Source organism: Pipistrellus hanaki, assembly GCF_964339955.1.
Source record: "Pipistrellus hanaki genome assembly, chromosome: 9".
Lineage (NCBI taxonomy): Eukaryota > Metazoa > Chordata > Mammalia > Chiroptera > Vespertilionidae > Pipistrellus > Pipistrellus hanaki.
The window spans coordinates 43053080-43291724 of NC_140511.1; the positions used below are offsets into that span (position 1 = coordinate 43053080).

The following is a 238645-nucleotide window of genomic DNA, read 5'->3' on the forward strand; positions in this document are numbered from 1 at the left end:
AGGGGCCCTGTACCCACCAGCAAGAGGGCAGGGGCAGACTGTGCCAGCCACACATGCCCGGGGCTGTAACCTTTCTGATCTTATATTCTGGCACTTCCCCTTCCCTCTCCCTCCTCTCACCCTCCAGCTTATACACATATGCTCATGCCTTTGCACAGGTATGTTCCCTGAGCATGGGATGCCCTTGGTTCACAAGGCAAATGACCATCCTTCTCCAGGACCCAGCTCCACTTCACCCCTCTCCATTAAGTCATAATTGATTCCTTGAAGGTACAGATAGTCAATAGGAGTCGTGATGGCTGTAATTCCTCTCCTCACCACCGTGTGGTGCTCAGAGGCCCACCTCTGTCCTGGACTTTGAGCTGTTGCAGCCTCCCTGGCGTTGAGGCCAGAACCCCTTCTTTATCCCAGCACCTGCCACTGGGGGGCGCAGCGGTCCTTCAGTGAGTGAGGGCTGGCCTGGCAGGCCACTCCCGGTGGGATTCATGTCCCACTGATGGGTCCCAGGTGGCGCTGTCAGCCCAGGCAAGACAGGGGGAGCCCTGGGCTCCAGAGCCTTTAGCTCTCCTGCAGCCTGGCACCGGCATAAGGAGCAGATTGTCAAACCCGAAACTCCAGAACTCCTTTTATTCATCCGTGTCTGATTTAAAGGCTCAGGAAATCAGGGCTAGATTGACAGTGAGGGACCCCGGGCCAGCAGATGCAGAGAACAGTGACCCTTGAAAAGACCACACAGAGGAACCAAAAGGACCCAGGTCTCCTGAGAGGTGGTGGCTCTAGAGAGACAGTGAGCCACCACCTGGCAGCAGTCACTTCACCCAACTCTGCCAAACTGTTGGCTGTATGCTAGGACAGCCCCTTTCCCTCTCTGAGCCCAGACCCTGCTGCCTCCCGTGGGTACCGAGAGCTGAAAAATGGCCCGAGTGCTGGGTTCTGGGCCTGGGGAGCAGCACTGGCTTGTGCCCACCACCCTGAGCCCCAGCGACCCCGGCTGTGAAATGGGGGCTGGACCCGGGCTCTGAGCTGTGGGCGTCCAGGAGACCCAGCAGGCAGGGGAGGCCTGGGTGTGGGGCTGTCACCTTGGCCAAGGCAGGCCGCGTCGGGAGCTGCCAGACGGGAAGCATTTTCCGGGAACCGGAAGGTCTGGCAGAGCCCGGGGCCGGGCTGAGCAACCCACAATGGACCCTTGTGTGAAGGTTTAGTTTGGACCTACCCGCAGGCCTGGTCCCTGGGCTGGGTGGGCCCTGCTTTCTGATCTGCAGCCAGACCCAGCTCCCAAACAACCCACCCGGGGCCCAGAGACGGGCGTGTGCGACGGGATCCCAGCCCAGCTCCCGGGTGACACCCACCGGCGGGTCCCCGGCGCCTGAGCGCCCACCTCCAGCCTCCCTGGAATCTGCTTTCCTCATTACCCTCACACAGATGAGGAAGCCCACCTCCCCGGACAGACAGGAGCCCCAGGGGGTGGGGGACATCCTCTCCCCAAGCCAACTGAGGGAGCTCAGCACAGACGGTGGGCCAGTCTGGTTCATGGATGATGGAGCTCAGCACAGACCGTGGGCCAGTCTGGTTCATGGATGATGGAGCTCAGCACAGACCGTGGGCCAGTCTGGTTCATGGATGATGGAGCTCAGCACAGACCGTGGGCCAGTCTGGTTCATGGATGATGAGGATCCCTGGCCTGGGAGCCTTGGGGAGACCCCGACTCCTGTCCTGGCTGAGCCTTTGTGTCTTCTCTGCCGAGGAAAGGGCTGGGGGTTGGTGATGCTCATTTGAAGGGACCCAGACGCTGGAGAGGGGACCTTCAGAAGCATCTGGCCAAGGACTCCACTCAAACCTGACAGGCTCGGCTCATTCTCCCCTCCTCCTGCAGGCTCCTGAGCTCACTTGCTCCTGGACTCCTGTCTGAGCGTCTGAGCTGCCCTCGGAAGCCCTTTGGGCACCCCGGTGGGCTGCACTCTGTTTTCCCCCGGTCTTGTACCCATCCAAGGCCTTTTATCCGTCCCTCCTTGCAGCACTGGATCCTGCCCGCCTCATGCTCATCTCTGCAACAGTTGCTGGAACCCCTGCCATGACCAGGCGTCCCAGGGCCACTTCACAGCAGCCGTAGCTATGGGGTCCGGGAAAATGCCCTCAGCACAAAAGGAGATAATGCATGCGAAGGGGCTGTATGTAAACTGTAAAGCATTGTAACAACTATGAATTGCTAATAGTTACAAGATGGAATTTTTTTTTTTTTTTTTTTTTTTTTTTTTTTTTTAAGCAAAACCCCATACTTGGATCAAATTTTAAAAGGCTTAGGATCTGGCTGAAACCAGTTTGGCTCAGTGGAGAGAGTGTCGAACTGTGGTCCCAGGTTCGATTCCAGTCAAGGGCATGTACCTGGGTTGCGGGCACATCCCTGGTAGGGGGTGTGCAGGAGGCGGCTGGTGGATGTTTCTCTCTCATCGATGTTTCAAGCTCTCTATCCCTCTCCCCTCCTCTCTGTAAAAAAGCAATAAAAATACATATATATATATATATATATATATATATTTTTTTTTAAAAAGGGCTTAGGATCTGAGATAACAGGAACACAATGATGTGGCCAGCGCAAAGGAAGACTTGATGTCTGGCCGCCTTATCAGAGGCGAAAAGCCTAGAATGTGGGAGGTGACCACCCATTTCTCAGGAATGGCTTCGGCACGGAGGGCCCTGCCCACGTAGTTTCACACCCAGAGCATGGAAGGTGCGGAGTCACCGTCCTCCCAGCCTCCTAGGGCCGCCGGGGCCACAGGAAAGCTGGCTTTGGGCCCTAAAGGAGGCGACGGGGATGTCCCAGGAGGCTGGCCTCGGCCCGAGTGAGAAAGGCAGTCCCAGCAGAAGGAGGGGCTGCTCTAGAGACAGGTCGTGAGGGTGACGCAGGGCTGGGTGAGCCCAGCTGGGAGGTCTGTGGAGAGGATTCCTCTCCCGCTGGGAGACGCTGCTTGGGCGGCCCCTCCGTGTCAGAGCTGTGGGAGAGTCTAAATCCCGGAATCAGTCTAAGAATCGGAACTTCTGGGCCAATGGGGCCTTGGCCCGAAGCCACTCGGTAGTGAGTATCTCAGCAACACCGGAGCCATGACATCAGCTCTGTTTGTTTTGTGCGGCTTTGTTGCAGGGCGTGGATCGATGCAACTTTTAAAGAAACCTGACAGCAGAAGGCCGGGTCCTGCTGTCCCAAGGTCATTTCTGTTGATCTTTGTCGCAGGCACAACTGGGTGGCTAGGAGACAGGCCGTGCCTGGAGTTTGCCCCCGGCTTCCCCTCCCCCCGCGTCCTTGGCATTGTCAGCCCCGAGTCCCAAACCCAGCCTGGCCTGGCTGAGGACGAGAGCCCAGGCGCTGGACGTGGACAGAGCCGGGCCTGAGTTTCCGCACGGCCGTCTACCAGCCGTGTGGCCTTGGGCAAGTTGTGTTGCCTCTCGGAACCTCTGTTCTCTCATTTGTGAAACGTGCCTGTGAGCACCTGCCTCCAAGGCCGTGGAGATTGGAAGGAATGTGTGTCAAGGACCTTCCTGGACCTGAGTCTCCTCCTGGAGGTGCTCAGGGTCACCAGGGACCACCACGGGGCCCTGCCCGGATACTCAGTAAATTGAGCTCCTTGCTCCTCGCACTTTCTCTCCCCGGGAGACGTTGGTGCCGTGAGAAGCCCTGGGCTGGGCTCAGGACACCTGGTCTGGTGGGTGGGTTTTGTTGCTCACTGGCTGCCTGACTTCAGGCAAGTCCCTGTCCCTCTGTGACACTCATTACATTATTGGAGAAATAAGACAGGGGGGCCGGGCAGTCTCTCTGGGGGGCTCTCCCCATGCCCCAGCCCCTGAGAGAGAGCTCTGCCTGCTGGGTTTGACTTGCTGGGTTTAGGAGGGAAATGCTCCGCGCAGGAGGCAGGACCCTCTGACGGCTGGACGGTGTCCTGACATACCCGCTTCCCTCCAGACCTTGGCCTTCCCTTCCGTGTCATGGATCGGATGCCATGGGCTCCTTTAGCCCCTTTGGATCTGATGGCCCAGGATCCAGCGATCCCCGCGGGGTCAGGGCGGGGCCCAGGCAGGCCCTCTCTCTGTCTGCAGGCGCCCCTTCCATCCGCCCGCCTGCAGCCATAATCTCAGGCCCTGTGTTCTCCGGGGTAGAACCCACCTGCATCCGGCCTCGTGGCCTTTCCTTCCACATGTCACCTAAGACCGAGAGCAACTGAGGCTCCTCCCCCTGTTCCCTTCTCAGTGCTCAGTGTCTCCTGTGCCTCCGAGTCTCACTCGCCATCTTCCCTGAAATCATGGGGTTTCTGCCAATAGGGCATTATCTTTTTAAAAAATATATTTTTTTTTTATTGATTTTTTTACGGAGAGGAAGAGAGAGGGAGAGAGTTAGAAACATCGATGAGAGAGAATCATCGATCAGCTGCCTCTTGCACACCCCCTACTAGGGATGTGCCCTCAACCAAGGTACATGCCCTTGACTGGAATCGAACCTGGGACCTTTCAGTCCACAGGCTGATGCTCTATCCACTGAGCCAAACCGGTTTCAGCAATAGGGCATTGTCTTGATGTCTTCCTACTCATCTCACAAGAATAAAAAGAAAGTTGCTTGAGGAAAGGTACTTGGGCACACAAGCACACTGCCTGCCCTGCCACTGTCACAGAGACGTCTCTTTCCCTGAAGCACTGCAGAAATTCACGTTCCGGGGAGGGCCATACGCCCTGAGGACCTTCGCCCTTTGCCTGTCCTTGGAGAAGCAGCTGAACGCTTGAGTCCTGCCCTTTGGTGTCACGAGCCCCAGCATGTGAGGTGAGAATAGGCCTGCCGGTTGGTCTGACTCCAGACAGCTGGCAAATGGCAAGTTCACAGACTCACACACACCCATTTTGTGGGCTATAAAGATAGATCACCTGGCAGAGTGAGAGGCAGTCACACCTGCTGGGAGCCAAGTCCCTGCTAAGGTCACCAGGGGCCACCACGGGGCCCTGCCCAGATATAGCCCTCCAGCAGGAAGGGGGCTGCCCATGTGGGAGGCCTGGCTCACCCTGCTGGGCCCCTGGCAGGACCTCACTGCTTCCTGGACTGAGTCTCCTCCTGGAGGGGCCGCCAGAAGCAGAACTGGGGGCTGTCCTTCCCACTGGGGCGGCTGTCTGTGTTGGCTGCCCTGCCACCACGTTGGTGAGGTCTGGCTAGGGAGCTCCCCGTGTCCCCTGCCCCGAGGCTGGGGCCTCCTCTGGCCACCTGCAATCCTAAGCCCTGTTTCTCATGGGCTAGCTGACCACATTGTACGGGGCAGACAGCCCTGGCCCCAGCCCTAGGGCTCCTAGGGAAAGGGGACTGGGTCAGCTGCACCCCCATGGCCTGTTTTAGGGCTTGGCACAAACAGGTACTCAATCTTTCTCCCATCTCTGCCCTGGGTTGAGTCCTCCCAGCACCGAGCCATAAAGACCCTCACAGGGACCTCCTTCCAACGGCTACGAAGAGGCCTTGGAGTGAGCAGTCCTTCGCTACAAAGGATGAAAGGCTAATGTTAGCATTGGGGCAGATCCTAAGGGGAAATAGGGCTGATGGACTGGAAGGTAAAGAGCTCTGTGGGGTCCCCTGCTCAGTACCTCTGCTTATGGCCCCAATTCACTCTCTGCATGGATCCTGGGCTCCGGGCCACCCAGAAAGACTACCTGATTTCTAAGTCGTCCATCTCAGTGTCAGGCCTCTCCCTATTTCCTCGGATACCCTCTTCCTCCCTCTCTCCCTGGAGACCCTCCTGGCTCCAAAGTCCACTGACTCTGGAGTTTTCCAGCACTCCCAGTTTTTTCTGCTTATCAGCTCATCTGGCCCCAGAGTTATTGGTGCTGTTTGTCTTATCTATCTCAGGAGGCTGCTCTGAGAGAATGGCTATACCAGTCTCTGTGGCCTCAGTTTCATCATCTGTAAAATGGGGATACTTACCCCTCCCAGGTTAATGTAAGGGTTAAATAAGAACCTGGTACAGTCCCTCCAGTTGTCCCCACATGGCAGGAGGTAAGGCAGAAACCAATCTGCACCAAAGATGCAGGCCCTCAGTGCTGGAGTCCTCAGCTCCATAGAAAAGATCCACTAAGCAACTAAACTCACCCCGCCTCCTGGGCACAGGGAGGAGTGGCCCGGGGAGGCGGGAGGCCAAGAGGAGCGGGCACATTCTAACATCTCAGGTACCGGCAGAGTGAAGATCGCTAACCTCCACTGGGCACTAGTTATGTGCCCAGCCCTCTGCTAAATGCACCACAGACCCACCTCTTCCATGCATGCCTAGTTCTCGGGATCTTGGAGGAGCTGAGGCTGGCACGTGGCTCTCTCCACGGGCCCCAATTTCCACTTGGCTCTCTCCACAGAACCAGTGATACCACGGCCTCGAGGCAGACGCGTGCTTCTCTGTGTCCCTGATATGTGGCTCCTCCACACAGTAAACGTGGATCTATACACGAGAAACTGATTTTTTAAAAAGTCCGTTTTAAAGTTTAATTTTAAACTTTTGAAGCTTAATTGTGGAATACTTTTTTTTTTCCTTTTGTCATTTTTAAATTTCTTACTTTGGAATAATTTTAAATTTGTAGAAAAGTTGCAAAAATAGTCCAGAGAGATCCCATATAACCTTACCCAGTTTCCCCCTACTGGTAACATCTCCTGTTCCTATGGTACATTTATCACCAGGAAGAAATTGATGTTGGTAAGTACTATTAACTACACTCCAGGTTTTAATTGGGTTTCACAATTTTTTGGCTTCTTTTCTCTGGTCCCTCCCTCCCCCCCCCCCCCCAGTAGTATCCTCCTCTGTCCCAGGATCCCACCCAGGGCACCACATTGCTTTTAGTCATCGTGACTCCCTACTCTGGTCTATAACCAGGAAAACTGACTCATTAACTGATGCTTTTCATATGGGAAGCAGGAGAGGATTTTTTTAATGGCTTCCTTCAATTTCACTTTCACAATTCCACGTCATAAACCCCCCATTAAACATGGCTTTGTTCCTTGAAGCAGCCCACTCATGTTGACACCCCTCCCAGCCTTCAGGCCCTGGGTCTCCTCGGGAGCTCTCACCCATCGACGTCTCTCCTCCCCCCCAACCTCCTCCCACCCGTTTTCTTACTGAGAGATATTTCATTCTGCCTAGCTTCTCCTACTCACCATTTAACCTTGTCTTTAAGTGTGCCAATAGCTATTATTCTGGGAATTATAAAACACCTGAAATTTTTGTTTTAGCCCTACTTCCTCCCAGGGCAGAAACTTTATGCTGTTAGAAGAGTGAATGGGGAAAACCCCTAACGCAACATTCCCCCCAAATTCATCCCCTCTTCCTTCTTTTCTGTAGTTCCACATCCCTTTTCGGGGAAACCTGTGTCTCCACAGATGACACCTTCAGGGGTGGAACTATGACCTAAGCTGGACCAATCAGCACATTCCATCCCTTGGCCACATTGATTGGTTCAGAAGTGGCCTTGTCACCCCGATGGTCCAATCAGAGTGAATCTCCGGACTTGTGGGGATTCTGGTTGACAGAAGCTGTCAAGCTCTGGCTGGTGGCCTGAGAGATAAGAGGCCAGTGGCCATTTTTCACTGCAGCTGGTAATTACAGAGTTTCAACATGTGGAGATAATCACGTGAAGCAATTGTGGGTCTTTTTTCCTCTCTTTAGTCACTCCTTTAGTATTTCCTCTTTTTGAACATCATAGGTAGAGTTCCTATCACTTTCTGGTCTTGATCAGTTATCAGAACGTAGGCCAGTCTAGTTTAAAACTTCAATCTCCTATCCTATTGATAACAATCCTCCCATCCCACTCAGGCTAGAGCTGTGACCAGAGGGGCTTGGTGTGGGATGGACCATGGTATGTCCTCAATACACTCTGCTCTTTTTTTCTGGTCAGTGATTCCTGGGGTGGGGAGGAAACTTGATGAGATCCCCTGCCGCCCAACTTCACTCTGCAGTGGACAGGGGTCCCTGGCCTGACTCTGGTTCTGTCCACCTCGGTGGCCTCTGTGCTGTGGTGATCTCCACGCGGGATTTGTACAGTTTCTTGGGTGTTGTTAAGCATTTGTACAGTTACCTGGGCCCCCTCATTGCCAAGGACTCCTACAGATAGGGGCCACCTGGCCTTCCTTTGTCCCTACCATCTGTCTATCCCCAGCCCCTCTCCACATTGAGGGTCCTACTGCTTGGCCCAGCGGCTGCTGGCTGGCTCTCTGCCTCCTGCCCCTCCTCTAACTGCATGTTCTTTCACAGGGAGCCCTGAGAAGTATGAGGAACTGGGAGGGGTAAGTGTGTGTGTGAGCCCAGCCCATTTGCCTCCCAGGCCCACTGTATCCTGATCCTGACAAACTCGCTGACAAGGGCCCTTCCTTGGGCCTCCTTACCACCCTCTGGCCCACTCTCTACCTTCACTAACACCCTCGGTCTCACGGGAACATGGCCCGGGTCCTCGGTGCCCACAGCCCTGCCTCTCCACCGCCGTTTATTCCAGCAGCAGCAGCACCCGGAAGAGCCTGAGGGTTCCAGCTCAGCGAGTGCCCAGTGGAGAAGCCTCTCCTTCCGCAGGCACCCCCATGCTCTTCAAGGAGCCTCTTGGTGTCCCACTCTCTCTCCCCACCCCTCTACACACACACACTTGGCCAGTATACATATTCAATTGATTTTTATTGGTTTCAGAGAAGAAGAGAGAGGGAGAGAGAGAGATAGAAACATTAATTATGAGAATCATTGATTGGCTGCCTCCTGCATGCCCCCCAACTGGGGATTGAGCCTCCAACTCAGGCATGTGCCCTGATTGGGAATCGAACCATGACTTCCTGCTTCATAGGTTGACGCTCAACCACTGAGCCACGCTGGCGGGGCTCACACACACTTAGCTTTGACGGGGAAGAGAAACAGCGTGATGAGGAGCCACTGTTGGTTGAAATGTGCTGGCATTAAAAGGGGCCTGGACAGCTGGTAGAATTTTCTTCTGAAATCCTCTCTCTCACTCCCTCTGCCCTCAGAGGCAAGCTCAGCCCCCAGCACTAAATATGTCCCTGTGTGTTTCAGCTCCAAGCTCCCTGTCTCCTCCTGCAACGGGAGGGGGGGGGGGGCAGAAAGAAGAAGATGCATTTATTGAGCTTCCACAGAGGTACATCTGCCACAAGATGGCCTTCCTGGTCATGGTGAACATAATGCTGGAGTGTTTCAAATTCAAGAATCCTTGGCATTTGTTAGTTTGCCCTTCAATCTCACCATTAAGTATGGGGACCTTCAGGTGCCAGCAATTGTCTGTCCTCCTGGGTACCAGACTCTCCCCCGTGGAAAAGAGGATGCCCAGCTCTTTAGCCTGAGCTTCAGGCTTGCTCTGGAAAACTTTCTATTAGTTGCTGGCCTCCTGCCTGCCCCAGCCCCATGTCTCCTGGCGGGGACTCGGACTCAAGAGACTGAGTGTATCTGCATTCCTTCTGCCTCCCCTGTGGGTACTGGCTCCTCCAGCCAGAGCTCTGCTCCCTCTTATTCTCCGAGGACTGTTCCACTCACCTTCCACACTTCCTCCTCCCACTTAGTTAACAGGGAGAATTTCAGGGACACTATCAGCCAAGGTACCAACAGGCAACAGATGGCCCACTCAACTGGAAACGGAAGGAGGTGGTTTTATTTATAAAAGGACTATTTACAAAGTGTAGGGGAATCTCAAGTGCAATAATCTGGAGCTAGTAGCAGCAGGGATTTCGCCACCTCTAGGCCTGAATGGCCAAGGGCTGGGGGGCGGGGAGGGGAGCAGGGCAGTTACCGGAACCTGTAATGACAGAGTCATGTGGAGCCAGCCTCTGAGTGGAGCAGTGACCTTTAGTGGAGGGACAGAGCCAGCCACCACCAGGAGCGAGCCAAGGGAATAAATGCCCTGACCTCACCCCATCCCTTCCTCTCTGGTCTCCAGCTGGGACTCTCCATTGGCCAAACCCAACCTGAAGCCAGAGCACTTCATTCATCACCTTAAATCAGTCGACGATGGTCAGCTTCCTAGGACAGGGAATCCAGTCTCTGGGGAATTCTGCTTTCTCAGTAAGGTTTCCCCGTCTGCTGCTCCCGGGGTTGTCTCTTCTAGGAGGGCCAGGTTCTCAGAGCTGAGCTCAAGCACATCTTGTCCTAGGGCTCTCCTGGCGCATAGCACTGGTCTCGGAGCACTTATCTCCTTCCCGTTATCTCTAGGTCATATGAATCCTGGCACCTCCCCTCGTCACTGCATATCCCTTTAAGTGGCACTGGCCATTCTTGCACACTTTTTCGGCTTTGAATTCAGGTTTGATTCCTACTGCCAGAGCCTAAAACCTCTTCCTACCACAAGCTCTGAAGGTGATGTTCCTTCTCTCTTAGCGCCCTCCTGTAACATTTCAGTGGGAAGTTCTAATCGCCTCATCTCTTATCCCCGGGGCTACACTTCCTGCAACCCTCTCTCCTTTCTGGCAGCTCGGGGCCTTGACCAGAGGTTTCAGTGCTGTCTGGTAGCCAGCTCCACAACAGGCAGCCCCAGCTCCAGGAAATCCTGTCTCTGGAGCTGAGGCTGAAAGGGGAAGGAGCGGGGGCCCAAATCAGCCGAGGGTATCTGCCCCAGTCCACCTCACCCCTTCCTGGAGACACTCTAGTTTCTTAATAAATCATGTGTCCTTCAAGGCTGGATTAAGCATCAGTTCCCAGCCCGGGGTCACATAAGGAAGTCCGGGTAGGTTGTTTGTTTCACATCGGTCTCCTGAGCTGACTTCACAGGGTGCGCGTCTCCATTTTCACTGGCTGCCCTTTGCCATTCCCATTTCTGGCATCCGCGCCTTGATTTCCTCTGGGAGATTGTCGTGCCTGCACTCTCCGTTCCGGGAGTTTCTGTGCGGCCGACCCACCCTCCCAACTCCAAGGCTGCACAAACAGCCAGTCAGTCCCATGAGACTTGGTCCTGGAACTTTCCTCAGAACGCCTGGGAAGGTAAGCTCTTTCCACGAGGGCCGATGATGTCAGCACGGGGCTCTCGGAGGCCATATCACTCCCTCGTCTCTTGTTCCTGGGGCTTTGTGTCAGCCCATCCCCATCCCCATCCCGACGTCTCAGCAAGTCCAAAGCGAGAGAAAGCTGAGAGAGAAGCCGATACCCACACAAATTCCTGGTGACTTGACTTGTGTGCCTGGAGCTAGCCATTCAGGAAGCCAGTCGATCTACACCTGGACTTCACATTTATAGGAGCCAATAATTCTGCCCTCCCCTCTCATGTTTTGGGGTTTTGTTTGATTTGCTTAACACATTAGAGGTGAATTCCCATGACTTGCTATCAGAAAGGTCCTGATTAATACAGCTAAAAATAAATTCCATTCTTGGCCAGGCCAGAAGGCTAACCTCACAGCCACAACTTCCCTCTGGCAGATTCCAAGGCCATCGCTGCCTGGGCTAGATCAGCCTGCACTGGCGCGTTGGCAGTGATGGGAGAGAGGTTTTGTTTTGTTTTTTGTTTTGTTTTGTTTTGTTTTGTTTTGAATTGTGGCAAGAACACTTAACATGAGATGTACCCTCTTAAGAACATTTCAAATGCACAACACTAGAGGTACACTGTTGTACGTTTGGTTCTTTACTTTGGGTAACGATTGAAACCCAGATTCAGCTGAGAATTGAACTTCTCATCAAAAACCCCGGGCAAGTCCCAGAATGCAGTTCAGGTGTGTCCGCTCTCCCACCACAGCCTCCACTCACTTCCCTCCCCGGGGAGCACTTCCTTCTCTTACCTTCACCGCAAGGCCTTGGTGAGAAGTGGTCATTGATTTGCATATTTTTATCTAGAGATGGAATTGGGTTTTACATCAAATCGCCCACAGCAGTTCCCTCTCCCCTGAAGTGACCTCGGGCCCCTCTCCTCTCCAGAGCCTCCCCTACCCCACTTTTTTGCCCCCATTTTTTTTTGCAGCACAAACAGCTCCGGGCTTCTTCTCTTGCTTACGTGGTGAGGCATGCGGCCTGTGGTAAGGCTGTAATCTAGCGTAGGAAAGGCCATCACCCTGAACGAGACTTTGTCAGCGAACCAAACACCCTCCAGCTACCTGGTTGTAGCTTCCTTAGAAGGCGTGTGGGAAGGAAAGCTATACATTTTCTGAAACAACTAATTTTTCCTCCTGTCACGTGATGTTAATTCTTCAGAATCAAATAGATACCCCACTACTAAATCACCCTCTAACTAGAGCTCAGTTTCTGCAAGTTACCTAGCGTCCTTTTAGGAAGTTATTTTTCTGCTTATGTTTCTGTCACTTGCTCCCACAACCTGACTGAGGCAGCGGATCCCTTCCTTCCCTCCGTCTCAGCTTCCTCGTGACCTGTACTGACTCAGCACCTACCCACTTCCTTTTCTCTGTCCCCCTGCCTCATCTCCTCCAATGGCTCAGCTCGCTCCTCAGATCTCACAGCAGAGATGGCGGGCCGGCCCAATCCCGGTGGTCCCCATTTGGGCAGAGCTTTGTGTCCGCCCATCCCGACTTCTCAGCAAGTCCACGGGCCAGGTGTCCTCTGGGCTCAGCGATAGCCAAGGGAGTCGGGGCATGTGGGACAGCATGAAAGGAGACCCCCGCATCCCCAAAATGGCGGGCGTCACAGATCCTCCGGGGCTCGGTCTGCTCAGACCTGAAGGTGACTGTTCCCTCCTCAGAGCTGTTCACATCGCATTTGGAATGAGGCCTCCCGTTCCAATCCCCAAACCAGGGGAGAGCCCTAGACTGAGTGAGTGAGGCCTGGCTGACCAGAAGGGAGAGACTGGAACTGGGAACAAACCCAGGGGGCCAGGTGAGGGAAGCAGGGAGGCCAGAGGACATAACCTTTAGCTTTACCCGCTGGCAAGGGGAGCTGGATTGGTCTGGGTGGCATGGGAGGCAGCACCAGAAGCAGAGATGAATGTTACAAGGACGATGAGAAATATTTTCTCACAGCCAGAGCGGTCCCACAGTGGTCCAGGCAGCCGTTTAAGGCAATGAACTCTCCATTGTTAGAGCTGTTCAGTAAAGCCTGGGTGACCATTTGGCAAGGCTACAGTGGAGAGGGTTCCTACAACACTGAATTGGCTGAGGCAGATGGACTTGGAGTTCTTTCCCAGTACAGAACTCCGATTTTTTAAAATCGTTGAATGCATTAAGACTGAATGACTACTTAGTACTTTGCTAGTTGAATGAAGGTTGATTTGTTAAATAAAGTGAATGAATGAAATTAACTGGTTGCTCCAATACATACAAGATGTTTGAGTGAATAAAGATTGGTTCATTTATTGATTAGTCGAATGAAGATTGATGGGTTGGTTGCAAGAATGATTTTGAAATACAGGGTGTAGATGAATAGAAGGTTGAATAGAGGTTTGGTCCTGATAGGATTCAGTTTCTTGGTTCCTGCTCTATTCTCTTATCTTGTCCTTTATCTTGTTTGCCTTTCTTTTCCTTGTAAATGTATTTAAAAAAAGAAATGCTTTCATTGGTGTACTAAATGTGGAAAACATTGCAGCCTGAAGATTCCTTTTGCATAAATCAGAATTCCACCTTAGGCAAATTTGGTTGCCCAGGCACGTGCCCATGGTGACTGGTCTTACCTGCTTCAGGACTGACAAGAGATTTGAATTTTTTATCATCTTGGCCAGGGGAGTGGAACTGGAGGTCACAGCTGGGGCTGGGCCTGTTTGGCTCTGAGTCCTGAGCCTCCTCTGGGCCTCCTCATGTGTAGACAGAAAATGCTACCTTCTCTGTGGTTTTGCCTATTTGGCAAGAAAATATTTTCCCATACTTTCTTTCATGATGTCTAAAATTCCACCAATTGAATCACACCTTCTTTGCGCAACAGAGCAAAAGACTGTTGAGGGGATGCATTCCAACCACCTATTGTTCAAATTGTTGTGTTTTGGAGTAAAATGTGAGTGGAATCAGGGATGGGATGCCTGTGAAACTTAGATTAACCAAATATCGCCATCAACTTGTTAGATCAGTTTGGTCTGTCAGCTGGGCTTAGTGTCTCTAAAGAGGTTTGGAGGGGTCTGGGCACAGGCTGGGTAAGTTTTGATAGGTAGTGTGAACAGGAAATAACCTGAGCACGTGAATACTCTCCTGGGCTGTAGGCCTGAGGGAGGGGCGTGATGGAATCCTGAAGGTGAGGAGCCTCAGGGGTGTGCTTGCAGGGTACCCCAGAGGGATTCGCAGGGAATTGAAGATCCAGAGCTTCCCTTCCCCAGGGTTGGTTTGAGCTGGCCTGGGTGCAGAAAGGGATAATGCACTTGTCTCCCCCTCACCATGCGCCAATTCTGGAAGCTGGAAAACTTGAGAACTGCATGTAGCTGGGTGTGGTCACCCGACCAGCTTAGGGTATAAAGTATGTTCACATATTTCCCCTATTAATTGTTTGAATTCCCACAAGATTTTATCAAAAGGAAGTCCAAACTGCCCCTCTGGAGGCCTTTTCTTCCACCTCCTATGACTGCTCAGAATCCTCGGGGACTGGCTTATTTCAGCTGCTGAGCACCAGCCTTGTCCCACCTCCCTGCTCAGAGCCCCAGCAGCCATGAACGTGTGACTCCAAAGTCTCAGCACTCATCTACACTCCTGAGCTCAGGCTATTTTCTCCAGGAGGAGAGTCCAGAAGGAAGCCTGGTCACCAGTTCAAGACCCTTTTCCCACACCATTGAGCTCCCCTTGGGGACCCAGTGGTCCTTTCCCACTGACCAGTGGAGCTCACTGGGGATGTTTTCTCACAAGGGAAGGGTCTAGGCCTGCTTCCATTTGTACCTGGCAGCTCCTTTGTGTCCTGCAAGTATGTTGCTTCTTCCCCTGCTCTGTATCCCGTTGATCTTGGGAGAGGCAGCCTCTGTCAGGGGTCCTGTTTTGTTCTGCCGAGGCTTATATATACATCTGATCACCTCAGGTGACCTGAGCGGCCCTCCCCCAAGGTGGCCATCAAAGTCCTTCTCCAAGGACAATGAATGGGAAGCTGCTGCTACTGTTACGCTAGGCCTCCTCCAGTTAGTACCCCAGGAGGGAAGTGCCTCCAGTGACCATGAGTCAGGGACATTTTATACTGTGCTTCCAAGTCTCTCAGAAAGACCTCAGCGACCTCTGGGTGGGGCAGGACAGGGAAGAAGAAACCAAGAGAAAGTACCCTGATGCTTGAGCACCCTACCCCCCCCCCCCCCCACACACACACACACATCCCTCACCAGCCCCTCTCTCCTCCAGTTAATAACTGCCAACTTCTCACCCAGACTTCATGTAGCCCTTGGGTAACTTTTCTTCTTATAAAAGAACTCTGAAGCTAAAACATGTTTTTGGTTTTTTTAAATCCAGGCCAAGCCCTGTCCAGGGTGACTCAGTTGGTTGGGTGTTGCCCCGGGCACTGAGGGGTTGCCATTTCCATTCTGGGTCAGGGCACATACCTGGGTTTCGGCTTGATCCGATGATGTGTGTGTATGTGTGTGTGCGTGTGTGTGTGTGTGTGTGTGTGTGTGAGTGTGAGCTGATGAATGCTTCTCTTTCTCCCATCCTCTTTCTCTAAAAACCAATAAAAAATCTTAAAAAAAAAAAATCCACAGTAAAATACCACTTCACACTTATTGGGATGGCTATTATTTATATATATAAAAAGCTAATATGCAACCCTGACCGTCGGCCTGTGGACTGAAGGGTCCCAGGTTCGGTTCCGATCAAGGGCATGTACCTTGGTTGCGGGCACATCCCCAGTGGAAGTTGGCCAGGAGGCAGCTGATGAATGCTTCTCTTTCATCGATGTTTCTGGCTCTCTATCCCTCTCCCTTCCTCTCTGTAAAAACTCAATAAAATAAAATAAAAAATAAAAGCTAATATGCAAAGTGTCTTTTCAGGAGTTGGACTGGGAGACCGGGAGTTTGATCACTTGCTATGATGTGTACTGACCACCAGGGGTGGCACGGAATGAAGGAAGGGCCTGGTTGGCAGCCTGAAGGCCCTGATTGGTCCTGATCCTCGGCCAGCCCTAAGGACCCCACCCAGACACAAATTTCATGCACCAAACCTCTAGCTATAAAATTATAAAAAGGAAATAATAAGTGTCTGTAGCCTGAGTCACTAGGAAAAATGGAACTCTTGTGCATTGCTGGTGGGGATGTGAAATGGTGCAGCCACTATGAAAACAGTTTAGTGGTTCCTTAAAAAATTAAACATAGAATTATCATGCAATCCATCAATTTCACTTCTAGGTATATACCCAATAGAATTGAAAGCAGAGATTCAAACAGATACTTGTATACACATGTTCATATCAGCATTATTCACAGTAGCCAAAAGATAGAAACTACCCAAATGTCCATAAACAGATGAATAGATAAATATTGTACAATGTGGTATTTCCATATATTAAATACTATTCAGCCTTGTTAATATATATATATATATATATATATATATATATATATATAGAGAGAGAGAGAGAGAGAGAGAGAGAGATTTCTGAGAGGAAGGGAGAAAGAGAGACAGAAACATCAATTGTCTGCCCCTACTTGGAATTGAGTCTGCAACCCTGACTGGGAATCAAATGTGACCTCCTGGCTCACAGGTTGATGCTCAACCACTGAGCCACACCTTCTGGGTAACTATTCAGCCTTAAAAAGGAATGAAGTTTTGTCATATGCTTAAAAACGTTATGCTAACTAAAATAAGCCAGATTTAAAAAAAAAAGGGGGGGGGGATATTAGATGATTCTGCTTACATGAAGTACAGGAAGTAGGCAAATTCGGAGACAGAAGTAGAATAAGCGGGTACCAGAGACGAGGGGGAGAAGAAATGGGGAGTTATTGTCATTGTTTCTGTTTGGGATGATGGAAAAGTTTTAGAAATACATAATGGCTGCACAGCATTGTGAATGTACTTAATGCCATTGAATAATACACCTGGAAATGGTTAAAATAGTAAATTTTATGTCTATACTTTTTTTTTAACTATAAAACAAAACATATCCTGGCCAACCTTCTCTGCTTAGAACAAAAATTTGATAGCCCCACCGAAACTGGTTTGGCTCAGTGGATAGAGTGTCGGCCTGCAGTTTGAGGGGTCCCGGGTACGATTCTGGTCAAGGGCACATGTACCTTGCTTGCATGCACATCCCCAGTTTGCAGGGGTGTGTGTGTGTGTGTGTGTGTGTGTGTGTGTGTGCGCGGGAGGCAGCTGATTGATGTTTCTCTCCGATGTTTCTAACTCTCTATCTCTCTCCCTCTCTGTAAAAAAATCAATCAAATATATATTTTAAAATATTTGATAGCCCCGCCTGAGCTCAGAGGCCCTCCCTATCCCAAGGCATAATTTCTGAAGGCGCTAAAACAGCTCCATCAGCTTCACGTGGGCAGTGCTATTTCCTCCCCACTCAGCGGCTGTGAGGTTGGTGCGATGAGAGCGAGGGGAGCACCCAGCCAGAACCTCGCGCACAGGAGCGATTTCTTCCACTTCATCCGGTCAACACACTGTCCTGCCGGGAGGGGCCCTGAGGTTTTACTGAGCTCACTTCTTCATTGTACAAATGGGGAGACTGAGGCCTAGCAGTGTTTCCCAAAGTGTGGTACGCGTACCCCCAGGGGTATGGGAAGAGTTTGGTGGGGGTACGCGTTGCACCGGAGTTTGGTGGGGATATGCACTGCACCGTGCTTAGCTGCGCCTAATTCTACGTTCTCATGAGTATGAGGGGTACTCAACATTATAAAAATTATAGAAGGGGTACACATATGTCAAAAGTTTGGGAAACACTGGAGAGAGGAGGCATGGCTGCTCAAAGCCACTCGCTTTCCTGACTCACAGCCCAGTGCTCCCTCCCTGGGTTGGGGTGCTGAGAACTGGTCACCTTGACGATGGTCAGTGTTTCTCTGGGAGGTGATGACCTCTGACCTCTCCACTCTGAAGGCTCCCCAGCTGGGCCAAGGGGGGACCAAGTCACTGAAAGTGTGAATGGTCCCACACCCAGGTGAAGAGGCAGCCACCTCCACCTAGGGGTGGCGGAGACACCCCATCTACCGCCAAGCATTTGCCTATGCATACTCCTCCATCCTGTCCTCTCCTTCCACTTGGCAGTGCCCCCACTCACTTCTCTAGCTGGTATCCCCAGGAGAGCCCTTCAGGGACAGAATGGCAAGACAAATGGATGGGTCAGGACAGGAAGGCATCCAGATTAGTATATCCAGTTCACACACTGTCAAGTGCAGGCAAAGTCTGCCCGAACTGGTGACCATAGACATGAAGGGCAGGTATGTCTGGGGCCCAAGGTCAGCGAGGCCTATAGGACAGGCACTTCCTCCGACTTCAGCTGCTCTTCCAGGCCCCAAATTCTCTGGCCAAGGGACAGAGCTTCAAACCTTTCCCCAGAAAGAGAGGTTTAATGGAGCCCTGCTCCAAGCCCCAGCAAGTTTATACGACAGCAATTCTGATGAAAAGCAGTGCCCAGCACAGAGCTGATTCAGAAAAGTTTTGTTCAAGTACAAAGCTCTTAGAGTGTCATCTCCACAGAGTCTAAACTCACATGGGCAGCAGGGAGTCTGGAGGGAGGGAGGGAGGGAGAACATGTACAGTGGATCAGTGCAGAGACAGAGATCGATACAGACCACCGGACGGGATGAGGCCTGACCCTGCATGGGGAGGGGGACCTGGGAGGGCTTTCTGACAATCTAGTCCACCTGTGGGCAGGCCCAAGGGGTAGGAGCTGGAGGAAGGTGGTCTAGTCAGAGTGGTAGCTCTGGCACTGCCTGGGCGCCACTGTGCCGAGGCCCCAGTGTGAGCTGGGATGGGGAGGGCAGAGGAGAGCGTGGCCCTAAGTCCCTGGAGGGAGGAGAGGGATGGGGGAGCCTCAGAGGGAATCCCACACCAATGAGGGCAAGGCTCCCTAACCTAGAAGGACCCTGGATGTGGCCTCCCAGGGTTAAGTCAGCTGACAGCTCAGCTGATTGTAAGAGTCCTTTTTGGGCAGGGGGCTTTCTTTTTAAAAAAATATTTTATTTTATTGATTAAGGTATTACATATGTGTCTTTATCTCCCCACTGCCCCCCAACTCCTCCACTTATGCCTTCACCCCCGCAGGGAGCTCTCTTTCCGTGACATCTAACCCACCTCAGGCTTTAGCTCTGCCTGTGACCCACCCTCTGGAGGTCCCACTCCTCTGCCTCTGTCTCCACCTGCCAGCCCAGGGCAGCACTGGTCTCCGGGATGGGGTTGGGATGGGGTGGGTGGTGAGGGGTGGGAGCTGGAGGGGCTGGGGGGCGAGAGGATAGCTCATCATCAGGTTTGGAACCCTGCCCCGTGAGCGTCAGGAGGGGTCATGGGGATTGTCTAACACAAACTAACCATTTTACAAGCGAAGAAACCCAGATCCAGATCTACGCTCAGGAAGGGAGTTGTCCAAGGCTATTCAGCGAGCTGGGAGCAGAGACAAAGTTAGAACCCAGGCGTTCTGACCCCGACTGAGAGCCTTACTTCCCCGCCCAGGACCTGGCAGGAAGGAAATAAGCCTTTTAGCTAGAGCAGTGAGTTTCAAAATTGATAAGTCAGCTCCAGACACTGCACTAAAATTAAATATGGCCACTTTAGCAGATTCTTGGGAACCAGGGTGCTGATAAAGCCAGACATGGGCACTGACATTTGGGGCTGCCTCTTTTATAAGACGCTTTGCATTCCAGCCACGCCAGAGTATGCTTATATTAATTTGTCTACATTAGGGGTGTCGAACTCAATCAGAGAAGGGGCCAAAATCTAAAATCCAGCCTAAATCGCGGGCCGAATGGTTTACTGAACAGTCATAAACTGACAATGTCATAAACTGACAGCGGAGTGCAGTGATGACAGCGAGGTGCGGGCCACATTGCAAGGCCTGGCGGGCTGGATTTGGCCCGCGGGCCTTGTGTTTGACACATGTGGTCTACATTATTATTAAAGTGAAGCTACAACATTTAAAAAGGAAACTGAGGAGCCTGGTTTGAGAAACGCTGAGCTGGAAGGAGGGACAGTCCTGGGGAGGAGGTGGGGACAGGCCAAGACCAAGCTGCAGTCAGTGGGGATGGAGCTCAGAGGGGGTGGACTCTTGCCCTTTGCCCAGCCCTAGTCTTCTCCCTGGGACAGGCAGGCCCGGGAGTGTACTTCCTGTGGTTTTTGACCCCGTGGAAATCTGTAGGTTTCAGACAGAGGTCAGAACCCATTCTTAGGCCTCCTTGAGGGATTCTGGGCCCCTTTCTGAGTCTGGGGGTCTGGGTCTTCATCCAAAAAAAGAGATGGATTGGACTAGCCTGGAGGGATTGGTGGGGATGGGGCAGGCTCAGAAGCCTCCATTCACTAGAGCTCCCCCTGCAAACGGGGCAGATTTTCTGGTAGTTGACAGGACCAGAGCTGAACAGATCATCTTACCCTTTACTCCAACCCCGAGGCATCATCTTTCAGAAATAATGCCAGAAGAAAAGACATGGCTCTAGACAAGACTGATGATGACTCTTTAGTCATAGCCCAGAGCTTGTCTCCACTTCCACCCCCTGTACTCAGCTTGCATTTTTTATCCATAGATAATCATCTGTCCTTGTAGCAGTCCTGGAAAACCACAACTCCCTCCACCCGCTCTTCCCAATCCCCCTCAGGCCCACATGTTTCCTTTTGCTAAAGAGACCTCAGGTTCTTATCAATGTCTGTATACCCTTATCTGCCCCCCATCCAGGGTTACCTTCTTTCTTTAAAAAAATATATATATTTATTGTCCTAGCCAGTTTGGCTCAGTGGGAAGAGTGTCGGCTTGTGGACTGAAGGGTCGTGGGTTCGATTCCAGTCAAGGGCATGTTGTAGACTCAATCCTCGGCCCTGGTCAAGGGTGCCTGCAGGAGGCAATCAATCAATGAGTCTCTCTCACATCGATGTTTCTCTCTTTGTTGCTTTCACTCTCTCTTAAAAAAATTAATGGAAAAAATATCCTCTCGTGAGGATTAATAACAACAAAATTTATTTATGTATTTATTTATGAGAGAAAGAGAGAAACACATCGATTTGTTGTTCCACTCATTTAAGCATTCATTGGTTGATTCTTGTATCAAACCCCCAACTTTGGCGTATAGGGACAATGCTCCAACCAACTGAGCTACCCAGCTAGGGCCACTTCCTTTCTATTCTTTATCCCCAGGGCCCAGAAGTTCAGCTGGACCACCAAAAGTACCCAGACAGCTAGCTGAGGGAATCAGTGGAGACCAGGGCCACATCCTCCCACTGAGGCTCTGTAATAGCTCTGCACCTGATGACCCAGACGGAAGCAGAGTCAGTGGCAAGTCAGGGAAACCAGAGCTTGTACACAATAGTCCTGAGCATTGGCCTCTGGGGAAAAGCCCAGCTGACCGTAGTGAAGTAAGAAGCAGGACTGGGGCCACCTTTTTTGGTTCACCCTCCACTGGCCTCCCAGCTTTTTTGGCTCAGCAACACCCAAAATTCCTGGCATGTCTGCCTCTGGCCTTCTAAAAATACCCTGGCTGCCCAACGCCTCCCAGATGGCTGAGCGCTGAGTCTGTGATTTCCTTGCTGGTAATGGGTCAGCCCTGACATGGGCAACCAGGAGTGGGTGGCTCAAGTAGCTTGAGCCACTTCCTCTGCCTCCCACCACCCAGCCTCCCAAAAGCTTGGCCCAACCCCACTTCCCAATTCCTGCATGGCAAGGGGGATCGAGGCCTGAATGCCTGAACTGAGAGACCACAGAGATTGTTGACTCCAGTCCTTTCTTGGAGCAGTGGAAGAACTGAGGTCCAAGGACTTGTCCAGGGCACACTAAGGTCCTCCCCCAGCTGATTGCCTAGGACTCTGCTCATGCCTGATGCTGCCCTACTTCCCACTGCTGCCTGGAATCCATGTCTGTGAGCCAGATCTAACTTCCCCATTCCAGCTGCAAACTCCTGACGGCAGTGATGGGGAGGATCCTTGTGATTGGAGTGGAAGAATGTCCAATCCAGAGCGCATGCCATAGATTGGATTAAGCAATGCAGTGGCAGCCACGGCTGTGCATGGAGCCTTTGGCTGGAGGACTAGCCATTGTGGCACTGTTTGTCCATGTCAATTGCTCTGGCTGAGCCTCAGGTGTTTTGTTTTGTTTTAATATTTTCATTTATTTCAGAGAGGAAGGGAGATGGAGAGATAGAAACATCAATGATGAGAGAGAATCATTGATTGGCTGCCTCCTGTGTGCCCCTTACTGGGAATTAAGACCGAAATCCAGTCACATGCCCTGACCCAGAATGGATCTATGACCTCCAAAGGTCGATGCTCAGCCACTGAGCCACGCCAGCCAGTCTGAGTCTGAGTTTGATGAGGTTTGGATGAGATGGAGTTCAAGGACTGAGCCAGCTCTGCTGTCCCGAAGCTCTGAACTGGTGGCCCGTAGAGAGAAAGAGAGAAACACATCGGTTGGAGCATTGTCCCTATACGCCAAAGTTGGGGGTTTGATACAAGAATCAACCAATGAATGCTTAAATGAGTGGAACAACAAATCGATGTGTTTCTCTCTTTCTCTCATTGCTCCACTGTGTGTGGGAGATGACATGTCCTGATGGCTCCACTAGCTCCAGCCTCTCAGCATCTGCTCCTCCCCCTGCCTCTGACCATCCCACCTCTGGTCCCAGCCCCCAGACCCAGCTCTGCCAGTGGTGCCACCCTCTGACTCCCCTGCTGGGTGCTCAGGAGTGAACACCCCCACTCCACTTCCCTTACTAACCAGGTGATCTTGGGTGAGGCATTGACCTTCTCTGGGCCTCGGTTTTATCACCTCTACCATGGAGATGATAAGACCACCTTCGAGGAATGTTAGGAGGAGCAAAGGAGATTCCACATCTCCTATTTCAGTTAACAAATCTCCTCCTCTGGAAGTCTTTGATCTCTCAGAATGGCTCTCCCGTTGTGTCCTTTCCTCCCGCACACCAGGTCCACACTGCACAGTCACTGTCTCTCTATTCATCTGTATTCACCAGGGCAGTCGGGGGAGGGGGTGGTCCGCAAGGCCAGGAGTCCCCAGGGCCCAGTACAGTCTTCAAAGGTGAAATGCATGGGAAGTTTGTTGACCAACAAAGTAAATGATTAAAGCCTGGGGAGAGGGGGGTGGGATGCAGAAGTCAGGGAGCCTACTTGACTGGGGCTCTGATAATAGCAATGTAGAGAGCTCCATGGAGCCCTTCTCTCAGTTCTCTGGTGAATTCATCCTTCAAGATCCCGGAAGCATCTTCTCTGAGGCTCCTGGTCACTCTCTCCCATGGGTCCACAACAGACTCCATTGTAGCCTTTCCTTAAATGTCTCTCTCCCCTCTGGGATGGTGAGTTCCCTGAAAGCAAAACCCCATTAGATCTTGAGTCCAATAAAGGTGTTGAAGAGAAGAACTAGATGGAGAAAATGATTTCTGAATCTAACTTGGGGTTGGATTGCCTGATCTTTTTTAAAAAAATTATTTTCAATTATAGTTTATATTCAATATTATTTTGTATTTGTTTCTGATGTACAGTATAGTGATTAGATACTCATATACTTTACAGAGTGGTCCCAAATATTTCAAGTATCCACCTGGTACTGTACATAGTTATTACAATATTATTGAGTATATTTTCTATGATGTACTTTACATCCCTGTGACTATTTTGTTTATCACCAACCTGTACTTCTTAATCCCTTCACCTTTTTTACCCAGCTCCCCCAATGCCCTTCCCCTCTGACAACCATCAATCTGATCTCTGTATCAATGAGTCTGTTTTTGTTTTGTTTATTTATTTTGCTCTTTAGATTCCACATATAAGTGAGATCATATGATATTTGTCTTTTTCTGTCTGACTTATTTTGCTTAGCATAATATCCTCTAGGTTCATCTATGCTATTGCAAATGGTAAAATTTCATTTCATTATACATATGTACCACCATTTTTTATCCACTCGTCTACTAATAGGCATTGGGTTGCTTGCATATCTTGGCTATTTTAAATAGTTCCACTTTTATTTTTTTTAGGTAATTTCATATTGTTCACCATTGTGACTGCACCAATCTGCATTCCCACCAACAGTGCAAAAGGGTTCCCTTTTCTCCACTTTCTCACCAACACTTGTTTATGGATTTATTGATGATATCCATTCTGACAGGTGTGAGGTGATATCTCATTGTGGTTTTAATTTGTCTTTCTCTGGTGACTAATGACATTGAAGATCTTTGCATATGTCTAGTGGCCATTTGTATGTCTTCTTTGGATAAGTTTCTATTCGGGTCCTTCACCCATTTTTATTTTTATTTATTTATTTATTTTTAAATATATTTTATTGATTTTTCTTACAGAGAGGAAAGGAGAGAGATAGAGAGCTAGAAACGTCGATGAGAGAGAAACATCAACCAGCTGCCTCTTGCACACCCCCTACTGGGGATGTGCCCACAACCAATGTACATGCCCTTGACCGGAATTGAACCTGGGACCTTTCAGTCCGCAGACCGACGCTCTACCGCTGAGCCAAACCGGTTTCGGCCATTTTTAAATTGGATTGTTTTTTGAGTGTTGAGCAGTGTGAGTTCTTTATAAATTTTGGCTATTAGGTAACATCTTATCGGATGTATTATTGGCAAATATCTTCTTCAGTAGGTTGTCTTTTCATTTTGTTGATGATTTCTTTTGTTGTGCAAAAACTCTTTAGTTTCATGTAGACCCATTTGTTTGTTTTTTCTTTTGTTTCCCTTGCCAGAGGAGAAAACATATTGCTAAGAGAAATGTCAGAGATTTTACTGTCTACCTTTTTTCCTAGATGTTTAATGGTTATGAGTATTACATTTAAGTCTTTAATCCACTTTGAGATTATTCTTGTGTATGGTGTAAGGAGGTGGTATAGTTTCATTTTTTTAAAACCATTTCATTGGTATCAACCCAATTTTCCCAACACCATTTATTGAATAGTTATGTTCTTGCCTCCTTTGTCATATATTAATTGACCGTATAGGCATGGGTTTATTTCTGGGCTCTCTATTCTGTTCCATTGATCTATGTGTCTGTTTTATGCTAGTACCTTGCTGTTTTGATTACTACATCCTTGCAGCATAGTTTGATATAACATAGTGTGATACCTCTAACTTTACCCTTCTTTCTCAATATTGCTGTGGCTATTCAGGATCTTTTGTGGTTCCATATAAACTTTTAGGTTATTTGTTCTGCTTCTGTGAAAAATGCCATTGGTGTTTTGATAGGAATTGCATTGAATCTATAGATTGCTTTGGGTAGCATGGGCATTTTAAATATGTTAATTCTTCCTAAACAACAGCATGGGGTATGCTTCCATTTATTTACATCTTCTTTGATTTCTGTCTTTAGTATCTTCTTGTTTCCTGAGGATGGGTCTTTCACCTCCTTGGTTACATTTATTCCTAGGTATTTCATTTTACTGATGTTATTGTAAATGGGATTATTTTCTTAGTTTCCCTTTCTGGTATGAACTGCCTGATCTTTAATGTGCCTCTCAGCCTTGGAGATGATATTAAATTACTAAAGTGAGAGAAGCAGAGGGGCAAGCTGTTGTCTTTCTCCTTCTAGAGCAACCCTCCAAGCACGTCTGGATTAAGTGTGAGCTGGTGATGGACAAAGAGTGCCTGGCATTATTCCTCTGTTGAGGGAGGGCCACAGAAACCAGACTTTAGACACAAAAGGTCCCTGGATACCCTCAAGTTGTTCTTCAAGCCCTTGATCTGAGCCCTCACGTTTTACACATCGCTTTTATGCCCTTGGTGATCTGGTGTAAACAGTTTAAAGGTTACCTGGCAGCCAGGTTGGAGGTGAGAGCTGCTGTTGTGGGCAAGAGGCAGGAGGCAGGCAGGTGGGCGGGCACCACCGAGGCAGCAGAGAGAAGTGCCCAGTGAGCTAGTGGAAGGGAGATAAAAAACAAACAGTTTCACACAGGCAGAGCACTTCAGAGCAACACAGACTGTGACCATTTCGTTCACGGTCAGACCTCCCTCCTAATAAATGCCCCGGAGTACTTCACTGCATTTCTGTTCTGGGAAAATCCTATTTGACCTCGGTCTCTCCATTTGTGAAATGAACAGGTTCCATCATGGGCTCTGAGGATGTATGATACTGCAGGAGTTTCCTCATGGGGGGCCTTTCACTCCCCAACTACTCAGGGCAATTGAGGTTTCATTAGGGTCAAGACGTGAATCTCCCGGGATTTGGGTAACAAGGCTTTTTTGCCACAAACCCCCAAGGGTGAAGACTGTCCTGGGCTGTCTGGGCTGGGCCCCCAAGGATATAAAAAAAACTCCCCAGAAGCTGGCACACAGGCTGTGACCCTGGCTCTGAAGGGGTGAAGAGGAAGCCTGGCTTTGAGTGAAACGGAAGTGCCTGAGTCTGATAGTCACTCTCAGAACTCTGCAGCCAGGAGGGAAGTAAAACTGTCTGGGCATCTGGCAGCTTGCATCCTGAAGGCTCATGGGACAGCAACAGGTGAGGCCTGGTGCAGGCCTGCTCTCTGGTCCAGAACTGAGGCCCTGCCTAGGGGAGGTCCCCGGAGAGTAGGCTGGCCCAAGGACGTGGGTGAGGGCAGAGGAAAAAGCCCCGAGCAGGTTCATGGTCATGGGCAATTCTCTGTGCCTCTTTGGGCCCTTCAAAAAGAGAGTTTGGGTTACATTTGCCTGTGCCATAAGGATTTCTGGAATGGTGGGCATTGGGGATGGAAGGACAATTTCTTGAGAAGAATCCTGGTCTGCTACCTTGCTGACAAGGGACTCACAGCCTGGTGGGAGATAGATACAGAATTATGGGGTAATCATGATTATCAATGTACAATATGTATAGGCTCTCAAATCTCCCCACAGAGAGCACCTGGTCTCACCTGGGAGCTCAGGGAGAGCTCTGGAGAAGGTTAAGTGACTTGTCCAAGGTCACATAGCGAAAAAGCCGCCCAGGTGGGCTAGAGACTTGAAGGAAGGGGAGTTCAGAGAAAGACACAACTAAATAGAAGCCCAATCAGCTTGTGCTTAGTGCTGTCATCAAGGTCTGAACGAGGCTGTGGAGGAGACTCAGAGGCAGGTGGATTAATTCTGACCTGGAGGAAGGCTTTGCAGAAGCAGGGGTTCTGAGTTGGGGTTTGAAAGATGAATAGCAGTTTATCGGGCAGAGAAAGTAGGGAAAGGCTGAAGGAGAAGGAACAGCATATTCAGAAGTGTGCGGTTGCTAAAAAGAAATTGACAAGTCCTAGAAAATGCACGTATAAGTTGAGTTTAGAACAAAGGGCACCTAAAATGGTGAGACTGAGAGGTGAGGTCAGGTAGGCCAGTAGGACTCATACAGTGAAGGGCCTTTTAAAGCTTTGGCTTAATTTATAGGGCAGGGGGAGCCATAGAAGGGTCTAGAGCAGAGGAGTGCATGGTCAAAATAGCACATAAGAAGCCTTGCTGTAGCTGCTAGGAGGGCAGAGGCTAGGAGAGAGGAATGACAGCAAGGAGGCAGTGACAGAGGATTGAGGGTACATACCGAGGTCAGTGTCAGGCCCAACCTCTGTCAATAAGCTGAAACTTTAGGCGCCTGCAGAGGTACAGGGGGAAATGAGAATTGAAAGCTAGACCCTGCTGCGGCTGTGGTCTGGCAGGTGTGGTTAGTGAAGGAAGTGAAAGCGCTGGGGTGACTGGCAGGAGCCCTGATCTGTGCTGGGGCAGGATGGGGGCCGTGCTCTGAGGGAGGCTAAGGGGCAGCCAGCTACTGATCACTGTGTGCCCCACCACTTCCCTGCCCCCGGCTCCTGCCCTCTGGGATCCTGCTTCCTTCTGACAACCCTGTGCGGAACTCCTCCTGAGTTAAGCTTCTCTTCCCTCTCCTCCCTGCCTATCCAGCACCCCAGGGTTCCTGACCAGGCCCTGTCCGGCCCTCCGGGGAGCCTGCCCTGAGCAGTGAATATTCCTGCTTTCCCTAGCTCTCCACCTGCCCTGCCCGCCGGAGGGGTGGCAGGACCGACCGTGCTCTGCCTTGAGGAATGTCTCCATCTGTGGTCCTGCTTCACCACACTAGTCACTGTTAGTGCCCTTCTCTCAACGGACTCTGCCCACAGGAGTTCTTCGGGAGTGACAGTGAGTCATAGTCAGTGGAGCCACTCTGCGCATGCCTGCCCAAGAGCAGGGCTTGGGAAGGAGGTTCCGGACCAGGCTGGTTGATTCTTTGTTGTGGGGAATGTCTTGGCCTGACTGAGCCAAATAGGCAAGTGCCAGGTTGAGGGTCCCATATTAGTCAGAAGGCTGGAAGGAAGCGATTCCTCCCCAGTGGTTCAAAAGAAGCGGCTTAATGATGGGAACAAACAAAGGATGGCGAGGCACCTAACCCACACCCAGAGACTAGCGCTGAAGGAAGGGCGGGAATCATGTTAGCGGAGCCCAGTGAGGAAGTAGGGCTGCCTGGCAGGACTGAGATCAAGGAGGGAGTGGGGAAGGCACCAAAGGCAGGGAGGGAGTAGAAGGAGAAACAGCCCACCCCCTTCTCTCAGCCTCAATCGCCTGATGTTTCTCATTGTCCAAAACCAAGTGGAAGCCAGTTGGCAAGGGGGCCTCGGTGATGCAGCCCACGATGGCTGCCTCCTGGGGCGCAGTTCAGGGCCATGAGTCTGGCTGGGGGTGCAAATAGAGACTAACCACCTCCAGCTATGCCTGAAAAACTGCCACCCAAATGGACTATCTGGATGATGCCTATGGCATTGACCCAGTCATTTCTCTGGGATCAGAGGAGGTTGGAGACAGTTTTTCTGCCTGCCCCAGGGAGAAAAGACCAAGCTTCACCTTTACATCCGTTTTGCTACCATCTAGAAAGCACTGTCTAGTCTTAATACTTACAGAACTAGAGAATGACAGAGACACATGGGCCTCAAGGGTAACCATCCCAAATACGCAGTAACTGAGGCCCGGAGGGCGAGAGCTGGGCCCAGGGCCACAGGGCTGATGTAAGATGACATTGGAGAGAGGTGTTCTGTATCCAGACTATGCAGTGATGGCCACATAACTAGAAAGCAGCAGAGCCAAAACTCAAACTGGTCAGTCTGGCTTCGAATTTGACCCAAGCTCTTAACCAAGACCCTTAGCGGAGTGCCCGGTGTGCAGCGAGGAAAGGCACTGGAGTTAGGGGGACCCAGCTCGAGGTGCCTTGTTCTTCAGACTGGTCCATAGCTCCTTTATGGTCCATGCATCCACAAGCCTCTCCCTGGGAGGGCAGCAGTGATGTCACAGGCCCAGTGCAGGGCGTGAGGACAGACAGCTGAATATGAACAGACAACAGGCCTATGTAGCCCTCAGGCACACTCTCCCGTATGGTGCTATATTGGGCCTTCTATTCTGAGACCTGGCTGCCCGCACGTAATGTCCCATAGCTGGTCAACCTCTAGGTCTTCAAGTATTAAAATCCATCCAGCCAGCCTGCCTCATCCTAGGTGCTGGGGATACAACAATAAAGATATTCTCCCAGAGATCTGTGGGGATGGGGAGCACTAATAGGATGGGTGAGATAGGCAATACGCATGGCTATTACAGAGCATGCCCAATGTCATAAAGGAGGATTGCTTTTAACTGTAGGGCAAACAGCTAAGTGGGACCCTCAGGGCACAGTCTGCCTTTGCAGCCTCATGTCCCAGGATTCACTGCTCAGACTGTTCCTAAACATGACTCAGGCCCACTCACCTGTGGTTTTTGCTCTCACTGTACCTCTCCTGGGAGTGAGTGTCTACCTTCCATATACATCAAGGCCCGCTGCCAGCACTGCAGTAACCATTTGCTCAATTAAACCATGGCAGCCCAGTTCCCAAGAGGAGGGGCTGGGTGAGTCCAGAAACTATTATAGGGTGGTTAACTCTGGACACTGGAATAGGACCACCTGGGTTCAAAATCCTGCTTCTTACTAGCTACCTGATCACGGTCAAGTTACTTAACCTCTCTGAACCTCAGTTCCTACCTCCTTAAAGTCAGGATAATGGGGTGTGTGAGAATCATTGGGCGAACACAATGAAGGCCCTCAGAGCTGTGCCTGGTTCTCCCTAAGCATGCGAGAAATGTTAGCTATTATTATTACAGCTATTATTAGGAGCCAGCCTGGTAAACAACTTCACACCCAAGCAAAGCGAGGGAGGGAGGACACACACCGGGTCAGCACACAGCCACACCTGGGGCTGGGGCAGGGTGGGGAAACTGTGACCCCATTTTAAGTTGAGTGGAGGCTCAGCGGAGACACAGGCATTCATTCGCTTCACACATATTTCGGGGACCTTTTCCATGTGGCAGGCACTCCCTCTCTTTCCTCGCCAAACGTACTGAATCCTCAGGGGAGGGGCCGAGGGCCCTGGATTTTGAACAAGCCCCCCTAGGCGCTTCTCAGCTCAGGCAAGTCTGGAAAACCCTTGGGTCCCAGAATGCTAGGACAAGCATCTTGCCCTATTCCACGTGGGGACCTGGGTTTGATGGGGGATACCATCTTTGGTGGCAGATTGGCATACAATTGGCAGCACAGATCCTGGAGGCTGAGTAATTGGGTACACATCTCTGTGCTACTCACTGACAGCGTAACCCTAGGGTAACATGGGGCTAACAGCACCTACAACGAAGTTGTTGTAGGAATGAAATGAATTATTTATGTGAAGTGCTGACACAGAGTAACCAATATAAAGCATGAGCTATTATCCTTGCTGTGCCCCGTCTAGACAAGCACCAGAGAGAAGGCGGGGGTGGTGGATTTGCTGCTTTTTACCCCGGGATTGGCTCTGTCTGCAGAGTTGGCGGCGTCTGTCTCTTCAGGGAAACTCACCACCTGCTCCCTTCTGGCTGGAAGAGCCTTCCCGAGCCAGGGAATTCCCTCCCATAGCAACTCGTAGCAGCTCCCAGCCTCCTGGTGCCACGTGCTCTGCCCACAGCGGCCGAGCGAGAATCAGATCTCCTCCCGGGCAGAGGCTGGACTGAGAAGACGGGAAGGGTTTGGAGGTGTCCGTTGAGGAGGGGTCAAAACAAGAGGTGGGGTGCAGGTCCTGGGGGAGCTCCTCCCACACCCTGGGCCGGCGGCGTGGGCTGAGGGTGGTGCCCAGGCCGCGGGACGTGAGTGTGGATGTGCCGCAGACAGGGGAAGGGTGGGTGCCCAGGAAGGAGAGGCAGGATGCCAGGGCATCTGCCAGCCCTCGGGACACTCGTTTTGGCCCGCTGCCCTCCCGCGGCAGGGAGCAGGCGAGTGTTTTGTTTTGGCATTAGCTGGGCAGGCTGTGGGAAACAGGCAGCAGGCTTCCTGAGCGGAGCGGGCCTGCTCCCTTCCCCGGCCTGAGCACAATGAGCTGCCACCTCCCTGTCCTGCTGCCCCTCCCCCACAGCTCCGGCTCCCTCCCCGGGTCCCTGACTGACCCCCATCCCTCAGCTCAGCCTGGAGGGTCCTTTCCATGGAAGGGCTCACAGACCGGGGGGCCTCTCCCCTCCCCACCTTCCAGAAACTCCCCGGCGTTACTGATGAGGAACCGAAGGCGGAGGGAGGGCTGGGGCTTCCCAGGGCCTCACCATGAGTCAGGGGCAGAACCCGGGACTGGAGTTGGGCTCAACTTCTTCCCATGGGAATTCCTCTTTTTGTGTGTTTTATTTTTTTAAAATTCACAAACTTAAATCAGGACAAAAATGAAGAGAAACTGAAGGAAAACATATGCACACACAAAGGAAACGCACATGTGTGGGCCAGCACGGTTGCAGGCATTTTATATAAACATTCCCATTTAATTCCCACCACACCCTGCAAAGAAAAAAAAAAAGTCATTACTCTCCTTTTATGGACAAGGGAACCCAGTTGAAAAGAGGTTTCAGGACGCGGCCAACAACCCATAGCTCGGCAGAGAAGGAACAGGACATCTAACTTAGGATGGTCTGACCCCAACTCCCCATGATGTCACTCTTCTACCTCCCCTGACTGCTTTCCCCAGGAGTCCTAGGCTAGCTCCCGGCGGGGAGACCCTCCTCGGAGTCCCACCTGGGCAGTCAGGTGCTCAGCCTTTTCTGATACGTACATCCCAGGACGGGCATTCACTTGCTCACATAGCTCCTCAGCCCTTTGTAGATCACCTACCTGTTACTTCATGTATCCTGCACCCCACTTCCCGCCCCCGGGGGGGGGGGGAGGGGGGATGGAGAGGGGAGGGAAGATAGGACAGAATTTATGATGTGCCAAAGGTCACACTCAGCAAGTGCCTGGCAAAGATAGGACTAGAGCCTTGGTTTCCTGCCTCCTGATATTAAAACCATGTGACTGCCACCTCCTGGGACTGAGTGTCCTTCCATCCCCACCCCAACTTGTAACTGTCCCTGACAAGGGTGCCAGCTGGCCAGATAATGCCCTGCCTCTCAAGGATTCACCTTGGGCCTGAGATCCCTGCCACCACCTGGTGGAATTTGGGTCCCTAACTCTCCTGGTCCTACCGACCCTAGACCAGTGGTTGGCAAACTTAGGCTCTTTGGCCCCTTGAGTGTGGCTCTTCCACAAAGTACCATGTGTGGGCACTCACAGTGCGATTGAAACTTCACGGCCCATGCGCAGAAGTCTGTTTTCGGCTCTCAAAAGACATTTCAATTGTCGTACTGTTGATACTTGGCTCTGTTGACTAATGAGTTTGCCGACCACTGCCCTAGACTCACTGCTGTGACCTATGGCTCCCGTGTTGAGATTGGGAGCTCCTGGAGTGCAGGGCCTGGGCCTCATCCCAGAGACCTGCTTACGCCTGAGCCCAGAATAAGGGGGCTGCTGAGTGACGTTAGTCCTGCCATAGCCCCTGCCCTCTTCTGGTGGCCACAGACCCTGAAGCCTCACTCCAGTGGACGGTCACTCTGCCTGGAGAGCCGCCTAGCGGAGGAGACAGGCCCTCTCCCACACCAGGCTGACGGTGTTGGGGGAAAGGTGACGAGGGTAGAAGGGGGGTGAATGGGAATGGGGCGCACAGACTGCATTGTCTGCAGCAGCATCCAAAGCTAGGCAGGAAGTGCCTCGGTGCCAATGTGAGGGGAGGATAATGACAGAGCAGGAAAGGGAGCGGGCTATGGACAAGGTGATGAACCGCACTTCAGGAAGGGTAGGGTGGGTGCCTTGGGGCGGTGTGGGCAGATGGGATGGTGACCACCTTCTCTGGAGAGAGCCCTGGGTGGAGGGCCTTTCCTAGGTGCCCACTCTGGACTGGGCTGAGGTGCTGTTTGTGTTTAGCCATGGTTAAGGGCTGCTGCAAACTGGTTTCTCTTGGGAGCACTGTGGGAGACTGGAATAGCTTATCTTCCAATGCCCACTCACCGTGGCATGAACCTGCTCCAGGCCAGCCTTCAATCCTGGCTATGACTTAGACTTAGAGCCATATTCCTTCTGGGAGATTGCACAGCGGCTCACATGCTGCAGGGAAAGCCCAGCTCCAGAGCCAAAGGGAGCCAGGGGCCACCCCTGGCTCTTCTGTCCTAGTTGTGTGACCTTGGGCAGGTCACTTCACTTCTGAGCCTCAGTCTGTGAAATCTGTGAAATGGGGTCATATGTATTATGAGGGGTTGTGGTCAGGGTTGGAAACGATGTAAGTGACACACCTTGTTCAATGCCTGGAACATGGACGAGGCAACATAAATGGTAGCTGTTATTCCTTCCTTCCCAGGGTGTGAATCCCATCAGTGGCCTCCTGAAGGAAGAGAGCCAGCACCTGTTTGCACAGCCCCTGGGATGGGGGAGCGCATCCCCTCCAGGTGCGGCTCTGCCTGGGAAACCTCCTTCCCTAGATGGAGCTGAGATCTGTCCCACTTCTGTCTCTGGGGCCGCAGTGCATACTGCTCTGTGGCCATAGGACAGTTCTGTGGCATCTCCCCAAACAATATCTTTTTAAAAATATATATATTTTATTGACTTTTTTACAGAGAGGAAGGGAAAGAGGGATAGAGAGTTAGAAACATCGATGAGAGAGAATCATCGATCAGCTGCTTCCTGCACACCCCCCACTAGGGATGTGCCCGCAACCAAGGTACATGCCCTTGACCGGAATCTAACCTGGGACCTTTCAGTCCACAGGCCAACGCTTTAGCCACTGAGCCAAACCGGTTTTGGCTCCCCCAAACAATTTCAAGTAACATGGTGATTGTCTGAGTTTCAGGAGCAGGGCTCTGAAAGTACCTAACCTGGTTTAAAGGAGTATATTTTAATTAATTTACTTATTGATTGATGAGAGAGATGGATTTGTTGTTTCACTTATTTATGCATTCATTGGTTGATTATTATATGTGCCCTGACCCGAGATTAAACCCACAACCTTGGCGTATTGGAACAATGTTCTAACCACCAACTAAGGCCAGGACAAAGGGGTATATTTTATATCGGGCTTGCATAAATCACAGAAAACCCTTTCTCTATCCCTGTGGGTTTAGTTTGTATGGACTTTATCCTCCCGAGTCTGCTTTCTTTTCCTGGGTGAACTCTCCCAATTCCTTTGAACAGTCCCCACAGAAGCAAATGGGTGAACTGGGTTCTGGTCCCAAATCTATCACTTCAGGAAAAGTCACTCATTTTCATGAGTCTCCAGTTCCTCATTTGTAAAATGAAGACAATAATACTATCTCATAGAATTACAATGAAGATTAGCTTGAAAAAGTAACATGAAAATTTGGGGTTTGGTAAAGGCACTGGTAAATATCAAACGATATTTTTTAAAAAAATCATGTTTTTGAAAAAGCAGTTAGTAGGTAGGTAAGCCCATCTGGTGTTGCCTCTTAGCTTTTTATAACATCTCCAAAGGAAATTATTCCGGAAAGTCAATGCCATTCCTGGTTTCAGAAGGACAAATTAGGTGGAGGATGCCCTTCTAAAGTCATAAAGTGAAGCCCCAGGATTTGACTTAATCCATGAAGAGCCTACTAAGCTCCAGGCTCATTCACATATTCCAACGATTCTGCAGTTGGGACCAAGGCCCAGAGAAGGCCCAGCACATTAGCTGGGAGGCTGGATCCCAAGTCTCTCAAGATCCAGCACCTTTATACCCCCGTGCTCACTGCCGGAGGAGGGAGGGGAAGAGAGGATAGTCTCTGGGCCAGACTCGATACACCCAGGACTAGGATTCAGCAAATCTTTGTTAAACACCTTCTGTGTGTTTACTACATCAGGGCACGCACTGTTACCCCCACCCCCTTTCCAAATAAGCCAGTGTCATTCATGACATGGTTGGTCTGGAACTCGGCCTTAGTGAAAGCCTCGGCTGATGACAGAGTCTTGCTTACCCGTGTATCCCAAATGTCTGGTACAGGCTTGGCACACAACAGGACCTTAGCAAATATTCTTTTGAATGAATGGTGACTCAGTGAGCATTTATTGCGCATGATGTGCTAGGTTCTGTGGTAGAAGAAGTTCTATTTAGTCAACAAGCCTGCAAACTGGTATTACATCCCTAGTTTATGAGTGAGGAAATAAAGAGAGGAACTGATTAGCTCAAGACCTCCCAATGAATTGGTGCTGGAGCTGAGACTGGATACCACTGTCCTGGTCCTGGGCTCTCTAGCCTTTGACCCACAGTCACCTGGGAGCTGGGCCTCCGCCCACCATTTGTTCCCTTGCCCCAGGCCTTCTCTGACAGCAGCTGAGGGCTCTGGGGAAGTGCTGACTTTAGAATGGCTTCAAGGAAACTAGAAATATCAAGTCTGCTCTCCTACTTCATACACAGCTCTAGATCAGCGTTTTTCAACCGCTGTTCCGCGGCACACTAGTGTGCCGCGAGATGTTGCCTGGTGTGCCGTAGGTGCAGACAAGACAAGAATTTTATAATTTTTCACTATTTTGTTTACTTAATATTTCATAATAAAGTAATTATAAAATACTTTCTTTGTGTTTATTTGATTCCTATTCAAGAGAATTACTTTATATATAGTCAATATAGGCACAGAGTTAAATTTTTTAACATTTTCTAATGGTGGTGTGCCTCGTGATTTTTTTCATGAAACAAGTGTGCCTTTGCCCAAAAAAGGTTGAAAAACACTGCTCTAGATTGAATCTGACTCGAGCATAACTCTGATTCTATCACCTTCCTATCTAAGAATCTAGGCTAACTCCATGTAAACAACCTGGCTTCAAGTTCCATTTTCCCAATGTCTGGCCACGTAGCTTCCAGCAAATTAGTTGGGTCTCTCCAGGCCTTACTCACTTTCCTGTTCTGTGTGATTACACACTCCTGAGAACATATGTCTGGGAGAACAACTTCTGATAAAAGTATGGGGCAATGTAGTTCATCTTCCATAGAGACCTGTGGCTCCAGAAGTATATTCATTCTTCCAAGGACCCAAAAGAAAGCTGATCCCCCACCCCATATGGTCTGGACAGAGCAGGGAGGCAATGCCTGGAGAGCATCCTCATTGGCAAATGGAGAAGCCTGAGCTCACCCAGCCAGTTAGGGGCAGGCAGAGTAGACAGGTACCAGATCCTGGCTCCCAGATAAGGGCTTGCTTTGCCACTGCTGCCTCCTCTATTTTTCCTCATGGTTATCATCTAAAGGAATGGGTTGAGGAAACAAGTTATAGTGGCAAAGGAAGGACCCTTGGAGCTTGGGAGTAAGGAAGGCAATGGTAACAGGCCTAGGAGATGGGGGGGGGGGGGGGGGGAGGGGGCTGGGCAGGAAGAAGAGGGAAGGGAACTGCCTGTTCCCTGGAGGGAGAGCTGCATCTGTTTCTTTATGACCCCAAAAAACCCTTCGTGACACAGAGATTCTAGTCCTACTACCTGACTTTCAGAAAATCCTCAGTCCTCTATGGGCCATACATAGCCTCTCCATCTGTGAAATGGGGGGCCCTGGCCTTAGTGACCTCACTGTTCCCTTCCAGCACAGAGTTCATGCTCTCTGACTTGAATGCCCTGCAGCAGGGGGCCGTTGTTGTTTTTCTTTTCAGGGCAACTAGACCCCTGACCCCAGGAACAGGCACCTGCGGGCAACTGCGAAAAGGATTTGTTCCAACTCTATGAGAGAGAGAGAGAGAGAGAGAGAGAGAGAGAGAGAGAGAGAGAGAGGAGGGAGGGAGGGAGGGAGGGAGGGAGGGAGGGAGGGAGGGAGGGAGGGAGGGAGGGAGGGAGGGAGAGAGGCCACACGTGTAGGAGGAGCCGAGAAGTAGCAGAAAACAGAACTCTCCTACTGCCCTCTCCTCCTTGCAAAAACGCCTCTGCCAGCGTCCAGGACCCCCCACCCCGCACAAGCCCTGCAGTGGCCAAAGCCAATGGGAGGGGAGGCCGGGGCGGCTGGTGCGGCTGGTGCGCGTGCGTCGCCGCAGAGCCCCTGCGCGCCCACGTGCGCGCCCCCGCGCGGAGGGAGGCGCGCGCCGCGGCCGGCTGGCGGGAAAGCGCGCGGGAAGCCCCCGGCGGCTCCCGGTGTGGGGGAGGGAGGGCGGGCTGGAGGCGTTCGGGACGTGCCACTCCGGGAGAGGACGGGGGGATTTTCGGGTCCTACGAGCGTTTCTGCCCTTTCTATTTGCTGACAGGCCCGTTAGTTTCTCCCCCCACCGGGCCCCCCGTCCCGGCCACGAAACCGGGCCCCACGCCGCGGCCACGCTCGCCCTCTGCGGCCCCGGCTCCGGCCGCCCGCGCTGTCTCCGCCGCCGCCGGAGGGGGGCGCTGCGCCGCGCGGTGCGGCCGGAAATTCCCGCGGCCCGAGCGGAGGAGCCGGGGCCGAGAGCGTGGCGCCGCCTCCCACCTCCCCGCGCCGGGCGGGGGCGTTGGGCCCAGCGAGGGCCGCGCCGTCGGAGTTGGGGCCGCGGGAGCCCGGGTCTGCGAGGAGCCCGAGCCGGCGGCGGCGGGCGGGGAGCCGGAAGGCACCGCTGCTCCCCGGGAGCCGCTCGGCGAGAGTCGGGAGACCGCGCGCCCCGGCCCCGGGCCCCCGCCCCCTTCGCGGTCTCCGCCTCCTTCGCTCACACACCCCCCGGGCCGCTGGGTCCCCAGGCCCGCCCGGCTCCTCCTCCTCCTCACTCTCGCCCGTGACCGGGTCCTCCTGCCGCCCGCCCGCCCGCCCGGCTCCCTCCGGGGCGAGTCCTCGTCCTCAGGTTCTCCTTCCAGACGCGCACACGCCTGCTGGGCCGGTCCCTCTCCCCGGCCCTTCTCCCTTTCTCGGATCCCAGCTAACGCCGCCGTCGGGGGAGGATTGATGTCCCTTCAGCATCATGCAGCCGCCGCCGAGGAAGGTGAGGGTGCTGAGGGGAGGCTGGAGGGCTTTTGGGGGGAAGGGGGGCGGGATGCGTCCAAGGAACGCGGCCCGGGCGATCCCTGCGACCCCTCCCCCTTCCCGCAGCGGCCGTGCCCGCCGTGGCCTCCGGCTTGTCACCGAGTTGCTGCGGGTTCCGGGCGGGCGAGGTGCCTTTCCAAGGAAGGGGTGGGCCGGGGTTCGTCCTCTCCACCGCGGTAGACCCTCCCCAGACATCTCGCAAGAGTTTCGGGTGCACATTTGTGTGTGTGTGTGTGTGTGTGTGTGTGAGTGTGAGCGCGCGCATGGCAGTGCTGCTCGCTGCAAAGTGCATTCTCGGGGCTGCATTGAGGGGAGGCGGGGGAGCCCCTCTGCAGCTTTGCAGAGCCTGGTGCTCGTGTGATTGTTTAGTCTGCACCAGGTTTGAGTCCTCCAGCCGCTTGTCGCCATCCTCGCCCGTTTGCACATTGGCAGGGGATTTGTTTCCAGCCTAACCTGAAAGGTTTGGCCTGCTTTTCCCACGGGGCTGGGCCGAAGAGAAGTTGGAATAGTCATCGCCCCCCATCCTCGGGATAAACAAGGTTTTAAGCACTGACCAGTCTTGCCATTCTCTCCCCCCATTCCCCCCCCCCCCCCCGCCCCTTCCTGTTCCCTTCCTCGGGTAGGGGACCTTGGAGGCGGTGGCAGTGCCCCTGGGAGAATGGGAATCCGGCAGTGCATGGCGTGTGTTGCGATCTGGGCTTGGGGTGGGAGTGAAGGGTCTCCGGGGTTGTCTGTCAGCAGCTTCCCTGCTGCGCCCCGTTGAGAACTGTCTCTCTGCCCTCGTCTCCAGCTTTCCCGAGCGCTGAGGCTGTGTCCTTGTCTTTTTAATCCTGCAGATGGTTACTCAGTGTCTACTCCGAGCTCTGGGTGGAGGAAGCTGTTCTATCCTCCCCTCGTGGGCAAACGTTTACTGAATGCCTCACTTGTGTCTTCCTCCTTTTCTTTGTTTTCTTTTCTTTTCTCTTTCCTTCTCTCCTCCCTTCTCCCCTCTTCTCCCCTCTTCTCCCCTCTTCTCTTCTCTTCTCTTCTCTTCTCTTCTCTTCTCTTCTCTTCTCTTCTCTTCTCTTCTCTTCTCTTCTCTTCTCTCTTCTCTCTTCTCTCTTCTCTCTTCTCTCTTCTCTCTTCTCTCCCTTTTCTTCCCTTCTTAATCCGGATTTCTCCAGTTATGAGCCTTTTTTCTTTCACACATGTACCCCCACCCTCCGGGTAGTCCCGCTGCCACGGTGGGGATTCCAGGCCCACTGGACCTGGAACCCTGGGGTGCCGGCCTGGCGGGCGAGGCACTGGCCAGCTTGCATTTGCTGTTCTAGCTGTTTGATGTGGAGCCGCCACAGGAACCGGCTTGCTGGGGTGGCTTAAAAGCATTGCCTATACTAGAAGGTCACTTTTGCTTTCTCCTTTGTGAGAAAGAGATTGTGATTTGATGCGCTGTCAGCAAGTGGAGGGCATCATCCTGAGACAGTGTGCTTTCTCGCAGCCATTATGGGATAATTTATGTAGTTGATTCAAGCATGTAACTTCATTATTGTGTACATTTCAGTCCTCATATATTTAGGCATTCTTCTGTACTCCTTTCTCCCGGTTCCACTCTGCTCACCATTTCTGGTGGTTCATGCCTTTGAATCCTTTTTGGAATAAATAGAAGACAGATTCTTAAAACTTTAAGAAGACCTAGATCTCTCCTGAGCTGGTCATGAAGTAGGATGATTGGCAGTTTATTTTGCACCTCTTTAACCTGTAGTTTTTATATTTGTGTACATATACTTAACCTGTCTCCGGTTATCCGGCTAGCATTTTCATTAGATATCTTTAGTTAACAAAGTTAGGTGATTAATAATGGATTTATGGTCTTCAGGGGAGTGGTACATACTCTGACAAGTATTAGTATTTTCCTTAAGTAGTTTTTGTTGTTAAAGTTGCAGTAAGGTCTTCATAAACACATGGTATATTTTAGGTGAAAGTTACACAAGAACTGAAAAACATTCAAGTTGAACAGATGACAAAACTTCAAGCCAAACATCAAGCAGAATGTGACTTACTTGAAGATATGAGGTAAGGTTGTAGTAAATAGTTTGAACTTGTATCTCTGTTTCAAGGAACCTTTTAGTTACCAAACCCCAGGAACTGATGATGGAATTTCCTTTTGGATTTCCTGCTTTAAGGCTGTTAGAGCTTTGACTCAGCTAGAAATTATTACTGGAACTAACACAATACAAGCTTTTTTTCTTTTAGTGTGGGAACCTATAACGTACACATACTATTATGAAAAGAACAAAGGGCCTTAAAATTTACCTGTCGAAATATAGTCACTGAAGTAGAAATTCTTATTTAAATAATCTTTCTACTGAATTGTAACATTTATTGACCTTTACAATTTCACACAGATTTTTGGTTAATGGTTAATATCTGGGGGTGAGCCAGTCAACCTCAGGTGATTATATACTGGCATTATTGGTTAGAACATGACAAATATCACTTTGTCTTTGAACATTAAATTCAGTGGAAAATGTATTTTTTTTTTTTTATCATTAAAGTTAACCTTGTTTCATAATCATGGTAACTTTGAATTTAATAGTTAAGACATTGTGCCAGCATTGTGAAAGTCAGTATCTTTCTTTGTAGAGGGAAGTATAACTCATTTTATTGAAAGAAATACCATTTTATTTCACAGTCTTATAATACAAACAGACAGTTTAACCACTGTACCTTGGTAAAAGGTGGAAAATGAGATGCATGTTGAAACAGAATGGCTACAATCCTTATTTCCCTGTAGTAATATGTTTGTCACATTGGAAGTGGGTCTAAGCCTCATCAGTTACCTATTTTTTCTAGGATGCACAGCTTTATGTGGGTTTCATGAAAAGTATTAATTGTATGTTGTTACAATAAAATTACATGTGTTTGGGTAGCTGAATTGTTTATAGTCCAAAGATTTTTATTTAAAGGATTCCTTTTTCTCCCCCATGTTTAATTTATTAGGTAGAACTTATGAGCATTTCTACTGTATACCTATATTTACAGGGTTTCTAACTAAGACATATAGTCTCCAGTCTTGGGTGTACCAAGATCATTGTTCTTTTTAAATTCTGTATTTATTTCTTTTACTTTTCTTGTGGCCACAAGGAAATTTTTAGACTTAAATAATTTCTGTTCAAGATACCTGAAAGTCTTCATATGGTTAAAAATTTTAAGTTTTTAACATCTATTAAGTGAACTAAGGTGTTTTAGTAGAACCTCTAAATGAAGAAAGTAAATTTTTCAGAAGCACTTTAGGAAGGTAAAATTGGTGCGTAAATAAAGATACACTTTGGGTTTCGGATGGTCAGTGGTCATTAAATCCTATTGATTGTATCTTATAAAGACTTATTGCTTGCATTTAAAAAATTTTTTCCTTCATTGCCTGTACCTTGGTACCGGAGCACCGGAACTTATGGTCAAATATATGGATACAGAATTACTGTCAAATTGATGTAGGTTGTTGTTTGTATTATTGCTGACCCCATCACATTTTACTTGCATTATTGCAGTAATATCCTAATTATTATAGTAATGTTTTCCTATCTTCCGACCCCTCCCCTGCCCCCAATCCCTCCTTTTAAGTCTGTCTTCCACATTATCACCAGTTAGTTTCCAAAAACATTGCTTATTACATATCAGGTTCTCTGTGGCCTTCTGGATAAGCACCAAACACCTTGTCATGGCCTTTTGCAACCCAGCTACAAGTTTCCTTTCTTAAATCTTATTTACTACCATTTCACGCCCATACATCCTTCCTCCTTAATCTCCCTGCCCTGTCCCCCAGGACTTTTGGTTATCTAATTGTCTTTTCTATTGTACATTCTTGCCTTCGTTGTGTTGTTCTCTTTGCCTGCTGTGTTGTTCCTCCTGCTTTTTCACCGGGCAAATTCTGGTTATCATTGTGTTTATAAGTTTGTTGTTCTCTGTGATCTCAAAGAATTTTGATTTTGTACATGCTTCTGGCTCTCCTCTTCATGAGAATTCCTTTAAGTTAGGGTCTAAATTACTTGTTTTGTGTCTTTGTACCCTTTATGTAGGCTGGCAGAATTGATAAATTTAATTGCACCATATATTTATTTATTTTTTGTTTTGTTTTGATTTTTAGAGAGAGGAAGTGGGGGGGGGGAGAAAGAGAGAGAGAGAGAGAGAGAGAGAGAGAGAGGGAGAGATCTGAGAGAGAAATATCAATTGGTTGCCTCCATACTGGGAATTCAACCTGCCATCCTTTGGTGTGTGGGATGACACTTAAACCAACTGAGCCACACTACCAGAATGTACCTTATTTGTTTTTAAGTGCAATATTTTATAAGCTCATTTGTAGGTGATAGCAAACCCTGCAGACAGCAATCCTTTTAACGCATGGCCCTCCAAACAGTGTTATTACTAAATTTAAGTTAGTATGAATTTACTAAAAAAGGTGTAAATAGCATATTATTCTTAATATAAAGAAACTAGTAGTAGAAATGTTCTTATGACTTTTAAAAAAGTTAAAAAATAAAGAGACCACAACACATTAAGCTGTAAATATAATTTTATGCTTGATTTTTGCTAGTTCTTATCCCCCTCCCCTCTGCTCATCTTCTGGAATATTGAAGGGAGGAAACCAATTATAATATATTTTTTCCTTTGCTCTCTTCCCCTTTTTCAGTTCATTTGTTTCAGGGATACATTTGGAAGTTGGTGTGTTGGGAGTAAAGTATTGGAAGGAGAGATAACTCATTTGTTATTAATCAGGGACATTCCATGCTTTGGTGGGATTCTTTTCTGAAGTGTTTCCTGTTGACTTTTGCTGTCAGCAGTAGACAAGCACACTTCACTCTCTTTTTAATTATTTTTCCCCTCTCTTTGCTTTCTAAGGCCACTTTCTAAATGCTGTAGTATGTATTGTTTATTAGTGTTATGTATTTAGTATTATTTATTACTATGTTGTACTGTCAGTAAAGTAAATTCTTTGCAAGCACCCACAATGTGAAGAAATACCCTTTTAGCAGACATTTTTAGGGTGTCATTATCTAATATGAACAAATCATGGAATTTTAGAGTCAGGTGGATACTATCACATATGTTGATTTTTATAGATGAAAATGGAAACTGAGACACAGTGAGATGAAATGAATCATATTAAGGGGGACCCTAAGATGTTTCTCCTAATTTCTAGACTAGTGCACTTACCTCTGTGTCCCAAGTCTTTTAAACAAAGAACTCATCATGGTCTCATTTTTTGGAAACATTTTGCCTTTTAAGAAGTACATTTTAATTGATAGTTTGTTTTCCTGTTTTTAATTTTTTTTCATATCTTCAGCTGTCAATCAGCTTTGAATTATATTTTAAAACTACTAATATGAAACTAGCCAGAAGGCAGATTCCTAAAACTTTACCCCAGAGAAGGCTGCATGTGTGGCTTCTCTCAGATGTTCTGAAAAACTGAAACTGGCTTAAGAAGCACTGTCCTTCCTTTGTTGACACCTGGAGGTCTAATGATGTCAAGTAAGGAATTACTGTACTATGGGATACTTTCTCTAAACTGTATTTCGGGGGAGTCACTGGGGATTGGATTCTGAAGTCTGCTCATGGATGCTCTGATACTTTCTTGTCTAGAAAGGAACTTTAGTGCTAATCTGGTCTAGAGGAATTTTTAAAAACAGGTTATTGAGATATAATTCACATAACATACAATTAATCCATTTAAAGTATATTCATAGGGCTGTGTAGCCACCACTACACTTGAACTTTAGAACATTTTTGTCCTGCCTCAAGAACCTCTGGTCCAGTCAGTGTGGTTCAGTGGTTGGTTCCCAGTCAGGGCATATGCCCAGGTTGCAGGTATAACTCCTATTAGGGGGTCCTGCAGGAGACAGCAGATTGATGTTTCTCTCTCTTGATGTTTCTGTTTCTCTCTCTCCCCCCTTCTTCTCTCTAAAAAAAAAAAAAAAAAAATACAATAAAAAAAATTAAAGGAAACCACAAAAAACGCTGTACTTCTCTAGCCCTAAGCAATTACTTGCTCTCTATATAGAAATGGAATCTATATAAATGGAATCATACAATACATGGTCTTTTTTTGACTGGCTTTTACTTGATATAATGTTTTCAAGGTTCATCCATGTTATAACATCAGTACTTCATTCTTTTCTGTTGCCAAATAATATTCCATTATATGGATACTAGAGGCCCGATGCACAAAATTCATGTAAGGGGCTCAGCCCCGCCCCCCCACCCCCCCGCGGCTTCGTCCAGAAGGTTGTCCCATCTAATTAGCATATTATGCTTTTATTATTATAGATTATTATAGATACCACAGTTTATTAATCTATTCATTAATTGATGGGTTGTTTGGCTATTATTAATAATGCTTCTTTGAACATTCATGTACACATTTTTGTGTGGAATGTTTTTATTTATCTTGGGTATATACCTAGTGGTGAAATTGCTGGATCATATAGTAACTCTGTGAGATCTTTCAATCTGTTTCCCAAGGAGGCTGTACCATTTTATATTCCCACTAGCAATAATGTATGAAGGTTCCAATTTCTCCACATCCTTGCCAATGCTTGTTGTCTTTTGATTGTAGAATTCTAGTTTGTGAATGGTATCATATTGTGGCTTTGATTTGTATTTCCCTAATAGCTTATGATTTTGAGCACTTTTTCATGTGCTTATTTGCCATTTGTATATCTTCTTAGAAGAAATGTCTATCCAAATCCTTTGCCCATTTTTTAATTGAGTTATTTGTTGTTTTCTTATTGAGTTGTGAGAGTTCTCTCTCTGTGTGTATGTATATATATAATATATATATAACATATATATACATGTATATATAAATACATGTATATATAAATATATACTAGTATAATCAGCTTTATGATTTGCAAACATATACAATATTTGCAGTATTTTCCCACTCTGTGGATGAATCACCTGAGGTGATTATTACATTCACTGAATTTTGAAAACCACTAAACTGATGGAAAGAAGTACTTTGAAGATAGACCAGAGATGAAACCCAATTCTGCCACTTATTAGCTGGGTTATCTTGGGCAAGTGACTAAGGTTCTCTGAGCCTCATATTTTATGTCTGTAAAGCAAGGTGAATGCCCACCTTCTTGCTTTTCTGTAAGAGTTAGATGAGACATGTGAAATGCCCAGTGTGGTAGGTGTTCAGCATTGGAAACTGCTGTTAGTGGAAACTGAAAGCTGGGAAGGATGTTGTCTTATTAAAGATAACAGAAAAAGTCATTGTTTCATTAATTCTAAGAGAAGCACTGTTTTCACATTTTTACACTTTTGAAATCCAGATACTTCTTACAGTTGCTTTTGGCCATGATGCAGTTGTCATTGTCTCTATGCATAGAACTTGCAGAATAGGTATCAGCAGGCTTGGAAGAAAACCCCAGAGATAAAGGTTGGAATACAAATCTTGGAGCACCTGGGCTTTCGGTGGCACAAATAATAATATGTGTGGCCCAGTTGGTTGAATGTTGTCCTGTGTATCAAAAGGTTGCTGGTTCGCGCCCTCGTGGTTTGGCTCAGTGGATAGAGCATGGACTTGCCGACTGAAGGGTCCCTGGTTTGATTCCAGTCAAGGGCACATGCTTGGGCTGCAGGCTCAATCCCCGGTAAGGGGCAGGCAGGAGGCAGCAAATCAATGATCCTCTCTCATCATTGATGTTTTTTTTCTCCCTCTCCCTTCCTCTCTGAAATCAATAAAACAATGTTTTTTAAAAAAATGTTGCCGGTTTGATTCCTGGTCAGGGCACATGACCAGGTTGTGGACTTGATCCCAGTTGAGATGCATGTGGGAGGTATCCAATTAAAGTTTCTCTCTCATATCAATGTTTCTCTCTTCCTTTTTCCTCTCCCTTCTTTTCTCTCTAAAATAAATTAATACAACAACATATGATATTGTGTGGGAAAACATGGGTATTAATGACTAATTCAAAAGAGTTCAAGTCTGAGTGTGGCCAGTTTATGCACCAATTTATTTTATCTTTTAGAAATTTTGCACAAGAATAATACATGCTAAAAATGTAAGTTTAAAAGTTATTTTAATGAGAATAAATAAAAATAGTAAGTGTCACGCTATTCTTTCAATTTAATTGGCAGCATTTTTCCATAGTGGAACATAATGTATCTTGCAACTAGTGGTATTTCAGACATGATAAGAACTGGAAGCAGCAGATCAGGTACTAGCCTCTTTTCTTCACTTACTCAGCAGTCATTATTGCTTCGCTATCTAGTGTCCTTTCAGATTAGAACTTAAAAGTGATGCAAATCACGAGATGGAGAATTTTTTAAAAACAGAGTTACAAAGAAAAAGATAAGTAGGACCATAAATGTTTCTTTGAGGGTGGGAGGGGGAGAAGATGACCTGATTTTAAAATTAGAAGAAAACATGAAACTTCAACTGACTAAATGAATTTAAATTTTAAATACATACTTTCACATTATGGTCAGTTGTGGAGGAGACTAAGAATAGGAGATACAAACTAGGCAGAGGAAGAAACAAGGAAATAGAGTTTGAGAGGGTCTAGTTAATAAAACTTGACACAGATCAGTGCTTACTTCAACTGAAAGAGTCAGAGTTTTTATAATACCTCTTTCTATTGCTATTTAATAATTTATGAACTCATAAACCATTGTTCACAGATCCTTATGTCTCCTAAAATTTGAAGATTTGGTTCTGAACGGGATAGCCATTGCAGCCCACTTTGGGGAGAAGTTGCTTTATGATTTATAGACTTGAATGGAGGATACTTTCATGAACCAGATGGAACTTAACTAGGGACTAATGAGTGTTACCTACCATCTGGGTTAGGAGTAGAGGTGTTGAAGAATGTTTGTGTGCACCCTTTCTTGATTTGGTCTTTTTAGCTGCCCCCCCCCCCCCCCCCCCATATATAAGGTGGAGAGATGGTGAAGGTGATGTGTGTGGTAGGGTAGCTGTGATCTATTGTAGCTAACACTAGCTTAGAGGCATACAACCTGGCTTGAATTCTAGTTCTTAATCTCTTATTAACTGGGCGACTTTGGCCACAAGTCACCTAATTTCTCCAAGCTTCATGTTTCTCATCAGTAAAATGGTAATAATTATATTTTATGGGGTTATTTTTATAATGAAACACAGTAATGCATATAAAAGCTCTCCTGCATAGTGTCTGGAACATAATAGATGCTCAGTAACTGCATGGGGACTGTGATTTGAAGTAATAGTGGACATCAGCTTAGAAATCATGGTCTGACTTGTCATCCCCTAAGGAATTAACCTGTGGATTAAAAAATGTAATTGACCTCAAAAATAAACTGTTCGAGTAATTCTAAAGAATTCCCTTCACCAAATTCAGCAGTCCTAGGTACCATCCATCGCTCTGTGTGTTGGTAATGATTCTCCCTATTGCTGGATGGGTTCTGCAACTCCAAGCATGATATTCTCATGCAACAACGTTAGGTGGAAGAAGAGGAGGGAAGGACAGTGTCTCCTTAGGCAAAATTTCCCTTCCTTCCTCCCCCACTCCCCTCTGTCTGTTAGTGAAGACAATTTGCATGAGAAATTATCCCAGTAGACTTTCCCTTACCTCTCATTGGCTGAGTTTGCTTCGTATGTCCATGCATGCTTAGCTGCAAAGGAGGCTGGGCATGCGATTATCTTGTAGAGGTGGTTTTTGCCAGCAAGAACCAGGTGTTGGTTACCAGTAATATGGCTTTTGCCACATTACAGTTTTGCTATTTTGCCACAGGGACTCATTCCTCATTTACTCCTAGTGATGGCCATAAAAGTGTAAACAACATGTTGGGGTTAGATTGTGAAAGACAGCTAGAATTCCAGTTGTCCCAGACAGATTGGGAATAAGGAACCTTTAGAAACCTTGTATCTCCTCCTCCCAACTACTTTTGAATCGAATGTCTTGGGTCAGGAGTAGGTTTTTGTATTGCTATAGGTAGGCCAGTCGGCCAGGAATCTCTTAGGATTCTCCTTGTAGGAATGCCGGAGTGGTTCAGTATCTCGTCACTTCTGGTCTTCTGATAATTTGGAGAAATGGTGTTTAAGGGCCCACCAGGCAATTGCATTTTTGCGCATTCCTTTTACTTCTCAGGTGAAAGCATTAATATGTAGTGAAGTGGTTAATCTGAAAGCAAGGAAGGACAAATGAGAGCAAAAATACTCCTAGCTGAATAATTTGCCCCTTAACTGAGGATTGGCAATGTAGTCTTGAAAGTATAAAGTATAAAGCCTTTTACCTGAGGAGCCCTGTGGTGGTAAGTCACTGTTTTTCTTTTTAAATTCTTCGAATGTTCTCTTGAATCCCACAGATGCTGTTCTGCTTTGTTGGTGTCAGTGTTCAGGAATGATCTGCTGCATAAGCAGGAGTTAGTTTCTAAGTCTGGTTTGTGCTGTTGGCTCTTCAGTGAATAATTTGGGAACTAGGCACAGAAACTTGTCCCTCTGCTTTGTTCCATTGCTGCAGATTTCCTGTCATGTGCTGGTCAGGACTAAGTTAACAGAACTTGGCTGGTATTTTTATTTCATTTTATTGTGTCCTCGAAGTATCCCTTGGTCATGCTTTATTTTAACATTTCATTTGACCTCCTTTTTGGCATTCATGTATGAGTGTCTTGTCATCCAGATGTTTTCTGTTTTGTAAACTTTGTAATAATCCCAATTCACAAAGAAAATGTTATTTCTGGTTTTATGAAAAGTATTAGCATATCCATGGTCCCACAGGAAACAACTGGGAGTATATGTCCCTCGATTATTTTTTAGCAGTATTGGTTTTCCCCCGTTGGCGGCTGGAGAATGGGGGTGAGAGGCAAAGACTTTTTATTATATACCTTTTTTTTGGTATGTTTTGAATTTTGAACTAAATATACCCTACTCTCAAAACTAAAATTAAGTAATTTTGTATTGGTAACATTTTTCTGCATGTCTATTAATATAAATGTTGTAAAAATTCATATTAGTTGATAAAGTATCATTTTAGGCTTTTAATTAATTTTAGTGAAATTGTTTTTATTATTAATAGACTTTACAGTATATTTTTAATATGTATAAGTATTAAGAATACTTGATTCACAAACTTATCTTTTTCTTTTATTAAAAAAAATTATGTTAATCCTCACCGGAGGATATTTTTTCCATTGATTTTTAGAGAGAATAGAAGGGGGTGGGAGGGAAGGAAGGAGGGCGGAGGGTAGTAGGGAGAAAGAGAGAGAGATCAATGTGAGAAAGACATCTATTGGGTGCCTCCCTTATGCCCCAATGGGGCAGAGATGGAACCTGCGACCTTTTTAGGAGTTGAACCTAAAACTTCACCTGTTAGTGAAGACAATTTCCATGAGAAATTATCCCAGTGGGCAGTTCACCACTCTGTCCATTCAGCCACACTGGGCAGTTCACCACTTCAGTGGGCAGTTCACCACTCTGTCCATTTAGCCACACTGGCCATAACATAAACTTCTCTTCATAAAATGACTGGTCTTTAGCTGGTTGTAGCTTGGAGTTGGGAAAACAGGCTGTGAGCTACTTTCCTTTCCTTCTGTATTATAGAATTGTTTTGTCCCCAAAGAGGCAAACATTTAAGGTGTTCAGATTCCTCTCTAGTCTCAAATTTTATTTTATCTGACTTTATCCAAAGGTTTTACATTATAGTCATTTAAAATATTGTTTCTGTGGTAAGATATATTTTTTATTATTAGCCAGCTTTCTCTATGGGGAACTGTTTAGTCTGTGTTACTATAGAGGTATTTTATATAAATAGTTTTCTCAGCTATATTGAGCTAATTAAATATTTTTAGTAGTCTATTTTCAACTTGTGCATTTTTAGCTCTACCTCTTTCTGTTTTTCAAGTGGTTCTAGTTGTTACACCACGCATCTTTAATTTATCACTGTATACTTAGAGTTAATATTATACCACTCCACCTAAGATGCTTACAAACAATTCAATTACTTCATCCCAGACTTTGTGCTGCATACTTTATAAACCTTATAATACAATGTTAGTTGTGCCTTAAACACAGTTATCTTTTGCAGAGATTAAGAGAAGGAAAGGGGTCTTTTATGTGTACCAATTTTAGCTCTTCTTTCCTTCCCAAGACCAGCACAGAGTTTAGAATTTCAATCTGGTATCATTTCCTTTTGGGTTAAAGAACTTCCTTCAGTTTCTAGTGCAGTTTGCTGGTGACAGTTCTCTTAGCTTTCACTTATCTGAAAGTGTCTTTACTTCACCCTGTTTTTGGAAGATAATTTTTGCTGGATATAGAATTCTGGGTTGACAGTTGGCCACTCCATTGTCTTCTGGCCTTTATTATCTCTGATGGAAGTTAGCTGTTATTTATTTACTTGCTCTCTTCTGTGTAATGTGTCTCCCCTCCCCTCATAGGTTTTTCCTCATTATGTTCGGTTTTCTGCACTTTGAATGTGCTGTAAGCAATGGGGTATCTTCACTGGGACTGTACTGATTTTTCTAAAAAAAAAAAAAAAAAAATCTATAGGCGATGATTTTCAACAAAAATGGGGGGATTTAGGGTCATTACTTCTTCAAATATTTTTTTCTGCCCCATTCTTTGTTCTTTGCTTTTTGGACTCCAAGTACACATATGTTAAACTGATTTTAATCTGTGTTCTTTGGATTGGCTAATTTCTGTTTGTCTCTCTTCTGTAGTTTAAAATCGACCTTTAAGCCCATCCAATACAGTTTACATTTCTGATGTTGTACCTTTAAGTGCTAGAATATTCATAATATTTATAAAAGCTGTTTTAAAGCTCTTGCCTGGTGTTTCCAACATTGCAGTCATGCCATGGTCTGTTTCTATTGAATGCTTCTGTGATTATGGGTTATGTTTTTCTGCTTATTTGCATATTTAGTAATTTTTTTATTAATTGGGCATGTGGATGACACATCATAAGAAGTCTCTGTTGTTTTGTCTTTCTTTAGAGAGTGTTGAATTTGCAGGTTTCAACTGAAAGCCTGAATGCCTAGGGTGTACAGCTATGTCTACGCTGGCTCAACTGGAATTCCACTTTAAAAAAAAATGTTTTTATTGACTTTTAGAGAGAACGGGAGAGGAATAGAGAAATAGAAACATCAGTAAAGAGAAACATCATGGATTGGCTGCTTCCTGTACAACCCCTACTGGGGGTCAGTCCTGCAACCCGGGCATGTGTCCCAACGGAGAATGGAACCTACGAACCCTTGGTTCCCAGTTCAGCGCTCCACCACTGAGCCACACTGGCTGAATGAAGCCCACTGTTTTTGCAGAAATGTGCAGCTTCTGGTATTTGTTCAGCTCTCAGGGGTAACTTTACTACACCTCATGGCATCTCACCCTGGCTTATTTGTAGCTCAGCACTCAGACAAGGGTGGGTAAGGAACCCCCATGCAGATTTCTGGGGCCACCCCGTTTGCATTGTTGCTTCCTTTCTATTATAGTATCTATCCTATCAATTCCAGCCCACTCCAGGAGCCTAGAACTGGGATCTTGCATCTCAGTTCCGTGAGACCATCGTGCTTGGCTTAGGCTCCAGGCCCCTGTGATACAGTTGGGAAAGTGTCCCAAGCAGAAAGCTGGAGCAATTGTGATTCACGCCTCCTGTGTGCTGGCTGTTTCATTCTTGAAAAGAATAGTTATATATTTTATCCAGTTTTATAGATAGTACTTAGAAGGCTAGTCTGGTGCCAGTTACTCCATCATGGCTAGAAATGGAAGTCTACTTCTCAGATGTATTGGAGGAAAATATTTAACTGTCTTTAAATACACAGGTAAAATTATGTATTTATATATATTTAATATCTACATATCCTCAGCTTTTGGATATATGAGTTTAGATATTCCATATTTAAATGTTTGTATACTGTAGCATAGGAATTTCTTAACAGCTTTATTACAATATAATTCACATACTATGTAATTCACTCATTTAAAATGTATGATTTGGTGGTTTTTGGTATATTCATCCATTACCACATCAACTTTAGAACATTTGCATTACCACACACACACACAAACCCCACATCCCTTAGCCATTATCCTTCCGCTCTCCCTCCATTTGCCCAGCCCTAGGCAATCCTGATGTACTTTCTATAGATTTATTTGTCATAGGTATTTCATATACAGGAAATGGTATAATATGTGGTCTGTTGTAATTGGTTTCTTTCACTCAGCATTATGTTTTCAAGGTTCATTAACGTAGCATCTATCAGTACTTAATTCCTTTTTATTGCTAAATATTTTCCATTGTTTGTATAAATCACATTTTATTAATCCATTTACCAGTTGATGAACATTTGGATTGTTTTGCTTTTGCCTGTTGTGCATAACACTTCTATGAACATTCATGTGTAAGTTTTTTTCATGTATATCTGTTTCCTCTTCGGTTATGCCTAAGAGTAAATTGCTGAGTAATCTGTTAACTCTGTTTTACTGTTTTAGCAACTGCCAGACTGTTTTTCAAGGGAACTATTCCATTTTACATTCCCACCAGCAATGTATGAGGGTTCCAATTTCTCCATATCCTGTAACATTTGCTTTTGAACAGTAATTATACTAGTACTAGGGGCCCGGTGCACGAAATTTGTGCACTGGGAAGGGGATCCCCTCAGCCCAGCCTGCCCCTCTCACATACTGTCCTAGTCTGGCCTCCCTTTCTGGGAGACTACCAGGCTGATCAGGGAAAGGCATCAGCCACATCACCCAGCTGCTGCAGCCACCGTGTTTTCATCACATGGTCTCCGGTCCCTTCACCATGAAAAATGACAACTTTCTTTAGGCATTTTCAAGATGTCCCTCCCTCCCTTCCTCCCTCCCTTCCTTCTTTCCTTCCTTCTTTCCTTCCTTCCTCATCTGAGGATATGTTTTCATTGATTTTTAGAGAATGTGGAAGAGAAAGGGAAAGACAGAGAGAAACATCAAAGTGAGAGGAACACTTTGATTGGTTGCCTCCTGCATGAGCCCAGACCTGGGCCCTAGCCCGGGAGGAGCCTGCAACTTAGGTACATGTCCTTGATCAGAATCTAACCTGGATCCTGCGGTTGGCAAGCCTAGGCATTATCCACTGAGCCAAACTGCCTAGGGCAGGTTATGACATTTCTTAGTCCTCCAGCAGTGGACCTTCATTATTTTCTCCAGGAGTGTGGTGGAAAAACCCTAGATTACCTTTTTGGATTCTTATACCCAAGTTACTAAGAATATCACCAGTGGCATCCAGGGAACCGTCAGAAAAGGTGTTTCCCTGGTTTTGATAGTTGTTTTCTTGAAAATAGAAGACAGTTATCTTTTCCTCGGGATTATTTTAAATAATTGGGGGCACATCATTTTCATTGACCACTATGTCCAGACATTGTAGATGGAGGATGTATTATCTTGTTTCAAGAACTGCTGTGTAGAATAGACACCAAAGAAGAGGTGTAAGATTCAGTGCCCTGCATAACTTTCAGTCTGGCTGAGTAGTACAGGAGTGGAAGAAGATCATTGTTTGGGGTTTCATGTTTTTGTTTTTTCAGATTGAGGATTGTTGAAAGATTGTGTGAAGCACTGAACTTTTAGGGATCGTTTGGCTCTTCTGATAATTATATATGGGGTTTAGGTTAGATTTTGAGATATTTCCATAGTTGAACAGCCCTTACCTGTCTTTTTTGCTGTAAGTTAAGACCAGACAGTTTTGTGGTGATTGAGTGAAGGAGACAAAGTTTTGTAATGAACTAAAGGTGAACATGGTGTTCAAAGGTGAACTTGATTATGAATCTCCTGACAAGATGGTTTTGGCAACTTGGTTAGTATTGATAAATCTTAATGGAAATTCATGTTTTTATAGTCATGCGCCACATAACTTATTATGTAGCAAGGTGTTTTTTGTTTTGTTTTTGGCTATTATGTTTATTTTCAACTTTTTGGCAATGTACATAAAATAAAAATGCTCCACAAATAGCTTATAATCAGCTCATATTGGGTGGTAGACATGTATATAATTTTATGATACTTTATATTAGTAAACTCACTTTAATGGAAAAATTTTTAACATGTTAGAAACCAGTAGGTTATAAAAGTTACTGAAATATTTACCTAGAATATAAATTGCTGTTAGCCCATTACAGTGTTTAATTTTGTATAGCTATATACATGCAAATAAATATTCTTCTAAGGAGACATCATAATCCTAAATTTGCATTCAGGAAAATGACCAGATTTCAAAGTTGCATTAGTTTATAAAAAAATAAAAATGAATAATAACAAATTGTAAAACTTTGTTAACATTTTTAAATGGTTTTGACAATGGCCTATTTTGTTAATATGTCTTTTGTTATTGAACTATTTATATATTAGTACACATGCATTGAAAGTAAGTCTTCAAAACTTCTATCCAAAAAAATATGTATCATTTTAAGGAAGGAGAAAGCAAGGAAAAAGACATCAGTGTTTAATTTTATGTGAGTAACTGCCAGGCTGAAGGCTGTGAAAGGTTTATGATGTATCTTTTAAATGTACAATGTAATTCATGGGTAAGGAGTAAGATATATCTTGCAGTAAATATAGTTAAAGGCAAATCATGTAGTAAAAGATTGTGTTATCTTAAATGTCAGAAATTTTCATTTGATTACAACGTTTTCTCTGCTATGATCTGAAAGGAATGTGTATTCCACTTTAATAAAAGATTATCTGACTAATGAATGTCATCCACTCTTTGCCTGGCAAAGAAAACTTGGCATCTTAAATTGGGTCTTGAATGATATATTATAGATGGAAACATTTAAAGTCATGGTGTTCAAAGGTGAGTTTGATTATGAATCTCCTGACAAGATGGTTTTGGCAACTTGGTTAGTATTGATAAATCTTAATGGAAATTAATTTGTTTATAGTCATGTACCACATAACAAAATTTGGATCAATGCCAGACCGCATATATGAAGATGGTCCCATCTATAATAATAAAAGTGTAATATGCAAATTGTCTGAAAGACTGAATAGCGGAATGACCGTCCGGACAACCTTACAGATGACCATGTTATGACACCCACTGGCACCCGGCCAGCCAAGGAGGGTGCAATACGATTGGTTGGGGGCCCGGCCATCGCCCCATGATTGCCCTGCAGAGGGAGGCCCAGGCACCGGCCAGCAGGGCGATTGATCAATTGGGTAGGGGGGCTCCATGATTGCTCCAAAGAGGGAGGCTCAGGCCACTGACTGGTGGGCAGCCGGTGGGTGGGGCCTCCCTCTTTGGGGCGCTATTGATTGCCCCAAACAGGGAGGCCCAGGCTACCCTGCAATGGCACTGCGGGGCTACCTATCGTGGGGCCCAGGCCGGGTGGGCAGGGCCTACCTCTTTGGGGTGATAATGGCGGAGCCCTGCAATCGGTTGCCCCAAAGAAGGAGGCCCAGGCTACCCTGCCAGCTGAACTGCAGTGCTTAGCCTGGGCCTCCCTCTGCAGGGGTGATCCATCATGAAGTCCCAGCCAACATGGGTGGGGCCTACTTCTCTACAGCGGTCAATCGCAGGGCTCCTAGACTATGAGAGGGCATAGGCTAGGCTGAGAGGACCCCTCCCACTGAGTGCAAGAATTTCGTGCACCAGGCCTCTAGCAAGATATAATGGAGCTGACAGTTTTCTGTTGCCTAGCAGTGTTGTAATGATGTGGCCAACACATTGCTTACATGTTTGGGATGATGCTGGTGTAAACAAACTTCCTGTACTGCCAGTGGTATAAAGATATAGCATATATAATTATGTACAGTACATAATACTTAACAATGATCATAAACAACTGTGTTATTAGTTTATGTATTTACTATACTATACTTTTAACCTTTAGAGTGCAGTCTTTCTTCTTATAAAAATTTTGTTGTCGCCGAGACCGGTTTGGCTCAATGGATAGAGCGTCGGCTTGGGGACTGAAGAGTCCCAGGTTCGATTCCGGTCAAGGGCATGTACCTTGGTTGCGGGCATATCCCCAGTGGGGGGTGTGCAGGAGGCAGCTGATCGATGACTCTCTCTCATCGATGTTTCTAACTCTCTATCTCTCTCCCTTCCTCTCTGTACAAGATCAATAAAATATATATTTAAAAAAAAAAAAAATTTTGTTGTCAAAGAGGATGCTGTATTACACACAGCTGCCTCATACTGCAAGCAGGCCAGGCAAAGCAGCTTTATTTAGATGGCGTTTGATAAACCTGAGAGGTGATGCTCCCCAACCAGTTTGAAACCACTTTGACATTGGGAAGTATTGAGTATGGGAAGGAGCTGGGAAAGTATGGTTATGTGATGAGGAAGATCTTTTTCAAGATCCTGAATATTGCTATCACAGTGTGATGACATTGTCTTTGAAATATTTTTAATTCCCAGAAGTAAAAATAGCTTATTTAAATGTGGATGCCAAGACACATTGTATTAGTAAGAGTCACGTGAACTTTACAATACAGATGCTTCGGTACTACCCTTAAGATTCAGAGTTGGTAGATTTGGGGAAAGGACTGGACACAGTCCATATCTTAGTTTTTGTGAATAATGATGCAATGAACATAGATGTGCAGATCTCTCTTACAGATGGTGATTTACTTCCTTAAGATATGTACCCAGAAGTGGAATTACTGAATCATATTGTAGTTCTGTTTTTAATTTTTTAAGAACCTGCATACTGGATCCATAATGGCTCTACCAGTTTACTTTCGCACCAACAGTGCACATTGACCAACATTTACATTTGTCTTTAGGTAATAGCCATTTGAACAAGTGTGAAGTAGTATCTCATTATGGTTTTGGTTTGTATTTTCTAGATGATTAGTGATGCTGAGCATCTTTTCATGTACTTGTTGGCCATTGTATATCTTCTTTGGAAAACTGCCTTTTTTATTTTTTAGGCTCTCTGCCTATCATTAATAGCATTATTTGTTGTTGGTTTTTGCTGTTGAATTATATGAGATCCATATATATTTTGGATATTAACTCCTTATTAGAATTATGATTTACATATATCGATATTTCCTTCCAATCCATAGATTGCCTTTTCATTTTGTTGATCGTTTCTTTTGCTGTGTAGGAGTTTATAGTTTGATGTGGTCCCACTTATTTGTTTTTGTGTTTGTTTCTTGTGCTTTTGTATCATATCCAAAAAATTACTGCCAAGACCAGTGTTGAGGAGTTTTTGCCCTATGTTCTCTTCAGGATTTTTACAGTTTAATCTTCTATATGTAAGTCTTTAATTTATTTCAGGATAATTTTTGTGTGTGGTATAAGACAGGGCTCTAACTTAATCCTTCTGTATGTGAATGTTTAGTTTTCCTAACACCATTTATCGAAGAGTCTCTCCTTCCTGAATGTTCTTGGCTCTCTTGTCCCTATCAGTTGAGCGTATATGCATGAGTTTATTTCTGGGCTGATTATTCTGCTTTGTTGGTCTATATGACATATTTTATGCCAGTACCATGCTGTTTTGATTACTATCACTTTGTAATTTAGTTTGACACTGTAATTTTATTTGGAAGTGTTATTTGCTTCTCTCGTTTTTTTTATTTAAGGTTTAAATTTTTATTTCAAGTGTTTGGTTACGTATTTCATCTGCCCCAAGCAGCATTCTTCTCAGGAGCGTCCTTTAGCTGCTGTGTTTTTCCTGTTCTGTTTCTTTCTTCTTTTTTAAATTTCATATTTGTGGATATTCTGTACCTGTTGCCTTTGCAGTTATTACTTTTTTTTTTTTTAATATATTTTATTGATTTTCTTACAGAGGAAGAGAGAGGGATAGAGAGTTAGAAACATCGATGAGAGAGAATCATCCATCAGCTGCCTCTTGCACACCCCCCACTGGAGACGTGCCCGCAGCCAAGGTACATGCCCCTGACCAGAATCGAACCCGGGACCTTTCAGTCTGCAGGCCTACGCTCTATCTACTGAGCCAAACCGGTTTTGGCTGCAGTTATTACTTTTTGAATGAAGAAAATTTTTTTCTGTACTACTTTTTGGGATACCAGAAGTAGGTATCTCAGGGTAAGCTGTTGTTTTAAAATTTGCAGTAGTTTCCTTTATGACGAGGATTGTGTGTATAAATTTATTTCTCCTCAGCCAGAGACGATGGGATGCTGCCACACCATTCATAGTGCAGTTGTCTATCTTTTTGCCACACCAGCAGCCTCATTTCTGACAACGTAGCTGCTTTGTGTGATTCTTTAGAACTGTCTCCTCTACTTCAAACTATGAACAGCAAAACTCCCTCTACCAGCCAAACCCGGTTTTCCTTAGTGGATAGAGCATCGGCCTGCAGACTGGAAAGGTCCCAGGTTCGATTCTGGTCAAGGGCATGTACCTTGGTTGTGGGCACATCCCCAGTGGGGGGTGTAGGAGGCAGCTGATCGATGTTTCTGACTCTCTATCCCTCTCTCTTCATCTCTGAACAAAATCAATTAAAACAAAACAAAACAAAACAAAACAAAACAAACTCCCTCTACCAGCCCACGTCCCCTGTTTTTGTTGTTGCAAATATGGTTTAAATTTTACACTTCAGGGAGTGTATGTGGAGAAATGTGCCTCTCCCCCACTCCCTTTGCATTTTGGAGCCTCATGCCTTATATTTTTACCCTCATTCTTCAGTTCAGTCGTCTCTTTTGGCCTATATCCATTTATATTTTATGTTTCCTAGTTTTGTTGGAGGTCATGTTTGCATTTATGTTTTTTATTTTGTTACTTTTGGGTAATTTGAGAGAAGGGAGATTATGACTTGGCTCTGTCATCGAAGAGCAGAAGTACTTAAAATTATTTTTTGTTAGTACATTGCATATTTATTTAGTTAAAATATTTAAACTGAATTAAAATTTATAATTATAAACTGCAGAATGTGATATTTTTACTTATTTACCAATTTTTTTTTTTATTTACAATGTTCCAAGTCTGTTACAAGTGCTTTGCAAATATGTACTCATTTAATCCTTATAATAATTCTGTGTAATAGGTGTTCTTTTTATTCCCATTTAGTAGGTAGGAAAATGAAGCACAGTCAGGAAAATTAACTTGCCCAAGGTTACCTAATTAATAGGAAGTAAGAACATTATTTTTCTTCCTGTGACTAGCATTTGTGGTTCTTGGCATCATCTATTCATTATACCAGTGGTTAGCCAACCGCAGCTCACGAGCCGTAGTTTGCCGCTCTGTTGACTAATGACGAGTTTGCGGACCACTGTCATGTACTATACTTTACCTCTTTGCACACAATATGCCACACTTGCCGAATCCTACAGCTTCCAACTACATGGTAACATTTCGTATAGTATACTAAAGGATCCTTGAGAGCAAGAGTCCATGTAAGACTCATTTTGTCTTTATAGTCCCATTGCATATTTAGTCGAATACCTGTAATTCAGAAGATAAAGAATATTGTTGGTGAATTAATATCTTTTTTTATTAGGAGCCAAATAATTGCTTCTCTTGCCAGACTTACATAGCTTCAGTTGTTCATTCTACTTGCCTTGTTTGCGCAAAAAATATTTGTTTTCTCATGTCATCATTTTAATGCTATTGCCATATTTTCTGTAATAATACCTCTAAAAATAGCCATTGTATTCCAGAAGGAAATTATAAAAGTTTCTTTATAAAAGAGCCTCAGTGTGCTGCTAATATAAGAACTAGTTTCCTTACCCCAGTTGACAAGTGATACTGTTTAAATATAACTAAATAATTTTAGCAACTATTTTAATTTTCAACTATCAACATTAATCATTACAGTTATTGATATACCATATCGACTTCCTCCATTAATAATTTGAACATTAGGTGTTCGGCTTATCCTGGTAATGAATTACAGAGTTCAAGAGTCCCCAAGACAACTCTCACTTTGACACCAACTTCAAATTTGGAGGTTTCCAAGACCCTCCTTATTTCTGATATGATTTGTAAGATTGGGGTCCCCAAAATCACCCTCAGATTTAAAAAAATATATATTTTATTGATTTTTTACAGAGAGGAAGAGAGCGGGATAGAGAGTTAGAAACATCGATGAGAGAGAATCATCGATCAGCTGCCTCTTGCACACCCCGTACTGGGGATGTGCCCGCAACCAAGGTACATGCCCTTGACTGGACTCGAACCCAGGACCTTTCAGTCCGCAGGCTGACGCTCTATCCATTGAGCCAAACGGGTCTTGGCTACCCTCAGATTTGATAATTGGTCAGAAGGGCTTACAGAACTTACTGAAAGTTTACTTAAGATTATGGTTTATTATAATGAAAGGATGTATTTACTCAGCCAAGGGAAGAGGTCTGGCTTAGGTACAATTGACTGCACATTGGCTTGCCTTAGTCTTCAGCTTGTCTTAGTCTTCAGCTCCTTCAGAGGTTGCCCAACCTCCATTCTCCCCCCAAATAAATCCCATTGTTAGCATAGACTATCTGGCGTGCCCTAAGGTCCCAGGTAAACAAAAACACTTTTATCAGGCATGACATTCCAAATATTCTGAGATTAACCTCGCAGAAACCAAGGGCAAAGCCTCTCTTTGGGCAGGTTAATCCTTTCCAGTACCCTTATATATCCTGCTTGTTTTTTGTTTGTGTGCTTAAAAAAAAAAAAAAAAAAAAAAAAAAAAATATATATATATATATATATATATATATATATATATATATATATATATATATATATATTTCAGAAAGGAAGGGAGAAGGATAGTGAGATAAGAACATTATGATGAAAATCAATGATTGGCTGCCTCCTGCACACCCCCGACTGGGGATAAAGTCCACAACCCAGTCATGTGCCCTGAAAGTGAATTGAACCATCTTATTTATATGTTCATCACTTGAAGGACATTTGGGTTTCCACTTTTTTGGGTATTATGAATAATGTTGCTATGAACATTCCTTTACAGGTTTTATGTAGACACTAGAGGCCTGGTGCATGAAATTCATGTACAGGTAGGGTCCCTAGGCCTGGCCAGTAATCAGCAGTGATTGGGGCAGGGGCCTTTCTTCATTGGCTGCCAGCTGCCAGCTGGGGCCTTCCTTCATTCCATGCTGCCCCTGGTGGTCAGCACATGTCATAGCGAGCGATCAAACACCTGGTCTTGCAGTCAAACTCCCAAGAGGACACTTTGCACATTAGCCTTTTATATATATATATGAAATTCATGCACAGGGGAGGGGGGGTGTCCCTCAGCTGGCCTGGCCTGCACCCTCTCCAATCTGGAGCTAACCCACAGGGATTGGGCCTAAACCGGCAGTTGGACATCTCCCTCGCAATCCGGGACTGCTGGACCTAACTGTTCACCTGCCTATCTGCCTGATCTCCCCTAACCACTCTGCCTGCCAGCCTGATTGCCTCCAACTGCTCCCCCTCCTCCAGCCTGCTTGCCCCGAACTGCCCCCCTTGCTATCCTGCTTGCCCCCAGCTTCCCCCCTCACTAGCCTGCTTGAGCCTCCCCCCCACCCCCCCATTGGCAGCCTGCTCTCCCCTAACTACCTCTGCCTCAGCCCTGCCACCATGGCTTTGTCCAGAAGGACATTCAGAAGGTCTCCTGGAAGGTCTTCCAGTCTAATTAGCATATTACCCTTTTATTAGTATAGATAAGTTTTAAGTGTTCTTGGGTATACGGTAGTTGCCCCTGACCTGTTGTTTTGTTTTCCATGGTTTTAATTACAATCAACTATGGTCTAAAAATACTAAATGGAAAATTCCAGAAATAAACAATTTATGTTTGAAATTGCATTCCATTCTGAGCAGCATGTTGAAGTCTTGCACATTCCTGCTCTGTCCCGCCCAGGTCATGAATCATCCCTTTGTCCAGCATATCCACACTGCATGCACTATCTGTCCATCCGTCACTTAGTCGTCTCAGTTATGAGATAGACTGTTGTGGTATCACAGTATTTGCATTTAAATAATCCTTATTTAATAATGACCCCAAAAAGCAAGAGTAGTAGTTCTGGCAATTTGGTTATGCTAATGAGAAGCCATAAAGTGCTTTCTTACATATATTCTTATATATTTACTAGAGGCCCGGTGCACAAGTTTGTGCATGGGTGGAGTCCCAGGGGAAGTACGAGGGGGGCCAGGACATGATTGGCCCTCAAGGTGGGCAGTGGGACGCCCTTGCCGTCCTGGGATCCAGATCTATCCCACTGACGTTCGTGCCCGTTGTTGGGAGCCACTTGGTGGCTGCTTTTATATCTTTCCTTTTGCAGAGCATCTAGGGAGGGGAAGTGGCCATGGTGCCCAAGGCTGACTTCCAGGAGGCCGGTGGTGCGTCAGGATAATGCCAGCAGCACTGGTCCATCAGTGCCTGGCCTGCCCTCTGGAGACTGGATCTGCAGGACTGCTGAGGGAGTGTGGCTGCTGCCGGGCTGGTGGGCCTCCATGGCCGTGGGTCTCCAGGAGGGGCCAGTCAGCTTAGCGGTGCTCCCACTGTGGGAGTGCACTAACCACCAGGGGGCAGTTCCTTCGTTGAGCGTCTGCCCCCTGGTGGTCAATGCACGACATAGTGACTTATCGACTGGTCTTTCCAGTCATTCGGTCATGGCTTTTATATATATATATATAGACTAAAGGCCTGGTGCATGAATTCATGCACCAGTGGGGTCCTTCTGCCTGGCATGCAGGATTGAGCCAAAATCAGCTCTTTGACATCCCCTGAGGGGTCCCAGATTGTGAGAGGGCACAGGCCAGGCAAGGTGCACGATCAGGGTCAGGGAGGTTCGCAGGAGGTTGGCCAGCTGGGGAGGGACCGTGGGAGGGCTCCACAGTGTGTCTGGCACGTCTCGCTCAGTCCCAATTGGCCAGCCCCCAGCTGCAAGCTAACCTATCAGTTGAAGCGTCTGCTCCCTGGTGGTCAGTGTATGTCATAGTGAGCAATTGAGCGGCCTTAGCATATCATTAGTATATTACACTTTGATTGATTAATTGAATGATCAGACGACTGGACACTTAGCATATTAGGCTTTTATTATATAGCATAGGAAAAAATAGTGTGTGTAGGGTTTGGTACTGTCGACAGTTTTAGGCATCCACTGGGGGTCTTGAAATGTATTATCTGTACCTAAGGGGAAGGATTACTGTATACCTACGAATAGGATTGCTGGATCATATGGTAACTCTATGTTAAACCACTTAAGGAATTCCCAGACTGTTTTCCAAAGCAGCTGCACCATTTTGCATTCTCTCCAGCACCACATGAGATTTCTAATTTCTCCACATCTTTGCCAACACTTGTTCTTGTCCATCTGTTTAATTATAGCACCCATAAATATCTTAAAAGCGGTTTTATGAGAAACTGAAGGTGAATTTTAACAAATACCTTTGTATCTCATATGGAGATTATCAGAAGATTTTATTTTTGTTCTGCTCTCTTAATACGGTGAATCATAATTTATTTCCTAATATTGATGATGTTGATTTTGAGTAGTTGTCTTCTTGGATTTGTTTCCTTTCTTTAGAACAGGAAATTAGTTACTAGACATGAAATTGTTTAATAACAACTAAAAATTCAATTGAGAAATTTAAAATTAGTTTATAGGCATGCTCAGATTAAGAGTTTGTTCCCATTTTCTTGCGACTTTACCTGTTTCATTCTTTAAAAAAAAAAATTTTTTTTTTTTTAAATCGATTTCAGAGAACAAGGGAGAGGGAGAGAGAGATAGGAACATCAATGATGAGAGAGAATCACTGATTGACTGCTTCCTGCATGCCCCACACTGGAGATCGAGCCCATAATCTGGACATGTGCCCTTGACCACAATTGAACCTTAGACCCTTCAGTCCACAGGCTGACGTTCTATCCACTTAAGAGCCAAACCGGTTAGGACTTGTCTCATTCTTATTTCAAGATGAGTTATATAAACTTAAAAGGGTACTAAATAAATAACTTAAATATTTACTTTTATTTTTTGTAAAATGTTAAAAGTATATCTCCTTTAAAATATAGGTAAATTTTCCATTTTTTTTTAATGGTAAAAAAAATGTAAACTACTTCATTTTAGTTTCTTTTGCCTGAATATTTACATTGGATGGGTAGATAACATATTGGTAGTATTAGTCGTAATAATTTCTAAGTCCAATGTTAGTTTTTGCTTTTATAAAATTAAATTTATTGGGGTAACATTGGTTTATAATACTATATAAGTTTCAGATATACCACTTTATGATACATCATCTGTATATTTCATTGTTTTCTCACCATCCAAATTCTAGTTTCCTTCTGTCACCATATATTTGATCCCCTCTTAATCCTCCCCCACCCATGACTACTAAACTGCTATCTGTGTCTATGAATTTTTGTTTATTCATTTGTTGCTTTTTTATATTCCACATATGAGTGAAATTATATGGTTCTTGTTCTTTTCCATCTGACTTATTTCACTTAGCATATATTCTCAAGATCCATTTATGTTGTCATAAATGCCAGTATTTCATCTTTTTTTTTTAGGCTGAGTAGCCTATTTTATATATGTACCACATCTTCTTGACCCAGTCATTGGTTGAAGGACACTTAGGTTGTTTTCATGTCTTGGCTATTGTGAATAATGCAAAAATGAACATAGGGGTACATATATCTTTATGAATAATGTTTTCAGATTTTTCAGGAGTGCCATTGCTGGGTCATAGAGTAGCTCTATATTCCTAATTTTTTGAAGAGCCTCCATGCTGTTTTCCATAGAGGTAGTACCAATTTATATTTCTACCAGAGGTGGTGTACAAAGGTTCCCTTTCACCACATCCTCTTCGGCACTTGTTATTTCCTGTTTTATTGTTAATAGCCATTCTAACAGGTGTGAAGCGTTTTACTGTGGCTTTGATTTGCATTTCCCTTATAGCTAGTGAAGTTGAGCATCTTTTCATGTATCTGTTGGCCACCTGTATTTCTTCTTGGGAAAGTATCTGTTCAGGTCCTCTTTTCATGTTTTAATTGGATTTTTAAAATTGTTTCAGTTGTACAAGTTCTTAATATTTTTGGATATTAGATCCTTATCTTAGGACGCTTTGCAGACATCTTCCCTTCTATTAGTTGCCTTTTATTTTGCTGATGGTTTCTTTGCTATGTAGAAGTTTTTTAGTTTGAAATAGTCTCATTTATTTTTACTTTTCCTTCCTTTACCTTTGGGGTCAAGTTCATAAAAACCAACTTCTCTGAAAACAAGGTCTGTAAGTTTAGTACCTATGGTTTCTTGTTTTAGTATTAGAGTATTTTTTAAAATCTTTATTGTTGAGAGTATTACCGATGTCCCCCCCCCCTTTTTCCCCCCATTGCCCCCCTTTACCCGTTGCCTGTCCCATTCCAGGCCTTCACCACCCTATTGTCTGTGCCCATAGGTAATGCATACATGCATATAATAAGATCTTTGGTTAAGCTCTTTCCATCTCCCTTCACCTTTTCCCTCTGAAATTCATCAGTCTGTTCCATGTTTCCATGCCTCTGATTCTATTTATTCATCAGTTTATTTTGTTCATTAGATTTCTTGTTCATTTATTTATTTTTTTTTAAATATATTTTATTGATTTTGTACAGAGAGGAAGGGAGAGAGATAGAGAGTTAGAAACATCAATGAGAGAGAGTATTGATCAGCTGCCTCTTGCACACCCCCTACTGGGGATATGTCCGCAACCAAGGTACATGCCCTTGACCGGAATCGAACCCGGGTCCCTTCAGTCCCCAAGCTGACGCTCTATCCATTGAGCCAAACCGGTCTCGGCAGATTTCTTGTTCATTTATTTTTATTTTTAGATTCAATTGTTGATAGATATGTACTTATTGTCATTTTATTGTTCATATTTTTTATCTTTTTCTCCTTCTCCTTCTCAACTTCCTCCCCTTTCTCCTACTCCTTCCTCTTCTTAAAGAATAACTTTCAACATTTCTTACACCACATAGAGGAAATTCTCATTATTTCTTCAAATAGGTTTTCAATATCTTGATCTTTCTTTTCTTTCTGGCACCCCCATATTGCAAATGTCAGTATGCTTGAAGTTGTCTCAGAGGTTTCTTACAGTAACTATTTTCATATTTTTAAAATTCTTTTCTTTTTGCTCTTCTGATTGGGTGTTTTTTGCTTCCGCATATTCCAAATTGTTGATTTGATTCTTGGAATCTTCTACTCTACTGTTGATTCCTTCCCTGTAAACTGTTCTTTATTTCACTTAGTGTATGCTTAATTTCTGACTGGTCCTTTTTCATGCCTTTAACATTCACACTGAGCTCCTTGAAAGACTCACTAAGTCCCTTGAAGCTCTCATTAAGATCCTTAAGTAACCTTATAACCATTTATTTGAACTCTGTATCCAGTAATTTGCTTGCTTCCATTTCTTTCATTTGTAACATGTTTCTTTGTCTCTACATTTTGGCTTCTTCTCTGTATTTGTTTCTATGTATAAGGTAGAGCTGTTATGTCTTCTGGAATTGGTAGAGTGGTCTTGTGTAGTAGATGTCCTATAGAGCTCTGCCTCCCCAGTCACCTGAGCTGGGCACTGTAGGTGTGCCTCTGTGTGAGCTGTGTACACAGTCTTGTAGTTGAACCTTGATTGTTGTTGGTGTCACTGGGAGGAATTGACCTCCAGGCCAATTTGCTGTGAGAGTTAGCATCTGCAATGGAAGAACTGCTGTCCAGAAGACACCCCTATGGAGCAGGACTTGTTTCAGTGGGGCTTTCGTGCTCCTTGAGTCTTCCCCTTGAGTGTGTCGCTTGTGGATGTGTCGAATTGTAATCTGTTATAGTCTGAAGCTGTCCACCAGGTGTACTTGCTCTGGAGCCTCACAGGAGGTGCAAAGTCAGCCAGTGCCTGGGGCTATCCAGCTCCAGCAAGAGCTACAGAGAGATCTGCAGATGGCTGCTACTTGTATTGGGCCAGGAGGTGCCCAGGCAAGGCCCAGCGGTGAGACAAGGCAGGCTGGTGCTTGTGTTGGGTCTTTTATTGTTAGGCTTGGGACATGCTGACACCAGCTGCTGCTTGTTTGAGAGATTTTAGCAAAGTCTGAAGCCTGAGCCAGAATAGGCTATTCACATGGAAAAGCCACTGCAAACAACTTGGTGAGGCAGCAAATTGGATTCTCAGAATCACCAAGGTAGAGCAGAACTGTGTGGGCCATGCTGAGGGAAACTTAGATATGGCTGCCAATCAGCTCTGCAACAGAGGAGGTCCCAACACAGGAAGAATGTCCCCAGTGTGGATCCCTTTCTGAGAGATAGCCACCCCCAGGTTCCTTCCCCGATTCCCCAGTTTCTCCCTGTATGTCCCTGGATTCCCCCAAAGCCACCGCCTGGCACTAGAGCTCAGAGGGAGCAGGCCTGTATAAGTTCATGCATGGGCTCCTTAAGAGTAATACCTGGAACTCCAGCTATCTTTGTATCACTCAGCCACAATCCCTGCTGGCTTTTATAGCCCAAATGTATGGGGACTTCTATTCCTAGTTCTGCAACCATGGGATGTGGGTCTGGTGTGGAGCTGGGTCCCCTGTTTCTCACAGGCCTTAGAGATATCCCTCCTGATTTAAAAAATGCCACACGTGGGTGTCGGACCAGCCCATTCCATGCCTCCGCCCCTCCTCCCAGTCTCAGTGTGCCTTCTTGTTTAATTCTCTAGTTGTAGGACTTCCATTCAGGTGGTTCTGAATGATGATTCTGTATTTTAGTTGTAACTTTGATGTGGTTGTGGGAGGCAGCGAGTACCAAGTACCAATGTTTACCTATGCTGCCATCTTGGTTCTCCTGTTTTAGGTTTTATATTTAAGTGTTTAATCCATTTTGACTTAATTTTTGTGTATGGTGTCAGATAGCGATTTAGTTTCATATTTTTGCATGTGGCTTTCCAATTTTCCCAGCACCATTTATTGAAGAGACGTTTCTTGCTGATTGTATGTTTTTGGCTCCTTTGTTGAAAATAGTTGCCCATTGCCGAAACCGGTTTGGCTCAACGGATAGAGCGTCGGCTTGGGGACTGAAGGGACCTGGGTTCGTTTCCGGTCAAGGGCATGTACCTTGGTTGCAGGCATATACCCAGTAGGGGATGTGCAAGAGGCAGCTGGTCGATGACTCTCATCAATGTTTCTAGCTCTCTATCTCTCTCCCTTCCTCTCTGTACAAAATCAATAAAATATATTTAAAAAAAAGAAAAAGAAAATAGTTGCCCATATATATTTGGATTTATTTCTGGACTCTCAATTCTGTTCCATTGGTCTGTGTGTTTGTTTTTCTACCAATACTATACTGTTTTGATTATTGTAGCTTTATAGTATAATTTGAAGTCAGGGAGTGTGATGCCTTCGGACTTGCTCTTTTTTTCCTCAGTATTGCTTTGGCTCTTTGGGGTCTTTTGTGGTTCCATATAAATTTGAGGATTTTTTCTATTTCTGTGAAAAATGCCATTGGATTTTGAATGGGGTTGCATTTAATTTATATATTGCTTTAGGAAAAAAACAAACAAACAAACAAACAAACAAACAAAACGCACTCAACTACTCTACATAAAATCACAAATGAAAGATGAGAAATTATAATGGATACCATAGAAATATTGAAGGTTATGTAATAATACTATTAGAGGCTACTTGCCACCAAATTCGATAATGTAGAATAAATGAACAAATTCTTAGAAATATATAACTTTTGTAGACTGAACCATGAAGAATTGGACAACCTAAATAAAGCAATCAGTAGTTACAAAAATGCAATATCAATAAAAAAATCTTCCAAAAACAAAAGATGGCTTCTCCAGTGAATTCTGCCAAACATTCAAAGAAGACTTAATACCTATTCTTCTCAAATTCTTTCAAAAATTGAAGAAGAGGGCATACTTTCCTAACTTATTTCATGAGGCCACATTATCCTGACACCAAAACTAGGCAGGACACACACACAAAAAGAAAATTGCAGGCTAATATCTTTGATGAACATAGATATAAAAATCCTAAACAAAATATTAGGGAATTGAATACAACAATCCATTAAAAAAAATAATACATCGTGACCAAGTGGGGTGTATTCCAGGGACATGAGGATGGTTCAACATATACCAATCAGTCAATGCTGATGCACCACTTTAACAAATTAAAAGATAAAAATCATATGATCATATAAATGGATGCAGGAAAAAGCATTTGACAAGATACAACACCCATTTATGATTAAAACACTCAATGAAATGGGTATAGGAGGAAAGTACCTCAACATTGTAAAGGTCATATATGACAAAGCCTCAGCTAATATGTTTAATGGTGAAGAATTGAAAGCTTTTACTCTAAGGTCAGGAACAAGACAAGATGCCTACTATCCCCACTGTTATTCAACGTAGTGCTGGAAGTCCTAGCCTGAGCAGTCAGGCTAGAGGATGAAATATAAGGCATCCAAACTGTCACTATTTGCACATGACATGATTATATATATAGAAAACAGTTAAGATTTCACCAAAAGACTCTTAGAAACAATAAAAATACAATAAAGTTGTAGGATATAAAATAAATACACAAAAATAGTTGCATATCTATTCACTAAAAATGAAAATTCAGAGAAATGAAGTAAACAATCCCATTTATAATTGCAACAAAAAGGATAAAATATATAGGAATAAACTTAACAAAGGAAGTGATATACATTGAAAACTGCAAGACGTTTAAAGAAATTGAAGAGGACATAAAGAAATGGAATGGTATTTCATGTTCATGGATTGGAATTATTAATGTTAAAATGGCTATGTTATCTAAATCCAATTTTAGTAAAATAACACAGGTATCAAAAGGTGTCTGCCTATGCTTGTGAGTGTTCATTTATTTATTTAAAAATAAGGACAGTAGCCTCAGCTGGTTTGGCTCAGTGGATAGAGCATCAGCCTGTGGACCAAAGGGTCCCAGGTTCAATTCATGTATCTCGGTTTCAGGCTCCTCCCTGGTCGGGGTGCATATAGAAGGCAACCAGTCGATGTGTTTTTCTCACATTGATATTTTGCTCTGCCTTTTCCTCTCCTCCATTCTTTCTACAAATCAATGGAACAAAAAATAAAAGTAAACATAAGGACACTATTTTCTTCAAACACAATACAAATTTTTAGTAAAACATCAGAAAATATAGAGAGCAAAATGAAAAGAAGAAAGTGAAAGTCTGTAATCCCACTACTCAGACAAAACTTGCATTATTATTTTGATATCTCTCTCTCTCTCTCTCTTTATATATCTCTATATATAAAAGCCTAAGCAACCGTTATGACTGGACGACCGGCTGGTAGCTATGATACACACTGACCACCAGGGAGCAGATGCTCAATGTAGGAGCTGCCCCCTGGTGGTCAGTGTGCTCCCACAGCCAACCTCCCCCAGCCAGCCAACCTTCCCCAGCCAGCCAACTTTCCATGGTTCCTCCCCCCGGTTGCCAGTCCTGATCAGCCCCAATCTCCGGCCAGGACAAGTGACCCCACCCATGCACCAGGCTTCTAGTATATATATAAACAGAGACATATAATCCCAAATACCCACAAATGTCTGTGTATCTTTATATATAAAATAAATATTATATATATAAATGCATATATACAGTGTGTATATATACATATATATAAATGCATATATACAGAGTGTGTGAGTACATATTCTTATACAGAATATAGTTTATATGTTTCTTCTTAAGGAGAGTATACTGATTTTTTTTTAACATTTTATTTTATTTTTTATAATATATTTTTTTAATTAAATTATTTTGTACATATACCAATGCCCTCCCCCTCCCGTACATACCTTCCCTCCCCAGAGTTTTGTGTCCATTGGTTGTACTTATATGCATATATACAAGTCCTTCAGTTGATCTCTTATCTCCCCCAGATCTCCCCAACCTCCCCACTGTAATTTGACAGTCTGCTTGTTGCTTTACTGTCTCTATATCTATCTTTTGGTTCTTCAGTTTATAATATTCTTTATTATCCATAAATAAGTGAGGTCATGTGGTGTCTCTCTTTCATTGACTGGCTTGTTTCACTCAGCATGATGTTCTCCAATTCCATCCAGGTTGCTGCAAACGATGAGAATTTTTTTCTTTTTTATGGCTGCGTAATATTCCATTGTGTAAATGTACCATAATTTTTGGATCCAATCATCTGCTGATGGGCACCTAGGCTGTTTCCAAATCCTAGCTATTGTAAATTGTGCTGCTATGAACATAGAGGTGCATATATTCTTTCTGATTGATGTTTCTAGCTTCTTGGGATATATTCCTAGGAGTGGGATTACTGGGTCAAATGGGAGTTCCATTTTCAGTTTTTTGAGGAAGCTCCATACTGTTCTCCACAGTGGTTGCACCAGTCTGCATTCCCACCAGCAGTGCACGAGGGTTCCTTTTTCTTCTCAACCTCGCCAACACTTGTCGTTTGTTGATTTGTTGATGTTGGCCATTCTGATGGTACCGCATTGTTGCTTTGATTTGCATTTCCCGGATAATTAATGACTCTGAGCATGTTTTCATGTGCCTTTTGGCCTTCCTTCTGCCTTCTTTTGAGAAGATTCTATTTAGATCCATTGCCCATTTTTTAATTGGGTCATTTATTTTCCTTTTATTAAGTTGTGTAAGCTGTCTGTAGATGTTGGAGATTAAACCTTTATCAGTGATAACATTTGCAAATATGTTCTCCCATACAGAGGGCTTTCTTGTTGTTTTGTTGATGGTTTCCTTTGCTGTAAAAAAGCTTTTTATTTTGATGTAGTCCCATTTGTTTATTTTCTCTTTAGCTTCCATTGCCCTAGGGGAAGTATCAGTGAAGAAGTTCTTTTGGCATATGTCTGAGATTTTGCTGCTTATGGATACCTCTAGTATTTTTATGGTTTCCCGTCTTATGTTTAAATCCTGTATCCATTTTGAGTTTATTTTTGTGTATGGTGTAAGTTGGTGATCCAGTTTCATTCTTTTGCATGAGTATACTGATTTTTTTTTAAACCATTTTTAAGTGTACAGTTTAATGGTATTAAAGACATTCATATTGTTTTGCATCCTTCACCATCCCTCTCCAGAACTTTTTGTCTTACAAAACTGAAACTCTATGCCTGTTAAATAATAATTCCTCTAATACCCTCCTCCAGGCTCTTGGCAACCAGTATTCTATTTTCTGCCTATATGATTTTTGCCTACTCCAGGTGCCGCATATAAATCATACAGTGTCTTTTTGGATTAAATTATTTCATTTAGCATACTATCCTCAAGGTTTTCATATTATAGCATTTGTGAGTATTTCTGTCCTTTTATTTTTAATCCTCACCTGAGGATATGTTCATTGACTTTAGAGAGGAAGGGACAGAATGAGAAACATCGATTGGTTGCCTCCCTAACACGCCCCAACTGGGCGTTGGACCCTCAACCTAGGTATGTGCCTGCCTAGGAATCAAACCTGCAGCTTTTTTGTTGGTGTTCAGGGTGATGCTCCAACCAACTGAACCACCCAGTTGGGCAGTTTTCTACCTTTTTAAGGCCAAACAATAGCTATTCACCCAAAACAAATGTAGTGAGATCTTAGTTATATTTCGTAGATAAGAAATGAATAGTTGCCGAAACCGGTTTGGCTCAGTGGTAGAGCGTCGGTCTGCGGACTGGAAGGTCCCAGGTTCGATTCCGGTCAGGGGCATGTACGTTGGTTGCGGGCACATCCCCAGTGGGGGGTGTGCAAGAGGCAGCTGGTCGATGTTTCTCTCTCATCGACATTTCTAGCTCTCTATCTCTCTCCTTTCCTCTCTGTGAAAAATCAATAAAATATATTTAAAAAAAAAAAAAAAAAAAAAAAGAAATGAATAGTCATTTTGGTAAATTTAAATAATTAGAAATAAAAAGTGGGAATTTTGGCTTATTGCTTTTTTTTCTATTCAGTCTCTTTTCTTTATACTTTTTCACTTTTTGCTCTCATATCTCTGCCCTAATGAAGTGCTTTTAAGAGCACACATATCTGGCATGCATAGGAAAGTCTTTACTCAGACTATTCAAGGTAAATTGTACATATTTTATATATCATTGACTCTACCTTGTCTATGGTTTATAAGGCACACTGTTATTTCATTACTGTTACTGTAGAAGAAAATACTACCAATAATTATTAAAAGATGAACCTCAATATAATAAATGTTAAAACGTGGTAAGTGTTTGCTGTAGAATCTATGAAATATATGGGTATGGAAAGGGTGCTCCCATCATACCACACAGGTAGTAGCCTTGTACTTTGTTTTGTAACTCTTGTAAAAAATTGGGAAGAAGGAAATGATTTGACTATTTTTTCATGATGAGAAGCTGCTCTGGATTTGATTTTAAACTTGTTTTCTATAGTTCCCTCTACATTGGTTAAGTTAGTAAATTTTATTTTAGTACCTCCTATCCACTAGCCATTCTAATAGCAGTAGCTAACATTTATATAGCATTTATTATGTGCTTGACACTATTTTTGAGCACTTTATATATTTTAATTAACTAAATTTTACATTATCCCTGCAAGGTGGTTATTGTTACTATCCCCATTTTACCAAAGAGGAAACTGAGGCACAGAGAAGTCAAGTGACTTGACCAAGGTCATACAGCTAGTAAGTGGTGGAGCTAGGATTTGAATGTAGATTGTCTGACTCCAGAGTCTGTGATGTCAGTATTCCTAGGCACATAAGATGAATGAAAATTGTTCCTTTTCTTAACACAGCTTAGCAGGTACAATTTGAGGATATGGTGGTAAATTTATATGACATTGTTATAGTACTTTTGGTAATGAATTTTTATTTGTGTTTTTAGGACATTCAGTCAGAAGAAGGCTGCTATTGAAAGAGAGTATGCACAGGTAAGCTTGGATATGGAGGTCCCCCTCCTGGGTATACTTGTTCTTTATAAGGTACAGGGCAGACATGTTTGTTGGAGAAGCCTTAGTATCCCTGCATTCTCCTTTTCTTTATGTTTCTGGCTAACCCCTTTTATTCTGTTTGAATCTTCATACCTACCAAGAAGGTCATGAATTGGACCTTTTGGATGAAGATAACGCTTAAAGTATTTACAAATATAAATAAGAATAATAATTTATTCATATATATATATTTATCCCATTCTCTGCAGTTTTATGAAAGGTTGTTATTTTTGTACAATCAGGCATTTTTTCTCAGTAGGTTCTTATTGATAGAGAATGGTGTCTGTCAATGTCAATCATGAATTTGGTTGATACTTCTGTTATAGAGAAATGGCAAATAGCGATATTAAAATATTTCTTCTAATTAATTTCCTTTCATTGTGCACAAATCCGTGCACTGGACCACTAGTTATCTAATAGTATGTTTGGTAATTACATGGAAGTTCTTTTCAGGAAGTTCCATATGTTTGGCTATTATTTGCCATTGGTACATCATCTAAATCACATGTGTCAAACACAAGGCCCGCGGGCCAAATCCAGCCCGCCAGGCCTTGCAATGTGGCCCGCACCGCGCTGTCATCACTGCACTCCGCTGTCAGTTTATGACATTGTCAGTTTATGACTGTTCAGTAAACCATTCGGCCCGCGATTTAGGCTGGATTTTAGATTTTGGCCCCTTCTCTGATTGAGTTCCACACCCCTAATGTAAATAGTCAAGAATATTCAAATACTTCAAAAAAATTGAATTGTAACTTATATGAATAACTGCTGTGAAATTTTTATTTCCCCTGTCAATTTTAAAATGATCTTTTAAAATATGGTGATGTGTTTTGGTTCCTTTTTTAAAAAATTTATTTCAGAGTGAAAGGAGGAGGGAGAGAATCTTTGATCAGCTGCCTCCTGCATGCCCCCTGCTGGGGAGCTAGCCTGTAATCTGGGCATGTGCCCTGACTATAATTGAACTGTGGCTTTCTGGTTCATAGGTTAATGCTCAATACAGTTCATTTACAATAGCTACGATGAATGGGAATCTGTGCTCTGAAAAGATTTACTAAATCTTTATTTTTTAAATAAAGTACTAGAGGCCCAGTGCATGAAAATTCATGCACTAGACAGGGGCGGGGGGGGGGGGGGTGCCTCAGCCCAGCCTGCCCCCTCTCAAAGTCTGGGAGCCCTCAGGGGCAGGAGGCAATGCCCCCATCACACCTCTGCTGCTGCCACTGCCGGCAGCGCAAGCCTCGGCCGGCCCTGGTTACCTGAGCCTTGGGCAGCCCTGGGTGACTAGGCAGCCGTCATCCGAGGCTTGCCTGTGCCTCAGGCTGGCCCTGAGTGGCTGGGGGACTGAGGGGGACTGGGGAGTCCGGAGGTAGGCATGTGGCAAGATGGGGTTGAGGGGACTGGACGCCTCCATCTTGTGGCTGTGGATGCCATCGTCTTTGAGGGCGGGGTAGTCAGGTAGCATATTTCTTGCATCTTTATTAGATCAGATTATTTTAAAGTTAGAAGTTTATTTTAAGATCCAATAGTTTTCATGTGTTGAGAATATTGATCTCTCTTCTCGGTACTATGACTATAGCAATGCCCCCAAAAGAAAGAAAAAAGTCCTAGCACTCATAGAGTTTATATTCTATAGTTGTGTGTTAGCTTTCGATTAAATACATTAACTTCTTTCTCTTCAAAGCCAGTGATGGCATTATAGTCAATTGAAAAAAAAAAAATGACCTTTATAGAATTACTAGAGGCCCAGTGCATGAAATTTGTGCATAGAGGGGTTTCCTCAGCCCAGCCTGCACCCTCTCCAATCTGGAACCCCTTGGGGGAAGTCGGGCTGAGGGTGTAGGCTGAATCAAGCCTAAACCAGCAGCCAGACATCCTTCTCCCATTTCAAGACGACTAACTTCCAGCCACTCACCTGCCTGCCTGCCAGCCTGATCTCCCCTTCTCTGCCTGCCTGCCTGATCGCCCCTAACTGCCTATGCCTGCCTGATCTCCCTTAATTGCCCTCCCCTGCTGGCCTGATCTCGCCCACAACTGCCCTTCTCTGCCAGCCTGCTCTCGCCCCCAACTGCCCCTGCCTGCCCGCCTGGTCGCTCCTAACTGCCTCTGCCTTGGCCTCCACCACCATGGCTTTGTCCGGAAGGAAGTCAGACGTCTGGAAGATGGCCAGTCGACCTGGTCTAATTAGCATATTACCCTTTTATTAATATAGATTGCTTGTAGTCTATATTGTCATTCTCTATACAAAGGATTGATTGGCCAAAAAGGTTGAGTATTATTTATGAAATTTAGAGAGCCAGCCTAATCGACAAATATTATAAAGAAAAAGAATCCACAGGGGATTGTTTATATGGCAGCAATTTGAGAAATAGTACTTCAAGAATAAAGTAAAATAATATTACGTAACCTAATATTTACACTTGAAGGACTTGAGCCCTGAATTTTTTCAGGTCTCTTGGTACTTTCCATTTCCTCAAAGAGTATTAATGTTTATTTTTAAGCATAGTTTGTGAAACTCACTTAGTAAGTCTCCAGAAATAACAGATGTGTTGCATATCTATTTATACAAATAGAACAAATGAATATCTGAAAGTATAGGAGTCATATATGTCACTAAACAAAGTTACATGTTAGGGTAAAATCAACTCTGGCTTTTGACAGCAGTTAGCTAACCACTGAGGTGTTGGTAAAATCATTTGCAATACTCAAGCTGAAATTGCTAAAGGCAAGTTCTGTGTATTAATATACTTCCTGTAGTCTTTGGCAGAATGCTTCCAGTGAAGGAAGGATACAAAAGGTTACTGTGGCTGGAGAGAAAGAGCAGGAAAAGATTGTGGACTTTAAGGGCGGCGCCTTGCCTGAGGACAAACACACAGCAAACACGGCTCCCTGTCAAATAGCCTGTGGTATCACACTCTTGCACTTAAAGTTTTTGCTGTTTTTATTATTTTAAGAAATACATTTATAAAGAGTTGGGCATGCTACCCATAAAGTCAGTGTTATGTGTATGTGGTAGGGTTCTCTTTTGGTAAATTTCGTCAGCATAGAAGTTTAAAATGTAACTTAACTCAGCTTTGTTCAGTTCTCTGGTTGTTGCTATTAAAGAATTATTGGTAAGCTTATTGGAAATGGTGGACTATATACTTGGAGTTTGCTGTTCTGCCAGCCTTCTCATGTAGAACAATGAGAATAACTATCTTGAGAGAAAATTGAGGGTTATTTTCTGTCTTCATGTTGATACTTATTTTTAAAAATGATTTTATTTTTGTGTGCCCCAGTTTGCAGTGATGGTTAGAAATTCATTTGAAGAGAAGACTATTTTTTTCCTGAAAATATTTTATATAGTTTGTTTTTTAAAATTGTTAAAACTGTATTAAAAGAAGAAATGCTGACTATGAGTAAATATTCGTGGTCTTGGGTACATAAATTTGCTAGTAAGTTTTGTCTTTTCGTAGCTGTTCTGCAGCACACATCTTAAACTAGTGAAAGGAAGTTATTGCTTATGCTACCCCTTATTCTTTCCCTCTCCACATATCATTTGTATTAATTTAGTGTTAAGCCAGGATAACACGGAGTATGTAGAGGGGAGAATTCAAACTCAAGCTGTGGTTTTGAACCATTTTTTATGTTAATGTGTATCTCCCCTCCCCCATTTTACATAGGACATACTGCTCTGCCCACGTCTTCATTCACTAGTTGAGTTTGGATCCCTTATTCCAACCATTGATTAAAAGCCATGATTTTTTTTTAGTACTTCCCCTGTCTCAGTCTCTATAAGTTTCAGGGTATCTTGTGGACTCTTTCTCTGTATAATAGGTTAGACAACATACATGAGGTGTTTTGTGTCAGGCACTATTCTAAGCACTTTATGTGCATTAACTCATTTATGTTTTTTTCAATAACCCTTTGGGCTAATAACTGTTATTCTTATTTTATAGATGTGCGGGTAAAATAACTTCCTCAGAGTCTTCTGTCCTCTTTTCCTTCCTCCCCTTCCCTTCAATAATTTAGTTCTGACCACATTTTGAAAGAGACCTTGGCAAACTGAAGGGCATCCAGAACAAGGATGGCATAGGTCTGGAAATCATGCTATTTGTGAATATGGTTGAAGGAACTGCAGAATTTCAGCAGCCTGCATTATAACTTCGTGTATGTGTGTGAATTGACTATGACTAATCTCTTGTCACTCTGAAGTGTAAAACTAGGAACAAGGGGTAGAGAGATCAAAATAACAAAAGATGTTTTCTAGTTAGAACAGATCCAGAATGGAAGGAACTGTGTCTTACAGAACTGTTGAAGTAAAATAATTGGTAGATCTTTATGTAATCTCCTCCTCCTCCTCCTCCTCCTCCTCCTCCTCCTCCTCCTCCTCCTCTTCCTCCTCTTCCTTTCACCTCCTCTCACTTCTTCCTTCTCCTTCCTCATCCTTCACCTCTTCCTTTTCCTTCTTCCTTCTCCTTCCTTCTCCTTCTTCCTCCACTTCTTCCTTCTTCCTCATTCTCTTCCTCCTTCGTCTTTCTCCTCCTGCCCCCTCCTCCTCCTCCTCCTCCTCCTCCTCCTCTTCTTTCTTCCTCTTCCTTCTTCTTCCTCACCCAAAGATATTTTTCCATTGGTGATTTTTAGAGAGAGTGGAAGTAGTATGATGTGATCTAGTTCAAAAAGGATTGTTCAGGTCTGGGTGGCAAGACTCTGGATAACTGAGTTCCAGGATGTGATTCTACAGCAAGCATGAAAGTTCGAATAAGTTATAACCTCATTTATGCGAAGGAAGGATACTGGCTAATGAAACGGATTGGCTCCTTCCGAGATGAAGAGTGCAGAGCCACCCTGAGGTGGAAGTTAAAGTTCAGAGGTGGTCTCACAGCTGGTTCAAAAGTTCACGGTGGAATGAGCATAAGGCAACCTCTTCATGACCTCCTGGCTCCATTTTAGTTCCCTTGACACATATCCTGGCAAGTTCTATTCACAAAACTAAGACAATAAATTTTACTCTTGGTTGAGTAGTGCAGTATACACTTATGAAGATTATAAAGCTTGAATTAAAAGGTAGAGCAAGTTTTCCCATAGCGTAGAATAATCTTACTTTGCTTTTGCTTTAGAGTATCTAAACCTTCTTTCTAAGTATGGGCAGTTTACCATTTATGAATCTAGATATTTCATTTACCAGCTGGGAATCCAGGTTATTTGTCAACCGGAGTCTCCTCAGTTCTGGAAAAATTTCAGTTCTTTCTGTAAATATTGCTTCTTCATTCTTTCCATTTATTCTCAAACTTTCATGTCTATTAGTTGCTCTTTTACATTTTTATTCTTTGTTCTGTGTGTTGCATTCTAGATGAATATCGAATTTGACCTTCCAGTTCACCAATTCTCTGTTCAGCTGTGGTTGAGGGTTTTATCTTATCTGTTGCTTTTAGTGACCATTTACTTTATTTCTAGGATTTCTGCTTAGTTCTTTTTAGATATTCTATAAATGTGTTATATACATACATATGTGTATATGTGTACATACATATATGTGTGTGTCACCAGTTTTTGTGTTAGTTCTGAATGTTTTCCTAATTTATTTCTTACTCTTTTATAAGTGAAAATGATGCTTTAAAAATTTTCTTCATTTATTTTATTTTTCAAGCACAGTTTATATTCAATGATTAGTTAACTTACTAATCATTACTAATCAAAACTACAGTACGATACTGCCTCACACCCATTAGAATGCCTACCATCAAGGAGGAACTGAATGAAAGAAGGTGAAGGAATTAACTAAAAATACATATATGCATAAACCACAAACACGACAACAGTGTAGTGATGGCCAGAGGAAAGAGAGGTAGTTTGGGTGGAGGTGGGCAAAGAGGGAAGGTGGGGGGGGGGGGGAGGAGGGGAGGGATTAGGACATCTGTAATAGTGTCAACAATAAAAATAAAGTTTAAAAAAAATTAATAATAGTGGTAGCGTCCAAGGAGGAGGAGTGGGTATTGTGAGAGAAAGGAGACTTTACCTTTCACTGTATACTATTTTGCCCCTTTAAAATTTTATGATTTACATATAGTCAATCCAATAAAACTAAAGCAAAATAAAAATAAAATAAAACAAGTGTTGGCAAAGATGTGGAGAAACTGGAAACCTTGTGTAGTAATGATTAGTAATATTGACGACTTTTCTTATCCAGAAAGATAGTTATCATTTTGATGCCCATCTTTGTCTTACTGGTTTTTGTTTAAAAAAATTTTAATTTCTTTATTGATTGAGGTATTACATATTTGTCCTCATCCCCCCATTACCTTCCCATCCCCCACCCCCCAACTCATCCCCTCACCCCCCTGGTGTCTGTGTCCACTGGTTAGGCTTATATGCATGCATATAAGTCCTTTGGTTGATTTCTCCCCCTTACCAGTTTGATTCCTGGTCAGGGCACATGCGTGGGTTGTGGCCTTAATCCCCAGTAGGGGATGTGCAGGAGGCAGCCAATCAATGTTTTTCTCTCATCAATGTTTCTATCTCTCTATCAATTTCCCTTCCTCTCTGAAATAAATAAACTAAAATGTTTTTTATAAAAATTAATTGGTTCTTTGTTGTAGATTCACTGAATATTTCCAAACAAAAACATCTTTGAAGGAGTGTTTTCCTAATGTCAAGATGCATGGTGATTTTTGTTTTTGTTTTTTAAGTTTTAGTATCCTGAAGAACTAATATAAAAAGCTTAGAAAGCACTAATGTTTATATGTGAAAGAAGGAACATCTGCTTTTTTTGGCTTTATAATTTAATACTCTTCATTTTCAAATTAATTTGTTTGTTTTTAACTTAATTCTTTATGTTTTCTATATAAATGCCCCTTCAGTTTTATTATTTTACTAGAGGCCCGGTGCACGAAATTCATTCATGGGGCAGGGTGTCCCTCAGCCCAGTCTGCACCCTCTCCAATTTGGGGACAGTCGGACATCCCTCTCACAATCCAGGACTGCTGGCTCCCAATTGCTTGCCTGCTTGCTTTCCTGATTGCCCCTTACCACTCCCCTGCCAGCCTGATTGATGCCTAACTACTCCCCTGCCAGCCTGTTTGCCCCTAACTGCCCTCCCCTGCAGGCCTGGTCAACCCTAACTGACCTTCCCTGCAGGCCTGGTTCCCCCAACTGCTTTCCCCTGCAGGCCTGGGTCCCCCCAACTGCCGTTTCCTGCAGGCCTGGTCAACCCAACTTCCCTCTTCTGCCGGCCTTGTCACCCCTAACTGCCCTCCCTTGCAGGCCTAGTCCCACCCAACTGCAATCCCCTGCTGGCCGGATAGCCTACAACTGCCCTCCCTTGCAGGCCTGGTCCCTCTCAATTTCCTTCTCCTGCTGGTCATCTTGTGGTGGCCATCTTGTGTCCACATGGGGGCAGGATCTTTGACCACATGGGGGCAGCTATCTTCTGTGTTGGAGTGATGGTCAATCTGCATATCACTCTTTTATTAGCTAGGATAGCAAGTAACACACTTTGGCTTTAGCATGTCACTGTTAATTATACTTATAAGTAAAATTACAATGAACTTTTGCTCTTTCTTGTTTCCAAATAACTTTCATTGTTATAATTTGATTTACTACACCTGCCTCATTCAGAGAAGGTGTATCTTTCTTTGTTGAAAAAGATCTGTTAAATTTTTTTCTATCTGTAAATTACAGGTGAAAATATTTATTTATCTACTTAATTTAATTGAAAATATTAAATTTGTTATAAAATGACATTTTGGAAATAAATGTTTATACTTTCTCAGGTTGTTTTATCTATTGACTTATGGTTGACAAACTAACCACTATCAAGTTGTTATAAAAGTATCTAAGTACCTATATTTCATTTTGGTATTTATGCTACTGTGGACCAGTAACAAACAGTTGGAGGACCTTTGATCTAGGGATTACTGGGGGCCATTGGTGATGTTCTGACTTTTTTATTACTCTTCCTAGGGTACAAATTCTGGGGTGTTGGTGAAACCCAATTATAAGTTGATTTTGCCTTGTTTGAGATATATTAGAATAAATTTCTTCCCATGTCTGTGTATGGAAACATAATACCCAGCAAACTTAAAGGGACTTTAAGCAGACAATTTGCATATATGTTCTTCTTGTCTCCATGTGTAGACATGAAAAGCTTGCTTAAGGACTGTAGTCATAGTTAATGTTAATATCTTATGTGTTCTTGATACTGAAAAATTATTAAGGTAGTGCCTGGCTTCCTAAGTCCATTTTATGATTAGTCAATGCCCTGTCATAATAGGACCTGTTCAAGAGTCTTGTATGTTCAGCCACTCTCTCTCAAATCTATGTTAATAAGGGTGATTATCCCATTTATGTTACTATCAATCTTGTTTCTGTATATTGTTTATAAATATTTATACATATGTACCGTATGTGATATCTCAGTATACATAAAAACATCCCTTTGTCTCACCTATTTCTATATATCATTAAATTGCTTTAATGACTTTTAATTCATCCTTGGAGTTGGAAGTGGTGTAAAGACTGTGTGTTCCAACCTGTTTACATTTATTCTTTCTTTTTAATATAAAGGAGGAGTTGACAAACCATAGCTACTTGGCCTGACACTTGTTTTTTAAGTAAAGTTCTCTTGAACCATAGTCGTCACACTCCTTTGTTGACAGGTTACGTATGGTTGCTTTCTTGCTAGGTTGGCAGAATGAACACAGGGATCATATGGCCTGCAAAGTCAAAAAGTGTTTACTCTCTGACACTTTACAGTAAAAATTTGCCAACCACTGCAGGCCTTGAAGCCTCTTTCTGAATTCAGTGATCATAATTCACTCTATCTCAAAGCATTCATTTAGTTAGAAATTTCCTATTTATATTGAGCAAAAATCTTCCCTTCTAGGTAAGCTTCATGGATACATGAGTCTTTTAGGAATTTGAAGACAACTTTTATGCTTCTTCTTAGCTCTTTCTGCAGGTGTGTTACCCACTCATAGTCTTTCTGATCCTGAAATTCCGTATTCAATTTATGCTTGAATGGACTGCGCAACTCTGTTTTAAACCTTTTATCTATCTTGTTTTCTGTCATTATTCCTCAGATATTGATATTCAGATCACAATCCAATTTAATGATCCTATAGATGTGATTGGTTCAGAAGAGCAGAATGTTTCTAATGCATTTTTTTAAATTTTACTAATGTATTTCATATGTATTGGCCACTCAATGATGTTATGATTTCTGTTAATAGAGGCTAAGTTGCATTATCCTTCCAGGTAGCTTAAACTCAAAAACCAGTAATTCTTTTACATATATTGCCATTAAATCTGATCTCCATCCTGTACTGAACCCACAGCAGGACTTTACTCCTGTGCGGCTTCATGGTATCAAGTTTAATGCACTGTGCCAGTATATTGGGATTCTAACTCTGAGTCTATCATTTGTTAACTCAGTCACCCTAAATAAGTTACTTAAACCGTTTCCTCCTCTACACAGTGGGTTTAATAAGTAACTAACAGTTGTGGCTAAGCTGAAATGAGATTGCATCATCCATGTCATTTGTATATACAGTCATTTAGCAAATATTGAGTGAATTCTGAGAGAATTATGCAAAAGTCAACATGTTTTATGGCGTTTTGAAAAGCATGCTCCTACCAAGTACTCGTAGGTATCACATTGATGCCAAGTGAAAAGAAAAGAGTTCCATTTCTATTTATAGAGGAAGGTACATAAATATTTGCATTAGAAATCATGGAACAATTTTATAGATAAGTTATATGTTGCATCATAGCTTAATACTTTATTGCAGGACTTTTTGTATTGTCTTTGACAGTGAATATGTACTCTCAATGGCTGGTATTTTTTGTTGTATCTGAAGATAAGAATCCAAGACAATATATAATTGCTTATGTTCTATTTCCCCTTCTAGTTACACTCATAAAATAAATTTAAGTATATATTATGTCATTTAATATTATCGATGATTGAATTCTTTTCTTATAACCTTGGATAAAATACAATAAATGAGCTAACAACTTTATTTGGACACATATCAGACATTTAAACTGTGTTTCATAAGAATTTTTTAAAATGTATTTTTATTGATTTCAGAGAGAGGAAAAGAGAGATAGAAACATCAATGATGGGAGAATCATTAATAGGCTGCCTCCGACATGCCCCTCACTGGGCGCTCCAGCCTGCAATCCAGGCACATACCCTGAGTTGGAATCAAACCGTGACTTCTTGGTTCATGGGCCAGCGATGCTCAATCACAGAGCCAGACAGGCCAGGCACATAAGAATTTTTCTAATTTTAAAAATTTGGTTTTAATAATTCAAATAATACAGAAGTATATAAGGTAAAATGAATTGTCTTTTAAATTTTCTTTTCAAATTCACCTTATGTTTGGTATAAATCTTTTCCTTTTATGTGTACTTATTTAATATATAGTTTTTTATTATTTATAAAAAATAGCATACTTAAACTTAGTCTACATTTTGTCTTTCATATTTAATAGTATTTTTATTTTTGATATTTTTCTCAAGTGAATAAATATCTCAATTTATTGGTGGTATCATATTCATATTATAGATATACTTATTTACATCCACATTGATTTAAATTGTTAAAAAATAATACTGTGATTAACATTTTCATTTATCTTTTTATACTTGTGCTTTTAATAATTCTAAAAAATGACATCCCTGCAGAAAACTATATGTGCATTAAATTTTAATAGATATTAATAGCTAGACAATTAAAAACTTTTTTCTAAAAACATTAAATACTACGGCAATTTATATTTCCACTATTGATTCATAGCAGTGTCCGCCTTTACAGTATGTGCAGCGGATATGTTCCAAGATCCCGTGTGGATTCCTAAAACTGAGCTATCGAACCCTATGTATACATTTTTTTTCCTATGCAGTAGCCCCCCTTATTTGTGGTTTCACTTTCCGTGGTCTCAGTTACCCGCAGTCCACTGTGATCTGAAAATATTAAATGGAAAATTGCAGAAATAAACAATTGTTAAGTTTTAAATTGCTCACCATTCTGAGTAGCACGAGGTCATCTCATGCAGCCCTGCCACGTCCCTTCCAGGGTGTGAATCATCCCTTTGCCCAGAGTATCCATGCTGTGTGTACTGCCCTCCTGGTAGTCCCTTAGTGCCCGTCTGGTTATCAGACTGACTGTCGTGGTATCTCTGTGCATGTGTTCAAGTGACCCTTATTTTGCTTCAAAATGGCCCCGAAACAGAAGAGTAGTGATGATGCCAAAGAGAAGCCCCTTGTAAAGTGCTTCCTTTGACTGGAAAGGTATGCATATATAGGAAAAAATACATAGTATGTATGGAGTTTGGCACTGTCTGCTGTTTCCTGCATTAACTGGCAGTCTTCAACCTTATCGCCATAGACAAGGGGAACTACTGTATATACATAACCTAGAGTAAAGTTTAATTTATAAATTGGGCACAGTATGAGATTAACAACAACAATAATAAAATTGAATAACTAACTATACTGTAATAAAAGTTATGTGAATGGGTTATCTTTCAGCAAAACTAGCATGAATTTCTTTTTCATTTTTCACAATTTCACAGATAGAAAATTCCGTCTTTCTATCTCACAACATCAGCATATGACTTTTTCTTTTCTTTTCTTATTACCAGGAAGTCAAGAACTTCCACTTTTCACTTGAAGGAAGCACTTTATGGCTTTTCTTTGGCAAATCCGAATTGGCCGCATAACTACACTTGAGCTTTGAAGCCATTATTAAGTAAAATAAGGGTTACTTTAATACAAGTACTGTGATATGTCAAAGGTCGATCTGATAACCTGCATGGCTACTGAGTGACTAATGGGAGGGTAGGGGTAACTGAGAATGCTGAATGTGAACATCGGATGAGGGAAAACTGCTGAGCAGGAGAATCAGCGCATCTCACCCTTACCAGGAGTACATATTGCCAGTCACACATTCTTTGCCAGGCTGGGTCAGAAATAGTATCTAATTTTAAGTTTCATTCCTCTGAATACTCATATCTATACATATTCTCATGTTTATAGCTAATTGCAATGCACTTTGTTATATTAGCTATTCACATATTCTTTTTATTGGTTGTTTTTCTTTTTAAAATCAATTCATAGGGACTTCTCAAAAGTTCTTCCAGAAATTCAGGCAAGAGACCTTTTTCACTTTCCTCTCATCTTTTGTTTTAGAATATTTTTATATAGCATACTAGAAAATTGATGAATTAATATGTGCATTATTTTATATACAATATTCACCCATTACATACAGAATTTTCTAATTTTAATGTATATCTCTAACATACATGTTTAACCTCTAAAAGACAGATTTTGAGTTCTGTTATTGTAGATTGGTAGAATCTTGGAATTACTTGGAAGTGACTTTGGAAATACTGTTTGTAAAATATTTTTTTAAAGTAATGAATTCAATAGTTTTAATAGAGTCAATAGTTATAGAATTTTATGGTTAAGCTTAAAAAATGAAGTAGTACCTATTCAGTATCTGTGTCCTAGTCACTGTGCCAGGCATTTTGTAGGTTTAATTTAATACAATAATTGTATACCTTTGGTAGACATTCAAGGTATCACATTGCTTGTGTTGTATATCCATGGTTGGACTTGAGGAAATTTTGAACAGGAGATAATCTCGTTGGTAATTGGAGATATCTATCATAACTCTTATTCAGCTGAACAGCCTCAGCTCCTAAGAAGTTTATTGATTTTCTTGAGCAAGTAGTACTGTAGCTCAAATGTCTTGATCAGGCTGGATTCCTTCCACCATCTTCCACAGTAGTTGCCCTAGCCTTAGTTTTACACAATGTCAGGAAAACGGAACGTGGGATAATTTTAAATCAATAACAGTGAAAAGTATATCTGTACTATGCTTGCAATGGATTTTACTTAATAGGATGAGAAACTTAATATTTACTTAATATTTAAGATATAATGTGGGTTTCTTCTTGAAATGTATTGAAATAAAAGAATAATATGACCACCTAAATTTAAATGTTTTACTTTAAATCTTAATTTTCAGAATTATTTTTATGGTTTTTGACATAAAGATTACTTTGTACATATGCAAAAAAATTAATATGTGCCTGTTTTATTGTGAATTATAGTTGATACAGAAAATGCCCTAGTTAGAAACTGTATGGATATCTTTTTCCTGTTGTTGGAAAAGGAGTAGTAGAGAAGTATGTCCAGGACCTTTTACAATAGTTGTACAGTTGTGCCCTTGCTAATAATAAAATTGAACAAATAACTACCTATATATATAGGAAATTGAAATCTGGTCCTGGCTTTTCCAGCTAAGCTTTGCAGTCCCTTGGAGAAAGGGACCTCTTTCCTTCACAGAGATATGGTTGCCTTGCCACACTATTTCCTGTGGAGTTATGTCCTCCCAGAGGGGTGCCTTTTCCTAATATATCTACTGAAATTATCTCTGAATCATACAAAGGCGATATACAGGATATTGGCAGTCTCTGAAGGTGTCAATAGTAACAAATTTGGAAACAGTTACTAATAACTTTCACTGGTAAATGTTCTATGTTTCTCAGGAAAGACTAATTGCTCTAACCAACAATGAGAAAATCTCTGAGGTTTAGCAAAAGTAGAATTATTTTTCATTCACTTACTACTTTATTGCAAACATTTGTTGAATGGCCCTGGCCAGTGTTGCTCAAGGTTAGAGCGTCGGTCTCTGTACCAAAGGGTCTCAGGTTCGATTCCCGCTCAAGGACATGTACCTGGGTTGCAGGTACCATTCTTGGCACGTGCAGGAGGCAACCAAGTGATGTGTCTCTCTCATATCATTGTTTCTCTCCTCCTCCTCCTCCTCCTCCTCCTCCTCCTCTTCCTCCTCCTCCTCCTCCTCCTCCTCCTTTCTCCCACTCTTTCTTTCCCTCCCTCCCTCCCTCCCTCCCTCTTTTCCTCCTTCCCTCCCCGCCTCCTTTTCCCTCTCTTAAAAAAAAATCAACAGAAAAAATATTCTCAGTTGAGGATTAACAACAACAAAAATTGATGGCCTTCATGTGATGAGTTAGTGATTTCAATGCCTTTAATCCAAGATTCTTTAGGGCTCACGTCCTCTGCATCTGGGTAGCAGAAGGGAAGAAGGAAAAGGATTGCATATAGGCAGTCTTAATAGGCCAGACCTGAACGTAGTACACAGTACTTCTCACATCCTGTTGGCCAGAACTCAAGTCAGATGGTCACATTTATTTTAATAAGAGGAAGCTGGAAAAATTCGTCAATGTGTTTTGAAGAAGAGGAGAACTGGATACCAGTAAAGCTAGCAGTCTCTGACACATGTTTGATTGAAAAAAATACATAAATAGTTTTTTAATCTGAAAATATTATTTAATCTCTCCATACTGTGTACATTAGGTCATTGTTTTAAGAGAACAGTGAAAGTTGTGTATAATTTAGCTGATTAATTCCTTTAATTACATAAATGGTTGGTGGATCTGGTAACCAAGATAGGAAGGAGCAATTAAACAAATAGAAAATTTAAATTATATATTACTTGTCAGTTACCTAGAAAACTGGATAGAATGATGAATATTTACTTATGAAAACTAATAATATTTGCTTTCACTACTGAATAGAGCCTTTTAGTGATTTAATCTTTGATGCAGAGAAATAAATTTTGATATAAATGTTAAATATTAATCTTCTGTATCTTTTTAAAGATTTGTGATACTAGCATGTATTCTTAAACTTATCTAATGTTATTATAAGGTGATCCTTTTAAGTGACTCATGTCATCTTGTGATTTGGTACTGTTGTGTTAGTTGTTTTTTTAGTTAATTAAGCTCTTACTGAATGTCTACTATGTATATACCGATGGAAGAAAGGAAGTGGGAAAATACCATAATTAGGAAATAAAATTCTTCCCAGTTAGCATATTAGAGTAAATGTATAAATTTATGCATTCCATCCAATCTCTTAAATGATTTAATGATATAGTGACTTATAATGAGGAAATTTTTGAAATTATGAAACATAATGGGTGTAATTTTAAATGCCAGCAATAGAAATGTATACTAAGTACTAGTACATAATTACTAGAGGTCTGGTGCTCGGATTTGTGCCCCGGTGACGTCCCTCGGCCTGGCCTGCAGGGATCAGGCTGAAACCAGCTCTCCGACATCCCCCAAGGGGTCCCGGATTGCAAGAGGGCCCAGTATGTATATAAGATTCAAGCTATCTTTGTTGCTATAATTTGTTTATTTTCACAGCTGCATAGCTTTCTGTTGTATGTATAAACCACAGTTGATAGACATTTGAGTTGTTTTCATGTATTGGTTTTTAAGAGAAATGATTGTTTATGTACATGACTCCTGTTACACATATGCATGAGTTTTCCTGTGTCATGTATTAGGAGTAGAATTGCTGAATCATAGGATTAAATTGCGTCTTAAATTTTACTAGATAATGTCCCAAAGTGGTTGTATGCTATACCAGGAATTTGTCAGAGCTCCTGGAGGCAATTCTCTCAATATTGTGGAGTTCCCACTATGACTGTGCCCCCTGGAGTGTTTTAACTCTTAGTTGTTCACACAGAGCCTCCTGTAATTTGTCAGTTACAATTCCTGTTTTCCTATCCTGGCACCTGTTTCCAAAGAGGTTTCTGCTCTTGAGTCTCTGCACCTGTTAAGTCACCTGTCTCCCTCTCTAATCCAGGGGGCAGCAGTTTACCTCTCTGTGAAGAGTTGTTGATTTTCAGTCTCTTCAGCTTTTTATTTGTTAGCATGGAGTGGTGATGTAAAAGCTCCTTAGTGAGAACCAGAAACTGGAAGCCCCACCCAAGGATCAGTGATTGCCTTCCTCTCGTGTGCCTTGGTGAATTGTTATTGTCTTTTCTATATTTAGGTTAGCTTCCAACTTTATCGTTTGCACTTTCAATGCCATCAAATATTTCTGAGAGTTTCTACAATAATGTGATTATTTATTTATTTATTTATTTATTTATTTATTTTTTGCCACCAGCATTCATCTGGGATAAGTCCATTCTTTTCATTACACTCATTTTTTTTTCATTATTTATATCAATATTATCACCTTCACCCTCTGACTTCCTGGCTACAATCTCTAAAATGGCAGTGGTATTAACATACCCATAGTCAGCTATTTCTTCTATAGCTATATTTATATCTGGTTAGAATTTCCCTCCAACATTATCACTTTGTTTCTTTGCAGCAGTTTCATCTTTGTTGGCTAACTCCCTCTTTTGATTATACATCTTTCTAAAGTGTCATGTGAATTTATCACTGTAAGACAAAGAGGTAACATAGTTACATCTTGACTGTCTCTGTGGGAACTGAATAACAGATGTACAGTGATGAATCACTGATAGACTTTGAAAGAAGTGAAGTGATCGGTCACTGATCATGACACACATCTGTAATTTGCAGTGATTTGTGGACCAAAGAGCTAGCAGTCAAATCTGTACTCTGTGTAGTTACTCAAGTTTAATATATGAGTAACTAAAATTCAAACTGTGTTGTTGGAGGAGTGATAATTTAACTAACCTGTAGGTAACTGAAATTTATGCATATTGGAACCATGGAAAGTGAGGACTGCCTGCACATTTTTATTTATTTTTCTAGCTTTATCTCACTGTCAAAGGACTCCAGTACAGTGTTGAACGAAGGTGGTAAAAGCAATATCCTTGTCTTGTTTCTGGCCTCAAAGGAAGACCTTTTAACCCTTCATCAGTTACTGTGATATTTGCTGTAAAGTTTTTTAAATATCAGCTTTTGGTATTCCCATCTATTCTTAGTTTGCTAAGAATTTTTATCATGAGTGATTTTGGATTTATCAATTGTTTTATCTAATGAGACAGTTAGATGATTAACTTTCAATTTGTGGCAAATAATATTAATTGATTTTTCCAATGCTAAGTCAATTTTGCATTCTTGGGATGAAACTCAGTCTTGATGTTTTATCTTTTTAATATATTGCTGGATGCCATTTGTTCATGAGTAAATACTGTAATTTTTCTTCTGATATGTTTTCTTCTTGAATTTTGATATCAAGGCTTTATAAAATGAGTTGAGAATATTCTCTTTCCCTTTCTTAAAGATTTTCTCTAAGTTTCTTCATTGTTAGGAAGTTTATTATGGTAAAGCCATATGTGGTCTGGAGTTTTCTTGTGTGAAATTTAATACTAAAGGCATGGGGTATGAAATTCATGCACTTATGGGGGAGAGGTTGTCTCTCAGCCCAGCCTATACCCTCTCCAATCTGGGATGCTTCGGAGAATGTCCAACTGCCAGATGTCCTAAACCAGCAGTCGGACATCCCCCTCACAATCCGGGACTGCTGGATCCTAACCACTCACTTGCCTGCCTGCCTGATTGCCCCTGACCCACTTCTGCCTGCCAGCCTGATCACCCCCTAACTGCTCCCCTGCAGGCCTGATTGACACCTGACTGTTCTCCTGCCAGCTCGATCGCCCCCAACTGCCCTCCCCTGCAGGCTCAGTAACCCCCAACTGTCTTCCCGTGCAGGCCTGGTGCTCCCCCCCCAAACTGCCCTCCCTTCCCAGCCATCCTACGACAACATGGGGGCAGCCATCTTATGATGACATGGGGTGGCCATCTTGTGAGGGTCTGGGGGTCAATTTGCATATTAGCTCTTTATTATATAGGGTTATTTATTCTTTAATGGCAGTATGATCGATGAGTCTCTTGTAAATTTTTTTAAAAATATATTTTATTTTTTACAGAGAGGAAGAGAGAGGGATAGAGAGTTAGAAACATCGATGAGAGAGAATCATCAATCAGCTGCCTCTTACACAAACCCCACTGGGGATGTGCCCACAACCAAGGCACATGCCCTGTACCGGGATCGAACTCGGGATCCTTCAGTTCGCAAGCTGACACTTTATCCACTGAACCAAACCGGTTTCGGCTCTTGTAAATTTTTTAAATTTAAATTCTTTATTGTTTAAAGTATGAAATGAGTCTTCTTTTTTCCTCATTTACTTTTCACTGACCATCCCCACCTACAGGATATGCCCTCATCCCCCTATTATCTGTGTCCATTGGCTTTGCTCATATGCATGCATACAAGTCCTTTGGTTGACCCCCCGCCTTCCCTCATAGGTTGGACAGCCTGTTCGGTGCTTCTATGACTCTGGTTCTATTTTTGTTCATCAGTTTATGTTGCTCATTATATTCCACAAATGAGTGAGATCATGTGATATTTATCTTTCTCTGACTGGCTTATTTCACTTAGCATAATGCTCTCTAGTTCCATCCATGCTGTTGTAAATGGTAAGAATTCCTCTTTTTTCTTTTTTTTTTTTTTTTTTTGTAGCAGTGTAGTATTCCATTGTGTAAATGTACTACAGTTTTCTAATCCACTCATCTGCTGATGGGCACTTAGACTGTTTCCAATTCTTCGCTATTGTAAATTGTGCTGCTATGAACATAGGGGTGCATATATCCTTTCTTACTGGTGTTTCTGTTTTCTTGGGATATATTCCTAGAAGTGGGATCACTGGGTCAAATGGCAGTTCCATTTTTAATTTTTTGAGGAAATGCCAATGGCTACACTAGTCTGCATTCCCACCAGCAGTGCACGAGGGTTCCTTTTTCTCCGCATCTTTGCCAGCACTTGTCGTTTGTCAATTTGTTGATAATGGCCATTCTGACAGGTATGAGATGGTATCTCATTGTCATTTTGATTTGTATCTCTCTGATGATTAGTGACTTTGAGCATGTTTTCATGTGTCTCTTGGCTTTCTGTATGTCCACTTAAGTGTCTTAAGTTCTTGCCCATCTTTTTAATTGGATTTTTTAATCTTCCTTTGGTTAAGATGTATGAATTCCCTATAATTTTTTTGAACACTAAATATAGTATACCACATTCACTTTTGTCTATCTTTCCCTGCATCAGAATGTATTGAAAACATTTTTTTGTTAATCCTCACCCAAGGATGTTTTTTCCATTGATTTTTAGAGAGAGAGTGGGAGAAAGATAGATAGATAGATAGATAGATAGATAGATAGATAGATAGATAGATGATAGATAGATAGATGATAGAGAGACACATCGATTGGTTGCCTCCCATACACCCTGACTGGTACTGGGGATTAAACCTACAGCCCAAGTACGTGCCCTTGATTGGGAATCAAACCCGAGACCCTTTGGTGCCAAGGCTGACAATCTAATCATTGACTTACATTGGCCACCATTGAAAACATTTTTAAACAATTAGGTTTTTCTTTAACTAGAGTGTAAGTTCCTTGAATATAGAAACTGTGACTTACTAATCTGTTTGAATGTAGGGCCAAGGAATGAATGATTGAATGAATGAGTGTTTTAAAGTAAGGATATGATAAATGCTGTCAGAAATGTAAACTAAACACTTACACAAGGAATAATAATTTCAAAACTGTAGCAAAGTCATTTTAAAAATAGTTTTGGGTATGAATTTGTGTCATGGACAGTGGTGTTTTTATATTACCTAAAATCTCATATCTGTAATGCTAGTGAGGTAAAAGAAGTTATCTATTTATGGTTGGTTTAACCTTAACAGTACATGTATTCTTAAACACTTAAAAATATCTTCTTTTAAAATAATATATTTGACACCTATGAAGCATATTATAATCTGTTTATAAGCATTTGAGAAAAAACCCTCCCTAAAATAATATAACATGATTTCTATTATAGAAGCTATTAAGTGCCATATCTGAAGAAGTAGCATCTTAGCTTCTTACTAAATAAAGTAGGTAATGTCCCTTTATTTTATAGAGGAGAGGATTATGGGTGAGTAGGACAAGATAGATAAGAAAAAGGGAGGGGAGGGAGGAAAGACTGGTTTTGAATCTTGTAGAATCAAAAATCTAACAGCAATAATATTTGAAATAACTAATTCCAGAGGGAATTGTAAAATCAGGTTTTAGAGCTGGGAACTTTAAAAGCTGCTATTTAGAAACTAAAAATTCTGATGACTTTCATTAAAATAAAAAAAACAAAAACGTAGATGAGATAGCATCCTACCTAATAAAAGAGTAATATGGAAATTGACCCCCACTCTGCCACACCCACAGGCCACGCCCACCAGCCAATCAGAGAGAGTATGCAAATAAACCCAACCAGGATGGCTACAGCCACAGAAAGCAGGAGAGAGGCTAGGGTTTCCCAACCTTTCTGCCTGCCCTTGCTGGCCTAGCCCTCCACTTAAGGCTATAAAGTTTCAATTACAGAAGGTAAACAAATCCAAACAGAAATGGCTGTCACCACGGAGCAAGTAGGAGGCTGGGCTCTGCTCCAGGCTACAAAGTTTCAATTATAGAAGGTAAATAAATTCCAGATACCAGCGCCTCCGCTTGGGTCACCAGGGGTGTGTGGCTGGCCTGCAAACCACCACAGGCCCCTCACCCAGGCCACCCCATACTCCAAGGGAACCCTCACCCTGATCCGGGACACCCTTCAGGGCAAACCAGCTGGCCCCCACCCGTGCACCAGGTCTCTATCCTATCTAATAAAAGAGTAATATGCAGATTGACCATCACTCCAACACACAATAGCTGCCCCCATGTGGTCAAATATGGCTGCCCCCATGTAGACACAAGATGGCCACCATAAGATGGCCAGCAGGGGGCGAGGTGGGGCAGTTGAGAAGGACCAGGCCTGCAAGGAAGGGAAGTTGGAGGCGATCAATCCTGCAGGGGAGGGCAGTTAGGGGTGACTAGGCCGGCAGATGAGAGAAGTTGGGGGCAAACAGGCTGGCATGGGAGCACTTAGACATCACTCAGGCTGTCATGGGAGTGGTTAGGGGTGATCAGGCTGGCAGGAAGAAGCGGTTAGGGGCAATCAGGCAGGCAGGTGAGCAGTTGGGAGCCAGCAGACCTGGATTGTGGGAGAGATGTCGGACATTTTTCGAGGGGTTCCAGATTGGAGAGGGTGCAGGCTGGGCTGAGGGACACACACACACACACACACACACACACACACACCAGCCCCATGCACAAGTTTCGTGCACCAGGCCTCTAGTTAATTAATAAATGCTAGGGAACAGCATTCCCTCATCAATGTTGCACTTCAAACTTGATCTTCAGCCTGTTTACTTTTGCCCCTGGATGAAAAAGAAAAATGCATTACATATATGGAGTAAGAATGGTTTTTACCTCAGCTTAGCCAGAGAATATTTGTTTCATACAGTGCTCAAAGTCATTGCATTACTGTATCTGTCTTATTGGTGGGGAAAGGTGTAATCATAGAGGAGACTTGGTGTTGTGAAGAAGGCAGAGCCCCCTAGCAAGGAGAGCTTAGGGAGAGCATGGAATAAGCTGTGTGTGGTGTTTGAGAAATATAGGATGTCCTCCAAAAATGTGCACACACACTTTGAATAATTATAAAGGTAGTGTTCACTAAAATACACTTCGTTTTTTTAAATTGCGCTATCAGTTGTTAGTACGTATACTTTTTGGAAGGCGTCCTGCATACCTCAAACACTAACACACATGCATATTCTCCCCCCAACCCCCAGTAGGTAGCCTTCTTTCATTTAGTAAATATACACTTAGGGTTCTTCCAGGTCTTTTCATGATGTATTTGTATGTGTATGTGTGGGTTTGTATATCTCCCACATATTGTAGTTGTGCCCTTAATGAAAACACTCTGCTTCCAGAGAAAAAAAAAAGGAAAAAAAACCTTGTTTTTCCACATGACTGCAGAACAATTACAGCTTCTAGGAGCCCTTCTCCTGTTCCTGGGAAAATAGCTGGGTTGGCTGGTATTTGCATAATCGTCTTTAGGGCTATTGTGGGCGGGTTTGGGCTGCTGACACAGAGCTACAGACTGGCCACCTGTCCAGAACAAATGAACTCGGCCTTTGTGCCAACATTATTATCTGTTTCTCCAGTGTTATTTCCGAGTAATGAATAATTTGGTTAAATATTATAAAACTATTTAGGAAATATTTGTGTTGAACTTAAATCTTCCATTTTGGGGAGAGATAAATTTTCTGGCTATTTCACTGGCACCAACTATATATTTCCATGTCCCCTCTGGCATAGTTTTGTATCTGCTTTTGTGAAATTATCCTCATGAATATTAATTAGGAATGTGAGAATTTAAAAAGAAACTTCAAAATGATTTGTAGTCATCCTATAAATTATAAATGAAATGTCTGTTTTCTAGGAGTCCATTTCACTTATGTGGAATAATTAATTAAAAATTTAAATTTAACAAAAGAAAAAGAAATTTCCAAGGTCTTGAAATAAGTGAATAATTATTAATTTTCTTTGATAATTAGTCTCATTACTCATTTAGGAAGTTTTTGTCTTAATAATGCACACATTGCTATGTTAACTAATTTTGTTAATCATCGACATTTAGCCTGTGATGGGAAATTTCTCAGTTTTTTAAAAACTTACATGTGATAGTGTTGGTATTTATTGTACATAATAACCAACTGAATTGAATTTTTCATGTTAGAATTAACTTGTTATTGACAGATCCTGTAGTCATACTATATAAGAAAAGTCTCAATATCAAATAAGTGGTCAGTGAATTGGTAACATTTAAAAAAATTACCAGCCGAAACTGGTTTGGCTCAGTGGTAGAGCGTCGGTCTGTGGACTGAAAGGTCCCGGGTTTCAATTCCGGTCAAGGGCATATACCTTGGTTGTGGGCACATCCTCGGTAGGGGGTGTGCAGGAGGCAGCTGGTCGATGTTTCTCTCTCATCGACGTTTCTGGCTCTCTATCTCTCTTCCTTCCTCTCTGTAAAAAATCAATAAAATATATATTTTTTTAAAAAATCACCTTTAAAAAAATTACCAGAGTTATTTTTGGGGAAAATTTACATGGTTGTGACAATGATCACTTCTCTTAGTTCTCATTAAATATATAGTAATGAATGAAAGACTGAAAACTGCTAGGAGACATTTAGTACCTGTAGTATATATATCTGGTACTGTATATATTTAATTTCCTTTGATTATCATAATTATCTTTTGAGATAAATGGTATCAGTTTTAATTTTACAGTAATTTTGAGCAGGAAGTACGGAGTTCCCATATACCCTCTGTCCCCATACATGCACAGCCTCCCCCATTATCAACCTACACCAGAGTGGTACATTTGTTACAGCCAATGAATATACATTGACGCATCATTGTCACTCAAAACCAACATTGGGGTAACTTTTTAAAAAATAACTCTTTATTGTTGAAAGTATTACGTATGTCACCCTTTTTCTCCCATTGACCCCCTCCAGCCTGCTCCGGCCCCAGGCCTTCACTATCTTAGGTCTCTGTTCATGGGTAATGCATATATGCATACAAGATCTTTCCTCCTACCCTCCCCTGCATTCCCTCTGAGATTTTGCACCCTTTCCATGCTTCCATGTTCATTCATCAGTTTATTTTGTAATTTAGATTCCACATATGAGTGAGATCATGTGATATTTATTTTCTCTGACTGACTTATATCACTTAGCATGATACTCTCAGGTCCCTCCAAGCTGTCTCAAAGGGTAAGAGATTCTTCTTTTTTACTGGTTCATAGTTTTCCATGGCATAAATGTACCACAGCTTTTTTATCCGCTCATCTACAGATGGGCACTTGGGCTGTTTCCAGATCTTAGCTATTGTAAATTGTGCTACAACTAACACAGCGGTGCATACATTCTTTCTGATTGGTGTTTCGGGTTTCTTGGGATATATTCCTACAAGGGGTATCACTGGGTCAGATGCGAGTTCTATATTTAATTTTTTGAGGAAACTCCATATTGCTCTAATAATGGCTGTACCAGTTAGCATTCCCACCAGCAGTGTACTCATGTTCCTTTTTCTCCAAATTCTCGCCAGCACTTACCATTTGTTGATTTGTTGGTGGTAGCCATTCTGACAGGTGTGAGGTGACACCTCATTGTCGTTTTAATTTGCATTTCTCTGATGATCAGTGATTTTGAGCATTTTTTCATATGTCTCTTGGCCATCTGTATGTCCACTTTGGAGAAGTGTCTATTTAGGTCCTTTGCCCATTTTTAAATTAGATTGTTTTGCTTCCTTTTGTTAAGTTGTGTGAGTTCCTTATATATTTTGGATATTAACCCTTTATCAGATGTATCATTGCCAAATATGTTTTTCCATATTTGGCAATGATACATCAGTGGGTTCCCTTTTTGTTTTATTGATGTGTTGTTGTTGTTGTTGTTGTTTTGTTTTGTTTTGTTTGCTTGCTTTTGCTGTGCAGAAGCTTTTTATTTTTATGTAGTCCATTGGGATAACTTTTGATGTTGTACATTCTGTGAGTTTTGGCAAATGTATAATAACATGTGCCCAGCATTGTATCATACAGAATAGTTTCACTGCCTTAAAAATCTTCAGTACTCCCCCATTTGTTTCTTCCTGCCCGCCTAACCCATGAAAACCACTGATCCTTTTACTGTCTCCATAAATTTGCCTTTTTTGTAATTGCACATTATGTAGCCATTCAGATCAGCTTCTTTCACACAGTAACATGTGCTTAATTTTCCTCCATGTCTTCTTATAACTCGATAGCTCATTTCTTTTTAGTGCTGAAGAATATTCCATGGTCTGGATGTGCTGCAGTTTATCTGTTCACCTACAAAAGTATTATTCTTATTTTACAGATAATGAGACAAAAGGTGAGATCAAATAACTTGCCCAAGTTCACATATATATATAATACACATCATGTCTGAGACCAAAACCCATGATCTAATCAGTGGTCTCACACTATTGGGGTGTACAAAATGATCATATATACAATGAAGGAGTTTTTAGCAGCACTCTATTGTTTTCCTTTGTGTGTTGTACTGTACACCAGTTTTCATCTGATTAAGTTGATTCACAGATGATATTCTCTAAAGTAAACTATTTTGAGATGACTAAGGGTCAAGCACATGAAATTATTTGCTTGCTGATTTGATACATTCCAGTTCTGCTTTGAAGAAGGAACTGCTTTTACAGCTGTCTTTGAGATCAAATGGGCAGTCCAGTCATGCTGACTAATCTAACACTTTTCTTATTGTTAAAAACAACAGCAACTTAGGTTGTTTCCCCTCTCCCACAATTAAAACCTTCATGTCAGAGCGGTATATGTGTCATACAAATAGGTATCAATTAACCTAAGCCTTGAAAAACGACTTTAGCAAAAAAATTTTTTTAATTACAAATTTTATGATATATAGTGACTTCTTAATGTTCTAATAAGCTAAAGTTACATGCATTTTGCTCTAAAATTTGATAAGCCATAATTTCTTTTCCATCTGATAATGTTTAAATATTATAAAATTAATTCTGCCAAAGTCAGTTTTGCTAACAAGTAATATTAATCTTTATTAGAAGATGACTGTAACACACAGTGAAAAAATTTTGCTTTTTCTTACTAATATCTTCCGGCAGTTTAGACTAAAAATTTCACAAAATGTGGGGGAATGGAAAAACATTCATAAAAGTGTCACCATCGTTTCTTGGTTAAACAATATAGATCTGAAAAATGGAACCTGTAGTATATATATTTGGTATACTCTCAGTGAAGTAAAAACTATCAAAATAGTAGAGATAAGCTAAGTCAGTGCTTTTTAATTAATAAGGTTTTCTCTTAGTTAAAGCTTGCAGGCAAATTTCTTTGGGAATAAATGGAGGGACTCTATAGGAGAAAACAAGACTGGAGGGGGGATCATTGAAGTAAACTAGAAAATGATTAAATAACTGGCATCAAATAGATTTGACCTTGTGCCTCCTGAAGGGAGTATACCTTTTCAGCAAACTTCCAAGTTATTTACACATGTTAGCAACAACATTATATAAACTGAACATTTAACATTTCCTTTCTGTTAAAGTCCAACAGGATTTATACACATAATTTCTCTTATGAAATTATCATAATATTCAGTAGAGAACTAACTATATTTCAGGCAGGTGACTTTTATGTCTCTTCTGTATATTGAAGGCAAATGCTATGTGTTTTATGTAAATGTAGTGAATTAACTCAAGATGATACATCCCAGTTCAAAGGAAATATCTTTTTAGATGTATTTTTATGATTCTATAATAAGCATTATGATATTAATGGCGCTTTTATTTTAAAACGAGGAAAAGAAAGACGTTGAGAATCTTTCTTAGCGAAAGAGAATAACTTTATGTGAAGCTGCTTTGAGAGTAGATATCTCCTGAGCACTAAAAAAGGAATTCACTGCGTGTCAGCGTAAATATCAAAGAACAAGTTGAATGCTCACAAGTAAAAATTTACTCCACCAACCCATCTCCCACATTTCCCCCACTATTTTTTACATCACCAGTTTTTACCTGAGTTATGCCAAGCCTTTCTTTGTTTTTCATTTGATCAAATTCCTGTTTGTTCTTTCAGATCTAGTTCTAATGCACTTAAGTTTACATAGATTTCCTGACATATCTCACTTTAGGAGAGATAGTGGCTTTTTCTCTTTTCTTATACTTCTGCTAAACCTAGTATTGTTTGTATAATATTATAATCCAACGACCCTTTCTGTAGTTAAATAGCCTACCAGTATATTTATCCCTGGGGGAGACACCATCATCCGTCCAGTTTATATAAAGTCAAAATCCAAAGGTCTCTCCTTTTTTAGCTTTTTCATCACTAGACAATCATGTCAGTTAATTTCCCCCTCACTTTTGAAGGATGGTTTTGCTGGATATATATTCTTAATTGGCACTTTTTTTAAAAGCACTTTTAATATCTGGACCCATTCTGCCTTCCCGGTTTTTGTTGAGAAGTCTGATAATCTTATTGGCAAGCCCTTATATGGCAATTTGCTTCTTTCTTACTGCTTTCAAGTATTTCTCTTTGTTCTTTGCTTTTGACACTGGGATTATAATGTGTCTCACTGTAGGTCTCTGGGTTCATCCTACATGGAATTCATTGAGTTTCTTGGCTTTTTATATGATCTTTTGTCAAGTTGGGGAACATTTCTGTCATTATTTCTTCATATAATCTCCCTGTACCTGCCCCTCCCTCTTCTTCTAGAACTCCTCTCATTGTGTGTGTTGGTCAATTTGATGGCGTCCCAAAGGCTCCTTAGGCTGTTTACTTTTCTTCAGTGGAAAATAGGGTTGCTACAATGACTGCCCACCTCTCTGTCTCCTCCTCCTTGATCAGATCAGCAATCAGAGTGCAGATCCCGAATATTTGGAGGACGGGGCCCTTATTGCTCACCCTACATATAGGCTGCTCCAGGAACAAGTGCTGTCTGCCACTGGGATGGGAGATGGGAGGTAACTACTTCTGAGCTAAATACAGTGAAAGCCAAAATGAACTTCATCGGAGTGCCAATTGTTATATGAGACAAATTCTGCAACTGAGTCTGGCTTGGAGATAAATTCCTGGTGCTTCTTACGCCACTGTCTTCCCAGGATCTTCTCACGCAGTAATCTTCTAATTGGGAATATAACTAAAAAACAAGCAAGTGGAATGAAAAATGGGACAATAAAAAATATTTCAGCCCTTACCGGTTTGGCTTAGTGGGTAGAGCATCGGCCTGCAGACTGAAGGGTCCCAGGTTCGATTCCAGTCAAGGGCATGTACCTTGGTTGCGGGCACATCCCCAGGAGGGGGTGTGCAGGAGGCAGCTTATCGGTGTGTTTCTCTCTCATTGATGTTTCTTACGCTCTATTCCTCTCCCTTCCTCTCTGTAAAAAAATCAATAAAACATATTTAAAACATACATATATTTCAGAAGTTTCCTCAAGGGTGGGGATGAAGTTCTCTATTACTGTTAAAGTAACTTAAGGGTGATAAAGACAATAATTGTATAATTTACATCAGTTTGAGAAGTATCCAACTTATGTAGTAGGCTTGTTAATTTTTAAACATAATTTGCATAATGCTGGCAATTTCATGACAGAAAGTTATAGAATATAGACATCATAGTTTCCTATAGTTTTGTGGAGCCATCTGTATGTTCGGAAGAAACAGATACAGAATAACCTGTACGAGAGGCATGGAGCACACTCCTGCTCAGCTTGCTGTTGTAAATGGTCAGAGGGTTAAGCTATCAGTCCATTTCCTAGAGTCTACTGAATAGTGGCTTTCTTTGTGTTTCTTCACTTGTTAGAGCAATACTGAGAGATAAAACAAAGCAAGTCTTACATCAGACACTGATGGCTTTTTAAAAAGTTGGAATGGGATGTTATTGGATGTTCCAAAGAGTCTATTTATAGTAACTTTTTATGGAAACCACTGCTCCAGAGTAAACTGTATTTGGAAATCAAATCAACATATATCAGTGATGCTCAGGTGAACATAAATACATATTATATGTCTAGTGCACCAGTTTTAAAGAGTAATGTTGTTGGCTGGGGGAGTGATTTTTTTTTTTTAAACCCACTTTTTAAAACAGTCATACCTTTATTTTCCTTAGACACTCAATTGAACAAAAAATTGAAGATTTTATTTCTATATAAATAAACCTTTTATTTATAAGATGTGGCTTTAAGCATAACATAAAAAGGAAACAATTAAGTATAGAATGCTTTCTGAGGCATGAAATGTTATTTAGGACTTTTCCTGTAATGGCCACGGAGTATTTCTTGAGCGTCCATGCAGATGAGGTCTTGAACAGCTGCACGGAGCACACAGAGGTTCTGATTCCTGCCTCTGTGAACTGACTTGAATAAAGTCTTTCATCTAAAGGTCTCACTGTTTGTCTATTTCATGAATCCCTCATCTCATCTCTGAAGGGCTCATTCAGTTTAATACAGTTCAACTTTGTAGGGGAGAGCTCTAGACTTTGTTGTTGTGACTTATAATGCACAAAAAGATAGGTTAAAGTAACTTAAGAATTCTTTAAAGAATTAGATAAAACCCAAGCTAAAATGATGGGATTTGGGGAAAAGGGGGCAAAGATTTAGAATAGGGATTCTAATTAAAATTTAATTATGTGATCTTAAGTAAATTCTGTATACTCTTAATGTCAAATTTCTCTGTGTTTATAACAAAGCCTAACAGAGTTCAGAGGAATAAATGTTTTGAAATGCTTGTTAGGTTCATTTGTTTTATATAATTCAGTCCTCATTATATCTCATCTTCTGTATTAAGTATTCTGTAACAACTTTAGCAATGATTAAACTGAAAAAGTCACTATTGTACCATTTAGATGTAATTTGTTAATTAAATTTCAGATGATCTTTTCTTTATCTGTGTACTTATATCACATATTGCCATTTATTTGGCAGTAACCTATGTATTGCCTCCCATTTTACCCTATCTACTTCTTACACCTGTTGACATGTTATGAGTTCTTTGAACTGGACTCATTTGAACCTTCACAAAATGTAATGTGTAGTGCTAAATGTGGGGTAAACTTCTGTTGTTTTTTTCATTGCTCTTTAGTATACATTCGTATTTTCCTCCAATAGTAGAGAATGTCAAATTTGACTCTAATTTTACTATGGAAATTATTATATTAAAACTACCTGGTCATAAGCTTAGAAATCTTTTGTAATTCCCTGCTTTCCTCACCCCGCCACCTTTGAGCATATGAAAATTAGGATCCATGGAATTTTTTTCCCCCCAGGGAAATTTTGACCCAAACATTTCTAACTGAGAATGGCAAAAACACAAAAGGAGTTTGGGCATTTTACATTAGAAATAAAATAATGTAGGTGGCATTTATTCATGCAGTCAGTGAATATTGTTGCCATCTACTAAATGTTAGGCTCTTTGCTGCTGTAGCCGAGAGACATAGTGGTTTTTTTTTTAAAGACAAGATTTCTTTCTGATGGAGTTTATAGTCAATAAACAGACAAAAACTGGTGCAGTAGATATATATAATATGTATTATGTTTATCTGAGCGTCACTGATATATAATGTTGATTTAAACCAGACAGTAGCAGTGTAATAAGGATTATGAATGATTAGGGTAGTATGAGAAAGTAACTGGCTGAAAGGTAGCTACTTTGTATATGGTGATTAGAAAAGGCCTCTTAGAGAAAAGTACAAAGTAAGACCCAAAGGATAAGGAAGTGCCTAAATTGTGGTCTTTAAATGTGGTTTCTCCCCTGAAAGGATTCAGAATTCCTTGGAAAACTAGCTTAACCAAAGATCTATAATAAGAACTATAAAAGAAATCCTCAAAGTCTAGTGGGGTCATGATATGGGAGCCAACGTGGAGGGGACTCCCACTGATCACAGATGTAACAATTAGCGCATGAAAAGAGTAGCGACTACAATAAAATTCAAACACATCTTTTACTCCAAGTATATGAGTTCGTGTTACTTTAAAATTCATTGTTCACCTTAGGACCAAAATTGGACAATCAAATATTTATCTTGCCGTTCCTCTGAGATAACAAAATAGTTCAACAAAAATAGTTCTTCAAAAAGAATTCAAGCTACCAGTCAATGAAAGAGAGACACCACATGACCTCACTTATTTATGGATGATAAAGAACATTATAAACTGAAGAACCAAAAGATAGATATAGAGACAGTAAAGCAACAAGCAGACTGTCAAATTACAGCGGGGAGGTCGGGAAGATCTGGGGGAGATAAGAGATCAACCGAAGGACTTGTATACATGCATATAAGTACAACCAATGAACACAAAACTCTGGGGAGGAAGGGTATGTACGGGGGGGTGGGGGGGGCAATGGTATATGTACAAAAATAATAATTTAATTAAAAAATATATATATAAAGAATTCAAGCTAGTAAATGCAGAAAGAATGATAATCTATTCTATTTTAATAGAGTAGGCAGTGAAACTTCTCACATTTTCATATATGCTTTTGAAAATTTTTTAAATCATTTTAAAGGAGGGGCAGTGAGAATTCAGCCAGTAGGAACGGGAGTGGTGGAAAGATGTTTTCTGAAAATAGGATCAGTATGAACAGGGTGCAGAAGTGAAAAAATACTGCACATGTTCGGGGAAGACTTAGTAATTGGGTTTCCCAAAGTACACGTTGTGTAAGTGGCAGTATTGTGGATATGCAGTTTTAAGTGACTTCTCAGAATTCACAGTTCCTAGAAATAGAGAAACCAGACTCTTACCAAGTTCAGGAGGAACTTGAGATTCAAGGAGCTTCTCTACATTTCCTCCTGCCCTTTGGCTATTGAAATAGTAAACAGAAGAATTCAGCAATGGATTTAATGAAGCCAAGTTGATTTGGCAGCAGACCTTAGTAAAAATGTATCCTAGAGAGAGAGCAGCATTAATTTTTCTTGGGCAACCCCTGCTTAGAGTATGCAGTTTATTAATGTGATAGTTCCTCATCTCAGCATTTTATCGATTCTTCTTAAAGTTGTATGTATAGAGATGAGCATCCCAAAGTTAATGATTTCTAATCCATTGCATCAGTCCCTGGTGTAGTGTTAGAGGACCACGTATGTTCCCATCTAAAGGTAATATGCTCTGTGTTTAAAGTGAGTAGTTTAACCTAACTTGCCAGCAAAATAGTCTTGATACCCACCATACCTATTATAGATAAATATTCTGTTTTGTTCAGGTTCATGTTGTGTTGATAACAGTAATTGGGTATATCTCTTTGTAAAGCCAATTTTCTTTTTCAGTTGAAGTGGTTTGTGCCATGGTATTATTTAAAAAGTGAAAACCCCTTCAAATCTTTCTTGAGAAGTATTGGTATAGAATATTTGTTGATTTTATAAGCCAATGTGTATTTGTCTGCTCCAAGTTGAATGTATTACTACCTGGTATTTAGAAATGCAGTACAAGTCACAGCAGAGGACTGGTGGAAAATTGAGATGTCAAGCTGTGTTATCAGAGCTTTGTGGAGATGGACAATTGTGTTCCCTGTGATATACCAGAGCTAGTTTGTTTCCATGGCTGGTGAAGTAAAAAGCATATTAATTTTCAGTTTTCTCATAATTATACTCACTGTTTTCCTTAAAACGGAGATTAGAAGACTGTAACAATAATGAAATAAGTTATAGTATTCTACCATTCAACATTGATTCTTTACTTCAGAATTAAATTTATATTTGGAAAGATGGGATTTGCTAAGTACTGTATTTTAGGAAAGGAGTCTCCTTTTGGCACAATACTTATTCTATAAAATATGTGTATTTTTTAAACAGGGTATCCAGAAGTTGGCTAGTCAATATCTGAAGAGAGATTGGCCTGGAATAAAAGCTGATGATCGGAATGATTACAGGTAACTTAAGTAGATCTTGCCCGTTGTTTTTATTTATCTATTTATTTATTATTTTTAAAGACTTTATTGTTGAGAGTATTATAGATGTGCCCCCTTTTCCCTTCATTGTCCCCCTCTACTCAGTTTCTGCCCTGCTTTAGGCCTTCAACACCCTTGCCTGTTGTTTTAAAAAATGGTTTCACTGAGAGCCATGTCACAGAGAGGGTAATGTAGACTCTAGTTAAAAAAAAACACACAAAACTTCTTTTTCTGCTGTTTTTAGATGTAATTTCAAAATTATAAAAAATGTTAATCTTTTACAATATATGTAATCTATATAAAGAGATCATTTTATGTCTTAGACTAATATTGCATTTTTAAATTAATTAATACCCACATATTGAATTTAAGAGAGTAGAAGATAATGAGGCATTATTTACTCAGCAACCTATAAGATGAAACACATTGAAACAATAATGAAACAAGATTGAAATAATGAAACAAGTAATGTTCTACCATGATCACTGATTCTTTATTTTGAAACAAATTATAAATTTGAAAAGATGGGATTTTGTGAGTTTAAGAGAAAAGAGTTTCTAAGTTTGTTTGTTGCTTAAAAACAGATTGACTGATTATTTGATTTAAAAAACAAGAATCCAGAAATTGGCTAGTCAATATCCCACATACACATTTTAAAGAAGGTAGATGACAATAGAACATAAATTCTGTCCTCAGTAACCTATAGATATCTTTAAAGTATTTACAATTTTGTTTAGAAGTTAATATTTTTTGAGATTAATTTAGAAATATTTATTGGCATTTGTGCTCAAGACTTAGTGTTGTGGGAAACAGAAGTCAAAGACAGATTTCAGAGTTTGCTGTCTGGTTGGAGTTAAGACTAATGTCCATGAAACAGTAGCAGAAAAATCAGAGTAATTAAGAACTCATATTAAAGTGGGTGGTTGAGTCTGTGTATGAAATCAGGCGAGCAGTTGGGATCCAGCAATCCTGGATTGTGAGAGGGATCCCAGATTGAGAGGGTGCAAGCTGGGCTGAGGGACACCCCTCTCCAGCCCCATGCACGAATTTCATGCACCAGGCCTCTAGTAAGTAATTGATCCATATAGTTGCTACATCTATAAAAGTCTAAGCGACCATTAGGATGGAACGTCCGGTTGCTATGATATGCACTGACCACCAGCGGGCAAATGCCCAATGCAGGTGCTGTCCCCAATCCACAGGCCCCAATTGCCAATGGGGCCTGCTGGCCACTCTCCTGGTCCCTCCCTGCAGCTGGCAGGTCCTGATCACTCGATCAGGGCCGGGCCCCATGCTGGGACGGAGAACAATATTGCATTTTTAAATTAATTAATACCCACATATTGAATTTAAGAGAGTAGAGGATAATGAGGCATTATTTCCTGAGCAACCTATAGATGAAACACATTGAAACAATAATGAAACAAGATTGAAATAATGAAACAAGTTGGAGGTGGGTGGCGGCAGACACAGGCAGTGAGGGAAGAAAGAGGGGGAAGGCAACGAACCTGATTGGTCCTGATTGCTGGCCAGGTCTAGGGACCCCAACTGTGCACAAATTTCGTGTCCTGAACCTCTAGTAGAATAACAAAGGAAAACAGGGAAATAAACAAAAATAGAGACGATGACATACATAAAAATTATATAGTCTTTTATATATACTGTGAAGCTAAGTGTGAGGTTATATGTATTACTCAAGATCACACAAATACTTAAACATGCATGCATTCGTGCATTCATTCAGTCATTCTTTATCCACAAGATAGATGTGATCTCTCTGCTACATGTTAGCTGTGGAAGTAGATTTTAGGGTTGGACTATAGGAAATGGTGCCTGTGCTGAAGGAGCTTATAGGAGACAGGCACTATAAACAGTTGCAGTACTCAGTAGTAGCATAGGTGCATTGCAACGGCAGAGGAAAATGAGGCTTCTAGAGCTGAATTTTAAAGGATGTGCAGAGTTTGCCAGGGTTGTGCAAAAGGAATTCTAAGCAGGAAAAATTCCTTAAAAGCATGGAGGCATGAGAAAATGTAAATGTTAAGTAACAGTGAGCAGTTATGTGTGGCTGGTGTGAAGTACGTGGGTTGGAGGGTGAGAAGAATTGTGGGAGGATACAAAAATAGGCATCATGAAGGACTTCAGATATCACAATTCCATTGAAGAATTTCCACAAAAGGAATCACATGTTCAGCCTCACTTAGTAGTAATATGAAAGTGGATTAGAGGGATGTGAAGAAGAATTTGTAAAGAGTAGAATTGCAAGAATTTAATCCCTTGTCTCATACTTAAACCCGGAAATTATAGTAGAAAGTAGATTGTAGGGGAAATTTCAGATATACTTAGAAAACTGAAACTAGAGAATTTGGAATTGATTTGGCAGAGGGTTCGTGTGTTTTTTTGTTGTTTTTTTTGTTTTTTGTTTTTGTTTTGTGTGTGTATGTGTGTGTGTGTGTATGTGTGTGTAATTTGTTTTGAGAAAAACTATAAAATATTTTCTATAGTTATGAAACTATAAAATAGTTTTCTCAATATCTAAAATAGCTCTTGGAATATAGAAAGCACTTGATCAGTATCTGCTGGCTGAAGAATGCAGTATAGGGAAAAAGAGAAAGAGAAAGGGCTATAGGATGACTCCTCGGTTTTTTAACTTAGGCATCATTGAGGATGGTTGTACTGTTATGAAAAAAAACAAAAAACAGTAGAGAGAAATCAGGATCAAGAGTGAGAATAGCAATTGCCAATTTTTTGTTTGTTTATTAGAGTTTGTTTTCATTCTAGTCATTAAAAATTTCCCTTTTAACTTTTTAAAACATTTGTATTGGTAGTTTACAAATTCTTGCCCAAGAAATGCATGTTTGTAGCATGTGTAACAGTATTAGCCCCCACTTTTCCTAAGCTTCTTCCACTCATATTTATACTCCCCCAGAGTAATTGCTGCTAAAAGCATGTGATCTTTTCTTCCATATTTTCTGGTGTGATATATACATGAACATACACAGTTTTGCTGTTTTTAACAGAACTGGAATCATTATATACATACTAGAGGCCCGATGTACAAAATTTGTACAAGGGGCTTGGCCTTTGAGGCCCAGACTTCCTGGTGGCCCCGCCCCCACCCACTGGTCATTCAGGAAGGTCGTTCTGCTGTCTGGTCTAATTTGCATATTAGCTCTGTATTATATAGGATGTTTCCGTAACCTCTCCTCTGCTTATACACTCACGTAAGGAGATTTTATGCCAGTACATTCAGGCTGTGCTAGTGCCATAGTATGAGTAAATTATAGTTTCGTTATTCATTTCTCTGTTGGTGGTTATTTAGTTTATTATTATTGGAAATAATGCTGCAGTGGATAACTCATGTATGCATACAGTTATGTCTTTGTGGACTATGAAAGTATTTATAGAGTAAATTTGTAGAGGGGAAAATGCTGGGTCAAAGGGGTTATATATTTAAAATGTTAGTGTTGTAAATTATCCTTCATAAACTCTGTCAATATACGGGATGGGGCAAAAGTAGGTTTACAGTTGTACAGTTGTGGATATGCAAAACACAGAATTTATTTTGTATTATTGTTTGTTAATTATTGTATTATTTTTCATACGAACAACTGTAAACCTATTTTTGTACACACACACACACACACACACACACACACAAACATATATATTACATTTCTTCATATTTGATTACAAATTGCCTATTCCTTTTCATTTTTTACCAATAGGGCATGTGATAAGACTTTTTTAAAAATTGCCAGCCTGATAATACATGCAGCATTTAATGCCATTAAACTATCTCCATTTGTCTAGAAACTGAACTTCTGGAACACTACTTTTTTCTTGGTCCTTTTTTTAAAAATCTTTGAGGACAGCTTTTTATTCTGTCTTTGTCTGTCCAGGCTGCTATAACAAAATTCCATAGACTGGTAGCTTATAAACAGCAGAAGTTTATTTCTCACAGTTCTGCAGGATGGAAGTCCGAGATATGGTCTTTCTGAATTGCAAACTTTCCAACTTCTGGTTTGTCCTCACAAAGGGTTTGGGAGCTCTGTGGGGTCTCTCTTATAAGAACTAATCTGCTTTATGACTAAATAAATCCCCAAAAGCATTATCTCCTGATAACATCACCTTTGGGGGATAGGATTTCCACATATGAATTGCGGGGATGAGGATGGGAGAGTTTACAAACATTCAAACTATAGCAAGAACTTTCTGTGTAAATGTTTCTTCAAGTTCCCTCAGTTCTCTAGTGGCCTTAGGTACTCTTTATATCCCTATCTCTAAATATTGCCTATAAACTAGTAATGATCAGATGCTTTATTAAGTCTTCATCTTGGGAACCAAAAAGTCAGCTGCCTCCAACTTTCACTTCTTTCTAGATCTTTTTATATTGTTGTTGTTTTTAAGAATGTTAAGTTGCTGTTTCTCTGCTTGGTCGTTGCTTTTCACATTTGCCACAATACTAGTAACTATCTATAGGCCTACTGTTACTTCGCTGCTTGAAAATCTTCTATTGTTTCTTCTTCCCAATAGGATAAAATAAAATAAAATAATTTTTAAAAAAATATTCAAAACCATGGAGAAACCTGGCTTCAAATTACCTTTCTGTCCTAGTCTGCCATTTCTCCTTTCATCCTTGATTCCCAACCCTTGGTTCCTTGCAGTTGTATTGCAGTTCATATCACACCTCAACTGAACTGCAGTCAGTCATCCTCCCTGCCCTACTGGTTGCCTAGGTTCAGGATATTCTCCCCTCCTACCAAGAACAACAATACTTGAATGCTTGCTTGCTTGCTTATTTGTTTGTTTGTTTGTTTGTTTGTTTGTTTAAAATATGTTTTTATTGATTTCAGAGAGTAAAGGAGAGAGAGATAGAAACATCAATGATGAGAGAGAATCGTTAATCGGCTGCTCCCTGCGCACCCTCCACTAGGGATTGAGACCATAACCCAGGCATGAGCCCCCACTAAGAATCAAACCATGACCTTCTTCATGGGCCGATGCTCAATCACTGAGCCACACCAGCCAGGATGGATACTTATTTATTAAACACTATGCTTTTTCCTTGTTATCAGTTTCTGTATATATTAATTTTATCAGTTACTGTATAAATTAATCTTATGAACTTATCACACTTCTAGGATCTGTTTGATGTGTGGTGCTATATTTCTGGGCCTGGGTTTGAGATGAGAGGAGAAGGTAGATAATAGTTATCTAGAAGAGTGAGATAATAAGTGGATTAGAGGAATAGAGGATTGCTGGATAGTAACACGAAGGCGGTAGTGGAATTTATTAACTTCAATTTATAGTGAGAACAAGCAGCCTGATTATGGTTTTCTCAGAAACATTCTGCACAGACATCGATATGATATAAACAGGATTTTGGATTTAACCAGTGTTTGAACTTGTGGATTATAATGATGAAAAGAGAAGGGAGCAAGGGCAGTAAGAGTGTACATGAGGAAGTAATTATAATGGTGAACATGAAGCCAGGCAGGTTAAGGAGCTAAGAAAGGAGATCATGACAGGTTTGAAGACTGTAGGAAGGGGGTAGGATCAAATGGATTGTGGGTGTTCTGATGGGGTTGAGTAATTGTTAAGAGTCAGAATCCTAAAGGGAATGAGGGCCGAAACTGGTTTGGCTCAGTGGTAGAGCGTCGGTCTGTGGACTGAAGGGTCCCGGGTTCAATTACCGTCAAGGGCATGTACCTTGGTTGCAGGCATATCTCCAGTAGGGGGTGTGCAAGAGGCAACTGATCGATTACTCTCTCTCATCAATGTTTCTAACTCTCTATCCCTCTCTCTTCCTCTCTGTAAAAAATCAATAAAATATATTTTTAAAAGAAAGAAAGAAAGAAAGGAAGGAAGGAAGGAAGGAAGGAAGGAAGGAAGGAAGGAAGGAAGGAAGGAAGGAAGGAAGGAAGGAAGGATAAAATAAAGGGAATGAGGGCTAACAGGAGTTATTGATCAGCAAATAGATAATTAATTAGAGTTAGAGCAGAGAGATAACGGCAAAGTCTAGGGTATGACCATGGGAGTGCAATTTCCAAGTGAATAGCCTTAGACAAATTTCACAACCTTTCTCTTTTCTTCTCTGCAAAATGAGCTTGCAAAGTGCGGATAATGCCTATCTTACAAAGTTATCATGATGATTAAATGGTATGATAAATGTAAACTACATGACTCAGTGACTATCATGTGATAAGTTCTTAAAATAATTTCTTTTCTTTCTTTTGTAATTTTGAGCTGCATTTCCTGACCTGAGCAGAATAGTAAAATACCATACATGCTTGATACCTTTCCTTCTGCTTCAAAATTACTTATATGAAGTAGTATAATAAGTAGTAGTATAAGATATATATTAAATCACCATACAAGCCATTATTATTTTTCCCCAGTCAGAATGAAAACACCACTAGCTTAGAATACCACTACTGTGTTAACAAGAAGTGCTTCTCTTTTATAATTCTGCTACTGTTGCTATTTATTCACTTAAAAGAATCTGTGTGCCACATCATTTGCGTGTAATTATTAAAATAGCCCTGTGAGTTACATTGTGCAGGTATTTTTGTTATTGCTTTGTTTGCTAGTTGGGGAACTGAAAGTAAAGTGAAAAGTTACATATAATTATATTGCTTAAACTAGATCTTGAACCCAGGTCTTCTGACAAACTAGTAACTGAATTCTGTATTTCCCAGGGTATCTCACTGTTGAGAATATGATTGCCTACTATAGATCTGTTACTCTATAAAGATATCCTTTTAAACTGTATAATGAGATTTTTTTATTGTATAGGCCTCATTGTACAGTAAAATGAATATATAAAATGGATTTATATATTCACCCATTTCTTTTTTTCATTCATTGCATAATTATGATAATCTTTCTAAATGGTAGGCCATGTGCTAGGTCCTAGAAATGTAATAGTGAGAAAGACATACACCCCTGCCTTCATGAAATTTTCAATATAGTGAGAAGGACAGGCAATTACATAACACTGTTTATAATTGAAGGGAAAATGCTCAAGACAAATGAACAAATAACAGAGAGGGACTTGACTGAGTTTGTGGGTCGGCTTGGTGGTGATCATAAAAGACTTTCCTAAGGAAGCTGCATTTAAGCCAAGATTTGAAGGATGAACTACAGCCATCTAGGTCAGCGTTTTCCAACTGTTGTGCTGCAGCACATTGATGCGCTGCAAAAATTTTAAAAACAATTTAGTCAGGGGTGCTGACCTCTTTTCCCTTAGATTGTTAAATTTAAAAAGTGACAACAACCAACACAATAGCCATCTGGTGTGAATGAATTAAAATTATACCTATTTTTGTGAGATTAACAAAATACGTTTTCTTGTTTTTATTAGGATTTAGAAATGTATTTTAACATAAATTAATAGATTATAATAACATAGTACTGAGCTTTTGATACTTTGAGGAAATCAGTTATTTGGACTGCTTTGGAGGTCCTGTGTGAGTTCACACCCAGGTTGCATTGATTGTTATGCAGTAAGGCCTTTGAGGAAATTGATTTTGCTGTTCTTTAACTCCATCAGTGCTTTTATGCTGATAGTTTTTGCTAGCACACTACACTGAATCTTTTTTCCAAAGATTCATTTATTTTTTATCTAAATAAATGAATATTTTCATCTAAATTGATTCATTTGACATATTACAAAAACTAATTATTTACACAAATTAATTATTTTCTTGGTTGAAAAATAGTTTCAAGTTTTTTTAGTTCTAATTATGATGGGGGCCCAGCTAATTTTTCTTTTGTTTTCACAAATCATCCATTGGACCCTCCCCAGCTAGCATTTCAAGTAGCATATGGCCCTATACATTGCTATAGTCGAAAATCACGAGACATCAGAAAGGAAATTTGAGGAGATTAATGTTGTAATCTATCAGTGCATGTATCTCATTTTATAAAACAAGTTACCATCCATTATTCTGATATAAGATATGTTGATAGTGTAAGGTCATACTAGAACTGGCTAAGGCATTTAGCAAAGTAGAAGAGAAGGTTTGAGAAGGAAGTTGGCTATAAAAAAAACACAGGTGCATAAGTATTTGACTTTACCAAGAGATTGCTGAGCACATTTATCAAGCAAAGGTAATAGGATTTGCTTGAAATGACGCCAAGCCACAGTGTGATGCTGGCTACGCATTATTACAACAGAGAAATAGATGTTAAGCACTGATACCATAGACTTCTTTTGTCAGACAAATAGACTTCTCCAGCACATGAGCAATTGTTCTCCAACCCCACTAGCTACATCAGTTTGTGTGAGAGAGTAGTAATGGTGTAGTTCAAATAGAATGTACCTATCCTTCATTTGTATTTCAGTACTGCTGCATTCTTGTGTGATTTAATTCTCTAAATCTGAGTCTCAGTTACTTCATCTATAAAATTAAGGAAATACCTTGTTGATATAAAATCACTTGATATTCACAATGATGATCCTGACTATGAAAGTCCTACAGGCTGAATTATTGACTGATTTTTATAGTGTTAGCTTTGTCTGGAATTGCAATCCTTGTATCACTTTACACCAGTAATCTGAATAACTAATTAATCAAAGCAGCCAATTGTTAAGCCATAGAGAGATAGAGTATATGCGGTGTTTCCATTTATGAATTCTAAAGGTAGTGCTCCCTATAAACAAGAATAAACGCACTTTTAACTATAAAGACAACATTCTTTCTGTTTGTCAGTGTTAACCTGTAAGAAAAAGATTAGACAACTTTTCTCTTCCCTACCTAATGCTTTTCTGTCCCTCTTTGAACTTAGGAGCATGTATCCTGTTTGGAAATCTTTTCTCGAGGGAACAATGCAGGTAGCCCAGTCTCGGATCAATATATGTGAAAACTATAAAAACTTCATTTCTGAGCCTGCAAGGACAGTGAGAAGCTTAAAAGAACAGCAACTGAAAAGGGTATTGTTTCTATTTGTCCTTTTCTTATATGCATTTTAATATCTCGGTGTTATATTTGTAATCTGCAAGATTATATTAAATTGCATTTAATACTTGAGATTTCCTGTTTGGTCACGATTCTGATTTCAACATGGTTTTCTGATTACAACATGTACTTTCTAACTACAGTATTTTATTAACTGACATTGGTGAGTGTAAATTTAATCTGGACATTCTTAAAGTTCTGTAAATACTTAAATATTAATTTTCAAGTTAGCTTAAGTAAATAGATCTTAGTTTTACAACATTGGAATAGTTTGTTATATATTAAAATAGTTAAAATTTATTAATTTCACTGAGTCTTAAATCTTCAATTTAAGCCATTTTGCATAATGATTTAAAAGAAGTTGATACTTTTTGACAAAATATAAAGTTATTACCAAAAATTATCAAAAATAATATGCTCTAAAGTTTAATTATATAGGTTATGTAAAAGTAAAAGTTTTCAAATGGGCCTTTCTTTAATTATGCAAAAATTAAAAATTCACAGAAAAATCATTATTAAATATGATTTTTATGAAAGGCTTGCTATTGAAAATAGATTATTGAATTGTGTCATCTTTGGAAATAGAGTTATAAAAATAGAGATTATCATGACACCTAAGAAGTAATTAAATTTTTCTTATGGAATTATCAATACTTTAGATTAGAAAATATTAAGGTAATTATTTAAAAATATAATGTTTCAGAAGCCATCCAGTATTTTTTTTTAAATATATTTTATTGATTTTGTACAGAGAGGAAGGGAGAGAGATAGAGAGCTAGAAACATCGATGAGAGAGAGTCATCTATCAGCTGCCTCTTGCATACCCCCTACAGGGGATATGCCCGCAACCAAGGTACATGCCCTTGACCGGAATCGAACCTGGGACCTTTCAGTCCCCAAGCCGACGCTCTATCCATTGAGCCAAACCGGTTTCGGCCAGTATTTTGATTCTAATTGTCAGTTGGATTTTCAGAACTTTTGTACAAACAAAAAGCAACAAAAATTGTCCTTTCTTTTTGTCAAAGCATAATAACTATGTTAAGTGTATGTTGTGTGTATATAAAATTTTAATCTCTTTCGAGAAGTCAGGTAATATCAGTTGATCTTAACAGATGTTACAAGAATGCATTTGTTTTATCTTTGATCAAAGACCTTTTTTAAAACAATATGGTGAATAAATTATATAACCACTGACCAAAAGTGCTTTTGATTTTAAAGAAAATATTGTGTGTGTGTGTATGTGTGTGTGGATCCATTTGTGCATGCTGAGAAAAGACAGAAAATGAATACTATTGTAACTTCCTAACTGGCAATACCATTTTTCAAATAGCCAGTGCACTCAACAAATCTAATTCCATTACTGGAAAGTCCCACCTTTTTCACGATCAGAATATTTTGAAAGAGTTTACCTCTGTTACTTTTTTTTCTTCCATTGGTAGAATAGTCTCTGACCTGAAAATAACCAACATTCCTTAGCAAAGAATGTTTAGTGAGATTTGACAACCCCATATATGTGAATTAACTTTTTTTATATTTTAGCTGATAATCATGTTTATGTTTCACGTAAGCAATTGTTAAACATTAGGTGCATATTAGGCATAACTGTCAGGACTCTGAGATTATAAATGACACAAACCAGCTTCAAACTGGTTTAAGCCAAGATGAAAATGTATTCGCTTATAAATTTCAACATGGATGGAATCCAGGTGGGGTGGATCCAGGTGCTCAAATAATAATATTAAAATTTAGTTTTTCTTCCCATCCATTAGCTCTACTTTTTCCAATGGCTTCATTCTTTTTTTTCTTTTTCTTTTTTTAATATATTTTATTGATTTTATACAGAGAGGAAGGGAGAGAGATAGAGAGAAACATTGATGAGAGAGTCATCAATCAGCTGCCTCTTGCACACCCCCTACTGGGGATATGCCTGCAACCAAGGTACATGCCCTTGACCGCAATCGAACCCGGGACCCTCCAAGCCGACGCTCTATCCATTGAGCCAAACCAGTCTCAGCTGGCTTCATTCTTTAGCAACTCTTTCCACAAGGTGGCCCCCAAAGTGCCAGATTTTAAAATCTTATAGCTAGCCATTCCATGTTTTCCATTTTCCTAGTAGTTCCAACAAAACCACCAGAATTGAAACTCATTGGGTTATCTTGGCTCACAGCCCCACCCACTCCGTCAGGAGTTACAATCCTCACATAAAGTACATGGACTAAAAATGGGGAGAGATTCTCCAAAGGAAAATGGAGATGGGTCGGTCCCCAAAGAAACATTCACAAACAAAAGCATCAGATGGCCACTGCAATTGGCTTCTCCAATTGTACCTCCCAAACTTTATGACAACTAACTCCATATAGGAACAACTAAACCATCCGTCTACATATTCTTTTTCTTTTTCTTCTGAGGCTGGCTACCACTAGTGCTAGGCCTGGAATTAGGAGCACACAGAGGCCAGATGCTGCTATTTGGGAGATTTTAGAAAAGTCTGAAGTATGAGCCAAGAAAAGCTGTTTGTATGGCAAAGCCACTAGTAATAACAAGTTGGGTGGGGCAGGGTCTCAGGGAATCACCAGGTTGGGGTGAACATTGATTGTAAGCCTAGCTGATGGAGACTCAGATATATGGCTCTGTGGAGTTAGGGCTCAGGACAGGAACAATGGCCTCTTCCAGCACCGCTGTCTGGGAGAAAGCTTCCCCTTGGCCTTTGCCCTAGAGTCAGGCAGTTCAGTTTTTCCCCTGGTGCCTTTGGAGCTGCTGCCCCAGCACTGGAGCTCAGAGCAGGTGAGTCTGGGCCCTTTAAGAGGAACTGCCTGAGACTCCAGCCAACCTTTGTCTTCCTCAGCCTCAATCCCCACTGACTTTTACAGCTATAAGTTATAGGGACTTTTCTTCCTGGCACTGGAACTTTTCCCCAGGTAGGGGGTTCTGATGTGGGGCCCCTGGGACCCTTCGCTCCTTAGCAGAGGACCTCTGAAGTTGAGAAATTTCTCCTGATTTTTAACCACCACACATGGTGTAGGTCCAGCCCATTCCGTATCCTGCTCCTTCTACCCATCTTGGTGTGGCTTTTTCTTTATATTCTTAGTTGTAGGACTTCTGTTCAGCCATATTTCAGGTGTTCTGAATGAGGGTTGTTCTGTAATTTAGTTGTAATTTTGAGGTAATTATGGAGGTTTCTAGTAGCGTGTTGACCTATACCTCCATCTTGACTGAAACTCCTCATATTTCTATACAACGTTTGTGCTTATTTTTTATTATTTCTGAATGAATTTTTCATTTGTGCTACTTCATTTCATCATTCCTCTGTTTAATCATACCAATAATCTGCAATAAAAGTTAACTTTGTTCTTTTAAGTTTTTTTTTTTTTTTTTAGGGTAAATTTCCAGGACATGACTACTAGGTCAGAGAACCTATTAGTTTATAGGACTTGATGTATTGGCCCAAGTTACTTTTATTTTTATTTCTGCTTTCAAGTAATTAGCAAGTCTACCTGTCCTATCTCCATCTATCTCTCTATCTATATTCTTTCTGTGTCATACTCAGAGGTCATACTTTAAAAAAAATTTTTTACTACGATCTAAATTATAATATTCAAGTTGTCATCATTCTGTATGATCCCTTAGCTGTAATGTAAACTTATAAACTCAATTCTATCTGCTCAGTGCTGATAACTCTTGGGGAGAGTTGGGTTTTTCTTAACATAGGCAACATTAAGCTTCTTTTTAAGTATGTAACTTAGTCCACCCCAGAAAAGTGGATTCCCACAGACGAAATTTATTTTAGAAGTTGAAAAGAAAACCCTAGGTAATCTTTTCCTTTGCAAATTAAGTTAGATGACTTTTTAAAAAATAAATATTTTTGGTATTTTGCTACATAGAGAGCACTTTCCTTTGAAGAAGAACCCTAATTACTCTGTCTTGAAATAGTTCACTTGGGTGATGGAGAACATTTGGTTGTAGGGGAAGAAAGGATTATAAGTGATCTCTTCAGTGTAAACATAGGCTGTCACTAGTAGTTTAATAACTAGTATCTTAGAAACATATGTAAAGGGGGGGAAAGAAAGTAGGAATAGAATCAACCAGAGTTTTATAAGAGTTATGAGAATCTTTTTAAAGATATGAACTATCACTGTGCATCTGATACTGTGGTTCATATAGAAAATAGCCTTTGGGGTGGCATTGTTCAATAACATTTATGTAAGTTTCAAGTGTACAGTTCTCTGGTGTATCGTCTGCATATTGCATTGTGTGCTCACCATCCAAAGTCTAGTCTCCTTCTGTCCCCATATATTTTATCTCCTTTACCCTCTTCAACCAGCCTCTTCCTCTCTGGTAACCACCATACTCTTGTCTATGTTTATGAATTATTTTATTTTATTTGTTCATTTGTTGCTTTCTTTTATATCCTGCATATGAGTGAAATCATATGGTTCTTGTACTGTTCTTTCTGGCTTATTTCATTTAGTATGATACACTCAAAATCCATCCATATTATCTCAAATGTTAGTATTTTATCCTTTGTTATGGCTGAGTATATTTCATTATACATATGTACCACATTTGGTTAATCCAGTCATCCATCGAAGGACACTTAGGTTGTTTCCACATATTGTCTACTGTGAATAATGCTGCAGTGAACATAGGGTTACATATATCTTTACAAATAAATATTTTCAAATTTTTCAGGTAGATACCCAGGAAAGGAATTGTTGGGTTATATGGTAGCTCTAATTAATACCCTTTTATACGGTAGATGAAAATGAATTAAGTAATCTTCATTAGATGTTTAGTCGCCCATGACTGAGGAGAGCTGTGTTGTTCTTCAAAGGATTGGAAGTAAGGAGTGGCTGTGTGTATGTGCACATGCACATGTGTGTGTGCGTGTGCATATGTGCTCATGTATAGGTACCCGTGGTATTCCATTTGTGTGGACATACAGAGACCCTCCCTATTCACATGGCTGTAATCCCCTTGGAAAACCTTTGACCAACTACTATGTTTAGTTTCCTCTCAAAGTAGATTAGCAAACCCTTTTATTGCGTATATTTCACTATAGACTCTTGGGCTTCCCTTCATTGATTAGTTTTTCTGAGACCAAACTTGTTTGGATGAACATTATAGACATATATGCCTTACTCCTGATTCCTCTTTTAAATAATTGATTTCATTTTCCAATGAAACACAATTGTATCTTTCAGACCATGCTTCAGTTTGTGTTCTTAACATCTAATTGTAGCCATGGAGCACTCTCTCTGCTCTTCACACCTGCAAACATGGCATTATTGGAATGTTTATTACTTCTCTCTGGGATTGTCAGGTTGTCATGGTATTATTTATTAAACAAGAGGTTTGTATGTGATACGAACTTAAAATTAAGTAGAAATATTTTTCTGCAAGATAAAAAACCTTACTTATTTAAGTATAGCTTTACAATGAAATATTACTTAGCCATTAAAAGTGTAGAAGCATTAATGCTTGGTATTACATAGATGAACCCTAAAAACATTATGCTTAGTGAAAGTAGTGAGACATAAGGCCTATATTTTATGATCCCATTGATATGAAATATCTGGAATAGGAAATTCATAGAAACAGAAAGTAGATTAGTGGTTGCAGGGGCTATGGTAGGGGGAAATGGGGAGTTTCTTGTAAATGTATCGAGTTTTTTTGTTTTTTGTTTTTTGTGGGGTTTTTTTGGTTGTTTAAAATGTTTAGTGATTATGGTTTTACATCCTTGTGGATATACTAAAAACCACTGCATTATATACTTTTAAAATGTGAATTATATATTAAGTAAATGACATATCAATATTTTTAAAAGCTTACTATTTTGAGATAAAGTATCTCTATATTAGACCTTAAAAACGTAGTTATCACAAAACTGGAGTAGATACCATAATAGGTTACATGGTAAATGATATAATTACTTCCTCACTGTATGACTTAGGGTAAATTATTTAACCTATATGTATCCCCATCTTAAAATGGGACTAATAATATGAATAATTTTATCACTGAGTTGTTTCAAGAACTAAATGTAAAAATGCCCAGAAAGTGCTAAGCATAATGAATTGTCAGTCATCAGCACTCAGGTTATTTTCCAGGACAAAGCTGTTTAGCAAACTGTGACACTATATCATACATTACTTGAAGTGGGAGTGTCAGCTGTTCACTGGATTTTGATTTGCAATTTGAAGGAGACCAGGAGTGCTGATTCTTCTCCTGGGTTTCCATCCTAAAGGGATAGTGCATAGTTGTTGGGACAAACTAACTTTATGTAAGCCTGAAAATAAAATCATAATAATTGAACTCTTTATTTTACAGTGTGTGGACCAGTTGACAAAGATCCAAACTGAATTACAAGAGACAGTGAAAGATTTAGCTAAAGGCAAAAAGAAGTACTTTGAGACTGAACAGATGGCTCATGCAGTACGAGAGAAAGCTGACATCGAGGCAAAGTATGTTTTAGCATTTGTGGAAAAGTGATTATGCAAATAAATGTTATTTTTGCCAATCCTTTGTTTTCCAGTAATACGGGGCATAGACTCATTCTTAGGTTATGTTGGTTTCATCTGACCTATAAAAGTACTTCAGATCAAAATTTTCTTTTATGTTAAATGATTTTACTTCATATAGCCAAATGAGAAGATTTGATTAATCAGTTTTTACATTAAATTAAATTATCTAAAGAAAATGAATATTGTATTGAAATCTTTTTTTTTTATTTAATATATTTTATTGATTTTTGTACAGAGAGGAAGGGAGAGGGATAGAGAGTTAGAAACATCGATGAGAGAGAGTCATCGATCATCTGCCTCTTGCACATCCCCTACTGGGGATATGCCTGCAACCAAGGTACATGCCCTTGACCGGAATCGAACCCGGGACCCTTTAGTCCCCAAGCTGACTCTCTATCCATTGAGCCAAACCGGTCTCGGCTGTATTGAAATCTTAGTTAAAGTTGGTATGGTGTCTGAATATCGGGGTTTCAGAGCTTTATTTTTCTCATGCTAGACTCTAAGTCAGTTGTAGTTGGGAATCCCTGGTCCTCAGCGTGTCGTTGAGGAAGGGACCGTGGACACTGACCTCAGTGTAGAGGCCCTGCCTCTGGCACAGTTTTTCTCTTTTGTGAAATTCTAAAATATGTACTTTTTTTTTAATGTCTGCTTTGAACAACTTTGTGAATTTTACATCCGTATTTGTGATTTACAAATTCATTCTTTTAAGAATAATTAGGAAAAGAAGGAACTGGCATTTGGTAATAGCAAGAGCTAATGAAGCAAGCAGTAGAGTTGCAATGACAACTTGAGGGGGGAAAAAAGTTTTTAAGAAAAAATAAGCCTGTATCCTAGAATGGGACTCTGAAGAGGTCTGTAAGGAGAGGTAAAACTTCCATTCAGTGCTCACTGATACAAAATCTAGGGGTCTGAACTCTGAGTCATGAAATCAGAAAGGTTATGAACACTTGTACAGACTAGTAAGGTGTTGGGGGTGTCTTCCTAATATGTTTTTATCTGCAAGAAATTAAACAATCTCATAATTATCTTGTGAAAATTTAAGGATTCCTGGGAAGTATATGTCCTACCAAGGGATGGTAATTGAATATTCATAAAGTACTTAATGTTACCAGGAAATATATTTACTATATACTGTTTCCCTGATTTAATGCACATCCTTAAATGTTTCTCTCTTATCAGAAAAGTGAGAGGCTGCTTTTGCTGTCCTCATCCCCTTTGTTCTGCAGGGACTGGCTTGCCCTGTGGTCTGCACTTCATGTTATGGCACAGCTGCCAACACCTACGCTGAGTTCTCCATGGCAATCACCATGACACTGCAGTTAAGACAAACTTTGCAGCTTCAAAATTCACTGATTGTAGGAGTATTAATTGTTTCTTAGCAGTTGTCTATTGACTTTCTTTTTGTTATCTTTGGTTGTTTGGGTAACGCCAACATATTTTTACTACTAATTGTTAGATTATGGTTCCCCTCCCATACTAAACGGGATTGAGGGAAATCATGACATCAGTTTGGGAGAAAACAAAATACAACAAAATCCATATAAGGCAACATAAACTGATGAACAAAAACAAATCCAGAGACAGGGAAGCATCAATCAGACTGTCAAAGTTGGAAGGTAGGGGATGGCAGGGGTAAGAGGGAAAGATCAACCAAAGGACTTGAATTCATGCATATAAGCTTAACCAATGGACACAAACACCAGGAGGGTGAGGGCATGAGTTGGGGAAGTGGAGGGGGTAGTAGGGAGATAAGGACACATGTAATATCTTAATCAATAAAGAAAAAAATATTTACAATAAATAATTTAATAAATCAAAGCAAAAAGTTGGAAACAATCCAACTGTTCATGAATAGGCGATTTAAAATGAAGTATTGCACATCCTTAAACTAATCAAATAAAAAAAACCCATATAGGGCAGAGAGCCCAGGTACTTTCTCATTGTGTTGCAAATACTATACTAAGAGTGAAGAGGGCACACAGGCAGGCACCCAAACAAGAACTTTTAATGTGAGAAATATTGGAATTAAGGACTTGCTAGAGCCTGGTCACTATCATACTGTCAATTGCATCATGACATTGTTGCAGCCTGTCACACACCTCCCTGAAAGCCACTAATCTTTGCCTCCATAGGTTGGTTATTCCCGGGTTTAGCTTCCTTGGAGGAACTAAAGTATGAGTAATTGTAAAATATGGGAATTACCTATAGTTTGATGACTCTTGTTTTCTGTGAACTACCATTATATTGGACTTACCTCGTTGATTTTTTTGGTCATTCAGGATATTTTATTTTATTAATATCAGTATTTCCTGTTTCACCACAACATTACATTCTTCCTGTAGTAAAATAAAGGAAAATAATCATTGATCTTGGTTTTCCATTTTTTTAGTTCACTTAAAACAGTGTTGTGGAAAAGGGTAACTTTTAAAAATGTAATAGTTATAATATTTAATCACTTTATGATAAAATTTGATAATTTTATTAACCATACTTTTCTGGTTTTTATAACAGATCTAAACTTAGTCTTTTCCAATCAAGAATCAGTTTACAGAAGGCAAGTGTGAAGGTGAGTTTTTGAAAACTGTATTTCACAATTAAGAAACCTTAAAAAAAATAAAAGAATTGTGTCTTTTGATGATGGAGGTCAATTATTTTCAACTAATTTAGGGAAGTGTTTTTAAAATCATTAACTTTGGGAAAAACTTTCCTTCCCAGTTCAGTGGGGTGGGGGCTGGTTTCACCCAAGTGTCAACATGTTGGACAGTATTTACTTCTTGAGATTGCTTTACAGATAGGTTTCTGTACTTGGTCTGCTTAGGTATCCTTGTTTTTAATTCTTAGTACAAGAGACTTAGTCCCCAGGCTTTAGAAAGCTCTATAAAATCCATTTCATTGATAGGTTTACCCTGAGCAGAAATTCTGCGCCACATGCAAGTGTTGTGTGTTTTTTTTCTGTGGGACACTTAGGGGTGAAGTACTCTATAGGTAAGCTTAGTGGCCCGGCTTTGGCTGCCAGGCTCCCATCGGGCATGCAGTTCTTCTGGCACATTAGTAGTATTGAATTTTTTAAAACAATTTTCTAACTCCAATAGAATTACTCATGTCTTTGACAATAACAATAAGGTACTAAATTTGGGAACCTTTATTTTTCCATTTGGATAAAACACACAAAATACTTTAAATTTCTCTAAAAAGCTTTCGAAGTATGTTAAGTATAAATAACAAATATTTGAAAAACTCTTACCATATGCAACAGTGCTAGGTACTGTTTACTTATTTCCTCATTAATTGCCAACTAAGAGAGGTAATGTTTTGCACTGTAATACCAGTTTGCACTGATTTTTGTTCTGTATTATGTTTTAGTTAAAAGCCCGGCGATCTGAGTGTAATTCCAAAGCTACCCACGCAAGGAATGATTATCTTCTTACATTAGCAGCAGCAAATGCACACCAAGATCGCTACTATCAAACAGATTTAGTTAACATTATGAAGGTAAAACAGCTTTAATATCTGTGGTAATTTGGTTTCATTAAAGACAAAAATAACTGATGAATTGGGTGTTCAGTATGTGGGATTGAGTCTGTAGAATAGCATCCAGGCTACTTTGCATTTTGTTGGAATATACTTGATATTGTTTGGGTAATCTCTGTTTTGGGTAATTCTGAATTAACTTTTAGTTTAAGAACATGTTTAAAGCCAAATCATAGTAAAGGATAGTATTATTCCCTAGTAGCAGCAGATATTTACCGTATAAAGGTTATCCTATCTAATAAGAGTATTTTGCAAATTGGTGATATACCTCTGCTACACCCACAAGCCATGCCCACCAGCCAATCAGGAGCCAGTATGCAAATTAACCAAACCAAGATGGCTGTTGCCATGAAGAGAACAGGAGGCTTGGATTTCCCCTGCCCTGGCCTGTCTTGGCCTCCACTTAAGGCTACAAAGTTTCAATTATAGAAGATAAATAAATCTCAACAAAAATGGTGGCAGCCACAGAGCTGGAGAGAGCAGGAGGCTTGAGTTGCCCCCAGCGATAGAGGAAGTCAAGTTTCCAGGTCCCAGATTGGAGATGGTGCAGGCTGGGCTGAGGGACACCCCCCACCCCCATGCACGAATTTCGTGCACCGAACCTCTAGTGAATATATAAAATAAGATGGTTTTTTAAAAGCTTATATTTTTTAAAATTCTGTAACTTTTCATTGTTAGGTAAACTTGAACATCACTATTTTATGGTTTTTGAGGTACCTTTGGAAAAACAATAAAAAGTGTCTAATAGTTATGTGGCAAAATACCTCTGCCCTAAGTATCATTCTGAAATGTAGATAGGTTGGATTACAATTTTTTGTGTGCCCAAACTTGATCTTAGTCTGTCCCTGTTTATACCCTATTTGTATCTTTGACTTGTACTGATGTTAAGAGTCAAAGAGAAGAAAACTTTTTAACCGGCCACCAAGTTTCCTCTTACTGCTGACAGATAAGTTTTGCTTTGAATTATATCTCATTCTCTTTTGTCTTCTCAAGAACCCAAACATTTGATTATTCTTTCTCTTATATTTTCAACCCATCCTCTCAAATACATTGTCCTTAATGATTATCAAATACATTGCTTTCACTGAATTGTTTGCTTTATAAATCCAAAGTGTTGAGAATGGGGATGCAACAGGAGTGGGTGCTCTTTTTTCTAACAGTGACTCTGGGGCAGATAAACTCTGTCCAGAATCTACAAGTTCTTTCCTGAGAATAGAGACAGGACATTTCCTGGGACCTTGAGGGGAAAATGGGAGTGGTAGAGAGAATCAAACAGGACTAAGAAGTATCCTGTTGCAAGTTTTTCATGTCTTTTTTTCACTGCTTGAATTACACTTTTCCTAGTTTCTATCTTTTTCTGACCTGCTGGTTAAAATACAGGTGGTGAGAGAGACAAGGTTCATTTTGAACTTTGCATACATTTTTCCATGAAATGTACCTAGAGATTAGGCATTTTAGTATCTTATTGGGTGCTTTAGTATCTTACATATTGCTTCAGACTTATAAGGACCAACTGGAGATTTGGCCTCCCATTATAACATGGTTCAAATAACCTATTTATTAAAGACAAGAGGCTGGGTGCACCAATTCATGCACAGATGGGGTCCTGCTAACTCACGCCAGTCAGGTCGGACAGGCTGGGGGGAGGGGCTACAGGTGATTGGTGTGCCGGCTCTATCCCCTGGTCAAACTCCCAGTCGAACTCCTGGTCAAGGGGACAATTTGCATATTAGCCTTTTATTATATAGTACAGGTTTCACTTAGAATTATGATTTTCTGTATCCTTTTACTATTAAATCAAAGCTTAACTGTGTTTTTCCTTTTTGAATACTTTAAAATGAACATTAGTTTAAGCAAAAACAAAATTTTTGTCTCTTTAAATTGAATCCACAGCCAATAAAGTTCTCTTACTGAAAATCCTATGTATGGCATTTGATAAACCAGGAAAGGTACAGTATTATTTTAGATATTTGCTTTCTGCCAAAAAAAAATAAAAGTTAATGGGTCCAGTCTGCTCTCATGCATATATGTATTTGATCAGCATTTGGGTAGGTTTTGCTTCAGATTACTCATTCCATGAAATGTTATAGGGCACTGAAGTGATAAAAATGGAGGCAGTTCTTATTCCTAAAAAAATAGGAAAGTATATCTTAATTTTCATGTTGTGCATGTTAATTCATTTTCTTTTACATGCTAATTCTATAGTCTGCAGTGTTGGAAAACTCCCATTAATCATGCAGTTAGCCTCTTAGTAAGTTTCTGTTATTGAAGTGACAGTGGAGTGGCTGGCTCTTTAGTGCCTTTCTTGAAAATGTGTAGTTTTTGAATTGTTGTTAAGGTTATTATGCCCTAGCTAGAATCTTTTTAAAAAAAAAATGTATGTGAATAGCTTGGATGCCCAGGATTTGATTTATTAATTTAATCATACACATTTAATATTTATTTATAGTAAGTAGCTACTGGACTAGACTTTGGGAAGAAGCAAAGATGAGTAAGACACTCCTTATCCTCAGAGAGCTCAATCTGAGAGAGGTAGAAATGATTACCAATTAGAATAATCAAATCACAGCTAGAGGACCTTGGTTAGTAATAATAATAGCTATCTTTCTTTTTATAATGCTTGATGTCACCCCAGAATTATCTTAATCACTTTAGACATATTATCCTATTTCATTTTCCTGATTACAGTTCATAATACATTATTTAAATAACACTCTAGCCTATAAGTGAAATGAAATGAAATCCCAACTGTAGATGAACTCAGATAACCTCTTTGTATTTGCATCTAAGTAGCTAAATACTACTAAAGATCTTTCAACAACAGATTCATGATCTCAAATGGACTCTTACCACTGCTCAGATTTCCTACTATTATTTCCCTAGTTAACTTTTCCTCCTATTTTTAACAGTTATTTTAACTTTTTTCCTTTTCTTCAAACCTCAAACTTATCCTTTCTTTCACATATAGCATGTGGTCTTTCTTCCTAATCTATAATAATAAAAGCATAATATGCTAATTAAACCGGACAGCCAAACAACCTTCCAGATGTCATTCCAAATGTCTTTCCCGATGAAGCCTTGGTAGGGGGTGGGGGAGCAAGGCAGAGGTAGTTAGGGGCGATCAGGTAGGCAGGCAGAGTGGTTAGGGGCAATCAGGCAGGCAGGTGAATGGTTAAGGGAAATCAGGCAGGCAGGTAGGAGAGCGGTTAGGAGCCAATGGTCCTAGATTTCAAGAGGGATGTCTGACTGGCAATTGATACTCAATCCTCCTTGAAGGATTGGGCCTAAACTGACAGTCAGACATCCCCCAAGGGGGGCCCAGATTACAAGAGGGTGCAGGCCAAGTTGAGGGACACCTTCTTCCCCCCCCCCCACCCCTGTGCATGAATTTTGTGCACCAGGACTCTAGTTTACAGAAAAAATAGAAGCCATTAATTGTCTCATTACCTGCCTCCATCTGTGTTCAAGATTTGGAAGAGTCACAATAGCAGTCATTCCTCCTTTTTAAAGATGACCTTTTGGATAATGTCTCATCCCCTCCTGCCCTCTCAGAATAAAAACAATTGACAATTCTATTTTTTCTTTATCTTTATTTTTAGGCTACCAGTTCATGAGAATTTAGTGATGCTGCCCCTCATTAAGTCTGTCTTTTGTGTTACACTTCCCTAATCTGGATTAACTGCCCTCCTGTGTCCAGTGCAATGCAGTTATTCTGAGCTCTTCCTTTGCCTCTTTCCTCTGTTGGCTCTTCAATTTTCTGAATCATGTGTCTTCTTTTCTCTTGTTTTACTCTATGTTGGGGAATATCTTCTCCATTACCTTTTGAGAGAGTGAACATGAGAGCTAAGTTTTTGAGATACAATGTTAATGAAAATGTAATTATTTTGTGCTAATACTTATAGAATTAAAGATTGAAAACCATTTTTATTCAGAAGTCAATATTGTGTTGTTTTCTTGTTTCCTGTGTAGGTATTGAGAATCCAAAGCCATCTGGTTCTTGATTATTTGTATCTGATCAATTTTTTTTGTTTCTTTAAATTGATATTTAAATAAAATTAAATTTAAATAAAATTGAAATTTAAATAAAAAGATAGAAGCTTATAAAATATCCTTAGTATACCCTTTGATACTTGTATTAATTCTCCCTTTTTGTTTTCTTTTTCTGAAACTCTTGTTATTAAGATGTGGGATATCATGGGCTAATTCTTTATATTTCTTTTTTTCTCTTATTTTCCTTCTTTGCCATTATGCACTACTGTCTTGGAGACTTCAACTTTATGGTGCAACTCTTCGTAAGTGTTTTAGGTTTTGTCTACATGGCTTTAATATCCAGTGGTTCCTTTTTGTTTCTTGGATTTTCCTTTTGTATATAAAGCAAGTTTTTGTGTTTTCTCTTCTCTTTAATTCTGATAGTATCAATAAAGGGATTTATTTAAAAATTTTTCTTCTCCCTGCATAATCTGTTTTAGACTGTTTTTAGCAACTTTGAGCTTTGTAATAGGGTGGTCTGGTGGGCCTTTGTAGGAAAAACCCTAATGTCAGTATCTTTAACTCTCTCCTCTGAGACTGGTCAAACCCCCTCTTTACTCCCTTCATTACTTCTTCAGACCTCCTCTTGTGTCATTCTCTGAGGCAGGCAGGTAGGAGGAAAATTCCCATTGAGCTCCTTAATCTAGTTCTATCTCCCCCACAGTCCGATGATCTAATAAATTGAAGTGCTTAACACAGTTGTAGTTTTATGTGTATCTGTGTGATTATGCGACAGATACCCTATCTCCCCCTTAACTATACACAATCCATGTGAACAATGATTATGTCTATGTCATTTGAGAATATATCCTAGCTACCTTGTATAATGTGTGTTAAATGTCTTTAATATAATATTATTGAATGAATGAATAAATGAATGAATAAGCAAACGCATTTTAATCTTCACAGGATAAATTATTCCTATTTTACAAATTAGGAAATTATGACAAAGTCTGGATTTAACTCTGGCAGGTCTCTGCCATCAGAACCAGTGCCATTAGCTATTTATATGAACTAGCTTGTCAGATCTATTTCCTCTTCCCCTATTAAATGGGAAATAATTCAGCACTATTTTGTCTCCTTTGGGTTCTGTGAGGAGCAAATGAAGTAATTAACAAAAAAGTGTTTTTGTTAATTTTGAAGCTTGGTATATAATATGTTATACATTGTCTTTTTACATAACAGAATTCTGTTGATATTTTAAATAAATTGTGTGTGTTTTTTAGGGTTGGGGGACGAGTGTAGAAGAGCCCTTAAATGCTTGGGAGTCTGAGTGGAGCAACTGTTTAGGTATCTAACTTGTTAGGCACTTTTAAATACGTTATTTCCTTTATTTAAATACCGTACATTATTTTATTTAGTTTTCATGATATCTTTTAAGCTAAATACTAGCTGTGTTTTTATACAGATCAGATAGCAGATGTTTAGTGAGATTCAGCTACTATGTGTAATACCCAGGATTTACATCCAGGACTCTGTGACTTTAAAGCCTGTCTTCTTTCCTAGATATCCTGCTGTGTTCTTTTCATAGCACTCCAATTTTCTTGATAGTAAAAGATAATATAATAAATAAGCAGTAGTTGCCGAAACCGGTTTGGCACAGTGGTAGAGCGTCGGTCTGTGGACTGAAAGGTCCTGGGTTCGATTCTGGTCAAGGTTATGTACATTGGTTGCAGGCACATCCCTGGTGGGGGGTGTGCAGGAGGCGGCTGGTCAATGTTTCTCTCTCATCGACGTTTCTGGCTCTCTAGCCCTCTCCCTTCCTCTCTGTAAAAAATCAATAAAGTATATTTAAAGTATATATATATATACTTTAAAATAAATAAATAAATAAATAAGCAGTAGTATAAAGTGAATGTCGGTGAGAAACCAAGATGGCAGCATAGGTAAACACCTGAAATTGCTGCCTCACACAACCACTTCAAAACTACAACTAAAAGACAAACAGACATCATCCAGAACCACAGGAAGGCTGACTGAGTGGAAATTCTACAACTAGAAGGAAAGAGAAAAATACACTGAGACTCAGAGGAGGTGCGGAAGTAAAGTGCAGAGGTACTGAGGTGCGCGCGCGGAAAAGGCTGACAACCAGTACGTGGTTGTCCTTTTCAATAGAGTGGGAGACACAGGCTCCCAACTGCTCTGAACTCCAGCTCTGGTCGAGGCTCTGGGGACCCAGACTCATACTGAGAGAAACTGGACTGTCTGCCATTGGGCAGAACTCAAGGGAAGCTTCCTCTCAGAGGTGCTTGCAGTGATTACCATGGGACACTGAGACCCAGGGCCTCTTAGGGCAGGGCTGAGGATGAGCCATAGAAGTTTGCTCCACCCTGTTGATACCCTGAGGCCCAGCCCCACTCAAGCTGTGTGCAGAGGCTTTTGCATGTGAATCACTTGGCCCTTTGCAATCTAAAATTACCTAAAGAACGGCATCTGGGTCAGAGAGACCCAGAACATCCAAAAGAAGGCCCAGGGTCCCACAGCAGCTTGCATTGCTTCACAGCTGGGCCTCACCGGGGCATCTTCAAACCCCAAACAAAGAAGAGAAATCTGCAGATCTCTCCATAGCTCCTGCTGGGTGGCTTCAGGCAGAGGCTAAATTAGCACCTCCTTAGAGGTCCAAGAGCCAGTGTACCCAGTGGTCAGAGTGGGACCATCCAGATTATTACTTCTCAGATCCATAAGGGACACACTCAGGGGCAGACTCAGTGAGCACCAAAGACCCACTGAAGCAAGTCTTGCCCCATAAGGGTGTCTCCAACACAGAAGTACTCCCATCATAGACACAGCTGATTCTCACATTCAATTGGCCTGGAGGTCAATTCCTCCCAGTGATACCAACAATAATCAAGGCTTAACTACAACAAGACTGTGCACTCAGCCCACAAAGGGGTGCACCAAGAGTGTCCACCTCAGGTAACTGGGGAGGCTGAGCCACTAGGCCCTATAGGACACATAGCACACAAAGCCACTCTATCAACACAGGAAAGCAGCCAAAATGTGGAGACAAAGAAATAGGTCACAAATGACAGAAATGGAGGAAAGCAAACTACTGGATATGGAGTTCAAAACCACGGTTTTAAGGTTTTTCAAGAATTTTCTAGAAACCGCTGATAAGTTTTGCGAGACCCTTGAGGATATTAAAAAGGACCAATTAGAAATTAAGCATACACTGACTGAAATAAAGAATAATATACAGAGATCCAACAGCAGACTAGAGGGTCACAAGAATTAAGTCAAAGATTGAAATACGAAGAAGAAAAAACACCCAACTGGAAAAGCAAAAAAAGAAAAAAGAATCCAAAAATATGAAGATAGTGTAAGGAGTCTCTGGGACAACTTCAAGTATACCAACATTCAAATTATGGGGGTGCCAGAAGAAGAGAAAGAGCAAGATGTTGAAAACCTATTTAAAAAAATAATGACAGAAAACTTCCCCTACCTGGTGAAAGAAATAGACTTATAAGTCCAGGAAGCGCAGAAAACCCCAAACAAGAGGAATCCAAGGAGGACCACACCAAGACACATCATAATTAAAATGCCAAGAACAACAGACAAAGAGAGAATATTAAAAGTAGCAAGAGAAAAACAATTACCTACAAGGGGAGCACCCATATGATTGTTAGCAGATTTCTCAACAGACACTATGCAGGCCAGAAGGAAGTGGCAATAAATATTCAAAGTGATGAACATCAAGAACCTACAACCAAGATTACTTTACCCACAAAGCTATCATTCAGAACTGAAGGTCAGATAAAGACCTTCACAGATGAAAAAAAGCTAAAGGAGTTCATCACTGCAAAACCAGTATTATAGGAAATGCTCAAAGGTATTCTTTAAGAAGAGGAAGAAGAAGAAAAAGGTAAAGATAAAAATTATGAACAACAAATACATATCTATCAACAAGTGAATCTAAAAATCAAGTGAATAATAAAAAAAAATCTGATGAACAGAATAAACTGGTGAATATAATAGAATCGGGCATAGAAATGGAGTGGACTGGCAATTCTTGGGGGGAAATGGGTGTGGGGGTGTGGGAAGAGACTGGACAAAAATTGTACACCTATGGATGAGGACAGTGTGGGCAGAGGGGTAAAGGCAGAGGGTGGGGTGGGAGCCGGGTGGGTGGGGGGAGGGCGCGAGAGGAACAACTGTAATAATCTGAACAATAAAGATTTATTAAAATTTTTTAAAAGAAAAGAAATAAAAAATATAAAGTGAAAAAGTGAATGTCATAAATTTTGAGAGAATTTATTTGTAAAGTAAAATTCACAATTAAAAATGCTCTTGTTTTAATTATTCTAAAAAGCAAAATTGGGTCAGTATTTAAATACAAGTATTTAGATAGATTCCCCAAGGAATATTTTGTATTTCTTATGCCAGTACTAATTTCTGTTCCATAATTCCAATCTTTGGAAATATATATTTGAATCCTGATTCTGTCCTTCACATTATTGATCATGCTCTCCATCTTTTATCACCCATAAACTTGATAAGCTTTCCTTCTATTTATTTTTCCATTGATCAGATAAAATCATTGAAATGGATAGAACCACTGTGTTCTTTCTTGGCTACTAAAATTTACTTCCAAGTTTACCCATCTTTTAATTAACCACTGCTATTCAACAACTGTGAAATCATTAACCACAGTTTTTTCATCTGCATTTTTTCAGTCTTATTCACAAGTAAGTATACCATAATGGTTAAAGAAGAAAAGCTTTAAAGTAAACAAATATGGTTTGACTGTTGGCTCTATCATTTATTAGTTTGCAACCTTGAACAAATTATTTCCCTTCCATAAGTCTCAATTAACCTATCTGTAAAATGGGACTACTAAGTGTCCCAAATTGCTTTAGGGAGTAGTAAATGAGGTAAATGTATATTAAATACTTACTACTTTGCACAACATATAGCAAGCATACCATAAATGGGAAAGTGGTTATCATCATTATCACTATTAATAAAAATGATTACTCATTTATTCAAGAAATTTTATTGTATTTTTTGCTTTTTGCCTAGTACTGTTCTAAGTATTGGAAATATTATAAGTGAAAAAAAGGACAATAATAATTAAAAGTACTTATAAAACACTTAGTATATGCTAAGCACTGATCTAAATGATCTACTTTCACTAACCTACCAACTCTCATTGGTAGATACTGTTAATATCTCTATTTTACAGAAGAGATAAGTGAGACACAAAAAGGTTAAGTAAACTGCCCAGTTCACACAGGTAGGCAGTGGTCAATAGAGCTGGAATTTGAACTCAGCCTGTGTGCTTTCTTTAAACCATTATGTAACATGGCTTCTCATATAGAGTCACTTCCAGCATTGCCTGCTGAAATCAGGATATTCCAGTATAATGGCAGTTCTACAATCTAGCAGCTCTATTATTTAAAAATAGATTAGTAATATAAGAAGATCTGTTATGACTTCATCCTGGTGTGATTTTTGTTTTAACCTGTGCTGGTTCCTGGTGATTGCCTTTATCTTTTTAAATAATAAAGCTATTTGTTTACTATTTTTTTCCAGGTAGGAAGGCACATTAAGTTTATTTCTCTGTCATTTTTAATGTAATTAAAGTACATTTTTAGTAAAAAAAATAATAATGTAAAAATTCTCAAAGTTTATGTACTTATTTGACAATTATTAAAGAAAAAAAAGTCAAAATATAAATCTAGTCAACATTTAGTTTATATATTTCTTTATAAATTATTCCCATTCTTTTTACTTTGAATATCAGGAGCTCATACCAATGGTTCTCAAAGGTTTGGTCTCAGAACCCATTTTACTCTAAAAAATTATTAAAGACCCAGAGAGTTATTAATAGTTACTATGTTAGAAATTTAAACAGAAAATTTTAGGACACGAGAATACATAAGTGCAAATAGACTAATTGCATTATCACGTGTTCTCAAGCCCTTTGGAAAACTATCATATCGTTCTGAGTGAATGGGGATGGAAAAGACAGATAATGTCTTAATATGATTAGGAAAGTGATTTTGCCCCTACAAGACCCTTAAAAGAGTCTCAGAGTGCCCTCAGTGGTCCCTTGATTTTACCTTCAGTTAAAAGAAACTCTTAGACTACAATTGAAGGTCTGTAATTGAATGGAATGCTTAGGTTTCAGTAATAATACTTGTTAGGGACTGTCTAAATGGATGAGATACTTTAGGATATAGAGATGAAGCAGATGCAGCTTCTTCCCTCAAAGAGCTTAGTCTTCTTGGAGAGAAACAGCATTTACAGATCAAGTTGAAATAGAATAGAAAGTGATGTGACATGCTCTGTCTCAGTAGTGAACTAAACTGAACTCACCATGGCAATTTATAAGCTAAGTTTATAATTCCACAAAGCATGCTTGGCTACTTGTGATTCTCTTGACACAAGTAAGTATTAGGAAAAATTAACAGCAAATTTAGTATTTTGCTTAGTTGATATATATATATATGTGTGTGTATGTAAATTATTTAATTTTTACAGAGAGGAAGGGAGAGGGATAGAGAGTTAGAAACATCAATGAGAGAGAAACATCGATCAGCTGCCTCCTGCACACACCCTACTGGGGATGTGCCTGCATCCAAGGTATATGCCCTTGACCAGAATAGAACCTGGGACCCTTCAGTTCACAGGCCGACGCTCTATCCACTGAGCTAAACCAGTTAGGACTACATTATCTTTTTTTCAGTTACAGTTGATATACAATATTGTATTGATTTGAAGTGTACAATATAGTGATTATACATTTATGTAACTTATAAAGTGATTACCCAAATAAAACTAGAACCCATCCAACGCCATACATTTCTGATTGGAGATCTAGTCCAGGATCAAGTTGTCATTTCTCTTTAGACTCCTCCAGTCCAAAAGAGATTTTCCATTTTTTCCTATCTTTCATGACTGACAGTTTTATAGAGCCTTTGATGCTGTAGGCTGTCCCTCAGGCTGGGTTTGTGCAATATCGCAACATGTCCACGCTCAGGTCATGCATTCTTGGCAGAGATACCTCAGAAATGACGCTATGCTCTTCTCAGTATGTTGTACCAAGAGGCACATGATGTCAATTTGTCCTGCCACTGGAGATGTTAATGTTGTGTGTAATAGGTTTTTTCCACTGTAAAGTCATCATTCTTTCTTATGCAATAGTAAGTATTTTGGGGGGAGACTATGAGAATATCTTGTTCCTCATTAAACCTTCCCAGCCTTAGCATACTTTGATGAAATTCTTTATGATGGCTGCCAAATCATGAAATATTTTCATTATTTCTTCTACATTTATTAGTTGTCATTCTATGATAAGGAATAAGTTTTTATTCTTCCCTTTTTTTTCTTTTTTCTTTTTTAAAATATATTTTATTGATTTTTTACAGAGAGGAAGGGAGAAAGATAGAGAGCTAGAAATGTCGATGAGAGAGAAACATCGACCAGCTGCCTCTTGCACACCCCCTTCTAGGAATGTGGCTGCAACCAATGTACATGACCTTGACCGGAATCGAATCTGGGACCTTTCAGTCCCCAGATCGACGCTCTACCACTGAGCCAAACCGGTTTCGGCCTTCCCTATTTTTTTCATTCATTTATTTTTTTGTCATGGTTATGGGTTTCTATTTTAGTCACTAGATTGAAATTTATTGCTTTTATTTTTTTTATTACGATGCTCAAATTGCTTTATATTTGACCAGTAGGAGTCCCTGCACATTGGCTCCTGCCCTTCACAAATGTCCCCATCATTCTAGGAGTATTTCCTCTCTGGTGCAGTATGTTCCAGGCTTTTTTTTTTTTTTTTTTTTACTTTCCTCACTGCAACTCTGGAATCAAGCATTTCCTCAAGGATCCCTGTTTCATCTTGTGGAAATTAGTATTTAAAAACTGAAAGCTGGGCACTTGATGTGCTCATTGCTGCTGGGTATTATTGTTTCTCATCCCTCTCAGTGGACAGAGCTGGGAAATATATATTATGCAAAGTGTCCCCATGGGAGTTCGACCAGGAGACTAAGAGTTCTATTACTCACTATGACATGTGCTGACCACCAGGGGGCCATGCCAAATGAAGGAAGCCCTTATCGGCCCTGATCACCGGCTAGGCCTAGCGATCCTACCTGTGCATGAATTTCATGCACTGGGCAGAGAGAGAGAGAGAGAGAGAGAGAGAGAGAGAGAGAGCGAGCGAGCGCGCGCGCGCGCGAGCACGCTTATCACCAGCTATGCTTCTGAGGTCTGGAGTTTACCTCACAGTCTTAGTTTCCAATGCTTGGCAGACCCTCTCAAGACCATTTCTCAAAGAGTGTCCTTCTTCCCCAACTCTAACCTTTCTTTCTGACTCAAGACTGTTAGGCATCTTAAGTTTTCTGGCATATTTTATTTTATTAATATCTAATACCATATTAATTTAAATTTCTACTGGAGTACAGTAACTTCATAAGTTCCTCTTATTCTTTCTATTTCCAATAACAAAATTTTTGAAAGTTGAAGTGTATTAAAACTAGTAAAGGAGTAGTTCTATTTCTCTCGGGGTAAGCTAAGTCTCTAGAGAGGGTGAGCTGTTGGGCTTGAGAAAAGGCAGATAATGCCATCAAAAAAAACCTTCCTGTCCTAGCTGGTTTGGCTCAGTGAATAGAGAGCATAGGCCTGTGGACAGCAGGGTCCCAGATTTGATTCCACTCAAGAGCACACGTCTGGGTTGCAGGCTGGGTCCCCAGTGGTGGGAATGCAGGGGGCAGCCAATCAATGGTTCTCTCTTCTCATTGTTGTTTCTTTCTCTCTCCCTTTTCCTTCCTTCTGAAATAAATATATATATATATGAAAGCCTTCCTAGGACTAATACTATGTTTTTCTCATGAATTATGTGAATGGTTGGCATATAGTAAATATACTTTAAATATTCACTTCTCTTTCCACCTTTCCTGCTCTTCCACTAATTAACACAATTTAATTGTTTATATTAATAAATGCCTATGTATCTCAACCAAATTTTTCTTACCAAAACAGTAAAAGTTGGTGACCACAACTAAACAAAAAGTATGCAATTGTTTTTGCTCTAAAAATACTGAAGGCTAATATTAGATTAGTATTTTCCCTTACAGACCTCATATTTTTCTGGTGTTAAAATAGAGAGAGTTATTTCACCTGAGTGATCAAGCAAGACCAATATAAATGAGAGCCAGAGGGAGTTTCCAGGCATTAAATTCATGGGTGCTCTTCCTCCCTAATTTTATCTTTATTTGGTAAGACCAGGAGATTTGGGGATTACCGAAGATTTGGGGATTTTTTAATTTATTTTTATTTTATATTTTGTTCCTGCCAAAAATAAACATGTGCCTGTTGAGAGGGCCAACAATGTGTGGATTCTGAAAGTTATCTTTTAAGTGAAAGAAAGAGTATGTTTTTATACTATCCTTATCAACTAGAATTTCCCTAAGCTTTATGGGGTAAGAACTTTATCTCCTATATTGAACTCTGGCCTCATTTCCTCTGCGAGTATGATTGATTTCAGCCAGATATTAAGAACTAATAAACAAATTCTGAAAAGCCAAACCTCAAATCAGTGGGAAAATAACAGATTTTAAAGGCAATGATGTTGAGGCTCTCTAGAAAAAGAAAAAATTTGATACCTACATAATATTAAGCCAAGTTATAGATTTGTAAAAGATACATGTAATAGAGAAAAACATGAAAAAAAATACGTATTTGATCTTAATATGGGAGGAGATTTTTTAAGTATTCTAGCAAAGGCAAACACTGAGAATATGGTGAGAGATGTAACAATCCCAAATTTTAAAAATGTATAATACAATAATAACAACAGCTAGCATTTATTAAACTAAGTATCAAGCCTTAGAGAAAGTGCTTTACATATAACTCAAAGTGCCAAGATTGAGAAACTTTGCCCTAGAACTGCATAACCTTTAATCCTTTTCTGCTTTTCATGTTATCACAGGCAATAGTGTCCACCTGATGTTTTGCGATGGTATAAGTGAGCACTACCAGCTTCCCAATCTGCAACATCTGTTTTTTCACTTTTTGCTACCCCACTGCTTAGCAGATGCCACCTATATTATTTTTTGTTGTTGTTATAGCAACATTCCGCTGTAAGATACTTATTTTGGTAATAATTCTGTATTAATTAGAATAAAGGCTGAACAACTTTACAAAGGGAAAAGATGGCCTGCTTTAAGTCAAGTCATAGGTGAACTTTTGGCACTAAGGAGCAGAGTGCAATAATGACAAATTCTAAAAGAGTTGTTGAACTTCATGTAAACATCATTGGGCAAAGTCTAATGGCTGAGTATTCATTATAATCAATATTTTCCCATGCTGAAGCATTGGTTTCTATACAGAGATAATGCAAATGGTCAATAAGCACATGAAAATATGTTCACCATCATTAGTCATTAGGGAAATGCTAATAAAGAAAATTACTACTTCACACCCACTATGATGGCTATAATAAAAAGAAAATGAATAGCAAAGCATATAGCATAGCATTCTATAGCATTTTTGTAGTTGAGCCAGTACTCTTTTTCTCTCATTTAAAAAAAAGATATATGTTCTGTTTTATTACCAAAGCACCAGAAGAAAACATATAACATACAGAGAAACCCAAAGATAAAATAACTCTAACTTCACTATGCAGCAGCAAACCATTATTACTGTCATTTTGGCATATCTTTTCTATGCATATATTATTACATAAACATACTTAAAAAGTGGTATTGTTTTGTTTGCATAAGTACTTTTTTTCACATAAAATACATTGTGAACTATTCCTGCCTTTAAATATTAAATCACTTGAAAATGTTATTTTAATGACCACATAGTATTTTATTACATTAATATGCCAACAATTTTCTTGCCCCTTTTTTCTCCTTTTATTGATCTGTACTAAAGATTGTTTTATGTAAATCTTTGTACACCCCTTTGGTAACGTTCTTAAGATATCTTTTTGAAATTCATACACTGGTCAAAATAAAGATTTTTTTTATACATTTCATAAAGACTTATTGCCTTCTAGAAAGATTATATTAGTTTATACTCCTAAAAGCAGTGTGTAAAAGTACTATGTCCTGGCACCCTTATCAAAAATGAGTTTTATAATTAAACTAGAGGTCCGGTTCCTGAAATTCGGGCAGGGGTAGGGTCCCTAGACCTGGCCAGCAATCAGGCCCCATTGGGCCTTCCAGCTGCCAGCTGGAGCCTTCCCCTGGCTGCTGGCTGCCGGCTGCCGGCTGGTAGCTGGGGCCTTCCTTCATTCTGTGCCACCCTCTGGTGGTCAGCGCACTTTGCACTTCATAGAGAGCGGTGGAACTCCCGGTCAGTCAAACTCTTGAGGATAATTTGCATATTAGCCTTTTATTATATAGAATAGATATGAGCAGTGATTTGGATGAATGTGTAATAATTTATTTTTTTAATTTTTTGCTTACTAATAAGTTGAACATTTTTGTGCTATTTTTACAACTCTTTGACCAGTTACAAGTCGAAGAAAAGTGTGGATCATTAAAAGAACAAGACAGTTAATGCTGGAGATAGTAATGACCTATTAATAGAGTTGGAGACTATATTTTATACCAAGCAAACTGACATCCAACATAACTTGTTATCCTCTTAGATACTACGTTAGATGTGGGGATACAGAACTGTTAACAAACATTTTTATTTCAGATCGTTCATGCATTCATAAGTTAACAAATATTTACTAGGTGCCTTCTATGTGCCATTTACTGAAGACACAATAGTGAACAAGATCCGAATGGCCTCTGGCCCCCTAAGGGGTAATAAAAATAGAAAAATAGACTTACTCAGTCATTAACTATTTATTACTTGCCACACATTGTACTAACCTCATTATATATATTATTTTCTTTAATAGCAAAATGATATTTAGAAACTGCATTTGGGAGACATTCATGTATCTGATCAGACCTATTCGAATCAACTGAAATACTAACAAGCTTTATAAAAGGCCTTTCAGTATCAAAAGTGTGGTCATTTGTGATCAGGATAGCACATGACCACGTACAGACAAAGTCTCATTCCATCTAAATATTGCTGTGAGACTTTCAGTCCTTAGTGATGAGTTTAAAAGGCTAAGGATAATGACAAAGCTGATTCCCACTTAAGGCTAAAATTTATTTGTCCTGCTTCTATGAAACTTGAGCTAAGAATCATCTGTGTTAGTTCTGAATGCCTTTTCAATTAGGCTTTGATGCGCTTTCTGCAGAGAGGCTATAGGACTGTCACACAAAACACTAGGGGCTTTTGCCAGGAACTGAGCAATCAGTCCACAGATGTTGCTCCCTGGAACGTTACTACTTGCTTACAGAAAGAGTCACTCACCATCTCATAGATTTCCTATAAGTCGGGAAGGGTTTTTTTTGTTTATTTTTTAAGATTAAAATCTAACAGAAACTGGATGTTTTACTAAATAGGCAGTTTTAAAAAAATCTGAGTAGACCTATATAATTTTTTAAAGAAAATTAAATTATAATTAGGAACCATTAAACTTGGGAAAAGAAACTAGAATCTTAATTTTTGTCTTATAGTTTTAAATGCATTAACTAAATAGAAAGGTATTTGAGGAACAATCTATTGAAACTGTAATCTTACTAAGTAAGGGATAAGTGTTCAGTTTTAATTTTTTTAGAAGGGGAATTATTGTCATTGCTGCTGAGAAATGAATCCTGTCTTTCTTGACCTTCCTTCCTTCCTGAATGTCCTCAGCTAATGTTTTTCTATGATTCAAAAGCTGCTGAGCACAGCAGTGGTTGCTGAAATTGACTTCAGTATGACTCTGTGAATGTTTATAATGAGAAAAGCCAAATTCTTTCTTCACAGACTCTGTACTTGAAAACTCTAATGCCAAAACGTACATTTTGGCTGAATGTATTAAACTTTAAAAATATGCTGCTTTACATGTTTAGCTCAGAGGCCATTTTTTATTAAGTGTAAAGAACAAAACTTCTGTGGCTCTTACCCTTACATGTTTTCTAGAAACTATTTACAATTTTAGTCTGCTTTAAAGTAAAACAAAAACCATTTAAAACCCTAGTAATTGATTTACTAGGAAAACCAAAATAATCAAAATGATAAATTAAACTTAGGCAAGCTTTGATGAATACTGATTTCAGTAGTTAAGAACTGAACCATTCTCTTAATAAAAACTGTGACTGATATAATTCTTAAGGATTTTAAAATGCACTCTCAAGGCATCATTCCCTCCAAAAAATCTTCCTTAAACCTCCATATTTGTCTAGGTGCCTCACTTACAGCACCCTGTGATTTTAAAACCTTCATATTACATGCATAGCTCCAATACTTGGCCAAATTCTTTATGGTTAAGTACTCAAATACACACACATAAACACAGACTTAACCCTTAGCCTAGTTCTTGGCACAGAGTTCTCAAGAAATATTATATTGACTTGAACTTTATGATTATGTTTACCACAGGGTTTGTTTGTTTTTTGTCATAGTATTCCAAATCACATAGAAAATTCAGGTGCAAAGTAATTCAGTTGTCACATGTGAATATACCATATGTCTAAGGTTGTTCCTGTCAGAGGCTGTCTTGAGGCTGTAAAGGATCAGACCAGGTTCAGTGCAACCACCAATTATAGTTCAGAAGACAGCAATGGAAACATCTAAGGGCAGCAGACTCTTTTCTTTCCATTAATGGTCCCATATGCCCAAGAAATGTATTTTAACTCTTCCCTAAAATGTTAATGTAAGGAACTTTCATAGTGCCAACATCAGGGATACTACTTCCTGAACTAAAAAACTAAAGCTATGTTCTTCATGGTAAATACTTTCTGGTACTTCAGTACTTTAATGTCAAAAATGTATATAAAAGATGCCATTTAAATAAAAAGAAAAAATGTTAACTTACTAAATTATGTGACTTCGGGAGAATTTAACTGCTTTAAAGTTCAGGTTTTCTGTAGATTTTTTTAATGCTGAGTTGTAGGTATGATGAGAGAATCAGTTGAAACTGTGATCTAATATGTGCTTAGTTAACCATAACTAAAATTATTTCCCTATTTTCAAGGCAAAAATTAGTCTTATTCTTTTTGTTACTCTCCTTTGATGTTTCTCCCTTTCATTTTTTCACTCTTAGTTAAATGGTAATTGCATGATACTGAATCACATTTCCACTTTAAGTTGTTAGAGATATTTTAGCAAATAAAAATAAGTACCTGCAAAAAATAACTAAATAACAGCCAAAGATGATTGTGGGGAAATTCTCAGTCTGAATTGGAATGCCCCGAATTCTCCCAGAATAGAACTGTGTGCAGCAGTCCTGTTTACTATCTGATATGTATGTTTTTATTGTTTATATATCTCAAAGTCTGAACTTAAGTTGTAGTTTCTTCCAGAGCTCTTAGGGTTCCTCCATCAGGCCGTTGGGCCCTTCAGTTCTTCTGCTTCCAGCCATGCAGCTGTGCCCATATTACCATTCTGTGTTGGTCGTCGGGCCCACAGCTAAGAAAGAGCCCGTCTTTGCTGTTCGGGTGGCGTGGTTGGTGAGCAGAAATCTGCTGTTTAACTGAACAGCAGGAACGTCCTCCTAAAGAGTCCTGAGGTAGAATAAAAAATTGGGACAGTGATGAAACTTTACCTTGAGTAATCTATGACCTTCTTCATGGGCAAAAGTTACTATGGGCTCTTACTACCCTTTTTGCTTTGTAAATATGGCATTCACCGATGTCATTTGATCTTTACATTTTGCCACTTTTGCATTTAAGTTCAAGGTCATTTTAAGTTTAAGATCTATTCTCATTAACCTAGGACCATTGGAGTAAAGCTGCTTGACACATTGATTATAAACACAAGCATAGGCATAGAAATTCCATGGTAATACTCCAATACAAGGTGATTGCCCATATAATCCTGGGTTAAGTTATATTCTTTAAAAATTATATCTATATCTATATATAAAAGTCTAATATGCTAAGTGTCCGACTGATCGGTTGACCATTCGATTGACCACTCAACCAGTTGCTATGACACACACTGACCACCATGAGGCAGATGCTCTGACTGGTAAGTTAGCTTGCTGCTGGAGTCCAGCTGATCAGGATTGGGTGAGACAGGCCAGACATGCCCTTTAGCCAACCTCCAGTGGTCCCTCCCTGGCCTCTAAAATTATTCTTCTAATTAATTTTCTTACAATGTGCATAAATTTGTGCACTGGGCCTCTAGTATTAAAATAAAAAAATTTAAATTCCCACAGAATGTATGGACTATAAGGCTAATTGATTTTTGCATTTACAGTGTGTACGTGAGGAATAAAAGAGATTCGCTGCTTGGGACAGGAAGCCAAAGAGATTTCCTAAAGCAGTATACTCAAGCCAGTAGATCTTAACAGAGTTACTTTAAGTTTATCTGGTCAAGTCAGTCACCATTATCACATAATTTTACTGGAGTTATACTAGAGTTTATTAGTTATTGTTAATTCTACTGGTTTTGTTAGAAATGAAAATTTATTTTTAGCAGTAGGGTAAGATGGAAAATAATGAATGGCTGAGGAACTAAAATAAATTCATTTATATTTAAAAAGTAGTCAAATTGGTGCATATTAAAATGTTCAAGTGTTTTTTGGAGTCTGTGAAGCTCCTTGCAAAATTCTGGAATTTCCTGAACACAGGTTTAAAACATGATCACTAAATAAACAGAAGCAACAACAATTTCTGGACAAAGAGAGGAATCTGCCAGAATTGTCACATTGTATTATTTTAAATGTCCCGTTATTAACAAAACAAAACAAAAAAATAAGACATGCAAAGAAACTGGAAAGTTTAGCCCATAAAACAGGAATAAAAGGTGTCAAAAGAAACTAACCCCAAGGAAGCCCATATATTAGATTTACTAGACAAAGATTTTAAATTACCTAAAATGTCAAAAGGCTAAAGGAATCATGTCCACTTAAATCACCTACAATGCCAAAGGGCTAGAGGAAACAATGTCCAAAGAACTAAAGGAAAGTATGAAAACAATGTCTGAAATGTATGAAAACAGAGAACGTCAACAAAGAGATAGGACTTATAAAAAAGGAACCAAATGGAAATTCTGGAGTTGAAAAGTACAGCAATGGAAATAAAAACACACCAGATGGGTTCAGCAGGGAACTAGTAAAAGAAAGAATCTGTGGGTTCAAAGATTAGACTATTCAGTCCAGCCAGAGTGGCTCACTTGGTTGAGTGTGCACCGAAAGGTTGCCAGTTTAAGTCCCAGGTAGGGCACCTACCTGGGCTATGGGTTCCATTCCTAGTACGGAAGGTGGTAAGAATTTTTTAAAAATTAAAGAATAAAGCCCTAGCTAGTTCAGACCGGCGGGTCTCAGCTTCGATTCCCTGTCAGGGCACATGCCCAGGTTGTGGTTTTAATCCCCAGTGTGGGATGTGTAGGAGGCAACCGGTCCATGATTCTTTCATCATGGATGTTTCTTTTTCTCTTTCCCTCTCCCTTTCTCTCTGAAGCAAATAAAAATATTGTTTTTAATTATAAGAATAAAATAAATAAAGATTAAACAAGTGAGATCCAGTCCTAGAGAAGAATAAATAATTTGGTCTGATTTATTTTTTTAAATATATTTTATTGATTTTTTTTTTTACAGAGAGGAAGGGAGAGGGATAGAGAGCTAGAAACACTGATGAGAGAGAAACAGCAATAAGCTGCCTCCTGCACACACACACACACACACACACACACACACACACCACTAGGGATGTGCCCAAAACCAAGGCACATGTCCTTGACCAGAATCCAACCTGGGACCCTTGAGTCCACAGGCCAATGCTCTATCCACTGAGCCAAACCAGTCAGGGCAATTTGTTCTGATTTAAAAGACAATGCACAAAGTAGCAATTATGAAATGTTGGTGGACTTATAATGTATAAAGGTATATTTGTATGAATGTAATGTCACTGAGGAGGAAGAGAATAGAGAATAAAGAATAAAGTTATGGTGGAGCATAGCTTCTGTATACTGTTAAAATTACTGTCGCATTAATCCAAACCAGTTTGCTTTAAATTATGATGTTAATTGTAATCCCCAGGCAATCACTACGAATAACTCCAAAAAATATATTAAAAGAAACAGCAAGGGAATTAAAATTGTACATTAGAAAATATCTATTTTATAAACCTCATGAGGAGATACAATGATTATTTCTGTATTTTATAGATAAGAAAGCTGAAGCTAGGCGAGGTTAGACTGCTTAAATACATAATAGAATCCAGATTCAAACCCAAGTCTGTTACCAAAAATCCCTTACCCAAAGGAAAATAAATGAAATTCTTGGGTAGAACATAGAAATGGTTTAGCTTTAATTTTTTAATAGCTATCTTTTTATAAGTACATTGCTCTTTCGACTCTATTAGATCAGGAATTTAAAGATCAAGAAGGTTCAGAGTTTTCCCGAAGTGAAATTGCTAGTAAGTGGTAGAACTATATTTGCATGCAAGTGTAGATGGTTCAAGGTTTTCTACTGGACCATGTGCTTTAGGGTTGCAACCTAAATATTGAGGTGGTTTTAACACACTCACAATCAGATGATAGGTGCTAGTAAATAACTCAGGACAGTGTAGACCAAGCATATTAAACTTGTGGCCTGTGGGCCACATGCCTCATTTACTTGGCCCATGTTAGCCTTTGAGTTTGACATGTTTGGTGTAGACCGTATAGAACAGCAGTATTGTGTTCTCTTTTCCTGGCTTTGTAATTTACAAACAACTTTTTTTTAGAATTTTCTCTTTCTTAGAACCTGAAGTAACTCAGTCCTTTTAAAATAAAGCAGTTAAGTATAAAATTAGGTATCGTGTTTTAATTTTACTTTATATCAATTGATAAATTAAGCTGTGTGTTAAGATATTTACAGTGATGCATATGTAGTTCAGTTTCCTCTTCTAAAAATGGTGAGATGCCAAAACCGCTTTGGCTCAATGGATAGAGCGTCGGCTTGGGGACTGATGGGTCCCGGATTCGATTCGGGTCAAGGGCATGTATCTTGGTTGAGGGCATATCCCCAGAAGGGGGTGTGCAAGAGGCAGCTGATCGATGACTCTCTCTCATCGATGTTTCTAGCTCTCTATCTCTCACCCTTCTTTGTACAAAATCAATAATATATATATATATATATATATATATATATATATATATATATATATATATTTTTTTTTTTTTATTAATCTGTCTGTTGAAGAGCTTCCAGTCACTTGGCCTACCTAATGAAGTTGCATTAAACCTTCCTCAGGTTGCTGAAGGGCAAGAGAAGCCTTTACTGGTACATGTTGACTAATGGTACATTTTCTCTTCACTGAAATATGTTAGGTGTAGCTTGCCTGTGAGGTAACTCATTCAGTGCATATTTGTTGCTATAATAAGCTCTAGCATAGACAGTTTATTCTGTAAATATTTTTTTTTAGTATCTGCTATCTGCCAGGCACTGTGCCTAGGTAAGACTCAATCCATAACTTTCAAAAACTAGGCATACAGTATACAGAAGGTTGTAGAATCACTATGGAGGAACTGGTTGAGTCAGTTTCGTAAAGCATTTGGAGCATGGTAAGCCATTAGTAAATGTGAATTGCCTGTCTTAGCCATCATTATTGCTATTTGAGTGGGAGAGCAGAGGAGGAAAGGCATTCCAATCAAGAGTAACTTAACTGGAAAAATGAACGTGAATGTCGCTGTCCAAAATGGCTCGGTGTGATTGGGATGTAGAGTACAGTTCAGAGATGGTGCTAATGAGGTAGTTTGGGACTAGACTTTAAAGGGCCTTCCATTTTAGATACCAAATAAAGAATTTTGACTTTTCCAAATATACAGTGGGATTATACAGTTGTTGTTTTTTTTTAATTTTGTGGCCTTACTTTTTTCTTCCTATTCTGATATTCAGCTTTTCTTTTTACTTTTTTGTGGGAAATTTCCCACATACGCTTAGTGAAAAGAGTTGTATAATGACCTCATGTATTCATTACCCAGCTTTAACAATTACCAATATGTAAAGATTTTAAGCCAGGCAGGAAGGGAGACTAACATTGTGCCATTTCCATTACCTTACTTATTCTTTATAATATCCTGTGCTGAGGTAAGTGAACGTTCTAGGTTTCTAATTCACATCCACCTTTTTCTGAACTCCAGTTCTTTCCCGTGCTGCATCATGCTGCCTTTGTAATTCTGAAGCAGAGCAAAATTCCCCCTGAAAACAGCAGTTGATCTGCCTCCTTGCTCAGGATAGTAGACTTCTCTGCCTCAAGCCACTTGCTTCTACTGTCACCAGGATCTAGGTCTAAAATATACTCAACTTAATCAGCCAAAATGATTGACTATTTCAGTGGCTCTCAACTTACGATCTCTAGAACAGCAGCAAGTTGTTAGAAAATACAAATTATCAGGTGACACCCCCACTATTGAATCAGAAACTCTGGAGGTGGGAGCTGATAATGCCCTGTATTGCCCTTTGCTATCCTCCTATTTAATAAAAATATTCTAGTGGTTTCCTGCAAACACAAGGTTATGACCACCTACCATGAGCATTTCTAAGGCAAAAGTATCAGAAGAAGTTATATGTTTCCTTTTTAGCAAATTTATGAAAAGCATGTCCTAAGGCAAGAATTTTTATTCAGACTTAACACTGGGAGTCTCTCTGGGGATATTGTGTAACTACGTGGAAAGGAATCTTATGGAGTTTGCACTACCTATATTTAAAGTGCTTGATGGTGCCACCTAGTGGTTTAAGCACTATAGAATGTACATGTAGGCTTATTTCTCAAGGCTTCAGGGAGAGAATTTGTATATTTTTTTAAAAAATCAGTTTTATAGTAAAAGTTAAATGAAATGGCCAAACACAAGATGTAGAAAGAATTTCTTTACTCTAAAACTTCCATTGAGGATTCTAGATACACCACTAAGACACAAGTAACAAAATTAAAATAGTTAAATTAGACTTCATCAAAATAAAAAACTTTTGCATATTAGACACTATTGAGAAAGTGAAAAGATAGCTCACGAAATGGGAGAATATATTAGAAACTTATATCCTCCTATATAATAAAAACATGTACACAAAAGATCATAGCAGCCGAGACCGGTTTGGCTCAATGGATAGAGTGTCGGCTGGGGACTGAAAGGTCCCGGGTTCGATTCCTGTCAAGGGCATGTACCTTGGTTGCCGGCACATCCCCAGTAGGGGGTGTGCAAGAGGCAACTGGTCGATGACTCTCTCTCTCATCGATGTTTCTAGCTCTCTATCTCTCTCCCTTCCTCTCTGTACAAAATCAATAAAATATATATTAAAAAAAAAAAAGATCATAGCAGTATTATTCATAATAGTCAAAATGTGGAAACAACTCAAATGTTCACCAACTAATGAATGAATAAATAAAATATAGGACTCCATCTAATGGAATACTATTCAGCCATAAAAGAAGTAAATTGATGAACCTTTAGAACATTATGCTAAGTGACAGAGCCCAGCATAAAAGGCCACATATTATATGAAACTAGAGGCCCAGTGCACAAAATTCGTGCACGGGGTGAGGGGTATCCCTCAGCCAAGCCTGCACCCTCTCCAATCTGGGACCCCTTGAGGGATGTCTGACTGCCCGTTTAGGCCCAATCCCAGTAGGGTCGGGCCTAAATGGGCAGTTAAACACCCTCTCACAATCCAGGACTGCTGGCTCCCAACTGCTCACCTGCCTGCCTTCCTGATTGCTCCTAACTGCTTCTGCCTGCCAACCTGATCACCCCCTAACCACTTCCATGTCAGCCTGATTGATGCCTAACTACTCCCCTGCCAGCCTATTTGCCCCTAATTACCATCCCCTGCAGGCCTGGTCACCCCTAACTGCCCTCCCCTGCAGGCCTGGTCATCCCTAACTGCCCTTCCCTGAAGGCCCGGTCACCCCAACTGCCCTCCTCTGCCTGCCTGGTAACTCCTAACTGCCCTCCCCTGCAGGCCTGATTGCCCACAACTGCCCTTCCTTGCAGACCTGGTCCCTCCCAACTGCCCTCCCCTGCTGCCCATCTTGTGTCCACATGGGGCAGTCATCTTTGATCACATTGGGGCAGCCATCTTGTATGTTGGAGTGATGGTCAATTTACATATTACTCTTTTTATAGAGGATAGAGGCCTGGTACATGAGTGGGGGCTAGCTGGTTTGCCCTGAAGGGTGTCCCGGTTCAGGGTGGGGGTTCCCTTGGGCCATGGGGTGGCCTGGATGAGGGGCCTGTGATGGTTTACAGGCCGGCCACGCCCCCTGGTGACCCAAGCAGAGGCCCTGGTATCTAGGATTTATTTATCTTCTACAATTGAAACTTTATATCCTTCAGCTGAACCAAGTATCCTGCTCGCTTTGAGGCTGCAGTCATTTTTGTTGGGATTTATTTATGTTCTATAATTAAACTTTGTAGCCTTAAGCGGAGACCAAAGGAGGTCAGGGCAGGCAGAAAGCTTGGCTTCCTCCTCTGCCAGGGAAACCCAAGCCTCCTGCTCTCTCCATGGCCACAGCCATCTTGGTTGGGTTAATTTGCATACTTGCTCCTGATTGGCTGGTGAGTGTGGATTGTGAGTGTAGCAGAGGTATGGTCAATTTGCATATTACTCTTTTATTAGATAGGATGTTCGGAGTAGGCAAATGAGTAGAGAGAAGGAGTAGATTAGTGATTGCCAGAGGCTAGGGGAAAGGACCAATGGGAGTGACCACTTAATGGGTATGGGATTTTTTTTCTGAGGGGTGGGGTTGGTGCAAATGTCTTGAAATTAAACAGTAGTAATGATTAGACAGTATTGTGAATGTATAAAAATTACTAAATTTAACTTTAAAATAGTGTAAATGGTGACTTTTATGGTATGTGTTTTTTAACCTCAATTTTTAAGAAAACTTCATTGATTGGCAAGATTTGATTATTGAATATTTTTCCCATAGTTGTTGCTTTACGTATGTATTCTATTTGTTCTTTTTTTTTTAACCTAATATTATTTGATACATACTTTTTCATCTATACAGTTTCCATAGTTTTTATTTTGGTGGCTACATGTATTTTAGTCATTATATATATCATAGCTTAATCATTTATCACATATTTGGTGGTTTTCTCTCCGTCTCTTTTTTTTTTTTAGTTTTAAAGAATCCTTTTCTATGCTTAAACAAATATGAACTCTTCATAGACATTGCACTAATGTTTCTTTCCCAAAACAGGAACTGAATCACTTTTTTTTTTCCTTTTTCTTTTTTTCCTATTTCAATTGTCTTTTCTCTGGCTACTCTACAGTAAGAACATGCTAATTTATAATCCTGCCAATAATGGCTGAGGACAAAAAGAGGAGATGAATGTTTTTTAGTGTTTCTACTCTGTTTTAGGCACTGTGCCTGGATCCTTTCACATCCATTGTAACTTTTTTTTAACATGTTTTTATTGATTTCAGAGGAAGGGAGCGGGGGAGAGAAAGAGAAATATCAATGAGGAGACAGAATCATTGGTTGGCTGCCTCCTGCACACCCCCTACTGGGAATCAAGCCTGCAACCCAGGCGTGTGCCCTGATCAGGAATCGAACTGTGACCTGGTTCATAGGTCTATGCTCAACAACTGAGCCATTTAGTCAGGCTCATGTCCATAATTTCATTCAACTCCCACACCTCTTCCCACTAAAGTGGCAACAGAAGTTGACACAGCTAATGGCAAATGAGCAAAAGTCAGAACCCAAGCATTTTGTCCTTAAAGCTTTATCCTTTTCCCACGGCTTTACCAATATTGGATTTTACCTTTCTAATTTCTAGTTGTTAGAGAGATTCAACGTTTTCCCAAATGATTGTTCACTTACATTTACTCTTACATAATAACCGGTATCTTTTGTTGATTTACTATTAATAGATTTTAAACTGAACTTACCTTATAGACAGTAAACATTATGTGTCAAAGCTTTATCATAATTTTTGTTTTTGTTTATTCCTGTTTTACAGGCTCTTGATGGAAATGTGTATGATCACCTGAAGGATTACTTAATCGCCTTTAGCCGGACTGAGCTAGAAGCATGTCAAGCTGTGCAGAACACATTCCAGTTTTTATTAGAAACCTCTAGCAAGGTAAGTTACCTTTAGTGCAATATATGATGTTATCCATATTAGAATCTAAAATGTTTTTTACATACAAACTAAATGAAGGAACCAATGACATTTGAAGAATGCTTTAAAGACAAATTTCCTGGAAACAGTATTCCTTCAAATAAAGTTGGAGGGTATTTTATTCTACTTGAAGAGTTGACACAAAGGTCAAAAGGGAAAGTGATTATATGGTTAGCTCAAAACATCAGCCCATTGCCATGAGCATAGCTTTTGAGAAGAATGGTTTAAAAAGATTTATCTTCCACTCATATTGAATGCACTCAATTCATTCATATGAGGAAACAAGGTCATGTGTCAGCACAAAGAATAATAAAGGGGCACTAAGGGGGAAAAACATCTTACACAGGGCACCAATTGATGTTCTCTCTGTCTCTCTTGTGCTCTCTTTCTCTCTCTGTCTCTTTCTCATCTTCCTCCTCCCCCACCTTTCCCCACTCCCACCTCTGGCCTCCCTCCTTCCCCTCTCTAATCAGTTTAAAAAATAAAATTTGCAGAGAGAGAAACATCTATTGGCCCCCTTCCGCATGCAGCCCAGCTGAGGATTGAACCAGCAATCTGGGTATATGCTCTGACCAGAAATTGAACCAGGGCATACAGGACAACACTTCAACCAACTGAGCCACACCAGCTAGGGCACGGTCATTCTTTTATTATCTTTCCATTCAAAAGTAATGAGATCCCTCAACTTTGCTGGCATGTCACCTTGTGTACAGAGAAAATAAATGAAATTGCTTTTCTTTATGATCTGACAGGTTAAAATTTTTTGCAGAAGAGAAACAGTCCTTTGGAAGATAAATTGTTCCTGTGACTAGTAAATGTTTCCTTCTGATAAATGAAGTGCATAGTAAATGTTTTCTAATTGAATGTGTGCCTTTGTCAAAAGATACTCACTTTACAACTGCTATTTTAAGAGACAGGTCAGCCATAGCTGGGTTGTTCTATTGGTTAGAGCATTACCTGATCCTCCAGTGTTGTGATTTTGAACTCTGGTCAGGACACTTACAAGAATCAACCAATGCATGCATAAATAGGTGGAACAGCAGACTGATATTTCTCTCTCTTCATTTCAAAAATCAAAAAATTTTAATAAAGATAAATAAAAGCCAGTTCAGTTCTCTTTTTTAGAGAGGAAGGATAGGATAGGCCAGAGGTGGGAGTGGGGAAAGGTGGGGGAGGAGGAAGATGAGAAAGAGACAGAGAGAGAAAGAGAGCACAAGAGAGACAGAGAGAACTGAGGAGAATGGGAATTGGCTAATACCACAAGAAATTGTTTGAAAATGTCCAACGATAGGATAGAAGAGGGCCTCAGATTCTTCTTCTTGAACACATTCTTTTGTATTTATTCTTGTTTTCCACGTACTGTTTCTTTAATTCTGTTCTAAGAAAAACATTTAAAATGTTAAGTTGATATGGAACTGTAAAGATTACTAGTCTATTGCTTTGAAATCCTATCATATTTCTGTTTTCCTATATTTTCCCTCCCCAGGACCCAATCTATACTAATAAAAGAATAAGATGCAAATTGACCATACTTTTGTGACACTCACCAGCCAATCAGGAGTGGGTATGCAAATTAACCCACCAAAGATGATGGGTTAATTTGCATATGCAGGCCAGGGCGGCCAGGGGTGGGGTGTGACGCAGGCATTCCTTACCACCCCAGCCGCTCCAGGCCTCTGGGCCTCTGGGCAGCGTGGGAAAGCAGAAAGGCTGCTCCGGCCAGAGCGAAGGCGGTACCAGCAGTCGGGAAGGAAGGTCCATTCTGGCATCAATCTTTGTGCATCGGGCCTCTAATAAAATATATAGAAGACCGATATATAGAAAGAAGAATGGATGGATAGGTAGATACTTATGTGAAAGCAAATGTAGAAAATGTTCATTGAAAAATCTAGGTAGTATGTACATGGATGTTTTAGTACAATTTTTTTATTTTAATGTGTGTATATTTGAAATTTTACATAAGAAAATATTTTTAAAAATCTATTAAAACATATTGGCTTTGTTTCTTTTTGTGGAGTGGTTAATTTTGACTAGTGATCAAATTGTTTATATTTATTGGTTCACTCAGGTTTTCTGTATGGGTTTTTTGGGTACATTTTGGTAATTTATACTTTCCTAGATAATTATCCATTTCGTTTATCAAATTTGATGCCATAAATTTGTATATAAACTCGTTTTCTTCTACAATTGTCTTTTTTGTTTTTAATATTGTTTTCATTCTCTCTTATTTTGATAAGGCTTAACAGTCTTTTTAATTACTTTCAAGGGTCTGCTTTTGTTCTGCTTCTTGTTGTTGTTTTTTGTGTCCTTAATTTCTGCCTCTATGTTCATTAATTCTTTCTACTTTTATTAGAGTTTATGGTCTTATCCTTTTTAAGGCTTATTTTTATATTAGGGTTTTATATTTTCAGCCTTATTTTTAAGTAAATTCACATAAGGCTAAAAATTTTCTCTTCCTACTTTAATTACATTCTATAATATATAGGGCTCTTTGGTTCTTCTTTTTTTATATTTTATTTTTCAATCACAGTTTACATTCAATTTTGTATTAGTTTGAGGTGTGTAGCAGAGTGGTTAGACAATCATACTCTTTACAAAGTGTGTCCCCAATATTTCCAGTATCCAGCTGGCATCACACTTAGTTATTACAATATTATTAACTATATTTCTAATACTGTACTTTACATCCCCGTGACTTTTTAAAAATATATATTTTATTGATTTCTTACAGAGAGGAAGGGAAGAAGGATAGAGAGCTAGAAACATTGATGAGAGGAGAGAGAAACATCGATCAGCTGCTTCCTGCACACCCCCCACTGGGGATGTGCCTGCACCCAAGTTACATGCCCTTGACCAGAATCGAACCTGGGACCTTTCAGTCCACAGGCCAAAGCTCTATCCACTGAGCCAAACTGGTTTCGGCCCCGTGACTTTTGTAACTACCAATTTGTACTTTTTTTTTTTTTTTTTTTTTTTTTTTTACCAGCCTCGCAACTCTATTATGTGTTCCCTACCCCCACCCCATTTACCTAGGAGTTACTTAGAAGTGAATTTTTCCAGTTTCCATTCAGTGAGCATGTAGTGGGATAAATTATTTATTTCTAATTTTATTAGAAATCATATCTTATTTTTATTTTATTACATTTATTCTAAATTTATCTGAGAGATTCTCCTCTAAGCAAATTCATTAAAATTTTTTTTCAAAAATAAGTTAGGTTAGATACACTACCTTAGTTTATAAAACAGGAAAATGTATAGTCTTAAAAAACAGCTAATAGTTTACATAGCACTTAACCGTGATGTAGCTTTTAGCACATCCTCTGAAATGGGCATTATCGTGCTTATTTTATAAAGAGGAAAACAGACTCAGGAAGTTTACATGGCTTGCCTCTGGTCACACACTCACACACAGTATTTTTCCATGCTCTACTACTATCCTATTTGCTGTCTTTTGCTTATATTATTTTCATAGAAAATGAATTAAAAATGTATAACCTGATTTGGACACAAAGAGATCAACTTTTATTTTCCTCTACATTTGTTTATATGAGCATCTTGCTCCCCAGGGATAAGAAATAAGTGAGATGCTCTTATATTTAAATTGAAAATAGCAGTAATAAAAATTTAATAAGAATGATGTAGCTAGGAGATATGCCCTTTTGTTCCAAGTGCCAGAAGAGCTCACGCCCATTCCATGTACTTTTCTGTTACAAAGAGCGGTTGTGCTGCTGATAATCCAAAGAGAATTTTGAAACCCTTTAGGTTTTTATTCTACATCATTATTCCTTTGTCCTTTGAGGAGGAAATCCCTTTTCCCCCACATATCTAAATTGTAGCTGTGTACGTTCTGAAAGATATTTTGGGGTTATTCATAGTGACACACTGTACACGTTGTGGCACTCTATATCTTTCATCTCCGAAAGGGAAACAGCTAGCCCTAGGAGCTTGTGTTTAATTTTAATTATTTATGAAGCTTGCTTTTCTCCTTAATATTTTATGAAACCCTTTGTATATGTAACTGAAGCAGATGTTGTCATAGATATTTTTTCTAGAATAGTAACCTCTAAAGACAGTTCTGCTGGCCTTTCTTGTTTGTTTACGTGTGCTCACTTTCTGTCTGCCTAAGGAAACTCCTTCAGGAAACTAATTAATAATGTAGCTCTTTTAACAATTCAGAAAATAACAATGTTAGTCTACATTTCTTTTAAAATTAAGTTGTCTAATATTGCCATTCTTAATATCTTGAAGACTCGCAAAAAAAGTAAACCTCATAAAAGGAAGAGGGGAAACTTCATGATCATTTCAAAAGGCATAGAAATGCCCTAGCCAGTTTGCTAAGTGGTTAGAGCATCAGCTCTCTGACTGAAGGGGCAGGGCTCAGGTTCGATTTTGGTCAAGGGCACATATCTCGGTTGCAGGCTGGATCCCCAGCCTTGGTTGGGGTGTGTGTGGGAGGCAACCAATCGATGTGTATCTCTCACATCAGTGTTTCTCTCTCTGTCTCTCTCTTCTACTCTCTGTAAAAAAATCAACAGAAAAAATATCCTGAGGTGAGAATTATCAACAATAAAAAAAGACGAAATTTTGACAAAATTCGACTTTTATGATTAAAAAAAGCAACTCAGTAAATTAGGAGTAAAAGGAAACTTCCTTAACATGATAAAGGGCATTTAGAAAGAACCTACAGCCAATATCATACTCATTGGTGAAAGATGGAAAGCTTTCCTGCTAATATCAGGAACAAGACAACGGATGCCCACTTTCACTATTGCTGTTCACCGTCGTACTGGGGATATTAGGAGACTTAGGCAAGAAAAAGAAATTGAAGGCATCCTGATTGAAAAGGAAGAAGTAAAATTATCTGTTTGTAGGTGAAATGATTTATATAGAAAATCCTATAGAATCCACAAAAAAAGTATTAGAACTGATAAATGAATTCAGCAGAAGTTGCAGGTACAAGATCAAAACACAAAAATCAGTTGTGTTTCTATACTCCATTAATGAATGAACCAAAAGAAAATTAAGAAAACAATTTCAGCTATAATCATATCTGGAAAATAAAATACCTAGAAATAGATTTAACCAAGAGCATGAAAGACTTGTACATTGCAAATTACCAAATATTGCTGAAATTAATTAAAGAATACCTAAATAAATAGAAATAATAAATGTTATGGATTAGATTTTATATCACTAATATTGCAGTATTCCGCAAAGTGATTTACAGGTTCAATAATACAATCCCTTTCAAAATTCCAATGGTCTTTTTGGGGGGGCAGTATTTAAAAACTCACTGCAAAGTTACGAATCAGGATAGTGTGGTACTGGCATAAGGATAGACATATAAACCAATGAAATAGAATTGAGATTCCAGAAATAAACCACTACAGTTATGGCAGTTGATTTTTGATAAGGTTCCAAGGCCATTTGATGAAGAAAGAATAACCTCTTCAACAAAGGTGCTGGGACAACAAAACAACCACATACAAAAGAATTAAATGGAAAGCCCACCTCTGTATACAAAAATGAACTCAAAGTAGATCTGTGACCTTAACTCTAAAACCACAGAATAGCCGAAACCGGTTTGGCTCAGTGGTAGAGCGTCGGTCTGCAGACTAAAAGGTCCCAGGTTCGATTCCGGCCAAGGGCATGTATATTGGTTGCGGGCACATCCCCAGTAGGGGATGTGCAAGAGGCAGCTGGTCAATGTTTCTCTCTGATCGATGTTTCTAGCTCTCTATCTCTCTCCCTTCCTCTCTGTAAGAAAATCAATAAAATATTAAATAAATAAATAAATAAATAATAAAACCACAGAATAAAACAGAGAGGTAAATCTGTAGAACCTTGGATTTGACATTGTGTTCTTAGATTTGACATCAAACCATGAACAAAAGAAAAAAATAGATAATTGGACTTCATCAAATTAATAGCTGTTGTGCATTCAAGAAAGACAAACGAACCAATTTAAAAATGGGCAAAGGACTTGAATAGACATTTCTCCAAAAAATATATATAAATGGACAATAAGCTGATACTTGACATTTTAGAAAAATGCAAATCAAAACCACAATGAAATACCACTTTCCACCTACTAGAATGGCTTTAATAATTAAAATAAAAACACCAAATACACTCAGAAAATAACAGTTACTGCCAACGGTGTGGAGAAATTAGAACCCTCTACATTGTAGAAAATGTGAAATGGTGCGGTCACTGTGGAAAACAGTTTGGCAGTTCCTCAAAAGAGTGAAACAGTTACCATATGACTTGGAACTTCCACTTCAACAAAATTGAAAACAAGTGTTCAAATAAAAATGTGTGCATTAGTGTTCACATCTGCATTATTCATACTAGCCAATAAGTGGAAACAACCCAACTACTCATCAGCTGATGATTAGATAAATAAAATATGATATATCTATACAATGGAATATTATTGTGCATAAAAAGGAGTGAGCTACTGATACATCATATAACGTGCATTCCACATAATAAAAAATATAAATAGCTATTATCCTATATAACAAAAGGCTAATGTGCAAATCAACCGAATGGCAGAATGACCAATCACAATGGCACGCACTGACCACCAGGGGGCAGACACTCAATGCAGGAGCTGCCCCCTAGTGGTCAGTGCGCTCCCACAGGGGTAGCGCCGCTCAGCCAGAAGCTGGGCTCACGGCTGGCAAGCACAGCAGCGGTGGCGGGAGCCTCTTCCACCTCCTTGGCAGCACTAAGGATGTCTGACTGATGGACATCCCCCGAGGGCGCCCCAACTGCAAGAGGGCACAGGCTAGGCTTAGGGACACCCCCAGTGCACAAATTTTGGGGGGTTTCTATTCATATAATAAGATGTTGTTATGAGCTGAATTGTGTCCCCTTAAAATTCATATGTTGCAGTCCTGATGCCTATTACCTCAGAATGTGACTGTATTTGGAGCTAGGGCCTTTAAGAGGTTGTTAAAGGTAAAATGAGGTCATGTGAGTGGGCTCTAATCCAACATGACTGGAGATGGTGTCCTTATAAGAGTAGATTAGGACATAAACAGGCAGAAAACAATGGCCATCTGCAACAAGCAGAGAGGCCCTCGGTAGGAATCAGCCCTGAAAACACCTTGATCTTGGACTTGTAGCCTCCGAACTGTGAGGAAGTAAATTTCTGTTGTTTAAGCCACCAGTGATACTTCATTATGGCAGCCTCGCAGACTAATACAGATGCTTACCCTCATCATTAATAAAAGAAATGGAAATTAAAACTGCGAGATTCTCTTTTATACCAATGAAATTGACAAAAGTTAGGATAGGCAGGTATTAGTATTATTGTCTAGTGTCAATATCTGGGCTAGTTTCTAAACTAGTACTTTCTAAATTTAGATTCTTGAGAAAATAGGACAGTTGAGGAGTAACTTTTACCTGAAATGGGGAAAAAAAGTTTAACTATCATTTCTTTTTGACCATGTAGTGTTGGATTTCTTATTTCTTGAAAACCCAGCAGAATAAATCTTAAACTTTAAAATGTAATTACTGGTCATTTTAATCTTGTTAAAGACTTAACAGTATTTTATTTTCTCTGTAGGTGGTACGGGACTATAATTTTCAGCTGTTTCTACAAGAGAATGCTGTTTTTCACAAACCCCAGCCCTTCCAGTTCCAGCCTTGTGACAGCGATACTGTAAGGAAATTTCAGATTTTCATCTCATTCGTTTTTAAGCTGTTCATGCTCAAATAACTGTTATCCTTGGAAAATACAGACAGAAAAGGTTGAATATGTCTCAGTTTTATAACAAACTGTGAGGATGCAGAGAAACTGTGACATTTCTTCTTTATCAAATGTGACTAACACACCTAGTACTATGCTAACAACTTTCTATGAAATTGGATTAAATTATAAGAAAAGTTATTGCTGAAAATTGAACTTGGGGAAGAAGAAAAAATATTCAATAAAGGGTGGGGTTTTTTTTCAATTGAAATATAAATTATACTTTCTATCCATGAAATTCTTCGCATATATATCCTTTCATAGACTCCAGTGGTCAAATTTTAACCAGAATTGAATTAATAAATAGAATAATGAATATGTGCATACAAATATTTTATTGGTTTTGCACAAAATTATAGGCCCTTTATAATGTCTTTCAGAATTCTTCCCACTCTAAAATGTTGCTTCTTTTTGTATTAAAATTTTCTTTGGGTTAGACAAGAGGAGGAAATAAAAGGCATCCAAATTGGAAAAGAAGAAGTAAAGTTATCCTTATTTGCAGATGACATGATATTGTACATAAAAAACCCAAAAGACTCCATTAAAAAACTAATTGACTTAATAAATGAATTTGGCAACGTAGCAGGATATAAAATTAATGCCAAGAAATCCATGGCATTTCTATACACCAACAGTGAAACTACAGAAACAGAGGCTGAAAAAGCAATTCCATTCACCATCGCACCAAAAAAATTAAGATACCTAGGAATAAATTTAACTAAAGAAATAAAGGACCTATTTGCGGAAAACTACACGACACTGAAAAAAGAGATAGAGGAAGATGTAAGGAGATGGAAGAACATACCATGTTCATGGATTGGTAGAATCAACATCATCAAAATGTCCATACTTCCTAAAGCAATCTATAGGTTCAATGCACTCCCCATTAAAATACCAACGACATATTTCACTGACCTAGAAAGAACTCTCCAAAAGTTCATTTGGAACAATAAAAGACCCCGAATAGCCACAGCAATTCTGAGAAAGAAGAGTAAAGTAGGAGGGATCTCAATACCAGACTTCAAACTATACTACAAAGCCACTGTTCTCAAAACAGCCTGGTACTGGCACAAAAACAGACAAATAGATCAATGGAATAGAATTGAGAACCCAGATATCAACCCAAATCACTATGCTCAATTAATATTTGACAAAGGAGGCACGAATATACAATGGAGTCAAGACAGTCTCTTCAATAAATGGTGTTGGGAAAATTGGACAGACACATGCAAAAGAATGAAACTAGATCACCAACTTACACCATTCACAAGGATAAACTCAAAATGGATACAGGACTTAAACATCAGACGGGAAACCATAAAAATACTAGAAGCATCCACAGGTAGCAAAATCTCAGACGTATGCCAAAATAACTTCTTCACTGATACTGCCCCTAGGGCAATGGAAGCTAAAGAGAAAATAAACAAATGGGACTACTTCAAAATAAAAAGCTTTTTTACAGCAAAAGAAACCATCAATAAAACAACAAGAAAGCCCACGGTGTGGGAGATCATATTTGCAAATATTACCACTGATAAAGGTTTAATCTCCAACATTTACAGACAGCTTATACAACTAAATAAAAGGAAGATGAATGATCCAATTAAAAAATGGGCAATGGACCTAAACAGAATATTTTCAAAAGAAGACAGAAGGAAGGCCAAAAGGCACATGAAAACATGCTCAAAGTCACTAATTATCCGAGAGGTGCAAATCAAAACAACAATGCGGTACCATCTCACACCTGTCAGAATGGCCAACATCAACAAATCAACAAACGACAAGTGTTGGCGAGGTTGCGGAGAAAAAGGAACCCTCGTGCACTGCTGGTGGGAATGCAGACTGGTGCAACCACTGTGGAGAACAGTGTGGAGTTTCCTCAAAAAACTGAAAATGGAACTCCCATTTGACCCAGTAATCCCACTTCTAGGAATATATCCCAAGAAACTAGAAACACCAATCAGAAAGGATATATGCACCCCTATGTTCATAGCAGCACAATCTACAATAGCCAGAATTTGGAAACAGCCTAGGTGCCCGTCAGCAGATGATTGGATCCAAAAACTATGGTACATCTACACAATGGAATACTATGCTGCCATAAAGAAGAAGGAATTCTCATCATTTGCAGCAACCTGGATGGAATTGGAGAGCATCATGCTGAGTGAAATAAGCCAATCAACGAAAGAGAAACACCACATGACCTCACACATCGGTGGATGATAAAGATCTTTATAAACTGATGAACCAAGAGACAGATATAGAGAAAGTAAAGCAACAGGCAGACTGTCAAATTACAGTGGGGAGGGTAGGGATATCAGGGGGAGATAATAGATCAACCGAAGGACTTGTATAAATGCATATAAGTACAACCAATGGACATAAAACTATGGGGAGGGAGGGGATGTGTGGGAGGGAGGGAGGGGGGCAATAAAAAAAAATCAAGAAAATATGTAAAAAATAAATAAATAAATAAATAAATTAATTAATTAATTAAAAAAAATTTTCTTTGGGTAATTCATAGTTGAGAAAAAAATTATTTCTTAATTATTTTAATAAAGATTTTTCTCATGAGTTCTTAAAAGTTTAGAGAAAGTTAAAGTAGTTTAGTGGTTGAGAATGCTGAGACTGGAACCATATTTGTATAATCGGAGTTGTAACATTTAATATCTGGGAGACACTGGAAATTTTACTTAATCTCTCTGAGCTTTGGCTTATGACCCATCTCATTAGGTTGTTATAAAAGTACAGGGTGGCCTAGCCAGTGTGTTATTCAGTGGTTGAGCAGCAACCTATGAACCTCATGGCTCAATTCTCGGTCAAGGCACATAACCATGTTGCGGGCTCTATCCCCAGTAGGCAGCATGCACGAAGCAGCCAGTCAGTGATTCTCTCTCATCAGTAATGTTGCCATCTCTCTCTCCCTTCCTCTCTGAAATCAATAAAAATATATTTTTTAAAAAATAAAAGTAAGTAAAAGGACAGGATGGGGTAAAAGTAGGTTTACAGAGTAAAATCTGTGTTTTGCATACTCACGATTGTAAACCTACTTTTGTCCAACCCTTATATGAAATGCTTCCCATAGTGCCTTGAATAGTAGGAGTTAACTATTACTATTGTTTATTTAGATTTTGCAGTTGGTTCTTTGTGAAACATAATCACAGCATTTTAAGACTAGAAGAAACCCTTAGTGATCATTTGATTTAGCACCACCAACTTTCCTCTAGACACTAAAGTCCAGAGGAAGGGTAAAAGCTAGTTTGAGGTTTGGTGGTAAGTTGGTAATGGACCAGAAACTAAATTAAACCCATTATCGTTTGGGGACAGAGCGTTTGTGATGTTATTATTGTTTCTTTTCACTTTTTCCAATAAACCTTTCTATAACCCCATTAAAACTATTAAGCTGTTTCTATTTTCATCTGTGCAACTATTTTAGTGCCATAGTATGTTGGCATGAATACTTTACTTTACTTTGCTTTACCAGCTTTCTTCACATCCCAAATGGATCAATCCGTAGTATTAGAGATTAAGCTTTAATGTTCAGCAATGTCAGACAAAATACTGTGGTCATTTATGGTTTCCTCTTAGTCTTCTGTTAATGTTTATAGTAGTGGAGCATGGCTCCGGTTTTGAGTGCTGCTGATTAAGTGAAGGCCCTTAGATCTACCTACAAAATGGTTGTGATTTCAATAAGAATAATAGTATTTTTTTTTCTTTCTGTTCTCTCTCTTGTGTTGTAGAGCCGAAAATTAGAATCAGAAACTGGCACCACAGAGGAGCACAGTCTGAACAAGGAGGCTCGGAAATGGGCCACACGTGTGGCACGTGAGCACAAGAACATTGTTCACCAACAGCGAGTAAGTGTAATAGAGCTTAGGCTTCATTTAGATTAAGCCAAATGTCTAACCAATTTAAAGAGTTGAGTTTTATTAAGGTGAGAAATATCCTGTACGTATTTCATAATTTGGTGTGTGTTTTTTTAATCCTCACCTGAGAATATTTTCCCATTGATTTTTAGAGAGAGAGGAAGAGAGAGGGAAAGACAGACAAAATATCAATGTGAGAGAAACACATCAATTGGTTGCCTCCTGCATGCATCCTAAGCATGGCCCAGGCCAGGGAGGAGCCTGCAACCAAGGTAGGTGCTCTCAAAACCGAACTTGGGATCCTTTGGTCCACAGTCGACGCTCTATCCACTGAGCAAAACCAACTTGGACTTAATTTAATTTGGCTTCTCATCTCCAAGCAAATTTTTTGAAGGCACAATTGTAGATTCCATGAAAATGTATTAAGACTGAACTAAAAGCGCCAAGAAATTAATATTAGATATAGTAAATTTTCCTCAATTTCCATTTATTTATATCTTCATTATTCTCTTAACCTTCATATCCAGTTTTTTCTTCTTTCCCTGCTTCCCAAAGACTACACTTGTGAAAATCACCAATGATGTCTTTATTGCTAAATCCAAAATGGACACTTTGATTTCTGTCTTAACCTATTGTCAACTTTGTCACAATTGACAATACCCTTCCTCTTGAAACATTCTCTTCCCTAGTCATCTATGGCATAACTGCCTGGTTTTCCTTCTGCCATTCCTGGATTCCCTTAGAGGTTTTTTCTCTACCTCACACTTAATATTCAAATTCCTTAGATTCTGTATATAGGCTTTCTTCTTTTCTTCTTTTTTATTTCATTATGGGCAGTCTTGATCTCTTCCATGGTTTCACTTACCAACAAATGATATATTAATATCTTCACTATTAGGCCTTTCTTCTGTGTATCCATACATCTTACACTGTATACAATAATAAACTCAAAATGAATTCATTATTTAAATGTAATACTCAAATCATAAAACTTCTAGGAAAAAAATAGGCAGTAAACTCTGAACAATATTTTTTCTGATATTTCTTCTTGGACAAGTTAATCTAAGAAAAAAATAAACAAATGGTACTACATGAAACTAAAAACATTTTGCACAGCAAAGGAAACAAAAAACAACTTACTAAATGGGAGAAGTTATTCACCAACTGATACGCCCAATAAGGTATTCATATCCAAAATTTGTAAATAATTCTTACAACTCAACACCAAAAAAACAAATGATCCAGTCAAAATATGAGAAAGGATATGAATTAACACTTTTCCAAAGAGATCATACAGATATTCAATAGACATATGAAAAGATGTTCAATGTCACTAATCATAAGAGAAATACAAATTAAAACCACAATGAAATATCACCTCATCAATAAATCAACAAACAAATGCATATCAAAATGTGTAGTTCAAATAGGGTTTATAGATTGTACCAATGTGAATTTCCTGGTTTTTATAGATTGTACCAAGGTGAATTTCCTAGTTGTTGCCATTTTGGGAGGCTGGGAGGTACTCTCTGTTCTACTTTTGCAGCTTCTTTTGGGTCTATAATTCTTTCATTTTTTTAAAAATTTACAAATAAAAACTGAAAAATATTAAAGATTAAAAAAGATAATCATTGCCACTCATCATTAAAGTCTTTTCAATTATATGAATACTGCCCTAGCCGATTTGGCTCAGTAGATAGAGCGTCGGCCTGACTGAAGGGTCCCGGGTTCAATTCTGGTCAAGGGCATGTACCTCAGTTGCAGGCTTGATCCCCAGAAGGGGGCGTACAGGAGGCAGCTGATCAGTGTTTTCTCTCATTGAAGTTTCTGACTTTTCTCCCTTTCTCTTTGTAAAATCAATAAAATATATTTAAATAAATAAATAATCTAAATAATCTTTTAAGAAAAATCGGTCATTGTTTTTTTGTTGCTTTAACAGGTTCTAGATGATCTGGAATGTCATGGAGCTCCAGCATCAGAACAAAGCCGAGTAGAGCTGGAGCAGAAAATAGATGAAGCTAAAGAAAATATTCGTAAAGCAGAGGTGAGGTGATGGCTCATTTTGCTCAGCCTCATCCATGTCTCAGCTGTAATATGTACCTTTAGAATTCAGTTTCTAGACACTGGTTATTCTGAAGATGATTCACCATCTTCATCTGTATCAAGTGTATTATTGTTTAGTAACTGCTTCATATGAGGTGGTACACACAACAAAAGGACATTAAACCCGCTATGAAAAGTTTACAGTCATGAAACATTAAATTAAAAAATTTAAATTACAGTGAAGATACTAATTTTAAAGTTTCACAATGTATGTAATAAATCAATCGAATTCATGGTATGGAAAGTTAATATGTGTAAGTTCAGAGCCTAGAAAAGCCTCCCCTGTATGGAAGTCCTCTGGAATCATGGGCCTGGGGGCATAAACCGCTTTAAGAAGAGAAAAGCAGACAAGACAAAAAAGTCACAACAGCTTTGGCCGGTGTGGCTTCGTTGGTTGGAACATCATCCTGTACACCAAAGGTGGTGGGTTCAATTCCTGGTCAGGGCACATACCCAGGGTGCAGGTTCCATCCCCAGTCAGGGCACTTACAGGGGGCAACCAATCGATGTTTCTCTCTCACATCGATATTTCTCCCTCTCTCTCTCCTTCCCTCCCTCCCTCTAAAATCAATAAACATATCCTTGGGTGGGAATTTTTTTTTAAATTATAAAGTGGGTTTTAATTTGGGGGGAGCGGGTTGTCATGGGACCCTTTAAGTGTTGTATGAAAATGTGAAACCCCCTCTCCCACCAAAAATGAACATTTTTATGTACAATTTTCAGAAGTTCATGTACCCTGTGCTAATATTCCCTGACTTCAAGGGGGAAAGGTTAAGATGGAAAGAAAGAACCTATTTGAAAAGGAGGAAGACATAGGCTATCGTTTGGCAGTTAGATTTGATTAGAGTTTTAGAAGGAAATGTGGTAGACAGTAAATAAATTAAATTGTGGTTAGGACCAGTTCATGGAGGACCTGTGCACAACTTGGATATAGTTATCTACCCAGTGCACCATGGGTGGGATGTGGAAGTAGATATTTAAGAAAAACTGGGGATTTCCAGTCTTGTTAGGAAGGCATAAAGGATGCCAAAGATAACGAAGGCTGTAAAGCATGTGTGCCAAGGAGTGGTCCACTGAAGCATACTTAACACTTAAGAAAGGCAGAAGAAACAGGTCACTGGGAGGCGTTGTTGGAACAGGTAATACAGAAGAAGAAGGACTTAAGATGAGTATTAACAGATTAGTAATAGTTCATTAGTCAGGGGAAAAGGGATAGCTCAGATTTATGCCATGCAACCTCAAAAGGAAGAACTTGAACCAAAACAAGAAGACAGGAAGGAGGCCGATCTGAGCTTGATATTGGGAAATACCTTCTAACAGTCAGATCTTCCGAATGACAAAATAAGCTCCTCTGGGACATAGCGCAGCTTTACGATTCTGGGCAAACATCTCCTGGGACTCTATACCCAGAATTCTTCCTTGGTTGAAAGTTCACTTACACCAGTGTTTTGATAGACTCCCTCAGGATCTAGAGGCTCTGAGGACGTGTTCCAGTGGTGGGGGGCAGGGTGTGGTGGAGAGGTAGCAGAGGCAAACAGAAAATATGAGCATGTTTCTGGCACGAGCCCATGGGAGTGACCTGAACCATAAACAGCTTGCCATCTGCCTGGTCTAGAGAAGCCGAGTAACCACAACTCGCCTTTTTCCTGGCAAGCGATCCACAGCCTCCATAGTGAAGAGGGCAGGACGTACAATAAATAGCCATTTTCCTCTCTGACTTCAGGGTCAGGGCTAAACCACTACCCCAGTGGGCTGGCCAAGTACTATTGGCAGGTCCTTTCCTTGTTTGAGAAACATTGGCTTATGTAGAAGAGCTTTTCTTGTTTGTTTCTTCAAAGTCTGGGTGAAGCCAGTTTCTGAGCTTTGGTGGAACAAGTCTCAGAAGTTTTCTGAAGGGTGTGCTCTCTCTTGTATTTTCCATTTCCAGACTCCATCCCTGGTGTCACCGTCTGCTCTCCTAGCTCCACCAAACCTCCCAGTGGAGTGGTAGTAGGTATCAGTCACACGGAGTCTACATTTAGCCTGAAATGACCTTTTATTTCCATGAATATGCTAAACTACCCTGTGTTTGTAAGCTTAAAGGTAAAAATATGAAGTGAGATTCCTAAGCAAAATGTCTCATCTCTCCCAAAACCAGTATTTAAGTCTGCATTCTCAAAAATAATTTTCTTAACAAAATATGAAACATGCAAAAGACCATGTCTGTGAAATGTACTTAATCTTGCTATTTTAACTTGATTTTCACTATCAGATACAGAGAATAACAGCTAAGGTTAGATGGCAGCTATGAGGGTATTGCTGGGGTAGTACTCAGAGGATTGTCCTAATGACATTTTTGGATATATCCCCCTCTGCTTTCTTCTGCCTATATAATACTTGCATTGGATTTTCTCTTTTCATTCAGTAGTTATTTACTTTATTTATTATAAATACCTGCACCAAAGGGAGAAAGCTATAAAATTCCATTATATCTTTCATGTTTGTTTTTAACTCCTACTAGCATGTGTGTTATCCTCCCTTATTGGCTCATTTGCTTCATCCAGGTTTTCTACATTGTGTTTTCATTCAGAGTACTAATTAGAATAAAAACCTCTGTGATACTCAGTAATAGATTAAATAAATTTTTTCCATTCATCAGAAATTGAAAATATAAATGGTTTGTGCTTTTCAAAAGAATAGGAGTTATATAGTGAACTAGGAGCCCAACTGCGCAGCACCACCCACCCTCGAGTTGCCAGTCCGGCCCGGGCCCCCCAGCAGCCACAGCCGCTGCCGGTCCAGCCCTGCCTCCCTCTCCAGCCCTTGAAGCAGCCGCGGCCACTGCTGATCAGGCCCTCCCCACCACTGTGCACAACCTCCTCCTGTCTTGTCAACCTGTTATGGCATCCCGGTTAATTAGCATATTTCTCTATTTTATATATATACATATAATTATTTACTGGCTGATCAATTGGGGAGCAGATTCACTAATTGATTAGTTTGGCAAATACTTAATGAGTTCCTGCTCTGTGCCAGATACTGATGAGTATATCTTTATTGATTTCAGAGAGGCAGGGAGAAGGGAGAGATAGAAACATCAATGATGAGAGGGAATCATTGATTGGCTGCCTCCTGCACACCCCCTACTGGGGATGGAGCCCACAACCTGGGCATGTGCCCTTGACTGGAATCGAGCCCAGGACCCTTCAGTCCTCAGGCCAATGCTCTATCCACTGCGCCAAGCCAGCCAGGGCTAAATTACACTTTAATAACAGTTTTTCTAACCTGGTATTTAGGTATTTGAATATTTTTTAATATATTTTATTGATTTTACACAGAGAGGAATTGAGAGGGACAGAGAGTTAGAAACCTCGATGAGAGAGAAACATCGACCGGCTGCCTCTTGCACACACCCCACTGGGGATGTGCCCGCAACCAAGGTACATGCCCTTGACCGGAATCAAACCCGGGACCCTTCAGTCCGCAGCCGACGCTCTATCCACTGAGCCAAACCAGTCCCGGCAGGTATTTGAATTTTTGAAATTCCTTTGTCACACAGACACACACACATTCTTCATACATATCATACCTATTTTAAAAGTAGCTTGCCAAAAAGCCAAGAGTTTTTTAAAAGCCATCTTTTGGGAGCTATACATAACTTAGGTTGTTCCAGAACACAATTATTTTTATGTCTAAATTATACCTTGAAGGCTGTTCTCTATCCTTATGACAGTGAAATGTTTAGCACAAAGAGGAAAAGTTGATGTAAGGAGTTAAAGATACCCAGAAATTGTTAGTAATTCACACTTAGTGTAAGGTCTACAGGGGGAACTACAGACTATATGATTCTTTCTCCAAGATGTTAATGATAGTCTATGATCTGAATTGAAGTTGCATTTGAAAGCCAAAGTATATGTTTATCAAATAAATTAACAAAACAAAGATATCAATTATATAAACACATTTTCAAAGCCATTTTTTCTTAAATTGTTTCATAAGGTTCTGTTGCACACTATGAATTCAAAATTACTAAGTCATCGAGGCCTGCGCAGGTCCCGACCTGACCGTGGTCTGGGGCTGCTGTCTGCCTCATAAAGCAAAGCAGAGGGTTTGTCTCCAGAGAAGACAGAGTCATCTCCTCTGAGAAAGCCTCCTACATAGTTGGCTTTGGCATCTTCCATGAACTGAAGAGCAGGGATTGAGGCCTCGTGAGTCTGGGTTTTCAGCTGAGGTAGACAAGACAGTGGTTATAACCAGTAAGTCCAGAGTGTAGTTACCTCTAGAACATGCCACTGTTTGCCCAGCCAGGACTTCATGACAGTCATAGAAGTGTATTCTTTAAATTTTTATGTCATCTTTATACCTCAGTAACTCAAAATGTTAAGACCCTTGCCATAATGCTCTAAAAGAAGTCTAAAAAGTTTTGTTGTGTAAAATTTATTGCTATTTATAGAACACTCCGCCACACTTTTACAGAATATGTGGAATATTCAACAAGATCAAATACTACACCATAAACCACTGTCAGTAAGTTTAAAATTGTTATCAAGCAAAATATGTTCTCTGACCCATCAGAATTAAAGATCAAGAACAAAAAAATAGCTGGAAAATCCCCAGATATTTAGAAATTAAACTATTCAAACACCATAATCTGTTTCTATCTTAAAAGAAAACACCTAACTTTATTACCAAAACAACAATGATTTATTATCTCTCACCATTCTGGCTGTTGATTGTGTGTGTGTGTGTGTGTGTGTGTGTGTGTGTGTTTATTTATTTATTTGCAGTTTTTGCTTGAGATTCCTCATTGAGCTGCATTCAGCTAGAGAGGGTCTGCATAAGAGAACTAGGTGTTTGTTTTCCATATGGTCTTTCATCCTCCAATAGGCTAACAGTGGGCTTCCTCACATGATGGAAGCACATTCCCCAAAAAATGAAGTCCTAAGAGCACTCATCAAACCTCTGTTTGCATCAAATTTGCATTTGTCCCATTAGCCAAAGCATATCAGATGGACAAGCCCAGAATTAACATGGAGGGGACTACATGGACACTAGGAGGCATGATTCATTGAGGATAACAATTTACCACAATTAATATGACCTTGGTTAAATCATTTTTCTAATCTATAAACTAGAGGTTCTAATATTCATCCCCAGAATTGTTGTGTGGATTAAATGAAATGAGATATACAGACTTTATATAACTATCAAAGTTTCATAAACTCAACTATGGCTTGAAATTTAGATATGCTTATATTACATTTTACATTAAAATCAGTTAATTGACAGTGTTCATACACCGTGATATTGTATCCTAAAGGAACTGGCTTTACAAAACATCATTTAAAAAACCTCTGTCTCTTTACAAGTTCTAAAAATGAGTTGGTCAAGTTGTATCTAGAGTGCCATCAAGTTACAGACAGCTGTACTCTGCAAAATTGTGATCCATTGGCAAATCATCAAAACTCATTTGAAAACACTGGAAAATTCTGCTTTTGAAAAGTTGTTAAAATATAAACATTTGAAACTAAAGGAAAGATAGTTATGTTTATTCTGGAACTGTAGTCAGTTATTTGGTAAAGTACTGGCAAAAATAAATCTTATAAAAACTAGATTTCTTGTTATTGAGAAAAAAGAATAAACTAATCTCTCTCATTCTCTCTTTCTATTTTTTTTAGAGCTGAATGGCTTACATTTATGATTTCCAAGAAAGGGTTTGTTGGTTCACTCTTTTTTTTAAAAAAAATATGTTTTTATTGATTTTTAGGGAGAGGGAGAGAGAGAGAAAAAGAAAGAGAGAAACATGCCGAAACCGATTTAGCTCAGTGGATAGAGCGTCAGCCTGCGGACTGAAAGTTCCCAGGTTCGATTCCGGTTAAGGGCATGTACCTTGGTTGCGTGCACATTCCCAGTAGGGGTGTGCAAGAGGCAGCTGATCGCTGTTTCTCTCTCATCGATGTTTCTAACTCTCTATCCATCTCTCTTCCTCTCTGTAAAAAAATCAATATAATATATTTTTTTAAAATAAGAGAGAGAGAAACATTGATCAACTGCCTCCCACAAGCACCCCAACTAAAATGGAATCCACAGACTGGCCATGTGCTCTGACCAGGAATTAAACCAACAACCTAACTGGCCACCTTTTGGTGCACAGGACAAAGCTCAACCAACTAAGCCACACCAGGCAGGGTGCTCTGTTTTGTTTGTTTGTTTTAAACATTTCAGTGCCTATATTGGTTTAAAATACATACTGGAATGGTGCTAAAACAACAGAATATACACCTGCAAAAAAATGAAGTTGGACCCGTACATTACACCATATACCAAAATTAACCCCAAATTATGAAATACCTAAGTGTAACAGCTAAAACTAGAAAACTCTTACAAGAAACCATAGGGATAAATTTTTGTGACCTTGGATCAGTATATTAGATATGGCACCGAAAGCCAAAGCATTATAACTTGGACTTAGTCAAAATTGAAAACTTTTATGCTTCAAAAGACACTATTAAGATCGTAAAAAACAAACTCATGGGGGGGGTGGGGGGGGATATTTAGAAAGTATGTATCTGATAAGAAACTTTCATTTAAAATATATAAGAACTCTTACAATTAAAAGACAGACAAAATAAAAAGACAACCCAACCTGGTTAGTGTGGCTCAGTGGTTGAGCATCGACCTATTATAAACCAGGAGGTCACAGTTCAATTCCTGGTCAGGACACATGCCCAATTTATGGGCTTGGTCCCCAGTAAGGTGTGTGCAGGAGGCAGCCAATCAATGGTTCTCTCTCATCAATAATTTTCTCTCCCTCTCCCTTCCTTTCTGAAATCAATAAAAATATATTAAAAGCCGTCTATAATAATAGAAGAGTAATATGCTAATTAGATTGGACGTCTTCCGGACATCCTTCCTGACAAAACTGGGCCTAGGCAAAGCTGCCCACAATCCTGGGCACCTGCAGCTGTGGCCGGCCTGCAGTGATGTCTATGGCTGCAGCCAAACCGGGTGAAGCCACCCCTGGCCTGGGACACCTGTGGCCAGCCCAGGCAAAGCCCCCAATGGTCCTGGATGCAGGGGCCAAGGCAGAGGTGGTTAGGGGCAATCAGGCCAGCAGGCAGAGGGGTTAAGAGAGATGAGGCAGGCAGATGAGCAGTTAAGGTCCAGCAGTGCATGAATTTTGTGCACCGGGCCTTTAGTTAGCAAGTAAGTAAGTAAATAAATAAATAAATAAAAATAGACAACCTAATTTTAAAATGGGCAAATGATCTAATTAAACATTTTTTTAAAGGAGATATAGGAATGATCTCAATCCTTTAAAATACATATGCCTAAAAATCTTCAGAATATAAAATAAATTCAGCAATGAGAACTCAATGAAATAAGTCAGAGCTCAGATCCTTTTTCATACCAGCTCCCCCCATCAAATGTTGTGCCAGAAGGGCTCAGTGAGCACACTTGTTGGCCCCAGAGTCCCACAGGAGGCCATCAAGTAAGGGTCCTTAAAATTACCATAGTGGAGCCTTCAACGGTTGGAGGAAGAGACTACTACTCTCATTTGAGGAGCAATGAAGCTAAATGTACTACTTGCTAAAGCAAAGGAGAATGATACTTACAAAACACAGTCTCTCTGAACAAAGTAGAAATATCAGGTTTTGAGAAGTGTGGATTTCAGAGATTGGCATATTTTCAAAACAGGGAGTGTTTTACAGATTGGCTCACTTTTATTTTTTTATTTTATTTTTTTTTAATATATTTTATTGATTTTTTACAGAGAGGAAGAGAGAGGGATAGAGAGTTAGAAACATCGATGAGAGAGAATCATTGATCAGCTGCCTCTTGCACACCCCCTGCTGGGGATATGCCCGCAACCAAGGTACATGCCCTTGACCGAAATCGAACCTGGGACCTTTCAGTCCACAGGCCGATGCTCTATCCACTGAGCCAAACTGGTTTCGGCAGATTGGCTCACTTTTAGCTGTGGTGGATAGCGGGATTTGCGGGGGTGATGATGACGGGAGTGAGGCTCTGGTTAATTGGATGCCTGTCACTGATTGACTACTCTCAGAGGCATGGCTATTAGAGCAAAGAATTTGCCATTTTACAGGGACAGGTTTAAACTGGTTCAATGATTATTTGCTTACCTCTTGGAACAAGAGCCAAAACAGGCAGTCTTTCCATTTAATTTTTTATTCTCAATTTCTACTATTTTTGACAGCTGCATAATAAATTAATTTAAAATCTTTACTCACTAGTCATGAAAGTTTTTAGGCAGGGAGTGACATGATGAGATCATTTGCAGACTTGTAAAAAACGGATTAGAGAGGAGAAGAAAAAATCCAAGAGGTGGGTAGAAGGCTGTTGAAGATGCTCGATTTTAGGATGTTCTGAGGCATAGCCTTATTAAGAAGAAAAGGACGCAGACTTTATAGCACATCAGTATCTTCCTGTTTGTAAGTTATAGTTGATGTTTCTTGTGGGTGCAGGTGTGCCCTTTGCTGTTGTCAGCGGCCGGATTCCTGTTCTTGTGTCCCCTCCCCTGCACACCGCCTTTCTACCTCTCCCTCTCTCCATCTCTCCAGCTGAAAAATTAACAGCTATGCCAAGGCAGACTTGCTGGTGAATGTAATATTGTACTAGTTAATGTCAGAAATAACAAAATCAACTTGAGAGAGAAAATGCCTTGATTTCTGACCATTTTCTTGGTTTTCTTAGATAATTAAGTTAAAAGCTGAAGCCCGGCTGGACCTGCTGAAGCAGATCGGTATTTCCGTGGACACGTGGCTGAAGAGTGCAATGAACCAAGTGATGGAAGAACTGGAAAACGAGCGATGGGCCCGCCTGCCTGCAGTGACCAATAACGGCACTTTACACTCGGTATGGTTTCTCTTCTTGGATCTGACAGGCTAACTTTCACTGAAGGAGGATATTCTTTGACTATGTAGCCAAACCTGATAATGGCCAAAATTTTTTTTTTTTTTTTACATATTTTATTGATTTTTTTTTTTATTGCCCCCCTCCCTCCCTCCCACAGATCCCCTCCCTCCCCATAGTTAATGGCCAAAATTTTAAAGAAAAAAAATAATGGTTTTGCTAGTGGTTTGGTTTTTGTTTGTTTGTTGTTTTGTTTTTTTCTTTAACCTATCACTGATTGAGTTAAACTTTAGTGTAAGAAAGAAGGGGGGTGGAGGGGAATAGTGCTCTTAAAAAATGTTCAGTGAAGAATATATTCTCCCTAATTGGTTTATCTCTTTGCCATAGTCATTATCCCATATCATGAAATAGATATGCTTCTTGTCTGAATGTAGCAAAGTAAAATTTTGATCTAGGGTTTCTGAAGTTCTCGGAAGTCTTTTCTAGTGTAAAAGAAAATAGACATCCAGAGAGTTGGAAACAATCTTAAAGAAGGGATAGGAACACTCTGAATCTGTGGCTTTGTCTGTTCGGTTCACAAGGGCTTTCCCCCTCTGCTCACAGGGCCTTTCACAGGGGACGGTATCTTACAAACAAGGCCAGACTCAGGCTCACACTGTCAAGTCCAGGGCTTGCTCCACTCCGTGTCATCCAGTTAAAGTTAAACCTCAGTTGCCGAAACCGGTTTGGCTCAATGGATAGAGCGTCGGTCTGCGGACTGAAAGGTCCCGGGTTCAATTCCGATCAAGGGCATGTACCTTGGTTTCGGGCACATCCCCAAAAGGGGATGTGCAAGAGGCAGCTGATCAATGATTCTCTCTCATCGATGTTTCTAACTCTCTATCCCTCTCTCTTCTTCTCTGTAAAAAAACCAATAAAATATATATTTAAAAAAAAATTTTTTAAGTTAAACCTTAGTTTTTCACTTTGGAGATCTGAATTCCCGAAAGAGTTCACTGATTTCCCTGATACTATATAGGTAGGCATAATGATACCTGGCTGGCCAAACTAAAGTAATCTCTGTTGATACCTCCCCATCCATTATTCTCTCTGTGTTTATTTCCTTGTGGCATGTATTATAATCTGCTAAAGGCCCGGTGCATGAAATTCATGCACTTGGGGGGTGGAGGGGTTCCTCAGCCCAGCCTTTACCCTCTTGCAGTCTGGGAGCCTTCAGGGGATATCCAACTGACGGCTTAGGCCCACTCCCGCCTGGCCAGCTATGAGCCTGGCTTCTGGCTGAGTGGCACTCCCCCTGTGGGAGCCCACTAACTACTAGGGGGCAGCTCCTGAATTGGGTATCTGCCCCCTGGTGGTCAGTGCACATCATAGTAACTAGTCATTCTGGCATCAGGCCAAAATCGGCTCTCCAACATCCCCAAGGGATCCCAGATTGTGAGAGGGCATAGGCCAGGCCAAGGGACCCCACAAGTGCACGATCTGGGCCGGGAAAGGACGCAAGAGGTTGGCCAGCCAGGGAGGGACCGCAGGAGGGCTCCAGGGCATGTCCAACCTGTCATGATCAGTCCCAATTGGCTGGATCCCAGCAGCAAGCTAACCTACCAGATGGAGCATCTATTCCCTGGTGGTTTGTGTACATCATAGCAACTGGTTGATGGTTGACTATCTGCCCCCAGTGGTCAGTGCACGTCATAGCAAGTGGTTGAGCAGCCTTAACATACCATTAACATATTATGCTTTGATTGGTTGGATGGCTGACTGGATTTTATTTATTATCTTTCTCTCTGTAATCCCCATGCCTGCCTGATTCATGCTGTGCACAGCAAAGTGCCTGGCACATAGTAGCTATTCAATAAACAACTGTTGAAGGAAGAAAAGGAGGGAAGGAAGGAGGAAAAAGGGAGAGAGGGAGGGAAGGAGGGAAGGAGGGAGGGAATAGTGGCAAACTAAAAAATAAAATTCTAATCTTCTAACTTCCCACTATAGCCATAAGTGCCCCTTCAGTGCTTGTGCCCTTCAGATTTAAAAAGGCATCTTTGCTAGAGAAATTGGCCAAAATTTTAGAACATTCCTAGAAGTTTTCTCAATTTTTTTACATACCATTCTGCTTGCACATTTAAAAAGGATTGTGTGTGCATGTGCATTTTAAGGAAAAATAAACTATTAAAGGTTTATTTTTATTTCACTGTTATTGGTAACCCAGCTGGGGAAAATAAGCACACACTATCCACTTGACTTTGGGGTTAAAAGAGCTTGCATCTTTTAAAAGTCAAACTCCCATCTACTTCAGGTTATTCTGTTGTCCAGGAGCTGTGACGACAGCAAACTCCAGGCACGGGTTTGCTTTTGGCTTCAGCAGCAGCCCTGTTGGCAGCCAATCAAGCCCATGCTTTTCCTGGACTAGCACCTTTTCTAAGTACGTCAACTGGGCTGGCACTTACCACCTAACTGTGTGCTTGCTTCCAGAGCAAATCAGAAATGAACAAGACTTGGTCTCTCTCTTCAAAGAGCAGACAGGCTTTTATAGATCTAGTGTGTGACTGGGCTGTCGTATGGCAAACTCAAAATTGCTTACTCCTGAGGGAAGGTGGAGGTGAGGATGAGGGGGAAGAGATCAATCAAAGAACTTGAATGTACAATATATATGCATAACCCATGGGCACAGACAATAGGGTGATGAAGGCCTAGAGGGGTTTTGGGGGTGGGCTGAAAGGGGTCAGTGGAGGTGAAAAGAGGGACCTGTGTGCTTTCAACAATAAATATTTTTTACTTGCTTACTCCTATCTCATATTTACACCTTTGAAAAAGTCACTTCTCTCTGGGTTTCAGAAAGAAAGTTAAGTGAAATGATTCTAAGATCTCCTCTAACTACAAAATCTCATGATTTTTGTATAAAGAATCGTCAGTAAAGCTCAATACCAACTAGAAAAATAGGAAAGACGTTTGGCCAAGGAGATTTTATTTGAGATGGTCCTTGAAGAACTTCAAAATGAGATTTTAAAAAAGGGCTTCTGAGTGTGAAGGAAGAAAATAAAGATGTGCTTAGTACAGTGTCTGGCAGTAAGTAGTGCAGTCAGGCAGTGAGTGTTGATTAAATTGGGTATTTTGAGAACTGTCCAAAGACATCAGCTCATCTAGAGACATACCATATCGCCTGTGAAAGGAGCATGTTGCAATCAATCCCTTTTCACTCTTCTTTTCCTCTAGTCAGTCTTAGGAGCTTGTGTCTTCACGCTTTCAGCTGAATGATATATTTTGTGGAAACTCTACAGAACAATACAAATAAGGGAGAGATATAGTCACAAAATAGCTTAATGAAGCTTCAATGTTTATTTAACCTGCTTTTAAATGACAGCACTGAAATTATTCAGAGGGAGTTATCTCTTCACACTGACAGCTAGCTGGCTAGGACCACAAATCACAAATGCACAGTCTGGGGACTAAATTGTTTCTTCCATTATAGATGCCAACAGAAACATTAGTCATCAAGTTTAGAATTCCCTTCCATCTGGAAAACATGGTAAATACTGCTGTTATACATCAGCAGTGTAAAGTGCCTTATAGAAATAAGGAAGGAACTATACTTAGTTGGGTATTAACTCTTTGCCTTCTGTGTTATTCTGTAGTACAGAATATAGGATTGGGGGGGGGGACAAATATTCACAGAATATACCACCATTTTTTAAAAGGAGAGCACTCTGCTGTTATATCCAATTGATGGTTAATCAGAGCCTACACACAGCTTCATATGATCTTCTTCCTGCCACTATAGATTAGTTTGAATTTCCTAAAATTTTATATAAACAAAATCATACAATATGTACACTTTTTGGGGGGGAGGGCGGTGTCTGACTTCTTCACTCAGCATGATAATTTTGAGGATCATCCCATGATGATGCATGTACAGTAGTTCCATCTTTTCATTGCTGGGTAGTGTTCCATTGTATGACTATACCACAGGTTGTTTATCCATTCACCTGATGATGACGGACATTTGGGTTTGGGGGCTATTACAAGAAAAACTGCATTGAACATATGTTTTGAGTGGGTTATATATTATCGGTGTAAGTGGAGTTCTTGGGGTGCCCCAAGGAAAAGAATCTCCTGAGGCCCCCACAGGAGGATGGGACTTTGTGGAAAGTTTTATCGATTATGTAAAATTAAGGGGGTTCCCTCCAAGGTCCCATCTCTCTTTGTCTCCTCACGGAAGAAGTCCAATCTTGTTTTCAGCAGGGCCAGAATGAAGGGTGTGGACGGTGGTTCCTGGGGAGCCTGAGGCTGTAGCTTCCTGGTAAAGCTGCCCAGGTGGCCATGCTTATCATGTCTGGCCTCCCCTTTGCTCTTTTCCTCTTATTAACTAGCTAATGATGATGGTAACATTATAGTGGGTATATATTTAACATTTTAAGAAACTGCCAAACTATTTTCTAGAATGGTTATACCATTCTACACTCCCATCCATAGGATGCTGGTGTTCCCAGTGGTTCCACAACCTTGCCAACACCTGGTATGGTCAGTCTTTTTAATTTTAGACATTCTAATAGGTATTCAGTAGTATGTCATTATAGTTTTAATTTGCATTTCATTAATAATGTTGAACACGTTTTCATATGAAGAGGTATTATCTCCATTATAGAGATTAAGTTGAGAAGTTAAATAATTTTCCCAAAGTCACACAAGTAAATGGCATAGTCAGCATTCAAACCCATGTGTGTGTTGAACCTAGAGGACCCATTGCTTTCCTAGTTTATTATAGGACCTTAAAGCCTTTTCAGAACTTATTTTGCCAAGTACAAGAAGATGGCCACTGAAACCAACTCAAAAAGGTCTTTATCTGCCCTTGCAATAAGAATAAGCATTTTACAACTTCAAAGAAAGGGGAAATATTAGTACAGCTAGAAAGAATCGTGATTGAAGTTCTATCAGGTGACAGGAAGGAGAAAGGGTTAGAGAGCAGATGTTATGGAACAGAGCGATGCAAAAAGTACGCGGCAGTGACCCCTACTGCTGTCTACAACCTTTCGTTCCCTTTCTCGAGAATCAAAAAGTGAACTCAGGATATAAAGGGGAAGGACGGAATGTTTAGTATCAAACAGTGTTGCCACGATAAAATGTTTTGGCTTGCTTCCCAGTGCCAAAGCACAGTACATAGTAACATTCCTTATATATTTTTGGAAATTTGTTCTACCCACATTGGCTTTAATTTTAGTTTTTAAAGATGTATGGGTGTTTTTTGTTGTTTTGTTTTGTAATGGCAACAGTTTTTGTTTTTTTAATGTCTATAACCTTTACTAGAATATGAAAGCAATTTCTAGCATATGATCCTCATCTTTTATGACACAATGCCTTGTTGGGAAATAGTAGAATCATAAGCCTGAGGTGATTTGAAAGGTCAAGATTTGAGCCTACTTTGTCATCGACCTGACTGACCATAGATGAATTATTTGTAAGATGAGGTAGACAATTTCCTCACTCGGTTGTGAAGATTTTCAGTAGTTATAAATTAGAATATACAGGGATTTTGAAATGGAACCAATAAATGTGACGGAAAATATGCATGATTTAATCTTCTGAAACCCACACATACAAAAAAAAAAATTCTATAGAATTTTGTTAGAGAAATGCAGTTAAGAGGAGAGTCTGTTTTAAAACGTTAGTGATAATTAAGAGAAGTCATTTTAATTTATTAAAAAGTAGAACTTAACAATTAAAGGCAGCCTCTACTTTTTGCCTCATTAAGTCCAGGAAATCTCTGACCTTCTCCAGTGACCTCTTCCATAGTCATACTTCCCTACGTGGAGCATTTAGCTGCAGTAGTTTTCCACTTAGATTGTGAGCTCCTGCAAAGCATGGATGGTGCCCTCCGTTTCACATTTAAGTGCCTAGCATAGTGTTCAACATATAGTTGGTATTTGATATTTTAGTTAATTGTTCTATATGAGGCCCAATTTGTTCATTCCTTATATCCTTAATGTGCAAACATTGGTGCCTTTGAATATTTAAACAGGGGGAAATGTAGCCAAATAAGTGCTTATATGTAGCTACAAACAAAGAAACCTTTAAGCCTGGTTTTGTTTCATCTTTATTGGATTTTTAGTTTAAAAAGCAAAACACGCTTGTTCTAATAGTTCAGATAGTACAGGGGTATATAAAAAAAACAAGTCAGTCACCTCTTCTGTTCTCAGTCATTACTCTGTTTACTCTATCTTCCCCTGTCAGATAGTTATGATTATACCAATATTATTTGTACTTTAATATCATGGACAGCACTCTAGGTAAATACATTTTTTATATTTTGTACCATTTTAACTAATATATGTGTGCCTTTTAGCTATGGTGACTAATACACTTTCAAACTTCGTTAAAATTTGTTTTCCTCATGCTGTATTTCAAAAGTAAAACTCCACACACACACCCCCAAACCCCAGTTTCTGACAACCAAAATTCTACTTTATGTCTCTGTGAATTTGACTATTCTAAGTACTTCATATAAGTAGAATTGTACTGTTTTTATCTTTTTGTGGCTGGCTTATTTAACTTAATATTAATGTCCTCAAGGTTCACCCATATTGTAGTATGTGTCATAATTCCCTTCCTTTTCAAGGCTGAATAATATTCCATTGTATGTCAGTCCATTCATCTTGGATTGCTTCCACCTTTTGGCTACTGTAAATAATGCTGCTATTAACATTGTCATACAAATATCTATTCGAGTCCCTGTTTTCAAATTCTTTGGGGTATAGACCTAGCAGTGAAATTGCTGGATCATATGGTAATTCTATGTTACATTTTTTGTGGGACTACCATACCATTTTTCACAGCTGCTGCACCATTTCACATTCCTAACAGCGATACACAAGTGCTTCCTTTTTTCCACTTATTTCCTATCTTTTCATAATGGCCATCCTAATGGGTGTGAAGTGATACCTTGTTATAACATGTTTTGTTTGCATTTCCCCAATAGTTAGTGAAGTTGAAGATCTTTTCATGTGCTTATTACCCATTCGAATATCTTCTTTGGAGAAATTTTTTTTTTAGGTCCTTTATCCATTTTGAATTGGGTTGTTTTTATACTGTTAAGTTTTAGGCATTCTTTATATACTATCCTGGATATTAATCCCTTATCAGATATATGATTATATATGAGATATCTACATGTAAAAGAGTGAAGTAGAACCTTACCTTATAGAAATTAACTCAAATTGATCAAAGACCTAAATATAAGAGCTAAAACTACAAATTCCTAGAAGAAAACACAGGGGGAAAGTTTCATGACACTGGATTTGGCAACGATTTTAACTTTTTTTTTTTTTTTACTGTTGAGTTTTAGGCATTCTTTTTATACTATTCTAGATATTAATCCCTTATCAGATATATGATTTGCAAATATTTTCTCCCATTTTGTAAGTTGCCTTTTTTACTCTGTCCTTTTATGCATAAAAGTTTTTTATTTGATCAAGTCTAATCTGTCTTTTTTTCTCTTATTACTTGTGTTTTTGGTGTCATATCCAAGCAATCATTGCCAAATCCAGTGTCATGAAGCTTTTCCCCTGTGTTTTTTTTCAAGGAATTTATAGTTTTAGCTCTTACATTTAAGTCTTTGATCAATTTGAGTTAATTTATATAAGGTAGGGATCTACTTCTCTCTTTTACATGTACATATCTCATTTTCCCAGTACCGTTTGTTGAAAAGACTGTCCTTTCCCCATTGAATAATGTTGGGACCGTTGTAGAAAATCATTAAAATCATATATGAGAGGGTTTATTTCCAGGCTTTCTATTCCCTAACTCATTTTTTATTGGTGTTATTGATCTATAATATAGACATATCACAGTTTATCAAGACATTCCTCTATTGATGACCATATAGATTGTGTTCAGGCTTTTGCCTCTACATGCAGTGTTGCAGTAAACATCCTAGATTATACAGTCCCACTTCCTGATGCTTTTATTTCTCCATAATGGATTTACAGAAGTGAAATTGCTAGATCAAGTGGTATGTTTAATTTTTATTTCAGTAGGTAGGTTATTTATTTTAAGGAATATGTCAAATTACATTTTTATCAGCCATAGATGAAAGCTGTTTCTCCATATCCTTGGTAGCATTTAGAAATCTTTTTGATGTTCCCCAACATGATCAGTTTAAAATGGTAAGAGGTCTTCCTTAGTTGGTATTTAACAGTGAAAAGTGAAAGGATGCTGATAAAAATTTGAAAGACATTTACTCTTGTTTTAAAAACCTGTGTCCTTTCATAACATGGAAAATGTGAGTGAGAATAGATACTTTTATTTCTATTCTAGAGTCCTGGTGTACGAATTCGTGCACCAGTGGGGTCCTCAGCCTGGCCTGTGGGATCAGGCCAAAACCAACTCTCTGACATCCCCCAAAGGGTCCCGGATTGCGAGAGGATGCAGGCCAGTCCAAGGGTCCCCACCATTGCACAATCAGGGCCGGGAGGGATGTGGGAGGTTGGACAGCCCAGGAGGGACTGCAGGAAGGCTCCTAGGGCATGTCCAGCCCAGCTCACTCAGGCCTGATCAGCCGGGCCCCAGAAGCAAGCTAACCTACCAGTCAGAACATCTGCCCCCTGGTGGTCAGTGCACATCGTAGCGAGTGGTTGACCATCTTTAGCATATCATTAGCAATTTATGCTTTGATTGGTTGAATGGATGACCAGACACTTAGCATATTAGGCTTTTATTATATTGGATGCAGTTGAATAAGTTAATATTTTGAAATAATTGGGTTTTAAGTATTTCTCTTACTTTCAACCACTTTTTTGAAGTTTTCAAGGTAGCCAATGGCTTCTAATTTTTCCTAGCTTAATGCAGATACTGAAAGAGAAGAAGAAGAGTTTGAAGACAACATGGATGTTTTTGATGACAGCAGTTCCAGTCCTTCTGGCACCTTAAGAAATTACCCACTCACCTGCAAAGTTGTTTATTCGTATAAGGTTTGTATTTCTCTAACACATTGCTCATATTAAATTGTAACGGCTCTGAAGATACATATTAACTGTATCAACCCAGCCTCTCATACTGTGTTTAACATAAAATTGGTGTTCCGTTAATATTAGAGGCAACATAACGTAATGGTGAAGAGTCTAGGCTCTGATGTCATTTGCCTGGTTAAAATCCTGTATTAGCCTCTTAAGGAGCTATGTGACCACTAGTCCCTTAGTCCCTGTGAGCCTCAGTTTTCTTATCTATAGTATGGGAATAATATAAAGCTAGCTGAAATTAAATAACACTTTTATAGCAAAGTGCTTATCATAGTGCCTGGCATCTGATAAACTTTCAGTACATAGAACTCTTACTCTTGTTATCAGGTGCCTGCTTAACACTAGACCCTCTATTAAGGTGATCCACCTTAAAAAAAAAAATTTACACAGCAGGTGGTTTCCTAATCTTGCTATAACCAACTCTAGTTTCCATACTAAGCAAGGACCTGGATAAATAGATGCCAGAATATCCAAACTTGGTTTAGTATAATAGCTCTCAATCTCACTCACCCCTGCCCTGCTTGCACATTAAGTTTTTACTCGGTAAATTGGATTTCAGTTCCACTTGTTTTCTCTTTGCCTCACTCCACTCATCCAGTCCATCAGCCAGTCCTATTGAGTCCACTTTCAAAACATATCCTGAATCCATTCCTTTTTCACCATTTTGGTCTAGGCCATTGCTTTGATTACAGTAAGTGGAAAGAAACCACTCATAATTGATATCCCTTCTTCATACTTGCCTCCCAAAAGTCCATTCTGCAGCCAGAATTATCTTTAACACATAAAGGAGATTATTTTGTCCCCCTGCCTGAAACCCTTTTAAACTTCCCATCACATTCAGAAAAACAAGCTCTTCACTAGATTGGTCTGGCCCCTGCCGGTCTCCCTAGCTTCACGCCAGACCCTTCCCCCTCCTAATCCCTCATTCACTATACGTTGGCCCTCTGGCTGCCTTTCCGTCTTCAAAGGCACCAGGCTTCTTCCTGTTTTGATAACTTTGCACTTGCTGTTCCTCTACCTAGAACTGTCTTTTCCCAAATCTTGATTAACTGCCCTCTGCTATTCATTGAGGCTCAGTTCAAATAGTGTCTCCTCAGGTCTCCCCTGACCATGTAAACACATAACTGACTGCTCAGTCACTCCTCTCTATCCCTTTGCCCTTTGCCCTCTTTTATCTACCATATAGCACTTGTCATCAACTACACTTAAGTTTATTTGTTTTTACACTTCTTTGTCTGACTCCCCCCTAAAAGTTCATGGAGGCAGAAACCTGTCTGTGTCTGTATACCTTGTCTATGTGTCTTCGGCATGTAGGACTGTGCCTGGCACATAGTAGGTACTCAGTAAATAATTGTGGAATAAATAAATGATGTAAGAAAGGCATGAACAAATGAACCCTCCTCTGGCTCTCCTGCTGATGGAAACCCAGTGCTTAGGGGACAACAACAGAGGAAGAGTCTGGAAAGAATCTCCAGCAATCATATATGGGATAGTCTCACTCCCACCATCCCCATCCCTGGATAAGCCAAAGTTGGCAGTATTTACTCCTCGATATCAGTGGTTTCCAGACTTTTTAGTTTAACATCCTTTCATTATATATTTAAGTTAAAAATACTTCCTCTTTTCTGAAAGGGATTTTTTTTTCTTATGTAAACTGTTTAGATAATCTTTTAAAATTTTGAAATAATCTTCTGAGATACTTGGAAAGTTTTTATAGAGATTATAAAACTAGCTTTGAGAATGTTTCTCCATCTCACCGTGTCTCAATATTGTATTTACTTTGAAGTTTCAGAATTAAAATTTGAGATCCTTAAGTGGAAAAGGGTCCTAGGTGTCTGAGTGATTACAAACATCTCACATTCACCCAACATCCCCTCTGTTGGCATATCCCAGGTATGTCCCTATGGTAAACAGACTAGACAAATCTACTTAATCAGTTAATCATTAAGCATATATTGAGTGCCCATTTTGTGATAACTTTTGCAAATGCAAGAATGAATGTGGCATAATCAATGTCCCCCCAAAAAATGGATAGTCTGGGAAGAATAAATATTAAGTTGAAAAAATAGAATATGTCTGAAAACATAGTAGAGGTAAAACTGCTAATTCTCCCTGTAATGGTTGGGAGAAATTTTACAGACAAGGTGGCATTTAAGTTAGATCATGGATTCTTAGATCTTTCTAGATACAATGAAAAGGAAGGGAAGGGAAGAGAAGGAGCCTTCTAAGCAGAGAGAACCATAGATACAAATGTGATGAGCCTATGGGTGTCTGGGAAATTCAGTGGTGCATGAGCATCAAGTGTGGGGGACAGAGCAGCTGGAAGTAAAGGTGTTTGCCGTCGGACAGCAAAGGGCCTTGTAGACCAGACTGCAGTTTGTCTTTTATCCTGCCTGGAAGGAGCCATTGGATGTCCTAAAGTCAGACTGGGCCTTTAGGAAGGTAACTCTGATCCTGACTTAGATAACTATACAGGCTCAATTGGAGATTAAATATAAGCCTAATAGTGATTCCTATAGTCCAGAATAGCAAAAAGGCCTGGATTAATCTTGTGAAAATAAAGAAAAGCTGTATTTAAGAACCGGATTCAAAAATCTTAAAAATGCTCATAAAGGACCAGAAACAGCGTGTGGGTCTCTTCCCTCTTTCGGCCTTCGTAGGAGCGCCAGCCAGCGGTCAAAATGAAGTTCAATCCCTTTGTGACTTCTGACCGGAGCAAGAACCGTAAAAGGCATTTCAATGCACCTCCCCGCATTCAAAGGAAGATATGTCTTCTCCTCTTTCCAAAGAGCTGAGATAGAAGTACAATGTTTGATCCGTGCCCATCCAAAAGGATGATAAAGTTCAGGTTGTTCGAGGACATTACAAAGGGCAGCAAATTGGCAAAGTCGTCCAGGTTTACAGGAAGAAATATGTCAGCTACATTGAACGAGTGCAGTGAGAGAAAGCTAATGGTACAGGTGTTCATGTGGGCATTCTCCCCAGCAAGGTGGTCATCACTAGACTAAAGCTGGACAAAGACCACAAAAAGGTCCTCCTTGAACATAAAGCCAAATCTCGCCAAGAAGGAAAGGAAAAGGGAAAATACAAGGAAGAAACAATTGAGAAGATGCAGGCATAAATATTACATACAACTTTCATTAAAAACTTAAAATGAAAAAAAAATGCTCATAGCTTTTGAACCTACTAGCATAAATCCTAAGGAAATGACCCACAATATAGAAATATGTTTTGGATACAAAATGTTCTTTTATCGTTTTATAAAGCATCTACCTTTATAATAGCTCAAAGTTGGCAGTCCAGTAAGGGAGTAGTTAAATATATTAACTACTGATATAATGTAACAATATTATGATAATTACAATAGTGAGTTTTTTGTGTAAGAAGAAATGCTATGTCAAAAAAAGATACCAAATTGTATGTACCTTAACATCTCAATTATGCATATTTTCAGCTTTTTACAATATCATACATTATTTTTGTCTTCGGGGGGGGGGGGGAAGCATATTGTTTATAAAAAAAAAACCAGGAAATTTAGAGAGAGTGGGGGTAATTGAGGGCATGGCTGCTTCTGGAGTTCTGGCTGTCACTACATTAGGACTTTAGGTGGCAGTGTGAGACCATGTCTTTACTAATAACCACTTACCGACCAATCTGCTGTCGTTAGTTGGGTGGAGGAGATTACTTTCCCTACTTTAAGAAAGCCATTCTAGTAGGAAGCCCACAAGGGCGAGCAGCTAACTGTGATGCATGGTGGTCAGTGGTAGAGGGATGTGCAAAGCCCATGAGAGCAGGAGGAAGAAGCAACCAGCTCCTTGTGGGTCGTCTGGGAAAACATGAGCTGGGCCTCAAATCATGGGTAATAACAGTGGCTGCCATTTGTGAAGTACTGTGTGCCTGGCACTGTAATTATTTTTTTCTAATCCCTTCCCAAGCCATTAATTCAACAAATATAACTTGAGCACCTTCCATGTACCTAAAAGACTAGGTTCAAGGATCTAGCATTGATCAACACGGACAAAAATCTTTGCTCTTGTGGAGCTTACATTCTAACAAGAATTAAAAGAAAACTGAGACTCAGAGAGGTCTTATGGTCACTTGCCTAAATTATGAAGATAATTGAAAATTACAGACTGAAGTTGGACTTGAACTCATAGTAATCTAAACCCATTCACTGGATGGGAAAGAGGGAGCAGCAATTGCTGGAAATAAGGACCAGCCTGGTAAAAGCATAGAGGCAAGGGCACATGGTGTGTTCAGAGAATAGGACCAGTGTGCTAGGGCCAGACAGACTCTCTAGGGCCCTTAGTGCCATGCAGAGGGCCTGACCTTGTCAATTAGAAGAATTGGTCACTTCTTGGAGGTGGTATGATCAAGAAGGTGTCTGCTTCTATAAGTGTTGGACAACTTGCATGACCTCCATTCCATGACTTTTTTACAAGGAGGCAATATATTTAAAGTCTTTTTATTATTATTATTGATTTTTTTTTTTTTTTTTTGAGAGAGAGAGAGAGAGAGAGAGAAGCATCAATGTGGAAGAGACACATCAATTAGTTGCCTTCTGTACGTACCTCAAGCCCCAACCAAACCCACAACCAAGGTCTATGCCCTGACCGGGAATAAACCTTCTGGTGCATGGGACAGCGCTCCAGCCAATGAGCCGCACCAGCCAAGGCCATTGGTTGGTTCTTGTACGAGCCCTGACTGAGGCTCACATTCTCAACTTGGGCATATTGGACGCTCTAACCAACTGAGCTACCCAGCCAGGGTGACAGCAATATATTTAAAGGTGTTCTTATGTTTGGCTCTTGGTACTTGTTGCTATTGTTATTTTTAATCCTCGCCCAAGGACATTTTTTCTGTTTGTTTTTAGAGAGCTTGGGGGGAGAGGGGTGGAGAGAGAAGCATGGATCTGTTGCCTTCCACACATGCACCAACTTGGGTGGGGATAGAACCTGCAACCCAAGTACACATCCTTGACCAGAAATCCAACCTGTGACCCTTCGGTGCACGGGTTGACACTCTAACCACTTAGCAACACAGGCTGGAGCATGTTGGCACTTTTTTAAGTTTTGCCTTGAAATTAGGAAAAATATCTTGGTTATATAGGTGCCTTTTGCTGGTATATTCAAGGTATAATGTGGTTTCAGATTAGCAAAGAAATTCCTTTGGAAAAGCTGTCAAGAACCAGTGAGGCCTGGCTAGAGTGGCTCAGTAGTCCTGTGCACCAAAAGGTTGCCGGTTCGATTCCAGGTCAAGGCATGTATGGAAGGCAACCAATCGATCTGTGCCCCTCTCTCTCTCTTCCCCCTTCCCCTCCCCTTTTCTCTTTCTTTCTCTCTTCCCCTCCCCCTCTCTCCCTCTCTGTCTCCCTTCCTCTCTCTAAGAATGTCTTCGGGTGAGGATTAAAAAAAAGACTACTCAGTGAGCTTTTTTCCCTCATATTTTGAGATCAGAGGTAATTTATTTAACATTCTGGGCCTGGAGTAAATACTTACGTGAATGGTCAGCTATTTTCAATACTATTTTTCCATCTCAAGCGATGTCCAGGATCTGGGTTTGATAAATGTTTTAATGTACATGAAATAGAAAATGAATCTTAAGGAAGTGGCCCGTTTTCTTGTCTTGTTTTTTGCTTGTGTGATTTGGAGATTTTTCACACTTTGAGACTGTGGTCTCGGGTGATAGTTTTAACTGATCTTGGGACTTAAGGGAAGTTTTAACTGATCTTGGGGCTTAAGGGGAGCTTTTAGGATTGTTCACTGGAGAGTCAGAGAAGGCCAGGAGCCCCCTCCCGGGGCACAGGTGACGGACAGTCTCTTTAGGGAACAAAGACACACAGTCTCTCTGCAGCCCTTCTGCAGAGCCCCTGAGGCTTGTGCTCAGGTTCTGCAGCCTCAAGGGCAGCGTCTGGGTGGCTGGCGCTAGTGAACTCCTTCTGTCAGAGAAATAAAGCCGGCAGTCAGCAGCTCCTGCAAAAGCCCATGAGTGTGTCAGCCCAGTCCCCCCTGTTAAGTTGAAGCATCATAAATCCAAATTTTGACAGATCTCAATCATTTCCTTTTCTGCAACTTTCTTTTCTTGGCCACAGTTCGCCAGTGATTCCAGATGAATTCTAGGTGCTGCGCAAGCTGTCACCCCATCCATGCACATAGCTCCTCGCATTCCCCAGCATGCACCTCCATGTAGCCCTCTGGTTTCTAACACAGTGCTTTCTCCTTTGCCTGTGCGTCCCAAGCCATCGTGGCTCTGTGCTTGTTCATCCCACATTGACTCCCCAATCCTCCTGCGAATGGCAGGATTGTCATCGAAGACATGGAGACATCAAGAAGTCGAATAACTCGCCGCAGATGCAGAAGCTGGAGCTGGAACCCTGCTCCCCTCCTTCCGGGTCCGCAGTGCTCACTGAGTCTCTTGCCTCTGCAGGACTCCCTCTCTCCAGTTTTGGTTATGGCTTTATTTTGTTTAGTTGTTCGTTTTTAAGTAAAACTTCATCTCATTATGATAGTTTTACAACACTTAAATTTTTGTGTTTGATACGTTTTCAAAATCATTTCAGTATTTTGATCCCCGGTTTTTGTTATGATCAGCGCACATCTTCTCTTTATCTAACCTTTTTTATTTTGTCCATGGCCATCCTACATTGCAGGCTTCTCAACCAGATGAGTTGACCATTGAGGAGCATGAGGTGTTAGAAGTGATTGAAGATGGAGATATGGAAGACTGGGTAAAGGTATATTCCTTTGCTCATATCACCCCTTCTTGTGACGTTTTTAGGAGTGTGTTTCGGTTCTTGCTACACTCTGTCCAGATTGTGTGTGCAAACCTGTTTTGTCACATGTCTCTCACTCAGGCTCGAAACAAAGTTGGTCAAGTGGGGTATGTGCCAGAAAAGTACCTCCAGTTCCCCACCTCCAACAGCCTCCTGAGCATGCTGCAGTCCCTGGCTGCCCTGGACAGTCGGTCACACACATCCAGCAATTCCACGGAGGCCGAGCTCGTTTCAGGCAGCCTCAACGGAGACGCCAGTGGTAAAGACCGAAATAAGGCACTCTTTCTCTGTCTCGTTTGGCCTAAACTGTATTTCCCCGGAGCCAACCGTCAGCACAACTCCGTTCATGTTTTATAACATGTTTTCCTTCATCTGGCCACTTTTATTCTTTATTGTCGCACCCTAAAGTTGGACTTCAGTGGGTAAAAATTACAGCTTTACTCCTACTCTGCACAGTGCTCTCTCAGTCCTCACGTGCGCATAGGCGAGGTCGCAAGTAACCTGGCTGTCATCATTCTCACCGCATTTTTCTCTCTCTTGCCACCTAGTCTGTTTCGTGAAAGCACTTTATGACTACGAGGGCCAGACAGATGACGAATTGTCTTTTCCTGAGGGAGCAATTATCCGAATCTTGAACAAAGAAAACCAAGATGACGATGGCTTCTGGGAAGGAGAATTCAACGGGCGGATTGGAGTTTTCCCATCGGTGCTAGTGGAAGAACTGTCAGCCTCAGAAAACGGTGACGCTCCAGGGATGAGAGAGATTCAGGTAGGTGAGAAGAGAGAAAGCTGAGTTAAGATATTTAAAGGAAATGACTCCCAAGGAGCTGTGGACCCATGCAGAAGTGGGCTCACCATTCCAGTCCTCAGTCGTCAGGTTTCTGCAAAACCAAGTTTGGGAAAGTAGGACGTATTGGTCAGGTTCTTCTGTAAAGGCTGTGTCACACCTCTCTCCCACATTCTGTTCTCTGAATCCATTAACCAAAATGCTAAATTGTATGTGACACACAAAAGAATGGCTTTCAGGAAAAATGGAAACAAACCAGAGAGGGAATGTATTCTCTCTGTGGTTAGTTTATGTAATAAAAATATTAGCTTGCTTTTTCTCTCCCTCACTGTCAGAGCCTCCTGCCAGCCCAGGTTGTGTCAGACCATTTCAGAGAATTAATGAGCCTGCCAAAGCCCCATTATACTCATGTGGCCCAAGCTTAGCTCATTATAGCAAAACTTGCCTTTACAGGAAACTCTTAATTTGGATCTGTTATGGCAGCCCGGCAGGTCCAGGACCATAAGGAACATGTCTTGTTTATGTGATATCACTAGAGGCCCGATGCATGAAAATTCATGCCCTGGAGGGGGGTTCCTCAGCCCAGCCTGCCCCCTCTCACAGTCTGGGAGCCCTCAGGGGCAGGAGGCCACCCGGTGATCAGGGGAGGTGACACCTCCATCACACCTCTGCTGCTGCCACTGCCGGCAGCACAAGCTACCTGAGCCTTGGGCGACCCTGGGCGGCTGTGCAGCCACCATCCAAGGCTTGCCTGCGCCGTGGGCCAGCCATGGGCAGCTTGGGGGCTGAGGAGACTGGGGGACTCCGGAGACAGGCATGCAGAGCGGCTGGACCTGCCTGGGGGTGGCACCTATCACCCCGGTGGGGCTGATGGGATTGGCATCACCATCTTGTGGCTGTGGGCACCATCATCTTTGAGGGTGTGGCAGTCAATTAGTATATTCCCTCCTTATTGGCTGTGGGCACTGCCATCTTTGTGAGGGTGTGATGGTCAATTAACATATTCCTTCTTTATCAGATAGGATGACCACTTAGCCTGACATCTATGAAACCTGGGGCAGTCAGAAACTCTGCCAGTTATTTTATTTTTTACACATATAAAAAAATATAACTTGTCCCCTTTTTTGTTCTTCATTGAATTTACTGACTCAACTAATTTGGTATGTTTTTAATGAAACTCTAGAGAATGATTTGACTTGATAACTGTTTAAGATGAATTAATCAATGGTGTAGTGAGATCTATGAGAGGAAAAAGATTTAAGTAACACAAAATTGGGGTTTGGGGTGTTTAATCCAGGTTCATGTGCTTCTAATGAATCTGACCCCCCCAAAAAAATAAATAAAATAAAAGTCATAACTCAGCTCCAGAGAAAAGTAATTTGTCTGAAGTAGTCAGTCAGAGAAGCTCGTCTGTCCTTCCTCAGGAAGCACTTGTAACCTCCCTTCCCTTCACGCAGATCTCTCCATCCCTCAAGCCGCCCGGCTCCCTGCCACCTCTCCCACTGTATGACCAGCCTCCCAGCAGCCCCTACCCCAGCCCGGACAAGAGGAGCTCCCAGTTCTTCCCCCGCTCTCCTTCAGCAAATGGTAAGTGTTCTCCTGGACACGGGTTGAAATGGGTTTTTATTCAGAAATTCACTTGTTCACCTAAGGACAAACAGATCTGTATTAGCATTCTCATCACTCAAAACCACAAATACCCCTAGCTGGATTGGCCTGCAGACTGAAGAGTCCCAGGTTCGATTCTAGTCAAGGACACATGCCCAGTTTTGGGGCTGGATCCCCAGTAGGGGCATGCAGGAGGCAGCCAATCAATGATACTCTCTCATTATTGTTTCTATCTCACTTTCCCTCTCCCTTCCTCTCTGAAATCAATAAGGAAAAATAAAATGAGCTTCTTTGGTTCCTTCCCTTAGAAAATAGCGTCCATGCCGAATCGCCGGGCTTCTCACAGGCACCAAGGCAAACTCCTGAGACCTCATATGGCAAGCTACGACCTGTAAGTGTCCTTTCTGGGAGGGCTATAGAGTGCATAGTTCTGCCAAATTGAACATTAGAAATTAGTGTTTCCCCACGGTCCCTATTTTGTTACTTATTCCCCCATATGAAGGTAAGAAGGGTTTGGGAAGGGAAAAAGGTCTTGAAAGGGAAGAGTATAAAAATCAATACATTGCCTGGCTGGTGTGGCTCAGTGGTTGAGTGTTGACCTATGAACCAGGAGGTCGCAGTTCGATTCCCAATCAGGGCACATGCCTGGGTTGCAGACTTTATCCCCAGTGTAGGGGTGCAGGAGGCAAATGATCAATGATTCTCTCCCATCATTGATGTTTCTATCTCTCCCTCTCCCTTTCTCTCTGAAATCAAAAAATATATATATTTTTTTTGAATCAACACATCTTAGAAGGTCCAGTCTACATTGGCTTTTTTCTGAGCCATGAGATTCAGGATGATAGCTGTGAAAGTGTATTTAAATTGTAACAAAGTCTATGAGCATCAACAGGTCTAATTGTGAACAGAAGCACTTTTTTTCCAGCAAGCATTTATTGAGAACCTATCTCCTAGGTCCATATTTGCAACTTTGAGGGGCACTGAGATGAAATAAGATATACTTCATGCCCTTTGAGGTTGGAGGGCTTCTGTGTTCAGAAGAATCTACTCCTAAATAACCACCTCTCTTTGCTCCTCACGCTCGGCCTGCCATCACCACCCCCACCTCACTGTGAAGCAGCTCTTCACAGGCCCTGACTTCCACGTGCTGGTCCGCTGCATACTCTGCAGTGTTATTTTCCTGGACCCCCTTGTCAGCCCCTGGCGGTATTCCTTGAACCACTCGCTTTCTTTGGCTCTGCTGAGTGTCTTGTAAAGGACTTGGTTCTTGATCCTGAATGTGCTAGGCCAGTAGTCAGCAAACTCATTAGTCAACAGAGCCAAATATCAACAGGTCAACGATTGAAATTTCTTTTCAAGCCAAATTTTTTAAACTTAAACTTCTTCTAATGCCACTTTTTCAAAATAGACTCGCCCAAGCCATGGTATTTTTGTGGAAGAGCCACACTCAAGGGGCCAAAGAGCCACATGTGGCTTGCGAGCTGCAGTTTGCCAACCACGTTGCTAGGCAGCCAATTGTAAGATTGTAAGCGGGACAGTGATATGACTGGCTTTACATTTTTAAAACACTCCTGTGGCAGCTAAGTAGGGAATGAGGAAAGTGGCAGAATGGACATGGGGAGCCATTAGGAGACTGGAGGGGCCGGCAGACATAGACTGGAGAGAAGTGGGCTGATGTGTTGCACCACCCTCTCCTGCTTTGCTTTCTGCCTCTCTGGCCTTCCTTGTCATTGATCTCTGCTGGTGCTTCTTGGGATTTGGATCATCCTCTTGAAGTCATTAAACTCACTCCCCTTGGGTAATGTCATCTACAGCTTTGACAACTGTTCATTTACTGACAACTCCCCGATTTATAACTGCCAATCCGATCTCTTTCCTGAGCTTCAGTCTTGTGGACATCTCAGGGTGTCTGTACCAAAAGTGCTCTGGTCTCCCCCAGATAGTCACCACCAAATCGTGCCAGTTTCCCTCGGAGACAGCTGTCCGTCTTTCCACTTCTCTGCTCCCCACTGCTGGGCACCTGAGGCCAACAGCAGCTCTCCTCAGATGACCACGTTATACCTTTGCCCTCCTCCCCCCTTTTCTCCAAACTGTTACCAAACTCATCTTTCCACGCTCTGATTATGCTGGTTCAAGTCCACCAAGGACTCTGCCTACAGAGTAAAGCTCAGATTTCATGACTTAACCTCAGCTACTTCTCCAGTGATCTCTCTTGCAACTCTCCTGCCAAGACATGCTCCAAGGTTTTCAGTTCTCCAGGCGCTGCTCTTACTTCCAGCTCCAGCCTGTGCTGTGGGCGAGCCTTTTCGGGCCTCAGTCACTCTTGTGCCCATGAGGCTTTCAGCCGGACAAGGCCCTGATTCGCGGGTTTCACATGTAATGCAGAATAACTCCTCCTCGGTGGGAAAGAGTGAAAATTAGGTTGAAAGAATGTGTTCAGAACATTTCTAAGACCCCCCGGGGGCCCATGTCCTTGGATAAATGACTGGTTGGGGTTTGGATGCTTCCTTCAGGCACTGAATCCAGAAGCTGATGGACAATTTGTGTAATTGTTTCCTGCTCAGGTCCGGGCAGCTCCCCCTCCGCCTACACAGAACCACCGAAGGCCAGCAGAGAAGATGGAGGATGTGGAAATCACTCTGGTGTGATGATGGGTTTGCCCGGCTGTTACTGCTACAATCAAGGTCAGGCGTGGAGTTTGGCCAGTCTTGTTTTTTAGGCACCTTTGCATGATGATGATGACTCTTGAACAGAGCAAAAACCAGGAGGATTCTATGTGACTGGGTGGCCTGGTGGACTCCTCCCACATGTTGAATATTTTGTGCCTTTTTTTTTTTTTTTTTTTTTTTTTTGTCATTTTCTATGTCATCTCTCCTTCCATAGCACAAATCCTAACGGGCCCTCCAAACAGAGAGGGACAGCCCTCGTGCCTAACAGTGTCCGTTTTTATATGAGACTCAAGACCAGGCCTCGTGCAGGCGCAGTCACGGAGATGCTGATCGTGTGCACTCGTACAGTATATTACTGTGACCACAGGACGTGGCCAAGATTCTCATCTTCAAGTGGCTTTTGCTCGTCTGGTTAAAGTTTAATCAGATCATGTTGGCTGCATAAGGAAGCAGGAGGGATTCCAGGGAGGCTGGCTCCTCCCCACAGGTGGTCCCCAGACTGAGAAACAAGTGGACTGCCCTGAGTCTAGCGCCAATTGCATTAATGCACATCTCTACCACAACTAATGGATTTACACAATAACAGTGTCTTTTGTATTAATATTTATGCCATTCATTTAGTATTAGTGGAGCTAACATGGAGGGGCTGAACTAGCAGCCAGATCTCGTCCATCGCATCGGGTCGTAGAAAGGAGGCTGCGGCCACGGCAGAGGTGGAGCTTCCAGATCTGAAATGAGCCGGTTTAATGTTCTTTTTGCATTTGGGTATTTTTCATCTTAATTTTTTGCAGCACATACTCTTCTGACCAGTATCCTTAGAATCTGAATGTCTAGATAAATTGGGGACACACACTTGCCTTGTTGAGCTTCTCTACTGGCATCGTTTTATTCCCAAGTCCGTGTACTGGCCCAGCCAGCCAGCCAGCCAGGATGTGACAGGCCCAGCCCCGCGGTCACCCCTGACGGAAATGCCGCTCCCCAGGCCCCACTGACATTTCTTCAGGAGGAAGAACCTGTGGCTCACGGAGGAAACCAGCTTTCTGTGAAAAAGGACTAAAGGACTGCACACCCGGCACCAGTGCAAGTTGACAAGGAAAAGACAAGTTCCCCGAATCCCGAGGAGAGCCACGGGAGCTCCTCCCCGGGCCAGCAGCCCCCGGAGCAGGTGTCCCAGGGCCCCCGCCGGCTCTCCACTTCCTGTGGAAGGGAGGGTGTGCTACCGAGGGATGAAGGGATATTTGCCAGTTGCTTTTTTTTTTTTTTTTTTTTTTAAGAAATCAAATTTGCAAAATTTAATCTACAAGTTGTATTATGCTTTGAAAACTTCTAAGACTCTAGAAACTTGAAATGCTCGCCAAATGTCCCCATGGGAATTTTTAAGGTCATAGCTGAAGGAATTTTCAGTCTGCCATTTGATCATTTCAGTGACAATACCAACTGTTGAATTTTCTCCATGATTTGGGGTTTTTTCCTTTTGTGTTTTTTTTTTGTTGTTGTTGTTGTTTTTGCATTTCTTAATCTGTTGATCTATTTGAGGTCTTTTTGTGTTATCAAACTTATTCTTAAGTTTAAAAAATAAATTAAAAGGGTGGGTTTTTTTAAGATTTTTGCCTACATGTTGAATATCTTCAAAGCACTTTAAAATTCTTCAAAGTGCTTAAATAAGGCAGTTCTTGCCACCCAGTCTTATATTCTCTCTAGTTAGCCAAATTGTCCTTGAATCCGGGTTTTCCACATTCTCAGAGGGTTATTTGAAATTTTGTTATATTTTAAATATTTTCTGGAAGAGCTGCTAATTTTATTTTAAAAAATCAAAGTTGTAAAAATAAGCCTCCTTTTTAAGAAGAACTCCTCCCTCCAGGACATGTAACCCGCGTCACCGCGCACAGGGCCCGGCTTAGAGGGATGCCTCGGTGCGATGTGCTTTCTTTACGTAAAGTGGCTGTAAAAAGTTTGTATTTATTATGTATAAAATGTTGAATAATAAAAAAATGGAAGTAAGCTTTCTAAGTTCACTTGTAAAGACACACTCCTAGGCCCTTCTTTAACCATGTGACACAGAGAGTTATCTGTTAACCCATCCATGGAACAAGCAGTTCCTAATGCCACCCACCTGCGAGGTATAACATCCTGGATACTGGAGACAGCAACGAGTTGTGATCTTGCTTTCAAGGTCCTTTTCAGGGTACACACGTGACGGGACTGTGCGACGTGCTGGGAGGGCGGGGAGGGCCGTGTGCGAAGGGAGCAGAGCATGGAGCTGACTCTGCAGCTGCAGGGACAGGAAAACCTGCAGTCCCCTCAGAGGATGTAACTGCTGGCTTCTAGGAAATGGGAACTCTGAACTCCTCTGCTCTTTCCTCAACCTCCACCCTCAGGAGTAATGAATCCAGCAGAGATTGCACTGGCCCCGGGCTGGATGGATTCCCAGTTAAAGGCCTGAGTCCCTCTGGCTCCCAGCCGGCCACATTGAGGGTCAGGACTCGGCATGTTTGGGCAGAGGCCTACAGCACGCCTCTTTCCAGAGCTGCACACATGTGATATGTATTCTCCCAGATATTTTCCGGCCATAAAACTCATACCTCTATACACACTGCCTTTTTATATATGTGGGATTATATAATACATTTAGGTTTACCTCATTCTTTTTGAAGGCTATATTATAATCCATTACCTGAGCATAACTTTTTTTGAGTACTTTATTGATTTTTTTTTTTTTTTTTTTTTTTAGAGAGAGAAACAAGAATGTGAGTGCAACATAGGTTGGCTGCCTCCTGCATGCCCCCTACAGGAAATTGAGCAATTGAGCCTGCAACCCAGGCATGTGCCCTTGACCAGGAATTAAATCAGCAACTTCCCGGTGCATGGGACAATGCCAAACCAACTAAGCCACACTGGTCAGGGCTGTCTGGTCATAATTTAAACATTCCTATAGTGATGAGTGTTTAGGTTGTATCCATCCATTTGCTATTAGAAAGTTAAAATTAACATTTTTGTATGTAATTCTTTAAAATTTGTTCCAGTAAAAATATTGGGTAAATTTCTAAATATGTAACTTGAGAGTCAAAAAGGTATTGTTTTTTTAATTTTTATAGATGTTTTTGTTGTTGCTTCTCACTGGAAGGTATTTTTTCCATTGATTTTTAGAGAGAGGGAATAAAAGGAGAGAAACATCAGTGTGAGAGAGCCCATCAATTGGTTGCCTCACGCACAAGCCCCTACCGGTTGACTGGAATCGAACCAATGACCCTTCAGTTCATGGGCTGACACTAACCACACTGGCCAGACCTAATTTTTTTAGACTTTGCCAAATAGGCCTCCAAAATGATTGCACCCATTGACACGTCCAACAACAGCATTGGAGGTGACAGCATGGACTCTGGAGTCAGAAGGTCTGAGTGAAATTCTGGCTCCTCTCTGACCGCTGTGGGAACTGAGCCTCAGCATACTCATCAGACATCTGAGAGGAATACTGTGGACCCGAGAAGGACGCATAAAGTGAGCAGCACGGTGGTCACCACAAACATTCCTCATTAACCTCTTCCACAGTCAGTGTCCTCTCCTTCAGAGTCCTCGCTCCTCCTCCAGCCTCATGATTACACAAGGTTGCCTAAAGGCCCAAGGGGAGGTGTGTGAGAAACTGCTTTATCGTAAATATGAGAAGGGCTGTGCACATTAATTGCCATTTCCTTTACCTGCTAATGAAAAGCTGCTCACCTTTGAGACTGCTGTTGGCATCAGAGGATCAGTCAGTGACTCAGGAACGGAGTTGAGCTAATTGCCCCAACCTAATGTCATCGCTACATTGTGGCCTCCTTCATCACAGGAGCTAACTGTAATGCAGTCAGGTTGGATTCACAGCACACCACCCGGACCCCTTTCTTCCCTGACCCTCCACCACAGCCCACGTCCACAAGCTGGACACAGACGCCAGTGAGAGGACAGTATCCGGTGGATGACCATTCCCTCCAAGCTGCTGCATCCCCAGCTATAAAAGGCGTGAAAACAGGTGATTTCCAGGGACTTCAACTCTCAATGTTCTAGATAAGTTTTCTTTGTAGACGCAGAGTGAGAATGTCGCACAAAAAGGCTGCAGTGTTTGAGAGCAGACTCGCACACAGACGCTTCCCCGGATGGCCAGAAATTGGAAATCCAAGCCACGGCACTGACCCCTGAGACAAAGCAAACCCTCCGTTTCCAGGTTGGGATCGCATCCCAGACCCCCGCTGGCTGCCCCGGGAGCCCAGCTGCAGCTTTCCACGGCGCCAGTAACTACCTGGACCTCTCGGAGTCGCCTTATGACAGAATCTGGCTGCTTGGACTCTTTGCATTTATTTTGTTCATTATGAAGTTGGTTTTCATGACAAAAATACAACCACATTAAGAAATGTTAGTTAAGGGGGAGAATGATCGTGTCCCAAAGTCCTACAATTTGACACAACTAGTATGTTTCTTCCTGTGTTTGCTCTGTTGCTGCTTGACCTGCCAAGAACCCTGTGAATGCCAAAGAGCGTCTTGTTCCTGGACCATTTTCCTGGTCCCACTGGCCAAAGAACAAATGTACTTCTGGGGAATGTTTTCCTGGAATCTGATCCTGAAACAGGACAGAAGGGAACCTACATCCCCTCCACACTGTGTGCTCAACTCCTAAGCATCCTTTTCGTTCTTATCACCCACTTGCTCCTCTGAGGGGCGAGGAAGGTGAGACAAACGTCCTGTATCCGGGTCCCTGAGCCGCCCGCTGAGCTGTGAGCTCAGGCTTGCTCTCCTCACCTACAGAGTGAGAAAGAAAAGGTGACGCAAACGCCCTAAGACCCAGGAGGATAAGTAAGATGATGCACAGATAAGCTGATGATGATCTCGACCAGTGGATGTGCATCCAGAGGAAGAAAACAGCCTTGCACTGGCGTGGTCAGAGTCTCAGGTGGGTCCGTGCCTGGCGCCGCCAGGATTCCTCCAGAAAACATCTATCCAACTGCTGTTTGTCCTGTCAGCAAACTGACTGCTCCCGTCACCCAGGGAGACTCAGGAAAGGCAGGCTGGAGCCAAGCGTCTCCCAAGACAGGAAGATGGCCAGGGGGCAACAGGAGCCCCAAACTAGGGTTTCTCCCTCTCGGGGCTCAGGCTCATGAGGTCCGAGATTGGGCAGGGCAGGCAGAGGATGCAGTACCCACACCAGCAGGACAGCCCAGGGAGGAGCTGTTTGGTGAGGGTCACCTGTGGTGAGGCCCAGAGCCGTGGGGCGGGAGGACTCAGACAGGACACTCCATGCCCTGGAAGACACCGATTTGCCCGAGGTCTCCCAGGAGACCAGGCCAGCCCCTCTATAGAACCCGAATCCAGTTTCCAGAAAAGATGGACAGGCCTGAGTTCTTATCCTGCGCAAGGCCCTGCCCCTGGGAAGCAGCCTGGGTACTACCTGGACAGTACTCAGTACTGAAAACTGAGTACCAACTACTGAAAGCCTGGATCAGTGTTTAGCACCAGGGCTCCACCCCCACCTCCACCTCCAGGGGCCGCAAAGACAGGTGCAGCCTTCCCAGCCGCATCCCCGTGGAGCATTTACTCACTCAGCCTTTGCCAGCCGCTCTTCCTCCAGGCCCACCCTTCCCCAGAACGTCTCTGGCTCCTCCAGGAAGCATTCCTTCTAAGTAAGTGAAGGTGTGTATGCTCCCTCAGCTGAGGCCATGTACCCCAAGGTGCTGTCAGTTTGGCCCATGGAGAGGCGGCTTAAGGGGAGCAGAGGGGTTGCTGCCCCAGGAGTCCATTCGGGTCATTTCCTGAGCACCTCTGTTATCTAAGCAGTCTTCGCTGCAGTCCTGTGACGGACTTGCCCCAAACGGTATAGCTGATAACAACCTCCTGCTCACCTCACTCCTGTGGCCCTGCGTGTGCCTCACTAACCCTCCAAGCTGAGGCCCAGGGCCCAGAATGGACAAGAGCAGGGAGGAATCACCCCCTGGCAGGGGGGGACACCACTGGGACTCAGGTGGGGGATGCCATGCAGCTCTGCCTAACTGGAGCCCAAATTCCCTGGGTTTTGGGGTGTTTTTTTTTAAGTATAATAGTCACAATCCAGCTGTGCTAGCTGTGTGATCTCACATCACATCTCTGAACCCTGATTTTCTTATCTGTAAAAGAAATATACCTACATCACAAGGTATATTTCTTGGTTGGGAAGAACAAATAAGAAACCACAGGATGCCCTAGCTGGTTTGCTCCTTGGATAGAGAATTGGCCTGTGGACTAAAGGGTTCCGGGTTCGATTCCGGTCAAGGGCATGGATCTGGGCTGCAGGCTCCTCCCCAGCCCAGGCCCTGTTCGGGGGATGCATGCAGGAGGCAACCAATCAATGTATTTCTCACACATCGATATTTTCTCTGTCTTTCCCTGTCTCTTCTTCCACTCTCTCTAAAATCAATGGAAAAATATCCTCGAACGTGGATTAAAAAAATAATTATTTTTAAAAATGACACCACAGGAAAAGTGCAGAGCACAGGGCCTGACACTTAAGCACTGGGCAGTGGTGGCTCCCAGGAGCGCTGGTCTTTCCAGCCATGAATCCCAGGCGGCAGCATGGCCTCAGCAGACACTAGGCGGCTGGTGACTCCTGGTGGCCACCCGGAGCCAGGGCATGGGGCTGGGCCTCCGGGGATTTTAGATTCCAAGAATGCTGGACTGCAAGTGTCCTCAGCTGTTGGACTTGCCGTCCATGAGTAGAATTTAGCCACTTAACCATTTCCTGAGGCTTTCTCTGGGCCAGGGCTGACCCCAGGGAACACTTCCCATCCTGGGCTCTTCCAGAAGTTCTTTGCTAAAGATCACAGGAGGCAAACAGACTGGAGCACAGACCGGAGGCGGGCCCCTGGCCAGCCTGGCAAGTGAGGCAGATTTGAATTGGGGACTGGAGGGAAGAGAAGTCTGAAGAGAGAGGAAATCACATGTAAGGCACATTCAGAGTAGCAAGGAAAGGAAGATGCAGCTGAGGCCAGCAGGGTAGATTCAAGGGCTTTGAATTTCAGGCCGAGAGTGTCTCTGCAGGCAGCAGGGGAACTCCAAATGGTTGAACATGTGGCCATGACACCTGGGGGGCAGGGAGGGGGGAGGGAGGAAGGGGCAGACACGGGGGGGGATAACAGCAGGTCTAAAAGGTGCCTGCAGTGGCAGCAGGGTCGGAGAGGAAAGAGACACGGTGGCCCCAGGCCTCGGTGCCAGAGGATATGCAGTGTGAGGGGAAGAGGAGCTCACGTGGGGCGAAGGTGGGGGGGAAGACAAGGCCCAGGAGGCAGCTGGGTATCTCACCTAGAGTTCAGGGGACATCCGGGTGGCCAAGAGCAGTGAGTGATCTGGGAGTCAGCAGATTTGGGTATTTAACCAACACACAGTCTTTGACATATGCCAGGAGCTCTACAAATACTAGTACCAGCACACAGGGGCCTTACAACAATCCTTGAGGTGTATACTATCATCCTGTTTTGCAGAGAAGGAAACTAAGGCACAAAGACGACTAGTAACTTGCTCAAAATCATTCAGCTGCTCAACAGTGGAGCTGAGATTCCCACCCAGACAGACTGGCTGAAGTCCAGGCCCTTAGCTCTCTGCTGTCCATGCAGGAAATGGCTTCTGAAACCCTGGGACCGGCAGAGATCCCCAAGGGAAAGGTGATGGAGGAGGCGGCTAGGTTCTAGAATCTAGAGTGAAGGCTTTGACTCGCAGCTGAGCAGACCCCGCAGGTCACCCTCCTCACTCCGGACAATGGCCGTCCTGCTGGCCCCTCCGCCATGCCCCAGGAGGATGAAGGAAAGGGGGTCCCCAGGCTCTACCTTGCTGGGTCTGCCTTGCACGTCAGCGGCATATCGTGAAGATTAAATCAGATGCTGATGTAAGCGACAACCCAGGCCCAAGCCCAATCCACTGCTACCCTCCCATACACACAGAGACCAGTCCCCACCCACTCGGGCTCTGGCTCTGGAGCAAGAACTTGCCTGGTCTAAAGGAGGCAGGCCTGTGTCCCAGGTACGTGGCCTCACTCTACAATTCGTTAGGATCCTTTCTTCCAGGGTCTCTCCTACTCCCTCCTCGGACTCCCACGGCCCCTCCTCAGCCTCAGTCCACTCTGAGTGCCCCAAAGAAGGCCCAGGGTGTTGGCTCGGCCTCAGGATCAGCATGGACCACGGGTGAAGTTCCCATGGCCCCAAGAATCCCTGCCCTTTGCTGCCTCTGGCTTTTCTGCGTGCAGTCTCCTCTCGGACTGGAGTAGCACGGAGGCGGGCCAACTCCGCCCAGTTCTGAGCCCAAGGAGGGAGAGGGGGCCAAGCCTGGGTTTCCCTGAGCCACCAGCCCACAGGCTCTCTGTTCCCTGATTGCTGCAAAGAGGCAAGCTGACACCAGTTTCAATGTAATTTTTTTCCATTTTTGGCAGAAAAAGTGAAAAGACAGATAAACAAAATGTACTGTAATCCCCCCCCCTCCGCCCCCAACCCACACTTTGTTTTTAAACAAACAGGCCAGGTCCTGCCAGGCCTTCCTCCCCACTAAATGCTGAGACCACCCGGCCCTGCCCGCGCCCCGCCCACACCTCACCGGCCCACCAGCCCCGCCCGGGAGCTCAGTGGAGAAGGGGGCGCTGGTCTCTGGCTTCGGGCTGGAGAGGAGAGGTCCAGCCCAGGCCGGGAAGCCCGGCACTAGTGCCAGAGCACAACCTTCCTGGCCTGGTCCACGCTCACCACCTGGTCCCCAGAGCAGCACCAGGCCACGGCGTTGACGGCAGCGCTGAGGAGAGGGAGGGCCAGGCTGCAGGGGGTGCGGGTGGACCTGCAGCCTGCACTGCCCCTCATTCCCATTCCGGAGCCCATTTCCTTCCCTATGAAAGGCTCACAGGACCGCGGTGCAGATGGACCCAAGTGCATGTGGAAAGGTACCTTGTGAACAGTAAAGGGCTCTGGGAGGGGGAAGATATGGGCACAGGGGCTGGGGACTCCAGGGCCCAAGCATGTCGGAGCCTGCACTGGGCCCGGTGGGACTGGAGCCGGGGCGGCGGGGGTCCTGAGGCGAGCGGGGGCAGGTGGGTGTGGTGGCCATGCTCACCAGTGGGGTCCCCGTAGGCTACTCCCCAGTTTCCCGGTGTCTACGTCCCAGATATACAGGGCTCCGTCCCAGGAACCGGCCAGGGCGAAGCTTCGGTCTGGGCTGCAGCGGCCACGGCACAGCAAGGGAGAGAGGAGGCCAGAGGTGAGGACCCACGCACACGGACACACAGACCCAGTGGGACGGGGCACACTTGGGCACAGGCATGTGCTCTCACATACACACCTGAACACGGCTTTGGTCCAGTCAGAACCGCATTTGAAGCCATCAGCTCTGAGGACAGACAGAGGCGGGTCAGAATGGAGGTGGCCGTCCAGGGATCGGGTACCTCGGCAGGCTCTGGTCCAGAAGGGCCTCAAGGGAGGGCCCCCCCGTTGACAGGCCCTGGGGAGCCTTTTATAGGAGACGAGAGACCCAACTGCCCCAGCCAGAGCCACAGGCCGCGCCATGAGGCAGGTACCTGAACACCTGGCGGATGTTGCTGAATCGCAGGTCGATGACCTTGAGTGTGTTGTCACGGGAACAGCTGAGCAGATGCAGCTGATCGTGGCTGAGGCTCAGGGAGGTGACCCGGCCCTGCACGGGGATGACCTGTGTGCAGCGGGGCCCCCTAGGGAGCGGGGACAGAGATGGGGATGAGGAGCAGCCCCCTGCCCCGGACAGGGCCCTCCTAGTCCAGAGGCACCAGGCCTCACACTGAGCCAAGGCTGTCAGTGACCGACCTCCCCCTGCAGCCAGCCCCTCCGGCAGGACCCGGGGAGCCCCTGAAGCCCGGGGGCCACTAAAGTAAGGTCAGCGGGGCCCAGCCAGCGTGGCTCAGTGGTTGAGTGTCGCCGCCTATGGAACCAAGAGATCATGGTTCAATTCCCGGTCAGGGGCACAGCCCCAGGTTGCGGGATCCATCCCCAGTGTGGGGTGTGCAGGAGGCAGCCAATCAATGATTCCCTCTCATCATCGATGTTTCTCTCTTTCCCTCTCCCTTCCTCTCTGAAATAAATTTATTTTTTAAAAGGCCAGAGGAAAAGCGAGGAGGTCTGTCTTAACATGCATGAAAGACAGCCAGGGCGTCCCACCGGCAATCACTGCAGACCACTACGGAGCAGCCTGGGGCAGGCCTGGCACTACTGGCTTTTATTACCGTTCGAGCCCAGTGTTGGACTCTTGGGTTTAAAATACAACTGAAACTTTTGTTCCTCTTGATTAAAAAGAGGTGACTATAGGAAAGGGGGTTTCTAGCTAGTCTGGGCTGCCAAGGCCCAGGCAGAGTCCTGCGGTTGGAAGGAGAACCCCTGAGTGGCAGAGGTCCGCCAGCTAAGCCTTCCCGGGGCAAGCCCAGCTCAGCCTCCCTTCCCTGAGGTGCCCCCGCCCCCGGGCTCCACGGCCAAAGAAAGGAGAGAGCCCTGCCCCTGCGCCTCCGCCAGGCACAGCCTGTCACCTGCTGTCCCAGAACCGGATCTTCTGGTCATTGTGGCCACTGATGATGACATGGTCCCCACACACCACGTCGTTGCAGTAGGAGAGGACATTGATGGTCCTCGAGCCTACGGGACAAGGAGCAGAGCCCCAGCCTCAGAGAAGAGCCGTCGGGAGCCAGCCTCAGGCATCTGAGAAGCTGAAGCCCAGGGGCCTCCCCAAACTAGAACCCGGGTCCCCCGCGTCCCAGCCCGCAGCCCAGGGTCACCAAGAAACTGACGGCGCCTCTGGGGGATGGAGGAGGGGCCTCGGGAGGTGTCACTCCCAGAGCAGGTCAGAGTCCCTCACTGACCAGCGTGGGGGTGGGAGGGGGTGGGCAGGGGGTCGGGGGGCAGGGCCTCACAGCAGGCACGGCCGAGGTCCCACTCCTTCACTGTCCGGTCTCGGCTCCCAGTCACCGCCTGGTGCCTCGTTAGCTTGAATTTGGCAGCCGTCACCTTGTCTGTGTGTCCAGTTAGCGTCTCCTACCCCTCCCCCGTCCAAATATGGGTCAAGGGCATGGCCAAGACTCCATACCACCACCCTCCAGGCCCAAGGCATGACCCTGACCCCCAGGCGGCCTCCCCAGTCAGACCTCACCTTGGACTGTGCCTCTCCCACCTTCCAGAGCTGAGCGGCCTGGCTGTAAGTAGCTGCCAACAGCTGGGAGCCCTGGAGAGATGAGAGTGGGAGAGGTCACAGTCCTGGGCCTGCCCAGAGGCAACACCCCTCCGCCGGAGAGCTGGGACAGGCCCGCCTTGAGGCTTCTCCCAACCCAGGTTCCCCGGCAGGCAGAGGAGCCTCTGGCCCAAGGAGGCGCATTTGAGGGCCCAGTGCTAGGATACCATGTGCTTCTAAGTCCCAGAGCCCCCGCTGCCTAGGGTAGAGAATGGAAACATCCCATGCTCCTGGGGCAGAGGCTCTCACCGAGGGGTCAAAGTCCACACTGGTGATGCTGCTGCCAGCTCCTTCAAGAGTTTGGTTGGCCTTCAGGCGACCTGGGGGAAACAGGGGAAGATACAGTGCAATGAGGTCACTAACCTCACGAAAACGAGGAGCTGAGATGGAGAATGAGAAAATGAGTCCCAATTTAGGGACAGAATTGTTGGGTCTGTTGGGGGTGGGGGGGAGGCCTGGGCTGCACCTTCCCACTCTGCCAGCAGGGGGCGCCAGAGGATAGCTGGTCGTTTTACAGCACTGAAGCCGGCTAGAGAAAAGGCGCTGTCCCTAGGTCACACAGCAAGCCAAGGGCCAGGCCAGCTGGAGATCTGACTCCTCAAGGAAGCCTCCAGGAGCTGGCTCTAACTTCCCAATGCCCACCCACCCCACCTCCCCCCTACACACACACCACACACACATACACCACACACACACACACACACACACACACACACACACACCAAGGTAGGTAGCTAACATTGGTTTCTTATTGAGTTCTGAGTGTTCCAACGATAACAGAAGTGGCCTAGCAGCCAGTGGTGTGTCTCAGTGGTTGAGCATCAATCTATAAACCAGGAGGTCATAGTTTTATTCCTGGCCAGGGCACATGCCAGGATTGCGGGCTCAGTCCTCAGTGTGGGGTATACAGGAGGCAGCCGATCAATGACTCTCTATTCTTTGATGTTCCTCTCTCTCTCTCCCTCCCTCCCCCTTCCTCTCTGAAATCAATAAGAAATAAAAGAAGCGGCCTAGAGAACCCCTCATCTCCTAACAGGGACCATGTGAGCTCAGCCTCCTCATCCCGCAGGCCTGGACCCCAGAAGCCGGAAGACTCTACCTTTCTTCAGAAAAGCAAGCTCAACACTCTTGCCAAGGAATCACCTGACCGCTGCCCTCAAAATATTCCACATGAGGAAACAAAGAGGCCCAAGTCCTTTACCCACCAAGAAACGAGCCGAGGGTGGGTTCTGGAGAGAAAGCATGGGGTTGGCCTGCAGGGGAAGGACCCTCACCTCCCACAACATTCCAGAGGTGGATGCGGTGGTCAGCTCCTCCCGTGGCCAGGAGGCTGCCGTTGGAACTAAAACAAACTGCATTGACCTCAGAGAGGTGGGCATCCTGTGGGAGAAAAGGAGAGATTGGTGCCCCTGATCCTTGCCACCCAGGCCCCTTTGTGCATGCTCACAGGCTCTCTCACATGCACCGGTGCACACAGGAGGGTCTCATCATCTCTGCCTAGATCCCTGCAGCAGCCTCCCCTGGCTGACACCCCACACTTCCTGACTGGCCTCCTGGCCTCCCAGCCTCCTCTCTCCCTCTCCAGCCCATGCCCCTATTATAAATGGCTGAGGGGCTCCCACCACAAGCTGCTCCTGCTCAAGAGCCCAGCCCTGCTTCCCTGGCCTCCCTGGACCACGCCGGGGGCCCACCCTCCCCGCAGCAGCACCTTGTGCACGTGGCCCAGCTCCGCCTCACCAGCACATCCTGAGCCCAGGTAGGCAGTCGGGCAGCCACGCACACAGGGAGGCCCTGGTATTGCTGCTCAAAGACTCCCCCAATTGAGTGTCCTCTCCTCTTCTTGAAACTGGGGGGAGAGGAGGGTCAGGAGGGCATTCAGTGAGTCCCCTGAGGCAGTAATGGCAGGAAGCAGACACAGAGGGCAGCAGAACGTGGCCAGGAGGAGTTGGGAGCACAGTCCCCAACCTGGCCTCTGACCCCAGCGGTCAGTGTGCAGATGGCAGGGCTCAGAGATGGCAGAACGAGGCACAGAGGCAGCAGAGTGGATAGATGCCGAGAAACCTCGGGGCTGGGGTTTCAGCCCTGGTCTTGTCACTCCTTGGTTCTGTGACCGTTAACGAGCCCCTGAGATTTCTGAACCTCGGTTTCCCAACTGAGTGGTAGCTCCTGGGCAGTCTCAGGCTGGAACTCTTGGTCCCCTGTGAGGAAATTCAGTGAGGGACAGAGCCTGGAGGGCAGCTAGCTGAGCAGGGGCTGAAAAGGAGGCCATGCACCCAGCTCTGCCTGCGGGGCTCAGCAGAGACTCACACAGGACAACACAGCTGGACAGACGGAGGCACACGCGCAGACCAAGTCTGAAAAGCTGCATAGAAGACTCCAAGACGCCCTATCCCTTCACACGCACACGTCGGTGCACACGCACACTTACTGCAGAAGCCCCTTTACCACATCCACACACCGGGACAGCGTCAGGGAGGTGGCGGAGGCAGACCTGGGGCAGAATCGAGAGAGACGTGCTAAGGGACTGGCCGGTGGGTGCCCCTTATTCGACCCTTCTCTGCGGGGCCCTGGGGCTCACAGCTTCCGGAGCCCACAATGGGAACGTGGCTCCTCGAAGATCAGGAGAGTGGCGTGACCCAGAGCAGTCCCATGGAGATGGAGGCAGACGGAGTTGGCAGTAAAGTCTCCCAAAGTTTTCACCGTGATGGTAAGAACTGCCTCAGCACCCAAGTGCTCCCCAACCAAAGTTCCTGGGAGGCTGAGCGGGGCCTCTGGGGAGGGGGGGTGAAGGTTGAAATAGCATAAGGCTGAGGGCAGGGGGATGTGAAGACCTAGATTTGCTGAGACCTCAAAAATACTAAAGGAGCCCTAGCCGGTTTGGCTCAGTGGATAGAGCGTCAGCCTGCAAACTTAAGGGTCCCAGGTTCGATTCCGGTCAAGGGCATGTACCTCGGTTGCGGGAACATACCCATTGGGGGGTGTGCAGGAGGCAGCTGATCAATGTTTCTCTCTAATTCTCTATCCCTCTCCCTTCCTCTCTGTAAAAAATCAATAAAATACATTTGGAGAGGGTGTGTCCTGGGGTGACGTGGCTCAGCAGGACTGCCAAGGGCTTTGGGGACCAGGATCGCATGCCCCTCCCCAAGGTTCCTTCACTGCCCTGAGGCCTGGGCGCCAGTGACCTGCAAGGAAGAGCTTTCAGCCTGGGGAGTGGGGCAGGGAAGGGCAGCCGCCATGCCGGGCAAATCAAGACAAATGAGGAAACTGAGGGGAGGGGCCCGAGGACTGAGACCCCAATCGGGTCCCACTGTGAGAGCTCACATCTATGTACACATGCTCAGAGTCTCACACGCACTCAAGTATGCTCACCCAGGCTTGCACACTCGTGTGCTCTCACATCCCTGCGTGTGCACACACATGCCTTTGACAGCTGAGCCCCGGGCCTTGCCCACAGGTTCCCTCCTGGTGACACCCTTTCACCAGCCTGACACCCCCACCCCCAGAGGTCTGGTCCTGGGGAGGAAAGAAAGGAGTGAGGACAGGGTTGGGGTCCCTGAGGTGGCACTGGAGGCCAGACCTGTCCTAGGAGGTCTGAGCTGTACGTACCCAAGTGTCTCTCCGAGGCCCTCCCACCCCGCAACCCAAGGGTAGGCTCAAAGTCCTCCTGGGAGATCTGGGGTGGGGCTCTGCTCAGAGTTCCGGGCCAGTCCTCACCTGAAGGGCCTCTTCTCACCAGCCTCACTCTCTAGAAGCTCGGGCTCAGCCGGCAGCGGGAGAGTCACCTCAGCCTTCTCCCTGGTCCCATTGCCTGAGGTCTCTGGGTTCCTGGGAGAGCAAACGGGGCTCAGAAAGGCCAAGGGACCAGACCCGCCTCTCCCTGTCCCAGACCCCCACATGGTGATAAGGGGTCAGTGTGCACGCACACGTGACAGGCCAGCATGCTGTCTTCTAATGACCACACGTGCCTGCACGTGTCCTGCGGCCTCAGTCTACGTGCCCCCTCCCCGCCATGGCTGCACACACACGTATAGGGGTGGCCGTGGGCAGGTGTGGGGCGAGGTAGAAGGGGAGGCAGCGGCACCAGAGCAGGGCGCACTCCAGAGCACACGGGACAGAGCCAGCCTCGGAGGCTCTTACTCGCTGATGCTCACGGTCCGCTTGGCCGCCTTCTTCAGCTCCTGGGACACCAGCGCCTGCTTGGCCCTGGGGGTATGAAAACTTCCTGGTACGCGGGCGCGGGGCACTGCCCCCTCCCCTTCCCCGGGGCGCGCGGGTGCCCTCTCCCGTGGAAGGGGCCCGGGGTGCCCTCGCAGGGGACGGCCCCCACCCCCTCCCCTGGGGAAGGAGGGGCCCGGGGTGCCCTCACGGGGCCGGGACCAGCCCTCTGACCTCTCGCGGCGCTCGTTGCGCAGGTTGCGCTCGGCGGCCGCGCGCGCCTTGCGCTGCACCAGCCGCTCCAGCAGGTCGCGCGCCTCCTCCTCGCGCGCGCGCAGCGCCGCCTCCCGCCGCCCCGCCTGCCGCCGCAGCGCCTCGTAGGCCGCCCGCTGCGCCGCGTTCCGCGCCCGCCGCGCGTCCACCTGCCCGGCCCACCGGGCCCGCTCCTCCCGCAGCTGCGCCGCCCGAGCCTCCAGGGCCGCCAGCCTGGGGCGGGGGCGGGCGAGCCGGCGTCAGCGCCCGCGGGGACCGGCCACGGCGGAGGTGGACTTGCCCGCGGCCACGGCCAGCCTAGCGGCCAAGGCAAGTCTCCCACCAGCCTCATCCGCTCAGAGTCCCGCGTGCGGTTCCGGGCGTTTGGGGACGAGGGGAAAGCTCGTTTGGAGACACACGGGGTCACCCGTCCCCCCTCCCGGGCTCGGAGGCCCCCCCCTCCCCCTCCCCCCCCCCCCCCGCGCTCGCCCGCCGGCCCCTCACCTGCTCTGCCGCTCCTCCAGCTCCGTCTCCAGGGCGCCCAGCGCCGCGGTCTTCTCCACCACCTGGTAGGCCATCTGGGGGCAGTGAAGGCCTCTTTGTGGGGTCTGCTCCCCCGTCCCCATCCCCCCCTCACACTCCTCTACTGAAAAGCAAGCTGGGGCGCAGGTAGACTTGGGATCTGGCGTGGGATGCACTGCTGTTCTCTGGAGCGATGGAAGGGACTGGGGCCCTGAAGTCTAATCCCTGAGCGTCAGTCTTGGCCATTTATCTTCTCTGTGGCCCTGGGGTAGGTAGTCACTTAGCCTCAACCTTCTGTTATCTCACCCATAAAATGGGAATGATAGTGCTTGCCTTCTAGGGTAATACGGAGGAATTATTATGAGAAATCATTTTTCAAATAATGGCAAAATTTTTTTAATATAGCACTTATGTGTCCCGTGCCTTGTTCTGAGTGTTCTACGCATATTAACTCCTTAATCCCCATAGCATCATTATGAGGTAGGCAATGCCATTCTCCACATTTTACAGAGAAGGACACTGACAGAGAGAGAGGTTAAGTGTCTTGCCCAAAGTCACACCGCTAAGTGGCAGAGCTGATACTGGAACCCAGGCCACCTAACATTATGCTCCAAGTAAAGGGCTGGTCTACAGGATGGGTTTAAGGGGTGTGGGTTCTGTCCCCCTGGCCTACTGCACAGATCCCCCAGAGCAAGGAGGAGCCCTGAGCAGAGGCACACAGGCTAAGAACAGGGATGGACTATATGAGCACCAGGCCCAGAATAAATACTGGAGCTGCCCCCCAGCCCACGTGTGGGGGTGAGGGTCATCTTATCGATACCCCTGCCTCACCCTAACCCTAACCCTAACACTAACCCTGCCTCACTCACAGTCCTTCAACAGAGCCAGGAGCTGGGGAGCTGGGGAAGTCACACAGATCAAGTTCAGCTCCCACCTTCTGGAGCTGAGGGATCAGTGGGGAGACAGGCTCCAGGCGGAGCAGACCAGTTGCCACCAGTGTTGCAAGAGGAACCTGAGGAAGTAGCCTGGCTGGGGCTCTGGGCGTGACCTGTTCCTGCGCTCTCACATGGGCGGGCTGCTGAGGGACGGTGAGGACAAGGTTGCTGTCCATCTGCACTGACACCACTCACTCTCTGTGTGGGCCTGGGGAGGGCCCAGCACACACAAGCAGGGAGGCCTGCCTTCATAACGGGCCGGGTTTACAACATCTGTAATTCCTTTCACCACTAAGCACTCTGGCCACCACTTCCACTTCCTCACCTGTCATTTACTTGCATTGATGTCTTGGTACTCGGTTTTTGTGTGTGTGTGTGTGTGTGTGTGTGTGTGGTGGGGGGAGAGTTATGCTTTTCAGAATTCAAATAATAGCGATGGAAAACAGATTAGTTGCCAACAGGAGTTAGGACTGGTTGGGGCAGAGGGATAAGTTGTGACTAAAATAGGGTAGAGAGAGATCTCTGGTGATGAAATAGAGCCGTAGCTGAATGTTCACACAAATCTACACGTGACAGAATCACAAAGCATCACATACAGTTCACACCAATATCAGTTCCCTGATTGTGTGTGCCATAGTTACAGAAGAGAGCCAATGGGGGAAACTGGGTGGAGGGTACCCAGGTCCTCTCTGTATTGTCATTGCAGTTTCCTGTGAATCTATAATTATTTCAGAATAAAAGTTAAAATAATAGTAATAATACACGTTTGCTGTGATCATGTGGAACAGTACAAGCAAAGAAAAGGCCCCTCCTCGTCCCATGGTATGTCCGATGGGAGCTGACTGGCCTGTGACGAAGAAAATGAAGGAGAGAGAGTGCTGGGGCAAGAGGTGTGGGAGGTATCCCATACAGAGGGAACTGAGAGTGGCAGAGCTGAAACCGGTTTGGCTCAATGGATAGAGCGTCAGCTTGGGGACTGAAGGGTCCTGGGTTCGATTCCAGTCAAGGGCATGTACCTTGGGTTGAGGGCATACCCCCAGTAGGGGGTGTGCAAGAGGCAGCTGATCAATGACTCTCATCGATGTTTCTAATTCTCTATCTCTCTTCCTTCCTGTTCAAAATCAATAAAATATATTAAAAAAGAGAGAGAGAGAGAGAGAGAGAGAGAGAGAGAGAGAGGCAGAGTGTGTGTGTGTGTGTGTATCTCCTATCTAATAAGGAGGGAATATGCTAATTGACTGTCACGCCCTCAAAGATGGGGTCACCCACAGCCACAAGATGATGGCTCCCAGTCCCCTCAGCCCGGCCACTCAACGCACCTGCCTCCAGAATCCCCCAATCCACTCAGCCCTCCAGCCACCCAGGACTGGCCCAAGGTGCAGGCCAGCCTCGAATGTTGGCTGCCCAGCGGCCCAGGGCCGGCCGAGGCTTGCACTGCCGGCAGTGGCAGCAGCAGAGGTGTGATGAGGGCATAGCCTTCCCCTGATCGCCGGGTCATCTCCTGCCCCTGAGGGCTCCCAGACTGTGAGAGGGGGCAGGCCAGGCTGAGGGACCCCTCCCTCCAGTGCATGAATTTTCATGCACCGGGCCTCTAAAATATATATACCAAACTGATAATGGGAAGAAGTGGTGAAAGAGGCTCTTACTTTTTTGTATTCTATGGACTTTGGTTCTCTTGAAATGTTCACAACAAGCATATATTATATATTGCTTATTGATAGTTGATAGATTCCAAGGCCCTAGCTGGTTTGGCTCAGTGGATAGAGTGTCGGCCTGTGGACTGAAGGGTCCCAGGTTCCATTCCGGTCAGGGGCAGATGCCCGGGTTGCGGGCTTGATCCCCAGTGGGGGACGTGCAGAAGGCAGCCAATCAACGATTCCCTGTCATCCTTGATGTTTCTATCTCTCTCTTCCTCTCTGAAATCAATAAAAATGTATTTAAAAAAATTTTTTTAAAGATTCTGAGGCAGGATCCATGATCTGGTGACTAGCTCAAAACAGAGGGCTGAGAAGGTTTCCAACCCTGTGACTACGAATGGAGGGGTGCATGATCTACCTCACTCATCACTTAGTCTACAGATATTCACCGGCATGGACTGTGGAGACAAGCCCCAGGCAGGGACACGATGGGGGCAGACAAAAAGCATTCCAGGCCTTGGGGTGCTCACAGCCCAGAAGGGGGTTCAGATGTTTGAGAACCACTTCACAAATATCAAGTTGTAACTATAAGACTCTGAGGGAGAGGCTCCCAGTGGATCCATAGCCCCATCCCCTTATAGTTAGGCAGGTGACTTGGCAGGAGTCTCCTCCAGCGGACTTGAACCTCCATAAGGCCGGGTCTTGTTTATGCTGCCTTCCTGTGCCTTGCATGTAGCAACTGTCCATAACTATGTGTTGAAAGAATGCAGAGTCCCCGGTCAGTGTGGCTCAGAGGGCTGACCTCTCACCTCACTTCCTCCAACTGCTATTGGAGCCCACTTCATCCTGGGCTGCCAGAGCCAAGCGAGAGAGCATCGGACTGTCTGGCCTCAAGGCACTGGACTTGGGACTGTCCCTCTTTTGCTGGCTCCGTGGACTGCATCTTCCTTCCCCCAGAATTCTAGATCCTGGCCCCACCGCATTGCTTCTCAGACCCTTGCCCAGCCTACCTCACCACAGACCAGCCGAAGTCCCTCCTTCTCCTCTTGCCACTTCACCCTCAGAATGTCTGGCAACGGGACCTGGTCTGAGTTAGACGGCGACTCCTCCTCCCTGCCAACCAATCGAGAGAGCGGTGCTCACTGACCCTCCGTTCACCCAGGCGATGTGAACAAAAAGCCTGAGACCAGAATCATGAGCTTTTTCCTAGGAAGGTGGGAGCCAGAGAGCCAGTAAGGAAAGGGCACATCGCCAGCAGTGGAAGCTGTCCGTGACCCCTCGGCTCTGGGAGTCCCCAGCCTCGGTTTCCATGGTCAGGACCCTTCTTAAGAAGCACCTCCCAACCATGAGCCCCAACCCATTCTTGATTCTCATCTTCACTCCCTCTTTGGAATAGGTAACAAGACCCTTTTTGTAGACATCCAGTAAAGAACAGGGATACAGTCCTGGCTGGGGAGGCTCCGTTGGTTAGGGGGTTCAATCCCCAGGAGGGGGCGTGCAGGAGGCAGCCAATCAGTGATTTTCTATCATCCTTGATGTTTCTCTCTCTCTCCCTCTTCCTTCATCTCTCTGAAATCAATAAAAACATATTTTTAAAAAAGACAAGAGAGCCCTGACCGGTTTGGCTCAGTGGATAGAGCCTGTGGACTGTAGGGTTCCAGGTTGGATTCCGGTTAGGGGCATGTACCTTGGTTGCAGGCACGTCCCCAGTGGGGGGTGTGCAGGAGGCAGCTGATCAATGTTTCTCTCTCATTGATGTTTCTAACTCTCTATCCCTCTCCCTTCCTCTCTGTAAAAGTCAATAAAATATATATATGTTTTAAAAAGACAGAAGAAATAGAGACAGAAAAGGGGAAAAGATGAATGTGGGGGTGGAAGGGAAGGAGGTGGGACAAATGCAGAGATGGACTGAGATGGGCAGGAGAGAAGAGCAGTCACAGCAGCTGGCCTGGGGAAGGCTGAAGAGCTTACGTACCCCTCCCCCGGGTAGCAGACAGGGGCCAATGGGGTGCCAGGGAGAGAAGGAACCCAGCAGAGGCAGTGGGGGCAGGGCCCAGGCACAGGCGGCCCATTGTGACCAGGACCACAAACGCCCATACACTCACCCAGGGCCCTGGTGGGGAGCGGGGGTGACATCGTCGGGCTCCGGCTGCAGCTTGTCTGAGAACCGGGCCAGCAGTTCAGCCTTCTCCAGGAGACGGTTGTCTAGCGGGGGAAGGGGGTGAACCTGGGGCACAGACACTCACCGGCAGACGCCAGGCATAAAGGTCCCCTTTCTGGCCGGGAAGGCTGCGGGAGCCCAGGGGTGCAGATGGGAGAGCTGCTGGCAGACTGGGTTCTCCCCCTCGCTTAGGGGTGTTTATAAAGCGCCCCCAGGCCCTTCACTTGGCACAGCATCCTCACCGCGCCAGCCTCCAGACCCTCCCAGGAGAAGACCTGCTCCCCCAGGGACAAAGGAAGATGACCACCCCTGGGGAAGGGCCCTGAGGAAGGATGGGCCAGGGTTGAACCCCCAGCCCCAGGGCAGGCAGGACCTGGCGGCAGAGAATGAGGAAACACACAGCTCCACCTGCCTATGGACTGACTTCCCCTCCAGGGACTCTAACTTTCTGGATGAAAAAACAATCCAACTTCCCCTGGTGGGTAGAAGGTTCCTTCCCCCCCCCCCCCCCCAACTGCCCCCACACCCCCATCCCAGCCAAAACTGAAAGCCCTTGAGCCCTTATCCAGCAGACCTCCTCCGGTTTGGTAGTTTCTGCCACAGACCCTGAAACACACCTCCTCCACCCCCACCGAGGTCACTTCCTCTTCTTCGCCCATTCCAGGATAATGTGGAGGTGGTGAGCCCAGGCCTAGCTCCACAGAACTTTCCCTCCCCGAGCCCCACCTCCAACCCCAGCCCAGCCCTCAGGGCCCTGCACTGGCCCCCAGCAAGTCTAAGTCTAAAGATGCCATTCTGCCCAGCTTATGGGTGAGAAATCTGAGGCTTAGGAATATGATCTGCCCAAGACCACAGAGAAGACTGGACTTGCAGTGTGTCTGATTTCAGCCCTCTGGAGTCTCCCCAGCCCACACATTTGCAGCTGGTGGGGGGGGAGGGTTGGTGGGGGAGGGTTGGTTAAGCTTCAGCCAAGGCTAGGCCCAGTGATGGAGCTGGAGCAGTGACCAGAGAAGCGACCAAAAGCCCTGCACACAGATGCACACCCGTTTATCTCGCTTGGTCTACCTACCCCTTCCCGACCAGCAGACCCAGAATCAACTCTGACAATCTGATTGTAGGGCTCAGCTAGCTCCCTCCTGCAGCCCAGGGCCTCGTTTCTCCCTCCGGCCAGGGCTGGCTGGGCACAGAGGCACTCCAAAAACCTGAGCCAGGACCACCTACCAGCGGCAGAGCCTGAGGCTCTGAGCTTGCTCCCTAGATATTGAGTGTCACTCCTTTCCTTGGTTAGCGAAAAAGGAGCGGCTCTGGACAGTCCCACCTTCTTTCACTGGACTGTGGGGACCACATGGGCTGACCAGGCTCTTCCTTAGGGACCCCGCCCGGCTGGGGGAAGCACAAGAGACCCTACAAAATCAAGACTCCTGTCCAGAGCGCTGCAGACACGGGCTGGTGTGGAGAATAAAGGAGGAATTCATCGGGCCCAGGCTCATCCCAAGGCACACTGCGGGCCCTGCTCTCTCTCCGTGAGTGAATGCAGACCTCTCCATCCCCAGGAAATTGGAGAAACTGAGCAGGAAGAGCAGAGCCGGGCCCAGAGGGGCGCGGAGAGCAGCGAGCGGCGCGGGGAGGAGCTGCGCCCAGGACTGCGCTCCAAGCTGCGCCTGAGCTGGGAAGGGCGGGATGGGGCCGTGCGGAGACGGGGCGTCCCCGATGGGGGTGCAGCAGGCCCCGTGGGGGCTTCGGTGCACTTGCGTCAGCGCCGGAGACACCGGACACACTTTCCCGCAGCCCCTGCCCCTCCGCAGCCAGCACCCGGCCCCGCGGGCGCACTCACAGGCCGGCACCAGCTCCAGGAAGAGCGCCTTCTGCGCGCGGTCCCGCTGCCGCAGCTGCCGCACGATGTGGCTCTTCCAGCGGGCGGCGGGCGCGCCGGGCCCCGCCATGGCCGCTCCCCCGCCGGGCGGCTCCGCAACGGTCCCGGGAAGGCTCGGGGGCCTGGGGCGGGGCCTCCTGGGGACTCCGTGACGACAAGGGGGGCGGGCCGCGGCGGGGAACCCCCGGGCTGTACCAACAGCGTATTGTGGGGGAGACACAATCCTGGGGTTAGCCTCCCCAGCGTCTACTCTACACCAAGGAGACCCCTAAAAATTCCTCGCCTGAACCGGAGCTTTTGTTGCTGCCAGCGGGGATGAGCGGGACTCGAGGACAGAGCCTCCGGGGCCGCCTCCCCGGGCCTGTGGGCGCGTCCGCAGGCGGGGCCTCCGGGCGGAGCTCCTTACCCGCCCGCAGCTGCGGGGCTCCCGGCAGCAGACCCGGCCCCCGCCCCTCCGGGCTAGGCTGCGCTCCAGGGCCAGGACCCGGAGGCCTCCGCACACCCGCCCTGGCCCTCGAGGCACTCAAGGTCAGTTTCTCCAATTCCCTGGGGATGGAGCGGTCTGCATTCACTACAGAGAGAGCAGGGCCCGCAGGGCCTTACACACTGTGCACAATGTGCCTTGGGATGAACCTGGCGACACAGACACCGGGCACGCACGCTGTGACCGTGGGTAAGGAAGCACGGAGGAGGGAGCTGCAGGGAACAGACCCTGCCTTCTGGGGGTGATGGCACTTGAGGTGGGTTGTGAGGGATGAAATGGGAGTTGGCCAGGAGGAAAGAGAACGGGCAGCAGGAAGAACAAGTTGCAAAGGTTCCATGGCATAAGAACACCCAGTGGATTCGGGAGTTTCCTTGATTGGCCTCCGGAACAGCAGCATCTCTTCCAGGTACACTTGATAGTACATCATGGACTGCAGGGAACTAGAATAAAATGACGTCCCACAGACGCCTGTCTGTCCAGAGCGCTGCAGACACAGGCTGGGGTGGAGGATAAAGGAGGAATTCTTCGGGCCCAGGCTCATCCCAAGGCACAGTGTGTAAGGCCCCTGCGGGCCCTGCTCTCTCCCCGTGAGTGAATGCAGACCTCTCCATCCCCAGGAAATTGGAGAAACTGAGCAACGCTGAGGATCCAGACAGGCCTTGGAGGTGAAGGTTTGTTGAGATGCAGATGATGGGTCACAGGACGTGGAAAGCAGTAAATGCCAGTGATCCCTCCGGCGAGTGTAACTCCTCCTGTCCAGGCAGCTTGGCTCAGTGGTTGAGCCTTGACCTAAGAACCTGGAGGTCGCGGTTTGATTCCTGGTCAGGGCACATGCCCGGATTGTGGGCTCAATCCCCAGTGTGGGGGGTGCAGGAGGTCGTTGATGGAGGATACTCTCTCATCATTGGTGCTGTGTTTGTTTAGTTGTTTCCGATTTGTATCTCCTAACAGGCTGGAAGTTTCAGGAGAGCCAGCATCAAGCCAGCCTTGATCACAGCTCTTTCTTCAGCATCTGTCATGGACCCTGGCACCGGCTGAGTAGGTGATCAGTAACTATTGCTGTTGCTGTGATTTCAAAAATATACCAAACCAGTTTTCATGGCCCAGTGCTTACAAGTTTTAAATTCAAAATTATAGCTATTTTTGACTGAAGACAAATCACATGGACGCAGCTGAAAATTCAAACAGCGTACGAGTGAGGCGCTTTGCCACACTTTCATACTTGTCCGGATAGGACAGGCTGTTCTGTGGTCTTTTGGTCACCTATTAATGCGACCATTTCTTACTCTCTCTCATGATTCTGAGTGTTGGCGGAGATCAGCTGGGCAGTTTTGTTTTTTTTTTTATAATAGCGTTTTTATTTTATTTATTTTTAAAATATATTTTATTGATTTTTCACAGAGAGGAAGAGAGAGGGATAGAGAGTTAGAAACGTCAATCAGAGAGAATCATCGACCAGCTGCCTCTTGCACACCCCCTACTGGGGATGTGCCTGCAACCAAGGTACATGCCCTTGACCGGAATTGAACCTGGGACCCTTCAGTCCCCAGGCCGACGCTCTATCCACTGAGCCAAACCGGTGCCGGCGGCAGTTTCTTAGTGGTTGCAGTCACAACCAGCAGTGGAGTCCTCTGAAGACAGCTGATTTGGTTGCTAACGACAGCTCTCTCATTTGTCTGGCTAGAGAGGCTGGCAGTTAGCTAGAAGGACAATTAGAGCTGTGTCTCCAGGCGGCTCAGGTTTCCCAGGGCATGGTGGCTACCTTCCGAGAGGGAGCATTCAAAACAAACATTCCATTGCTCAAAACCGTCACAGCCAGCCCAGATTCAAAGGACAGGAGACAGAGACTCCAGCTTCTAATGAATGGAGTGTCAAAAAACGTGTGGCCATCTTTAACCCACCGCATATGGTACCAAATGAACCTTCATACTTCAGTGGCTTAACGTAACAAAGGTTGGTGTCTCCATACACCACAGTGTGAGGTAGGCAATGCTGGTGTACTCTGCTCCTCCAGCAGTACTCAGATCCAAGGGGCTTCCACCCAGGATCTCCACCAGAGTTCTTTGATCCCAACTGCTCAGGTGAGAGAGAGGCTGGGAGTTAGGGGAGTGGGGCAAAGATTCACACTGACACTTAATTGCCTTGGAGCTGAAGTGACACATTCCTCTGTCCCCATTCCCATTGGCGAGATCATATCACCTAGGAAGGTTGGGAAATGTAGTCTTCCCATGTTCCCTGGAAAAAAAAAAGGGTGTAAACACATCATTGTTGCTGACACACACTCATTTCCCAGTCTCCTTCTCTAGAATAATCACCATTAATAATTTAGTGTGTATCCTTCCAGAAATATGTATGCATATACAAACATTTAAAAACATAAATGTAGCCCCAGCTGGTTCGGCTCAGTGGATAGAGCATTGGCTTAAGGACCAGAGGGTCCCGGGTATGATTCCAGTCAAGGGCATGTACTTGGCTGTAGGCTCCTCCCCGCCTGGGTCTTGGTCGGGGCTCATGTAGGAGGCAACCAATCGATGTGTTTCTCTCACATCGATGTTTTTCTCTGTTTTTCCCTCTCTCCTCCACTCTCCCTAAAAAAATCAATGGAAAAATATCTTCAGGTGAGGATTAACAACAACAAAAAACATAAACGTAGCATTTACACACTAAATGCGTGTTGCACATATTTCTTCTTTACATAACAATATATTTTCAAAATATCTTAGAGAACATTCCATATCAGAATAAATAGATCTACTTTATTCCTTTTATGCCTATAAAGCATTTCATTGTGTGGATGGACTACAGTTTACCTAATCAATCCTCTGTTGATAAACATTTAGACTATTTCTAATTTTTTGCTCTTACTATGTGTTATCATACAGTCTTATACTTAGATCTCTGCTTAACTGTGTTAGTGAATGTGTAGGAAAATTTCAATAAATGATATTTAGAATTATATATTCAGTGTTAACATATAAGGTATATCCAATTAGAAAAGGTAGTAAAAATGAAGTCATTCACAATAGCAACTAAAATTAATCTATAGCAATAAAAGTATAATATGCTAATTAGACCAGACAGCCGAACGACCTTCCAGATGTCATTCAGGACATCCTTCCAGACGAAGCTGCGGCGGAGGAGGCCGAGGCAGAGGTGGTTAGGAGTGATTAGACAGGCAGGCAAGCAGTTAGGGGCGGTCAGGCAGGCAGGCAGAGTAGTTAGGGCCAATCAGGCAGGCAGGCAAGTGAGCAGTTAGGAGCCAGCACTCCCGGATTATGAGAGGGGCATCCAATTGCCAGTTTAGGCCTGATTCTGCAGGGATCCATGTGGGATCAGGCCTAAACTGGCAGTCAGACATCCCCCGAGGGGTTCCAGATTGCAAGAGGGTGCAGGATGGGCTGAGGGACGCCCCCCCCCCCCATGCACCAATTTTGTGCACTGGGCCTCTAGTATACTTGGGAATATACCCAAGGGGGAAAATAAGTACAAATGAACAACATAAATTAACTTGAATGTTTGTATCATAATGTGATCAATTAAAATAACTGAAGGATATAAAAGAATACCTAATGAAAGAGAATATATAACGTGTTTGGTGTTGGGAAGACTAAAAATAAAATTGTAATTCACACAAATCATGAATTAAATATATACCAATTGATAAGATATCTTTTTTTGTGGAACTTGACAAGTTGTTTCTAAACTTCATCTCAGAAAGAATACTCAAGAAAAATGTTTTTAAGAAAGAGGGAAAAACTATTATAATGAAAATGGTGCGCTGTTGAGTCAGAAATAAGCAAGACTCATAACAGAATAGAGACCAGAAGTATCCTTCTGTGTAGGAATTTAATTTATGATGAAGATGTATCTAGGACTACCATATGACCCAGCATTTCCACTCCTAGGTATATATCCACAAGAATTGAAAACAGGGCCTGCCCTGAGTGGCATTGTCCTGTGTACCCAGAGGTTGCTGGTTCACTTCCAGGTCAGGGCACATACCTGGGCATGTATGGAAAGCAACAGATCATTTCTCTCATGTCAGTGTTTCTCTCTCCCTCCCTTCCTCTCTCTCTAAGCATGTCTTTGGGTCGGGATTAAAAAAAAAAAAATGAAAGCAAGGACTCAAAGATATTTGCATACCCATGTTCATCATAACATTATTTACAATAGTCAAAAGATAGAAACAACTCAAATGATGAACAGATAAACAAAATGTGGTATATATGTACATAAAATGGAATATTATTCAGCCACAAAAAGGAATGAAATTTAGATACATGCTACAATATATATATAAAACTTAAAAACAAATTATATCTGAAATAGGCCAGACAATAAGACAAATATTATATGGTTTATTTTATCAAATATATATAATAGGCATATAAATGGAAACAGAAAGTAAATTGAGATTGTCAGGTGCTGGGAGAAGGGAAAAATGAGAAGTTATTGCTTAATTTTTACATAATTTCTGTTTGGGATGATGAAAGAGTTTTGGAAATAGTAGTGATGGTTACATAACATTGTGAATGCAATTAATGTCACCGAATTGTACACTTAAAAATGGTTAAGATGGCCATTTTATGTTATATGTATTTTACCACCACACAACAAAAACTCATTTTTTTTAAAAAAAGAGAAAGATGCTATATAAAAAATAAAAAGTGAAGCAATAAATGAGGAGAAAATACTTGAAACATATACAGTAGTCCCCCATCCACCATTTTGCTTTTCATGGCTTCAGTTTTACCTAAAAATATTAAATGAAAAGTTCCAGAAATAAACAACAATCTGTAAGTTTTAAATTACACACCCTCTGAGTAGTATGATAAAGCTTGCACTGCCCTGCTCTTTCCCACCAGGATGTAAATCATTCTTTGTCCAGGGTACCCTGGCGCTGTATATGCTCCCTGCCCGTTAATTATTTAGTAGCTATCTTGGTCATCAGACCAACTGTCAAGGCATCACAGTGCTTGTGTCCAATTAACCTTTATTTTCCTTAATAACTTCCCTGAAGTGCAAGAGTAATGATGGCAGCGATCTGGATATGCCAAAGAGAAGCCATAAACTTTACCACGGTTGTGCATGTATAGGAAAAAACAAAGTATGTTGTGAATTCAGTACTATCCAGGCATTCACCGGGGGGTCTTGGATTGTATCCCCTCAGATAAGGGAAGACTGCTGTATAGCCAATTGGTAAAATCCAGAAGATATAAAGAACTTCCACCAGTCAACTAAAGAACAGAAAAACCCTACAAAAATGGACCATGACTTTTATAAAAAATAAAAATAAAATAATCCCCACAAAAATAAAACTATGCATTATTAGTGAAGTGCAAGTTAAAATGGGAATAAGAGGTCATTTTTTCACTCATCAGGCTGGCAAAAATTAAGAAATTGAAGGTGAGCTGTCTCTCTCAGGAGCACACCCACACCTTTCTTCCCTTTCAGGCATGCATCTCCCCAACTCTAAGGTTCCCCACAAGACTTGCAACTAGGGGAGAATGGGCAGCAGCTGCTCATCCCAAGCTTACCCCTGAACCTATCTTAGGTCCTATGGCTTCCTTTTCCTTTGTGATCAGTGGGACAGCACATGGTTCTTGTGGTGCGTTGTCTTCCTCGTTGCAATGGATCAATAAACCTGGGCTATAGGTTTGTCCCTGCAATCTTTGGCTGATTGGGCTAGTGCCGTGGTCAGCAAATTGAGGCTTATGAGCCACATGCGGCTCTTTCGCCCCTTGAGTGTGGCTCTTCCACAAAATACCATGACCTGGGCAAGTCTATTTTGAAGAAGTGACGTTAGGAGAAGTTTAAGTTTTAAAAAATTGGCGATATTTATTATTTATTTGTTTGTTTATTTTTATTCTCAAGGTTGTATTGCCACATAATAAAACACAATATGAAGCTCAGCCCGGTGGGTGTGGCTCAGTGGTTGAGCATTGACCCATGAACCAGATTTCCCAGTCAGGGCACCTGCCCAGGTTTTGGGCTTGATCCCCCAGTAGGGGGCGTGCAGGAGGCAGCCAAATGATTCTCTCATTGACGTTTCTATCTCTTCTCTCCCTCTCCCTTCTTCTCTCTGAAACCAATAAAAATATTTATTTTATTTTTATTATAAAAAGATGTTTTTTAGAAAAAAAAATGAAGCTTAGAACTGGATCACTTGGCGCTTTCTCTTCTAATCTCCCATTTCGAAATGCTTGCATCTCTCAGTAGCCAGCATTAGATCTGCAGTTGGGCTCACCACATTTAAGACTCAGCGCAATCTTTGTAGTTTTAGTCATTTTGCAGGAAATCGGCTTAGTCTGCCCACCATAGCCGCTCTGCTTCCTGTCGTGATGCCGCTTTCCCGGGCACAGAAACTCCTTGCCCACCTGGGTAACTTCGTGGGGCGGATGCTCACCACGCTCCTTACAGGAAGTTTTAGGAATGTTCACCATGTTTACGAGAGTGCTGTCAGCCCGGAAAAGCTAGGTGACATTTAAATAAAGCAATATTTTGATGGCTCAGAGCAAATAGCTGTGTGTAAAGAGGCCGACATCAGGTCTGGATTGCTAAGTGAACCTAGAGTATTGTTTGACTGGAAAGAATAAAGTTAAGGTAAGTGTGGTATATTATGATCTGAATCTCTGTTCCTGGGTTGTAAGCCCTGTCTGCTTAGTGATTTAGATCCTCCAGGTTGGAGTTTCAGTCTTACTTATATAATTTCAAACAGCAAAGTTTCTGATAGTCTATGATTTTAGAAAACAAAGTTGCTCAGTGAGTAAGAAAGAAGTAAGTCACTCAACAGATAGTATGTTATGACATTTTATAACTGCAGTATGTCCTTGGGGAAAATCTTGCAGCTAAGGAATCTGCAAAGATAAAGAGTAGTGAGTAGGTCTCTAACCGGTTTGGCTCAGTGGATAGAGCGTCGACCTGTGGACTGAAGGGTCCCGGGTTCAATTCCAGTCAAGGGTATGTACCCTGGTTCAATTCCAGTCAAGAGTATGTACACCCAGTAGGGGGTGTACAGGAGGCAGCTGGTCAATGTTTCTCTCTCATTGATGTTTCTGGCTCTCTATCCCTCTCCCTTCCTCTCTGTAAAAAATCATTAAAATGTATTTAAAAAAAAGAGAGAGAGAGTAGTGAGTAGGGCCTAATACATGGCAGGGAAGATGGTTTGACTTGGGGTGGTGGGCACACAGTGCAATATACAGATCTTGTAAATAGAATTGTGCACTTGAAACCTGTATGATCCTATTACCCAATGTCACCCCAATAAATTTAACAAAAAAAAAAAAAAATCAAAATAAAAGAGTAGTGAGTAGGCAGGAAGAAAACTGGAGTGTAAGTCTCACAAAGCAGGAAGAGGATTGTTGGTGTTGAATGCCAAAGGGTCTAGTTTACTGCGACACTGTTCAATAGGGTAGGCACGAGCCACAGGTGGCTATTTAAATTTAATTAAAAGTGGGTAATTAAACGTAAATTATTTAAAGAATAAAGTTAACTAAATAAAAATACTTTTATTTCTCCATGGCACTTAGCCACATGTCAAGTGTTCGGTAGCCACAGAGTAGTCCCTATTGTATCATTACAGATAGAAAACATTTCGATCACCCCAAAAACGTTCTATTCAACCTCAGTAAGAGAACTGAGAGCCCTTGGCGATGTTGATGCCTGTTAGGAGTCTCCAAGGAGTTATGGGGGTTGAAAGCCCTGAGGACGTGCACACTGGTAATGAGTAGTATTCTTTCTAAACTCAGCTCTGACAACACTACTCTCCTCCTGTGACAGCTACTATGGATCATGTACCTTGAACATGCCAGCGGGAGACCAGAGCACGCAGTTCACCTGCTCTAACTAGTTTCTCCGCCAGCACAAACCCACCACTGTCCCCAAACTCCATCTCCCGCCATGCCCCGGGACCTTCTGCGTCTCTGTCTCTTGGGCTTCTGGGAAATGTAGTTTGTTTGGTTTTTTTTACAGTGTTCCAACGCCAAAAGGTTTCAGCCCAGAACTAAGGCTCCCAAGAGGCAGTGCTCGGGCCATTCTGGTCTGATTCACCGCAGCCGCCATGTCGGCCGTCAGGGGGCGCCAGAGTTCGGCACCCGAGGTTTATGAGACGGAGATGCTGGAGTCCCAGGAGAGGAGGTTAGAGACCGAGCTGTGGCTTCTTCCGGCCATTTCTCAGCTCGCCGCCGCTGCTGGGCTTTGGAGACGCCTCGGAGCTGACAGGGGCCCCAGGGAGCTCCCTGCGGCACTAGGGGCCGCGGCCGGCAGCCTGCAGCTGGAGGACCTTCGGCAGCCCCGCGGGCAGCGCAGGCGCAAACGCAGGGCCCGGCGGCTCTGTAAACACCAGAGAGCGCCTGCGCCAGCAGAGCGACCCGGGGTGGACACCTGGGGGCGCCGGAGCCAAGATAACTGAATTAGTAACTCCGTCTTTTTGTAGTTGTTGTCCTTTCCTGACGGTTTGCAAAGCACAGCTTCCTTCATTGCCTTAGTTTGATCCTGTTGTATTATAGATTGGGCAACGGGTCAGAGAAAGTCAGATTATAGCCAGAGTCCTGGTATGATCGAGTTCGAAGGACCGGAGGTGGCTGGTTCAGGATTCACAGGCTCCAGCCCAGGCTCTGCCTCTGACTTACTGTGTGACCTTGGGTGATTCTGGCCCCTTGGGAACCTCAGCCTTCTCATTTGTAAATGGAAGTAGGTTGTTGGGAGGATCAAATCGGACGCAGGAGTGAAACTAAATTCCCAAGCAGTCTATCAAGGCAACATACTATTAGTCAGGTGATTGCTGATTGAGGGGCCCATTTCCTCTTTCTACAAATTGCCAAACTGAGGGCCTCAGAGGGGCAGGAGCTTGCCCTGCAGGTCTCCGCAGTCTGTGAGCCAGGGCTGCGGCCCAGCCCTCCTGCCTTCGATCCTGGAGCCTTTCTCTGCACCAAGGATGAGTGTTTTTGTTGGATACGGTCTTAGAGACACAGACTACTCTGAGGGCCTGGAGGAGACTCTAGTTCCAATCCTTCTACCCAACCTAAAGTCTAATGGAAGAGGGCCCTGCTCTGTTGAGATGGCTACAAGAAGCAGGAAACTAAGAAAGACCTGGAGAAGGAGAACAGTGTAGCTGCATCTGTACAGACCCTGCTTCTCAGGATAGTGGCCCAGGTAAGGGAAGGAGCCAGGTGAGACAGATGTGGGGGTAGTTCTAAGGGGCCAGACTCCGAGTGGAAAGGAATAGGAGGGTACTGGGCTCTGTTTCTGAACATGGGAGGAACTGGGCACTCAAGTGACTCCAGGAGGGGCCAGCAGCGGCTGAAGTTGATACCCGGGCTGGCTTGAGTGATGAGGAGAGAAAGTGATGCACATTGAACTGAGGCTGTCGGAGCCGCTCTCCCAGTCAGGGGGAATAGCCAGGTGGCACCATGGACGCACCATACAAGCCCCAGCATCAGGCAGATGTCCAGCAGAGATGTGAACTGTTCTCTGCCTCTGAAGTGGTGGGCCTGGGCTATCCCTGGGCGTTCCTCTCTGGAGTGCACTCAGAGGTTCTGGAGGTGGGTGCGGGGAGGGGCTGGGAGACCCTGAGGTCTGGCTGCAGGAGGGGCCTCCTCCTCCGGCACGTCATGGAAGGCGAGTGTTTGTGGAGATGGAAATCCAAGATCCTCCCCACATCAAGTATCGAATTCTGTGGGTCTTCGCTAATCTCTGTTTTCGTTGGGGGGAAACTGAGGCTAAAGGAGGCAAGGACTCTCTTACGTTCAGTTGTCGGGGTACAACGGAACTAGGAGAGGGTTCTTTCCATTACATGGCAGCGATCACACATCTTCATCAAACATTTATAGAGTCTCTAATGTATACTCGGGGCAGAGCCACCTTGGGGTAGCAAGCAGAAGCCAAGGCTGTAGTCAAACCCGGCTCAGAACCAGCCTTCTCAGTGACGTAACGCTGTGGCCTCGTGTCAGTCACTACCCTTCTCTGAATATTGAAATGTCTCTAAAGTGTCATGGGCGGGGGTGGGAGGAGTATTGGTGAGGGGTAGGAAACCTTATCCAGGGCTGTCTCGAGGTATAACTGTGAATTGAAGACGTTAAGACATGTTAAGTGCATAGGACAGCACCAGGCACACGTTCCAAGCTCAGTAAACATCAGCCGCTGTTGTCACCGATGACCAGGGGGCGGAGGCCAGCGCAGACAAGGTTCTTCAGGAGCCACGCAGGGCAGAGACGCTGCGGCCCAGGGATGCTCATCTCTCAGACACCCACACTCCATGCCTGAGAGCCTGTGTTCCCGGAGTCAAGGGGGAAACCCACACCCCATTTCATCCTCTACATCCTCTAGCCTGGCAGGGATCAGGCACCTCAAGTGTTTACACTGCCTACACCTCCTCATGCAACACTATCCCCATCCCCACAGCCTGAGGTCTAGAGTGAAGCTGTACATTACAGCCTGGGTCAGCCAGACCGGGACCAGACCCTATACTTTTCCCAGCCCCTTTAGGGTGTGGGCCATGCACAACCCTTCCTCCAGGCAGGACAGACATAAAAAATAAAAAACTGCCAACATAAACTGATTACAAAAATAGATACAGAGACAGAAGCATGGACCAGACCATCAAACCTCAGAGGGAAGGCAGGAGACAGAGGGGAGGAGGGGGGAGAGATCAACCAAAGGACTTGTATGCATACATAGAAGCATAACTAATGGGCACAGACAATAGGGAGGTGAGGGCCTGTGCTGGGAGAGTTCAATGGGGGAAAAAGGAGACATACGTAATACTTTCACAATGAAGAATTTAAAAAAAAAAAAAAAAGGCAACTGGCAGGGGCTTGGCCTGTGTCCCCAGAGCCAAAGGGGAGGAGGGCTGGGGGGAGCCTAATGTCAGAGTCCTGCCCCTGGCCCACCCTGTTTGAAGGTGGAGATCTGGCTCAGCGCTCATTTCAACTGTGGCCCAGGAGGTCTGGTTCAAACCCCTTATTAGAGGAGGAAAGAGAAACCTAGAGAGGCCAAGGACTCACCAAGAGCCTCCGAGGTGGGAGTGAGACCCTCCCTGGCAATTAATTTGGAGGGGGCAGGTCTTGGCTCCCTCTCTCCTTCCGCACTGCCCCCACAGTCCTGCGTGGAGTCAGCCCCAGTATGGCCCCCTGGGTCAGTTCTGGCTGGGGGGTGGCAGGGGGAGGCAGACAGACCTGGCCAGAGAGAAGCCCAGAGCTGACCTGAGGGATGGGGGGGAAGGGGTGGACAGGGGTGTGGTGGCTGCTGCAGGGTTTCTAGGGCCTTATTAATCAGTCTGAGGCAAGCAGAGGACGAAAATACCGTGGGAGCACAATCCTGGAGGAGGGAGCAAAGCAGATTCAAGAATGAGTCACAGAGCCCGAGCCCTAAATTTAGAAGGTGCTGAAGGAGGCAGCCTCCCCGGGGAGCCCTGTGGAGATGCTGCTGACCCAGAGCCTCAGGGCAGGGGGCAGCGGCTGGCAGGCTGTGCCAGCACCTCAGGGCCTTGTGATGAGAAAGCAGTCATGTTGTGTTGCCACCGAGGCATTTGAAAGTATGTCAACCCTGCTCACACCCAGAGTCTGGACATGTAAATAAGGGCCTGGAGCTTAGGCTCCCGCCACAAATTCTGGCCTTGCTTTTCCCAGGCACATTTTCAAATGACCGCTCAGAGATGAGCCTGTGAAAAAATTACTGCCTTTGCTCCAGCCACCTCATAGATAACAGGGCTTCTTGCTATCTGGTTGTTTATCTCTTGGGCCCTCGTGACCTGGGACAGGGAACTGCCCCTCCTCCCTCCCCCTCACTGTGGTCCCTCGCTTCTGGGATCCGTAAGTAATAAATCTTGTGACTACTTCCTCAGTGTTAATGTATTGAAACTGGGCCTTCAATCAAGAGGGCCCCTGGGTTTTCACTTCTCCAAAGTGGGAGCTCTGGTGCCAGTGTGGGTGACTTGTGTTCCCTCGTTCCACAGGCCATAGTCTGCATATTCTTAGTACGCCAGCTCTGAGGTTTCCCACACGCGCCCTGTGAGGTGGAGCCTGGCTTGGGCCCATTCCAGGGGGTGGGTTTTGCCCCAGAACGAACCCTGACCCAGGGCAGAGCTTTCAGCCGTGTTCTCAGAGCCCCTATCGAACCTTCCTCACGCCAGCCTCTGGAGTACGGACATTTCAGTCCTGTCTAGCCCACGGCATGGGCATGGCCTAGCTCCCTCTATCCTGCTGCTGTCCTAGCAACCAGTTGTCAGACATGGAGGAGGGTGCTCTGGGGATGCAAGGAGCCACTGAGTGCAGAATTCTTAAAGGGGACTCAGGCCTTTGACAACGTTTGGAATTGGGGGTAAGGGAGGGGGACAACATGTCACAGTGCCCTCCTCTGCTTTTTGTCCAACCCTCAGGCTCCAGGTGAACCCAGGCTGTTTTGTTTTTGTTTGTTTGTTTGTTTGTTTTAATGTATTTTTTAAAATTGATTTCAGAGAGAGGAAGTGGGAGAAATATCAATGATGAGAGACAACCATTGATCAGCTGCCTCCTGTGCGCCTCCTACTGGAGATGGAGTCTGAAACACGGGCACGTGCCCTGACCAATCACTCTGGTGACCTTTCAGTGCACAGGACTCTGCCCAGCCACCTGAGCCACACCGGCCAGGGTGAACCCAGGCTGTTTTGCTTCCTCCAGTTCAGGAGAAGAGGGATGCTTCAGGTCGAGCATCAAAGACATAGGAAAGAGGCCATGCTCTGGACACAGATGTTGTCACCGATCCCTGTGGGTCAAGGACTTGAAATCATGGTCATTCTGCCCATTGTTGCTCACACCAGTAGACCAACACCGTGTTCAGTAAAGCAGGTCAGAAACTTTATTCTTTGGCCCAGGAATGGAGTAGGATGATCTTATGCTCTAAAGATGCCTTCTTCCTGATTCTGGGGATTTATGAAAGTCTTAAAGGGTTTGAGGGGGAGTTAGGAAGTCTCAGGGGCAAAGATTTCTGAGAAAACGGAGTTCCCAGATTTCCAAGGGAGCATGCACTGTCCCCAAACATGCTTGGAACATGCCTAGCCATACACTACATCTCATTTTAGTGTTAAGTCTCCACCCCTGGGTGTGATTTTTTTTTTTTTTTTTTTTTTTTTTTTAGCATGCTAATGAAATCCTTTGGAAAGGGGTTTCAGAATCCATCTTGGATCTTTATGGAGCAAACCGGTTTCTTAGTTGTGGTCCTTGGGTTTCTTATCTGGTTCCTGGCGGCAGGCTTAGCTAGCCAGCTTGGAATTGCTGTCTTCTCTTGACAAGTTCAACCTGCTTATGTCAGAGGATATGTTAGGGAGAATAATGAAAATTAATGGAAGTTCAAAGATTACTAATATGCTGAAACCTGTTTGGCTCAATGGATAGAGTGTCGGTCTGCGGACTGAAAGGTCCCAGGTTTGATTCCGGTCAAGGGCATGTACCTTGGTTGTGGGCACATCCCCAGTAGGGGGTGGTGCAAGAGGCAGCTGATCGATGATTCTCTCTCATCGATGTTTCTAGCTTTCTATCCCTCTCTCTTCCTCTCTGTAAAAACTCAATTAAAAAATATATATATTTTATATATATATATATATTTTAAAATATATATATATTTTATATATATATATATATATATATATATATATATATATATATATATATATATATTACAATATGGTGGCATAACCCAATAACAATGCCAGACAGGAATAAGGGGGCTCAGAAGACAAGAGCTGATAGGTAGCTTAGTTGGTTAGAGTGTAATTCTGATATGCAAAGGTTTCAGGTTTGACTTTTGGTAAGGACACATACAAGAATCAAATAATGAGCCCTAGCTGGTTTGGCTCAGTGGATAGAGAATCAGCCCATGGACTGAAGGGTTACAGGTTAGATTCTGGTCAAGGGCACAAGCCCGGGTTGTGGACTCGATCCCTAGTGTGGGGCGTGCAGGAGGCAGCCGATCAATGATGAGATATTTCTGTCTCTCTCTCCCTCTCCCTTCCTCTCTGAAATCAATAAAAATATATATTTTTAAAAAAGAATCTACTAATGAATGCATAAATAAGTGAACAACAAGTTGATTTCTCTCTCAAATCAGTAAATAAAAAATTTAAAAAAAGAAAACATTTAAAAAAGAAAAGAGCTGATAAAGCCGTGGCATTTACTGAGCACTAACTGTGGGCCAGCCACGGGCTGAGCACTCCATGTGCATGAACTCACTCCATCCCGGTTGCAATGGCGTAAATCCACACTAGTCTACCCCTTTTAGAGATGGGAAAATTGAGGCCCAGAGAGATTCAATAACTTGTTCTAGATCACACAGTAAGAGGTTCTACCCAGACAGTTTGTCTCTCTGGCCAACCTCGTAGCCATTATGCTAGACTGCTGAGAAGGGGTTTCTCCACATCTGTCCCATCCTTCCCCCACCCCCTGCCCTCCAGTCCCTAACGCTAGAGCCCTGGGAGCTGCCCTCTGGGCCTGCAGGGTCCTGCTGCCCAGGCAACCGGGCTTAGGGGAAGGAGGAATCCTATATAATAAAGAGGTAATATGCAAATTGACCATTAAGCCCTCTCACAAGATGACTGCCCTCATGTGGTCACAAGATGGCCAGCAGGGGAGGGCAATTGTGGGTGATCAGGCATTTGAGAGAAATGAGAGAAAGCAAGGTAATCCCCCTCAGGCATTTCAGGGGTGTATTAACCTAGAATCAGGGGTCTTCAAACTACGGCCCGTGGGCCACATGCGGCCCGCAGAGGAGTCTGATCCCGCCCACCAGGTTTTTTGGGCAGTGAGCGCAGCCGAGGTGTTACAGTAGGAATTAGTAGTTCATATAGTCCGACCCTCCAGCTCTCTGAGGGACCGTGATCTGGCCCCCACTTTAAAAAGTTTGAGGACCCCTGACCTAGATGCACAAAAACTGTAGGGAAGGGCAGTTGTGGGGGACCAGGCTTGCAGGGGAGGAAAGTTGGGGGGAACTGGGCCTGCAAGGGAGGGCAGTTGGGGGCAACCAGGCTCGCAGAGGAGGACAGTTGAGAGGTACTGGGCTGGCAAGAGAGGGCAGTTGGGGGCGATTGGGCCAGCAGGGCAGCAGTTAGGAATTGATCAGGCTGGCAGGGCAGTGGTTAGGGGGTGTTCAGACTGGCAGGCAGAAGCAGTTAGGGGCAATCAGGCAGGCAGGCAGGCAGGCAAGCAGGCAAGCAGTTGAAAGCAGCAGTCCCGGATTGTGAGAGGAATGTCCCTCAGGGATCAGGCCTAAACGAGCAGTCGGACATCCCCTGAGGGGTCCCAGATTGGAGAGGGTGCCGGCTGAGCTGAGGGTCCCCCCCATGCACAAATTTCATGCACTGGGTCTCTAGTCTGGTAATAACCCCACCACCAACAGTGCGGGACTTTACAATTAAAGAGACCTGCTACCTGCCTCAGCCTAGTGGGGAGGCATCTTGAGCATCGCCATTTGACAGAAAAACAGGCCTGCCTTGGGCAAGGCCCAGAGCAGAACCATGGAGACTCCCCCTTTGGGAGGTCCTCAGGCCCAGGTGAACCCCCACGCCCGTTCCCGTAAGGCTGGGTCTCCCTGCTGCTGATGCTTTCAGAAGGTCAATGCAGCCTTCTGAAAGCCATGGAGTTTCCTGTCACATGTCCCTGATCCATCCGCCTGACTCCAGGCCCTCCCCTCAGAAGGTGAGGTGGCCTGGCCCTTCGACCAGGCCAGGACGCCAGCCCTGGGACAGACCAGGCCCCTTTCCTGGCAGCCCACACAACTTCCTTCTTACGGTTTCTATTTTTTTAATCTCAAGGCTGGGCCCTCAGCACCCTGACTCAGAACAGTGTCCACCCTAAGGGAGTAGAAGGGTCTTGGGGGAGCATGTAGGGTCACCCTGTGGAGAGTAGGAGGGGGTCCCCCTCCAAAGCCCATCGGCCATTATTATTATTATTATTATTATTATTATTTATTTTACAGGGGAGAGCGCGAACGCAGTCCCCCACCACCACAAATTACGCAGTCGAGTTTCCCACATTGGGGGAAATCGCAGGGGTCAGCACATCCGGAGTGCAATGGATAGGCCTCGCCCTGGGAAAACCGCCTCCGTGACCATGGTGTCTCCCCTCCGTAGGCCATCACTGCTCCTGAAGGAGAAGGTCCTCTGAGAGCCGTGCTGAAGGAGTTGGGACCTTCCCAAGTGTCAATATAAGAAACGTCCAAACCTGTAGAGAATTTTTATGGGTTTATTTGAGCCAAAAAATGATGACAATTGCCGGAAAGCAAGGTCTGAGATCTAGAGGAGGACAGTTTTGCAGTTTCCTCTGTGCCTTTGAAATTAAGAAGGGAAGTAAGGAAGATTACATGAAGATGAGAGAAAGCAAGGTAATCCCCCTCAGAGGGAGATTACTTCTGGCATTTCAGCGGGGTGTTAACCTAGATGCACAAGAACAATGGACAGGGCTTGCTTAACACCTTTCACTACAGAGGTTATAGGCCTGGGCATGCCTACCCACTGTGACCTGCCCAGCTGGGAATTTGTGATCAGATCACCCTGTGAGGTTACTTCCCCAAACACCCCCCTCCCTACCTTTTTTTTTTTTTTTTTTTTCAGAGAGGAAAGGAGAGGGGTGGGAGAGAGAGATAGAAACATCAGTAATGAGAGATAATTATCAATTGGCTGCCCTCCTGCATGCCCACTACTCCCAATCAAGCCCGCAACCTAGGCATGTGCTCTTGACTGGAATCGAACCCGGGACCCTTCAGTCCACAGGCCAACACTTTATCCACTGAGCCAAACAGGCTAGGGTACCCCTCCCCCCTTTTTTTTCTATCCACAGGGGGCTGAGGTCTATGAGGGGACTGGTGAGCATTCCTTCAAGGCTTTGTGATGTAGCCTCAGGCACCAGGTTGCATGATTTAGCAAATTTTTGGGACATACGTATATTAAAAATGATTCTTTGCTAATCTGAAAATCAAATTTCACTAGGTGTCCGATGCTTTCTCTAATGACTCTGCTTCAGTGCTCTGGGTAACCTCGCATGCCTAAGCATGGCTGGCCGGACAGGAAAGAGCTGAGATGGTGTGTGGTCGTGTGGGACTCTGACAGGACGTCAGTGATGCTCTGCGGCTGTGACAGTCAGCAGGCGGAGTGAGGATGTGGGCAACTGACCGTGTCTCTCTCTGTGACTCTCTCAGGCTCTAGCAGGGCTCCCTCAAGGCAGGGTTCGGGCTGTTTGCTGAGGGAGGCCCAGCCCGCCCTGGGCAAACACTTAGATCCGGCTCCCGAAGGGGTGCAGAGCCTGTGGCCGCCAGACTGTAAAGGACATGTCTTCCTCAAGGACAAGCCCGCCCCAGGGGCCTCAGAGTGCTCTGCTCTGGGCCTTTCCGAGGGGCCCCTGGAACCACCTCTCCACTCTGCTACTTCCTGGTGACATCACACAGGTCATTGCACAACCTTCTAGAACAGTGACCCCAGAATGCTGCCTCGTTGCCCTAGGCAACCTGGAAAATTTCTCCACCCAGACTGGCAGGCCCAGTGACCCCTGAGGAGGTGGTGGGGTGGGAGGAGTCAGAGGGGGGTCTTCTCCTCATGTCCCAGAGGGAGATCCAGGCAGCCATCCACATGTCTGACTAGTTGGTGAGTAGGAGGGGGGACCCAGGAGCAAGTCAAGACTTGGGACCGGGGGAGCATGGGGGCTGAATCTTGAGGCAGAGAGGGGGTGGTGACTGTGCCAAGGTTACCCCCAGGGTAGTAAAAGGGGTGTCATATAATGGGGAACAGGAACAGAGTCTTGGGCTAAGAGCGGGTAGACCAAGATTATTATTATTATTTTAATATCTATCTTTTTATTGTTGACTAGAGGCCCGGTGGGGCCGTTCCCTCAGCCCGGCCTGCACCCTCCCGCAGTCCCGGGCCCCTCGGGGGTTGTCCACCTGCAGCATGGAGTGGGCCTAAGCCAGAAGGCGGACATTCCCCGAGGGGTCCTTAGCGCTGCCACAGAAGCGGGAGAGGCTGCTGCCACCGCACCACGCTGCTCTTGCCAGCGAGCTGGCTGCTTCTGGCTGAGCCAGCGCTCTCCCTGTGGGAGCGCACTGACCACCAGGGGACAGCTCCTGCGTTGAGCATCTGCCTCCTGGTGGTCAGGGTGCATCATAGCGACCGGTTGTTCTGCAGTTCAGTTGATTTACATATTAGGGTTTTATTATATAGGATAGTAGACACAAAGATTCTTTTAAATATATATATATATATATATATATATATATATATATAAAATATATAAATATATATAAAATATATAAATATATATAAAAAATATATATATTTTTTAATGTCCCTTGCTCTTTTTTTTAAAACATATTTTATTGATTTTTTACAGAGAGGAAGGGAGAGAGATAGCTAGAAACATCGATGAGAGAGAGTCATCGATCAGCTGCCTCTTGCACACCCCCCACTGAGGATATGCCCACAACCAAGATATATGCCCCTGACCAGAATCGAACCCGGGACCCTTCAGTCCACAGGCTGACACTCTATCCACTGAGCCAGACCGGTTTTGGCCATATATATATATATATATATATATATATATATATATATATATTTATTGATTTTTACAGAGAGGAAGGGAGAGGGCTAGCTGATTTGATTTCTCAGATGATTAGTGGCCTTCAGGAACTTTGTTAGACTCTCTTCTCGGTCCCATTGTTTCTGAATGGCTCAGTGAGAATTTGTTTGCCACACATTAGGTCCTTCTCATCTACCTCTGAATTAACTGCTTTCCCTTAACCCCAAACCTTTGTCCAAAATGGCATATAAGCTGCAACTGCCCAATGTGTCCTGGGGTCTCATATTTTTATGGAACCCCAGTATGTACATATGTAATACATCCGGTCATTTTCCACAGTTAATCCATCAGCTGCCTCCTGCACACTCCCTCCTGGGGATGTACCCACAACCAAGGTACATGCCCTTGACCGGAATCGAACCTGGGACCCTTCAGTCACCTGCCGACACTCTATCCATTGAGCCAAACCAGTTAGGGCTAGAGACCAAGATTCTTATCTCTACTTTGTCCCTTCTGGCTGGGCTGGGCCTTTGTTTCTCTATCTGTACAGTGAGGAACTGGGGCCACAGTAGTCTAAGGTGTTAATTAGTTCAACCCAGTGTGGGAGTTGAAGGGAATGTTAGGGACCAGATCTTGAGTGACTCCAGAAAAGGGCCCTGCCCCTGCCCCCCCTGCTCCATTCACAGACTTGAGGTCCCCGTATGGGCTCTGACTTGCTGTGTGATTCAGGAACGTCCCTGTGCCTCTAGGGGCCCGGGTTTCTCTGTGTGTGTGAGGGGCACATGTAAGACCCAGAGCACTCTGGGTAATCACTCCTCACTGCCAGACTATGGGAAGCAGGGTGGCTGAGTCCTGGGACTTTTCAGACTCCTCCCTCAGACTCTCCCTCCCAGTCTTTTTAAAAATATATTTTATTGACTTTTTACAGAGAGAAAAGGAGAGAGAAGTTAGAAACATCGATCAGCTGCCTCCTGCATACTCCCTACTGGGAATGTGCCCGAAACCAAGGTATATGCCCTTGACTGGAATCGAACCTGAGACCCTTGAGTCCGTAGGCCGACGCTCTATCCATTGAGCCAAACTGGTTTTGGCTGGGCTCACTCTTATGCCCTTGAGCAGACAGACCCTTTTCCCTGCTGCTTG

The 238645-nt window shown here is 42.8% G+C and overlaps 2 protein-coding genes and 1 pseudogene across 6 annotated transcripts; 2 read left to right on the top strand and 1 right to left on the bottom strand.

The window, feature by feature from the left end:
• Nucleotides 1-37615: 37615 nt before the first annotated feature.
• Nucleotides 37616-197731, top strand: FCHSD2 (FCH and double SH3 domains 2). 2 transcript variants are annotated; one of them, XM_084894182.1, is made up of 20 exons: nt 37616-38157; nt 40153-40250; nt 73897-73942; nt 106052-106128; nt 114937-115081; nt 121434-121567; nt 124139-124193; nt 124991-125119; nt 152150-152272; nt 159888-159983; nt 163811-163927; nt 165876-165980; nt 174734-174895; nt 183715-183846; nt 190544-190627; nt 190748-190925; nt 191215-191435; nt 192911-193040; nt 193370-193452; nt 195626-197731. In XM_084894182.1, exons 1-20 carry the CDS (start codon nt 38137-38139, stop codon nt 195707-195709), a joined length of 2220 nt encoding a protein of 739 aa, XP_084750308.1. In that variant the 5' UTR covers nt 37616-38136; the 3' UTR covers nt 195710-197731. The 2 variants fall into 2 exon arrangements, with proteins under 2 accessions (XP_084750308.1, XP_084750309.1); XM_084894183.1 differs by lacking the exons at nt 37616-38157; nt 40153-40250; nt 73897-73942 and adding an exon at nt 94079-94083 and having other exon boundaries at nt 106048-106128.
• LOC311627805 (large ribosomal subunit protein uL24-like) lies at nt 183859-187348 on the top strand (annotated as a pseudogene). Its single transcript has one exon. The product of its transcript is annotated as a large ribosomal subunit protein uL24-like (transcript).
• A 5767-nt stretch (nt 197732-203498) lies between the features above and the next one.
• On the bottom strand, nt 203499-218798 carry ATG16L2 (autophagy related 16 like 2). 3 transcript variants are annotated; one of them, XM_084894198.1, is made up of 18 exons: nt 218444-218798; nt 216554-216653; nt 215459-215561; nt 211859-211932; nt 211337-211588; nt 211085-211150; nt 210662-210772; nt 209376-209438; nt 208685-208793; nt 208222-208327; nt 207197-207267; nt 206870-206941; nt 206634-206754; nt 206253-206358; nt 205278-205427; nt 205043-205090; nt 204818-204919; nt 203501-204502 (listed from the first exon to the last, which is right to left on the bottom strand). In XM_084894198.1, the coding sequence occupies exons 1-18, from the start codon at nt 218550-218552 to the stop codon at nt 204415-204417; spliced, it is 1851 nt and encodes a 616-aa protein (XP_084750324.1). In that variant the 5' UTR covers nt 218553-218798; the 3' UTR covers nt 203501-204414. The 3 variants fall into 3 exon arrangements, with proteins under 3 accessions (XP_084750326.1, XP_084750325.1, XP_084750324.1); XM_084894199.1 differs by lacking the exon at nt 209376-209438 and having other exon boundaries at nt 203500-204502; XM_084894200.1 differs by lacking the exons at nt 215459-215561; nt 216554-216653 and having other exon boundaries at nt 203499-204502.
• Nucleotides 218799-238645: the final 19847 nt, after the last annotated feature.

Bases quoted from the DNA above. Each gene is read 5' to 3' on its own strand.
- FCHSD2 (XM_084894182.1), top strand. From the start codon at position 38,137: ATGCAGCCGCCGCCGAGGAAG. The intron at 183,847-190,543 runs GTTTGTATTTCT...CCTACATTGCAG, and splicing joins AAGTTGTTTATTCGTATAAG to GCTTCTCAACCAGATGAGTT. The intron at 190,926-191,214 runs GTAAAGACCGAA...CTTGCCACCTAG, and splicing joins CCTCAACGGAGACGCCAGTG to TCTGTTTCGTGAAAGCACTT.
- ATG16L2 (XM_084894198.1), bottom strand. From the start codon at position 218,552: ATGGCGGGGCCCGGCGCGCCCGCCGCCCGCTGGAAGAGCCACATCGTG. The intron at 204,920-205,042 runs GTGTGTATGTGA...TGGCCGCTGCAG, and splicing joins TGGACCAAAGCCGTGTTCAG to CCCAGACCGAAGCTTCGCCC. The intron at 204,503-204,817 runs GTGAGCATGGCC...CCCTCTCCTCAG, and splicing joins AGCCTACGGGGACCCCACTG to CGCTGCCGTCAACGCCGTGG.